Source organism: Rutilus rutilus, assembly GCF_951802725.1.
Source record: "Rutilus rutilus genome assembly, chromosome: 11".
NCBI classification, from domain to species: domain Eukaryota; kingdom Metazoa; phylum Chordata; class Actinopteri; order Cypriniformes; family Leuciscidae; genus Rutilus; species Rutilus rutilus.
Window position 1 is genome coordinate 4,160,608 of NC_140216.1, and position 288,358 is coordinate 4,448,965.

Here is a 288,358-nt window from a genome sequence, read left to right on the forward strand (position 1 = left end):
GTGACATGACAAGACCAAGCTCGGTTTTACTTAATCACATATAATTTCTTAAATTATAATCCGTTTAGTCCTGATGTAAGTGCAGGTGACCCACAGCAAGCTCACAGGATTAACTTCAAACGTTTCACAGGAGAGAATCGATCATTCAGGGGAACAAACAGAGTCCCCTTCTAACCCCAGCAATTAACACGAAAACAGACTGATGACACATAAGCATCTCAAACCACCAGCCCTGGATTCTGATGACACACAGCAGCTGGGCAGGGTCACTGGACTCACAGGAGAAACACACACGCTTCTTTGAGGGCCAAATGCCACTGCTGGGGCGAATCTTCTGAAAGACATAAACACCTTCTCGCCTTGCTTTGGCGCATGGGTGCAAATAGACAACAAATGTGGTGATATGGGAAAACTCAGAGCTCTTTACACATAAATACACACACTCACAGGACACATTCACTCACGACCCAAAAAGCTCTGTGTTATCCAAGACTTAACGCCCACTGAGGGACATTAGGAGAATTTAAAAATACACACATCAGCAGGACTGGTAAGACCTCAGGCCCTCACTTCCGCTCCGCTCTGGAGAACACGATGCTCAGCAATGTTTCCCACACCAAAAATATAGTTTGGCTTATTAAATTGCTTCTTTCTTTTATATTTGTTCACCAATACTTCATTTTTGTTTTGTTTTTACAGTGGAGCTCAGTCAACATGTTAATGTTAATTCTAAGGTGAGTTGGGAATATATTGAATCCTAGAGCCTTGTTCAGAATATCAGTCCATATCTGAATTTTGTGCACGTCCGAATGGGATCCAATTATATTAAGCAAGTGTGAATAGCATAAAAAAAAAAAAAAAAAAATAATCTGTTTCAAGCTAGTGTACCCCAATGCCAATCCAAAATCCCCAAATAATCACATGAGTTTCAAGACAACACCTTGAATCCATTGATAGTTCATAAAAAAAAAGAGAAGAACCAAGACCAGTCAAAAACAAGTTCAACTCACAACCAAAATAACTAAGCTACTTTAAAACAGCAAGACAAAAGAGAAGAGTAATCCATGAGAAGAATTTATGCAAAACGTGTGGTAAACAAGCTCAAAAGACAGATCTACCACAACCACCGACTAAACAAGAACAATGAACAACAACCAACGACACAACAGGACCAATAAACCAGATGAAAAGAGGAGACGTCAACAATTCGGAATAGCACACTCAAATTAAAGGAAGTATGCTATACTTAATTCAGCTAACGACATGAAAAAGGATACAATATAATGTAACAAAGACCTAAAACCTTTAAGTATGTGTAACTTGAGATCATTTGGACTGTGACTAGTTTGTATATGAATTATACTCTATGGGTCAGACAAGCACATACGCAGTAGACTTAAATCTGCCTCTCCTGAACTAACTTTCAAATCCATTACTTCCTTTTCCAAAATGATGTCATGACTGTATAGCGCAGGCCAGAGGCTGGAACAGTAGCAGGGTTGTATCTTCTGCTGGTGTGTTTCCAGGACCTTGAATGAAAGAGACCTTTTAAAAGACCTGTGAGGGCTGAGACACCTTTACCTCAGTCATATACAAGGCCTTTTGTAACTCCTTAACCTACCAAAGTCTAAAACAGCCTTGTGCCATCCTTGTGTTTAAAACATTGATCGCATGTGCAACGCAGAAAGTTAGAAGAGGTCCAGTTCATGCCCTCCTGTGTAGCTTTGTGCCACTCGATCTCAACCTCACAAGATTCTGCAGGTACAGACTCTGACACCAGCTTTTTGCTCTGGCCGGTTATGCCTTTTCAGACGTGTGTACAACCTGTAAAGAGCCAGATTGCTAAAGCTTTGTCTCAAAACAAATAGGTCAGTCATTCACAGATTCCAGAACTGAATGGAGGGAAAACACAGGATTATCCTCCAGATAAATCAGCACTACTGAGATTCCGGTTCAGAGTCCAACTGCTTAATCCAACAGCTTTCTACTTTAAAGAGGACCTATGATGCTTGTTTACATGGTCAACTTTCTTTAGTGTGTGATGTTGCTGTTTGAGCGTAAAAAAGCTCTGCGAAGTTACAAAGTCCCTCCAGTGGGAGTTATTCTCTATATCAGTGTCAGTGTTTCTGAACTCCCTGAAACGCCTCCATTGTAGTCTTGAGTTTTCTTCCAGGAACGAACACAATATTCCTCATTTAAATAAATCCCGCCCAAGGCATATGCTAAATAAAGGGGCGGGGCCTGGTTGAGTTAGTTAGTAGTGTGTTGAAACTGGCGGTTATGGTAAGGGGCGGGGCATTTCCCAAACATGATCGAAGCGGTCGACCAATCACAACACACTGATCCAGCCGACCAATCAGAGCACATTGTTCTTTTCAGAAGGAGGGGCTTCACAGAGACAGGAACTGAATAGTGTTACTGACAGACTGGGAAGAGAGGAGCTGAAACCATAGAGATGTAAAAAGGTGTTTTTTTTAACATTTAAGCATGAAATCCTAGTAGAGCCCGAAAACAAGATCCAGACTTTGTAAAAGGGCATAAGAGGGCGTCTTTACTTACTCTTTAGGCTCCTCATAAACTAACACCTCTCCCATCATAATGTAATGAAAATAGATAAAGTCTAGGAAAACCACTATTTACCATTTTTATATATCAGTATTATACTGGTTATCAGCTTCAAGATTTTATCAGTATGGTTGATAATAGATATTTAATTATGCATGCTCATGTTCTTATTTTTACATTTGCATTCATGACGCTCACTTCGAGTTAATTTTTAAAAACGCCAATAATTAAAAAAATTGGTAAATGTAATCTTTAGACGATCTAAAATTGTCCCCTGTAATTTATGTTTTAATGCCTAAATGTATTTGTAGCACTTCAAACAAATTCTTTTAGTTTTCTATTTTTTAATTATTTGTTTTGTAACGTTGCAAAAGTCTTCAATTTAATAAACAAAACTGTATAGAATTTTAAAATCAATAATTTATTGGTTATATTATATATAGTCTCTAGATTATATGAAATACCATGTGGATGGCTCATATAACTTTTGCGCATGTATGCATTTAAATATGCCTATGAAAATTTTTTTTTTCTTGTTGTAAAGCTGTTTTGTGAAAATTGTCATGCAAATAAATGAACAAAAAAAAAAAAAAAAAAAAATTTGAATAAAGTTTATGTTTTACTAGCAGTAATAAATCAGTATGAGAGATCAGTAAGCAAGGGTCATGTGATGGAATTTAGAACCACATCCAAAGTTGAAGCCTGATCCGCCGGGTTTCCCCTTTGATATGATGAGGTGTCTAAACGTCAACACTATGGCTGTGCCAAGCAAACAGCTAGAAGTGCTTTCCTGATGACAACAATAGGCTGGCATAAGGTCACAGGCTACAATAAAAAAAAGACATGTTATACTCATTGCAATGTCTTACATCAGATGAGTTATTGTACATGATTTTGGTGGTGGTGTAAGATTAACAAATCTCTCGTGGTCTCTCATGACCTGTCTCTGCTAATCTTTTGGATGATTCCTTGACCTGAAGAAACTCAACAGCCAAGACAAACAGAGTTAATAAATCCAAGTCATACCAGGATTAGGTACAGATATTCACCGGGCCCCATATCTCAAATATTAAGAACCAATCCTCACTCATTAATGCAGTAATTGTTCACCGCGTAAGACGATTAAGGCATGTCCAGAAGTGAAACCCTGGCCTAACAGATCTAACAGGAAGTGTATAGGCTTGTTGTTTGTGTGCTATAAATTTAAAGAATATAAACTTAAAGAATTACAAAACCATCACCAGCCTTTTCCATCTGAATGTTCAGGGTGTTCATAAAAAATATTATGGCCTACCTTAGAACAGTTATATCTCAAGGAAAACAACACATTCCCAAGAGCTGAACGTTTAGGATGAGTTTCTAGGTATTGCTCAAAGTATGAGGACTGAACATTCAAAACATTTCACCTTTTTTTTTTTTTTCTGTTCCGTCCTAATCACGCCTTTCTTTCAAGATTTAGGCCGGATAAGGAATGCAGCCTGACCTCACAAAGATTAGAGCTCATTGACAAACCCGTGACTCAACCGTTACAATTTTCCATAAACGAAAAGTATGGAAAATATAAAGTCTGTTTATTTGATTTTGCACGATATGCTGTGCCACATATGCAAGCACTCACGTTAATGATAGATCCACGTGATATATATAACAATGTAAGATTCGTTTAGTGAATGGTTATCTGAATTATCTGAATGATTCGAAGTAAATTCGAAGTGGTTCTTCTACTGCGAACCGATTCTTTTCCAGAACACGAGCCGATTCCCAATGAACCGAAACCCGAAGAATGAGCTGATAGTCGCATCTGATCATTTAAATAAGAACTTTTCGTATCCGATTCGCAGAACTGTTACAAATAAAACGCACACGAAATATGTATTGTTTGATGCAAATGCAAAGTATAATTAAACTGTAATTAGCTTGTTTTCATGGCAGCAATTAACAAACTGAGGCAAATGACAATAACAACCTTTATTATTAAAACATAAACAAAGAAAATTGCCTATATAAGGCTTTGTTGGAGCGTTTTAGTGCATGTAATATGCCACGCCGGGGTGCCCAGGTCGGCTTCACCTGTGTTTAGAAGTTGTTCTTTGAAACGAACCGTTTGAAAGATTCGAATCACTCACGGAAATGAGTCAGAGTTCTAATCCCAAACGCGCTGCCTTTAGTGATTGAGCTCGTCAGGTTGGAATGGCGCCACCGTGTGGTGAAAATAAACACTACCACTCTCCATCACAGAGCTCAAGAACAGAACGTTCAGCTGTGACTGTAATGTTCTCGGTTAAAAATAAATGTACTCAAAAGTCAACAACGTCATAATATTTTTGTTTTAATAGTTAAGGCCTTTATTTGGTCCCCAAAACTCGGACATAACAGGCAAGGGTCAAACCTCCATCTCATACAACCACACCATGTGTAGGAAGCAAGTGCGCTTAGACTATATTCATAATGTAATAAAACTATGATATATTGCGGAGGAAAAAAAAAAACACACACACAATTTCAATCTTTTTATGGGAGTTTTTATTTTCTCACAAACCAAGGTCTGTACAAAACAAACAAAAACAAAACAAACAAAAATAAATTTTGTACCTACTGTAGGTATTGCATATCATGCTGGGAGTCCTAACTACATGCAAAACAACATGACCAACAATAATAATATGAAAAAAAAAAACACAAGAGGGCAATAAAAACAAAAAGAGAAGAGTTGGTATTAAAACGGTTTATATAAAAGGTTTATTTCCTTAAGCTGTTGTTTTATCAAGTAGATAACAGTGGAGCAGTTCAATTGCAAGGGGCAGAAGAAGTCTCTTTAAATCGGTTTCGGAAAGAAACGCAAGGAAAGCACATCAATTACCTGCACACATTCACACACACTCTCACGAAGAGGACCATTCGCATGTAGAAAACCCAACAATAAGAAGCCCTTTAACAAATACAATGTTATCAAATTTCAAAACTATACAAGTTACTACAACTGAACTAATACAGTTACTATAGTTAAACTACAGAGATACAGAATGTGTAGATTATGGCTTTTTATCGTCAAGTTTCAAACTCTACACATCATGAGATGGCATGATCTGTCAAAATGAATGAGGGCTTAAAAACACAAACAAAAAAAGGTTGATATTTTCCACTGTACATGCCCACCCCCCCACAGCTGAGAAGAGCCCTCCTGCTCCCGTTTCACGAGCTTCACGCTAATGTCACTATCACTGAACACATCTGAAAGCATAATCTCTACCCACATCCACATCAAACAAGGACATATTCTACCTATACCGAAAGGAAGACAGTGGGTTCATTCTTTCGCCATATTGCAGAAGACATAGTTGAAATTCATATGGCAGAAAGCAAATCTCCTTCCATTACTCAGTACTGTATTAAAGAGACCCACACTTCGACAAGACAGCAAAACATGTCATTTGGACGGTAAAGTTATGAAGCTTAAATCTAAAGTTTATTAAACGGAGAAGTTGATCAGAATATGGCATGAGATGAAGGGAAGTGGAAGGATGCTCCGGTCGGGGGTGTCGGGAAGAGCGGCCTCAGTCTGCGCTGACCTGTGTGTTGACCTGCCCGTCGGTCGTCTGGCTGGTGGACTGAATGAACATGGGCTGGGTCAACTCCTGTCCCGCCGGCATCGTCACCTGCTGGATCTGATACAGCTGCTGTAGAGCCACACACACACACACACACACACACACACACACACACACACACACACAGAGGGGTTGATGTTACTGAACTCCGACAACTGCGGTAACTCAAAATAAAGGATATATTATATATATTAGGGCTGAGACGATACACCGATCTCCCGATTCAATACTATCACGATACTTTGGTGCCGATACGATATGTATTGCGATTCGATATTGCAATTTTTTTAACACTAGACCATCGGGAAAAGTTAAATCATACACTTATACAGACTGTACATGATGTATAAGATGAGTCATATTTACTAAAACAAGTCATCACATCTTTCTGACTTCTATTTCAGAAGCGTTGTACAATAATACACTCTCTTGAATAAACGATTCAATAACGAATCATTTGTTTAACAGTCACTTGGCGCCACCTAGTGGCGAAACAATGTAATTGATAAATGTGTTATTTTCAGCATTAAAGGGATACTCCACTTTTTTCGGAAATATGCTCATTTTACATCTCCCCCAGAGTTAAACAGTTGAGTTTTACCGTTTTAGAATCCATTCAGCCGAACTCCGGGTCTGACGGTACCACTTTTAGCATAGCTTAGCATAGATCATTGATTCTGATGAGTCCAGTAGCATTTCTTTCAAAATGACCAAAGAGTTTCAATATTTTTCCTATTTAAAACTTGACTCTTCTGTAGTTAAACCGTGTACTAAGATCGACGTGAAATGAAAAGTTGCGATTTTCTAAGCCTATATGGCTAGGAACTATACTCTCATTCCGGCGTAATAATCAAGGAACTGTGCGGCCGTACCATGAGTGCAGCAGGCGTAATGATATGACGCAGCGCCTGAAAATAGGTCTAATAGGTTAGACAAACTTAGTCCCGGTCACGTTGGAAGAAGTTACCGAGCTGGGGACTATTTTCAGGCGCTGCGTCATATCATTACGCCTGCTGGACTCATGGTACAGCCGCACAGTTCCTTGATTATTACGCCGGAATGAGAGTAGTTCCTAGCCATATAGGCTTAGAAAATCGCAACTTTTCATTTCACGTCGATCTTAGTACACGGTTTAACTACAGAAGAGTCAAGTTTTAAATAGGAAAAATATTGAAACTCTTTGGTCATTTTGAAAGAAATGCTACTGGACTCGTCTGAATCAATGATCTATGCTAAGCTATGCTAAAAGTGGTACCGTCAGACCCGGAGTTCGGCTGAATGGATTCTAAAACGGTAAAACTCATCTGTTTAACTCTGGGGGAGATGTAAAATGAGCATATTTCCGAAAAAAGTGGAGTATCCCTTTAAGTTTCAATCAAAAGCTGATTTTGATCGCTATCGTAGACATCAGTGTTCATATTTGAACTTTAAACTTTTATCCGAGTACTTCCATGATAATTTTAACTATTGCATCACAGAAATAATGAAACCATGAGGTTGAAAAGACTGTTTGTGAAGCCGTTTCATGACGACTCTCTCCGGGTCAGCGGCAGCGCCAACACAGCTTTGAATGTTGCGATATGATTTTGTCAAAGTTTAATAGACAGACGAATTGAAAGTGTTAGAATCGAGATCAGTCTTTTAAAGATGAATCGTTCAGCTCTACTGTCTTCTCTCTCTCTCTCAGTATCTGAGCAGCACGAGGGCTTTTCAGTGCGTTCAGTCTCACGTCTCTTCCACGCGTGTCCACTTGGGATATTACGTCACTCAACACTCATAGATAACGACACATTTCATCCTCTATATACAGGGCTTGACATTAATACCCACCAAATGCGTGTGTGTTTGCATTAGTGGTGTATAACGCAGTCACTCCTACTAGCCATTTTGGCAGGTTGAAATGATATATTATATAAAATATATACATTTTTCATTTGTGGTCTTTTAAAAAGGCTTCTGAAATATAAACTCACACCTAAAGTGCTCGCACATAAAGCCACCTTAGGTTCATTTTTGCTGCTTATTGCGCATAAACAGTCAAATACACACAACAAAATAATGTCAAAATGGCTAGTCTTAGCTAGTATTCACGTAAACACAGTCAGTTATGTTTTAAGTGAACGTAAACGGTTGAGAAAGAAAACGCACGTGTAACAGTACAATGGATCCGTGCGTCGACGTCAAAATTGTGGCCAGTGAAAACGCTGAGTGGCTAGTGACTATGAATTAATGTCAAGCTCTGAAAAAAATAATCAATCATCCTGTATTACAATAATATTCTAAATGCATTTCTTATAATATATATGTATTTTAATATTTTAATGCTAAGATTATGTATTTTTTCCTTTGAAAGAAATGAATTCTTCTATTCTGCAAGAATGCATTCAATTGATCAAAAGTGAGAGAAAAGACATTTATAATGTTATGTTACAAAAGATTCCTATTTCAAATAAATTCAGTTCTTTTGAACTTTCTATTCATCAAAGAATCCTGAAAAAAAGTATATTTTTACGTATTTTTAAGTATATGTTTCACATTATTACTGTTTTTACTGTATTTCGATCACATAAATGCATTATATAAAGCCTTAACACGTCAAAAAAGTCATTACCTGCCCATCAGTAAACTGGTTGAACTGTTGCTGACCCTGTTGTACTTCCGTCTGTGTAATCTAAAGAACAAGATCACAGTCATCATTTTCACTGCATTCATCAAATGAAGGAAATATGTTTTATGTGAAACACACAACTGGTGAAGTGTGTAACTTCTGTGCCACTAGTGTCACAAAACCTTTTCTGAACACTATTGTGAACCATTTTTAAGGTATGCACGTGATTATTTAAAGGTTTCATGCTTTACCTGCTGAGCGTTTGTTGCAAGTGTCTGTATTTGTCCTTGAACAACCTGTGTTCCCGAGACGGGCTGAGCCAAGCGGATATACTGCAGCTGGCCGGTGTTGAGCTGCACCTGCACGACACCACAAGGGGGCACCGATGAGCACACGTCATTACCTCCCAACTAATGGTTATGCTGCATTCCCCATTACCAATCTATAATCCTCATTAAAAGAAACTAAAAAGGTTGGTGTCATTTCTCACTGGAATCTGCTGGATCTCTCCCGTGTTGGTGATGATCTGCTGCATGACCTGCATGGTCTGCCCAGCCGACTGCGCCGCCTGCGCCTGCGCCTGTCCCTGCGAGGTCGCCTGCACGATCTGCACCTGCTGGCCCTCGCCCACCTGCATGGTCACAGGAGCACTCTGAAAGATGAAGGAGGAAAGCCATGAGGGTGGGACTGCGGCTTTAAACTCACATACAAGCTGCGTTTCATCCTGCCGTGTGCCTTACAAGTCTCTTTCAGCATGTAAGCTAGCATTAGCATTACAGCTCACACCTAACACTGCCCTGTGGGCTTGGAAGGCCTCCAAAAGAAAGTGAAATTGAAGAGGTGTTGAGGATAGGGGAGAGATGCAAGACTGTGACCGTCGAGCGGAGAAACCTGTGCGCTGACTGCTGAGGTGTGACAGATGATCTCTCCTCTTCAGGAACTGACACCCGATAGGCCAGAGCAATTCACTAAGCAGCACAACTTCATCTGGCCTGAGACGCGCAGTGAACTCATGTAGCATCAAATAGAGGGCATATGAATTGCAGATTTGGCCGTGTGAATAACATCTGCTTCTTTATAAGAATATGGCGACTTTAGCCTTTAATTATCCACTTAGCTGATCTATTATATCAGAAACACTGCCGTTCAACAGTTCGGGTTTACATTTTTGTTTTGAAATAAACCAAAGCTGCACTTTGATCAAAAACAGAATTAACATTAATACTGTGAAGTATTAATACAATTTAAATACGGTTTTCCATTTTTATATATCATCAAATGTAATTTATTCTTGTGATGCAAAGGTGAATTTTCAGCATCATTACTCCAGACACATGATCCTTCAGAAATCATTCTAATATGATTCATTTCTGATTATTATCAAGATATTAGTATTTTTGCTGCTTAATATTTTTGTGGAAACAAAAATGCTTTTTTTCCCCCCAGCATTTATTTGAAACAGAAATCTTTTGTAACATTCAAAATGTCTTTTCTGACAATTTTGATCAATTTAATGCGTCCTTGCTGAATAAAAGTATTAATTTCTTTAAAAATTTTGTTTTACTGGCTTCAAAGCCAGAGTGTAAAAAAACATTTGATGACATTGTTGCACTGCATTTGTATTTGACAGATTGAACACTTAATGTCTGTAATGTTTTTATATATAATAAGAGTTTTTCTTCATTGCAAAATGGTACAAGGCTCCTTTTGAAATTTCACTTTCAGCAACACAAGAGTGAAGCTCAAATCAAGAAACACTACAACATAAATTACACCCATATCGAAAATGTTAAATGAAAGTTATTTTCTAGAGGTTTCTAATAAGTGACTAGATAAGAACGGTTTGGGGTGTGAGTGTGTGCAGTTTACGTTATAGAAAAAAAAAACATTCAAGTAATATCAATTTATGTTTATCAAAGACCTTATTTTACTCATAAATTGAAACCCCCCCATTATAAAACCCCATTGGAAAATCGTGAGGAAACCAGTGGAGAATTAGTCTTCCGGGTTTTGACGTCACCACTCTATTACATGATAATAAACTATAAACTATCCGTCAGGCAGTAGCACTGTATTACCATGCATCTGCTTCCATTTACTGCATTGTTTAATGTATAGTACGTGATATAGTACTCAACTGGGACATTTTTACCATTGAATTGTGCTTTGAAATGCAGTTCTTATTCAATCATCATGACAAAAAGGCCCAAAAAAGCTCCTTTGTGCTTTGTTGAATACTTTTGGGCGAAGAATAGGAGCCATTTTTAAGGGTTGGAGGTGTTTACCGTGATAGGGGTCGCCTGTGATTGAGCAACTTGCACTTGCTGTAGCTGCTGCATGGTGGTTCCCTGCAATACCTGAGGAAGAGGAGGAAATAATGCCAGAAAGAGAGAGTGAACAACAAGCAAGCACATGCAAAGCGCATACTCAAACATCACATAAAAAAAAGCAACAAAAAAAGGCAATGCACGGAGAAGCCACAAGTAGTGTAGAGAAATGAAAGCGTGACGTAGTATGAACAGACTTTAAAAAGGCACGTTCACAGCATATCCACATTTTTGGGATGACATAAAAACTTTTTAAGGGATGCTTTTTAAAATAAAATAAAATTACCGGTAACACACTAACCCTGAAATGTACGGAAGAGGATTAGGGCCAAGCAATAATAAAAAAAATAAAACAATCTCGAGATTAAAGTCATTACAATGCGAGATTAAACTCGTTAAATTTCGAGAAAAAAAAGTCGAAATACAATCTTGAGAATAAACTCATTAAATATCGAGAATAAAGTCGTTGTGTTTCGAGAAAAAACTCGTTAAATTGCGAAAAAAAAAAAAACTCGAAATACAATCTTGAGAATAAACTCATTAAATTTCGAGAATAAAGTCGCTGTGTTTCGAGAAAAAACTCGTTAAATTTCGAGAAAAAAAGTCTAAGTAATCGTGAGAATAAACTCATTAAATTTCGAGAATAAAGTCGTTGTGTTTGGAGAAAAAAAGTCAAAATGAAATGTACAGAATAAGGCATTCGATCAGTGTTCATTGCATAGCCTACTGATAGAGGACATGGCAGAGTTGGATCACTTAGTCAAGCTATATTTTAGACTTTCTTTCAGTAACAATGAATAGAACATTCTTAGGTTTAGGTCGGCTAACTTTAGGTCTTTTTAGAAGAAAAAAAATCAGTCCAATTTGCTTCGAAATTCCACACCTTGAGGATCAACAAGTTTAATAATGCGTCTTATGGTATCCTGGGAAACCACGAAACCTCCATGAATTTCATGTTGGACAAAAGCGAGTACATCATGTACTCGCTTTTGTCCAACATGAAATTCATGGAGGTTTCGTGGTTTCCCAGGATACCATAAGACGCATTATTAAACTTGTTGATCCTCAAGGTGTGGAATTTCGACGAAAGAGACTGGCCCAAATGCACTCTGGCATATGGACAGCTATGATATATTAAAACCGTACGGCATTGCCATTATATGGCTGTATAGATGGTTACAGTCGTTACATTCTGTGGATGGAGGCCTACACAACCAACAACGATTAATAATGCGTCTTATGGTATCCTGGAAACCACGAAACCTCGATGAGGTTGATATCAGTAGGCTATGCAATGAACACTGATCGAATGCGTTATTCTCTACATTTCATTTCGACTTTATTCTCGAAATTTAATGAGTTTATTCTCACTATTATTTCGATTTTTTTTTCTCGAAATTTTACGAGTTTTTTTCTCGAAACACAACGACTTTATTCTCGAAATTTAATGAGTTTATTCTCAAGATTGTATTTCGAGTTTTTTTCTCCCGAAATTTAACGAGTTTTTTCTCGAAACACAACAACCTTATTCTCGATATTTAATGAGTTTATTCTCAAGATTGTATTTCGACTTTTTTTCTCGAAATTTAACGAGTTTAATCTCGCATTATAATGACTTTAATCTCGAGATGGTTTTATTTTTTTATTATTGCTTGGCCCTAATCCTCTTCCGTAGAAATGTCACACGGCAACTTAAAAAAATAATAATAAAAAAAATATAGTATATATTATTTAGTAATAACTATTTATTTTTTGCATTGGTTTTAGTGTGAATAATTTAAGTGTGAAAAATTGTGTGAACAGGCATTGACTAAAGCAGAGTGAAGATGAAGCCGTCTGTTACAGCAGATGAGTGACAGCTCTGCAGGTAAAATTCAATGACAGTTTATGGAAGTTTTGCATTTGGGGAAATGGAAGGATTTAGCGGCACAAAGCAGTGAGCAGACAGTGAGATGAAGCTGAACTGACTCTGTCCTCAGGTATGAAGATAAAACCCCAGTGACAATCAATTTTACTTTAAGGTTCACAGTCTGACAAATGTTTTGTCAATTTTTCAATAAACATCTGGTTGCCTTTTTTCATGTGCATAATTTCTCTTCACCACTGTTTCCCCACCATCTTTCTTTCTTTCCTATGATAGATATACCTGTATTTTGTAGATATACAATGTTTTTCAAAGAAATGTCTTCTGCTCACCAAGCATTTATTTGGTCAAAAATACAGTTAGAACACTAATATTGTGAAATAGTATTACATTTAATATTTATATACATTTAATATCTGCTTTCTATTTGAATATAGTTTAAAATGTAATTTATTCCTGTGATGTAAAGCTGAATTTTCAGAATCATCATCCTTCAAAAATCATGTTTCCTGAAAAATGTATCATGGTTTCCACAAAAATATAATGCATATAATGCAATACATTTTTCAGGATTATTTGATGACTATCAAGTTTAATGTATTCTGTACAAAGCAGTTCACATGAACAATGTCACAAATTTTCTTATTTGATTATTGACCTAGAAATTGTCCACAAAAGTATTTTTTTCTTGATTTTGACATTTTTCTGTTTTAATTAATAATAAATAAAAATAATCTGTTTCCAGGTTATATTTTGAATCTCATTTTCAGTGTGGTCTGACATTTTGAACCCCACTGTATATATATATTTGTCCGGAGCGCTCTTTAAGGTGACTGCAGCACAACTTTGGCCAAATCTGACAGGTCAGCAAACTGCAGCTTGCTGAAGCAGCACTGATCCGTACACCAGGCAAAAAAAAAAAAAAAAAGGAGCAAGAAACTGAGAAAGTGCACCTTCACACCGTTGAAATTAAACTAGTAAAAGTTAACAAAATGATAGACTGACTGGACCCTCTAGCGTTAACCTGATAGCAACGTGTGAATGACACCTCTGGCCTTTCAACCTTCACCAATCATGTTTCAAATGATCCCGTAATGGGCCGATCAGAGTAATCGAGGCTCAAGTGTAGTGCGAGAGAGTAGGTACGATAAAGTTTCAGGCTTTTGTCCACCAGACCATAGTATAATCTACACTAGGGTAATTACAAGGGCAAACAAAGTTCTCCAAGCCTCTAGATACCAGGTCTCTTTCCTCCGTTGAAATATTTCCTTCTGAAACAGGAAGTTTGGGTGGGACATAGCGAAAGAGTAGAACATTTCTTTTAAATGGTCAAAAGGCTTTAGTTGTATAATAGCCATAAATCATGGTTCGCTATTTGCTGTGTCATGCAAGATGAGTCATCAATTTATTCGCTCTGTTTTTCCTGTTAAATGCGTATATCTGCTAAATATTACTGAAAGGCTGTGTCCTTTTTGAGTAAATAATTACTTTGCGACTGCTAAAAAGGTATGTTCTATATAGTATGAATGTAATGCGAACATACTATATTCACCATGTTGTCACTGTCATGTGATCTACCAGCATGTACCATGGCCTCGTGGGATAGTAAAATGTCCATCGAATGCACACTTCAGAATCTCACCGGAAATAGTAAGTCAGCCGGGTTTTTTTCGCCTGTTGTTTAATGAATACTGTGAATTCTGAGTTACTATTCTTCTCACATACTGTTTTTTGCTATGTAGTAGAGAAGCCTTAAACTTATAGTTCACCCGAAAAATGGAAATTGTCATTATTTATTCACCCTCAAATTGTTCTAAAACCTGTGTGAAGTTTCTTCTGTTGAACTTACAGGAAGATATTTTGCAGAAAGTTGGTGAACAAACAGTTGCTGGTCCCCATTGACTTCTATAGTATAGAATAAGAATACTATGGAAGTCAGTGGGGACCAAAAACTGTTTGGTCACCGACATTCTTCAAAATCTATTTTGTGTTCAGCAGAACACAGAAATTAATGCAGGTTTAGAACAACTTGAGGGTGAGTAAATTATGACAAAATTTTCACTTTTGGGTGAACTATCTCTTAAGGCCCGTTCACACCAAAGAAAATAACTATAACGTTTTTATAATTGTTCTAATTCTATGAGAATAGGGAAGTCCACACAACCATAACAATAATGACACAGAAAAACAATGTTGTTTATCGAGTTTAAAGAGCTCACATGTTTAAAGGTGCAATATGTAATATTGGCAGCTAGTGGTCAAAATGGGTACTGCAATCAAAATTCAAAATATTTCCCCAAGAGTTGTTTCCTCCACATCCTCCTCCTCAGACTCGACGCTCACACGGTTTGCCAGATTGAGGACACACAACAGGAACGAGCACAATTGACAGTGGAAAGCGATGAGCCTTACATTTACATTTAGTCATTTAGCAGACGCCTTTAAAGCGACTTACACTTTAAGTTGATCAGCTAATGAACCCATTTGCAATGTTTTTATTGCTTAGGCTTTTTTTTTTTTTAGGTCAGGTAGAATCTGTGATCTCTGACCCAGTTCATTTGTTGGCTTCCATGGCTGAAATAAGCTGTGTTTTCTGCCAAACTACCAACCCGGGGTGTCGAAATACTATTGGGTAAATTGGCAGTGGGCAGGATCACATCGACCAAAACATAAACAAAACTTTCCAATCCGGAATACACATTTCAAGTGGAATAACTGGCTCTGTTTTTTGGAGAAACAAGTATTTGAACTTGGCATGTTTCCTAAATCTCTACAAAAATAGTATGGTATTAGTACAGACAAACTAAAATTACAAACAGCACCTTTAAAGCAGCACACTACATAAATGTACACATACTTAAACTACATACTTATAATAAACAGAACGTTTTCGTCTATTGCTGTGGACACTATTAAAGTTATTGTTATATTTATCTTTCTTGGTGTGAACGGGTCTCAAAGCTCATTGTTTGACGCTAGAATCCATACACGCACTACGTCCTTGGGTTTGTGGAAAGCGAGCGGGGATTACCTGGCCCTGCTGGGGTTGAGCGATGATAATCTGGCCTGGCTGTAGTGTGGTGGCGGTGGGAGCGGACACCTGCTGGCCTTGCTGCTGACCTTGGACCTGCACTGCGCTGGGCTGCTGCGCCAGAGTGAAGTAATACTGGACCGGCTCAGTCGGGGCGACAGACTGACGAACTTCCTCCTACACACACAGGCACGTTTATAGAGAAATACACACCTCATATTGCAGAACACTTCAGCAAGAGCGTCATAAATGCAAGAGAACATTCACAATCCCATAAACACACACATGAAATCAAGAGTTCATAAGGTCTATCTGCCGGTTACATCTCCATAAATTATTTTAACTCTGTAACACTAGAGGCAGGAGAAGGATAAATAACTTATAGGCAAAGCAAGAGCGAGTAATGCAATCTTCTAGCTGGACAGAAACGAGACCTTTAGCTGCAGTCTGAGGCATGAACTCCCACACTCAACCGCAGCGTAGTGGCAGGCTATCAGCTGTGCTATTCTGACACACAAACAGTAGAAATACTCAAACGTTTGCACTAAGTATCTTTATATTTTCTCCCCATGCGTTCTTGAAGATCTATTTGTGACAAAGAGAGTAAACATCCCTCTCCCAGCTTGGTGATGTCACAGCTGAGAGTGTAGGATGTTTACACACCTGGTCACACACACACACAAACACAGCAGGACCTTTATGGCCCTCAGGTCGAACAAAGACTGGTTTAGCTGAGCTAGGAGGGCTTGGATCATTGGATATATTGGTTAAATTCCTTCCTTCAATATGTGCTGAATGTCAGTTGTTTCTTCTCACTGTGGTATTTAGAGTTACTTGTACGTGATTCTGTTTTGTTACTAGAACGACATTTCAATTTAAAATGTTTTGTTGACTTTATAAACAAAGCTTTTGTTTGATGATTAGACACTCGAATTATTTGAGAATCCAGGAATCCAACACATTTTGACCCGTGTACTTCCATGATGTTCAGGAGTTACACACATTATAAATAAATACAAATATACACATGCATACAGACAATGTATTAGTTTATATTTATAAACTAGCTTTAACTAGAAGAAATACATTTATTTATATTTTTATATCTAAACCTTGAAAGTCAGTTCAGATGTTCAGTGGCATTATGTCGCTAATGCGGAAGTGCTTAGGGTGTGACTGGCAAATAATCTACATTGTCAATAAAAACATGTATTGTACAAAGAGAATACTAATGTATTTTTCCTAAATTTCATGTAGTGAGTTATTTCAACTAACAAGAATAGTTGGTAAAGCTTCTGAGTGACTAGTGGGCAAAAAGATGAATTTCTCACCCTGCCGATCGTTGTTTTACTGCCAGTGCTGTGGCACATAATCACACATGGTGGTTTTTTGAGTCAGGCACATGGTGCTGTGGCCACATTCATAAAATAAACAGAAGAAATGAATAACTTTGACATCTGGTTGTGCAGAGATAGGGGAAGCAGAGCGCTGCAAACATCCGACTGAAAGCCTTCACAAACCCTACACCCAGCTTCCAGTCAAGGATGTTTACAGCGCCCCCAGGCTGCCAAACACAACACAGCACACTCTTCTCTTCATAGACGCTGAAGAATATATAAAAAGAAAAATTGTAGACGCCGGTCAATTTTGACAGCTTGAAGCTCCTTCTCTTTTCCGCACCTGTCGTTTTGGAGGCTTGAGGTCATCCCGGGGCACGATATCAATGAGGAAGTCAAACTGGTCAAACTTAGTGATGGCCATGGCGATGTCATTCCTCTGGAAAACAGAAAATACGACCAGAGAGTCAAAACGAAAACAAATGCTCACAGGAATGAAGGCATTCTCAAAAACGATGACGCGATGGCCTTATATCCTAATATTACATATAACATAACGTATAACAGACTGGCTTCATGTGAACAGTGACACCATCTCACCCCACAGACTGCCTACTAGCGGTATTTTCCACAGGATATTGGCTGCAAAGACCACCCATTGTCACCCCCCAGATCAGCAGCTATTTTTAGCCCCATGATTAATATCTGGTGGTGAAGGGTCACATCCATGCAGTTGTTCCATTGACGAATGTTGTCGTGGCGACACAGATTGGCGTGATGCCTTCACAATGGAACTGTGGGCCAGCTGCAAGCTCACAGGCGGAGCGCTAATACAATCTGCATATTAAAGAGACGCTCTAACACTCATTACAGCTTTGTTCGGTGACAAAAGTGTTGCCGAACACCATGTCGGAAAAAGGCCATGTTGACACGGGTTGCTATATTGCAGACTATTGACTTTATTCAATGGAAATTATTCCATTCACATTCATGTTTACTTCCTGTGTAACATATTCTGTTTAATAGCTAAATTGAATCTGTTGATTTCACATTTGAACTTATTTGGGTTTATAGATGTTATTATTATTATTATTACTAGTACTATTATTATCAACCCAACCAAGGGTTCAACAGGACACTGTTTAAAAGCCAAGGAAGGCAAAATGAGTTAATAAAAAGTAAGTGGGTCATGGGAGATGTACTTTTAGACTCTACGCTACAGTGGAACAGAGATAAGCCCTGGGGTGCTTGTGTGGGGGGCTCTTCCCATAAACGGGCAAGCTGTGTCACGACTCCAGCACATGCAGCATTAGGAGGAACGTGTTTTTTTTTTTTTTTGCCGTAATGGTTTGGACTTGTTTACATGAAGAAAATACCGGGAGCTGGCTATAGGTGCGATCGCAAAAAATAATAGTGTCAATAGTGCAGCGATGTATAAAGCACAGCTCAAACAGAACTCACTTCCACACCAAGCAGCTTTCAAAGAATTAGCGAGACCAATTCAATGACCAACAGTAAATGTGAGCACACCCTAACATTACACTTCATTATATTTATTTATGCATTCTAATGACTGCAAGTACTGACATTTAACTCCATTTGAAAGAAAACATCAGAAAAGTGATTGACAAATGTCACTGACTCTTTAACATCAGATTCACAAAAAAAAAAAAAAAAAAAAATTGGACGGAGATGGTGAAGGAGACAGGAAACAATAGGGGGAAATGGCGGGTGGGATCAGGAAATCACCAGAGCTAGTCTTAAAGAGGACCTATTATCCCTTTTACAAAGTCTTAATTTTGTTTTTGGCCTCTACTAGAATATGTTTTCATGCTTGAATGTTCAAAAAACACCTTATTTTTACATGTTTGACATTGTTGCAGCTCATCTCTTCCCAGTCTGTCAGTAACGCTCTGTTTAGTCTCTATGAAGCCCTTTCCTTCTGAAAAGCCAACATGCTCTGGTTGGCTGAATCAATGCGTGTTGTGATTGGTTGGTCAACCTCTTTGGGCGCGTTTCGTAAATGTCACGCCCCTTACCATAACCCACTTAGTGTCAAACCAGCATCTCTTGGATATGACGACAACACACCACTAATGCAACTCAATCATGCCTTGTTTGTGAGTTTCAGGGAGTTCAGAAACGGTGCGCACTGCTATAAAGTATAACTCCCTTTGGAGTGAATTTGTGCTTTGTAACTTTGCAGAAAACAGGAAACTTGCACACTAAAGGAAGTTAAAAATGTAAAAAAGCATTATAGGTCCTCTTTAAATTGAAATTTAACTACTATAGATTACGGTCATTGGAAACATGGGTTAGCGAGTTGTTCTGTGAAATACAGAGTGGCACTTTTGCAGAGGTGACCCGTTCAAAGCAAGCTCAAGGTCACTTTATGATCTCTATCGTTTTCCCAAAAAACAAAACAAAACAGGAACAAACAGACAAACCAAAAAGATAATTTTTTAAGTCTTAGAGGAGACTGCTTTATCTCATCTGACATGACTGACCTGTAGTGTACGCCGTTTGTTGTCCTCGGTGTGGATCCAGGCTCTGAGAGTTAGCTCTGTGATGAAGATCTGTGCCGCTTTGGCAAACAGCACCGGTGCCTCAGCACTGATCATCTACGGAAGGTTACCAAAGCAAATCAATAGAGGGGAGATTACAAGAACGACACATACAATCCCACCCAGACACTCACTACGGCCGTGCCCTCCATGTTACGGCCTGGCCTAAGACAGGTGGACACACAGTGTCCAAAGAGGCTACGTCAAGACTTGACCCAGGGTCTTGTCCATGTCACCGCTCCTGAGCTCTTAATTGCCTTGGCTTTTCTTTCTTCCCACTCTAAGCTGCAGGTTATTTTAAGCATCTGGACATCACCCTGACCTGATGCCTGCTTCCCACGCGGCTAAGGCTATGTGGGAAGATCATGTCCTGTGGCCTCACCAACATCACTCACAATATCTTTGTACTGAACAACTGAGAAAGAACCAGGGATGTCTGTTTTCTTTAGGGTTAAACCAGCTAATTACAAACATTGAGGGTTAATCTATTTAGCAAGTACACCAACCTTTACGTCTAATCGTTCTTATGTCTCTCGTTCTATGAAACTGAACTAAAAGGGCATCAGTGTGTCTTATAGCCACTTAATACTTGGCTCACATCACCACATGACCTGGCTCTTTCAATGGTACTGATGCAATGCAATTATTATTTGTACTTGAAAATGTGTTTATTTGCATGTTGCTTTGTTAAAGCATCTGGCAAGAAAAGTAAATATTGCTGATACATGGAACTGAGATTTTTATGAGAGAAGTTCTTTCTTTTTAATTCTTGGAAAACTCCTATTCAGTTTTTACATGATACCCAATATCAGGCTGTCTAACAGTGAATGGCCAGATGACTCAGTTGGATCAAATAATTTCTCCTCTCACAATGAAGTGCTCTGAAAATAAGAGATTATTGTTTTTGTAGTAGTTCAAATTGGGCCTCACTGCAGCCGAAGCCACTGAAAATATTAACTTTGCTTTTGGAGAAGACCACAAAAACATTCATTTATGATTTGAAGCCTCAAAAATCAAATAATAAACCCAAACTTGTAACCCATCTTTGCTAGGGTGATGTGGGAGGTTGCCAGAGCATTGTTAAGAAGTCGCTAGAATATTGATATATGGTTGCTGATGGTTTCTAGGTGACTGTTGGGTCATTCAAGGTGGAAAAGTCGAAAAGTAGTGATGCACCAAAAAGATAACCATTTTTGTCAATGAATACGACCCTCCAAAACTATTTCATATTTATTTCTATAACTACCCCAAAGGGTTCCTAGAAATGGAGCTCTCCATCAAAGTCTCTGGGAAATGTCTTATTTTGGCAGGCAAGTCAGATCGCTTAAGACTAGGGCTTGAACGACTTCAGATTCTTTCAAGTCGACATTTATGTGATGAAAGTCGAGTTGACGTCGACTAGTTGCTGATGACGTCATTTATGAACAAATAAGCCCGAATCGTCCTTGAGCTGAGACGCGACCGCAGGTTTTCTTGTTCACATATATGGCATATGGCTGCACACAAGGCTATTGATCCTACATAACCGCTTATTTTAATCAGTTCTTTTGTCTTTGGGTCGTTATATTTCTCACAGATTTCTGCTCGTTCTAAACCAGATAGAGATAAAGTAGCACCGTAAGGATTACATTTATAGGAATGCATTAGTGAGAGAGCGATTGCATGTGAATTAATTCTTCCTGGCAGCGTCTCTCTACTAACAGTGAAGCTGAGGGTTTTAGTTACTAAGAAATATATGTTAGAACCTTTCAGTTTCTGAGCTATTTTACTGATATTTTACTGCACGCGATGTGCAATTACAATGCAGCACGCATTAGTTTAGAACGGCGATTAACTTATGTGTACAATAAGCCGTTTAAAATGTGCATTCACCCAATTTTGAGCATTCAGATGGTACAATTAAACATTTCATGTGGAGCACTCTCGTAGTATGCATTTATTTGTCACTTTAACCGTTTGGAAACGGAGCGTAAAAGATTTCTTATTCTGTTGCGCCCTCTATAGGCCATGACCAGCGACTAGTCAACGTCAAGCTTAAAGCATCAGAGTCGACTAGTGCAACCCCTACTTAAGACACAATAAACCTCTCCTCAAGCTACATGATTTAGTGTTAATTCATGTCTGTAAAACAAAGAGTGCCAAACATGCAGAACATCAATACTTACGGCCAAGAATTTGAGCAAACCTCAAACTCTAATACGGAGTAATAGTAATAGTAAAGCTTGCCATAGCAAACTCCACTAATTACTGACCCGACTGGCCACTTGATGTACAGCCGACAAACGCTGGGCTGCTGCTTTCTCAAGAATGAAAGACAGGAAGTGTGCTGACATCAGCTTGGACTTAGCTTAGTGTTGATTCAGCTCGCCTGCTCTTACCTTCACATCCTCATCCAGTTTCATAATTTTCTTGATGCGAGCAAGAGGAAGCTCTTGCACACGGAAATCCTTCTGAAACAGTGCGAGAGTGCGTTAGAGGAGAACTCGCAATAACATTAATAATTCCCATTAATAAACAGAGGTAGACTCTTGTTGAGGTACTACATAGTTGGCTAACTTGCCTGTAATTTTCCAATAAAGACTTTTTTGTCGTTGTTGGAAGAGGCAGTGTTTATACTGTATCTGAGTGAGAATAAAGCAGATAAAAAAAAAGCTAGGAGAAACCCATACCACGGTAAGATTCCTGATCTCTTCCATCACTCTGGGCCAAAAGGTCTGTAAGCTCTGCTGGGCATCGCTGCCGCCTGCTCCAAATGAGTCTGCCGACATCTCCAGATCTTCTAGGAGATAAAGAGGGAGAGAAAACAAGACAAGTCAGGGTTAATGTTCACATACAAGCCTCATAACTGATGTAATCATTGTAAAAAACTGATGTAAAAACTGATCTAATCGTTTTGAGCTTTGAGATAATAAACCACATTATACACTGTTTAGTTGGAGTTGAAAAAGTCAGAATAATTTTGTCTGATGGCCCGTGCGTCACTACAGTAAAATGCCTGGTGCAATTGACGATGGGGCAATTGGTCAACTCAGGCGTGTGTAAACTAAGCCAGGAATCCATATGTGAAAAACCTGGAGAACAAAGTCCTCCTCCGTGCCAGTGCCCTGAAGCCTGGAGTGCACATCTGGATACCCAAATAGCTTTGGAGCCGGACCAAATGTGTCGATCTAACGGTACTGCTCGGCACTGACGCAACGGAGACAATCCAAACACAAACTAACACAAACCAAAAATGCAAGAGGAGCAAAGCTGGCAGGTTACTATGGCATGTGAGGAATTCTGCAGGCAGCCTGCCTGAGCTTGCGCTGCCACGGACGCTACAAAGGATCTCTCTCTTTCTCTGGAAGAAAACACAGGGACTGAAATAGCTGGGTGGGGTGCCACAGGAGCAGGAGCGAGGCAGTAAAAAAGTACTCGGACTCGTGCAGTTCAGCCATAATCCAATAACAAGACAAACTGCCAAGGGCTTAATGGAGGGGGGAGCAGTCGGACTGCTGAGCAGCCTCACTATGTAGGTCAAACGGAGGAGCAACACAGTGAAACGTGCGTGATCACTGGCGATAAGCGGCGACCTGCTTTTATCTCTTATTCCTCTTATGTATATTGAAGCATTAAGATCGCCAAAAATCACGTTTAGTGTCACAGTCTTTATTTGCCTTCAAAACAATCATGATCAGTGGCATTAGACAAGCGCAATACAAATCAATGAGTCACGTGACTCCACTGTCAATAAGCTCCAGACTCATTTCAGGCTTGACTGAAGCCATCAACTGTCAATCAAATTTATTAAGCATACATTTAACAAGAGAAACCACCAGCGGCCGCTCTGCTGCTGGGAAGCAACTGCATCAGGTGTCGATCTTTTGATGGTCTTCGGCTGTACATCTGTGAGTGTTGATGTTCCAGCGGCGGACTGATAACAAATGATAATTTAACTTCTCAAGTAAGACCATTAAGAAAACTAGCTGGCTAATTAGCAGGCGATAACAGCAGCAATTACTGTCACGGACCAGGGAAATTGTGAGGCAAATTAAATGAGATAACACTCCATTAAAGGAGACATAAATAGGTTAAATCAAAGCTCGCCTCGACCAGCTGCTTGAGTGGGAGCTATTTTTGACTCTTTTAACCAGATTGAGACACACAACCTGAGATGGGAAGAGCGAAACCTCTGACATAGCATGGGTAGAAAGCTTGTTCTTTTGAGGTTAGAATGTTTTGTATTGTGCTAAAGCAAAATAATAGTAAAAAAGGGGCTACTACCATTGACTTGGGTGAATGACAAATAACTGTCCATAAAAAAGAAAAAAATATATTTTTTAAGTGTTAGGACCTTTCAGGTTTAAATATTAACAAGCTGGATACAGTGAAGCAATTATTAAACTCAGTAAGCCCTTAGTAAGGTTTTAATTTCTAGAGTTTTTTCAATTACTGGTGTATCACTTTGACATTTTTGACAATTTTCATTCAGAAAAAAAAAGAAAAAAAAGCTAATCATAGATGTCTATTCAAATAATTGTATTTATGAATTGTTTTTAATGCATTTTTACAAATAAAATAAATAAGTAAAAAATACATAAGTGTCATGTCATTGACGCAACCGTAATGGAACTACATCACAATATAATTCATTCTAACTTCAGACTTGTAGGCGGAAACAAAAAGCCAGGTTAAGCTCAGTGCACGTGCAACTCTTAGTCACGATCGTCCTTCAAGTCAGAACGCAACGCTGGTGTTGGATTTCTCCTGATCTGTTCGGTTGCCTCGACGGCAATGACCGCTGGTGCTTTGTGTCTCAGAAAGTCAATGCCGCTAACAGAGGCTGAATCAGCAAGAGCATCACGGCCAGCCTGGCTTTCGTCGTGCAGAAGGACTGCAGCAAAGGAACGCTCAAACATTTCAACGTGATCAAGGATGAGCGGTTGACGATTTCACAAATAACCCCCCTTGATGAGAGGATGAGTTAAGCTGGTTGTGTGGCAGATATTTAAAGGTTGGAGAAAGTGTGGCCTGAGACCTCCAAGAAGGAGAGTCATAAGTGTAGTGACAAACACAACAGAATAACTTCACATACAGTTACCACTGGCAGGACAATTACCTTTTATACTATAGTTTGGGCTGTATCTTACGCAGATAAAAATGTAGAACAATCTCTTCCTCGTGCTGGAGAGATTCAGATCAGCTATGCGGAGAAGACAATACCAGGGTTGTTGTGTTGACTTCAGATCTAAGCTACCTTCAGACACTGAAGCTCACCTCTAGAGTGAGCCTAATTTGAACAGCCAGGACTTAAAAAGCTACAAAACAATAGACTTTATTTCAGAGTCTGCTTTTTTTTGTTTGACAAGCCCAAATCAAACTTAACCCGTGAACCGAGAAGAATTTTTCATCTCATTTTTTTTGCTCACATTCCTCATCTCAAGCATGCCTCCCCTAGACGGGTTAAGAAAACCAAACCTAAATGCATACCAAACAATGCATGCACACAGCAGAAATACAATCTTATCTGATTTCGAAGGATTCCAGAGGGCAAAAAAATAAATAACATGAACATGTGAAGAAAATAACGTAAAGAGAAAGATGTGTGTTAGAATGACATTTCAGAGCTTTTAAATGCATTTAAATGAACTTTAAACTCTAATTTTAGTCTGATTTCCGATGCAACAATGTCTGGGTTTTGCCCGGCATGTATTTGTTTGCTTGTTTTTATTGCCATACCAGCATCTATGGCTATTTTCATGGCAAGATCAATATATTTTAAAAGAATATAAATAGTAGTAACACAGTAGTACTGAAAAACAACAACTGACAACCAACTCACATTATAACAAACATTATATAAGGTTTTTCATTTCAATATTTGATAAAAAAAATTCAGATAATTCCTGGTGAAACCATTAGAGAACTTTCTAAGTAAAAACATTGCCTATAGTGGCATTTCCCAGCATGTATTATTCGGACTACTGTGATGTGGATTTAATCCTTATTAAAAATTATCAATCACATATTGTGTCATGTATAAGCCCAGCTCAGCTACGTAAAAAAAACCTGCTTATAACTGCACATGTATAACTTATTGACAGCATCTTTTTAAATGCATTACGCCTTGTGTCATGTTTACTTGGATAGGCTTTGCTCAACTATGCAACAAAAAAACCCTGCATATAACATGTAAACGTACTTACTGACAACTCTTTTTACTATGTATTACTTGTTAAGTCCCTGAACCTAAACCAGCCTCATTAACTAAAATTACAGCACACAGACAAGATGTTCTCTATGATCATTCTGTTATACAGAAAGGTCACATTTATAAAGGATTTATTAACTACACAAACATTCTCTCAGAAAGGCCAGCTGGTATATATATATATATATATATATATATATAAAAAACACTAAGCCTGCTGCGGTTACTGGTTAATCATCGACTCGGACACAACAAAATGCACCCAGGCACCCGGCAATGAATTACAAATTAACCGACAAATAGCTGTTCTTGTTCGGAGCAAAAAAAACATAGGGGCTGGACAATAACGCCACTCTGATCTCACGGATCAATCATTCCAAAGTTGCCCTTGGTTCGGCCTCGCGTCGACTCCAGGAAGCCGTCCCTGAACTCTCAAGGTCATTTGGCAGTAAGCAAAAAGGGGGAGGGAGAGAGAAAAAGTGAGGGATATTCTATAGCACAGAGAGAAAGAGAACGGAGACTGGTTTTTCAACTTTCACTGCAGCAACTTGGCGACCCTAGTGTGTGCAATGATGGCGTCCCTAGAGAAGCGTGATGGTGAATGGCCCCCTCTTGTCTGTGCGCCCCTGAGGGATGCACTGTCCTCTTGGTCTCACACTCTCTCTCTGCTGACAGATCGAATGCAGGAGCCGCTCTCACATTCCTGTGACCTTCATCCACCGATGGGCCCGCAACGGCAAGGTGCGTCGACGTGCCGACGCCAGCGCCAGAAACCCAACTGTAAACTTTAAAGGTTCTGTGCTGACATTTCAAAACAACCTAAAGTGCAAAGCTCCGGGAACGAGAGGGAATGTGCAAAAACGTTAGTCAGGTGTGACATTTTACCCTTGAACATTTGTGCAATCTGGTGCGGTAAGGAGCTAAAATGATCAAATCTTAACCGAACACATCATGCTGAGACACAGCAGTCAAGGCTCTACCTAGAGTTATTTTTAGTAACTCCTTTCCCCAAAAGGAGCATAATACCATCACTAATGGAAACTTTCTAGTGCACAAGCGGGAAAGAGACTTTAATCCGACTGAATTCTGTGACAAGGAATCATGTGAGGACAACCATCTGTACATTATGAACTAAGGGGGCGAAGAGTCCCCACATAAACCCCAATCCATGCTGGTCACGTAGAGACCACATCCAATACTGCCTTCTGCTCTTTCTCACTGTCATGGGAGTGTAAACAAGCCACGAAACTGGGCCTTGAAAGGTGAACCTGGGACTAGCGGTCCTATGCGGCCATGACCATCATCTCTATCTGTAAGCATCACAGATGTAGCGGAGATACTCGACAGCACAGGACCTTCTAGAAGTCCGAAGTAAACCTGAACAAGATGAACTTAAAGGTCAACTGCGATTAAAAAAGTATGGCGTGCAGTTCAACGCTGGAAAGTTCAGATGACATATGCAAAACCAGTGAAATTACCAGCTAGTTATTGTTTACATCACGTCAGACATTAGTAGTCAGGTTAAGGAGTTAAAAATGAACAGGAGAGAAAACACAAAGAAGTACACTCAGATTTCAAGCAAGGGGAAAAGTAGAGGACGAAAGGAGGAGGAGAAAAGCGCAGCGGAGGACAGAGGAAGCATCCCATTACTGCAGCGAGAGAGAGAGAGAGAGGGAGAGAGAGAGAGAGAGAGAGAGCTTTACTGTCTGATTGCAGTCGCAAGTCATACTTACCCCATGCCCTTCATATGCTGTGCCGGAGGAGGACATCTCGAAAGTCTCCATAAGTGTCTTTATTCCACAGGCTCTGTCCCAAGAGGAGACAAAAGGCTGTGTGGGATAGGCGATCCGCCGCTGTGTTCAAAGCCCCGAGCCGAGGGGAGCGCGATCACCTACCGCCCCCCCCTCCGAACCCTCCCCCTTCAACTAGCCCATCTTCTTCAGCCACCCCCCTCCCCCCTTTCCTAAACACACAACCCCCTCCCATTCCTCCCCTGTCCGAGTCCCGTGAAGCCGCCTGGAGCCTGGAGTTGGCCTCTGCCTGGCAACCCTACTGTTTGTCTTTCAGCTGACCCCTGGCTCTGCGAGTGACCGGAAAAACAGGCGAGAAAGTGAGGGAGAGGTGGAGAAAAAGGGAAGGATGAAAAGAAACAAAAGTGTGAGAGCAATGCAGAGCTGTAGAACAAGTCGGAACAAAAATCTCCTGACTGCTTTCCCTTTAACACTCGAGTGTAATCAATCTAGCTTGCTAAACGATACTCTAAGCCTGCCTATCTCTACGATCCCACCCCCTCGGTGGATTCTTCAAATGAGCCCGAGTCGGTCTCTGCCGCTATTGGCCGACACATCCGTCACTCCCCTCCTCCCTGCTGACCCTCTCAACTCCGCCCCCTTTCACAGACACTCAACTTCCTGTTTTAAGTTACCTTGAGCAGCAGGATAGGGGTCAGGGAACGAAAAGAACGAGAGAGAAAAAAAAAACACCAGACAAAAGCAGCAGAAAGTTGAATAAAGGACGCGGGGAGAGCGGATGATCGCCTCGGTTTGTGAGCCTTGGAAAATCTGTCCCCTGCAGATCGTCTTCTCTACTGTGGCTGGACGGAGCCGGACTGAACAACTGACTTCTCAAACAACTGTCCCTTGCTTATTTACAATGTCAAACTAAATGTCTCTAACGCCCGCCCCTCGGAGGAGCGCAGTGGCTGGGAGTGCGATGATGCAAATGAGCCCACGGACAGTGATTGGCTCAATGCGATCTCAAAGAGGATGCCGCATGCTATAGCCGCATGATTTAAAGTGGAAAGTCACTCAGGTCAGACTTGCAGTCTCATTTGAGTGCAGGGACATGCATGCAGTGCAGCACATTCAACCTAAACTCGACGTTAGTCGCGTCATAAAGAAATATAAAGTTGACCTGAAGGGTCATGTTAAATGGTTGTGTGTATGTGTGACCATACAGCACAATCTCATCATGTGACCAAAAATAATGCAAGCTATGCAACTATCATGCTATTACAATAACTTATTTGTTCATTTTTCTTTTGGTTATTCCTTCAATGGTAAAGAATAATAACTAATGGTAAAGAACAACAAGACAATGCTCACATTTATGGTGTTTTTTTTGTCATTTCAATATGAATCCACATAATATTAAATGTCACATGATCTCCTCGGTGCTTCAAATATGAATTCACCACTTTGACCGACAGAAAGCTGCTTGGTTTTAAAGTTTTGTAGGCTGTGCTTCACACATCGCTACACTTTTAATAATTTTACTAATGTGACCGCACCTTAACTTGCTGTTCTTTTGCATTGTACAGCATCACTTGATTCTGACTGGTCTCTTTATTTCCAGAAACTTCATGTCCCCACATGCAAACCGGCCTACACAACCTCCAATTCACCATAGTCTTGCCTCTTTTAATTATGTGAGACATAAAAATCAGAATGTGGGCAAGACTTCACACTGTATAGATGAAAGCCAATGCAGCAACTCAAACTGCAGCAGCACAATCCTTCCTCTGCATTGTTGTTGTTGAAATACATCTAGAAGGCAGGTAAATTATTTACAGCAACAGTGCTGGAAGATTATGGCAACAGTTGCCATGAATGCCATTATGATTCTTGTAAAATCAAGGTCAGTGAGGAATAAATTTGATTGTAAAGCTGCCTTGAAAGGCTCACTGATGAATCACTTGATATGTAAATACGTTAGTGAGTTCAAGTGACAGCCAGAAATTGACCTCCATTTAACCTGGTACATTAAAAACATGTCAGTTACGTCTTAAATTACAGGCATTGCTAAATATCAAAATTAATGCGTTCGTATTTTACTTTATTTTTCTATTCTCATTCAGTAGAAAAACAATTAGAAGCGTATTCATATCTGCACTATACGATGACACCAGAGGCATATTCTACAAAATGAAAATACACAGAATAAATTCCATCACGAATAAATCATATAAGTTACACAGAAAATTACATTTCCTTAACATCTGATAAATAGAAATATGCAGTACATGGCCGCAATAACAGTTGTAAATTCCGCTAACGAAGTCGACAAAGCATTTGCAGGCTACCGGGAGACATGCTAAACGAAACCATAGCCTACATATGTGTGTATAACATTGTTCTGGATGAAACCTATAGTGACCGATTTAAATTTTATTGTGAGGATAATTTACATCTCCAAATATCTACGTTACAGTCGACAAGATTGTATGGACAGATAATGATTATTAAAAGAGCGGCATAAATGTAGGAGACATTGCTCGCTACGTTAGCAGGCCGCATCGACTGTGACTCTCGTCAAATTAGGAGAAGTGAAATAATGATTGTTTTCGAAGGCTTTGAGCGAGTTTTCCTAAAATATTTGGAAAGCGGTGTAAAGACAGTCTAACCAATAAAGACTACGTTTGGATCTGTCCTTCAGACCAATCAAACCTCGGACTAGATTCCACCAATCAAGGTTTCTAGGGGTTCTGGTAGTTAAGAAACTGCCACCATTTAGGCTCTAAATGAACCTGTGAGCCAATAGAAGTCACTTACACTAGAGAGCCAAAATGGCGACTAATGTCCAACAGTTTCCTGACCGCCTCCATTCCCTTCCACTAGCCACCAATAAGCGCTTCAGAGAGCGAGGAGGGAAATGGCGCCTATGTTCATCCTCCAAAACAATCGTCCATTGGATGAAAACTTTTATTGGACCACGAGCTCAAAACGACACCCGCTTAATCGAAAGTGAGCGGTAGATAGCAAGCGAACAGTAACGCAGCAAAGTGTTTAATTTTTATACTCACTTTAGGCGATGAAATCGTAGTGTAGTCCGGTTCGTCGTAATATTTAATTTATTTCAGGCTCTTACAGCAACCAAGATGGCCGACGATTTGACAACTTTTTTTTAAAACCGGAAGAAGTGCTACGTTTGCTGTGACGTACTCGCCGTTGGCGCCATTGAATGTGAATGTTCCTCAGTTCAGCGTCAGCGAGAGGTTGATCTGGCCTGCACATCCCATGTATGCGTTTGCTTCGGATATAACTTTTATAGCTGCTGTCCATTTAATTATAAGCATTTCTCCCCTGATTGTCTCCGTGGAATAATAATAAAAAAAGAGCTTCTTCTCTATTTCATTATTTTGAAACAGAAAATAATGTGTACATATGTGTGTCATTTGTGTAGTACATATAAGATCACACCCTAACCCTATTAATGGGTAAAAATACCCTTGTACTAAGAACAAAGTTAACAGTTAAAAAACGATCTTCATTATAAATCAATATTATAACTGAATCCAGTTTTGTATTTAGCTGTTCACACACACACACACAAAAAGACTTATGTGATGTCTAAAGAAATAATTCACAAAAATTACCTTGATTTACAAAGTTTTGGAACTTCAGCACTGTTTGAAATCAGGGCACTAAAACCATTGTTATATCTTAGCCTATACAACCAGTGTTTATTTAATAAAAAATAAAATTCAAAAAGAGTGGGTTGAACGGTTTATTTTTTTAAATCAACATATTTCTTATCAAACCATTTGAACTAAACTCATTACAATTTCACAATAGACAAACCAAATTGAAAAGACAATAGAAACTAGGCTACAAATCTTTACATGACAAACTGAAAAGTAGTTGAAAAACAGCAGAAAACAGTATTCAATTTACTGGAACATCAATCACTGTAGGCTATTGTTAAGCTAAAACCATATCACATCATGAAGTATAAGACTCATCAATTTATCTACGAGCCACAAGCTCCAGAAGAGTTGAGGCGATCTTGTCAAGACTGGTGGAGGTGCTCGCTTCTGGAGGTGGTGAGGCTGATGGCTGGAACGGGTCGTACGGTTCGTCGCCAGCTTGACTGTCATTCTGATGGGACCTGTGCTGTCCTCTCCCAAAATGCATCCTTGCTTCTTCTTGAAGAGAAGTTGGTGGGAAGTTACCAGGAGGTTTGCCAAAGCTCTCTGAAAACAATAATCAGGAAGAATCAATCAGGAGATCATGACGAATGAAGGCGCTATACAGAAAAAAAAAGAAAAAAGTACTAGTTCAAAAAGTGGGGGAATTTTTTTTTTTTTAACAAATTCTTAGAAACACTGTAAATACTATCATCTGCTCCTCAGGAAGACTAGTTTGCCCTATGATAACTGGGTGTTTGTTTACCTTGAAAACCTCTCTCAACACCTGCAGGGCCTCTGCCCTCAAAATGCTCAAATGAACGGCTTCTTTCAGAATCCAAATTTCCAAAGCCTCTGTATTCGTCATCATAATATCTTGTCTCTTGGGTTCTTCTTGGAGCTTCTTCTCTGGAAGTTCTTGAATATTCTTCGTAATGTTGTTCCTTCTCCCTATGATCATCATCATATGGTCTCCTCTCTGGAAGACCTTTGGGATTCTCTTGTAACCTTGACTTTTGAAATCCTCTGGGATCATCAGCGTACGGCCTTGCTTCTTGAAGACCACCGGGATAATCGTCAAATCGGTTTGGCTCCTTGTACTCATCTTCATAATATCTGGTCTCTCTATGACATCTGGGGTCATCCTCACTTTGTCGGACCTCTCGAAAATCTCTAGGGTCATCTCCATATTGTCTGGATTCTTGGAAACTTCTGGGGTCGTTTTCATACGGTCTGATCTCTTGGAAACCCCTGTTTTCTGAATACATGCCATCTGGATCATCCCTTGGGTCTTTATATGCATCTCTGCGTTGCTCCGTCTGCTTTACCCCTCTGTGATCACTGACTGATTGTGAAGATGGGCCCTTTAGATGAAAGACAACAAAAAGATAATTATTTAGACCTAATTAAATGAGAATGATTCTTAAAAGATAACACTGTGCTTACCCCAGCTGTTCCGGATTTTTTTGCTTGGAACTCTTTCAAAACTGTGCACAACTTTTCTTTAAGAAATCTGGCGTCATCCATATTTTCAATCTGGATGTCACTCTGTAATTTAAAAAAAGAATATGTTCAAATGAAAACTCCAGTCTATCAAGTAAATAATTGTTTTCATGTTGGTCAAATATTCCGCACTCACAAGTATGTCCAGAACGTTTTCATGTTTTGGATCAAGATGGGATACACTTCCAGGGTCCACAAATTGGTTATTGAATGACTGTATAGAGAGGAACACAAAAAACAACAACATGAGAATGCCAACGAGCACCAAGTACAATTACATACACAGTTACAGCAAGTTTTTTTGTGTAGTCAAGCTACAGTCTGTCAAAGGATATACAGTGTGACAAAATGTTTGGTTAAATATTAAATACGTTTGCATGTACAAAGACAGAAGCCGCCAATTGTAGTCTGATTAATATGTATACAGTACATGCTGGACAAGGACAAGCTACAAATCACTATCTATTTCTGTCAAGGTGCAAAAAAGCGCAATTTCATTCAGATCCATTGGCTATCAATAGTGTAGTGGTGTATGAAGCACAGTTCACACAGAAGTCCCTTTCAAACCGAGCATCTTTCTGTTGGTCAACTTGACAAATTAAGTGAACTCATTGCGAAATCTGTGTGGGGAATTATTATTATTATTTTTTTTTTTTTCACACTTAGGCAAAATTCCCATTCAAATGGATTCCTATTGAAACGACTGAAATTCGACCGTGAAATTTGACTGAATAACAGTAAATATTACCACACCATTAGTCGGACTTCACAAAAACAGACCTTTGTATACATATTTTAACAAGACAAAGTTCTTGCTTTAGTCTAACTGACACCAAACTTAAACTGCATGTAAATGCACTTTGAAACTTTGCTTGAAGTATCACCAGAGGCTCTACACACGAACTCGAGCATTGAGAACATTGTGTACACAGAGTTTACTAAAAAGAAAGATTTTGAACAACTCACTGTGTTTCAGTCCGCCGGCATTTTGTCAGTCAAAAATAGTCGATCTCCGTAATAGGAAGGAGAGTAAAGACGGAAAGCTCCTAAAGCTTATTTCCATATAAATTCACAGATAATTTGTTGTTTTGTCGTTAGTGAAAATCAATATTGACCTAGTATTTGAAACAGGATGCTCATATAAGAAGCAATACTAAAATTCAGAGTCAGTTCATTCGCATTCGGAGATCGACTATTTTTGACTGACAAAATGCCGGCGGACGGAAACACAGTGAGTTGTTCAAAATCTTTCTTTTTAGTAAACTCTGTGTACATAAACAATGTTCTCAATGCTCGAGTTCATGTGTAAAGCCCCTGGTGAAACTTCGAGCAAAGTTTCATGTTATGTCGAGCCTTCTTAGTGTTTTAAAAATAGCGATTTTTAAAGGGATAGTTCACTTTAAAATTAAAATTCTGTCATCATATACTCACCCTTATGTTGTTTCAAACCTGTATAAATTTCTTTCTTCTGCTGAACAGAAAGGAAGATATTTAGAAGAATGCCAGTAACCAGACCGTTTCTGGTCCCATTGACTTCCATAGTAGGAAAAAAAAATATACTATGGAAGTCAATGGGACCAGAAACTGTCTGGTTACTGATATTCTTCTAAATATCTTCCTTTCTGTTCAGCAGAAGAAAGAAATTCATAAAGGATTGAAACAACATGAGGGTGAGTATATGATGACAGAATTTTCATTTTAAAGTGAACTATCCCTTTAATGCCATCATAGAAGTGCCCCAAGCACTCCCATTCAAAAGGCAATTTGACCGAAAATGGAAATACGGTCAAACTTAAAAGTGGCGTTTCCATTCTAATTATGCTTTTAAACGAAAGTTTGCCTCGGGTAGATTAACAAAAAGACCCTAGGTTGCATTTTGGCGAGAGTTCCCCTTTAAAACGAGTTATCTTAAATTCTCAATATACTTGTTTTTGTGTGTAAACCCAAGGGTTTAGTGGCTTTGCAGTTTTACCGGAGGTGGTTGTTTTGCTCTGAACTGGGCTCCTCTTGACTTCTCTTTTTGGATGTTTTTTTTGGAATGTCTAAAATAAGAATTGTAAAAAAACAAAACAAAATACAATTAAAGACAACAGACTAATGCAAATGGGTGTAAAAATACTAATAATTGCATCAAATTTCATAACATTGTGCAACAAAGTGTATGATTTTCTGAATGTGACTTTATGAAACGATCCAACAAGCTACCTCATATGCGCGAGTGCTATTTCCTCTGTGGTTGCATCAGAGAATCTGCTCTTCTTTTTCTTTTTAGCTGGAACAGCTTCCTGTGAATATGCTCTTGGATCTCTGGGCTCAAGCATGTGGGGGTAACCTTGCATCTCATTAGCTTTGTCCCAAGTCCCTCTGTGCAACTCTCTGACAGTCCCTCTTCTCTCCTCGTCATGAAAACCTTTTCCATGCATGGGCATGGGATTCGTGGCAAGTTTTTCCTCTTCATAAGTTGCGTATCGCCTATATTCCATTGGCTCAGCCTGATATTCAGATTCTCCAGGGCGCTGGATTCGGAGGTCTTTGTCATTAAATCGGTTTCTTGGCATGCCTTCATTATAAACTTTCTCTTGGACATCTATAGACACAAGTCTATCACCTCTTGAGAACTGTCCTTGGCCAAGAACTTCTTCATAGTCTTCTCGAAGTCTCCTTGGACCCTGGTCTGCATAGGGCCTAGTATGCATTTCTCTTTCAGCTCTTTCAGGATAATTATCCCCTCTTTCAGGATAACTATCCCCTCGTAAGCCTCTTCCTCGAATGTCGGCTTCTTCATATGGTTGTTGATGTCGGTTTCCTTCTGGATAGGATTGCTGGCGGACTGCATCATCTGGATTAGGTCTATCATAATGGTCATACTTTTCGCCAGTATAATATGGTCCTCCCTGTTCTTCTAAGTACGTCTGTTTATGAATATTATCTTCTGCCAAAGGTGACTCCCTAATAGAGTCTCGTCCATAGTAGGGTTGTTCATGAACACTGGACGGTAAATCTCTTCCTGTAAGGTACAAAATTTAGTTTACAATTTTACACAAACTGGAATTCTGTATATATAAAAATTGTAAAAAAGCAGCTGTGGTTTAAGAAGTCAAAATTTCACCTTGGAAATTTGAAAATTGGTCTCTTCTGAGTGCCTGAAATGAAATTACAGCTGAATAGTAATTCATATTTCTAGATGTTTAATGTAAACTATTAAAAATAATTCATTTTATAAGCAACAAAGATGTTAATACCACAGGCGTTCCCCATCCCTCCTGCTTTTCGACTACTGCAGCTTTCGCTCTGGCAACGAGACCTGGTTGTTTCTGTGCGCTGTCATGCCATGTCACCAAATCTGGCCTTTTCAGTTCCTGATAAGACAGATCTAATGTAACCACTTTATTTTACTCTGAACAGAATAAGGGTAAAAGTAAAATGAGGAAAAATGCCACCATACCAAGTATTTTTGCCGGTGCTTGCGTCCAACGACATGGGCCACCATACTAAAAAGGTCCATATCAACGTTACACAATCGGCACTTGTATTTTAACACACCTTTGCCATCATCAGTGACATGATCTGGGATCTGTCTCAGGGAGCCGAGACCTGAACAAAGAAAAAAGGAAGAGTAAGCAGTTTAATTAAATTGTAAAAATACTGAATAGTTCACCTAATAATAAACATTTCTCTCACCTCATGCCATTTCATATGATTGTTTTTTTTTTCTGCGGAACATAAAAGATATTTAGAAAAATGTCTCAGTATTTGTTTTTGGCCATATAATGAAAGTCAATGGGGACCAAATTCCAGTGTTATTTTGGACCCCATTCACTTCCACTGTATGGACGAAAACAGTTCCAAAACATTTTCCAAAATATCTTCTTTCGTGTTTTACAAAAGAAAGAAAACCATAAAGATTTGTAAAGACATGAGGTGAGTAAATGATGACTAAACTTTCATTATAGGGTGAACTATCCCTTTAAGACTGTTTCACTCATCATGATTTCAATGGTATCCTAACCATTAAAGTCATCTTACCAATAATGGGCTCATCAAGTTTCAGGTATTTCAAATATTCTATGATATCTGTCCATTCCGGCAGTGGAGGTTGTCTCGGAATCTTTCCTATAAGGACAGAATAAGCTCATAAAACATGTTCATTTCAAAAGGTTACAAATATACAAAAAACATAGTCCTACGTCTGAAAGTTCATACAATTCTTCTACTGCAGCTAAGTAACACAAAATGTCTGAAATATGCCCACCCCGTTCAAAAAAGGTGCATTTTCAAGCATTATGCTTTTTTATAAGCAGTTTGTACCAGAGGAACACAAATTTGAATGAAATTTGAGGAAGATTGATGAAGATCCCTCCGAAATGTTGATGTTTGCTTCAAAATTGTTTTCATTTGACCTACTATCAAACAGTAAAAGATAAAGTTCATTTTCATGAACACCATTTCTGGTTGTTCAGAAGCTGATTTAGACTCGAGGCCTCTTTTCAGGTAAAAATAAAAATAAATCCTTGTCATCCTTCTTACCAATATTTAAAGGACATTCCCATATATTTCTGCTGAAACGTCACATTTCATGAAAATCCAGGGGAGGCCGTCTAATGTTCAGCAATCAAAAAAGACATCACTTGGTGAAAGACAAACTGGTCTCAAATTGTTAAGTAATGCTGAAGCATTACTAAATTGTGCCATCCACTCAAGGATCCATATGGCATCTCAGATCTCTAGAATCTAAGAAGCTTTGGGCAACATCAAAGTCCAGTAACGTCACAGAGAAGTCATGCTGAAAAGCATCTTTACGCAGTGCAAGAAACAGGTTTTGCACAGGTGATGAGCTGGTACAACCGTTGTCCTAGCTTTCTCACATCGCTATGGCAAAACAGTATCCCAGGATTGAGATCAGTCTGAAAGATGCTGTAGAAATCCAAACTTATGCACCTGGGAATCTGTCCATACACATAATATGTATGACATACTTGCTTCTCTAGTCCTCACTGCCTCCTTTGGTAAATCACAGATATAAAGGGGACACAATGAAAGTGAAATAAAAAGTAAGATAATCTGCTGAGCACACTGGAAGCATTGTGCTATTTACAGCATGTATACTGTATTTTGGGGTGTGGGGAAATGTACAAATTCATCCCACAATGCACATTTAAATAAATATGGTGAAAAAAAAAAAAAAGACTGGATGGCATGAACAATGAGGCAAACCGATGAATTCATTGTTCAGATGTAGTTCTTATGTCACCATTGCAATGTTGCAGTGTTTATTAAATTATTTATGTGCACATAATTGTTTTTTTAAATGTGCATTTGTAATCTTTAAATAGAAAACCGGCCCGCTCACAGTGACATTGCACTGATGTACTTGACGTCAGAGAAGAGAAGGCTGGCCAACAGCCAGACGAGTTTCAATCCTTCCCCTCCAGCAACGTCACTCGCATGAAACGTTTGCAATTAGCAAACGACAACGGTCCAATCAATGCCTGATAGACAAACTCAAGTCCCACCCTACATTTTTTTTCCTCATTCGAGAAGCCGTTTCACTAGGATATACATCGCAAATTCCGTTTCATGCCTTACACCTAAAGCCAAATAAAGTCCCCCGCGTCCCCCTAAATTCCTGAAATAGAGTCACATCTTATTCTATTCCTGTTTCTTGAAAATCCCATGGTTTCACTACATCCATAAAAATCCACGTATGCATTTCTCATCTCAGTTCTGTGTGATTCCAACAGGATTCTGTTTCTTCTTAATCTTCAAATCCACAGCTGACTGCCAACAAAACTATATCAGCTAGGTCTTCATATTACTTCAGAAAAAAAAGAAAAAAAGAAAAGAAAAAAACAGTTCTTGTGATGATTCCTATCATCAGTGGTGAATCCTGCGAGTTTGACGACCATATATTTTTGATGGCAGAAGGACATCTTCCTCAATGGAAACCCTACCTGACCTATGGAATGATACCTGACAATTTGAATACTTACAAACTCCTTGAGATTTCTGTTGAATTTCCTGATAGGATACAGAATTGTGCTTCTAAGCACATACAAATGTCAAAATAACTAATAATTAAATAATTAAATTCTGCGACACTTTGGGTGTGTTCACACTTGTAGTTCAGTTTCTGCTATTATATTTAGTCCTGGTTCGCTTTGCGTTCACACTGTCATTTTTAACACTGGACCTAAAGCTATAAAACAAAAGGCATAAGGATAAGGTCTGATTGGATTGGACAGCTTTTATGACAAGGAGAGGCGGATCCAATGCCTGTACTGAACTGTAATGGACAACATCGGGACTATGATGATCCTTGAGCATTCTGTCCTTTTTAGGGTCGCATCTTGTGAAATTACATTCAGTTTTTGGATCTTTTAGATGTGTTTGGTCCATGTTGTGTTCATATTTCAGTTGAACTGCACCTGAAAATGTGATTCACGGTCCGCCTGTTTGGTGGCACCAAGTTTCAGATGGCAGCGTTCACATTTATTTAAATGAACCGCACTAACAGAGTTAGTTGTAATCAAACCAAGCCTGCCAAGTGTGAAAACACCCTTAGTATAATCTTATTACACTGATTCCAACTCTTTTTTTACTGAACACAACAGGGAAACTATAAGAAAAAAAAGATTGTATCACAAAGTTGTGATTTTTACTACTTACCCTGTGAAGCATAGGACTCCTCTTTCTTTGAAGAGATAAACAGTGGAGGAAAAACAGGGACAGATGATTATACGTTTTACTTATGATCACTTCATAGGAGTTACTTGCAATACTGAAATAAAGTAAACAAAAGTTAATAATGACAAAGCAGCAAAGAGTGTTGAGATAGTTGATGGTCCAAACCCCAAAAGGGGGAGACCTTCTTTCATCATTGGGCTCTTGATTAAGGCACTTAACCCCAGGAGATCTATGGGACCAGTATTGTGCATCACTCTGAAGAAAAGGTAAAGGTTGAAGAACCAAAAGTATGGACATCATAATGTATGTGGAATAAGGAATCCAAATTTTCCAGAAGCAATCCACAAGGTTGGGTTTCACCTGTTCATGAGATGAAATGAGGAATTTCACAAAGTTGAAGAGTAAGGTGCCACAAAAGTGTAAAAGCATAAGAGTTCTGAACAGTCCAGTGAGAATGTACTTAATACAAGTCATTCAAAGACTAGAAAAAAAACATGAAAATGTGTCCTTGGATTTACGCAGGATTCAGTGCCATATTTATTCAGGTAGAACCTGTGTTATTTAATAAAAAAGTGACATTTCTAAGTGAAATAGAGTACATTTTTGGATTACCTACAATCCAGTAGGTAAAATCCTTTCTGTTCAGAACCCAATGAACAGACAGTGACAGCATGTGGAAGTTATAACATACAGAAAAGAAATTATGCAGGAAGAATTTATGGTCAGAATTTCCATTTGACCAAAAGTAGTAAGTACTAACTCTCTCGAAGATTGCTTGTTGCTACAAATTGCCTCAAACAAAACCTTTGAGTAACTTTCAAAGATTAAAATTTGTCACGAATGTCACAAACTTTGGAAAAATAAAGCAACAAGTTCTTCCTTGTGAACATTCTTTGCTGCAACCTGTGCAGTCTGACTCTCGCATCGCGGCCAGTCAAACAGATTTTCACAACTCTTGCCATTTTAGTATGCAACATGCATCCAATGGTCATTAAGCAGTCTTGAAAAGAAGCACATCATCACCTGCTGTCGTCTGACAAACTACAGCACAATTTTGTGCCGATGACAACTATTTGAAGTAGTTTGAGGATGCCCTCAGACTACAAGAATAAACAAATGTTATGGTGCTCCTGAATCTTCTCAAACATACAAGAATATATTGTTTCAAGCAGCATCATCCATTCAGGAGACTGAAGATCCACGTGATCGAAACCCTTGTTAAAGCAGAAAGATAAACATATAAAATGGTAGAGTGTTATTGGTCTTCAAAATGTTATGTAACTGGCATCTCAGTGTCTCACACTTGAATCCTTTTTAAAAGAACCAGAAGTGGACCAAGAAAAGTGTCCTTGAAAGAGGACGCTGGCTGGGGTCTCTGATGTCTTTGTGGTCATACTGTTGCTTATAGTAAAAGATAAAGAAATGTCATCGAACAGACTCCAAAATAGTCCAGTGTCCACACAACTCTATCTAATCCGCTTTAAAGAAGAATGAGTAGTTTTTGGGACTGGTAAAGCAATGCAGAATAACCCATATACAAGGTCATAACCTGTAAACAGTTAGCCTAGAAATCTAGATGCAAATTTTATTTTGCAGCCAGTGTCGTCTAGCAACTCTCCGTTGGCTTGCGAGCTGGAAAAACCAAACTCTAGTCAGGCCAATCACATCGTGTATAGAGTCGGTAGGCGGGCTTAACATAATGACGGCAGAGTTGTGACGGTTCCCCTGCTACTTGAAAACAAAGAAGATGGCTGCCGCTGCTGGCGAACAGCGGTCTTTCGAATCGGCTTCGGCCGCAACTCTGGAAGACTTGGAGTTAAGCTTTTCTTTGTGAAAAGAAAGACCAAAGAACGGCACTGAAGTCATTCGGAGTTTTGCCGACCGGATACGGCAAAAGTTTAATCTATCAACTAGCTCCGCTGATGTGAAAACGCTCTGGTTGGTTGTAGCGCTATCCTATTGCGTGAAGGGAATTTGAAAGACAACCGTTTATCCCGCCCCTCGAATTGAGCCCTGCCAATGGTGTGTTCCCAGACCCAACATCTTGATGTGGGTCTGGCTTGTCAGGCTAGTAAACAGTGTCCGAGACAAAGGAAATGAACAGGCAAAATGTTGTTCGCTGGTTGATCTCTAATCCTTAGAAGCCCTAAAGTTGAATGAAACAGAAAAGTGAATAAAACAAAAAAAACAAACAATCAAAGTATTATTGTCTAAAACTACTAAAAAACATTATTAATAATACTTACATAAAAACAGAAATACTAGTGCTATGTAGCCTAAACACAAAATTTTACATTAAAAAATACAGAGAAAAAAACAGCAGCCATTACTCCAGTCTTCAGTGTCACGTGATCCTTAGGAAATAATTTTACATTTCCTAAATTTGGTGGTCAATTATTGATATTCCTTCAGACACTATACTCGATTTTCATTCCTTACCTTCAAATGTTGCAGTGTAGTCACGTGGATTTTGTAATGTGTTTCGCCCCTTATTCTTTTATCGCAGATCTGAGGAACGGAAGTTATCAATATTACTTGTCTATAATCAAGTCACATCAATGCATTTACATAGAGTTATAATAAACAGGATGAACATTACTATCTGTTTTTGTGCACTAGGGTCAAAATAAGACGGATTTTACCATGCAATCGATGAAGGTGTTGGCCTGGTCATCGTCGTACACTGTCAGCAAATCAGACATCTCTGCAAACTAAAACAAGACACAATGTTGTTTTATAGGGAGCTATGTACATAATATGTTCTTAGACAGTCGTGCGAGATTAATACAGTGCAGAAAACATTAATCAATTTAGATGCATCACACATTTCATACACGTTTACGTAATCAAAATTGCGACGCACCTACTGTAACGCCTCGCCCGCAAGAGTTAGCGATAGATTAGCGAATTAGCGATCTGCGCTTTTAATTCCCACAAAACAAAACAATTTCCTTGAACAGTGATATTAAAGTGATGTTACAAACAAAATTTAGTGAAATTCAATTTTTACGTTAGGCCACTTCTTTCATCCTTTGCTTCTTCTGTGGTGAAATGATATTTTCTGCGAAAACGTTTGTACCACCTAGTGGATGGGTGCGAATAGTTCGTAAAATAAATAAATACAAATAATAATCAAATAAACTAAGATAATTTTGTTGTTCCCAACCTGTATGACCTTTTTTCCTCTATTTCCTCCAAAATTAGATGTTATGTCTGACTAACACTGTTATGTGTAAGTTAGGAACTGACAGCCTCAGTCACCATTCACAATAAAAAGAAAACAATGAAAGTGAATGGTGACTGAGACTCTTCTGTCTTATATATTCTTTTGTGTTCCACAGAACAAAAGTCATACAGGTTTGGGACAAAACCGAGCTTGGAACAGTATTATGATGAACCCAAAAAACAGGTTAGCTGAAGAATGCTACCCAATGCACGTAGAGTTTTACCCAGCAGAGGTCGGTGTGACTCAATAAGTGTGGGCTTTATGACATTCGCCAGAGGCTATAGTGAATATACAGTACAGTAAATCCACTGACAAAAAGAAATATACCCCTCTCTGCCTCTCTTTTATGAAAATTATGAGAATTATGAAAAACAGAGGAACTTGAAAAATAGGCTACTTATGTATATGCATTTCGGGAAACCTTGTAACCTTCCTATGATCTAGGAAACTGTGCCCACCCACCTGTGATCTTTGAGTTAGATTTGACCTGCAATAAAAACACATACAAAATGATTACTGGTCTAAAACCTCTAAGAGACCTCTTCTAGGACTAAATCCAGGTCCCAATGTGTATCATGATAAAAAAATATTAATTGAATATTGATGGGATAATTACAGTAAAAAATTGTTAGCAGATTTCGATCACTTTTGGCATTTCACTGTCACATTTCATTACAAGTTACTGTTTCAGTCCACAAAAAAAAAAGAAAAAAAAAAAAGAAATTGTGTATTTCAACATAAATTTACATTGTGACGTTTCACATCTGTTTCAATTATTCAATTTGGTGTTTATAGGTGTTTTGGAAAGTACTTTAGTGTTTTTTGTTGCCATGTGGTCTTATAGGAGAAAATTACATAGGCCTAAAATGTGCCTTTATTGAAAATGAGCCAGAAATGACCTGAAGACAATATGAGGGAAAATCATCATCATCATCAGTCTTTATTACAGACACAGGGTCCAAATGTAAAAACAGACAATAATAAATAAAATAAACAAAATACAACAGCAGCACACACACACACACACACACACACACACACACACATACATACACACACACACACATAGAACTCTGTCTCTCTCTCTGTCTCTCTCTCTCTCTCTCTCTCTCTCTCTCTCTCTCTCTCTCTCTCTCTCTCTCACACACACACACACAAATAAGATACAATATAGTGTAAAATATAATAGTGTAAAATTTGGCTGTTTATTCATTTTAAAATGTGGGTGTTCATTCATTTTTGGGTGTTCATTCAATGTTACAGTAACAACTTTCATTTCAGGTTTGAGAGAATCAATTCCAAGAAGACATTTTTGCACATCAAAACACATTTCTAATGAATATATGATCTATCATGAAGAGTCTTTGAAGTGCCAAGGAAAATTGGATGTTTCGAATTCCACCATATTCTACCAAAAAAATCATTATGGGGCCCCTGAGGACCCAGTTAAGGTCACTGGAAAGGGAAAAGGCTGCTTTTTCTGAAGCAAACTCCCGCCCCCGGCAGTCTTCCCTGACTCCAGTCTCTCTCAGCTACACTCGGGAGAGCCGCCGGCCGGCGCTATCAGTAATTTGTGTTATCCAAGATGGAGGAGGTTTTGTGATGTTCCCCAGCAGTCAGAAGTGATCCTTTCCCGTCCGTGTCAGATCATTCCTCAGACACCGGGGCGGACATCTTTTCTAAATCCCTCTGCCTGTGGGGAAAATAAAGAGCAACTTTAGATTTGGATATTAGTTTTTTGTGTTTTTCGCCACAGCCATGAGCTCGGGGGAAGGGGCCGAGGAGGCGGCTAAGGACGCGGCCGATATAGCGACGTTCTTCAAATCTGGTAAGCCCGAAACTCGCGAGGCTGCGGGACATTGTTCGGATGGGGAGGTTGGGTCGCACTGGGCGTTTGCAGTCGTTTTTCTACCACATATAATGCATTAAGTGCAAACATCTCTATAATATTGGTTTTGACAACCAGCGTTAGGTTGGAAATGTGGTTTATGACAACCTAGCTGGAGAAATATCAGTTGGTGTGTCGTTAGCTCGAGTCATTTGTGCCCGTTGGTTAAAGATTTTAGCAGCATAATTACAGAAATCACCATCACATCCTATGGATTTTAACTGCTTTGTCAGTAAAAGATCATTATGTTCAATTTATGTGGGTCAGTCGTGCAACATATGGGCTTGTGGGTGGAAATATAAGGTTAGCTGGAGTGCTGTGCAGGCCACATGAATAAATAATTTCAGTTATACTCCCAAATACACAGATTTTACCCACAAAACCCCTTTTAGTCTATTATCATCTCCATACTTTTTTATCTTGATTTGGAGGCAGCCATAGGAAATGAAGTATATTCAAAGTGTCAGTCCCTTTATGCTACTTTTTAATGACCCATTTCTGAACGGATAAATAAAATACCGTTATTTATCAACACAAGACTATCAGTTAGTCAGACAATCAGTAGTTTATGAGCGATCCGACGAATCTGAGAATCGAAGGTAGTCAGCAATGTAAACAATGACCTGGCGTGGCACTCCAACTCCCTGCTAACTCGCTAGCATGGTGTGATAGATTGAGGCGGTGAAAGAGGTTAAAAATAATTAATACCTCAGCACTTCAAGATATGATATCGTTATTCACGTAAAAGATAATGACAGACGCGATAGCGGTTATTATAAGCCAGATTTAGCTTGAAAACGGGATTAATCTGTAACCTGATTGACTCGTGTAGCATTTGGTTGCTAAATTAGCAAAGCTATTCTAGAAAGACTGATGACACAATTACCTTCTGTCTTGGACCAGCTTATGAAATATCATATTTTTTTAAATCAAATATTAGATTGCTTTTATGTTAATGATGATGTAATGTGTTTTATACAGGGATTTAATTGATAGCTAGGCTATATATCTGCATATAATCTGATGATGATGTAAGTTATACAGGCTGGTATATCAGATATATGACACATCTTGTTGTTCATTCTGATAGCAGGACTTTCATCTGCAAGCCCAGTTAATCATTCACAAGACTCATTTAATGGCTCTGCATAATGCATTCAGGAAATATTCAGTCCAAGACTAGGTCACGAAGTCCTGTCCTACTGAAAACAACCATCTCAAACCAGCCTAAGCTGGTTTCAAGCTGTTTTTGGACACATTTTAGCTGTTCGTTCTGTTTGACCAGTTCATTTGCTGGTTAAACCAAATGAACACCAGCTTGGCCAGGCTGAGAGACCAGCTTATACTGGTTATAACAGTTTTTCATGTTGGATAACCTTAAGTCTTCAAGACACTAGACAAGTGTCTAAAATGATTTATTAAGTTGTTTTTAAAGCATTATGATAAGTTACACCAGTTTCAACACAAATGACATTACCCACTTGAGATACGAGCGTAGTGGTTTTGTTTGGGTTTGGTCGTGAAACCACAATGGGAAGTACTGTATCTTGCAGATTTCACAACGGAAATCTTTGGTTGTTTCAGTAACCTCTCAAGAGGCTTTTGGTTTTAAACATTTTGCTTGTTTTTAGCATGGCCACTAAGTTACTGTTAAATATTAATACCCACTTTGCAGCCTCTTGATATTTGTGCTGTGTTTGCCTATTTAAGTTTGTCCTGTATTATTCAGTTTTTGCACATATCTGTTTACCATCATGTTTGAACATGCATCAGCTCATAGACTCTGTCTCTAACTCCACCTCCTCACCCCTGTACTCACTGAACACCTTGACCCGTGTTCATCATCCGTCTACATGCCATAAAAATGAATCTTCTTGTCTGCTGTCTGATACAGCAGTAATGATGTTTTCATCATTGACAGTAATAAGAAATGTCATAAGCACCAAATCAGCATGTTAGAATGATTTCTGAAGGATCATGTGACACTGAAGACTGGAGTAATGGCTGCTGGAAATGATTTTCTTTCTGTGAGTCTGAGCAGATCTTCACAATTTTCACTCGTTCACATCTGAGGTTATTATATATATATATATATATATATACATCGATTCGGAAAAGTTCTGCCACACTTTCTATTGGCTTCATCAGTGGCTTTTTGTTCTTAAGGTTTGTCGTCTAATATGCGAGCGAGTGTTCTAGACTCATTTATTTGAAAGTCATGAAGAAATATACAGTAGACCAATGCACGTTTTTGACAGCTGACTCTAAAGGTGAAGTGTGTAATTTTTGCGTGGTCCTCTAGCAAGCAAGCAAACAATCAAAACTAAGTGTGCCATCTTCAAAACCAGTTCAAACCTAATAAACACCTTTAATATCTGTACATATAAACCTCTGCGTCTTTAAGATGTAATATATCTGTATAAAATTTCGTCTTAACAAGGGCACACAGATTTTTTGCGGATGTTTGGTTTTCAGTTGTTTCTAAATCTTCTTAAACGTAGAATAAATATTAGTATGAAAATTATTGGATGAATCACAATTCGTTCATGAAAATGTTCTCATGCAGATTTCTTGACCACCTAGTGTCTGATAGTGGCCACGGCATATTAATAGGAAATATATATTTATTATTACCCCCCCCCCCCCCCCCCAATTCTTTTGATTTATTCATCCAAAATTTGCCGAATTCTGTGACATTCCACATTATACTGTAAATTCCATTTTTTATAACTGTATTCTGTGATTCCGTCTTTGTTTTCTGCGTTGAGGAAATCATAGTTGCCCTATATTAAAGGTATAGCGGAGGATTTTTTTACTTCCGGGTGGATCACCTATACTATTGGTCCTCCTAATTGTCAATCATTCTGGTGAATCAATCAAACTTATTCAAAAAGTGGAGAGGGCGGGTCTTATCTAAAATTCGGAAAGATCCTCCGCTATACCTTTAAACTGGGTTTGAAGAAGACATTTTAATGTAAAAAAAACACAAAAACAAGACACGTCAGATGTCACATTTAATGTCCTTCACTCTTAAAAAATAAAGGTTCTTTATTGGCATCTGGTTCCACGAAGAACCTTTAACATTCATGGAATCTTTCCATTGCACAAAAGGTTCTTTATAGTGGATGAAATGTTCTTTAGATTATTTTAAACCAATAATAGTGCTACTGTGAAAACCCTTTTAAAATCCCTGTCTTTTGTTCGTAGAATATTCCCTCTTATTGTTAAAGTCATAGTTTTATGTTCTTTCTCTTTCCTGATTAACTTTTTTTTGAACTTCGCATTGTGTGCTAAATTGCTCTTCTGTTGATTTTGATGGTGTCTTTGTCCTTGGCTAATAGGCCCCCTGGTAGTTTTTGGAGGCCTGGCGGTGGCTCTTTTTTTCTCTCTCTAGCGTTAGATGAATTTTTCTGACACCCAGACGTCATGTGGTTTAGCATTGAGGAGTTACATTTTCTGTCGTTGACTGTTACCACCCCAGCTGGATCGTCCCTGCGTTCAGCCCGTTCACCCTAGGCTCTCTCTCTCTCTCTTTCTTTCTCTTTCTCCTTTTCTCCTTCTATGTCTCTGTTGTGTCACGGCCATCTATTCCCTCTCCCTGTCATCTTTTTTTTCAGTTTCTTGTTCGGCTCTTCTCTCCGTCTCCATGTGTGGTAGGGAAAGGTCGTATTGACCTACATTCGCTGGGTTAGGAATGGCGCACTCGCTGCCCCCTCTGTCTCCTGGTACAGCGCAAGAAGATCCTACTTATTCAGCTGTAGAGAGAGAGAGACGCCAAGACAGCTTCCGGCAGTAAATCACCCAGGCCGATGCTGGATCATCCTGACAGAAAATGAGGGACATAGTTAGTGGAAGAGAGGGCAGACGAGAAGCAGAAAAGACAGAATAAGGGCCAAAATGAGGGTGAGGGGTAAAATATGTCTAATAGAGAAACTGGGTGTGTTGACCATTGACATTAGTTCTGTTGGTAACACTTTATAATGAGGTTAGCTTAGTTACCATTGGTTAATGCAGTAGTTCTGGTTTGGCCATGGGACCCACATTTTCCCTTGGTCATTAAGCTGTGACCCACATTTTTAGGAATTTGAAACAAGCAAATTTATTTCTCAAATGGTTAACTTGCACACAAGTATCGTCCCACTTAACTTAACATACACATAAATTGTATACGAATTGTAACACGATGAATAAACAGTATTATAAGGCAAGGCTTTTAAATAAGTGGTAAATTAAAGTGGTATTTCGGGCTAAGGTTACAGAAACTACAGTTACCATGGTATTTACACAATACTAACTTGAACTGTTAATAAAACATGGACACCGTTCTTTATGAATAGAATGATTTTTATATTTAATGTTATAAAAGATTTGAATAGTTTATATTCATCAGAGAGTCTCAAAAATGTATCATGGTTGGTTTCCACAAAAATATTCAGCACAACTAACTGATAATAATAGTTTCTTGAGTAGCAAATCAGCATATTAGATTGATTTCTGAAGGATCATGTGACACTGAAGACTGGAGTAATGGAGTAATCAGCCATTCTGATTGGTCAGCATTCTGTCATCAGTTTTTCTAATGACTGCTAAACTGTATAATATTTAGTTGTCCCAGGAAATGAATTTCCCACATATTTTAATGTCTAGAGCGGTGTCAATACAATCAATATATTGTTATTAATTTTCTAATGGTTGTGCATCGATAGCTCCAAGTCCTTGTATCACCCTGAAGGGTGATGTACATTATCCCGGCCGGATGTATCTTATCCCGCTTATTACACAGCTACTTGCCACGTAAGTAAATAATTAGACATTAAATATTGACTTGATTTTCACACATAAATAATTATGGGGATAAAAGAAATTGATTTGATATGGTTTCAAACCTGTTTGTTATCTTAAAATTCATTACAGTGTACAAAACAATCATTGAAAAATGGCAGCAGTTTCATACAAATGGGGTTTGTCTCGCGATACCGGGTGACATAATTAAATAATTGTACACAAAATTTTGATTTGAGTTTTAATATTTTATTAGCTCACCAAACGCAAAACCTCAACGAAGAAAAAACTTTCCAAGCGTATAGCGCTGACTTACCTGGATGAGCCTGTGTTATCAGTTTTTTTTACCGGTTGTTATCGGGGAATAACACACCGATCGACCAATCAGAATCAAGTATTCCACAGAGCAGTGTAATTAGTAGTTATATCATGCCATGGCTTTCATTACAGCTGTTTGGCCATTGACTGTTTCCAGGGGCGTAACACCAAATGTTGGGCCCCGGTCACAGAACCAAGGGGCGGGCCCCTCACAACAGCACAATATATATATATCAATATATCTTTGTGGGCCCCCCCTTCGCCGAGGGCCCCTGTTAATCTGTTCCACTATTACCCCCCTGTCCGACGCCCCTGACTGTTTCATTCCCTGTAAGCGTCAGGAATCATGTACTAAAAGGAAAGCATTGTTGTTTGAATACAATAGTGTAGAAGTCCAACTTCCCTTTTTGAAAACAACTGTGGCGAAGACATGTTTGTGTATTAACCGGTCCCTGAAAAAGCACACCTGAATCCTATTTCTGTTCAAAAAGCCCCCTGACACACGGCCCAGTTCTTTCATTACAATACGTATGGGCATTGCCTGAACCATCTTAGACATTAAACGCTTGGAGGCCTGAGTCGATGCCATCCATCCTCAGAATGATCCATATCCTTTCCTTGTTTTGAAATTTGTCTTTACTCTTCCTCTCTTTATCCATGGCGACTTGAATATTAATTGACCTTAAGACGGTGATTGCTTTACCACACCCTCCACTTTTCAGTGGTGGGCACTCAATGTTCTTCGGCAAGAATCAACCCGCTGATGTACCTGATGATTTTTGTGTAAATTATTTCAAATGCAGTTTATCATTGCAAAAAAAAAATATCATAAAGCACAAGCTTTTTTTTTTAATCTGGTTATGTCGAAACACTAAATATAACAGTAGATGACGAGAGAAAATTATACATGTAGTGAAATGCTATGGGAAATGTACCCAAGTGTCAAGAAGTCAGACAGTTGACATGTCTTGAACGTTGACATAAACACAGAGAAAAAAATGTGTAATTGACCCTTTGCAGATGCAGATTAGGGGCCAATTCTCACTATTAACCATCTATTAACTATGACTTTTGCCTCAATAAACTCCTAATTACTGCTTTTTAATAGTTAGTAAGGTAGTTAAGTTTAGGTATTGGGAAGGATTGAGGAATGTAGAATATGGTCATGCAGAAAAAGGCATTAATTTGTGCTTTATAAGTACTAATAAACATCCAAAATCCTAGTAATATGTATGCTAATAAGCAACTATTTAAAAGTGAGAGCTGTATCCTAAACTAAAGTGTTACCAACATTAATTATTACTTATTAGAGCTGTTGAAACTGGAAATTCACACCAGAGTTTCAGATAAAGTGAACAGATGCAGAAGTATCTTGGATTTGCATTTAGTATGTTTAACTATAGACATAATCCAAATATCCTGCTCAATTTTTCTGACTTTAGATGCAATTTAGGTGATTACGTGGAGTTTTATGTGGCACTGCTTCCGTGTTAAAAACCGTCCAAACTTAATTTGTAAAGTCTTTTTATTTGATGGAGAAACATCATAGAGTCAGGGTCAATGGTTGTAGGTTTGTTGTGAATTTGGTGGTTCATCAGTGCTCGGAGAACTTGGGATTGCATCACATCTGCATCACTTTGGGTCCTCTGTAAGGGCTTTTTTTTTTGCTTTCGTCACGTTGTCCTAGTTCCTCAGTCAGTCAGCGTCAAGACCCTGAGGATTCATCCCAGTGTCTGGGCTCAGGTTTACTGGGCTCTTTACTCCATACAGCCTACACATTCCCTCGTTGCAGCTAGGTTGGCGTGTCGTATCACGGAACGATCTGCACCTCTCTCCTTCTCGTTTTGTTGAGATGCTCTTCCCTCTGACATGATAATTAATTTGAGAAGATTGTGTACTCCATTTATCTCCTCACAGCTCCTTAGAGATGGGGGTCAGGGAACATTGTGCTCCATCCATCGCTCTTGCTCTCAGTATGCCATTTAAGGTGTGTTCTCTCCAAGGAGGTTTGAAATAGGGCTGCACGATTTGGGGAAAATGTCATATTGCGATAATTGAGGTCAATATTGCGATTACGATTGCGAAATGCGATATAATAAACAAATGGTTTCATGAGTCAACTTGCTTGATTCTAAAGGAAAATAAATGCACACACAGATTAGTGATAATCAGCCTAAAGAAAAAAGTTCTTTAGTCAAGAGCAGTGAGTGTTTTTCTCTGTTCCCTTTGTTCTTTGATTAACTTTAGCAACAGATTTTTTTTATTGCATTTTAACAAGAACAAAACATAATTTACATACAGAGTACATATAACCATACATGTCAGGGGTAAAAAATAAAATAAAAAAAAATAATAAATAACTTCGGCGACAGATATAATTAGTGGCTACTGTGCACTGTCCCTTTAAGACCAGCCGCTGTCAGAGACGCGGATCTCACACGCGCCTCATTCTTTCACGAGTCATCACAACTCTTCGTGTTCATCATAAGACTACTCTTATGTTATGAAGACACTCGACAAAAAGACATTTTGGCATAATTGTGTGTGTTATTGTTCGTTCAAGCTCGAAAGAGAACTGTATTCTGTCATGCTGTTTTGTGCGCAAGCACGATATTAGCGCGAGTCTTTCTGTCTGTCACAGTCAGCGCGTTCATTTTGGCGTGTGTTGTTCGTTCTACCCGAAAGAGAACTTGATACTGGCGCGCGTCTATCTGTGTGTGTGTGTGTGTGTGTCAGGAGGACATTCACAGGCAGCTCGTTCTTTTATGTCTTATCGCGCATGAATGGTTTAAAAGCATTTGCATTTGTAAGTGCGCTAATTTGTTTTAATATAAAATCGCAGCATTTTGCGTCATATAATCGCGTAGGCTTGACATCGCGATTGCGATTGCGATACGATTAATCGTGCAGCACTAGTTTGAAATACCTGAAGAAAGCTATTCTTTTAGCATTCCTATGAATTCCCAATACCGGTTGCTAAGTTTGCATGCATGACCCACACCCCATTGAGTATGTGGTTGAAAAATCAGTTTTTCCAACTGGAGCTATATCTGGCCCATTAATCGATTAATCGACCAGGCATATATACATACACATGATTCGCCACATAATACTAGCGATAGACCGATTCAGTCACTAAGTGGTGAATCATGCAAACTTGTTGATGCATTGCTCTAAGGCCCTGTTTACACCTGGTATTAAGATGCGTTTTGGTCGATCGGATCACAAGTAGACGAGGGAGACACTTTCCTGTTTACACCTGGAGTCTCTTTTGTCCACTTTCAAACACTTCTGTCCTGATTTCTTCGAGGGGAGGGTCTATGGTTGTGGGGAAATGTGTTTTTTTTCCAGATCTTTCGATACAATTGTCAAAATAAGTTCACACAATTTACATATGAACACGCCTGAAGACGACAGAGAAACACACAGAGAGCATCAGCTTTCGTTTCCGCTCTGAAAGCCGCAAGACCAGCCGAACACTGAGTGTTAGAAATCAGGAATGGTGAGAATATTGTGCTTGGTACGTTATTCGTACTTCAAACCAAACTTGGTTCTCCAGTCAAAAAGCTTTAAATCCCGTCTGGCTAGAGCTCTTCCCATAATGTTTACGCATTAGGTCAGTAGACGGAGACCTCGTCCACACGGAGACGCGTTTCGCTGTATACGTATACATTTTTTATCGTATTGGCGTTTCGTCCACACGGATCCGGCGTTTTAGGAGACTGAAACCGCTATTTTTTGAAACCGGGTCCCAAAGTGGATAAATCTGAAAACGACACCCTTGCGGTTTCGTGTGTACAGCCAATCCGTATATTTTGTGAAACGATGATGTCATCACATCACGTGTCGTCTGTGTCACGAGTAACAGCAACAACAATAATGGCGGACTTATATGATTGTATTCGTGCTGCAGAAGCTACTAGCTTTATTACAGCAAAATCTATTGCTTCTCTGCAACTGTGGTGAGCAAAAAGCGATAATCTTTCTTCTTCTTCTTGGTTCGTATACAGCGTGCAAGGTTATGCGCATGCTCAAAGTCTTCTTCTCCGTGTATAGTGTATCTCTGTGGCAGAATTACAGCGCCCCATACTGGTCTGGCATATATACTACACAGTCAGATCTACTTTCAGTCGGTTTCAGTGGTTTCGTGTGTACGCAGATATTTCTTGAGACGACGCCGTGTTTACGGAATTTTTTTTTAGAACGAGAAAAAAAAAATATCGGATCGGGAACGCACCGGCTTCGTGTGGACGAGAAGACGGTCTTTTGTGGCTGTTTGAACACATTTGACCAGAGCGTTTACACTACGAAAGCAATCCAGTCGAATGTGTGTTTCGACTACATCTTGAAGAGGTCCGAAGTGGACAAGCTCAAAACGTTTTAGACCCGTTTACACCTGTATTTAGCATCGTCCACTTGCGATCCGATCGATCAAAACGCGTCTTAATACCAGGTGTAAACAGGGCCTAAGAAGTGTAAGTTGCTACAAGGTGAGGACATTTCTGAGCAAATGATCATGATGGGCAACATTAGAAGCTGTGGGTTATTTATAGATGAACTGAAAACTAATGAAGTTAAACCTTTCTCCGTTCAGCTGAACATGGTATTAATTTGTAATCTAAAAAAAGGAACAATTGTTTAGACTAGAGGACTGACTATTTGTGGACCTGCATTATAATAATACCGGTGAGTCTTTCCTCTTCTTCCAGTGCTGTTCTCCTGGGGCTTGTTTTAAAACAATGCTATTATGAGCTCTAATGTCACAGCAGACACTTGATCTCAAAGCTCAGCCCTCATTTGGGGGATGTTTGTGAGTGCCTGATTGGAGGCATGAATGAATCATGTGGAAGGCCTTCATAAAATCCATAGACTTGAGTATGTGCTCATCATTTAAACATGAGGTGGGTTCCTGTCTTTGAGAGCATGACGTCTAATGCCATTAAATGCGGTGTGATTTCCTATGTTCAGATATACTCGTGTTTAAAGTAGGGATGTGCAAAGCTACGAACCCATTGTGAAACAGCAGGAATTCGCCAAACAACAATGGCCGCACCGTAAGAACTAGTCAGGATGATCGACCAGTCGCCCACCAATATTCCCAGTAGCAGAGATCGTAAATCCTGATTATTTCTGATCTGGGTTTTTGATCAGCGATGAGGAAGATGATGATGCTTCATGACATCCGAAAAACAATCCTTTTAGAATTTAAAGCTCATCTATGTAGGGGTTTGGTTTTCAGATGTCATGAAGCATCACCTTCCTCATCGCTGTTAAGGTCAAGGAGCAGGTATAAGACAGAAGATGAAGAATAGTGAGAGAGAAAGGCTGTAATGGAGACTGTCAAAATAGATCAGGGAATGAGAGCAGGGGGATGGGGAGATCTTTCTTTCTTGCTCTCTCTCTCTGTCTGTGTCCTGGTTTTGTTTGATTGATTCCTACGTGTTTTAGTCTTTAAACAGCTTGGCCTTTCTCAGTTATTTGTTGTCTTTTTTTCTTTTTTTTTTTTCCTGTAACACAATCAAGCTTCACTATATCAACTCACACTTGTGTAATATGGATATGTATTATTAGAATAATGCCTCTCTGTGTTCTTTTACTGATTTGCAGATGCTGGTTTACTTGTAGATGCTGTTAGTTGTTGTCCAGCTATTGAGATGATGTTTCTGGTCACAGGTGTAACTGATACATTGTATCTTTCTACAAACTTATTTTAATCTACTTTTCTCTCATTCACACCTCTGGATTTAATCTTTCTCTACTTATTATTCTATTTTTATACAGAAACATTCACATATGGTAATAAAATATGGACTGTCGTTTTAAAACACCATAGATAATTATTTTAAGAAAGTAAGAAAACTTTTTTACTTAGTCACCATGAAATCAATTGGAATATTGGAATGTTGCAATATTTATTATAAATAATTTATCTGTGCACATATACATATTTTTATTCATGTGCCCTCATAATCTTTTATTAAAATAACTTCCCCCTCCCTCTTGCATCATCTCTTCTCTTCTCTGATGATGTGTTTACTGGCGTGAGGGCGGGGCAACCTGTCACACACATGAGATCGACCAATAGCAAACCACAATCAAATCACAATAAATTCCCCACCCTTGTTTTCAGTTTTACGTGACAATAGGGAAGACAAGACAAACGCAACTTCTGTTTCATGCTTGAGAATTAATTATTAATTTATTGTTGCTTAACTGTGTTATCTATTCTTTCTCAAGGTTACATTTCTCAGTTTTGCAGAGACACCTAGGCTATACGTGTAAGTCATTTGATTTCCTGAGAAGTGTAAACACTTTAATTACATGAAAGCTCTGTTTGTTTGAACAGATCCGCACAGCAACATTGCCTCTACCAATGGGTGTGAGTGTGGGGTGGGAATATCTGTTTGGCTGAACTGTGAGAAATGGGTGGGGAAACCTGTTTCCAAATTATGTTATCAATATTTTTGCAGTTTTGTTTGTTGCCAAAAGTGGTGCAGAAATGACACACTGCAGCTTTACGCAGTTTGCACAACACAATGAGCACGTTTACTGCACACCAATACGCAGATAGCTCACAAAAATCAGCTTATTGAAATAACCCATTGCCCCGGTTTACATGCAAAACCAATAACCAGTTTAAATCCACTGTAAGGACGCGTTCCTGTCACATATCACACATGCGCACTTCAATAAGCCGACCGAATGCAGGTTAATGCGTTTACATGCGGGGAGAAATTGGGGTAAGGGGCAACAATCAAGCTGTGTCGATCAAGTTAATGCTTAAAGGCCTCATTATACTTCTGCGTCGGACCTACGCCGGAGCCTATACGCCGTAGGCAACGTGTTGGTTTTAATTTATACTTCTGTGTCGTTGTCCACGTTGACGCGTACCTAGGGAGCGTGTGAAACACCGAGGGAGGGGTTCTGGCAGACCAATCACAGCGCTTGTGTCCGCGTAGAATTGACGCGTTGTTACATTTTTGGAGAGGTGCACGTCAGGGTACGCCGTAGGGTACGCGCGCTACACACAGCCTACGACGTAGCTACGGCGGCAGTTCGACGCAGAAGCATAAAACAGGCTTAAGGGTTAGTTCACCCAAAAATAAAGATTCTGTCAGTAATTACTCATCCTCATGTTGTTCCAACCCCGTAAGACTTTTGTTCACCTTCGGAACACAAATTAAGATATTTTTGATTAAATCTGAGAGCTGTCCCACTCCTTCATAGGCTTCTCTGTAATTGAAACTTGCCGGCTCAGAAAGTTAGTAAAGACAATGTTTAAAATAGTCAACCTTAAGTTTATCAAGCGACGAGAATACTTTTTGTGCGCAAAAAAACAACAAAAATAACGACTTTATTCCACTATTCATTTTCTTCTGTGTTTCTCTGAGTGAGTTCACGTAGTGTAACAACAGCGCATCGCTTCTGGGTTGTACGTCAGAACGTAGGCTCACTATTGGCCGACGCTGGTCATGTGTGTGATGCTGGCCAATAGTGAGCCTAGAGAAATGAATAAAGAAAAGAAAATGAATAGTTGAATAAGGTCGTTATTTTTGTTTGTTTTTTCGCACAAAAAGTATTCTCGTCACTTGATAAACTTAAGGATGAGCCACTGGAGTCACTTGGACTATTTTAACAATGTCTTTACTAACTTTTCTGGGATGGCAGATATCGATTACATAGAAGCCTATGGAGGAGTGAGACAGCTCTCAGATTTCATCAAAAATATGTTAATTTGTGTTCCGAAGATGAACGAAAGTCTAAAGCCTGCCCTGGAACACACCAAGTCGACGGTCGGCCGTCGGCCAGTTTTTGTGCGTCGGCCGACTAAGTTTTCTCAGTGTGTTCCGCGCCGTCGGCCCACTCGACATGTTGAATCGGCGTCTGGCCGTTCGGGAAAGATGGAACTCTGATTGGCTGTTCAGCTTAGTGAACGAGTCAGTGCTCGAGAATAATAGCAAAACGTTAAATCTGTTCGAAAACGGTTAAACTCAATTGTTTAACTCTAGGGGAGTTGGAAAATGAGCCTTTTTCCAAAAAAAGTGAAAGATTCATGAAAGAAGGAACTCTGATTGGCTGTTCAGCTTAGTGAACGAGCGAGCAAAGTAGTCAAAACGGTACAGATAGAGGGCTGTTCTAATGTTACGTCATCCTTGGCGAATATTTCAATATTAACACGAGCGGAGTGGTATAAAGAAAGTGTTTAGCAGGATTGATATTCAAAACGGTAAGCACTCAATCCTTTGTTTACGGTTTGTGTATCTGCAGCCAGCAGCGCCGGTTTCCCTTTTTGAATGACGAATATATCTGCAGAAATAGACAGTTGTCTCATTTACACGCAGGCGCAGAACGCGCATGCTAGCTGACAGTCGGCTGCAGTTCTCTCGTGTGTTCAAGTGCAGCTTTTAACCCCGGCGCGAGGCGTCAACACAGTCGGCTTTCATCAGCGCTAGTTCGTCGGCGTCGGCTTGGTGTGTTCCAGGCTTTACGGGGTTGGAACAACATGAGGGTGAGTAATTACTGACAGATTTTTCATTTTTGGGTGAACTATCCCTTTAAGACGTTTATGACTTGACTCCAATAAAGGAAAACGGGTTAACGCATTAGCACGACCATATGCATTGTTGACTTATTAAGCACAATCAGGGTAAGAACGTGCATGTAAACGTGCTCGTGATGATGAGCGTCAGCATGCGTCATGCCGTCTGTCTCCCAGCAGGGAATATTTACTGCATCTCTCCAGACTTCAGGGTGTCTCAGAGACCTCCAGAATTAGGCCTGTGACGAACAGCTTATTCAAGGGGAGCCGACCGGTTTTATTTGTACAGATTGTTGATTGTTTGTCTTATTTGAGTGTTTTTTTTTTTTGTCAACTTTTTTTAGTTTGGTAGCTTGAAGTTTTCCTTTAGATGGTCCGTTACATTTCACATGTTTTTCATGTAATGTCTCATCAGCAGATGCATTCATAAAATGTCACTTTCATCAGCTGTTGCATGTATGATTTTGTTTGCTATACTAACCTGAGTGAACCGAAGCAGTTTATTCAATGAACCATACTTAAAACCAAATTAAGCATGTTCTGTGTAACTCTGAGTTAAACTCTAGAGAAAGTTCAAGTTCCTTCTTGTTTGCTTATTAACTTGTTTCGTTGAATGATGAATCCATTTTTGTAAATTATTGCCGAGTAGAAGTTATGATTTGAACTATTGTTGTCACATTGAACAGTTGTTGTTTTATTGAAAGCCCATTTTGCCAGCGGTGAAGTCCCTGTTAAAGGAACACTCCACTTATTTTGGAAATAGGCTCATTTTCAACTCCGCTAGAGTTAAACAGTTGAGTTTTACCGTTTTTCGAATCCATTCAGCCGATCTCCGAGTCTGGCGTTAGCACTTTTAGCATAGCTTAGCATAGATCATTGAATCTGATTAGACCGTTAGCATCTCTTTAAAAAAAATGACCAAAGACTTTCGATATTTTTCCTATTTAAAACTTGACTCTTCTGTCGTTACATCGTGTACTAAGACCGACGGAAAATGTAAAGTTGTGATTTTCTAGGCCGATATGGCTAGGAACTATACTCTCATTCCTGCGTAATAATCAAGGAACTTTGCTGCCGTACCATGGGTGCAGCAGGCGTAATGATATTACGCAGATATTAGTACACAATGTAACTACAGAAGAGTCAAGTTTTTAATAGGAAAAATATTTAAACTCTTTGGTCATTTTTTTTTTGAGAGAGATGCTAACGGTCTAATCAGATTCAATGATCTATGCTAAGCTATGCTAAAAGTGCTACCGCCAGACCCGGAGATCGGCTGAATGGATTCGAAAACGGTAAAACTCAACTAGGGGATTTGGAAAATGCCTATTTCCCAAAAAAGTGGAGTGTTCCTTTAAAGTGACACGTTTGTATGTAATGTAATGTAACAATAACGTGAATAAAGCAACCGCTGACAGTGTTTCCCACAGAATTAGATTCTATTTGCGGTGGTGTGGTGTTTGGGGACCGGGGGGGGGGGGGGGGGGGGTGATTAAGTTAAATATATCATATATATATATATATATATATATATATATATATATATATATATATATATAATGTTTATATATATATATATATCATATATTTTTATTGACAAGTACACATTCCCATTGCCAACACTTAGTGTCAGATAACTTAAAGACTTTGCCATTGCTACATTTCTATGCTATGACTGCTCCACAGACTTTTTGTTGCAAATTTTGCTCACACACAAACCTGGAACTGGACACACACACACACACACACACACACACACACAAACTTACTGACACACTCAAACACAGGCTCACACACTCAAACACAGGCTCACACACACTCACACATTCAAAAAGACTCACACACACAGATTCAAACACAGACACACACTCACACTCACTCAGACCCAAACACAGACTCAGACACACACAGGCTCACACACACACACCAAACTGGACCTGGAGGTGGACACACACAGACTCAGACACACACACACGCACACCTGGAGATTGAGGTGGACAAAAACCAACACACACCAACCTGAACCTGGAGATAATAATAATATAATGTCTAGTCTGGTGGCTGTGATATGAGCCTACCAACGTCCGTTGCAATGATTTTTGGAATGACTGATCGCGAGAGGAACAAATGACGTTTTAGTCGCATAACATCGGTTAATGGAAACGCCGTCATTTCGCAATAGTTGTAACGTTAATTGATATTTATAAAAAAAAAAAATCGCAAAAGTTTTGCGCGAATCTGTAATGAAACGCGACCGCGCTTAACATCTAGACAACTTCTCAGAGTTATGTTGAGCAACAGTGTTCATTATACTAACCATTCAACTCCGGATTGATTCTGGAATCTTCGCTGGGGGAATAAGCATTAAGCACCGGCAACAATCCGCCCTCTACATGCTCATGGTTTGATTCAGATCGTGCGGTAAGAGAAGGAGGGGCTAGTCGTGCCTCCATTGTCAGTTTGTGAGAGAGAGGGGGAGCAAGCAGCGCGAATAAAATACAATTTGACCCATATTAAATAGTTAAAAAATCTGAATCAATCCGTGGCGGTCAGGGTTGATATGTGGCGGGCCGCCACAAATTAATGAATGTATGGGAAACCCTGGCTGAAGACGAACACCAGCAAAGAGTTCAGGCCTAGCAGAATATCAGACATCAACACATGAAAGCACCTCAGATTTGGCGGTTGAGCTTAATCTAATTGCACCATGGGGAAATCCATCTTTTGGTGTGTGATAGGGATCAGAACGCTCTCTCTCTTGTGTTGGCATTGGCTCTGAACTGCTTCCCGGACCGCTCAGGGTAGTTTGTTGTTTTGTTAATTTCAGGGATGAGGCAGTTTGCAAGCATGCACTGATGAAGGGACCCTTTTCCTCAAGCACATGATTCACGGATGAGTCTGATCGATGACTCTCCGCCCGCTGCGCTACAAGAGGAGGGTCCGATCACAATGAGTGGGCTTGTGTGGTAAAGTGGCAGGGCCGTCGACACGTGGGCTTGAATCACAGCGGCCCGCTGCTTTTGTTCGTGTTTGGCTGTGAGTCGAGGGGCTTTTGGGTCTGACTAAAGTGGTAGACATGCTCAAACACACATCTGACCTTGTGTATATATGTGTGTGTTTTTTGCATTGTGTGAGTCTCTTTACGTCACTAGCTCATTTCCTGCCTGGTCCACACCAAAAGGAAAGAAGTGACCTCACAACAACCCGGTTGTGTGTGTTGTTTTGTTCCTGGCGTATGTTTTGCGGTTGTGTGAAACTCTTTTGTTTTCTGTGAGCTACTGAATAGTTTGTGGTTGCTTCCGGCAAGTAAACGGTTCTTTGCTGGGGATTTGGAACGAAAGCGTAAAAAAATGATTTTTCTCCCCGGGAGTGGATTTGAACCAGGCCTTTTCCACTGTCCGCTTAGCTTATGTTTCCTTATTTGGACTGGAATAGTACACTTGATCTTGTAATCGGTTGCCTTCAACGGTTTAGTTTTGGGCGCAGGGCTATGGATGTTAGTGTGTTTTTTGGCAAGTTTCTGTGTTTTCGAATGCGAGTGAATTAATGAAACTGACGATTCACTTTTGCCACCTCGTGATAAATCACCCATTCAGCGAATCCGCTTCACGTTTGACGTGCTGTGCGTAAACAGACTCGTCTGTCCCGCCGAAGAGCGTTTTTGATTTACTGAAGGCTATGTTGTGTGGTCTGGGTACTTGTGTTAGCACGGGACACATTAAGTGTTGCAGTTGTGAGTAACCGTGTCAGGCATTGCAACTATGTCCCATGTGTTTATATTTGGACTCCGGTCTCTATTCAACCTCACTTTGATGTTCCACCCTACAGAGGGAAAATGCAGCAGATGGAATATGTTGAAAATTTTAAGAGTTCTACCGTCTTTTGCTAACAAAAGTACTGGAAAGTTGATCAGTGTTTTCTACAGAAGTCTGTTTTTGCACCTACACTACCGTTCAGAAGTTTGTTGGTGGTGGTTTTAATTAATTAATTAATTTTTTTTTTTTTGTGTGTGTGTGTGTGAAATATTCATAATTTTATTCAAGGATGCATTAAATTGATCAAAAGTGACAGTAAAGACATTTATAATGTTACAAAATATTTCTATTTCAAATAAATGTCATTTTCAACATGGATAGTAGTAATAAGAAATAATGATTGAGTGCCAAATCAGCATATTAGAATGATTTCTGAAGTATCATGTGACACTGAAGAGTAATGATGCTGAAAATTCACTGAAATAAATTAAATTAAGAAATATTAAGATAGTAGAAATTATTTTAAAATGTAATATTTCACAATATTCCTGTTTTTATTGTGTTTTAGTCAAACAACAATACACTATTTTTGTTACATGTTCGATTTTTATTTTATTTTATTATTCTTTTTTTATTAAAATGTGTTTGTAAATGTCTGTCTTTAACTAAAGGCCCTCATATATAAACATCCAGCGAGTGAGTCAGATGCTCATATTCAGTGAGTAATTCATTAGACTGATTCAAACCAGTAATAGACAGTCCTCTTTCTATGAAGTCTTTGACTAATTCTGTAAAAGAACTGATTCATAAGAATAATTTGTTCATGAATCAGACACTGGCTGGGCTGTATGTTTTTGAGTGTTTGATTTATGAACTATTTATGGTTTGAATATTATTTTAATTATATGTTGTGTTTATATTCATTTTTTAATATTACGAACTATTATCTTTATCTCTATTATATGTAATCTCACATCATTTCTTTTTCTATGCCGCTGAATATAGTGATGCAGCAAAAATTGGTTTATCAATACCATGGTGTTTCATTGAGATGCCAGTATGTTGTTCAATAATTTCATGGTATATTATATTAGTACCACTATATATCAAAATACCATTGCTATGATATGGTACCATGACTAAGCACACATATATAATATGTTTGCGGCCTTCATATATCATCACATTTTTGTCCAGTTTAACTCATTGTCACGCAGCGCCGCTGTCTGTGGCATCAGAGAGATGCAGATGAGATGTTCTGGTGTGTGTGTGTCTGAGAGGGGCGTATTGCGCCTCAGATCGAGTGTGTGATTAAAGAGAGACCCTTTTCTGTCAGCAAGTCTCCTGTTTCCCTCCCCCACCTGCCAGCCCAACACACACACCTACACCGAAGACCTTCACACAAACACAGACTCTTCCAGGAAGAGCATTGTTAGCATACCTGTTGAGAAATGTACTGGGAAAGTCATGTGTCCTCTGTCTAACGTTGCATGTAATTGCCAGCCAGTGTTATTTTATGGTACGTTGTTCTTGTCACGTGACGTGGCCTGACTGCAGTGTGATTAAGCTTTTCTCGGTGAGGCGTTGAAGAAGAAAATGCATTTTTCAGGTATCTAACAGCTGTATCAAGTATTTCATTTTATCCAGGAATAAAACATTTTTTATGTAAAAATCTGTGTAAAATAAAATGGCGGTCTAATGCACACACCTGTCAACTAAAATAAAACTAAAAAAGTTAGTAAATAATATTGATGAAAAACTTAAAATGAAAATGAGAAATATTGCCTTAGCAACTAATTGAAAAGTTTTTAGTTGAAGTACAAAAATGACAAAAACTGAAATAAAAATTAATTTATATCTGTATAGAAGTGTAAAAAAAAGATTAAAAAAATAAAAGCACATAACAAAATGACCTATGTGACCTAAACATGTAAAATGAAAGCTAATTCAAAATATTAATGCTATAATATTATATAAATAATACTAAAATCTAGTGTTTGGCACATCCAGTCTTTAAATGTACCTGTTTACATTCATTAATTACATGATAAATGTGACCGTTCAAAAGCAGCCATTTGTAATGACTGTTCCAAAACGCATAACGTTAAAATTATATATCATCTTCTAGATAATCAAAATAGCATTTAGTTATCATTTCTTAGCAGTGGTAGTTAAGCTAGTAGGCAAATCAACTTGTGGTATGCAAATCCTTTCGGCGAACCGGTTAGCTTGTGACGTGAACTAACTAAAAAAGCATTTAATAGGACCAGTTATAGCTTCTGATTATAGAATTTGAAATGCGGCGTATTTCAAACGCATTGGACGCATTTCATTGAAGAGCGCCCGCCACTTGGACGTGGCTGTGTACAAGAGGTAAAAACTATATAAAAACTGTTCGTTTTCTCACACAAACCGCTCGTTTCGTGTCTTACGCCATCAATGTGTACTTACGATGGGGATTTGTTAGCTTTTGTAAGTTAAAACATACCAAAATTTAATTTCAAAGTGAACTATCCCTTTAATTATCAATTTACATAGTTGACATATATCATAAATGTGTGTATCAAGGGTTTTTGCTCTTTTAAAGTTCTTTTAGTCAAATAAAATCCTTTGGGATCTGAGATCTTGCAAGACACCAGTACTTTTGACATCCCTAATTTTAATATTTTACATTAAGGTTGAAATGAATCTGTTTTTATAAAAGCATCTTAATGATCTTATTGTAAACGATTTATCCATGCAGGTTTCTTTCTTTATAAATTATTTACAATAAATAGGGATGCACGATGTATCAGCCGATATATGCTAATTTTTAATGTTATCGTTATCGGCCCAATAAGAAAAATTGCCCGATATATTAAAGCCGATAAATAATGTATTATTTCCTTCAGCTGAGACTCTTCAGATGCGCATGATGATTTTGAATTGATTGAAATATGATTGGAATCACTTCAAAAAAAGGAAAATCGAGTAAAGTGCAAGTCTCTCATATCAGCTACATAAAATTATAATGAGAACATCATTATAATTGTGTAATTGGGACATGGATTTGAGACTTTTTTTTGTAATTAAGCTCTCAAAAATTATATAAACTTGGATTTAGATTTATCGGCCAATATATCGGTTATCGGCTTTCAAATATAAAGAATTATCGGTATCGGCCAAAATGTTCATATCGGTGCATCCCTAGTAATAAATGCTGCTACAATAAATTTGACCTCAAGCTCGGATCTGCCTACAACCGATGGATAAAACCGAGTCTCCACCCACACTATGATTCCCCCCCAATAATCCCGTACTCAGATGTATATCACAATAGGGACGAAATGATCTGTCACTACTTGCGTCACATCACGACTTAAAATAACTCGCAGAAGAAAACGAAACACCAGCAGAACATTTCAGATTGCAAGCTGCATGACGTCACTTTCAAGCTGGTCCTGCTATGAAAACTAAGCCTGGCATGAAGGGAAGTACACACTTCGCTCGTGAGACTTTCTGCACACACTCCTGCCCTCACATGCTCCGCATTTGGCCCGTAAGCATGTGACTACATGCTATATGTGCTGCTTTTTTAATCAGAAGCTCCCGTGATTCCCTTTCTGTCGTGCGATTTCTGCATGATGATATAGAGGTCATCTGTGTCTCTGCTGCCCAGACTCAAAGCTTAACCTCCATGCCAACATCAGCATGCTTTAGGGTCACTGGAGCAGGTCAGCATGAATGCTAAGAGACTTTTTCATGTTTCCAGAGCTGTGTGGTTTTAATCTGCGTCAAATCTTCAAGTAAAGCAGAAGTGAAGTCAGTCAAATGTTCTTCTTCTCTAATGTGTGGTTGTGGCGGCTGGGAATGTTTATTTTTATTTTTATCCCCTTAAAAGTAGTGAACATCTTTCAGTAAGACAATGTCAGCATATAAATCATATTTAAATTAAAACAAAGTACAAATAAGCTGTTCTAAGGTATCATTTATCTATCGTGGAAGTGGAACATCAAGTGAGAGTTTGTTTTTAGCATGTTGCTAAGCTAACGATCACATAATGAGCATGCACGACAGCACTCTCAAATATTGGGTAAAGCAATCATTTTGTAAGTACTTTTCATTAGGGCCAGAGCACTGATGGTGCAAGGACTTCTAAACCTTGTTTGAAATTGTATATATTTTATGTTTTTCAATGATACACACATACAAATAAATCCTAACTATGAGCTATAATTATGAGATCTGTGAAGCTGCTATTTTACTAACTCATCTATTTCTGTTTTTTTCCTTCCATAGATTGTGCGCTTTCGAAATGTGAGCCCAAAGGCGACGTCTCCAATCAGAAAACAGGTACATAACGTCAAAAGTGGTTGATGTACATGGTATTTTCTCTTATCTGATTGGCCTCAAGTTTCACAACCTAAAGAAACATCTCATCGTGCCATTTACTTTCACCTGTGTTTTTCCGTTCGACACGTTTTGGCATATTATGTTTTTTTTTTGTCTGTACAACATTGTCATGTTTGAGGTTACTGGTTTCTGTTTGATGTTTTGACTGGATGCCTCTTTCTGCAAAGGAAGCACTGCAAACATCATGTCTGCTGGATAAACATCAAACAGACAGGAAGAAATAAAGTGTGTGTGACGTCGCGTATACACAGACTACCGATGAGTGGAATGGTGTGAGGACGGAGAACAGTTGTTATATCCTCGACTTGAACCCTGACTCTGATCAGCATTTTGTCCATTTGTATAAACTTTTGTCCTGAGAACGGCTCTCCGGCCGTGATCGGGAGCATGTGTTGTGTATGATACACATTCCTTACATCTCTGACGTGACTTGGGAGTCAGGAAATCTCTGCTCCCAGAGCCACAGAAATGTTGACAGTTCACACTTGCGGGGTTAAAATGAACCACATGTGCGCAATAGGGAGGAATCTGCCAGTGTTTTCAGAGCGAGACATCCAGCAGTTCTGTCATGAACACTTTTATGGCCTGTGCTTGCTGTACGAGAGGTTTTACTACCCTAAACTATGCTTCTCCAAATAGCCAGTCCATACTACTATAAAAGTAATAGTATCCAGCGTTGGGGAAGTGAAACACTAGCTTGGCGAGCTGCTCGTAATTTGAAGTAGCTCTTCTGGTCAAGTTACTCTTGATGAAGTAGTTGGTTGAATGTATAGAATGTTATTTATCTTTTTAAATGCGTGACTATCAGATGAAATAATGTATTATTACAATCAAAGCAGTGTTTCTGATCTATAATTACCATAAACAATGATTCATCCCAGTAACTTGAATCTTTTAAAATGTTATTTTAACACTCAATTCAGCTAATAAAACCAGAAACATCATAGGCGGAGGGTGAACTGACTCCGGGGTAAGGCAAGATGTGCACATCCCAGCATAAACGCTCGTGATGAATTGTGTTACTAAAGCATCTACGTTCTCAAACCACTATAATTTGTACAGAAAAGCAAGCATACTGTACGCGTGGTTTAATAATGACTAACCATTGCCTCACCGAATGCAGTGAAACACAAGTTTTATTTAAATTCTGAATTGATTATATATCGCCTAAAAAGCGCAAAAGTATAATCACTTTTTAGTGATTATAATCCCTTTATAATCGCTAAAAAGTTCAGCTATAATCAATGAAGCTGACTGTACAGTGAATCTCTTATTTAGCCTACATAATGTCATAAAGTTAACTTATAACGAGAGGATTTGTGAGCGTGCAGAACTCGGCACTGGTCAAAAATGCCAGAAAAGTGGATCCTGGTATTAAGATTAGTGTTGGTCGTTTACACCAGGTGTAATCAGGGCCTTAAACGCATCTGATTGGCCATTGAGTTCAAGAAATCAACAGATATGTTTTTGATTGGCTACATTGCTAAACGCTACAAAACACGTTGTAAATATAAACCTTTGACACTCTCAAGAGCCCAAACACCAAATCTGCTTTTATTACAGAGAAAACTGATCCTAGACCAGCAGTTATGGGGAGTTTTTCCCTCTTAAGGCGAGACACTACAGGTGAGTAGGGTAACATTTTTAACTGTGGCAGATATCACCATGAAACTTTCCCAGTTGATTATCTACATTAAGATGAGAAAAAAAATGTATTACAAGTTTTCTGTAATTTAATGTTTAAATATGCAAATTAGGCAATATCTAATTAAATATGCACTAATTTGCATATATTTAAAAAAACGAAATCTGAGTATTGGATAAAGCCAGGTTAAAAATGACTTTTTCATTGTGTTCACATTAGATGGGAAAAAATATTACAGAGGGATTTATGGATATCTACTTTTGTTATCCTGTAAATCAGAAAATACTGTCAATAGCCTTAAAAAAATGATTTTCGCCATGTTTTTTGGAATAAAACGTTATATAAATCAGGCTAGGAATGATATATTTACAAATCCCTCTGTAAATGTCTTCATAATATAACTAGGTACAAGACTGGAAAGTTTGGTGTATATCGGTGCTACTGAAGTGGAGATTTCGGACTTGGAGTATGAGAGAAAAGTCATTTTGAGAAAACGGGCTTTAAAGATTTATCATCAGCCAATGAGATTGTGCATTCGGCCCTTTTACTTTCACGATTGGTTGCTGATAAAAAGGAAATTACCATATTTGGATCCGACAGCATTGTACAGGAGAGAGAGAGCTTCCTAACGGTGCATGTGATGACAGGGTGCCGGCAGAGATCGCGGAGCAGCGATGTTGATTAAGAACGCAAACTTTTGTTGAATTTATGAGAAATCTACAGACGCAAACAGACAAAGTGTAATAAAATAAAGACCTAAATGTGTATTTCGCACTTTTTTTCACAACAAGTCTGAAAGAAGACATGTTATTGAAGACAAATATCCCAAAATCTCAAAATTGACCAGTAAAAATAAAATCAGAAAGCAATCAGAAGCAGCAGCAGTCAGTGGTTTGAGTGAGAAATGTCCACGCTAGTCTCAAGTCCACGTCTAGCCTTACACACACTCTGCCTATGAGAAACACCCTATTTTTTTGGTGATGAACCGCAGCGTTTATCTAAATATTTCTCTATGACAAGGGCTCAGATAAAGTGGCGAATTGTTTTTGAACCGGTTCTTTTTAAATTGACTTGTTGAAATAGATAAAGGAGAGTTTAGGAGAGCATGTTTTATCTCTGCCTCAGTTCACTCATCTCTAACTCTGCGTGAACAATGCAATATGACAAATCCGCAATTTAGGGTTTTTGTCACGCTACAACACAGAAGTAGCTTGTTACTGGAAGAGTTGCATTTATTTTGAAGAGCATTTATGAAACATGTAAGGAAAATACTGAAGAACCTGTTGCTTTAAAGAAACCAGTGATTGATATCATAAAAACAGGGTATTTTTTTAGACCTCATGAGATGATGTCTTTTGGTAGGACTGTGACATCACAGCTGAGAGTTTGATGTGAACGTTAAAGGTGCACTATGTAAGATTTTTGCAGTAAAATATCCAAAAACCACTAGGCCAGTGTTATATACAGTATTTTGTTTAGTTGATTACTTACAATATCCCAAATGTTTCCAACTATTTGTAAATCGTTAGAAAATTGCGATTTTTAACCAAGGAACCGGGACGTGTGAGCAGGTGTGAGGGAGTCGCCCATAGGCGTCGATTTCAGTCGGGACGGTGGAGACGCGTACTCAACAGTTTTTGTCTTGAGTCATTTTGTACCCACCACTTTTAACTTAACGTCCATAATAATTGGACTTTGGGTTAGATTTTTTTGACAGTTTTCAGTGGTTATGAGGAGCAATATGAGAGAGAAATTTGGTAATCATTGTTTAGGTACATTAAACCACGTCATGTCAGATTGTCAACATGGTACTTATGAAGCAGAATAGTGGGTCATATGTCTAATGCTTTTTGAAAACTTAAGGCTTTCTTCTTCATAAAACGAGTTGGACATCATCACATTTTTATTTATTTACATTAGTAAGCTACAGGACATCGTCTTTCAAAACATGACCTGCGCGAAAGAGAGAAAAGAAATTAATGCTTCGTTGTACCCAGCACTTCTGAAAACGCCAGTCAATGGCGTCATATCCGCGTTACCCTCGGTTTCCGCTCGTACTGCCATAGTAACCATGGCGACAGACGTGGACAACTGCGTTACGTCTAGCGGCACGCTCACGCTGTTGTTGTTTCGTTCAAACATTATGGACCGTGGCAAGCAGACTTAGGGACAAAAGGAGAACTAAAACGAGGATCAATATCAGCGTGGCGTTTTCGAGATGCCGAGAGCTAGCGTCCACGACAAACTTCGACTTGACAAGAGTGTTGGCGTCTCTGTCAAGATTGTTGCATGTACTTTATTAGACAGGTGAGCAAATGTACATAAAACTAATCAGTGTTATAAAGCTCAACATGATGAAATGTTAGAATATGATCAGTATGTTATTCTAATGTTGATCTAGCTCACTGCTAGTCTCATACAGCCAACAAACGAACACACAGAATAACATTATAACCTTCAACACACTCAAATGCAGTTTAGTGTGATAGTGTAGACCAAGTGAAACAGCGCTGCGTTACCTCACAAGTTTCATTCGTCTAATAAACTGCCTTGTGTGAGTATTATTCAGCACTTGTGGGTAAGTTAGTTCGGTAGAATTAACTTTATTCCTTTATATCCGCGGGACTCGCGTGTGGCACTGATATCTGTCTCTCATTAGCAATCGCGTCCTGCTTTCATACCACAGTCATGTTAAAAACATCAATGTATTCACTCATCCGTAAACATTATTAGATCCATCAGCTTGACGACAAGATCCATAATTCCGCTTAATGCTTATGCGTCATCAATATTCGCCTTTGTTATTGTAAGAGGTTAGCGACCCCTAGCGGCGAAAACAATTACATATTGCAGCTTTAATATATAATGTGAAGTGATGCATAATTCACCCACCATCTGTTGCATTATTTCCTGCTGACATTTTTGAGCAGCTTATTTCTATTTTTTGTTGCATTCATAATAAAGCGCTCTTTTGGGGGATAATGTGTGAATAGTTTCTCAGCTCAAACATGCAAATAGCACCTAAAAAAACACCTGTGTTTGTGCCTTTGGCAATGTTCGGAATTGAACACCAAGTTATGTGAAGCAGTATGCAGTATGTCAGTGCAAATATGTCAGCTTCATTGCTGCAAATATGTCAGGACAAATATGTCAGCTTCATTGTCACATGACCTTGCTTTCATTCTGGAAGTGGTTTACAGTCGTTGTCTCTGTAATAAATATGGTAATTTTCTCTTTAATTGAGTGCAAAAATGTTTAATCAAATACTGAATTAAGAAAAAGATGTTTAATCATTGTACTGAAAATATGACCGGTATTTCATTTATACAGAAACTTGGCATACTTGCACACAGTATACTTACTACAGATGGTAATATGAACACAAACATTGTGTTTTAGTGATTTGTGGGCAAATATATCTGCTGTTTTGATGGAATGGAGAATCGCCTAATTGTTTACACACTGAACACCCTTGTTTTGAATAATGAAGGTTCCATGTTTGATGATTGGCTGCTGCTGAGCTGTGCTTGCTGCTGATTGGCTGATGGAGCACCTGTCTGTCTGATTATTGGCTGAAGCGGCACGACTCAGCTGCTGTAATCTTTCACATTCTCACCTCTCCGTGTCAACCAGTTTCCGAACATGAGCCCCCAGCAGGAAGCATTCATGACTCTGCGCCAAAGAATAACTGCTGTCTCTGAATATTCAATCCAAAATGGCTTCCATTAAGAGACTGAGCCACTTGCATCTCTTGTTTTACTGCAGTACAGAGTACATTTTCAGACAAGACCGTATCAGTTCAGGCGTTTCACTGTTATAAATGGAGTATTTATGGTACAATACAGGCTACACATTCTCTCACAAACATCCTGACACTGAAAAGTTGCTTGGGTCGTGCAGCTGTGCTTTCTATCAATAGACATCATGACCCACCCCATCAAAGACTCTTTTGCCCCTCTCTGTACCCACAAAGCACATGACCAACAGATACACAAACATGTGCTCAGAGGCTGTTCTGACGTCACGGTCACAGGAGATCACTGTCCAAACAAGATAGGCCTGGATCTGAGTGTTAAAGTGCTCTGATGAGTCTGAACACAGACCTGAATCTCCACAACTTTCACCAAAATAATTTTTATTTATTTATTTTTTTACATTTTTACACCGTCCTGTGACATGTGACATGAGCAGCAGCAGACAGGGCAAAATAGAGGTAAATTTCACACTTTTAAGAGTCCTTTCCGAAACTAATTGGGCACTGGTAAAATATCTACAGTAATATAGTAAAATATTTGCAATTTATTTGTATTTTGCATTTTTAATTGCCAAAAAAAAAACTGTCAGTGTCTGTCTCATTTAAATGGTTGTATAAAACTACGTTTTTATTTGAGTGTTGACTTATTAAATCATTTTGATTAATCAATTGATTAAAAAATAATTGACATTATTTTTGGTCTCGGATTTTGGCCAGATGTAAACTTTTTAGTTTCTAATTTATTCATTTTATTTGTATTATTTAATTTAATTTTTAAATTAAATTAAATTAATTTTAATTTTAATTTTAATTTTAATTTTAATTTTAATTTTAATTTTAATTTTTAAATTTTTAAATTTTTAAATTTTTAATTTTATATTTTATTTTAAAGTAATAGTTAAAGTAATAGTTCACCTGTCTTAAGCTGCGTGCCTTGTAACGTTGATGTCCATGTCCTAAACATAATTTAAGTTTTATACCATTTGCACAAACCCAGCTTGTCCAAATAAATAAGTAAATAAAATTGGACAATAAAGCACACTTGAGGTGAAATGTGCAGTGGAACTGCTTTGAGATGGTTTAATTGAGTATTTTGTTACGATTGCAAGATTTATAGTTGTTGTGTGTCATCTGTCTTCTTTTAAACTAAAGGAAAGGGAGTGGGATAGTGCGACATAAGGTACTTAAGTGTTTTGACTCACTGGATTACAGTATGTGCCGCTGTGGATTAAGGCTTAGTGTAGGCACTCGTGTTGCACTTTTTAAACTGTGTTTAGTCTCTTCCTTTTTTTTTTTTTTGAGTCGTAACGGTCATAACGGAGGCTCAGGAATTTCAGTAACGGAAAACTCAGTCAATCAGAGTCTAATGCTAAGTCACTCTGCTTGTTCTCATGATTGGTTTGGAAAAGGTTTGGCGAGCTGTAATCATTTGAGCTCATTAGCTACATTTATCGTTATTATTTCAAACTAAAGATGTTTAAAAGGTTTGTATTTCCTTCCCATCGCCTTATATGGACATCAAATCATCACTGAGACAAGATGAGCTGTAAGACTTAAGGATTTCCAGTTGTTTCGGTGTCGGACAGCACATGGATGTGATTATAGGAGGACATGGACAGAATTTGGGTGGGAGGAGGAGCGGGCGATGTAGAGTATGGGGATGAGAAGAAGAGAATTTGAGGAATACATGACTCAGAAGACGGTGGTAGAGCAGCGAGAGAGAGAAGACCCCGATCAGCTTGTGTTGTTGGTCAGAAACTCAAACTGCTCAGCCGGGGAAACGGTGATTGAGACTGATGAGCTTCTGAAATAAAAAGTGCTGCTCTTAGGGCCATTAAAAAGACGAATCTTGGTGCTAGTGAAGTGGTGGGTGAAGAATATGAAAAGGATGACGTTTTCCTCTTTCATTACTTTGAATTATATTAAGCTTTTCTGTTTCTGTTCCAGTGGTTAGAGATGTGCAAAACCAATCAGCTAGTCTAGTTAAATCAACCTGTGGATTGCCTGAATGACTAGTCGACTTTTAAGGAAGCCTTTTATAATGAATCTGGTGTTTAAAGGGTTAGTTCACCCAAAAATGAAAATTCTGTCAGTAATTACTCACTTCTAAGGGAATGAAACTTGCTGGCGCAAAAAAGTTATTAAAGAGATCGTTAATATAGTCCAAGTGACTCCAGTGGCTCAATCTTAAGTATATCAAGCGACGAGAATACTTTTTGTGCGCAAAAACAAACAAAAATAACGACTTTATTCCACTTTTCATTTCCTTCTCTCTGGGCTTCGAGTGAGTTCACGTAGTGTTTAAGCGTAGCGCGTCTGTGTTGCACGTCACTCGTAGGCTCACTATTGGCCGACGCTTGTCATGTGTGTGATGCGTGTGACATGCGTTTTTTTTGCGCACAAAAAATATTCTCATATTGAGCCACTGGAGTCACTTGGACTATATTAACGATCTCTTTAATAACTTTTTTGTGCCAGCAAGTTTCATTCCCTTAGAAGCCTGTGGAGGAGTGATCCAGCCCTCAGATTTAATCAAAAATATCTTAATTTGTGTTCCGCAGATGAACGAAGGTCTTACGGGGTTGGAACAACAATTACTGACAGAATTTTCATTTTTTGGTGAACTAACCCTTTAACTGTTATCATGCTAATTAAATCCTAGCTAATTAAAAAAAAAAATCTATCCATCTATCCATCTATCCATCTATCCATCTATCTATCTATCTATCTATCTATCTATCTATCTATCTATCTATCTATCTATCTATCTATCTATCTATCTACTATCTATCATCTATCTATCTATCTAGACTTCAGATGCAAAAGCCTCTAATCGCCATCTGAAATTTTCTTCTAAAATGAGTATTTTTTTTTATATTTTAAGTTCAGTAATTTCACTTTAATGACAATTAATAGGTCATTTTCATTGCCATTAAAGTGAAACACAAGCATACAACACAAACACATTAAGTGAACACAAACATACAAGCTTGATATGTTCATTCTAGAAGGAAATTTCAGATGACGCTTAGAGGCTTCTGCATCTGAACTCTTCATATATATATACGGGTCAGTGACGTGACGGGTCATTTTTTTTTGTCCAAAGGCCTTAATAATAATAATAATAATAATAATAAAAAAACAAATATATAACATCCTAGTAACAAAGATTTCTAGTAACAAAGCGGTAGAAGATGGATGGATGGATATATAACATCCAAAGTATGTAAGGTAGTTCAACTTGATCTCTTTTACTGAATCCAAAAGGTTTTAATTATATTTGACTACATATAAAGGTATTTTAAAGATTCTGAAGTGTCAAAAGGTCATTCGGTAAAACCGATATAGTAAATATTTAAATGGAATAATATTGTTTTTAATAACTAAAGGAACTACAATAATACAAATATAAAGCAGATAAGCCTCTCTTTTTTACATTTCCCCTTTTCTCCTTTCCCTGTGCAATGTTTTACTTGAATATGTTGGAGTGTTTAGAGTAGTCCAATAAATGATTACATTTATGAGATCAGTGATAATTTTATTTAATATTTCTTCTGTGGTACACACTATATACTATCTCAACATCAATGTCAAATCAGTTTTTAACTTTCAAATCAGTGGTTAAACCGAATGACTTTTTTGGTGACCATCTTGTAAAAAATGACAAAAAACTGTGTTAATTGATTGTACAAACCACAAAATCTTATTGTTAACACCTAGGTAAACTAAAAAATGGTTTCAAATATAGTTATATGTCCATTCTATTTTTTTTACACTTTTAAAAACCTTATTCGTCAATGACCCATATATATATATATATATATATATACATACACACACACACACACACACACACACACACACACACACACACATATATATATATATATATATATCAATAATATATATTATGATTATTCGTTTTAAAGTGTGTTTATTAGCATATTGTTTTTTGTTATGGTGTCAAAAATGATATTGTGAAATTTGACACATCCAACATAGTCTAGTAGTCGTCCATTACATAACTTCCAGATACCTGTCAGAAAACATCTAGTCAGTTGGGGGGGACGTCTGTCGACGCTCACGAAATGTCGAGGAAGGGATGTCTAGTATTATTTCCCCCCACTCGCATGCAGAGTGTCATTATTAGAGACGTTTGTTTTGAATTATGACTATATTTCTAGTCTGTTTTATTCGCTCTCTCTCAGTCTCTCTCTCAGAAGGTTCTCTGTGTGTTGCGTGAGCTTCTGGTTTTCTCTACCCTGTTATTAGGGGGCCTGACCTCAGAAAAGCTGGCAGGGAGCAGCCAGATGAGAGAGCAACATCAAATGCTCGCTGGCAGTGTGAAAGCACATGGAAAAACAGATGGATATGAAATGTAAAGATGTTTGCCCTCTGAAATCCACAGATATTAATATGCACATCTTTGCAGTTATGTGTCTCAAGCAGAGGTTGCGCTACAAATACCCATCATCCTTCGCTTTGTGTTCCGTCATGCTCTAATTTGATCCGTCAGTGAAATTTATTTTCATCTTTTATTCTGTTCTCGCAATGGGGAAAAGGCAACAGGCTCGTTTAATGATCTGATGACTCAATTTAATGAACATTATTCCACAGGACTGATTGAAGTAACGGATCTTTCGCTACTCTCCCCAAGTTCTCAGTCATGTCTCTCACACCAACTCTTTTAAAATGTCATCTCATCTTTTCTCGACTTTTAATCCCAATTAACATCCCACAACCCACAATAGCACTAACCAATCAAATAAATAAATATAGTAAACAATAGGATAAAAAACATTCAATAACAAAATTATTTCCATGTTTTTTGTCACAAAATTAGGTTATGTTATCTACGGAAAGCGCATAGTCTCTTTCTCCTGCTCTCGCACACTCACACACTCGCACAGAAACATGCTGTCAACGCTGATCTGATGATTTTATCAGTAAAATAGTTTAAAAAATGAAAAGCTACATGACATTTCACATTAGCAATGTAATAACGGCTCTGTTCTTGAAGCAGATAAACTTACAGTTTCGCTATTAGTGAAAACGTGCTCTCTCTCTCTTTCACTCTCTTTCTCTTTCTCTCTCTCTCTCTCTCTCACACACACACACACATAGAACTGTTTTTCTTTCTCTCTCTCTCTCTCTCTCTCTCTCTCTCTCTCTCTCTCTCTCTCTCAGAGAGGCTCAAGCTTTAGCTCTAAAATGACATTTTGGAATTCGCAACAGAAGCGTGAGATGAGATGCGTACGAAATTTTGTCCTATACACAAGTTTTAAGGACAAAACCCTGAGAAATGTCTTGAAATACAACATCTGAACAATGTTCTGAGGTGATAACCATAGTAATAGTGGAATAAATCACTCTTATTAAGAGCATTAGCAACTATTTTGACTATCCAGCATTATTTTCTAATAATTCATCGGCCCGTCGTCAATTATTCCTTACTTAAATGTAGAAATGTTTCTGAAGTAGATAAAGAAATAGACCAGATACATTGTTTTTTTTTACCATCACAATGTAAAAAAAAAACATTTTGAATGATCTGTTAATGTTTCTGCTCAAATTTGGTAAATTATGAATGGATGATTGATGGATAAATGTTGGTTTTAAGTTAGTTTGCATGTGAGAGTGGAACAGCAAACATATCAAATGAGGGAATTTGAGAAAAGCAAGATATACAAGATGTGTGGGGTGGTACTCCTCAGTAAGGAGAAGCAGGTATGACAAGTAAACCTGAGAACTGAACACTGAAGCGTGGGAAGAAACAGACACACTGAGTGAGAGTGAAGGATTGCAGGTAGTCTACTGAGGCCCTGAAGGTCTGTCAGTGTCACGAATGTGACGGGCAGCAGTGACAACTGCATTCATCACCGTCAGCTCACTGTCACCGGATCTACTCTCTTTCTTGCTCTTCCTGTCCATTACTGTGTCTTGATTTCTACAACGCCTGGTTTCCTTCATTTTCATTTTCACTTTTACCTTTAATTTTCTTCTGAAACGAGGTCTTCTCATAGTTTTGCAAGAATCGCAAGCCATTTTTCCTTCCGTTATCTGATGTATTTTTGAGTGAAACAGGATATTCATAGACAAAAGATGTAGGATTGGACATGATTTTGTCTATAAAAGATTGACTGGCTCATGAAAAGTGGTCGTTATATACAAGAATGACTGCAGGTGATTGAAGGGGAGCACTTGAAAGATAATGGATTGGTGACCCAAGGTGGAGAAGGTTATTACACTACCATTCAAAAGATTAGAGTCAGTAAGAACTCAAACTTCAATGGATGATCTTTCTGAAGGATCATGTGACACTGAAGACCAGAGTGATGGTGCTGAAAATTCAGCTTTGCATCACAGGAATACATTACATTTTAAATATTTTGTTCAGTAGTAAATTATAATATTTCACACTGGCTTTACTGTATTTTTGATGTAATAAATGCAGCTTTGGTGAGCATTTAAAAAAATCTTACCAACTTGTGTTGAGAGAGTAAATCGGGCAAATAACCAGTGTTTTTGTCAGCAATATAAGGAATCAAAATGGTAGAAATATTCTTATTGCACTGATTATAGGAGATCCCATATTATTTAATGGTGGTGTTGCTGTATTTCATAACGCTTAACTGAAGCTTGGGGCTGTTTTGTAGGGCAAGTGAATGGATGAACGCCTGTGTTCACCTCTAGCTTCCTAGAGCAAGTGATTCATCATAGAAAATCTGAAGAATTCTCACACTTCCTTTTCCTGAAATATCTCAGGAATGTACAGTACAGGCCTGTCTCCATGGCAACAGAGGTGATTGGAGTCTGAATGTGTGTGTGTGTGGTCAGGATGGACGGTAATACCGCATATGAGCGTTTGGGGGAGTCTGTGATTTTATTCTCTAGTGTTAAACACAGGGACAGAATACAGCTGAAGTCGTTTTACGAGGTGATGATACATGTTTACAGATGCGGTTTACAAGAAGAAGTGACATGTCCCAACAAATACGACCCCTTTCTTTGTTTATTATCCGCTCTTTGCGTGTGGTTTTTGCGGTGTTTCACTGAATGTAAACAAAGGAGATGGAAGAGGGGAAAGGAGTTATTTGTTTTATCAAAATTACAACATTCATCTCACCTGAGGGAACGTCTTTACGGATGAGGAAGACATATTTTGAGATTTAATCCTCGTTGAAATGAACTTTGAACAGGCTTAATCAAGTGTCCTCTGAGAAATGTAATCCCATTTGAATAGGAATGTTGTAATTGCGGTATATTTGAATATAAAAAATATATACTCTTTTTTTCACTGTATTTCTCATTTATTTTGACCTTTCTTGAATACCGTAACTATATGTAAAGGCCACAATATACTTCAAGCGAATTCGAATGTGACATCCAACAAAATCAGGCCAAAACGAAGTTTGTTTGGAGTTAGTTTTGGGTGTTCTAAACAGGTTAATTGATGTTACATCATCAACGTACGATGATGTAATGGGTAGGCGTGGCTCTGAGGCTCCGCCTTCTTTGACGTGTAAATCTTCTCTGGTTCATTTCTTCTGTTCAGTCTCTCGAGGTCTGACGTCCACAAGTCAAAACATGAACTCCCTGTAGAGTAGGGATGGGACGGTATGAAAATTTCATATCACGATTATAATGACCAAAATTATCGTGATTTATCGATATTATCACGGTTTTGTTAAAACGACATGAAAGTGTTCAAAAAGAACTGATGCTCACACTGAAAACAGTTCAATATTTGAAAATCAACAAACAACAAATAAAACGAGCAGCTCTGTGCACTTTTTTAAGCAAGATTATATTCTGTGGCATTTCCTTCCTTATAATGACTGTCGTCAATAGCAACGCATTATAACACCGCGCACATCCATGTATCGCAACGGACGCGCTCTCTCGTTTCATTCAAATACAACTTGCCGTCTTGCGTCTCCGTTTTTGGACGATTGTTTTGTACGCTGTACAAAATGGATTTATAAACGGGTAAGATTTAAAACGTTAATCTCTCGGTCGACGCGCGTTCACGGAGATGGATGCTGGCGTATGACGTAGCGTAGGAAGCGTCGTGACGTAGAACGAACGTAGAGTTTTGTTTTGCTCTGCTCTCTGGCTGCGCTATCACGCTCGTTCTACGTCACGACGCTTCCTACGCTACGTCATACGCCAGCATCCATCTCCGTGAACGCGCGTCGACTGCTACCGGAAGCCAGTTATTTTCATTTATAAAGTTTTAAATATGTATATTTTTATGAGAAAACTGCACGGATTACCCTCAGAAGGCCTTCGTTTATCCCCCTGGAGCCGGATGGATTACTTTTGTGAAGGATGCATGCACATTTTGGGACTTGAACGAGGTGGACCCCATTGCTTCACACTATAACCACTGAAAGATCTAAGACATTTTCTAAAATAACTGAAAATGTGTTCGTCTGAAAAAAGATTGACATATGCATCTCGAACGGCTTGAGGGTGAGTAAATCATGGGTTAAATATCATTTTTGGCCGAACTATCCCTTTAAATGTCACTCTTAATAGTCTTGTTTGAACTTGATCGTTTGTCTTTGGCTCAAAGCCACTTTCTGCTAACTTTTCTTTGCGGAAGCTTCACGTTTATTTCAAGTGAGTGAGATAAAATATTTCACCTCAAAACAACATTTTGTGCCCAATCATTTCCCAGACGTAGTTTTGGTATTGAGGTCAAAGTTAACTTGCCTTGCGTTCGCTATAAACAGTGGGCGATGGTCACACAAGACGACTCGGCAGATTTGAAGTGTTTCCCCCCTATTGTAGTGACCATCCTCGATTAAGTTTCACTCAGGACTTTTGTAAAAGCCAAAGTATGACCACATCTCAGATTTGGTCCTCTTAAAAGGCTGAAAAATCGCCCGAGCACGGTCACTGCCACATTTTAGCGTGGTTTATAGTGAAACCGGTAATCGTCCCATCCCTACTGGAGAGCTGCTTTACAGTAGAAAATGAAGCTGTAAACATCAAAAACATCAAAGCTGCTTGCTTTAAAGCATTGCATTGCATAAAGTGGTATGTAAATAAACGTGATGTGACTTGACTCGAGTGCTGAAGCTTGCAGAGCTTGTGCAAACATATCCATGTTGCTACATACTACAACTAGCATGTTGATCATACTAACTGCTTTCTTAGCTGTTGTTTTCTCACCACTGCAGCATATTCACATTCATCTAAATGTGTCTCAGCAGTGTGGGCGGAGAGGAGATGTTCACTAACAATATACACGCATTTCCAACTTATTTTTACCCCTAAGCAAAGAACGCAAATTAACTTTGCCTTTAGTGTATCAGGGCTTTAACAATTCATTTAATATTAATAACTTCAATGTTATTTTTGACAACTAATCCTGTCCGATTAGTGCTTTGACATACATTCTTTTCCAAATGCATTCCCTCATCTTAATTTTTTCCTCTCAGGCAGGACAGAGATATAGGTCACTGTGCAAACATGATGCATTTGGCAGATATAAGCGGCTCATGTTTGTTTGACTCTGAAACTTTCAGCCAGTGTTGGGTCTGGATGAGTGATTTCACTGAGATAAAACGCAGCCACACACCAGGTGACGTTTGACCTCTTAATGCACGTGTGCGAGCTCTGAACCGCTCCAGACCATCTGTTGGAGCAGAAGAGGACTGTGGTTAAAAGTCATCAGTTTGCTCTCAAATTCAAAGTTAATGTCTGGATAAAGCATGACTGGAGACCAGGGTGCCATGAGTCATGCTACTCCCTGACACACGTACACACACACCCACACACCCACACACACGCACACACACCCCTCTGGAGGTCTAACTCAACACCGACTCTTTTTAGTGGAAAAAGGTCTCGGAGATTTGATTGTGTTGCAAGAGCTTGTTGGCTGTGTTAATTAAGTACAAGTAGACATGGTTTTCCATGTGTTTTTCAACACGAAGAAACATGCAAGTTATTACATGCATGTAATAAAAGCCATTTTGTTCCTCTGTTTTGTTTCTTCAAATTGGATTATTCCAGTAACCTGTTCAGGTTTCCCTTTACAATCCGCGACAGATGAACACAATGAGCTTCCTTATACAAGCCGTACAACACGCCATGCAAACAGACCTCCTTCATTTCTATAAATTAAATATAAATGGCTTTAAACAATTGGAACTCTCTTTTTTTGTAATAGACACCTTGAGTCTTTTGTTTAGCAGGGTTGTTCAAGTATGTGTGCGTGTTTTTGCATTTACATTGAAAGAGGAAGATTCTGTTCTTGATTTGCAGACTTGCTTTCTCCATTTCCTCTTTTTAATTTCAGGGCTAGACAACACCCATCACACTGTGGAATCAACACCAATGATTCATTCATCACGCATGCATTACTGTATATTATAGTGTTGTGATGTCTAACACTTAAAACAATTGATTGAAATAGGCCACTCAAGACTAACCCATAAGTTTTTGTTAATGGGTGAAGATCCTCCTTTATGCCCGTCTTGCCCTTTATCGCTGAAGCGTTTTTTGATGGACTGTGATGTCTTGAGGACTGTTTTTATGATTAATTAAGGGTACTACGATCAGGGTTTTTGGGGCCGATTACTGATCTCTGAAAGCAGAATTGGCCGATTCGATCACTGATACCGATCACCGAAATAAATAATAGGCAAACTATTCCTAACAACAATGTGCTTGCTTTTAACCGTTTGCTTGTCCGTGTTCTCAGAGGGAACAGGATCACTTTCTCGGCCTAATGCATTTTTAATAACTTTTTATTATCAAGCACGTCCTGCAGTTTAGCGACCGTAGACTGTATTTTATGATAAATCACTGATTTAGCTGATTTGGATGTTAAGTTTGGGCTGTGAAGGAAAGAAATGCACTAAAATGCACAGCTCTAGTTTGCTGTAGGGTTGCCGTGTTTGCCGGGCTTCTGGCCTTTATAGAGACCACTGATCAAACTTTATAGAGTTATTATCGGCCAATGACCTCAATCGTCACCCTTATTTTTAATGAAGTGAGATCAGATTTAGTTATAGAATTTGTATCAAAGATAAACTTTAAAAACCTCTTATAAAAGTACTTGACTTTTTATTTTACGTTTTTCTATTATTATTATTATTATTATTATTATTATTATTATTATCATTTTATTTTTTAGACAAAAATAGAACTTTAATATTGCCCGTTTAATAACAAACAAAAAAAGTTATCAGGTGTATTGGCCAGATTAATGGAGCGTTACTATTTGAATCCTGTACCTTTTTGTTTGTGCAACAAATGGCTTGTTATACTTTTAGCTCAGTTTTATTAGCTGAATGTCACACATGAAGACTGTTTTCACTGTCCAGTAGTGTAGGTCTCTTCATTTCTAAAGGCCTTCTGTTGTCTGTTGTGGGCAGGCTTGGGAGAGGACGCCTGAGCTAATCACTTTCTAAGCAGCTTCTGTGTAATCCACTAGTTTGAGCAGTCGTTTCCTGATAAATGTAGGATTTATCTTGAACATACTTAAGTTTCCCCTTTTTGTTTTCTCTCTAAACCATTTGGTAGTTTGTAAATCAGAAAGAGAGCATGTGTCTTTAAAGGCACACTATGCAAGATTTGTACCTTAATATAACAGCTTCGAAATCATTTCGATGATAAATGAACTCGTAGTAGGGCGAATCATCCCGATAGTAAAGCAGGGGGCGGACGCCGCTGGCAAAACCAGCAATGCAAGTTTGAGAGGTTGCGCCCTGCCAAATCTCGCGAGAATCACGACTTGCTTTACGGCACGGCGTCACATACATCAACTACAAATGAAGAAGACTCTAGCACGCATTTCAGACGTGAATCATGGCAGAGTCGACGAAGAAAACGCGGTCGGAAGAGTGAAGAGACGGCTCTGCGTGAGTAGTGTTTACGACAGTAACGTTAAATACAAGTACTCCTCAGCGACTCTAGGGGTCACTGTTTGAGAAAAACGGAAACTGCATAGTATGCCTTTAAGATGTGCTTTGGTCGATCGGATCACAAGTAGACTTGGGAGACACTTTCACGTTTACACCTGGTGTTTTAATCCGTCTCTTTTGTCCACTTTCAACCGCTTCTGTCCTGATTACTTTCGAGGGGAGGGTCTGTTTGAGAAAAACAGAAACTGCATAGTGTGCCTTTAAAGCGATTCTTCAAACCATTGGAGTGACTTAAACGCTTATTGATGTGTTTTTAGGAAACCCTGCTGTGGTTGGGAAATGGTAAATGAACTTGTCGGGATGTGTTGGCCCACCCCTCTCAGGTCAAACTCACTCTGTGGAGTATTAAGATTAGCAACAGTCCCGGACAAAGCCCTGCTCTCCTCTAAATCCAGCAGAGACGACTGTTAGCAGGGGCTTACATATGCCAGGGTTTAGCATAGCAGGAGCACAGTCTTCACGCAGAGCCAAACTATCGCTTCCCACAGCTTGAGGAGCGCTGAGGCGAAAGTTTCAAGGTGCTTGTCATGGTTCACATGAGCCGTTCAGGAATCCCAGCGAGTCTTTGGCGTTCCCTCTCAGTGGAGTGGCAGAAGCTGTAGTCATGTACCTGCACTGTGGTGTTGTTGAGGAGACCGATTCACTGTCCAGCTGGTGGAACGGGAATGTGGCGTCACTTTTGGACAACCACAGGTGGCAGTACGCACAGACGGGCAACACACTGATTCAGCTGCCAGGTAAAGCTTTGACGCTGGGCATGGGCACATTTGATACCAACCACCATCTGTGGATAACACTCTTCATCGGTGAAACGATAAGGGGTGCGTCTTAGTTCAAACCGTTCATGCTACTAGCCAAGCAGAATGACTAGCAGATTTAGTTGGGTTGTGGATTGGTTGTAACTTGGTTTGCAAGATATACGTTATGAAAAATGTAAAATTAATCGTCTAATCATCGATATTTGATCTTATTGCAATTACTGCAATCATTTTGCAGTTTAAATTTCAATCACATTTTGTTGTTAAGTACATAAAGATAGTCAAAAGTCTTCTTTTATACAAAATGAAGGCTTGTGGGTTTAATCAGACTATTATAATATAATATGCCGGCATGATGTATACCAATCTTGTTCAGGCAGAAGGAACTTGAATCATAACCACATCACGTTGGTTCGTTGGGCCAAAGAAGGACTGGTCCCCCAACTGAGCCTGGTTTCTCCCAAGGTTGTTCTCTTTCTCTGTTTCTGTCACCTGATGGAGTTTGGGTTCCTTGCCACTGTTGCCTCTGGCTTGCTTAGTTAAGTTAACAATATTATTGACTTGAATGCACTGACACTATTGGATGAGACCTGAAGTGGGCTGGACGATGACATCACTGCAGAGCTGGTCAGTAACAATATTTTTTTAGGGACTTCTGCTTTGCACCATAAATAGGTATGAGAAGATGCTGCTTCTGTCGTAATTATATATGAAGTGTATAGGGACCATTTAGGGACAGATGACTGATTGATGAAGAATAATTGCATCTTCACTCCTCCACATTGAGGTTGCTCTCCTGATGTGTCTGTGCAGGTTAATTGTCTGTATTCCCACTGTGATTTTAGCTGCTTCTCTCTTTATTTTTATCCTCATCTTTCTCTCTCTTGTCTAAATATCCCCTTTCACTGTTCTAGTCTCAGTATGGTGGGAGAGAAGTTGTCATCTCCTTTTTCAACTAGTCATCAAACATCCAACCAGTCCATTGGTGCCCAGCCTTTTTCCGGGCCACATTTTGGATGTCTCCCTAATCAAACAATCTTTACTGGATCAGTGAAGTTTTGTCTGATGTTTTCTTCTTAAATATGGACATATTGTGTCAGTGTTTGTGGTTGTGCTTCTGACAGGAGGAAGTGGGTTTGGATGTTCTTATACACGCATTTCCGATGACCTCTGAATGTGGTTCCAGTGATCGGATCGCAAAACTAAAAGTTGCTTTAAGGTATTTTTTATGTCTGTAGCTCAACAGGACTGTGCAGGACAAAGCTGTTGCTTGCCTCAGCCATTGATTATTACTGTATAGATAGAGAATAGAAAGTTCAGACATCACAAGTGAAAGAGGCCGAGATAAAAAAGGTGTAAGATGTGCAGACAACAAGTCTGTAGGAAAGGAGGGGATGACAGAAAAAAGGACAGACTGATGGAGAGGGAGGACAGAAATAGTCTGTGTCTTGTGAGTGCGACTCCCCTCTGTTTCTGTTTGTGTTGAAATGCTCCAATGCTCCTTTTCTGCAGAATCGATACCAGCTTGCATGTTCTTGCCCTTTCTTTTCTTTCGAATTGACAGTTTGACACACACCCGCCTCCTCTCACTCACTCTTCTCATTTGCTATAAATATCCAGGGCCTAAAACTTACTTTTTGCCACACCTGCCAATGGCCGGCGGTGACCGGCCATAAATATTTTTTACCGGCCATGAAAACAGGGTCATATCCGTGTCAACTCAACCAGAGGTCCCCAGCTAAATTTTTTTATTTTAATAATTTTTTTCTGGTGAAAGAAATAACATAAATGAATAAGAAAGCCAGAATATTAAGGGGCTGTTTACAGCTGGCCACTTAATGCGTTTTCTCAGATCGGATAGCTATCTGATTCATCAAAACGATTCCATTTACACCTGGTCACATAAATGTGTTTTTGCGAAACGGATTAAAATCCGATCTTCAATTCCCGCGCTATATGCAGATTTAATGGAGTGCACGTCACAGAAAGCAACAGATATGAGCTGCATTTTATTGATCATCAGCTAAAATTTCAAAATCAAAGACCACAATAAGAGAGAGCGGCAACAGCCCTGTAAGATAATTTCGTTTCTTTACTTTTAATGATGATGATTGTGTGTTAAGCGTCTGTGACTTACTTTTACTTTGATTTGCGATAGTTTGCACGTTGGCTTAATGAATAGATGCTCAGCTTCTCATCTGTGGCGATGCGTGTTGCAGTAGCGTCGTCATATCTGGCTATAACATTACATATAGCCTATAACACGCTCTCACACGTTTATTTATTTTTTTTTTGTATTTTTGGGAGGAGTACAATTTACATATGTGGTTTCAACAACCAGATGCATTTATACTTGTCCAGTTTCGTCTGCAATGCGGCCCAGACCACCTCCTGAAGTGGTTTGAGCGATCGGATTCAAATCCGTCTCGAATGCGTTTCGGAGGGCATTTACACCTGGTCTTTTCACGATCAGATAGCTATCCGATCCGAGAAAACGCATGAAGTGGCCAGGTGTAAACAGCCCCTAAATGTCACGGATGTATATTTACTGAGTAATGCACTATTTTTAATACTACTATACTACTATACTATGAGTGAGTAATACTACTAGATTTTGAGCCAAATTACAGGGGAGTAAATTACTGACTTTAGAAAGATGGCAGCATCATTATTTTAATTTCACACAGAGATTTGTAACTCTATTAGTCAAATCTGTTGACTTTAGCAATCTTTGTTGCGTTGTATGCCAACAGTGAAAGTTCAAAAATGGGAAAATGCACTTCTTGTGTTTTTTCCCCTTAAGTTTGCATGCATGTAACTCAAGAAGTATTTAATATATCTTAATATCCTTTTAGATTCTGGTTCTTAACAAACTTTTCTTTTGGTATATTCATTTTAAAGGCCATTATATGGTTCAATCCCACAGATGTGGGGATCTCAATGTGGCTCCATGAGAACACTGGTAAATTGTACACATTTTCAGTGGTCGAAAACCAAATGTGGGTCACTTTGCATGCAACTTTTTTTCTTTTAAAGAGGAATATCTGAACAACAAATTAAGTTAAACCTAGAAATGAATGAAATAAAAAAATTCTATAAACACAATTGCATAGAAGTTCACTTTGAACTTGCAAACTATGCTTCCAGCGGCGTCTCTAGGAACATTAAGTGCCTTTGCTATCTTTTTGTATCCTGTTCCTTGTATGTGAAGGGCTATGATATCTTCTCTTAACTTTTTGGACCATTCTTTTGACTTAGCCATACTTCTAACATGCAGTCAAACGTGACACTCAACAAACCTAGGTAGTTCAGAAATGTCATGTGTTCTAGCTCAAGCACACCTGGTGCAGCTAATGAACCACTTGTTTTGCAGATCTGTGCTGTTCAATTGAGAACCACTTGAAACATTTGTTATGATGAGCTAATTCAATTACTTTTGTTTGATTTGTTTATTGCAAACAGCTGAAAGTCTGTAAATTTTGCCAATAAATCTGATTTGCAACGGGGGTTGAATAATTTCGATTACAACTGTACTCTCCAGCGCCAATTTTCCTTTCATTTGGCGCTTGGTGGGTGTTAATTTTAGGCCCCGCTTATATTTATGGTAATCTAGAGTCAACGATCTTCCTCTTTGTGACAGTGATTGGCATGGAACAGTCAAAACAAACTTGTTTAGAGGATTGCGTGTAGATACTGAGAGTTTTGTCATTCTCGAGGGCCGTTTTATGTTATAATTTGCTGTTCAATCTGAGTGTGTTTCAGCCAGTATTGTGAACTTTGAGCTAGTCCTGCGCTCCAAATACTGCAACGTGGCATTTTTCCCTCTTACCAGTCTGATGTGCTTCACTGTCCTGGAGAACAGAGGCTGAAAGTGCTCCTCACCCTTGATCACATTACAGTAGGAAAAACAGGCTTTGTGTTCACGCTAAAAGACTCTCCCTTCACGCTTCACGCATATCATAGACTGTAATGCAGCCAGCTGAGCTGACCTTTTCATTCAGTTTGTCAACTGTAAGTACACTTCAGTCCTGCAGAGTTCATGTTACCCTGTTTGGTAACGTGCTTTATGACGTTAACTGTGTCAACATGAGAAGACCTTGGGCTCTGTGAGGTCTGCTGTGGATGAAAGTTGTTAAATGCGTGTACATATACACATATAATGAAATCAAAATCTGAGTTTTGTTTCTTTTAGTTCTTTTATTTTTGCTTTGAAGACATCCACACATGCTATGTGCTCCTGGAAGTTGACAGAATTGTTTAGCAGGATTATGTTTAAAATATACAGGCCTTCTAGTAAAATGCACCAAAAATATTGGTCTAATAAAAGTGTCTCCTTCCATGATCTTGCCTAGCCTGGGAAAACCCAGACAACTTCCGGCAAATTTAGATTTGCTCTGCAAGTAGTCTGGCAAAGAGCTCATTCAAGCCCATTTCTAATCTGTCGAAATCACGATACCAATCAGAAACGTTGGGGCGGGCTTTACATGGTGACGATCGCTCTGATTGGTTTTAGGTCTATCCAATTGCGCCCAGAGGCATTTGAGCGACGTCCGTTAAGCGCACCAACTTTGATATGCATTATTATATTCAAATTGCAAACACATGAGGACAGTCTCCATGAAAGACCCACTGGCAGATGAACGTGCTACTACATTTCTCTCCGAAACGGTAGGAAATTAAATTAGGTTTAATAGAGGATTTTAACTGTGACAAGATGATTGACAGGGCAGTTTACATGACAGGATGCACGCAACAGATCCGTCCGATAAAGATGACGAAGTAGTATGTCCCAAAGCTTGCCTACTTTTTTTCTACACATTCAAAAGTAAATACTTTTTCTTCACAAAAAGAGTACATACTTTTATGGCGTAGTGTAACTTAGGCGAATTGGGACGCAGCATATGGCTTTACACAATGACGATCGCTCTGATTGGTTTTAGGTCTATCCAATTGCATTTGAGCGACGTCCGTTGGTGATGCCCCTTTGGAAATGAGTTCTTAATGAAGCTTTGCCAGACCATAACTCAGTTACCACTGAGAATGGTCTGGTTTTAACCAGGCTAGATACTGCCTACTTCTGACTTACAATACCAACACGTAGAAAATGACGGTTCCTGACTGAGACATAAACTAAACCTTAAAAATATGTCTCCCGATTAAGCAGAAGACTATTTTTATTTTTTATTTTATTTAATTAATTTATTTATTTTTTTGTATTTATTTTTTTCTGGAGATGAGCTTTTTCAATTTGTCCCATTTATTTTATTTAACGCTTTTTTTTCCCATTTGTTTAGTTTTTTCTTCTTTTTGTCTGTTTGACACTTTGTGTTTCAACTAGTTAGGACTTGGTGTAAAGCTCCACGGTGGTCACCCCTAGTGTCTCCTGGTCATCTGTGTCTTGAATCCCTAACATTCCCATTGCTCCACCGGTGGCCTGTAGGTTATATTCACCATCTCAAGTGTTAACCCAGTTCTTCAGCTGTTCGCAGGGTGACGGGTCAGGTCATATGGGTTGTCTTCTTGATATCTCAATCCTCTGGAGCTCCTCAGGTTAATAGGCTAATTGCTGAGATTCAGACGCAAGCTACACGCCGGTAAGAAGCCAGGTCAGCGGCGCTGAAGTGATTTAATCTGACCTGACTGATGTGAGGTTACACAGGGTGGAAATGTAAAACCTACACAGATGCCAATATATCCATGTTTAAATGGCTTTAAACTGGACTACAGTCACGCAGTTCTTCTAGTTGCAGTTTTATGAAAGCATTGCTGTTTAATAGCAATCTTCATTTCAGTCCAGTATTGAAACGCCTCTAGTCTGGAGTTTTCTTCTGGGAGGGGGAATGTCACAATATTTCTCATTTAAATAATTCCCGCCCAATGAATATGCAAAATAAGCGGGCGAGGCCTGGTTGAGTTAGTTAGTAGCGTGTTGAAACTCAGTTATGGTAAGGGGGCGGGACATTCCTCAAACACACTTGAAGTGCTCGACCAATCACAACTCACTCGTCCAGCTGACCAATCAGAGCACATTGTGCTTTTCAGAAGGAGGGGCTTCATAGAGACAGGAACTAAACAGAGTGTTACTGACAGACTGGGAAGAGAGGAGCTGCAACAATGTCAAATGTTAATTTTTTTTTTTTTTTTTACATTCAATCATGAAAACATTTTAATATACTTTGTAAAAAGGAATTATAGGTCCCCTTTTGGACTTGTTCTGTGATGAACTATAGCAGACCCAAATGTATTATGATAATTCCTGAGTGAATCGAATCAAAATTGGAATTGAATCTGTAGCCGACCGTTTCACATCAGCTCAGTCCATTACGATTCATTCATCAGGAATCCGGACCGGTTGGAAATGAACGAATGAGTGGAGTCATTAGTCGTGTGAGGCTGGTGTGTGACGGCGGGTTCATTAGTGTGCTCAGTAACGTGGCCGGCAGAATGGGTCATGTCATTAGCGGCTTCCACACACACACACTCGTTGAACCTGTGACCCTCGTGTGTTTCACTCTGACCCACAGTAAGGAAGTGTGAAGGGAAGAGAAAACTGAGACCAGTCTGTGTCTACAGTCTTGTGTGATTGTATTTATGAGGTGAGGACACATGAAACACCACAACGTTAAACCGTTCATTGGGAAACTCCATCTTTGTGCACTGACTTTCTGAATAGGGTCGAGTCATTTAAAGAAGTCGTGGCGAATGCGGTTGTTGTATTGGTCGTTATATAAAGTTCCCCTATTATTTCTTATTTTGTTTTGGAGTCTCCTGCAATAGGCTAACATGCGCCTGAAGTCAAAAAACACAATTTTCACAGAAAAATGCATTTTATTGACAACACGAACCAAACTCCTCCAGTCTCAAATACAACTACGGTGTTTGAGGGCGTGTCAAAGTAGACGTCATTCGCGAGCAGCCAATGAAGACCATAGGCTGGCATTATGCAAATTTGTTACGTTGTTTACGCAGGTTTGTAACAGGAAGTGAGGCTGGAATTGCTTACGACTGGTTTCGGCTGTTCGTAATCGGTTCTTTATTTAGGAGACACGAACTTTATTTGTCGTTCACTTTGATCTTTAAAACTTTGCAGCTACCATTGAAAAGTTTGAGGTTGGTAAGATTGTGATCTTTTTGAAAGAAGTCTTATATGCTCACAAAGACTGCATTTATTTAATCAAAATACAGTAAAACAATTTTTTTATTACAATTGAAAGCAATTGTTGTCTATTTTAATATATTTTAAAATGTATTTTATTCCTGTGATCAAAGCATCATTCCTCCAGTCTTCAGAGTCACATGATCCTTCAGAAATCAGTCTAATATGATGATTTGCTGCTCAGGAAACATTTCTGATTATTATCAATGTTGAAAACATTTGTTCTAATATGAAAACTGATGCATTTTTCAAGGTTCTTTGATGAATAGAAAGTTCAAAAGAGCAGCATTTATTTGAAATAGATTTTTTTTTTATGTCTTCGTCACAGTTGATCAGTTTAATGCATCCTTGCTAAATGAAAGTACTAATAATAAAAAAATATATATCTTGCTGACCCCAAGCTTTATATATAAAAAAAGAAAAAGCCGTGCAATACATAATACGTTGTCATATATGATCCTCTTTCTTGCTTTTTTCATACTTTCTTCTTGCTTTCGTTTCATAACTCTGTCTCGGTCTGCTCTACATCCATTACATCCTCTCTGTTGTTCCCTTCTTCTCTCTCCATCCTAGTGTTGATCCGTGTGTCCGCTCTGCTGCCATCTACCAGAAATCTGGAGCTCTACGGTTTGGATGTTGGTATATGTGAAGCAATGCCAGTGTCTGAAGTCTGTAGTTGTTGTTGTTGTTATCTCGAGCCATTACTTCTTCAGTATCGGGAAGATCAGCAACCTATTCCCTGGAAACAGATAGGCTACTCTCTGTTCTCTTTCTGATACCTGATAAGCCATGAACAATAATCGTTAAGGCTGGGCTCGGAGGAACCGACTGATACAGATTGATTTCACGGCACATTCTTCCTCCTTTTTTAATTGTTTGGTTTAAAGCTCACCCACGTTTCACCTTCATGTCACGGAAAGAACAGTCCCTCGGTGCAACGGTGCACTTTCGAAGTTTCCCTTTTTTTTTCCTCACTTTTTTTCCCCCCTAGTTTCCTCAGTTCTTTTTCCACGGACTGTGAATTCCCAACCACATTCAGAGCTCTTCCAGCTCTGGGAAAAGAATAGCCGTCTGATTTTCTCCAAGCGTAATGTCTCTATTTGTTGAAGTGGTTTGTTGTATTTCTGTGGTCTGGATGCTGAAATGATGTATATTTTGGATGTCAGTGAAATATCCCGTTACCCAGCATGCAAAAGCTTGAAGGACAGCGGCACGGCTGTGAAACGGGTGAGAGAATAGGTTGGGAATCTCCTTACGAGCCCCTTCGGATGTGAGATGGAGGTCATTTCTTTGTCTTCTGTCATTGGTGAGGAAACGAGTAGATGAATGTAAAATCTATAAGTGATAAAGGAAATTATTAGCCTTGCAGAAACTCCCATTTAAAGCCAGAATGATTAGATTGCGGGTTGTAACCTTGAGTGTGTCGGCTAGAAGCTGCATCCAGGAGAGGCCTCAGTTGAGAAAACAGATGATAAAGTAATGAATAATTTTTATTTTAGTTTGTATTACTATTAATATTATTATTGAATAAAATAATATTTGTATTAAAAACAAAACAAAATGTATAGGGTTTTAGAATTTGGGTTATGATTAATTTTTTATGTTATGATTATTATTGTTATTAATATTAGAGCTAGATTAAATATTTTTATTGTAATAATACAAATGGTATAGAGTTTTGAATTTGTTATAGTCAAACATGTATAGTCAAAAATTCAAAAATAAAAAAGGTATGTTTTTCATAATGTAGGTTATGGTTAAAATATGTATTATTATTATTGCTAATGTTATTCATATTTTTACTGTTAAATTAATATATTTTTTTATTTTAAAATACTAAATCTATAGGGTTTTAGAATTTGGGTTATGATAAATGTTTGATGTTATGATTATTATTGTTATTAATATTAGAGCTAGATTAAATATTTTTATTGTAATAATACAAATGGTGTAGGGTTTTGAATTTGTTATAGTCAAACATGTTATTAACTATTTTTATTCAAAAATAAAAAGGTATGTTTTTATAATGTAGGTTATGGTTAAAATATGTATTATTGCCAATGTTATTAATATTTTTACTGTCAAATTATTTTTTTATTTTAAAATACAAAATCGATAGGGTTTTAGAATTTGCTTAATAACTTTTATCATATTATTATTTTATATACATATCATCTGTAAAGTGATATAAAATGGTGTCATAACTTTTCGTACATGTGCGAAAAACAGGAGCGCAATAATTCTGACTAAAATATACATATTGCTAAAATATTTTTTTGTTGAACAATAAATGTGCCATATGTAGAATTATAAACCTACACGTAAGTGTATATTTATGATAACAGTAACTGTAAAGTGACTATTGTAATGGGACTTTTGTTTTTGTTTTACATTTTTTCCTTCATTTATTAAAATTTTTAGTTTAGTGAATTGATTTAAAAATAAAATCATTATTTCTGTTTTTAGATTATAATGTTACAATGTTAGAATGTAATGTGATTTTGAACCCATTTTTGCACATAATATACCATTTGTAATGAGTTAGGCTAGTAGTTTTTGGTGTCATAACCTTATTTATTAAGGTTACATGGAGCAAAAACAATTAAAACAATAACTAAGCCTTTTTTAATTTGTTTAATTTCTTTATAACTTTTTTATATAGGGGTGGTGTGGCGCAATGGATAAGACACATGCCTTTGGTGTGAGAGACCCGGGTTCGAATCCACTGTGAGACACCAATGTGTCCCTGAGCAAGACACTTAACCCCTAGTTGCTCCAGAGGCGTGCGACCTCTGACATATATAGCAATTGTAAGTCGCTTTGGATAAAAGCATCAGCTAAATGTAAATGTAAATGTGTTGGGGCCAGTGAACATTTTGGCAGTAAAAAATCCTTAGCGTTGAGCCCTGGGTATAGGGTTTTAGAATGTGGGTTATAGTTAATAAAAATGTGGTGGTGTTGTTGTTATTATCATTAAATGAAATCATATCTTTATTCTAAAAATACAAAAGATATAGGCCAGGGTTTTTGACTTGGGTTATAGTATGAGCATATGATACAAGTTAGATGCGTTTTCATTTATCAAACTAAAGTACATGTGCGTGTATGTCTTTATATTACGGAAGCGCATCTGTGTTTTCAGGATGACTCTCACTTCAGAGAGTCATTGGATTCATATTGTGAGCCGTTATTAAATGTGCTTCACCCTCTCCTGTTTGACTGCAGACACACACACACACACACACACACACACACACACACACACACACACACACACACACACCATCCAGCTGCAGAAGTGAGAACCTCATATGCCCCAGCACACCGCGGCCCGTCTCTCTGAGAGCCTGAGGGAAGAGTGTGGGATCTCTTCCTCACACACTCATGCATATAAACACACACACAGGGATACGGAGAACCGAAACCCTCGTCTCTTTCTCTAAAGTCGAGTTGTTGCTGAATCTGAGCCCGTCTGACCAGCAACACTGTCTGGAAACTCTCCCAGCCTCCACATTTAACCATTACACACACATGCTGTTCAGAACTGGAAAACACACATCAGAATCGCCTTGTGTTTCCCTCAAATATATCGCAATTTTTCCAATTCCAGTCTTGGAGCATTTACAAATTATAAGTAAAAGTCAATTTATTTTTTATAGAACATATTTTAAAATTATTATTATTATTATTATTATTATTATTATTTTATTTTATTTTATTTTAATTATTACATATTAATATTATAATTTCGTTTTTTAAGTAATTATTTTGTGTTGTAGTTTTGACTCAAGATACCATTTGTTAAATTATATATCTAATCATAACAAATTAATAATATAATTAATATAATATTAAAAACATTTAATATATAAATAATTTGTATTATCATGAATAATAATAAATACAACATTGTTTAATATTCTTTATTATTTTTAAATAAAAATATATTAAAATAAATAAATTATTCTTATTATTACAAATACATATTTATATTATAATGATTTAGTTTTTTTAATGATTGTGTTGTATTTATTACTCAATTACCATTTAATTATATATCTAATTACAACAAATTACATAACATTTTTATATATATACATATATAATTTGTAATATCATGAATAATATAAATATTAATAAATTACATATTTTCTATAAATAATTTGTATTATCATGAATAATATGAATAAAACATAAAAAGTCTAATAATCTTTAATCTTTTTTAATAAAAATATATTAATATATTTGTATTATTATATAAATACACTAATTATTATGTATTTTATGTTGTATTTATTACTTAAGATATCATCTGTTAAACTCTATATCTAATTATAATAAATTACATAACATTTCATATATATAATTTGTAATATCATGAATAATATAAATAGTAGCTGTAATATTGATATATATAATATGGCTTTGGAACAGAAAAGATTCATACTTTCTTCCATACAGTGAGATGGATGTGGACCAGTCAGGATTCACAGGACAAAACACACAGGATTGCAACTCATGCTTCGTATTGTGATACTTCTGATTCATGTACACAAATATGATAGTTTTGTGTTTGGACCAGGCTTTAAAAAGATGGTTGTACATTCACAACCGTGAGCAGCTCGGAAATTCTGCTATAAATAACTCCTACCGTATGAATAATTGATAACAGACCGCGCTTTAAAGAAATACTTCACAACTGTACAGTAAGTACGTTCCATGTTTTCTTTAGATCACATGGTCTCAGTAGCAGTGGTGGAAAAGCAAACCTTCCAGTGGGATGTATAGAAGAGAGAGAGAGAGAGAGAGGGAGGCCGAATGAGGCAGAGTGACAGAGAGAAAGGTGTTCTTTTGTGCAGAGAGCGGCGCTGAGACACCACAGGGAAACATCACAGGAGAATGGATAAATGACATCATCCCTCTATCTCAGCTCTGTGTGTGTGTGTGTGTGTGTGTGTGTGTAGGAGGGATCGGCTCCTTCAACCACATTTCATGCTCAATTAGCAGCCCTGGGATGGAGGGATAGTAGGAGTGGAATTAAAGACAGCGTGTCTCAACTCAACCATCCGTATCCATGCTTTACTCGCGAGTATCGTGCCGTACTCGAGTCTCGCACCCGTCCTGCTCTGAAATGCATCCTAGAAGATCATGAACTAATACCATATTTTGTGTTGACATCATATACAGTTTTTGTTTTAATTTTTGCTTAAGTGATTAAGTGATTTTATTTTTTGGTCATGTTTTTTCTATTTCTCTTTAATTGATCTTATTTCAGTTTGCAACCTAGCCAGTATTTCTTAAGTTATTTACCATGTTTTTTTTTTATATATATATTTATATTTACTGTGAATTTTTTTATTTCAGTTTTAGTCATTTTAGTACTTATTTTATACTGTTATAGTATACTGTTTTAGCATTTGTAAAAAAAAAAATATTTGTTTATTTTTTATATTTTCATTTTTCATTTAAATTTTAGTTTCTCATTTAATGTGCTTTTTATGTATATTCTTTTTAAAAAATATATTTTTATTTAGCTTTTTATTTATTTTAGTTTGTCATTTTAGTACTTCAGTTTTAGTACTTAGACATTATTTAGCCATTTATTTAGCCTAATTTTATATTTATTTCAGATTTAGTTCGTATTTTTGAATACGGTAAAAAAAAAAAAATATATATATATATATATATATATATATATATATATATATAATTTACCTCTTTTTTTTTTTTGGGTTTAGTAATTTTACTACCTATTTTATTTCAACAATATTTATTTTCAATAATTGAAAATATATTACAATAAGATATTTAAAATGTATTACAACATAAAACAGTTAATTGAAATTGCAAAATTTCACAGTATTACTGGTTTTACTGTATTATTGATCAAATAAATGCAGCCTTGGTGACATTAAGAGACTACTTTAAAAAAAAACCCTTAATGTTTCCAAACTTTTGACTGATAGTGTATATCCGATTTTACGTTTTCGTTTATTACGTTTTCGTGATTGTGAGGCTAGGCACTCTGAAAGACTCAAGTCAGTCTGCTGGCTATGCATGACTAACTCCACTCTGGCAAAGCTTCAGCAAACCTAGTCAACTCAAACCTGTGAATCATAAAAACAAGTGAACAGAAGTGATGCTTCATCCAGGTTGCTGCTGATCTCATGCAAAGCGCTTGAATGATGTCCAGCGCTCGAGGCGGTTCCTGCTCATGCCTAGAATAGGAGAGCAATGATTATCTGTATGGACTGTCTTTACATTCAGAATGTAAAATATATATCCAAGACACTTTAATGGACCAGACTCGAACTCTTAATTCCCTTTTGAGCGCCATAACTCAACGTATCAGAGCAGGACAGCATTAAAACTGTCAGGCCACAGGTCTGATGATGTTGATATTCTTGAAGGGACTCTAAACCGAGATCTGTTGTTTTGTTTTTCAGGATTTCGCAGGAATGAAGAGATGAAGGCGATGGAAGTGTTGCCCATCCTAAAAGAAAAAGTGGCCTTCTTGTCAGGTGTGTGTTGAGTGCTGTTATATTGCTTTAACTATGTGTTTTCATTCAGAAATGTCTTTTATATATCGTTCAGTGGTCATAGCACACTTTCTGAGAAAGATGTTCTGCACATACGATCAACAAAAGCGTGCATCTTCAATACTTCTAGTGGAGGATAGCAAGAAAAATCATACATCCTAGTTAAATCTAAAAAATACTTATTACATATATTCTAACAGGAGAATCTGGAAGCCTGTTTTCATCTCAGAGTAAAAAATAAAACAGATAAAATTGCAATTTGAGATATAAAGGTGTAACTATCATCTTATTTATTCACTCATTTTTTATTTATTTTCTGAGCCGAAAACAGGCTTCCGTAGAAATGACCTGAACCGGATCTGACATATACTTTTATCTATTTTTATATATATGGCCTACATGTTGCCAAGTTGAACTATTTTAATAGTTTTAGTTTTAACAATAACAACCCCACAGAACCAACATGTCATGTCTTCTACTGAATACTACTGTAACTTCCCACAATATTTTTAGTTGATGTGTCATTGTCACAGGCCATTATTTGATTTAGACTGAAGTCTCCTTCTCACTCACTGTCTGAACTTCTGTTTGCCTCTTGTAGTCGTACGACTAACAGACCGGCACTGAAATGACTCAGAAACATAGGGATGAGTATCTGTCATACACACGTCCCATGATACAACAACAACAACAAGCACAAAATAACAAACAGGGCGGAAGAAGTGAACCCGCAGAGCTCTAAATGGGAACGCCCAGTGATTTCTGCATAAGCATGCAGTCATGTGCATTTTATTTATTTATATTCCCTTAACGTCAGAGGATAAGATGGATTATCCTATTGCAGACGCACTCTATTAGTGAGATTCAGCACATTTGCAGGAGAAAATCCTCATGGATATCCCAGCCCTTCTGTGAGTTTGTTTGCTGGAGTCAAAGTGTTTTGGCTTAGTAACACAACCTGTATGAACAGAAGAGGAGGATCAGTGGGAGGAATGCATTGATTAGTCAGTTCTCAATGCTAATGAACTTGGTGGTTCAAGGAAATGTTATTGGTGTAAGTATTGGTTAAAGTTAGTACTCAGATGTATTTGTGAAGGCCTGCATTAGCTTTACTGTTGGTCGCACAGTTGTTTTTTAAAGTAGTAGGAGCTGCGACCCAGCAATTAGCATGATCACTTGAGCCATGTTGCTAATGCAGGACGCATGGTGCACAACGTCATAGTCCTCACATTGCCCATTTGAAATCTGACAGAAATGGTCTTGAAATTTGATGGTTTTGTTACAAGATGGTGTTTGACAGCTGTATGCTTTAAAGGGGTTAATTAACCCCAAAATTAAAACTTCTTAGTTCAAAACCTGTATGAATTTCTTTTGTGGAACATAAAAGAAGATCATTTGAAGAATGTTTTTGTCCATGCAATGAAAGTCATTGGGGTCCAAATTCCAATGATGCTGTTTTAGGGTGTGTTCACACTTGGCAGGTTTGGTTCGATTAAAACGAACCCTGGTGCGATTGCTCTGTTTGAATAAGTGTGAACGCTGCCATCCGAACCCTGGTGACACCAAACAGGTGGAACGAGACCCCTGAAAAGATGAGTCTCTGTCCACTTCCAAACGAACTCTGGTGCGGTTCGACTAAAATATGAACGCAACGTGGACCAAAGACATCTAAACGAACCAAAAACAGGACATGAAATCGCAAGATGCAACCCTTAAAAGGACAGAATGCTCAAGAATACCTGGTTCTTTTCGTCACAGGAGTTTCCCATTACAGTTCGGTAAAGGCATCAGAACCGTGTCCTCTTGCATGGTGGATGCACAAAGTTTAATATTATGCTTTTTCAAGAAATGACGGAAAGATGAGCGAGATGGAGAAAAAGAGCGATGTACATCTGATCCTACTTCACCTTTCCACGAGGAGAGAGCGAGTGAAGCACCACCTGAGGCTTCCCATTTCCAGGACACGCATATTTCATCACTGGACTGCAGTAGTGAGGGTGCCGTTTTCTGCCGTCCTGGTTTGCTTTCTGTGAAGTTTGTGTAACGCGTCACAAAAAAAAATGAATCGAAACTCAGCGTATAGGCTACTAGCAAGCTCTTGCGTGCCATCTGAACTCTTGTTTTGGGTTGGTGCATAGATCGTCTCTTCTTCTGCTCTTTGTCCTGTTTTGGGAGTTAGCAAACAGCGTTGCATTACTGCGTGCGCCCCCTTCTGGATTGGAGTGTGTATCGCCTGTGACTGACTGTATTCGTCGTCTGACTGTATGCACTGAACCCGTGACGGTTCGGGATGAATACATGTACCGTTACCCCTAATGTACACACTTACGACTAGCGCGTTTAGCACAGTGTCTATTCTGTCGCAAAATATGTCATAAAAGCCGTCTTTTTCTTTTGTATCTTTAGGTTCGGTGTTAAAAATGACAGTGTGAATGCTAAGCAAACCAGGAGTATGAACTACAAGTGTGAATGCACCCTTAGGCCCCACTGACTTTGATTGTATGGTCGAAAACAGTTGAAGCATTTCTTCAAAATCTTCTCGTTTTCCACATGAGAAAAAAATTGAGGGTTATTAAATGATGACAGAATTGATTTATTAGGTCAGCTGTCCCTTTAAAAAGAGTACATTTTTAGATGTATGCAAATTCAACTAAAACAACAATTAGAAAAACAACTCTAGGTAAACTAGTCAGCCTTACTAATCAACTAGTTGGTTGTTGAATGACTTGACCATCCTGACCCATTCTTCTGAGCTCGACTCATTTGGATAAAATGAGTACGATGAGTTGGTAAAATGAGTACTTTATTTATTGTACATAAATAAATATTACTGAACTTAAACTTAGATTTATACACTCCATTTTTCCTCAGCACACTTACAAACTACACATTTTTCCCAGGCTCAAAAAAGTTATTTCAGAGACACTCGTTACAAGTGTCTAAAAAGTGAACGGGAGCCGAGTCGTTCAGAAAGATTTACTGAGCTGGTAAGTTAACAAAAGGATAACAAATCATTTAACAGAGTCTCGTCTTGAGTTATCTCACAGTGACTCCTAAAAACGGTCTACGCTGTCGTTTAGTGTTCTCTGAAGACACTGCGCTGAAGAACATTGACTTGATGTAACGGTAATGAGATCATTGCAGGAGCGAGACTGTCAACAAGCAGGTTTTGAGTCAGACTCTCCTGCTGCACTTCACAGCTTCACTGTTTTTCATTCATGCTTTTTTATCTTTTACAGACAATAGACTTTAGTCAGAATAGACGGCATAACTAATTTGGCACGAAAAAAGAGTCTGTTTGCAGCATATTGAATGGACTGCACTTCCTGACCTTTTAGACTAGTTTTTATTTGTGCCATATGTTGATTCCTAAGGCAAGGTGTCTTCTTTGACTATAGTCTAATGAAGATATATAATAACAAAGGCTGATTCAAATAATGTATTAGTATTACCCATATATTAAAGGGATATTTCACCGCTGGAAAGATGAATGTGTATTTAAATTGGGTCATTTATGTAGTAGAAATGTGAAATTATTTTAGAAGTTGGTGCCTTCTAGACTGAGAAAAGCCAGAAAATTTATTTTTGTCTCATGTGGATGAAAGACAACAACTCCCAGAATGCACTTGCTTCGCTCCCCTAGAGGCCACTCCCAAGTCACGCCTACCGGTTACAGAGGGCAGTATCAGAAGAAATGATACAACTAGGCTACTAGTCGACTCGAAACTGAAAAGACGGCGTTTTATCGTGAGATCCCCCTATGGGCGGGTTGAAGACATGCGGGACGAGCTCCTCCTACTGGCTGTAGTCTCTCGCCTCTGGACAAAAAAGCCTCCCATGACACAAAATGACGATTTTTGCGTCATCTGAGGTTTTTTCCACACACACAATACAAAAATCTCTCGTCTCAGGGGGACATGAGGGAGGGAAGCACGGTCACTCGAAAACATTACCAGGTTTCTACTGATACAAAGCTTAATGCTAATCGGTGAGGTATCCCTGTAATGATGATAGGTGTTTGATTTGGATGCTCAGGTTTTGATTGGGAATATGGTAGAGCTGTCCCCCGACCAAAGATTTATCTAATCGACTGGTAGTAATTCATTTAAGCCATAAGCCGACAAGTCGCATGTATATGATAGGGGTGGTATAAAAAAAACGGTGTGCATAAAACTGCAGCACACGGGCAAAAGCATTGATTTTGAATGTGCTGGAATAAAACAGAAAGGAGACTCTCTGAACATTTTAACTTATTTATAAACCAGTATTTTCTGAGTGTTAGCTGCAAAGAAACTTGACGACACTGACTCTCATCTCTGCGGTATAGTGGAGAAATGCACGTTAAGTTAAACTAAAGCGTGGTACTGATTTCGCTTTCACACTCCGCATGAACATCTATCTAGGTTAATAGTACAGTGAGCTCCTGTGTAAAGTGGCTAACATTAGGCTAGTACTTGCATGTTTCAAATGATAAGCCATATATGGACCAGCTGTGTTAACGACCTGCGACCAACCGGCTAATAAACATTTGGTCGACTTAGGCTCAATCCCAATTCACCCCTTGGCCTTACCCCTCCGTTTTACACGTTCCCGTGAAGGGGTAGGGTTGTGTCGATTCTCTTTTGGTTGGAGGGGTAGGGGTAGGGGGAAGGGCCAGATAGCCCTTGAAACGAAGATTTTTCGGGACCACACTTTGGTTTTCGACCAAACGAAGGGGTATGAGAAATGTACCTGCATACACCGGCTACAGAGGCAACATGACTGCCAATAATCATTTTATTTATGTCATATTCAATCTTGTGTTCATATTTACGGTCATGTTCTTCAAAGAAACGTTTGCAAAAAAATCGCCGAAGTTTGTCAACGATAGTCCCGCAACATATTTTCATGTCTGATAACTAGTGAATGTAATTGCGGCAGGGAATTGGCTTATCTTTTACCGTACGTCTGCTACGAACGCATTGTTTTCTTGTGGTTATATGTGATCACGATATAAACAAACGATATAAACAAACAGTTTCGTGCTTTTTGCAACATGATCAACCAGTCTTGTATGTTCTTTATCAAACAGGGACACCTGAGGAAACCCGGAGGCTCATTCGTTTTCGCGCTGACAACGAGCAACGTTTCCTCAAGTCCAAAAATACGGTGTCGAAGATATCGTCATCTCCGTTGTTTTCTGCGAACTTCAGAAGAAAGATGCAAAAAAAATACGCAATTGAGATGACTACAGCTGACAACGGCATCTTTGTCAAACATTGGCGCATCTCCTGTGACGTAGGCGCTAGCGACGACGTATAAATGACGTGTTACGGTGTAGTTGTGGTGTCCCATTTCTTAGGGGAATATTTGCCACACTGTTTCAAGGGGCAAGGGTAAGGGGTAGGCGAAGGGGTATAAAATAGAATTGGGATTGGGCCTAAGCCTCTAGTCGTCGACTAACGTTTGCTAGATTATTCGGGGACAGCTCTAGAATATAGGATAGGAGAAGCATTTTCAAAGTAAAAGCCTATTTACTCTACTATCAGCTGATTTAATGTGTTTTCTCCTCTCTTCTGTTCTTTCTCCAGGTGGCAGAGACAAGCGCGGAGGTCCCGTTTTAACATTCCCATCACGAACTAACCACGACCGAATACGACACGAAGATCTCCGCAGACTCATCGCCTACCTCGCCGGCATCCCTAGGTATTGACACACTCGCTTGACACATTCCCAGGATGCACCTGCTGGGCATTTGTTGACTGCTGTTCCGTCACTATCCGTTCAACTAGATTGGATGCGGTGAATTGTGCAGTGAATGTGCCAACGGTCCCGCTGCTCGCCGCTGTGATGTGTTCTTTCCCTCATCGTCAGGCGCATTGATCTGTAATTGACCTGTGAACTAGGGATGCTGTGTGATCTTTTGTTGTGCTTATAAAAATTGAATGAGGCAGGCCAAGTCCGCCCTCCAGTTCAATTCCTCTAAACGGCTCTGCCGAGCAGCCGAGCTCTATAAACATGTTTGTTTACGGTGCCTTTAGCATCCATTAGTCTGAGCATGAGGCGGTTACTCTGGTACTTTGGTACAGAGAGCGCACTGTGACATTCAGGAGTGTTTCTTCTGCTGCGGGCAGTTTTCTTTCTAAGGGGTTGATTTGTATTAGAACAGATTTTATATATCCGAATTTTTTTTGTTTTTTTTTAACATGCCTTCATAATTTATTTTTGATACTTTTTACATGCCAATTTTTGTTTTATTATTTTTGGGGCAATACATTTATTTTGAATTATTTATCATAATTATTTATTTTTCTAATTATTTATACTAGGTTCAACTCAAACCATTCAAATAATTATTGTGTGAAAAATTTTTTATTATAAATTTGTGCGATCATTTCCACTACTAACAACAATTTTGCACCTGATAAAATTGTATCATGTTAAAGTTTAATGTTTTGTTACAAGCAGATATTAGTGTCAGTGGATCATTTAAATTTTAGTTTGTTTTAGTAATTTTGTTATGTGCCTTTGTCATTTTTATCATGTTACTTTACTTTTTTTATTTTTCAGTTAAATGCTGAAAAATACATTTCTAATTTTCCTACGTTTTCCTATGTTTCCCCCCCCCCTATTATTTCAACTTTATTTCAATTATTTAAAAGTTTTAATAGTTAAGCATAACCACACTGCAGTGGATAGCATGCATGAGATCACTTAATTGTTTTTTCTTTGCATTTTTGCATAATGTGCATTTTTAAGCTGAAAATCAAATTATGCTAAGTTGTGAAAATATGATTTAATTGTGCGTCTAAAATGCATAAAATCCTAGCTATCAAATTAGCCGTAGAATTGTGTTCCAAACATGTTCGAAATGTCATTTCCACCACAAAATGAATGGTGAAATTATTTAAAGGGATAGTTCACCCAAAAATTACAATTCTGTCATCACTATACAGGTTTGGAACAACTTGAGGGTGAGTAAATGATGACAGAATTTTAATTTCTGGGTGAACTATCCCTTTAAGATGCGGTGAAAATGACTTCTTTTCATAACTATTTAGCAAAAAACAAACAAAAAAGGCACAACCCGCCCTGTGTTATTAATAACAGACCGATTCAATAAAGTTGTTACACCCATATAGCGCTTTTGCTTCTGTTTTACCCCTTCAGAATGTGTTTTAGAGATGTGGTTTATCATCACATCTTTAATATAACATGTTCCTCGGCGAGTAATACTGCAATGAATTGAGTCGCTCGGTACTTTTAACAGGAGGGAGGGGAATAGAAAACAGAGAGATTTAGATATGAGAGAAACGCAAGAGGGGGCGCGATGGAAAGAGTGGTTGGTGGGAAAGGCAGCGTGGGCTCGATCAAGAACCTTCCGCAGTTCAGCCACTGCCAACGGCTCTTCCTCCTCCTCATCATCCTCACACACAAACTCTGTCCCCTGCACCCACACACTCACACCAGAGAGAGAGAGAGAGAGGTCTCCACAGTTACAAAGCAAATCCCCTAGAGATAAAAAAAGAGAAGCGCACAAAGATGGGTAGAGATGTAATCATGATAAAGAGAGAGAGAGGGGCGCGCATCTTTAGAGATGGAGAGCATGCGAGTGTGCGGGGAAAAAATGGGAGGGCGAGCGAGCCAGTGAGCAAGAGAGGGAGGGAGAAAGAGAGAGAGAGAGTGTAAAACCGTGTCGCAGTCGCACAAGGCGGTGTGTTCGTCCACAGCTCCTCGATTAGACACTTTCACAGGTGCAATCTGACAGGCAGATGTTTGACTGAGGCGTTTCAGAGGAACGGATTGTCTCACACAGCTCTTAAGATTGGATACCAAAGGCCTTCCATCAGCATGTCTCCTGCTCATTTGATAGATATTTTGCTGCTGTGTTTCATGGGTAAGCTCTGCGATTCGTCCCTCCCTCCCCTCCCAGTCTGTCCGTTCTGTTGAATGTGCATTGATTTGTCAAGGGAAATCACTTTTATTTTTAGTTCCTGCAGTTTTATTCGTGCAGCGGTTGTGTTCGTTTCTTAGCGAGGAGGATGTACCATAGATTATGTAATGCAGAGAGGATTAAAGCTCATATTTTGTTCTCTCTCTCTCTTTCTCCAGCGAGGACGTGTGCAAACATGGCTTCACGGTCATCGTGGACATGCGTGGCTCCAAGTGGGATTCCATCAAGCCTCTCCTGAAGATCCTGCAGGAATCGTTTCCCTGCTGCATCCACATCGCCCTCATCATCAAACCAGACAACTTCTGGCAGAAACAGAGGACCAACTTCGGCAGCTCCAAGTTTGAGTTTGAGGTACGGGACCGTCTGACGTGATCAGAGGCGTAGCTGGACGCCGTCAGAGCTCACTGTCAATCTCTGCACATTCACACTTTCTTTGCATGTTTTTATTATTGCATGCTTTAATATACTAAAATTAGTGTTGTTCTGTTAATCCGACTGGTGTTTATTAGTGTTTTTGAACGGATTAAAGGCATTTCAGTGTTTGCAGAATACAAATATAGCAGATTATCTGCTGAAATATCAGGTGAAACGGCCTCGCCGCTGCATTTCATTTCATCTTATCAATTAATAATCTGCGGGTTTGTCTGTGACATCCGATCTGTGTTGGTGTGAGCGTGTGAAGGTGGATGTGGGAGTGTGTGGGTGTTGATGTTCTCTCTCTGTGTGTGTGTGTGTGTTGACTGGGTGAATGTAAATGTGGCTGCAGCAGAAATGCTTTTTTGGCATGTTTTTCTGCATTTGTTATGTATTGAGTCTAGATTGCAAGATGTTGGTGCAACTTTTTGGTTCACAGAGCCGTCAGAGTGGGTTTTTTCAGGCGGGTTTTTATTTGAGCGCATTGGTGTTTGTTTTTGTTGGAGGAGAAGCGTTTGTTTTTGTGCGTGTGTGTGTGTGTGTGTGTGCATTGTTTAACAGCACATGTGGAAAGAAATGATGGCTCATGTCACAGCTGCAGTGCAAGAGAATAATGTTTTAGATCAAATGATAATAAGTATCTCGAACCTCCATGAATAAAACATTTTTACGCTATTATTTGATAAAGACCAATCGTAATCAAGACTAGTATGTTGCCGTGACATCATCACTGGCAGTTACATGTCATGCCGAATTATCGTAAAAAAAAAAAAAAAAAAAAAAAACCATTCTAACTTGAGCGTCACGTCCTTGGACTCGGAGAAAATGTTTGTTGCTATGGCAACGTTCATAACACCATTAAGATCAATTTGCGGCTGTGATGTGAATGACAGTTCATTCTTCACTACGTCAGTTCTGCTCTGTTTTCTCATGTGAAATATTGAAGAAAGATTAAGGGTCACCTGGTAACAGTGGATGTAATGGTCTATCAAACAGAGATATATCTGTCGTCAGATAATCACCTTTACCAATTGAAGCCACTAACATTTAGGCTGTTTTTAACATTTAGGCTGTTTTTACATGATGCCGCAATGGTCTAATGGGAGAAGTCAGGGCTTTCCAGTGCAAGTAATTAGAATCATTTTGACATGATATGAATTCATAAAGGCCTTTTCACACTGACACCGTGTCTACATTGGACAAAGCGACCGCTGCAAATCCATTTGTCCGTCCTATGAGAAGTATCGCTAGTGCTTGAAGAAGTACATCATAGATAGAAAGAGGCATTGGTTTACTGTCGGGTATCCAGTGTAGACAACATCGCATCGCACCGCTCGTGTCCAGTATAGAGACAGTGGGACACTCGCTTTACTATTTGTTGACAAAAGCCATTCCTATTGCTGGATGACCTATTGATATTAATATGCTGCTCAAAGGTCGTAGCTTTGCTTTTGAAAATATGATCACAAGTGGGATCTTTTGCTGGCAAAAATAAATCGGACAATTCAGGTTTCTGCTAAATACTGAACATTCTGCTGGGAAAGGCATTTGTATGTAACCTGAACAAGCTCCGCTATCTTCACTTCTCTTGGTAGTCGTCGCTTCACTTTGCTGCTCATTTGCGTTGGGTTAAACTTTTCAGCTTTGACGAGTTGTTGGCTAGTTAGATAAATTTGCTAACTCTCTTTGAAAATGAATCGTAACGTACTCTCTGCACTCGGTTACAAAGCTTTTAAAGTCGTTGTTGGTTTAAAATGATGGATGAACTCACTCCTTGATTGGACTATTTGTTTAATTATGCGCTGGCAATTGCTTCAGTCATACAAATATGTACTGTAATCTGCCGAATGAACAAAATATTTCAAGACTTAAACCTGCAAGCAAATGCTGTCAAATCACATTTGTATTACTGATAGATGCCTTTTAATTCTCGATGCCTTTATTTCTTTTTATGTTGGGATTTTTTTGTTTGTAAAGCGTAAACGTATCGAACGAAAACGTTCAAAGATTAATGGCAGAAGTTACTATTATTTATTTATTGTTAGGTTGACTAAAGGATTAATTGACTGATCTGAAAATAATAAATGGATAAATCATAAAAATAATTGATTAACTGACTAACAGTAAAAGTAATCGATAGATTAACCGACTAATCATAAAATAAGATGAAGTACTAATAAGTTGAATTTCTAAATGTATTGATACTGAAATAAAAAAATTAAATTTAAAAAGAATTAATTGACTGATCTGAAAATAATAAATAGATAAATCCTAAAAAATAATTGATAGATTAGATTATCTGACTAACAGTAAAAGTAATCGATACATTAACCAACTAATCATAAAAGTAATCGTTAGATAAACTGACTAATCGTAAAAGTAATCGTTAGATTAACTGACTAATCGTAAAAAATAAATGAGATTAACTGACTAATCGTAAAAATAATAATTTGATTAACAGACTAATCATAAAATAAGATGAATTACTAATGAGTTGAATTACTAAAATTACTGAAACGGATATAAAAAAATTCAAATAAAAATAAAAAGTTAAATAGAAATATAAATAAAATTAAAAAAGAACTAAAACTAATAAAAATGACAATTACTGAAACTTTAATATGAAATCTGAAAATGGGAAATCTGAAAAAGCTCTTTTAAAATATTAATAAATATAAATAATACTAAAATAACATTGATTTACACATGCTAAATGGAGGTGAGATATTCCAATGCTTCTGCCAATCACAGGCCAACATGCTGGTGTCACTCGCAGATAAAATGCCCTATTTCGACCACTTTTCTTAACACTGAGAATTTGTGCATGAATTTGATTGGGAGGATCAGAAGCACTCCCTGCCATCTGGTGGTCCATGTAAGTCCAGACAAGTGTTGAGCACAACACATGATGAAATGTTTCTGGTGGGCAGGGTCAAGGAATTTGTCATAGGAACGGCTGCAAGCTCTCATCTCGCCCACTGCTCATGACATACCACATTTCTCACAATTACCCAACAACAAAATATGAGCAGAAGGCAAAAAAAAAAGCAAATGCACTCCATAACTTGCATTATTCTCATTGTGGTTAATGGACTAATGGGCAGCGTGCTCGTGTTGATGTGTGTGTGTGTGTGTGTGTGAAAGGCTGCCGATGCCTGTGTGACGGCAGGACTTGAATTGATGAATAGGTTTAGACTCCATTTACCTTGAATTCACAAAAGAGACACACACCTCCGCTCTCTCCTCTTTCACGGCTTTGATGAAGCCTACTCGAGCACATTTGATTTCATTTTTCTGTTCTCCCATCTATTCATCTGTAGAAAGAATAACACACTATGTTTTTGTCCTCTTAGCAGACTAATATGATCAGAAATGAATGAATGGAAGAGTGGACGTTTTTTTGAGTTGAGTCTGTCTTAATTGTGTTACTTGGTGAACGGATGCACAATTGCACTCACGTCCGTGTTCACTAAATCAACTTCTTTTTTTTTCATTAATTGGCAAAAAGCTGAAATAAAATAAGTTGTAAAATGACTAAAACTGAAATAAAGCTAAATAGAAATATATATATATATATATATATACCTAAAATGAGAATTATCTAATTAATATTAAATGCCACAATGACATAATACTTAACACATCAAGTCTCTTTCTCAAGCCTATTTCTGCACAAATTATACCTTTTCTGTGTCAATCACAGTTTGTTCGGTTTGGTTAATTTGTGTCTAATGATAAAATCCACGTCTTTTTAATAAAGTCTTCATTGAAAATGTCTTTTTTAATACACGGTATATTTTGTTCTTTATTGTCAGTTCTCAACTGTGAATCAAAAACAATTCACTAATATTCACACAAATTGATGTACCAAAGAAACCATTATTTACATGCGCTCAACAGTGAGACTCGTGATGAACCGCCGCTATTCTTAAAGAGACAGCACCATTTTTTTTTTTTTTTTTTTTTACTCTGTAAATATTTGGAAACAGAACAAATTTATCATGTAAACAATTAAGGTACTAAAATGTATAATTAATTGTGTAAATATGTTTAAAAAAGTAAACGGGGCAGTCATATTTTATCAAATATTATGCAAATGTTGAGGAATTTAACAAACAGGCTGCTTCAAGGACATTTTATAGATTGTTACAGAGGAACCGTATCAATAGATTCACTTTGAGAATGATTTTTACTAATATAATTGGTGTTATAGTTCTTGGTGTGAATGGGTGTTTATGCTGGGTAGCCCCACCCACTGCGAAATCTCATTGGTCAAAAAAATTAATTATAATATTAAACATCATTAATGTTGTGATGGGATGTGTTTGAGTTTTGCCACGGTTTCAAGTTCCATGTAGATTTGCCGCTAGACACCTGACGCGTGCTCTGAGCATAGTGTAAGCCAAACGTTTATTATTTTAAAGATTTTGCAAATATACATGGCATGCATATACATTTGTACACAGATCTGCATATTACCCGAGGCTCTTCAGTTGGTCAGAGCTGCTGGTTTGTATTACTTCAGTGCTGGTGGTGTTGTTGATATCGCTTTTTCTGACGCCCTCAGGCTTCATGCTGGGAGTCTGTCTGTCTCTAGGTAGTTTGGACCTCAGGCGGTCCCGGAGTGACTGTATGAAATTAGATTTATGCCCCCGGTTAAATATAGCTGTTCCACCTTGCTGGTCATTAACAGAGCCTGGAACGGCTGCATCATTCACATAAGATTTAGGACATTAGGAAGTCAGATTGTGCGTCGTGGTGTTGTGCTTATTGATTCACTTTCATTTTCTGTTCTTTTCATTCCTCCCATCACGCCCACCTTCAGACCACAATGGTTTCCCTGGAGGGCTTATCTAAGGTGGTGGACCCGTCCCAGTTGACGCCCGACTTCGAGGGCAGCCTGGACTACAACCATGAAGAGTGGATCGAGATCCGCGTGGCCTTCGAAGACTTCACAGGCAACGCTCGGCACCTGCTCGCCCGCCTGGAGGAGATGCAAGAGACGGTCACGCGCAAAGACTTCCCGCAGGACCTGGAGGGAGCCCGGCGCATGATCGAGGAGCACGCGGCCCTGAAGAAGAGGGTGATGAAGGCTCCCATGGAGGAGGTGGACAGCGAGGGCCAGAGGCTCCTGCAGAGGATTCAAAGCAGCGAGAGCTACGCTAACCGAACTGTGCCTGTGCCACCCGGGCAGAGGGAAGGGCAAGGGCAGCCCAACGCTGACACCCAGGGCCTGCTGCCACGCATCTCAGCCCTGCTCGAGAAACTGCACAGCACCCGGCAGAACCTGCACCAGGCCTGGCACGTGCGCAAGCTGCAGCTGGACCAGTGCTTCCAGCTCAGGCTGTTCGAGCAGGATGCCGAGAAGGTGAGATCCGCACATGCACGCCCAAGAAACATGAACATTACAGCCTTGTGTGCTACTAGGGCTGGGTAAAAAAATATCGATTTCTCGATTTTAATCGATTCTCATTTTTATGAAACGATATCGATTTTTAAATCCCAAGAATCGATTAGTCATCCTGTTTTCAGTTGATGAATGAAATGGAACGTTGTTGCGCGCAATGCATCCCATCCAATAAATCGCAATGATCGCAATGAACGTCACATTTACCTCAGAAAAAACATATCCAGTGACCATAAACTCGTTAGTCAGCTAGAAAAATTAACTCTAGAGAGGAGCATTTTGTGAAATATATGCACCATATTACATATTCATTATAAGTTGTAATGTTCTTCAATATTTGATGCATGTTTGAATAAATCTGGAAAGTTTTTTTATGACAGCCACCATTTAAATTTTTATATAATTTCAAATAACTTTATTTTTATAAAAATAAATAAGTGTATTTAGTGTTTGTATACAAATCAGTTCATTTTTACCTTCAATATTATAGTAGGCTAATGAAGCCAATAGGCTACAACTGTCTCCCATAGTTTACAATAATAGTTAAGAGATCTGTTTTCCTGGAGAAAATTTGCAATGTACTGTACCTGATTTCCAAAATAATCAATATTGAATCGTAATCGAATCGAATTGCACGCTTGTGAATCGAAATCGAATCGAATTGTGAAATTTGTGTCAATACCCAGCCCTATTGGCTACATTGTATTACTTGCATATTTTACAGTATTTATGCCATTATGATTACCGTGAGAGATGTTTTTCACTCATCCCTCAGAAAACAGCTTTTTTCTAAAAAATTATACATTATATTAGCGTGATAGCATCACTTTGTTTCTAGCTTGTGTAACTTTCACATGATACATGCATAAATACAAGAGAAAAGCCTTTAATACAGAGGCAAATCCAAACACAGGAATTACATCTTTGACAAATAACATTTTGTTTTTTATTATAATAATAATTTATTTTATACAATATTTTACATTTATTATAGATTTAAAATTGTACATGTAATATTTTGTTTATTATTATTAATTTATATATTTAAAAAGAAAATCTAATATTTATTTATTTATTGGTCATTTTATTTGATTTCATTTTAGGGTTGGGTCAAGTGAAAAATATTTTCTTAATTGGTATTATAACACAAATGTTGTCATTCAGCTAACCGGTGATGGAATATCCTCTAAATCAGTGGTTCTCAACCTTTTTGACTCTCGGCCTCCCGTTGAATAACACAATATTCAAAGGCCCACGCCATATAGGCTAGGCTAAGCGGAAACCCTTATGCACACACTTCCGTTTCTGGATTTCTGCTGTAATTCTGCTTTTTCTTGTTGTTTTTTTACATAATTTTATTTTATGGTTTTTTTTTAAAAGCATTTTAATAATTTCAACTGAGATTATAGCTAGATTATTTTTATATATTAATAGCAATGTATTCATTTAAATACTTTTAAATCTTCCTGCTTTCCATTGAATGTTTGCCAAGGCCCCCTAGGTGGGGCAAACCCTGTGTTTTAATTCTATCTGGATCTGTGCACATATTTACAGAAGTTCTCACTAATTCGTATCAATGTTTCTCGTAGTGGGTGGACAATTTGCATGTTGCTAGGAAACCAGCAGCTATTCTTTGCTCCTGAGAAATGGGTCATTTTTATGATTTTCTATTTTTATCCATTTCAGCTGTATGAACACAACGATACACGTGTTCATATGTGCGCCCCGATGGGATTTCTTACATTACAAACACACTCATACACTAAACCTGCTTCTAGTCAAATGTGTGCCTGACGTGTGTGATTGCTGTATCTCTGCAGATGTTTGACTGGATCATGCACAACAAAGGGCTGTTTCTGGCTGGATACACTGAGATCGGCAACAACCACCCCCACGCCATGGAGCTGCAGACCCAGCACAACCACTTTGCCATGAACTGCATGGTGAGAAGATTGATCTTTTGACATGCACACACTCCACGACACTTCCCCTGTTGTTGCAGGTTTTAAAAAGCAGGCTTAATATTTATCTATTTTGGGTCCTGATTAGGAGATGACGAGCACGTGAAGCTTTGTGCCGTGCAGCTTCTATTTATCAAGCCGTAAAAAAAACGCCCTTTCCCGGCACCCAAAACAAGGCGTCTGTGGATGAGAGTCCAAAGCAAGGACTTCTGGGAAAACATGAGTGGAATGAGAATTTTAGATTGACACGTCAGTCATTTATTACACTATAATCAACCACAACTCGTTCCTTGCATCATACGCCAATTTTATACATCACTGCACATGCACAGAATTTCCAGTTTCGGTTTTCAATCCAATCAAGTGTTTACATGTCCAATTGAACGGAAATGTCCATCGGATTTGGCCAATTCCTTCCAGTTGGTTACATTTTTTTTTATTTTCTTCTGCTAGTCCGATTACAAACAGATTATTAGGGTCCATGTAAACGCAGCTACTGTGTCACTACCTTCATCCTGTATCCCGTAATGTTCCCGCAGCGGAAACCCTTACGCACACACTGCCATTTCTTTCGCTCACCGACTAAACTAGTATTTTTCTTACATTTAAGCTGCGTAATGGCTTGCGTTTGACAATGTAAGAGCCGATTCTTTATTGAGTGATGGTGACTCATCATATAATCAGAGATGAAGCTTAGACCGTGATCCACCTAAGTGCTTCCTGTTTGGGTGTTCGCCCACCAGCTGCGGGCCCTGTTAGGGGCGTCCTTTAAAAATCCCCATTACTGTAGGGAGAAGTATTGATCACTTCCTGTTTAAAGAGGCAGAAAGAGGATGTAGGCATATTGAGCTGTGGTAAGTCTTCAAATGTTGATGTAAAAGTTTAATGATTGTGTTATAAGCCATCAATAACAGTGTGAATAATGTTATTTTGTTATCCCTAATTACAAATGTTTTTGAAAGAAGTCTCTTATGCTCTCAGAGGCTGCATTTATTTGATCAGAAAAACAGTAATATTGTGAAATATTATTACAATTTACTATTTTAATATATTTATAATGTCATTTTTTCCTGTGACGGCAAAGCTGAATTTTCAGCATCTTTACTCCAGTCTTTAGTGTCACATGATCCTTCAGAAATCATTTTAATATGATGATAGTAAAAAATGTTTGTGTCCCGCAGAATGTTTACGTTAACATAAACCGCATCATGTCGGTGGGGAACCGTCTGCTGGAGGCGGGCCACTACGCGTCCCAGCAGATCAAACAGATCTCAGGTCAGCTGGAGCAGGAGTGGAAGGCCTTCGCTGCTGCGCTGGACGAGAGGAGCGCTCTGCTGGAGATGTCTGCTACTTTCCACCAGAAATGTGACCAGGTCAGAGTGAATACTGATACATCGTGTAATGATCACTGAAACCAGTGAGAGCTCGGCGGAGAGATCAGTGTGTGTGTACGAGTTGTGTGTTGGTTTGACTGTAGAAGATGTGATTTTTCATAATTAGAAAAGAGGAATGGACTTCACGTGCTGTTAAAAATGAATGATAATCAGACTTTGGCTTTGATTCATTTAGAATAACAAAACAAACATTTTTACATTTCTTTAGTGTGTAATGTTGCTGTTTGAGCATGAAAAAGGTCTGCAAAGTTTTCTTCCGGGAACGAACACGTCACAATATTCCTCATTTAGATAATGCCCTCTCAAGGCGTACACAGAATAAAGTGACGGGGCCTGGTTGAGTTAGTTAGTAGTGTGTTGAAACTTGCAGTTATGGTAAGCGGGCGGGACATTTCCCAAACATGCTCGAAGCGGTTGACCAATCACAACACTCTGATCCAGCCGACCAATCACAGCACTCTGATCCAGCCGACCAATCACAACACTCTGATCCAGCCGACCAATCAGAGCACATTGTGCTTTTCAGAAGGAGGGGCTTCATAGAGACAGGAACTAAACAGAGTGTTACTGACAGACAAATATGTTAAATTTGTGAAAAATAAGGTGTTTTTTTCTAACCTATTCTAGTACAGCCTAAAAACAAAACCAAGATTTTAAAAGGGCATTATAGAGTTTGAAGTTAGGATGTTGCTCAGCTAACAGCACAACTCTCTAATAAGCATACAAATATGTAGAATACACACATTGAGTAAAATATAATTATACTGAGCATTAACTTTTTATTTGGAATGAAATATAATGAAAGTTTGTTTTTAATCAGCATTTATTATCCCTTTATTTGCGTTGTAAACATTCACTTTTATCTTTCGGAATGCGAGAAAAAACAAACATGCTTGTAAAAATGTGGGAAAAGCATGATATTTGAGAGGTTTTATAGAGATGCTGTATAAACAACAATCTTTTTCCCAGACGTTTTTATTCCTTTGAGCATCAGCACAACTGCCGATCTGGAGGCAGCCTGGTTTGGGCCGTCCTCATGCATGTGATTCTGTTTGAGTTGAGGAACCAGACTCTCAGTCTCTCTTCATCTCTGAGAAAGAGTGGGATGAGATGAAAGACGATTTGATTTGGATTGATATTCAGAGTGCAGCATATAAAGCATGTCTCTCATCATGTCCTGCATTTGCCCTTATTATTATTTAATTCACTCTCGTTCTTTTGATGTCAGAGGTCTATATTGACATAACATAAAAGAATATATGTTCAATTTAGAAGTTGCTTTTATGTTAAAGTGTGCTTCATATTGTATGTAATTATAAAAAATTTCTGTCGTAAATGTGTGTCTTTCTGCAGTACATGAGTAACGTGGACTCATGGTGTAAAGCGTGTGGGGAAGTGGACCTGCCCTCTGAGCTACAGGACCTGGAGGACGCCATCCACCATCACCAAGGCCTGTACGAACACATCACCGCTGCCTACTCCGAGGTACAGAGCCGTGCGTCTCCAAATCACTAAATTGCAAGGCACTTGAAAAGCCGTTTAAGGGAACTGATCCCAAAGTAATGTACTAGCACATTATAGCAATTACAGGCATGTCTGAAGTGGCAATTTTAGCTAATTATATTTATTATAAAAAGCTCAGTGCTATTAAGAGTTACTTTGCATGTAACAATACAACTTCATTTTAGTATAATAGGTTTGTACAATTGTTTTCTCATCATTGTCCCGCCCTCTGCTAGGTGAGTCAAGATGGAAAAGCCTTATTGGACAAACTTCAGCGCCCTTTGACCCCCGGCAGTGCTGATTCGCTGACGGCGTCCGCCAATTACTCCAAGGCGGTTCACCATGTTTTGGACATCATCCATGAGGTTCTGCATCACCAGAGACAGCTGGAGAACATCTGGCAACACCGTAAGGTCCGGCTGCACCAACGTCTGCAGCTGTGTGTATTCCAGCAGGACGTTCAGCAGGTAAAACACACACACACACACACACACACACACACACACACACACACACACACACACACACACACACACACACACACACACACACACACACACACACACACACACTCATTCACCTTAAAATAACCCACAAGATCCACATGAGTTCAAGTGTGCTACAGAGAACTGCACGTGGCATTTCATAATACCCTTGAGGGAACGAATCAAAAAGCATAGAGATGATACAGTGCGATGGAAGGATATGAGGGAGATACAAAAAAAGGACGTATGAATAACTGAAAGGACTCCATAAGCTGTCATGTCACTAACACAAAAAAATTTGATATCATTACAAAAACCAATATCATATTGAACAATATCACACACATTTTTTTTAATGTTATTTAAACATTAGTAATGAACATAAAATGTTTATATAATAATGTATAATAATATTTTTGTCAATGTCTTTATTTATTACAATTTTGGTAATACCTACACAGTGAACAATCCTATCTCCACAGAACCATTTTTGGCTAATTTTCACACACACACACAAAGAGGGATAAATGTAATATAATTATTAACAAAATAAATGTAATAAAATGTTTTTAAATAATATTAAAGATTTTCTATGTAATATTCCATCATTTTGAACAATTCAAATCTCAAATAATAAAAGAAAAAAATGTGATTTAATAAAAAAATAGTGTTTTAATATTTTGTATATCATGTTAATATTTCTGTTTCTGATCAATATTAATCACATTATACACCACACAGTTTGACACTTTTTGTCCCCTCTGTTTACATTAAAGCCATTTTGACCATGAGGTTCTTGAAAGTAGTTGCATCCTCCAAATTGAGTCTGTACTTGGTTCTACTGATAGGAAAGAAAGACTGATATAGTTTTTTTTTTGTATTCCAGTATGTACTTGCGACCAGTGCTTTTGGCATCCCTCAGTGTGCGGCAGTGTGTCGGCAAAACATCTTACCAGCAGACTTTTTTATTTTTTTGTATTTTTTGAGATTCCCAAATTCCCAAAATTCCTACTTCTGGGCAGGCTTTAGTTTAGCATGCAATTACTGTTACCACTGCCTCTTTAATACAGGAGAGAAAACACCACTGCAGCATCTTGGGCTGAAGTTCTCTGGGATTATAATTGTTTTACACGCAAACAGAAATAGACACATGCAATTTAAAGTCAAGGATAAGCCACTGCCGACTCGTAGCACTTTGCGTTTCTTTCTATTGTACATTGTTTTCATAGGTTCAGGGCCGGTTTATTGGTGCAGAGATTGTGGTTTTCTGCAGAGAGGTGTTCGACCGAGAGAATGCAGAACGGCTAATTCTGTGGCTGAGGGAAAGTGTTGCCATGGAAACCACTATTCAGGTGCCGGGGATGCGATGAGAGGCAGAGAGGGAGAGCTAGGCTGTGAACGACACCTTTATGCATAATGTCTTGGACCCTGTAGTCTCACCTGTCATGCTATCTTGATTTGACTGCCATTAACATAAAACCTTTCTGACAGGACACATTCTCACCTAAAGAAGGACTGCCGAAAGCTTTGCCGCTGTCTCACAAATTAATTTGAATTTTTGTCTCTGTGTGAGTAGGTTCTTGACTGGATTGAGAACCACGGTGAGGCGTTTCTCAGCAAACACACGGGGGTGGGGAAGTCTCTGCATCGCGCCCGAGCCCTGCAGAAACGCCATGAAGACTTTGAGGAAGTTGCTCAGGTTTGCCATTCAATCCCATTATGAAATCTCCTCTTCCCCTCAGGTTTTATTTGAGCTGGCTTCCCTGGATTCTTCCATGCATAAATTAACACAGCTGATAAGAAGTCGCTGAATACAATATAACACGCGTTAGGGCTTGTACGACTAGTCATTTTTACTGGTCTGCTGGTCCATGGGTATATTTAATCTTATGTAAATTATTTGATTTGATTTCATGTCACCATTGTGACAGACCCTACTAATCATATTGAGTCGACTCAATCGAATGAATTGTTTGAATTGAATCTGAATTGAATCTGAATTGGATCAAATCGAATTAATTGACTTGAATTGACTATCGTGTTTTCAGGACTATGTCACGGTTTTGGTTAAACTGGTCCACTTTAGACATTCTACTAACTATAAGTAACTTTGCAACTACATGTCCACTAGCAGTCATTAGAGTATTAGTAGACTGTCTGCTTAATATCTGCGGACACTTTATTTTGATGCTCCCCAACAGACATTATACTGACTAGAAGAAACTTTGCAACTATTTCAGCAACTATATATTGTTTGCATTAGTCAGTGCCGAAATGCATTTGAAGTGAAATATTCTTAACGGTTGACATGAGCATCATCATAGTCCATTTGCGTCTTCTCTTTACCAGAATACATACACTAATGCTGATAAGCTGCTTGAAGCTGCGGAGCAGTTGGCCCAGACGGGCGAGTGCGACCCGGAGGAGATCTATCAGGCCGCCCATCAGCTGGAGGACCGGATCCAGGACTTTGTAAGGCGTGTGGAGCAGCGAAAGGTCTTGCTGGACATGTCAGTGGCTTTCCACACCCATGTGAAGGAGGTAAGAACTAGGGATGGACAGGATGGTTGAGTAGTTTAGTCTGAAAGAAAAAATAGGATGTTTTTGGCCCTGTTTCACAGACAGGGCTTAGATTAAGCCAGGATTAGGCCTTAGTTCAATTAGGGCATTTAAGTAGCTTTTATAAACATGGCTTAGAAAAAAAACTTTACTGGTGTGCTTCCTAAAATAAATGGCACTGACATACTTTGATTTCAGTTTAAACATCTCAAACATGCATTTTAGTCTGGGACTAGGCTTAAGCCTTCGTCTGTGAAACCGGGTTTTTATTTATTTTTTTGCAGTGGTGCTTTATAGAGGTTGAATTAAAGACAACCTCTTGGGGACAGCTTCAGCATATGCTAAACTGTCAGCGTGCTAAAACCCTCTCACAGAAAAAATCACCTCAGCCATCAAACAAGCTTTGATAACAAATGAATCGCCGTCAACAATAAACTTCAGAACTGCTCAGGTCTCCTCAGGCCTCAGATCGCCTGTTTCAAACAATGTTCCCATTTTTATGCATAATGTGCAGGTTTTTTGCGACTCCTAGGATTTTTTTTTGTGTGTGTAGTAAAAGGATGTAGATATTTATATATTTAGCGTGCTTATTTGTTATTTTTTGTGTTTGTGCCATGACTGTTGCATATTTAATATGCTATGCTAATTTCAATAGAGTCTGAAAGCATGTAGTAGTTTTACATATTTGCACAAGAACCTGATACATTAAATAGGACCTTTTATGCTTTTTATAAATACATTTTCAGCTTTCTTTAGTGTGTAATGTTGCTGTTTGAGCATTAAAAATGTCTGCAAAGTTAGAAAGCACAAAGTCACTCCAAATGAAACTCTGTCAGTTTCTGAACTCCCTGAAACCCCTCCACGAACGCATCACAATATCCCTCATTTAAATAATTCCCACCCAAGGCATTCACAAAATAAGGGACGAGGCCTGGTTGATTTAGTAAGTAGTGTGTTAAAACTGGCGGTTATGGTAAGGGGCGGGACATTTCCCATACACATTCGAAGAGGTCACAATCGCAACACACTGATCCAGCCGACCAATCAGAGCACACTGTGCTTTTCAGAAGGAGGGGCTTCATAGAGACAGGAACTAAACAGAGTGTTACTGACAGACTGGGAAGAGAGGAGCTGCAACAATGGAGAATATGTGAAAAACAATGTTTTTTTGAAACATTCAAGCATGAAAACCTATTTTAGTAGACCCCAAAAACAAAATCAAGACTTTGTAATAAACTGTCAAAAATAGTCGATATCCGAATGCAGTGTAACAGGGAGGAGAGTAACACACCAAGCCGACGCCGACGAACTAGCGCTGATGAAAGCCGACTGTGTTGTCGCCTCGCGTCGGGGTTAAAAGCTGCACTTGAACACACACCGAGAGAACTGCAGCCGACTGTTAGCTAGAAAGTGCGTTCTGCGCCTGCATGTAAATGAGACAACTGTCTATTTCTGCAGATATATTCGTCTATATTCGTCATTCAAAAAGGGAAACCGACGCTGCCAGCTGCAGATACACACACAGTGTGTAACACTGCGTGCTTACCGTTTTGAATATCAATCCTGCTAAACACTTTCTTTATTCCACTCCTCTCGTGTTAGTATTGAAATATGCGCCAAGGAACACTCAGGTAAGATGACATATCATTAGAACAGCCTTCTATCTGTACCGTTTTGACTTTGCTCGCTGTTTTGCTATTATTCTCGTGCACTGACTCGTTCACCAGCCAATCAGAGTTCCCTCTTTCACCGACGGCCCGACGCCGATTCAACATGTTGAATCGGCCGTTACAAAGCCGACGAGGACCAATTTCAGCCGACGGTGCGGAACACACTGAGAAGATTTAGTCGGCCGACGCATGGAAACTGCCCGACGGCCGACCGTCGGCTTGGTGTGTTCCAGGCTTAAAGATGGAAAGCTCCTAAAGCTTAGTTCCATATAAATTCACGGATAATTTGTTGTTTTGTCGTTAGTGAAAATCAATTGACCTTGTGTTTGAAACAGGATGCTCATATAAGAAGCAATACTAAAATTCAGAGTCAGTTCATTCGCATTCGGAGATCGACTATTTTTGACTGTCAAAATGCCGGCGGACGGAAACACAGTGAGTTGTTCAAAATCGTTCTTTTTAGTAAACTCTGTGTACATAAACAATGTTCTCAATGCTGGAGTTCATGTGTAGAGCCCCTGGTGAAACTTCAAGCAAAGTTTCATGTTGTGTCGAGCCTTCTTAGTGTTTTAAAAATAGCGATTTTTGATGCTATCATAGAAGTGCCCCATTCACTCCCATTCAAAAGGTAATTTGACCGAAAATGAAAATACGATCAAACTTAAAAGTGGCATTTCCATCCTAATTACGCTTTTAAACGAAAGTTCGCCCCGGGTAGATTAACAAAAAGACCCTAGGTTGCATTTTGGCAAGAGTTACCCTTTAACATTCCAACGCATTCTCATCCTAAGGCGTCATATACTGACGCTTTTGACATTTCGTCTACATCGAACGCACATGGCACCCTTTAGCGTCAATATGAGACGCAGATAGCTTTGTTCGGTTATGGGTAGGTTTAGGTCTGGTGTAGGGTTAGGGTTAGACCGCTAGGAGGCGCCTTCTGGCCCATTTCTATCTGCGTCTCATTTTGACGCTAAAGGGTGCCATGTGCGTTCGATGTAGACGAAATGTCAAAAGCGTCAGTATATGACGCCTTGGGATGAGAACGGGCTGAGCATTCAATATCAGATCAGAAAGGAAAAAACGTAATTACACAAGGTGAATGTGTACATTTAGCAAAATATGCAATCTTTATATGCAACATAAATAATAATATATCTATTATTATTGTAGGAGTTACCTTAGCTTTCTAAGCTAAGTAAAAAAGTGATTACCGCATGTGTGTTTTGCTCATAGCTGTGGACATGGCTGGAGGAGCTGCAAAAGGAGTTGTTGGACGACGTGTACGCCGAGTCGGTGGAGGCTGTTCAGGACCTGATCAAGCGTTTCGGGCAGCAGCAGCAGACCACACTGCAGTTCACTGTAAATGTCATCAAAGAGGGAGAGGATCTTATTCAACAACTCAGGTGCACAATCTTCTCATCTGTCCTTTCCTTTCATGTCTTCCTCTGCAACAGCTCTTTATAGTGCTTTCATGTTTTGGTGTGGACACTAGTTCGATTCCATTGAGGTGGGAAAGTCATTATTGTGAGTCATCTTTTGAAATCTTACACACACCAATGAGTTGTGCCTCTGAAGTCTGAAACATAGAGGATTATACACAGACGATAAATAGAAAGCACATCTTTCTGTCACTGTTCCTTACTACAAACAACAAACCAGAGTAACTTATGAACAAATAACTGCTATAGTTCTTTCAGCGAATCAGTCAGAAATACTCAAATATCAGTGTTGAGCTCATAATAGTTTGCAGTTAATAGTTTTAATCAGTTTAATAACTCTTTCATTGACTCGTTCAAAGCGATTATTGACTCATTTTATTATACCCAACTCAATATTAATCTTAGGTGTTCTTGATGCTCAAAGCACTTACGTGGGTGTCAATATTAAAGATACACATTCAAGACATATTTTTGGCATAATAATGGTGTTTGAATTTATAATAAATTACGAAATATTACCAAAAAGTTGTATTTTTGTGGTTTTGCGTATATATTTAGGACCAATTAAGCACTAGGAGAATCGTTAATGGGCTAGTTGCATAAACTATTCATAACTTTAAGTCGGTCACATAAAAACGTAGATTGGTCTAATTTGATACAGAAAAGTAAGACTGATTACCCATAACTAACTACTAGTTGGTCATTCTAGTTCTTAAGACACAGTCTTATCATAATTGCTATGCTTATGCAACTGGCCTAATGGAATCGCTAATTTGAGTCAGAATTGTAACCAGTAATGTGTTCGTACTCAAGCAAACATTAGTCATGCTCACTTGAACAAACCTTTGGATGGTTCAAGCACTCATTTGGCCTCTTCCACCAGCATCCACTTTGCATTTGGAGCACTATCCTCTCTTTGCATTACTGTAACTGTGAGTAACTATTAGTGCAGCTGTGAAGTGGCATTGTTTGGCTTGATGTCCGGTGTTACTGCTAACGGTCAGTCACATGTATACTCTGCGTGTGGGAAGGACTGCAGCAGCAGAGGAACGTGAAGGCTGAGATTCAGTAAAGCTCGATGCTTCAGCAGAAAGTTGAGCAGGAGAAGGAGAGAGAAGCATGCAGTCTCTCACCGCTCTCACGTGTTCGGCTCTGCCACATTTCATCAGTGCAACTCTGAATACCCGACTGCCAGCACTACTGCAGTGGTCTGCACAACACTGCAAAAATATTCAGGCCTCGAGGAATGGTTTGATGCAACCCAGTATGATTACGTAGTATGATCTTAAAGGGGTCATCGGATGCAAAATTCACTTTAATGTGGTGTTTGCATATAAATGTATCTTTGCAGTCTGTGGACACACCCACCATACAATGAAACATTTTTTTTTTTTTTTTATCTTCGAAGTCAATAATCAAGCCGTTTGGATTTTCTGAGCAACATGATGTCATATTGCTCATGCTCCGCCCACGACCGCTGACTGGCTGTCCCCTATTAGCATTTTTCCACCCTCAGCACTTTGTGTCTTGTGTCGACACGCCCCACGGAAGAGAGGGGTGGGGTGAGCAGTTGCTCATTATCATTTAAAGAGACATGCACCGAAACGGGTCGCTGTGAACTGAGCTGTGTTTGAGGAGGTAAAAGGGTGTTGTTTTACACAACCATTGAGGAATTTTAACCAAAGTATGTTACAAACTTTACATGAAGACCCTAAAGAATCATACCAACTTGTGGAAAATGGGCCCCTTTAAGTCACATACATACAAAAAAGGAAGATGATATTAGGGTTGTCAGTAGGTAAAAAAAATGTATTCCATACATTTTACATTTTATTAATATATTATAAATAATATATATTGTATTTATCACAAATTCTGTTTCATGTTATGTTATATATATGACAAATATTATTAATTACTACATTTTAATTTCAAATAATAACTGGTTCATATCAATCATTAAGAAATTAAATCTAATTCAGTCCTATGCTGAAACTTAAGTTTTAAAAACTTTTATATGTGAAACATTGCAGTCAATTAAACTTATTAGCATATAGTTTAATTAGATTACATTTTTTTGAGTCACATCCACTTGCTATTACCCAAATATAAATGTAATATTTGTATATATATACACTTAATTTTTAATATAGACCCTTACATTTTATGTATTATGTATTTGTTTTGTTTATATATGAAATTATATTATAACATATGTTGTATTGTAAATGTTACATTTATTTCCGTATAATAACTGGTGCAGTACTGGTAACTCCGAAATCACAGCATGTCAGTTTAGCATTCACACTGCATTTCCACGACTAAAGTTATTATTATTATTATTATTTATAAAGGAGAGCAGATGAAGACATGTGGCTTGATCCTCCTCCTCCTCCGCTTGCAAATTAGTCTCTCTACACATGTGAATTTTGAGGATGGCTATCCCTCCATGTGCGCTCTCTCTCTCTCTCTCTCTCTCTCTCTCTCTCTCTCTCTCTCTCTCTCTCTCTCTCTCTCTCTCTCTCTCTCTCTCTCTCTCTCTCTCTCTCTCTCTCTCTCTCTCTCTCTCTCTCTCTCTCTCTCTCTCTCTCTCTCTCTCTCTCTCTCTCTCTCTCTCTCTCTCTCTCCCCCATTCTGTTATTCTCTCTTCCTCTAGTGTCTTACATAATCCTGCTTTCATAACCGCCTAGTTAATTATGCCGAGGTGATACTTAAACCCCGAGAGCCCAGAGGTACAAACAGAAAGGTCCCCAGCTCACACCAACACACAGAGTGCCCACACCGCAGAGACATTACACACTTACTGTACGCAAGCTCTCTTACGCATTCACATGAGATATCAGGATCTCAGCATCGCACTCAGTTACTCACTTCCAGACGCAGGAGCCTGGTCTAATCTCGAAACCCTGGTTGTGTTGAGGTTGTGGATCGGTCGTGAAAGCGTTAATTATTCTGTTACTCCGTAACAAGTCCACTCAGTCACGCAAGCCTTGTATGATAAAAGCACATCACTATGGGAACAGACTTTCCGCAGAGATCCAGCACTGAAGCGTCAATTAAAAACGAGGGCCTTTATTACCCCGATAACTGTGATTTTACTTTATTACACCATTTGTTTTTAATAAAGTTTAATCAGAGTCAACCCGCTTGTATCCTTTGAGACGGGATGAAAGGACTCTTCTGTCTTTCTTCCATCCCTTACAGACTCGTTTGAATCTGTTGCTTCCTCTTTCTCTTTTCCCTCTTCACCCTCTTGTACAATTATTACTAAAGCTGTCCCCGATAATTAACCTTTTTAATGAAAAGAGGATAATATTACATATTTTACATATTATCTTTCCAATGGGCTTGTAATCCTCTCACCCGTTCGCAGATAATGCATTTAGACCATATAATTTCAATTTTTAATGAATTTAGAATCTCATTAGTGCTGGCTTTTTGTTTTATTACATTTAAATTTCAAGCCTGAAGTCACATCCTCTTTCGGGCCCTAATATTTGTCGTTTTTTGTTAGTTTTAGGTTCATTATTCTGCTGATCATTTACTTCTATCCCTCAGAGGTTAGAGCAACAAAATGAAGCAAAAAGTTGCTTTTCAAACCCATTTGCTCCTTTTTCACAGGCAGGGTGATGGAGACAGTGTTATTTATATATATATATATATATATGAAGACTTCAGATGCAAAAGCCTCTAAGTGCCATCTGAAATTTTCTTCTAGAATGATCATTTTTATCAAGCTCGTATATTTAAGTTAAATAATTTCACTTAAATGGCAATGCAAATTACCTATTAATTGTCATTTAAGTGAAATTACTGAACTTAAATATACAAGCTTTATAAAAATGATCATTCTAGAAGAAAATTTCAGATGGCACTTAGAGGCTTTTGGATCTGAAGTCTATATCTATATCTATATCTATATAGATATAGATATAGATATTATCCGAATTGATAGCTATTCATTTTATTTATTTCCATCCAAAGCAGCTTTTGGGATAAAGATCAATTTAACATTTTCAGAAAGAATCAAATTAGTATTAGATAATAAAACCCCTCAAAATGATTGAAAATGCAACAGAAAATAGACATTTGCCTCAGTAATTTACAATCTTAATTGCCATTTGGAAACTCCTGATTCATGAATCAGTGTTGAACTCAAGGTATCAGTTTGAATTGTTCTAACAACTCTCTTCCTTAATAAACTGAGTCATTTTGATCAGAGCCATGTGAAACAAAAGTTTGTCTAAAATTAAATGATTTTTTTTTAGATGAATTGAGAGCTACAGCATGCATTTTGTATATGTTATCAAAAGCAGCCTGTAATGGGATAAAACCAAATTAGTTTAGATGATAAAATAGCATCTCAAATGGTGAAAAACAGTATTTTAAAATCTTAAAGGGATAGTTCAAGTTGTTCCAAACCCGTTTGAGTTTCTCTCTTCTGTTGACCTCAAAAGAAGATATTTTGAAGAATGTTGGTTATCAAACAGCTGACGGTATTGACTTCCATAGTATGATTAAAAAAAATACTAGCGTCAACTGTTTGATTACCAACATTCTTCAAAATATCTCCTGTGTTCAACAGAACAAAAATACTCATTCAGGTTTGGAACAACTTGAGGGTGAGTAAAGGACAACAGAAGTCTTAATTTTTTGGGTGAACTATCCCTTTAATGAGTGTGAAAAGATCTTTTCAACGAATCAGTCAAACAGATTCATGAATCAGAATTAAACTCATGGTGTATCTGCTCCAACAGCTGACCTACTCAGTAGGTCATTTTTGATCCTTACTGATTCCCAAGGTTCCCTGTTTTGACCCCACTCAATCAATCAATGAAGCAGATAATAGTCAGGAAGACCAAATAAAAGCATTGTGTTTGTGTAAACAAGGTACAAATAGAGAAAACAGAGCTAAAATTCCTCAAATTCCATCAGACTTGGGCTTGAGAATTCCAAACATTCCTTTGATTTTCCCAAAAGACATCATTTGTAAAAAGTAAATGTTTCTTCCTGTATCACTTGCACACACACACTAGAGAAAATATACCAGTGCTGTAACGGCTCTTGCCCTGTCTTCCCGCAGAGACTCGGCCATCTCCAGCAACAAGACTCCTCACAACAGCTCCATCAACCACATCGAGAGCGTCCTGCAGCAGCTGGATGAGGCTCAGGCTCAGATGGAAGAGCTCTTCCAGGAGAGGAAGATCAAACTGGAGCTTTTCCTCCAGCTCAGGATCTTTGAGAGGGACGCCATTGATGTGAGTTCACTGTATATTTGATCAAATGTCTGACTCTGGGGGACAGTATGCGTTTTAATTAAAGGGATAATTCACAGAGAAATTAAATTTCTGTCATTGTTCCAAACTTTGAATCCTGATTTGGGAAGCAGCAGCCAGAACTTTTTGTTTTCCACGGAAAAAAAAGTCAAGTTTGGAGCGACATGAGGGAGAGTACCTAATGACAGAATCCTCATTTTGAGTGAACTATTCCTTAAACTAGGGCAATATTCCCATCAGCACATAGTTAGTGACTCCCTGATGTCTAATATGATTTGCTAACAATTAATAAGCAGCAATCTTCAAGGATGATTTGCACCCAAAAGTGATTTCTCTCTCTTTCCTGTTTGCACAGAGAGTTTATAAAGGAAGACATTGGCCTTTACATATAAGAGCAAGGCAGGACAGGTCACTCTGTTTCTTGTCCTGGGTGATCTCGCTGTGTCTGCCCGTTAGTAATGGCGTCTGAGACTCTCAGACTTTGCTCATATGTTGTATGTTTTTTTTCCCAGATTATCTCCGATCTGGACTCGTGGAATGAGGAGCTGTCGCAGCAGATGAATGACTTTGACACAGAAGACCTGACGCTGGCCGAACAGAGACTGCAGCACCACGCGGATAAAGCCCTGACCATGAACAACCTGGCCTTCCATGTCATCCACCAGGGCCAGGAACTGCTGCAGTACGTCAACGAGGTGCAGGCGTCCGGTGAGGCCAACATGATATTAGAAAATAGCATATTATATATTATAGCTATATGCACATCTGGTGAACTTTTGAAAGAAATGTATACGTTGTTTCAGCAAGGATGCATTACATTAATCAAAAGTGACAGTAAAGACATAGTATTTCGTATGAATGCTGTTCTTTTGAACTTTCTATTTTGCAAAGAACTGTCCCAAAAGAAGAGTTTTCAGTCTAGCGGCTTCATGATGTTTGTTGTGGAATAAAACGAGAGCTAAGAATTTGGCGTTTCTTCTTGTTTTCCAGGTGTGGAGTTGCTGTGTGACCGTGATGTGGACATGGCCACCCGTGTTCAGGATCTACTGGAGTTTCTGCATGAGAAACAACAAGAGCTGGACGTGGCGGCGGAGCAGCACCGCAGACACCTGGAGCAGTGTGTGCAACTGCGCCACCTACAGGCCGAGGTCAAACAGGTAATGCACAGGCTATCTTCAGAGTGGCATACTTGTGTACTCCACTCAGTATGTACTTAATACTGCCTACTGTTTTTGAAAGTGTCACATTACACTGCACTGATGTGTCGATTTGTCTGTGTTAATGTTGCAGGTTCTGGGTTGGATCCGTAATGGTGAATCAATGCTGAATGCAGGTCTGATTACGGCCAGTTCTCTTCAAGAAGCCGAGCAGCTGCAGAGAGAGCATGAGCAGTTCCAGCATGCAATCGAGGTCAGTGCTCCTTATATTTTGCTTCAAACCTTTTCCGTTTTCTTTTTTTTTTCTTCTTTTTCTTATTTTGCTCATGTTTCACCATTTCCCTGCCTTATTCTTATTACAGACCTTTACCATAGATATAATAGAACAAACTATAAATATTGTCAGCTTTCATTAGTGCTAACTTCAAATATGGGCTTATTTTTTGACCACAAACATAAACTCACACACTTTTCACACTGCTACTTTTGATTTTGTATTCTACTAATGATCCACTGTGAATCCACCACAAGTCAATTTATGTATTATGTTTAACAGCATTCTGTGGTCCAAATAATATTTGATACATTTCTGGTATTAAACAGCTGACTGTCTTGCTAACGCTAACTTCATACCTAGCATTTATGTGTCCTGAAAACAGTTAAATTATATTTTCACACTTTTTGAATAATTTTATAAATCACAGCATGTTTGGAAATTGATGCATGATAAAGAGATTCTGTGATATTTTAAGTAACATTTGAGCAAAATATTATAATATCATACTGTATGTGACTGTACACCACACATGAGGAGCAGATGTTCATTCTTTGTTTGAATGTATTCAAAACATTTTTATACCTTTTAAAATACTTTTTTATCGTTTAAAATTGAAAGTTTGGCTCTGGAACAATGGTAAAACAAAATCTATACACTACTGTTCAAAAGTTTGGGGTCAGTAAGAGTTATTATTATTTTATTTTTTTAAAGAAATGAATGCTGTTATGCAACAAAGACACATTAAAATGATCAAAAGGGACAGTAAACACATTTATAATGTTCCAAAATGCTATTCTTTTGAACTTTATATTCATCAAAGAATGATTTCCACAAAAATATTAAGCAACACAACATTGATAACAGTAATAAATGTTTCTCACACAGCTAATCGGCATATTAGGATCATGTGACACTGAAGGCAGGAGTAATGATGCTGAAAATTCAGCTTTGCCATCATAGAAATAAATGACATTCTAAAATATATTTACATTGAAAAAAAGTTATTTTAAATTGTAATATTTTTACCGTTTTTTTGCACACAAAAAATGCTAGTGTATATAAAAGGTATTTGAAAAATGAATGCATGGTAAAATCAACTTCTTGAACTTGAAAGTGTAGAAGAAACAAATGCACACAGAACTACAAATAGCTAAACATATTTATTGATGCTTCATTTGGCCGTTTATCTGCACCTCGAGCTCATACATGTGCTCCCCTGCTCTCTACTTCCCCTCCTTTAATGAAGAATCAGGATAACATCAGATCCGCTGTCACTGTATTGCTATTGGGAACCTGAAGCCACAAAGACTGCTTATCTCATTTCCTCCAACCATCAGACTCCACTTCTGAACTGAATACTCGCACTTTGTGGACGAATAACAAACTATCAGTTGTATCTTAGCATCCGTTGTCTTAAGTCGTCTGACTCCTGCCCATCTATTCTGTTGTGTTAGTCCTTGTTTTTGTGTCTCATCTGACACGTTTTCTCCTCCTCTCCACAGAAAACCCATCAGAGCGCCCTACAGGTCCAGCAGAAAGCCGAGGCCCTTCTACAGGCTAATCACTACGACATGGACATGATCCGCGACTGCGCAGAGAACGTGGCGTCCCACTGGCAGCAGCTCATGCTGAAGATGGAAGACCGGCTCAAGCTGGTCAACGCCTCCGTGGCCTTTTACAAGACCTCCGAACAGGTCAGTAGAGGGATCTGGCTGACTGACGTCTAGTACTAGTTTCAAAAATACTAGTGTGCATTTTGTTTGGCTATTTATTGACAGATCGACATTTAAGACTTTTTATAATTCATATGTGACCATGGACCACAAAACCAGTCACATGGGTCATTTTGAGATTTATAAATTGAGATTTATACATCACCTGGAAGCTGAATAAATAAGCTTTCCATTGATGTATGGTTAGGATAGGACGATATTTGACTGAGATACAACTATTTGAAAATCTGGATTTTGAGGGTCCAAAAAAATCGAAATATTGAGAAAATCTCCTTTAAAGTTGTCCATTTATGTTCACGATTGTCCTGCATTCACTCACAAAAATAAATGTTTTATATATTTACAGTAGGAAATTTACAAAATACCTTCATGGAACACGATCTTTACTTAATATCCTAATGATTTTTGGCATAAAAGAAAAATCAATCATTTTGACCCGTACAATGTATTGTTGGCTATTGCCACAAATATACCCGTGCGACTCGTGACTGGTTTTGTGATCCAGGGTCACATATTGTAGTGAGTTTAACAGGCCAACCGGCAGCTGAAGGCTCATCTTCCTGTCTGTGCTGTAGGTATGTAGTGTTTTGGAGAGTCTGGAGCAGGAGTACAAGCGTGAGGAGGACTGGTGCGGAGGAGCCGACAAACTCGGGCCCAACTGTGAAACCGACCACGTCAGCCCCATGATCAGCAAGCACCTGGAGCAGAAAGAGGCCTTCCTCAAGGTAACATCCAAACCCTGAGGACACATGTCTGCCTGCCAGTTTTTGCAGGGTCCCCGCAGGTCCTTAAAATGTCTGTTGCTCTTTCTACGGGCTTGCGCTTTCCTAGCAGTGTGCAATCACCGAATAGCCCACATTTATGCTATGTGATTGTTTTGATCTACTGTTGAATTATGACAATGTTTACTTTATGATGTTTATATCATACCTGCAAACTGACGCCTTTCAGCGAGGAAAGTTTCGATGCCATTTTCTTTTCATATTACCTCCATATAATGCCTAACAAAGTAGTGTTTACAAGCACAGTTCTGCTTTGTTTACAGAAAAAAGTAGAATAATAAGTAATATCTTTTACATTTTTATATATATATATATATATATATATATATATATATATATATATATATATATATATATCCCTTTTCTTAGAAAATGGTTTAAAAGCTGAAATGTGAGGTTTATAATTTTATAGAACTTTAATTATTTATCATTTGAACAGTAAAGTTGTTTAAATCATTGTTTTTACAGTCATTTTAAGGTTTAGGATGTTACCTTGAACATTGACCTACATTACCCCAGCTCGATACAATTTTTTTTTTTGTGCTGGCCTTAAAAATTCTTACATTTGATTTTGAAAGCCCTGCAGATCGGCTGTGTTTGGGTAATCTCTGTGTCGCTCTCTGTGTTTCAGGCGTGCACCTTGGCCAGGCGGAATGCCGATGTGTTCCTGAAGTACATGCACAGAAACAGTGTCAGCATGCCGGGGATGCTGAGTCACGTCAAAGCTCCAGAGCAGCAGGTCAAAAGTGAGTCATTGCCCACAGCTTTACGTCAAAACGGTCCGGATAATGACTCAGAAATGTCACATTAAGGATAAAAGTAGCATTTTATAAGTGTCTCATTTGTAAACATTAGTTCATGTTAGTTCCCAGTGCATTAACTAATGCTAACAGATACAACTTTTGATCTTAAGAATGTATTCTTAAATGCCATGAATAACATTAGCTAAGATTAATGTTGTGCTGTGGAAGTATTGTTCATTGTAAGTTCATGTTAACTAATGTAGTCTGCATGAAACAGAAGCTGCGATAGTCTTTTCCTACCTATTGTGATGCATATCCGAGTGAAACGGCTTCTCAAACAAGAATAAATGTAGGGCGGGATTTGGTTTTGTCCATAGGGATGGTTGTGGTTTGCTCATGTGAGTGATAGGTTGCCCCATCCAACACGTCATCAGAGAAGAGTCTGGCAAGTCAAGTTATTTCGATAAGATTATGAGGAACATGAATTAAAAAAATTATGTGCACGGATACATAATTTATAACAAATACTGCAGAATTCCATTAAAAAAATTAAGAATTGTCAATTTTGGTTTCTTGGTGGCTTTAATATTAACAAAACAAAGTGTTACCAGGATAATATACAGTCAGACTGTACATTATCCTGCTTATAACACAGCTATGTATTCATAAATGTATTCATAAATGGACAGGAAATATTGATTTTGGTGTAAATTAGCTTATTTTGTGAGAAAGAGAAGGCTACACAGTTAAGTGGACACAGTTATACAGCTAAGTGGACATTATGCAAACATTTTAGACTGTAGAAAACCACAACTGACCAATCAGAATCAAGTATTCCAGAGAGATGTGTAATAAACACATGGTCTCTGTAGCATTTCAAACCACAGGGCTACAGATGCTGCTCTCCGCATGTTCTCCTCTTATTTACCAGTCTTCGCTCTGCTGACAAAACACAGTCTGTCTTCCCCATAGGGGTTTAGCTACAGTGCTTGTTGATTGTACAGTGTGTATACATTCTGAAATAGCTCTGTTACGCCATCTAGTGGCCGACCTGTGCGCTGCACCCTCACTCAGTTTCAGCATCTGGCCCACTTTGGCCCAGTTTAGCCCAGTTTCGAGTGTGTGCATTGTCAATGCGGCCCTCTTCTGTTCTGAGTGTGCTCACAATGACTCAGATAAGAAAAGCGTAAATGGGTCAGGCCTCCGCCGCACAGAGATGGTGACTTACTGCAGAACGGTGACAGCGTTACTCCACTGGGGATCGTCCCTTTACCTTCATGCCACACAAACACACACACACACACACACACACTGTAAAGTGCATCCACTGGTATAGAGATTTTATCTTTAGTGCTGTCAATTTAACATTTATTTAGTCAAATTATTGATGTGAAAATCAATTAATTTATAGATGCATTAAATACATTTTATAATTATGTCAATATTTTATTTAATAAGATATTTAGTCAAAAATAATAATAATATTAATAATGGATTTTCCTGCCATCAGAGTAATTTAAGCTTGCATTACCCACTTAATGTATAATTTTATAAATAAAATAATTAAAAATGATAAAATTGTTACATTTATGTAAAAAAATTATGTTTTGACTAAATATGCATGGTTTTTATCCATATTATAATACTATTATTATTGTTACTATATTATACTACACTGTTATTCTTCTCCAACCATGAGTGCAATTCAAGCAGAATAATTACCCATTTAATTTATAATTCTATGATTAAATAAGTTTTATTTTATTAATGTTAAAATAATGATATTAATATCCATGCTTATATATATGGTAAAAAAATATGTCATTGAATCATTCATTCAAGAGATTTGTTCAAAAACACTGTAATGAAACGCATAAAGTATGAGACAAGTATCGCATTCAAACTGATTTTCGTGATTTTTTTTATTTATTTTTATTTTAAACAAAAAAATTGTGATTCTCAATTTACCAGAATCATGCAGCTCTAAGGTTTAGCATGCCTTCAGTGACGTACCCTAGTGTTTCGAGATCTGGGCTGGTGTGCATCATGGTTAAGAGTGTTCATGTGTGGTTTTGTAGATATCCTGAATGAGTTGCTGCAAAGGGAGAATCGGGTCCTTCACTTCTGGACCATGAGGAAGAGGAGGCTGGACCAGTGTCAGCAGTATGTGGTGTTTGAACGCAGTGCCAAACAGGTTTGATGTCTCTCTTTCTCCATCTGTTCCTTTTGATGTCTGATCAGTCTGATTATTCATTTTTTCTTGGCCCAAGCCTGAGACTGACAGACTGACTCAGTACCATGCCTCTATTTAAGATGCACTGAGACATTAATTATTTACTTTTTTCATCTTCTGTGTGTGTGTGTGTGTGTGTGTGTGTGTGTGTGTGTGTGTGTGTGTGTGTGTGTGTGTGTGTGTGTGTGTGTTTGAATGTGCATGTCTTCATGTGCCATAGCATGAACATATTCAGTTTATTCCTGTGGCTGGTTGCATAAACTGCTTAGACTATTCTTACAAGTTAGTTATCTAATTTTTTTTTTTTTTTTTTTTTTAAGACTGGTCATTACTTTAAGTAATTTACATAAAAACGTAGATTGTTCTAATTTGAATCTAAAAAAATAAGATTTAAGTTATTATACCCTGGTTAACTGCTAGTTGCTCAGTCTTACATAAAGAAAAAAAGATGCAACTGGCCACTGCTGGTTTAGTCATGCGAATGCTGTGGTTTTAAACAGTGGTTCTCAACTAGTTTTGCTTTAGGACCTGATTATACATCAAGTACCAGGGCATAAAGGAAATGAAAATCAAACATTGAAATTCATTGCATTGAAACTGACCAGGGAAACTTGACAACCTTAAAAACACAAAAGCAGCACAAGTGTTTCAGTTATTTCTTTTTTTTTTGCCCTTTTTTGATTTTGTTACTTTTGTTTGAAAAACTAAACTATTTTGAATTTGTTTCTTTAAGTTTGCGTGTTTGGTTTGTAAATTTGTACAATAGAGCCAAAGAGTTTGCTTGGATAATCACATGAGCAATAAATATATGGGAATGGCCTGTTTATTAAAACAGTTCATAATCATGCACATATTTTTTACACTACTGTTCAAAAGTTTGGGGTCAGAAAGATATTTTTGTAAAAAAAAAAGAAATTAATGCTTTTATTCAGCTAGGATAGATTATATGAATCTATATCAAAAATTAACAACAAGACTTGTATAATGATATAAGAAAAGTTATATTTCAAATAAAAACAGTTCTTTCTATTCATCAAAGAATCCTTAAAAAAACATTAAGTTACAATAATACATTTTACATCATACAATTTTCAACATTGATAATAATCAGAAATGTTTCTTGAGCATCGAATCATCATATTAGAATGATTTCTGAAGGATCATGTGACACTGAAGACTGGAGTAATGATGCTGAAAATCCAGCTTTGATCACAGGAGTAAATTACATTTACAAATTTATTCTAGTAGTTCAAGTAAAAATCTATTCAAGTTATTGTAAATTGTAATATTTCACAATATCAAAGGGTTAGTTCACCCCAAAATGAATTCTGTCATTTAATTACTCACCCTCATGTCGTTCCAACCCCCGTAAGACCTTCGTTCATCTTCGCAACACAAATTATGATATTTTTGATGAAATCTGAGAGCTCAGGACGGGCTCCATTGACAGCTATTTAATTAACACTTTGAAGCCCCAAAAAGGTATGAAAAAACCCCCCAGAACGCCAGCTCCTGTGTCATCACCACCCACACATGCATCGTGGTGCACTCATGAACGCGCGGCGGAGAGACTGATACAGAAGAGAAGAAATGACTGAATAAAGTCGATACTTCGTAAAATTAAGGTTGAACCACTGTAGTCACATGGACTATTTTAACAATGGTTTTCCTACCTTTTTGGGGCTTCAAAGTGTTAATTAAATAGCTGTCAATAGAGCCCGCCCTAAAGCCATTAATTTGTGTTCCGAAGATGAACGAAGGTCTTACGGGTTTGGAAAGACATGAAGGTGAGTAATTACTGACAGAATTTTCATTTTTGGGTGAACTAACCCTTTAAAGGTGCAGTGAGCGATTTCTGAGAAACACTGTTTCAAAATCATCAAAACAAACACGCCCTAACCCAAAAGGACCCTATCTTGATGGACCTAAGGACCTAAAAGGATTCACAAACACGCTATGCGACACAGGCACCTCCCCCCTCATGAGTGGACACACCCCTTACTGGTGATTGGCTGCAAGTGTGTTTTGGTGCTCGGTCCGATCCGCTTTCAACAGTGTCGAAATCGTATACTGCGCCTTTAATGTTTTACTGTATTTTTCATCAGATAAATGCAGCCTTGGTGAGCAGAAGAGATTCCTTTCAAAAACATTGAAAAACATCTTACAGACCCCAAACTTTTCAATGGTAGTTTGTCAAATTGCAATACAATCTTTTGCATTTAGCATTGTTTTACCTTGCTGTCAGACACACGTTAAAACCCTAAACAAATAAACCCTAAATAAATTTTTTTGATGCGCATCTACGCAATCGGTTTCTGAGCTTTTCTCCGCATTATTCATAGGAATGAACTCTTTTAATCCAATTACTGCGCTGTATAATGCTTCATGAGACTGCATTACATTAGAGAATTCAAATATCGCATAGGACCGCTTCATCGCTGTTCGTTCAGCTTTGCGCTGTTGTCCTTCAGACAAATGTGTCATAAGTGTATATTTCCTCAGTTTCCTTTTCAATTTCCAACAGTTTTCATTTCCAACACATATGACAATAAAACGTAATACGTAACAACACGCAGAGCACGTGTGTGAGAGGGTTTCTGTGCAGAACGGCGCGATGAGTTTAACCACACGCGCAACACTGATTACAGTTCATATCCTGACCGGATCAAGTGTGTTTCAAGTTTTTCTGGACATATTTCACATACTCTCCTGCTCCCAACATGAACCAGCAGCGTGTACGCGTACATATTTCATCATGTCTTCCCTAAATGATATATATATATATATATGTTCAAATAAGGACACTGGTACAGCGTGATCATGAACGCGATGACACGTTGAATTATTCTGATACACAGAAGACAATGATGTAGACCGAAAATTCAAAGAAGAATGGACAAAAAAGTAACTATGCCTTTATTCTTTGTGTGCTAAACTAATGTGTGTCATTTGTTCACAGATTGTAGTGCTCGTAAACGTAATGAAAATATTATTAGACCTTTTCTTCCTCATTTTTTTCATATAGACTAATAGCTCTGAAAAGTTATGTTTTTTTTTGTGATATTTCTAATAATTTATCAGAACACATTTGATTTGTTCATGATAGTTGTTAGTAGTCTCTAATAATACGATTTATGTGAGTTTGTTGTCATAGGGTTACATTTTTAAAGTACATCGAGGTGACCCCAACTCTGCTGTTTGTTAGTTTTTTCCCCGCTCACATTTAAATATTCATTTATCTGTATAATGAGTGTGTTGTAGGTCTGTGTTTTAGTGGCTGTTATCTCCCCTCTTCCCACCTTCAGTGATCCACAGCTTTGCACAGCCATTTCATGAGTCTTTTTCAAATCTGAGGCCCTGTTTACACCTGGGATTAAGATGCGTTTGGGTCGATCGGATCACAAGTAGACGAGGGAGACACATACCCGTGTACCCCTGGAGTTTAAATCTGTCTCTTTTGTCCACTTTCAACCACTTCTGTCCTGATTTCTTCGAGGGGAGGGTCAAATGTATGTTGTTTTTTTCCAGATCTTTCGATCTAATGGATGAAATAAGCTCAAGCATTTTACAAATAAACACGCCCAAAGACGACATTCGACCACATGAGCGTTTACACTACAAAAGCAATCCGGTCTAATGCGTTTTCCACTTCGTCTGAAAGTGGTCAAAAGTGGACAAGCTTTTTAGACCCTGTTTACACCTGTATTTAGCTTTTTCCACTTTGCATGAATCGACTACCCTGGAAATCCAGAGTTCTCGCGAATTGAATTTGCTCAGCGAGTTTACTCTGGTGTCGAGTAATGATGCTCATTAAATATGCCCCTCGATCCGAGCTGCACCAATCACATCGGGTTATCTGATATAGGCGGGCCAGAGGCGAGCTAAACAGATGACGACAGCGCTGTGACGTCGAAGTCATTAGTAAACATTGCAAAATGGCGATGGATGAACACCAGATGTTTGAAACGGCTTTGGCCGCTACAATGAACGAGTTAGACTTGGCTTTTTATCTAAAAGAGGAGCTGAAGACGCCGCTCAAATCGTTCCTTTGCAAGAAGGACGTTTTTGCTGATTTGCCGACCGGATACGGCAAGAGTCTAATCTACCAGTTAGCTCCGCTGGTAGCTAAGCGCATGAGGCTTATTGTTGAGATTTGTCGTAGTGTTATCCTATTGCGTACAGTGAGATATTCAAATGCATGCTTGGTGCCGCCCCTCGAGCTGGGCGATTTCATTATTCGATGCCAGACCCTTAATCTTTCAGATTTGGGTTTGGATTTCCAGGCTATCAGTCGACCAAAACACATCTTAATAGCAGGTGTAAACAGGGCCTGAGGTGTGAATGTTCAGTGCTATAACAGGGTGGTTTTATGACACTTTAACAATCAGTATTTTAAAGAGTTTCTTTCTCATTGTCCAGGCTCTGGAGTGGATCCACGACACCGGTGAGTTCTATCTGTCCACACACACCTCCACGGGCTCCAGCATCCACCACACACAGGAGCTTCTGAAGGAGCACGAGGACTTCCACATCACAGCCAAGGTACACACAGCAGCACAGCGATGACGAGCTTTAACTCTGCAGTTCCCTGAAGCTCATTCTGTCCCTGTGTCCTCAGCAAACCAAAGAGCGGGTGAAGCTGCTGATACAGTTAGCGGATGGGTTCTGCGATAAGGGCCACTCCCACGCCGCTGAGATTAAGAAATGGGTCACGGCCGTGGACAAACGCTATCGAGACTTCTCCCTTCGCATGGACAAGTATCGCACGTCTCTCGAGAAAGCCCTCGGCATCTCTTCAGACTCGAACAAAGCAGTATGTTGTTTTCTTCTCGTTATAGTGTGATATTTGATCATACCACATTGTCATGAGTGCACAAATGGTTTAGAGCCATAATCTGGACAAATAGTTTGTTTTCACCAATCATCAAATGGCGTATATTTCTCTATTGAGAAGTAGGCTGTTAGCGGATTAAGTGAGATACAATCACTATTTGCAAAATGCATTAAGCATCAATATTGCTCATAAACCTCTTCATAAGGTACATATTATGGTTCAGACTTTTCAAATAATAGTTTTACAGGATTCACAGCTTTTGGAACATTCCTGTATGTAATCAGCATATTCATAATACATTTAAAACATTTTATTCCTGATAATCTCTTCTGGAGGTGCCATTTATCACGCTATTTCATTTTTATTACAGTAATTAATTGTTCACAATAGTGTAATCAGTTCTAAACAATTCTCATTCATGTCCATAACAATGAAACAAAAACAAAATGTGTCACAAACTGTTATAGTATTTATTAATATATTAAATTAGCATTTATTTTTGTATTTAAATATTTATAATATTTTTATATGTTCAGTTTTTTTGCTATTTTTATTTAGCTTTAATTTAGCTTTATTTCGGTTTTAGCAATTTTAGTAGTTTTAGTTTATAACGACACTGTTAATAACACAACCTTTTACAACTGCCTGTATCTAATATCACCAAGAAATAACTTTGTTTGGACAGATCTACAGGAATATCCTGTTACAGTGGACATTCAGAATAAGGTGTTTATGAGCCAAAATTCTGATTACCACTGTCATGTGACATCTGTTGTAATCGGATTTCTGGAAACCAGATATTTTACTTGATCATGTTATGGGAGGGGGTTAGCATGTTTACATGACACTCACACAATCAGAATATGGCCTTATTCCAGTTAATATCAGAATATGTTTGTGCATGTAAATATAATCAGTCAGAATAGTCCTGCAATAAATATGGAGTCAGAAGTATGAGGGTCTAAACCAAGTTGTTCATCGTTTCCAGAGTAAAGACCTGCAGTTGGACATCATCCCAGCTAGTGCTCCAGGGTCAGAGGTCAAACTCAGAGATGCTGCCCACGAGCTTAATGAAGAGAAGCGCAAGTCCGCCCGCAGGAAGGAGTATGTCATATTTTCTGTGAATGGTCACTGAAATATTTAAAGAATTCTTGGATTTTAGATGAAGAGAGATCTACATTTTCTAGTTTGTTTTCCATTTTTTTTACAGCTTCATCATGGCTGAGCTGATCCAGACAGAAAAAACATACGTGCGAGACTTGCGAGAGTGTATGGACGTGAGTATTTTAGGATATATTAGTGCGTTTTTGTTCAGTCATTAAAAAAAGCGTTATTCAAGGGTGCTACTTGGATCTATTGTCCTGAAATATGTAAATTCTAAGCAAAACATGAGAAAAATGATTAATCGCTTACTTCAAACTATGATTTAAATAAATCTATCACTTTGAATCTTTATTCATCCAGACATATCTTTGGGAGATGACCAGTGGCGTGGAGGAGATCCCACCAGGGATTGTCAACAAAGAGCACATCATTTTTGGTAACATGCAGGACCTCTACGAGTTCCATCACAAGTGAGTTCACTAACGCAAACGCTTTAAGCCAGAATCGATCCTCCAGTTAGTTCCCCGTCCTCCATAAGTGACTCATGTGTATCGCTCCTCTATCTGTCTCCAGTATATTCCTCAAAGAGCTGGAGAAGTACGAGCAGCTTCCTGAAGACGTGGGCCACTGTTTTGTGACCTGGGTGAGTAGAGTTAATTGTGTTTGAATACTAATATTGTATCTGCTTCTTTCAGATCATTAAAATGCATGTCTTTTCTTTCTGCAGGCTGATAAGTTCCAGATGTACGTGAACTACTGCAAGAACAAACCCGACTCCACTCAGCTTATTCTTGAGCATGCTGGAGGATATTTTGATGTGAGAAATGAGTTATGATTTATGTATTGCATTAATTTTGAACATTCATCGTGTCTTCCTGCCAGTGGCCAATTTGAATGCCAATTGTGAAAGCGTATTGATGTTCCTGTTACAGGAAATTCAACAGAGGCATCGTCTGGCCAACTCTATCTCATCATACCTCATCAAACCTGTTCAGAGAATAACCAAGTACCAGCTGCTCCTCAAGGTAAAAACATCTGGGATTCATCCCGAAAACTCACAGACTGGTTTGATTAAAAGCTCAGTGGTAATTCAAGTGTTTGTAGGAGCTCCTGACGTGTTGCGAGGAAGGCAAAGGTGAAATCAAGGATGGTCTGGAGGTCATGCTAAGTGTTCCCAAGAGAGCCAACGATGCCATGCACTTGAGCATGCTGGAAGGTCAGCGGACACACATAGACATGCAAACACACGAGTGAGGCGGATGCGACAGTTTCTTATTACACCGAATGTCTTTTAGGGTTTGACGAGAACATCGAGTCCCAGGGAGAACTGATCCTGCAGGAGGCGTTCCAGGTGTGGGATCCCAAGACCCTGATCCGTAAGGGACGGGAACGTCACCTGTTCCTCTTCGAGATGTCACTGATCTTCAGCAAGGAGGTTAAAGACTCCAATGGCAGGAGCAAGTACATCTACAAGAGCAAGCTTTTTGTAAGTTTCACAGCGAGGTTAAAGCACCACAGTTTCTTTTTACGCAGCAGATCTGGTTGTTTTAAATGCTTTGTCCTGACTGCAGACCTCTGAACTGGGTGTTACTGAGCACGTAGAAGGTGATCCGTGTAAATTTGCCCTCTGGATTGGACGCACCCCAACTTCAGACAACAAGATTGTTCTCAAGGTGACTCTCTCTCTCTCTCTCTCTTGCTCTGTTGAAAAGCATGGCAGTGTTTTGCTCTAACTTTCTATGCCGCATTTCTGTGTAGCTTGTCCCCTTTGCACTTTAATAAGTAAAAGGGTGAATATTTGTGAAATCCACATGTTCAGTGTGAAGACTCTTTCCACGAAAATAATTTACTATTCCAGTTTTAAAGCAAGCTCAAATAAAACGGCTGACAAAAATGCATTTACAATTAAAGTTTGCTTTTTTTTTTGTTGCTTGCTTTTACAAACTGAGGGAAGAATGTCAATTATTTTCTGTAATAATGGACAGCATGCCACAGATAATGTTGATATTTAACATTACTTTATTAAAATAGAAGATCTCAGGCTGAGAGAGTGCTAGCAAGAACAAAAGTGAATCTGTTTCAAACCTTGACACTGATGATAGGGGAAGATCTGAGCACTCGCTGGTTCTCACTGCATGTTAAAGAAGTGCAAGGAAACAAAAAACAAGAATAGTCTCTTCTGCTGGTGACGTATGTGCATTGCTAATGTCTTCTGTCTCACAGTAGCTGTTCATTTCCTGCATGCTGCTTTCAAACTGTAAAGCCACAGTTTAAAACTTTCTTCAGTGAAATGTGACAAAATTGCAGTTATTTACTGTCAGCTTACATGTGGTTTACTGTATGTTATATGAGCCAAAGAAAAATCTCAGCTTATATATATACATACTGGATATATACACACACACACACACACACACACACATAGTAGTTTATATACTTTTTTGGTTTAAATTATAATTATTAATCACTTAATGATATACTAACTAGATTTCGCCTGTATTGGTAAAGTTCAAATGCCATTGACTAATGCATAAACCATTCATCAAAACATGTTGGCAAAAATTGGCTCTAAATTATCACAAAACATGTTTATTAATGTTGTCCCTGTCTTTCTGGCCTCTGTCTCATGTAGTATGATATATGATACTTTATAAAGCAGTAAAACCTTGTATATTTCTATATTTCAAATGAAGCTAAGTCAGGGATGCAAACATGGATCCATGGTGAGTACGGCCACACAGTTAACCCACCCTTAGTTCACCATAGAACAGAAAAGAAGTGCGTACTCTTACTCAACACTGTCTATTTCTCTGTTTTCTTTCTCTACACGTATAAACACAGGCGTCCGGTATTGAGAACAAACAGGACTGGATAAAGCACATCCGTGAAGTGATTCAGGAGCGCACTGTGCACCTGAAGGGGGCGCTGAAGGAGCCCATCCACATCCCCAAAGCCTCCACATCCAAACACAAGGGCCGCAGATACACCCCCAGGCCAGTGAAACTTCTCTATTCTTACTTGTAAATTCGTTTAAAATAAAGTTTTTTTTTTTTTACCCCTCGGCTTCATTTTACTGTTGCTGGATTTGTTCGTTCTTAAATTTAAGGACTTGTAGTCCTAGACTAGGAGTTAATTTCCTGTGTGTGTTCATGTGTGCAGGGATGGAGAGGATCTGGACAGTCAGGGTGACGGCAGCAGTCAGCCAGACACCATCTCACTGGCCTCCAGGACCTCACAGAACACACTGGACAGCGACAAGGTCAGGATACACATCCTGCCTATGAAAACAAGTTGATCAAGTTATAATCTATTATAGTATTTATTCATATTTTCTATCAGAGCTGCATGATTAATCGTTAAAATATCACGATCTCATTCCTAAATGACAATGATTCGTCATTGTGTAACACAGTGTCATTATTTCTGTGTTACAAATATTCATATTATCACTGAAGTACTAGGATAAAAGTTTATTGTTCGGATATAAACACTGATATCTACAGAAGCGATCAAAATAGAGCAACACTTTTTGAAAGTAACTTGGGGCTTTAAATAACGATTATATCAGTTACGTCTATAAAAAAAAAAAGTATTTGTCATGAGCCCCTTTCACACAGAGATTCCGGAAAATACACGGATAAAGTGACCCGGGATTTGACCCGGGTTCATTTGATTTTGGTTCATTCACACTGCCAGTGATTTGCCGGAATCAGAGAGTGCGTTCACACACAACCCGTAAAAATCCTGTAAAGACATGTGACATCGACGTGACATGTAATCTCAGCAGTTTGCTCATGATCTGCGATTTCTCTCTCTCGCTTGTGCATTTTTTTCTCTGATTCGATCATAAACTTGCGCATTACGTACCGTTTCACAGCTGGCGAACGATCCCGGCTTCAGCGTCATCACTACGACACGGCATTATTACGGCTTTTGTTCACACAGCGCGCGTTCCGGAACTTAACACGGCAATGTTACTAGGTCCCCAACCCGGCATCGATCCCGGCATCGATCCCGGCATCAATCCCGGGTCATGTTTGCGTTCACACAGAAGGCGTTCTGGCAATTTGCCGGCAATTTCCCGGGTTCAAAGCGCTGTGTGAAAGGGGCTATGGAGTCTTACATTCAAGAGACTCGTTCAAAAACGCTGATTCGTCCAGCAATGAAACAAGTGAAGTCTTTATGAGTGAGTCACTGAATCATTCATTCAACCTGTTTTTTTATTTTTATTTTTTATAATTCATTCAGATTAATTAAACGCTTCTAAATAGAGTGCAGCAATTAACATTTTGTCAGAACCTCTGGTGAATTACATGTTTTTTTGTATAGTTTTCTGTTCAGAATCATAGGAGATTCGTGAGCTCTATTTGAAACCAAAAAAATAATATTTTTTTAAGTGATTCTCAATTCATCCAGAATCGTGCAGCTCTATTTTGAATTTGCTTTTATTTTTATATTTCCACTTTTCATTTCAATTTTAGTTTGTTTTTTTGTTTCTTTATTTTAAATCTTTATTTTAGTTGACAATAACAAAACTGAATCTTTTTTGACAAAAGTTTTTTTTTTTTTTTAAGAAAATGTAAGAAATGTAATACATCTTCACAGACAACACACAAAGCAAATGCACCCATGAACTTTAAATTGCGTAAGAATGTGTAACTCGTTGCAAATATGCTTTTGCTCTAACAATGCACTGTAAGTAATTAAGTCATTAATTCAAAACACAGTAATTAATTCTTTATTATATTTATGTGATATTATTTCAGGGCAGTTTTCTCATGATATATTTAATTCATGCTGATGGTTCCTTTCCTACATTAATGTCTTATGTTTTTTCTGAATGGTTGGAAAAAATATGTTTGATCTGTAGCAGACTCATTTTTATATATATATATATATATATATATATATTTTTAATGTGCTTTTTTAATACCGTTCCAGGCATAGTAAAATGGAGTAAAATGAATGAATGAATATGATGTGGCAACATATTGACAACATCTGAAGGGCATTTTCATCTAAAGTCAAACACAATGACTAAACACATGTCTCTTTTTGTCTTTAGTTATCAGGTGGTTGTGAGCTGACAGTGGTCATCCATGACTTCATGGCCGGTAACAGTAATGAACTGACGGTGCGGAGAGGACAGACAGTGGAGGTACTAGAGAGGCTCCACGATAAGCCGGACTGGTGTTTGGTGAGGACCACGGACCGTTCCCCTGCCCTGGAGGGCCTGGTGCCCTGTGCCACGCTCTGTATCGCCCACTCCCGCAGCAGCATGGAGATGGAGGGCATCTTTAACCACAAAGGTGGGCACATTTCTGAAACACTTGCCAAAAATCATCCCAAACCTTCTTCAGATAAAAATCATGAGCATCTTTTTGTGTGTTTTTCCAGACGCGCTCTCTGTGTGCAGTAACGATGCCATCTTGCCAGGCTCCTCTGCCACCCTGCAACCAGGTCATGTGATGGGCTCCCAGAGTTCCCCTGGGCCCAAACGCCCTGGCAACACATTAAGGAAATGGCTCACCAGCCCTGTGAGGAGACTCAGCAGTGGTAAAGCCGACGGCCACGTGAAGAAGCTGGCACACAAACACAAGAAGAGCCGTGACGTCAGAAAGAACGCCGACCCGGGCTCGCAGAAAGACTCGGACGACAGCGCTGCCACGCCACAGGATGAGACTCTGGAGGAGGTTGGTGCACTTCCTGTTTTTGTTTTCCTATGTATAGACTGACTACATTTACATGTGCACCAGGGTTATTATCGGTAACTTTTCTTCCTTATTGTGATGTATATATGAGTAAAATGGCTTCTCGACAGGAAAGAATGTAGGTCAGTGGGGAATTGATTGGATGGTTTTGGGTTGCTATTGGTCGATCTCATGTGGGTGACAGGTTGCCACGCCTTCACGCCAGTAAACGTCATCAGAGAAGAGAAGTCGCTGCGCTGTCATCAAAATAATGATGTGCACTTGCAAATACCTGTAAATACTTTATAATCAATACTGCAATATTCCATTAAAAAATAGGAAGTGTCCATTTTGAATTCATGGTAACTTTTAAAAACATTTGTGTTACTTGAAATAAAGCTGAAAAAATATATAGATATCATTTGAAAAAAAAGAGAAATATTAAACTGAAGCACTAAATTTTAAAAAACTAAAACTGAAATAAAAATAAATTAAACCTAAATAGCAATATAAAACAAAATAGTTATTAATAGCCCAAATCTAGTTATAATCGCATTATGAGGGTGCACGTAAACGCAGTCATTTTCAGTAGGTACTTTACCACATATGTTTTTGCTCGTTTCAGTTTAGCTCGATATTATCCATACTTTTCAAAGCTGACTTTCTGTTTATGTAACCTAATTCCTGATTATGTCCCTGATCCTCCACAGAGGGTGCGTAACGAGGGTCTGAGCAGCGGCACGCTCTCGAAATCATCATCATCAGGTATGCAGAGCTGTGGAGAGGAAGAGGGAGAGGAAGGAGCTGACGCTGTGCCTCTTCCTCCACCCATGGCCATCCAACAGCACAGCCTCCTCCAGCCCGACGCACAGGACGACAAGGTGAGCCGCTCGTGATACAGCAGAGCGGGGGACTGAGGAGGAGGGTTGGTGCGCTAGTTTGGACAATTTTTATTTTATTTAAATTTTTCCTAAAACCTCAATTAAACCTCATTAGAGATCCTCAAACCCATTCAAACTTCTGTGTGCCAGCGCTTGTATCTCCTCCTGGGATATGCAGTCCTGACTTTCACTTTTCCAACTCTAGCTTGTGTAACTGTGACTACAATGCAAGCACTGTAAAACTGTTTTTCTGATCATATTAACCTTGATCATAAAGAATCTTGTCATCTTGGCCCCACGACACCTGGCATTAACATGCAAGCCGTTTGGATAATAATCTTGGGTGGATTCTTATCATATTTAATAAGGGTGGAATGTGTTTCTTCACAATAAATCAACCATATCTGATTACTTATCAAATTATTTAATTGGATTACTCTTGTTTTTCTAATTTCTTTGCCCGAGAGAGCACTTTTCCCCCTTTTTCCCTCTTTACCCCTAGTAACATTACTGAGGTAATGTTTTTAATCAAAGGAAATGCAAGAAATCCGTTTGCAATTTTGCTGCCAGATCTCTGTCAAATCACATGATGCATTGGAATGGTGTAAATGCAATATGGCTTAATAATATCTAGACCAGTGGTTCTTCGCAAACTTCCATACCTGTTTTCATACCTGGCTCTTTTGTTTTGGAACCTGGTGCATTTTCTTCCTTAGTTTGGTTTGTTTAGGCATATATGATCACAGCAATTGATGAGAAAGACCAATGGTGAGAAAGACCAATCCGATTCAATGGACCAACGAACTAAGCTGTATCACTATCTATGATGGGAAATTGCGTCTGTTGCACATTTGTTTTGCTCATAATGGATTGTGAGTTAACCTGCAAAGACAGTGAAATGCCCAATTGAAATTTGGTCAGATTAACACATTTCAGAACTGTCCAAGACTGTCTAAAGTACTGATGAAGCCTTGATTCCTGCTCAAACTGATGAGGATATATAACAACAGCTACAAATAAAGCCTGGTCGGTCTATCCATCCATCCTGACGGATGATCGCTATGAATCTTATCCCGGAACATAAACAGTGCGCTCTGAGCAATGAGAGTTTACTCGTGCGTAACTTGTATTAACAAATTTTGGTTCATTTAGAAATGTTGCCTTGTTAAATTCAACCGAGCTAAGAAGAAACTGCAACATTGTAACAATTTTAATCCCTGTTTCAGAACAAAACAAACATTCTAAATGTCTGAGAATACCCTTAAAAAGATTTAAATTAGTAATTTATTATTAACTTTTTATTTCCCTCAATAACCTTTTTTTTTTGTGTGTTTTTTTTTTTTGTAGTGAAGAACTTGTAGTTCTTGAGACTTCTTGAATCACAAAATGAATTGTGGTTAATTAGTTTAATATGTCAACACTCCTCAAATATTGTGTTGAGAACCACTGGTCTATATACACTGAACCGAATCCGAAATGCATGTTAATGCCAGCCTCAAAGGGGGTCCGAGAGAGATAGAGAGAGGCAGATTTTTCCATGAGTAGAATGTAGTCTCTTGTAAAACGGCCACAATAGGATGAAATGCTGGAGTTTTAGCTGGTCTCATCGCTGCTCAAGAACAGCTTGTGACACTAATTTCTTTTTCTCTTTTGTTTTGTTTGGGCTGTATTGTTTACCATAGCATTACGTTGATTTGTGTCCTGTCTTTGTTTTATCTCAGTTCCCATATCTCTCCATCTGACTCCTCCCCTTTCTGGCCTCCCTCCTTTCACTTCATTTCTCATTGCTTTCTTTTCCCATAACCCCCTGCTTATCAAAAGACCCGAGACCCCCTTTCTTTCTACTTTTATTTGCTGCCTTTTTTCGCTCTTGGTTTTTTTTTTGGTAGAGATTTAGAAGCCGACCACCTCCTGAGAACTTTCACTTTTGAAGTAGTGTTCTTTTAGAAGCAGATTCCTCATTTTGGTTTGATTCCGTTATTCCACTTTCATCTAGACAAGACTTCCTCTTTCTGTTGTTTAAATCTGTCTGATTTAAACTTAGAACCACAAAATGCCCTTACTCATCCTTTTTCATTTTTTTTCTCTTCTAGTTTTCTACTTATTTTACATTGTTGTTTTATATGCGATTTATGATTTAGCCCCATCTTTAATTGATTGTCCTCCTAACGCGCTGGTTTTTTGATTGGACTGGGTTCCTCGAACGCGTTCAAATGCATCGCAGGTCAGAAAGACGTGTACAGGTATATCCGAACGTCGACGTCAGGGAGCTGTGATTAGGTAGAAAGAGGGTCATGTGCCTTATACAATGACTCTGAATCTCAGAGCCCACTCTCACTCTTTACCTCTCTAACCAACCCTCCAAACTCGCCCATTCACACCCCTCCCCCCTCCCCTATGTGCTTATCCCCTCATTATCCACTCTGCTGTCTGATTGGCCTGTAAAAGCTAAGCAGACCTGAGGCCACACCCAGACACAAATTGGAAAGTCTGGAAGGCACAGCAAGGGTGAGACTTTCTGCTGGATTTCCCTCTATTTCTATTTGATGAATGTTTTTGATTGCCAGTTTTCGAACCTAAAGTAAAGAAACCCTCCGCCAGTCTCAGGTGTCGAGCATCAAGCTATTGTCAACCTGAAGTCTTTTTTTTTTTTTTTTAAGACCCCATGAAATGCAGCAGGTTTCTTTCCTCTGTTGACACATTTCCTATTTTGGTCTGTTTGGCTGCAAGACTAGGACTGTACATTTTAAATGCGTATATCTTCTAAAAGTGTATTTTTGTCAATGCATATAGAGCTATCACACATCACATGGAATAAAAGCCATTTTGATTATATGGGGCCTTTTTTATGAATAAAATCGAAATCAATCATTATTTTCGACTTTTCAAAACTGATAAACTGCACCAGAGACTGTTTGAGAGTGCAGATTTTGTATGTTTACAATGGTGTGATGCCAGACACATAATAATAATGTTATTACCATTAGTTACTGATGCATTCAACATAATGCAGTGAAGCTATTTTAACTGCTTTAATAAAATCAAAGTTGCATTAAATGTCTTTGAGGGCAAAGACAATAAACTAGTGCCTAAATCCATGCCTGAACGAATCCTGATTACAGTTTAGCTCCATATGGCTCGTATTTCCTTTGTGTCATTTAGTTTGTCTTTTTTCCCTCTTTCACTGTCTTTATCTCTGCAGACTTCTTCCCGTCTCTCCGTCCGACCCTCCAGTTCTGAGACTCCCAGCGCTGCAGAGCTAGTCAGTGCCATTGAGGAGCTGGTCAAAAGCAAGATGGTAAGAAGTGCACATGGGGCCCTATCTTACACCCGGCGCAATGCAGCGACATGCAAGTGTTTTTTGCTAAGTTTCAGCCCGACGCAGTTATCATTTTCACGTCCTGCGCCACGTTGTTTAAATAGCAAATGCATTTGCGCCCATGGGCGTGCTGGTCTGAAACCGAGGCGTGTTCAGGTGCATTGTTGGCACGTTGCTATTTTGAGGCAACAGAAATAAACTGAGCCATTGACCAACTGAAACCTGGTCTAAAGTCAAAGAGCGCGTTAGTAATGTGCGCCTATAGGCGGGTCCACAACGTGCGCACACTCTGCTTATTAAACACACAGGGATGCACAGCAGCACACAAACATGCCAAATATTAAAAGGATTACAATGGAAAAGATAATTTTTTATTTATTATCGTGTACATAAAGATATGGTGGAATCCGGCTTATCCCGTAGATGGTCTGCTTGCGCACTTTTACCTCGCGCACGAGCAGATCCATTTGCGCTCTGGAGACGTGTTCAGTCTTTCCACTATCAAATTCCGTCATGTAAATAGCGAATCTGCCATGGCGCGAGCGCAACTGGCATTTAAAGGGAATGGGAGATGAGACTCTGATTGGTTTAACGCTCGTAAATCCCAAAACACACCCATTACTTAAGAGAATAGAGACAACCCTTTTAGACCATGCGCCTGGCGCGACGACCATTTTTCCCGTCGTTAAACTAGCAAAAGTGGATTCAGACACGCCCTAAGTGAACTTGTGCCGTGCGCTTTAGACCATACACTTAGATCGTTAAAATAGGGCCCATGATATTATATGATATGATATAATATAATAAAATAATGCCACAGTGTTGTTGTTATTGTTAAATATAAAACACAAATGAATATAATATAATATAATACCACAGTGTTATTACAATTATTGTTAAATATTAAACTTATTATTAACCAGGTATTATACAAGGATTTTACTAAAAATGTATAATATAATATTAAATAATACCACCGTGTTTTTACTATAGTTATTTAGTAAAATAACTATAGCACGTTTTATATAATACGTGACCATAGCTAGCTCTGATCATAGCTATAAACGTATAGCTATGTTTTAGTTATAATATTAAACTTATTAATAACCAAGCATTATACAAGAACTTTACTAAAAAACATAATATTTCAAGTAGCTTACCCATCGTATTATTTGTCCGGTCTCATGTCCACACAGGCTCTGGAGGACCGGCCCAGCTCTTTGTCTGTGGAACAAGGGGACAGCAGCAGCCCCTCTTTCAATCCATCTGATAACTCCCTGCTCTCCTCCTCCTCTCCGATCGATGAGATAGAGGAACGCAAGACCGGCTTCCTCAAGAGACGCCAGTACGTCATCATGCTCTCTTTCCTCTCTCTGTTACTGTCCTCATCATTTTCCGCGCCTGTAACACACGTCCCTTTTCTCCTTTTAGTTACATCCTGCTGGAACTGATCGAGACGGAGCGGGACTATGTGAGGGATCTCAGTTTGGTCGTGGAGGTAAGTGCATACTATTCACTGGATGCTGAGATATAGATATGTGATCATGTGACTGGATGTGACGCTGTGTTGTGTGTCCGGCAGGGCTATATGACCAGGATGAGGGAAGATGGAGTACCAGATGATATGAAAGGAAAAGACAAGATTGTTTTTGGAAATATTCAGCAGATATATGACTGGCACAAAGAGTATGTATCTAGTCTGTGATGTATTGTATTATGATTTCAAATTGTATTAAAGAGGACCTATTATGCTTTTTTTTACGTTTCCATCTTCGTTTAGTGTGTAGTGTTGCTGTTTAAGAATGAAATAGGTCTGCAAAGTTACAAAACACGAATTCACTCCAAAAGAAGTTATTCTTCCTGGAACGAAAAAGTCACAATATTCCTCATTTAAATAATTCCTGACCAAGGCCTTGTTAAGTTAGTTAGTAGTGTGTTGAAACTCACGGTTATGATAAGGGGCGGGACATTTCCCAAACACGCTCGAACCGGTTGACCAATCACAACACACTAATCCAGTCGACCAATCAGAGGAGGGGCTTCATAGAGACAGAAACTAAATAGAACGTTACTTACAGCTGCAACAATGTAGGGCATAATAGGTCCTTTTTAATGATAGACACTGATTGGTTTACAGCATTGTCTGATAATTTAAGCAATTTTGTGGCTTCTAATTTCAAAACTATTTTGAAGAGAGATGAAACTAACTGCAATCTTTAATATTTCAGTTTCTTCCTGGGAGAGCTTGAGAAGTGCCTTGAGGACCCTGACCGGCTGGGCCCTCTGTTCCTCAAACATGTACGCCGCTTTTTAAGCAATCAATCAAACTTGTTCTTTTACTGTAATTTAACATTGTTCATACTCGTGAACTTTTCATGCCTTTCAGGAGCGACGGCTGCACATGTACATTGTTTACTGCCAGAACAAACCTAAATCTGAGCACATTGTCTCAGAGTATATCGACACCTATTTTGAGGTGCGTATCTTAAATCTGGATTAATAAAGATTGTATGTCCTTATTACATGCATTCTGCATTAATATCAGTATACCACCAAATGTAAATCACATAGAACCTCATGAAACACTTCCAGTGTCAAACTGAATCGCCTCTCTTGCAGGATCTGAAACAGTGTCTGGGTCACAGGCTTCAGATCCCTGATCTGCTCATTAAACCTGTTCAGAGAATCATGAAGTACCAGCTGCTGCTAAAGGTTTGTCCATCTACCGCATCTCACTGCTTTACACCTATTGGCAGATGTTAGTCTAATCATGATTCTGATGCGTTCTGTTTGTTTGTTTACAGGATTTCCTCAAATTTTCCAAAAAACTTGGAATTGATTCAGTGGAATTGGAGGTATTTTATTTCATATTTAAACATTATTCTTTTCCATTCTGTTCTATACTGATGATGTTCTTGTGTTGTAGAAAGCGGTTGAGGTCATGTGCATTGTACCAAAAAGATGCAACGACATGATGAATGTCGGTCGACTCCAGGGATTTGATGTAAGAACTTGTTTATGTCTGTAGATTATTATCAAGAAGGTGTTTTACGTTTGAATGGATGGATTAAACTCATCTGATTGGTCTCTGACAGGGAAAGATCATTGCTCAGGGGCGTCTCCTCCTGCAGGACACCTTCATGGTGGCTGAACCGGACGGAGGCCTGCTGAACAGGATGAAGGAGAGAAGAGTCTTCCTCTTTGAACAGATTGTAATCTTCAGTGAACCTTTAGATAAAAAGAGGGGCTTCTCAATGCCTGGCTACCTGTATAAATACAGCATCAAGGTACAGGCGTCCTCATCTGTCTGTTTCTTGGGATCTAATTTTGTGTTGAGAAGTAAAAGACTAACTAAAAACATGATGTGTGTGTGTGTGTGTGTGTGTGTGTGTGTGTGTGTGTGTGTGTGTAGGTGAGCTGTCTGGGGCTGGAGGACAGTGTGGACGGAGACCCCTGTAAATTCGCACTGACCTCCAGAACGTCTAACAGCAGCAAAGAGGCCTTTATTCTGCACTCAAGCCATCCTGGAGTACGACAAGTCTGGATGCTGCAGATCAGCCAAATCCTGGAGAGCCAGCGTCATTTCCTCAATGGTACAGCAACCAGCAACACTTACGAGTATAAAAGTAGGTCTTTAGGTCGGGTCATAAATGATGTTTAACATGCATTTAATACAAACAAAACATATAAAAAAGATCCATCCATTAAGAGATTTTAGGGGCTGAACAATTTGAAGAATCAAATGTAATTTTTTTTATTTAAAATAATTGTTTTGCTATTTCAAAATGTGATTATTGAATATTGTTATATATCAATTAGCCTATTATAATGATAATTATTATTATTATTATTATTATTATTATTCAATAAAAAGTGTAAATAAGAAATGTATTACTATTGTATTAATACTTTCACTGTAAAATTAAAACAATTTTTTTTTAAATAATCCTTTAACAATACAATTTTAAAATGTATAAACATACTATTGTTCATTGTTAATTCTTTTTCATTCATAATACATTAACTTATGTTCATTTAAAGAACTTAAGATGTTACAAATATATTAGTTTATGTAGACATTGATTATTATTGTAGGTTAATGTTAGTGTTAAACATTTTGTTCATTTTAAGGCGATGCCTAAAGCTGTAACTAATGCTAACAATTTAGATTTTCATGATAAAAAGAATGAGCACAATCTCATCCAGCCCCTTCTTGCCTGTTACACCCTGTCAGCTGTTGTGCTCGTGTGCGAACGGTTCAGTGAAGTCTCTCTCCTCACTAGATGTCTTTCCTCCTGCAGCGCTCACGTCTCCCATAGACTACCAGAGGAATCATGTGGAGGGCCCTGGCGTCTCAGGCAGCAGTGTACAGGCTGGAGGGAACGGGGGTCAGGTGATGGCCCCTGGAGGAGGCGGAGGGGCCCCGGCTGGGTCGGGTTCCCGCTCTCGTCCCTCCCGTATTCCCCAGCCCTCGCGTTTGCCTCAGCCGCTCCGTCATCACTCTCCCGCCCTGGGGCCCGGAGCCCACGAGCCCGACGGCCTCGACAAAATATCAGGTATGTCCCCGAGACCTCACTCCAGGGGTCCCTCACCCTCTTGCACCACAGAGCCAGATCCAAAGGTGAAGGTTCCTGCGAGCCCTCACCCCAAACAGACGGACCCTACGGAGAGCGCTTCCAAAGAAAGCAGGGATGGAGCCTCTCCGGCCCAGATCCCTCGAGCCACGGTGGCCCCGCTAGCTCTGGTCAAACCCAGACCCGGAACGGTCTCGCCCATGGCCTCCCCGCTAGCCACCCCGGCTTTCAAAGACTCCATCCCACCCTGCAGTCCCGGGCCGAAGACGGGCGGCAGCTCCGGCTCGTTCTGGAGCTCCGTTCCCGCCTCTCCCGCCAGCAGGCCCGGCTCCTTCACCTTCCCCGGGGAAGCGTGCGACACCCTGGGACGACAAAATCAGAACCAAAGTCACCGGCATTCCACCCACAGTAAAGACGCAGACCGCATGAGTACCTGCTCTTCTGCCAGTGAGCAATCTGTCCAGTCCACTCAGAGCAACGGGGTAAGAGACACACTCCTGCCCCGGGCCACCGCAGCGCTTCAGCTCAACTCTGCTCCTGTCTTCCCCTCATGAATGACTCTCTAACACACCTGGATTCTGTCTGATTTCTGCCTCTCCTAACCTGGTTTCTACTCTGTGGACCTCCAACAGAGCCTTTTCTCTGCATCTCAGAAATCTAACCGTTCTGCTTCTGGCCAGATACTAACTGTTTATGGAGTTGTAAAACAAGAACTAGATTTCTTCTTTTTTAAAATAAAAAAAATCTAAATATTAACCTCAAGCTACTTTCTTTGTGAGGTTTTTACAAGATGTTTTTCCGTCTGAGAATCCGCTTTTCTTAAGGACTAAAGGTGCAGTCACGTTTACTGTTGCTATGCAAATTTTTTCATTTTGATAGGAATCACCACAGTTTTGCATCAGGATTTAAGTTGATCACACTGACCAACAAAAAAGTGCTTGGTTTGAAAGTGACTTCTGTGTGAGCTGTGCTTCATACATCACTACACCACTGAATGGTACTTTTTTCCCCCACATAGTTTCGCCAAAATTTAGCGCATGTGACCGCACCTTATGTTAATCTTACGAAATGAACGCTGGAAACATCTGTGTTAGTTTTGATTCTGCCTATCATGTGAGTTAGTTCAGCGTTTTAGATCTTTTTAACAGGCTACTGTAACTAACATGAGTTCTTATCTCAGTTTCTTTTCTGTTTCTTACCTTTTCTTTGACTGTTATGCATGTTTTCGATGCAGTGCACTTGCAAGGTTACGTGTCAATCAAACACTGTAAATATTACTGTTGAGCATGGGAGTTATTATGGAATGGTTTATCATTATCAAATTTATTCTGGATTTACTAGCCCTCATGTTCTGTATGGGGTCAAAGAGACCTCAAGACTTTTGCTAGATCAAAAAACTATTAACATTGATGCATCAGGCTGAAATGAAGACGTAATCATATGAAAATTTCAACTTGATAATGCTTTTAATGTCCTCCCTGACATCTAGAGACCCAAAAACATTTAAACATTTATAAGACATAAAAACAAGAATTTTCGCCTTATTTTCAGTTAGTGTACTTAAAATAAATGGTATTGTATTTTTGTGCGGTGTTGTTGCTATGTCAAAATTGACCATAAACAAACAACATTGTTACCAGAAATAATCACTTTTCTTTTTTTGTTAAGTACATGGCTGCTCTATGATAAAACATAGGGATACAGCTTTAATAATACCCTCTTGCTTTTGATTGGTCAGTGGAACATAATGACATATTACAAGGAAAAATATAAGGCGTTTTTCTAAATGACACATTTAAGTGGAACATGAGGGTTAATGTGGAAATATTGTCGTTTCACACGGGTAAACGCATGGTGTTGTACAGTACAGGGGTTTGTATTAAAGGTATAAAGTGTCTCTGGTACTAAAACCCGTGTGTGTGTGTGTGTCCACAGAGTGAAAGCAGCAGCAGCAGTAATATCTCCACCATGTTGGTGACTCAGGACTATGTGGCTCTGAAAGAGGATGAGATTAATGTAGGTCAAGGGGAGGTGGTGCAGATCCTGGCCTCCAATCAGCAGAACATGTTCTTGGTGTTCCGCGCCGCTACAGACCAATGCCCCGCCGCCGAGGGCTGGATCCCCGGATACGTGCTGGGACACACCTCCGCCATCATCCCCGACGCATCAGAGGGGACCATTAAGTAAGAGCTCGCCTCTAACCGTTTACATAACACATGCTGAATCTTTCATAATGCAACAAAATCAAACACACTAGTTAACTGTTCTTTGTGTTCTAGGGCAGCGGTCCCCAACCTTTTTTGCGCCACGGACCGGTTTAATATCAGACAATATTTTCACGGACCGGCCTTTAAGGTGCGGCGGATAAATACAACAAAATATAAAAAACAATTAAATATAATAATAAACGTGAATCCAATGTGTAGGCTTACTTGCAATTTTATTAGCAGGGTACTCGTAATATCGCGCCTAAAGACAACTGAGAAAGCCTGAACACAAACAAAAAGCCCCCCAAAAGAAAAAAATCTCCATGTTTACGGTGCTGATGCGATGTAAGGGTGGCGCTGCCAATAAAGCACCTAAAAGCTGTCACAAAGAACCGATTTTAAGAACCAAAATTAATGATTATGAATATGTAAAATATAGCAGGAGACATTTTAATTGTTTAATAATAAACAAGTGTTTTCTGTGCAAAGATGAAGTTGACAATGCTGACTCGATCTTCGCAGTATGCCTAGTGAACGCGCCAGAGAGAAATGCACATTTCATACGAATTAAGCAGAGAACAGTCAGTTTTCTTTTGTTTTGAATTGTTCTGTTTAAAATTAGACATTTCAAGCTTTCTATGTCTCAGGTCTGTGAGGCAAGTAGGCTACCTTATACGCTGAATTTCGGTTAATTTATGAGATCAGCTCCAGTTCACGCGCCCGCGCCTCCGTGTCCTGATTAAATATTTTCTATTATATTTACTTCTTATTAAATCCTGGCAATTGGGTGATGAAACATTGATTAAAATTAAGATACAATTAATACAAAACGAAATACAATTTAAAGACAGGCTTGCTTTCTGTCTGAGGTCTCTGTGAAAGTTTTAAAGCAGTCTTTTTGTGCCGCTTTCAGAGCGCTGCACGTCCGTAAGGGTGAACAGTCCCATCCGAACAATTATTATTATTATTATTATTATTTTTTTTTTTTTTTGTGAAATAGGCTACATTTCTAAATTAATTCGACTTATAGTCCAGTGCGACTTAGGCTATATTATGTTTTTTCTTCTTCATGACGCATTTTTTTTTACTGATGCGACATATACTCCGGAGCGATTTATAGTCCGGAAAATACGTTAAGTTATATATTCTTTCTGTGAGGCCCGGTACCAAATGTCCCACGGACCGGTACCGGTCCGCGGCCCGGGGGTTGGGGACCTCTGTTCTAGGGGACCTATTATTATTTTTTACATTGTCACCTTTCTTTAGTGTGTGATGTTGCTGTTTGAGCATGAAAAGGTCTGCAAATTAACAAAGTGTCACAATATTCCTCGTTTAAATAATCCCTTCCTAAGGCATACATAAAATAAAGGGGGCGGGGCCTGGTTGAGTTAGTTAGTAGTCTGATGAAACTCACGGTTACGGTAAGAGGCACGACATTTCCAAAACGTTTGAAGCAGTTGACCAATCACAACAGACTGGTTCAGCCGACCAATCAGAGCACATTGTGCTTTTCGGAAGGAGGGGCTTCATAGAAACTGGAAATCAGGGCGTTACTGACAGGAGCAGCAACTATGTAAAATATGTGAAAAATAAGGTGTTTTTTGAACATTCAAGCATGAAAGTCAAAAATCAAGACTTTGTAAAAGGGTATAATAGGTCTCATTTCATAAGTTAGACATTCGATATGTTATGCAACTATTATTTTTAACATAATGTGTTGCTTTCCAGTAGGAAATCATGGCATACATCCCTCCGCATTCGTAAGAAGTCAGAGAAAAGAGAGAAGGAAAATAAAAAGGAGGTCAAGCTGGAAAACGGATACAGGAAATCCAGAGAGGGACTAACCAATAAGGTCTCTGTAAAGGTAACGCTAATAAAAACAAGCACAAATCTTTGTCTTGTCATTTTCTGGAAATCCTTCAGAAAGATGTATACTCAAAACTTTGTTCTCTATTTTGCAGCTTCTAAATCCCAATTATATCTATGATGGTAAGTGTAAAATGTCTCTTAAGTGACATGTTCTGTTTGCTTAGAATTATAAACAGCTCATGGATTTTATTTCTCTCCTCCCAGTTCCCCCGGAGATCCTCGTCCCGCTGAGTGACGTGACCTGTGATAAAGGGGAGTGTGTCACTCTGAGGTGTAAAGTGTGTGGCCGCCCCAAAGCCACAGTCACATGGAAGGGACCCGATCAGACAACACTCACGAACAACGGCCACTTCAGTATAGTGTACAGGTGCGGACAAACAGGACAAAATAGTGTCCGCAAAAAAAATTAAATAATTGTCTTGCAACATTGGAGACATGCATATATTATTTTATTATTTTGGTCATATAACTATATATATATATATATATATATATATATATATATATTGCTTTGTTTATATATCTCACTTTAATATATCTATCACTTGTTAGATTTATGTTTTAAAAAGGGAAACATACCTGGAAGGGAAATGAGGAAAAAATATATTTCAATGATTTGCGTTCGCTCACAAAAGTTTTGTGTTCCCCCAAGACACTTTGTGTGAGCTAACGCTAGTGTGAGCATTGACATCATTTTTCCTCCATCTCCATGTCCATTTAGGGCCCTAATATAAAGATATTAGATATTTATCCTGAAGGACAAAATACTGATTTTATTCAATTTGATTTCATTGCAGTGATTAAACTAATCTAATGTTTTATTTTGTTCTCTCTGCACCACAGTGAGACTGGCGAGGCCACGCTGCGTATCGTAGGTGTGACCTCAGAGGATGATGGCACGTACACCTGCATCGCTACCAATGACGTAGGCAGTGTGACATCATCAGCCAGTCTCAGAGTGTTGGGTAAGAATATGTTCCTTTTCAAACTGGCCTTGCAGAGTGTGTGTACCTGGAGTTTCAGAGGTTTAGATGAGCAAGGCTCTGAACGTAACTTGACTGTCTTTCACAGGAACTACCAGCGATGGAATCCGGGTCATGTGGAAAGACAACTTTGAGTCCTTCTACACTGAGGTAGCAGAGCTGGGCAGGTGAGACACGTGGCAATTTAAACACACAATTTTGATATCAAATGGATTCATTTATAAAAAAAACATTGTAAGTGACAAATTTGCTGCATTTTAACTGGACGTTTGTTAGAAATGAAGGGTAGAGTACAGTTTAGTTTTTGTCTGAAACATGCTAATATAGAGAATGGACCGTGGCAACATCGTGATTGTGATCATGTTGTTTCTCTCTCTTAGGGGAAGGTTCTCTGTAGTAAAACGCTGTGACCAGAGAGGGTCAAAGCGGACTGTGGCGGTCAAGTTTGTGAATAAGAAACTCATGAAGCGAGACCAGGTGACCCACGAGTTTATTGTCCTACAGAGACTCCAGCACCCTCACCTAGTCAGGCTACTGGACACCTTTGAGACCTCCAGCAGCTACGCACTGGTCCTTGAGATGTGAGCGCACACACACTTTAATATCTTTAATATTTCACACTCAGAGATGTTCCTGAGCTTCAGGTTCGTGTTCTTGCACAGGTCTGATCAGGGCCGTCTCCTGGACTATATCGTGAGCTGGGGGAACCTCACTGAGGAGAAAGTGGCCTTTTACCTCCGGGACATTTTAGAAGCTTTGCAGTACTTGCACAACTGCAGAATAGTTCATCTGGATTTAAAGGTGAGTGTTAAAAATTGTTTATGCATGTTATTTTATATATATATATATTTTGTATATGTGTGTTTGTGTGTGTAGTATCATCAGTCAAAAGTTTGGAGACATTACTATTTTTTATGTTTATTACAATTTACAATTTAAAATAATGGTTTTCTATTTGAATATACTTTAACATATAATTTATTTCTGTGATCAAAGCTGAATTTACTCCAGTCTTCAGTGTCACATGATCCTTCAGAAATCATTCTAATATGATGATTTATTATCAATGTTGGACACAGTTGTGCTGCTTAATATCTTTTTCAGGATTCATTGATGAACAAAAAAAAAACTTTATAAAGAACAGCAATTCAAAATAGAAATCCAGCAATATAAATCTTCACTATCACTTTTTTTTTTATTTAACACATCCTTGCTGAATAACAATATTAGTTTATTTCAAAAAAGGAAAGAAAATAACTTACTAACCCCCAAACTTTAGAATAGTAGTGTATATTGTTACCAAAGATTCCTGTTTTAAATTATGCTTTTTTTTCTAACTATTTATTAAATAGAAATCAAATAAAAAACCATTATTTTAAATAAATAATAAATAAACCATTTTTTTTTTCTGTATTTTTGATCAAATAAATGCAGGCTTGATGAGCATAAGAGACGTCTTTCAAAAAAACTTCAATAAAAGTCATTTTTCCAAACTTTTGTCCGGTACTGCACATATGTGTGAAAATGTAGTATTTCTTAATAGCCTTTTTATGATTACTATTTTTGTATAATTTTTATGTAAAGCACTATGAATTACTGCTATTAAATATGCTATATAAATAAACATGTCTTAAATAAATTATTTTATTTGTCATTTAGCATGCTAATTAGATATTAATATTATAATAATAATAAAAATGGAATTTCAAAGCGATGCTAATTTCCCCCATTTTCTGGTCAGCCTGAAAACCTGGTGGTGGAGCAGAGCGTGTCCCAGCCGATGGTGAAGCTGACAGACTTCGGCGACGCAGTGCAGCTCAACTCGACTCCTCACGTTCACCCTCTGCTGGGAAGCCCGGAGTTCGCGGCCCCCGAGCTGGTTCTCGGGGACCCCGTCTCTCTCTCCTCTGACCTGTGGGGTCTGGGGGTGGTGACGTACGTGATGCTGAGCGGGGCGTCTCCGTTCCTGGACGAGAGCGTGGAGGAGACGTGCCTCAACATCTGCCGCCTGGACTTCAGCTTCCCCGACGACTACTTCCAGGGCGTGAGCCAGGCGGCGCGGGATTTCGTGTGTCTGCTTCTCAGGACCGAACCCTCCAAGCGTCCCCCGGCTGCCGTCTGCCTGCAGGACCCCTGGCTGAGACCCGGGGGGGGCCGTCGCTCAGCCGAGTGCATCGACACCTCCAGACTCATTTCCTTCATCGATCGGCGCAAACACCAGAACGACCTGCGGCCTCTCGGAGGCATACGAGCCTTCCTGCAAAGCAGACTTCAGCCCAGGATCTGACCCAGAATCGTGATCTCATCCTCTTTCCCATGCCAATTAAGAAGACTTCAGTCCTGAGCCTATCAAAATGTGTGCTGACAACCATATCTGCCAATCAGAGCCTTCGTCAGCAGACGAGATTTAAGATTGATAGTTCTCTCCCAGTTTGCTGCTGCCTTGTTTCCAATTCAATTAAGACTTGTAAGCAGAGATTAAAACAATGGAACATAAATATAAATATATATATATATATAAATATATATATAGAATATTTCTTTGATTTGCTGAATGATCAACAAATCTACACAGGTGGACTGCTATTTTGAGTAGAACAAACGTACCTGCACAAGCGTGGTTTTTGAAGAAAGCGATGCCAATGCGATTTAGCGAGGAGAACAAGTTATTCTCTTTGTGTTTTGCCTGAGCCAGAGAGCGAGCGGCTGTTTCTGTGCTTTTACAGTGTTCGACTCGGAACATTTCTTAACGAACCTTTAGAGAAAACCGAACACGCGACACGTTTTCAGGTACATCTTTCAATAAAAACCGTTACATCGACTCAAGTCTGAATGAACGCAACACACAAATCGTAGAGAAGCGTTTTAAGTGGAAACTTGTTTTGGTCTCTCTGTGTAATTAGTTGCTTATTTCAACGACGATGATGATGATGATGATTGCGTCACGTTTAGCTGCGGAATTTTTACAGGCTGCAAGTTCAACCTCTTTTTTTATTTACTACGACTAGAACAAATTGTGTTGTGCAATCTGCAGATGTATGCGCCTTATTCTATACTATGTGTCTGCCCTGTTTCTTTCTTTCTTTTTTTAAATGCAATGTCACATGGGTGGAGATACACACAGCCACAGGGCGGCAGGCGTCTGAGCGGATCGGCTTCAGACACGACGACTGAATACTGTAAATGCACTCACGGTGTTTGTTTCCGGTTCTTACCACGTGCAATGTTGCAGCTTCGATGGTTTATGCAACTGTTTATGAAGACATCTGTTAAACCTTTAATTAAAAAAAAGCGTAGAATAGCACGTATTTGGTGCTGTTGTTTATTTAATCCGGTCTTTTTCAGTAAGTATTAAAGCCCTGTCATCCTCACAGGGTCGTCGTCTACATGGCACTTACGCTAGTCACTTTTCTGTTGATATACATATTGGTATGCCAAAGCTCTCCATGCTTTATGAGAATTAGTTTTTTTCTTCTTCTTCTTCTTTTCGATCCCCTACACATATTTGACTCCTTTAAGTTATACGCTGTATAGCTGTGACTGGTTGTTTACAACAGTTTTTCTTCATCTATTTTCCATGTTTCACAGATTTTACGTTTCGCTTTTCCGTGCATTTTTGGAGCGTTTCTGAAATGCACCTCCCATTTAGACTAGGCAGTCCTTGACATTGATATGATTTCGCATAGCAAGATATCATGGACAAAAATGTGAAGCCTTTAAATTATGATATTTATCTCGTCATATAGATAGTTTTAATGCAGACGTAGGTCCTTTTTAGTTTTAAGGCCTCAGTTTTTGGTGACAGATTAGTCGTAAGAAGCTCTCAACAATTGAAATCGTCACTGGAATGCCGTTGGTATGCGGTCTGTAACCATTGGCCGGTCGTCCTCATTTCCAGTGATCCTCGCATCATTCATCAGTCAACTGTTATCTTTGAGATTTTGAAGCGTATTGAAATGTTTGATTGGTGGGCAGTGACTCTTTCCCGGTAGGAAAGGAGCATTGTTGATTCATCTGTATAGACCCATATAATGTCCCCTAATTTATTTGTCATTGTAAAGTTGTACAGATGCCTTTACAGCGTGGGAACTTGGACTGGATACATTTTTTTTTTAAAGTGTTTCATTGAATGTCTAATTTTAGTTCTGATCTCATTGTATTTTAATGTATGTATTATCATTTTAGACTTGTTTTATTTGGATTATTTTATACTTTTTGCATGTGTATATTTCTTTGTACAGAAACCATGAGTGTTTACGCGATATGTGCTGTAAATATTTTCAGTTTTGTCATCATTATTTTGGAATTAAACATATGGAACATTCTCATGGCTGCTGTGCTTGGTTTGTTCTGTTTCGGAGTTTGTCGCACTGATTGACAATAATGCAGATTTGTAAACACTGTTTAAAGTTTTGAATGTTCAGGTTGGGAAGGGAGAATCGCTTCCATTTATATATAAATTAATTTTCTAACCGCATTTTCTAAACGCGATTGGCTCTTCTATTTATAAGGCGGGACTTATTCCGCCATTTTGAATATGTTTTCTCCATAGACAGTAAAAGAAATGGACACAGCGACCCCATTGGATTCAACGGAGAAAAGTGAAGTCACTTAGAAGCACTCACTTCCTGATGGCTGAGCGTACTGCGCAGACTCAAACTGAGCTTGACGACGTAGATGTGACGTGAGCAACCCGTCTGTCTTCTAGTAGCTGTGCCAAGAGAAATCTGAATCATTCCCTTCCGAAACTTGCAGAGACGGAGAGCGTGAGTAGGAGGTGTCCATGAGCTACGAGCTGGAGCAACTTTTGCTAAGTATTCTGATTAATTATTTTGTCATTTTGGCTCCACGTCCCCCCGATTGCCCGCGAGCTTCTCCTCCTGTCCATACGGTAATCTCTCTACTGTGCGACAGAGAGTCACGTGGTTATGACGCAATCGTTAGCCTATTTTTTACAAAAACTGCTTCTACGGGGCCATAACGTAAGATACAAGGTAATGGAGCCTTTTATACATTTTCGTGTTTCTTTAGAAATAAACAATGGACAAATAGAGTCTTTAAACGCCTCAGATGTAAAGTTATTCGCTGTCAAAGTGACGCCAAAATGAATGGGAGTCAATGGAATGCTAACAGCAGGTGAAGGCTTGATAGCCAATGGCGGCCGCCGGGGTGGTACGGAAATCGAGACCTCGATTACCCCCCTGGGTTATACCCCTGGAAGGTACTACCAAGCCAGGCAGTTTTCAGGTTAGAGGCCAGTCTAAAAGCAGCATTGCCATCACCCATTGGCAGTAGGATGATTGGATGAATATTGGGCCGATGTATTTGTCATACATATGAATGATGTTTCTGCCTATATGCAAATTAGGACATATTCAATTGGTGTGGCCCTCATGTGCATATTCTAATTCATTTCAAAAGAAACTTGTAATACAAAAAAAGTTACTTTTCATGTATACTTTTACTATGTAAAGTTGTATTGTGTTAGGAGTAAAGAAAAAAATTAAGCCTATTTGGGTGTATTTTGGGCATTCGATTAGTCTATAGCTCATTTGCATATTAAAATTCATTTTCAAAGAAACTTGTAATACAAAAAATGTTACTTTTCATGGGTACTTTCATTGTGTAAAGTTTCATTTTGATAGGAGTAAAGGAAAAAAATAGCCCCATTGGGTTGTATTGTTGCCTGGCCTTATTGGCACACATCTCGGATTGATGAGAATTTAACATATTTCCTCAACTAGGATTTCTTAGGACTTTTAGTATGTTGTTCTGGACACCTCATAGAAAAGATCTATGCTGAAAAAAAAATATTTTACAATTAGTCTGTCGTAAAACGCTACTTTGCCTGGACTATGGGGAAGCTTCAGTTTTTTCTGAAAGATTAATTTACCCCCTTGGTTTTCTCCCATTCATTCGCGACGCGTGATTATATGAGTGCCGTCTTTGTATATCTAAAGTCTTTTGCTACGTCCCAATTCGTCTACTTACACTACGCCCTAAAAGTATATACTCTTTTTGTGAGGAAAAGTAGATACTTTTGAGTGTGAAGCAAAAGAGTACACAAGCTTTGGGACAAACTATCACGTCTTAAACGGTTGCTCTCTGTCGCATCCTGTCACAGTAAACTGGCCTGTCAATCATCTTGTCACAGTTAAAATCATCCACATTTCACGTCCTACCATATCAGAGAAAAATGCAGTAGCACGTTGATCTGCAGTCGTGGGTCTTTCATGAGGAGAGCTCTCCTCATATTAATGCATAATGATGCATTTAAAAGTTAATGGCCGAATCTTAATAAAACGGATCTTTATAAAAGTCCGTGAATCAACGAACAAACTGTTTTCAACTAAAAACGGATTTATGATTATGACTCCCTCACACTTTTCGATGTCTACTTACCTACAGACTCGCTTGTTTAAATTTGTTTTTATTATTATATTACGGAGAAGAGACCATGAGGATGTAAGTGGGCTGAATAGGACTTTTATTGCATCACACAGATGAACACTACAGTTTGCATTGTGTACAGACAATACGAGGGACATGGTAACATTGCACAGTAGTAACCAGCGATGCATTATTTACAGACAGACTTTGATCTTAAATAACACAGTATTCATTCATAATTACAGAACTGGAAGAACGAACGGAAGAATGTGTCTAAATGAGAACGATCCAGCTTGGGCTCAAATTACCTATATGAACTGTAATGTAAAATCTGGCAATATTAAGACATTGAATATTCATATAAATATGATGGACTCATCTGGCTGTATATAAATGCTTTATCTAAATGGGACCTTTTTGCATGACTATTAGAGAACACATTTAACCGAATGCTAATGGGCAGAATTTAGCATCTGTTGCTGAATTAATACTGAGACTTCCTGAAAGTCTTCCTGTCTGTGACTGTGAGAGCGTATTGCTGAATCAGATGCCTGTCATGAGGCTTTTGAATTAGTCATGTCACCATAATAATGACGTTATCATTATCAAAGTCAGCAGATGGGTTTGCTCTGGCGCATGCATGATAAAATAGTCTGCTGTGCTTTATGCCCAAGCAGCAATATCTGTCTCACGCTTATTAACACACATTTATGTGTAGGTGGATAATTGAGAAGCAAACATGCACTATGATGTCTTGTAATATTGTAGTTTTGCCTGATTTACATACAGTAGCGAGACAGTAATTCAGCATTGTACTCAAACCCATGTTCACTTTTGCCCTCTTTTACATTTCGAAAATCTCATATTTAAGATTTTTTCTTTAAATACTAATGGTCATAGTAGTCAATTAAATAATTCAACAAAACAGACACAAGAACAAAAAATAAGATTTATGTCAATGTTTGTGTACAATCTTAGTTGACAAGAGTACAATAGCTTAAGACTTGAGAGAGCAGGTTCAATTCTTACACTGAATCTGTGGTATTTTTATATAATTTTTCCAGCGCAATATAGCCAACACATTGTAATAGTTTCAACCAAAGGTCTTGGTGATAAACCATTGGTTGTTTTTGCCTTTGCATATTTGACCTTAAGGTCATAAGCTCCAGATTTCATGACCAAACCCACTTCCAGACAACTTAATTCTTGAGGATTAAAGGGTCATTCAAAATTGCAGTAACTGGTGGTCATTTTTTGGTCTAATAGCATGAAAAAAACACACATTTCTTTTGGTTTGTTTTCTACGAAGCCCTGCACATGATATGCGGGAAAAAATACGTATATCGTGGCCAAATTAATTCGTTTCCACAATTTACTAAAAAGAGGGAACAAATTCTTAATCCACGGCCACAATATATGTTTCCACCACGTGAATAAATAAGGAAATTGTGACTTTTTTTCTCACAATTCAGACTTGTTTTTTTTTCTTTTCATAATTGCAAGTTTATAACTCGCAATTCTGACTATATTTCTCACAATTGTGAGAAATAAATAAGTTATAACCCACACTTCTGTCTTCATTTCTCAAAGTTGCAATTGTGAATTAAACTGAATTGTGAGATACGGACTCGCAATTCTGAGAAAAAAAAAGTAAAAATTGTGTGAGAAAAAAAAGTCGCAATTACCTTTTTTATTTCTTTATTCCGTGGCTTCTAGTTATATTCTAAACTGAGAGTGACTAACAGTTGTTTTGAAGTGTGAAGAAAGTGTTGAAGTTTAAGTTCAGCCAACTTAAAAGAATCAGATTTTGAACACATAGACTAGAGTGGTACTTTCCATCTTAAAATACTTAAAAGTAATATTTAAAAAACCTTAATCTCAATGGAATGCACAGAACTGTCTTAAATCTAATCTAGGGAATTTTTTTAGAATAAATTATTGGTCCTAAAAACCTCCTTCTTCCTCCATTCTGGTGTTCCTCCATCCCTCTATCCCTTTAGCAGGATGTATGAGTGCTGCCTTAGTGTGTGATGATTCCCAAAGGTAAGGAAAAACACAAAACATAAGACTCATCCTAATATCACTACGTTAGACATTTGAGATAGTTATATTATGATGCTGAGCGCGCGTGTGCTTGTGAAGTGTGTCTTTGGATACTGAGTCCTGAGAGCGTCTGAGACCTGTGTTTGTTATTTGAGGTCCAGCCAAGGAGTGTAACGAGCCGGTTTCCACCAATAAGACGATATTCGCCATATACACAAATTAGAGTTTTACATTCCTCCGACTTGTCATCAAAAGGAACCAAAACTTTAGTGGAGATGGACAGCACTGTTTATGCATGTGGTGTGAAGAGATATTCAGAAGGCACTGGGGTTTGGTGGAAACCAGACTCTAACAAACCTGCACAAGACCTGACTGACTGGTTTACATCATACAGTGAGGCGCCAGAGAGCCCTCTGCAGATCTCCAGAACTCTACTTGCGCCGTCCGTGATGATGATGATGGTTGTGCATGTCTTCCATGGTGACTCTGCCCCACACGCCGATCACGAACGCCTCAATCTCGCACTCGTTTACACCACGAGCGATGCGGAAGTAACCGTCCTCGCCCCAGTTCTTCCCCCATGAGTTTGCTCCAATCTGTGGTTAAAAATGTGCAAAAAAAAGGTGTAAAAGCTGCTGGTGAACTGAAAATAAAACTTCACAGATGGATATCAGTTCTCACCCAGTATTTGTTCGTTCTGCCACTGTAGTCTCTCTCCTCTCCCCATCTGAAAAAGAGCAATAAAAATCAATGTGCTATTGTGCATTCACTGAACATTAGTATTCCAATCAACTCTCTAAGAATAGGAATCCGATTTTTTGGAGAAAGGGAAAAGAAAATTTACACATCCAACCAAAGCTACAAATGCAGGTTTTTTTTATTTTTATTAATCAATTTCTTAATCAGTATTTTAGTCAGTATAATATTATTACATATTTGACTGATTTTATATATGATATAATCTTTATATTTATTTATATAGTTCATTTTTACCGCATACATTTTTTTTGTCTTGTTCAGATTATGAAGAAAAATGGGATAAGAAAAATATGCTTCATTCAAGATAAACTGTCCAACTATAATATATATATATTATTTTAAATATGTTTTTACCGCAAAACAATATTTCAACGCTATAAAAAAAATATAATATAATATAATAATATATTTATATTTCTTTTTATAATTACATTTTTCTGACAACATACAAATTGTTTTATTTCATGTAGTATAAATCTAACAATATATATATAAATATAGTGAATTTATGTTAATTTAAGGATGCTTTTACCGGAAAACAAGATGAGAATATTTTAGCAGCGAGGAATAATCACACCTGAGAGCTTTCAACTTGGAACAAAAAAACAATATCATTAAAAATTACAAAATTCTTCGAAAACCAAAATACATCCTGCAAATGGTGCAGTGGACATGTTCTCCTGAGGAGATGAATTGTGTCCACTTCTCAGAGGAAGGGCGTGAGCATCAGGAAGCAGCACACACACACACACACACACACACACACACACCCTTACATCTCCTCAAGTCAATAACAACTGATGGGTTGAACCTTCACCATGCCAAGAACTTCCTCTTGCTTCTCCGTTGACCCTTCAGGATCCTTTCATCTGAGCTGAGAACATTCAGCTCTTCAATCACTACATGCATCAAGGGGCCTTTATTTCTATATGTGGTAAGTCTGGAATAAATATAGTTTAGTCCGCATCTATTCTAAGGGACCCGGGAACATTTCATTCTGTTCCAAAATAATTCTTATATGCCTTCCATCCTCACAGAGGGGCATCGGTGTTCAGTACACTCGGACAACAAACAAAACCACCTAAAAAAGCGATGTGCCCTCATATAACATGGGAGAGTTGAAGGGTCAGAACCAATGACTGTGTGTTTGGTGCAGCTCAGACCTCTATACGCTCTTATCTCACCATGTGTTCTGTCCTTGGCTTTTGGACAATAACACACATACCACTGCTTCTGACCTGTGCTGGGTTTAGGCCTCTCTGTCTGCATTGAACAATGCCATTTCCATTACACTGGACATCAATGAGCTTTCCACAAACTTTCCCAGGCCCCGGGCTTAGCCGAATGCACCGCGGTGGGATTTCCCCGTAAAAACACTGCGGCTGTCCCCCGTACGTTAACTCCACAGGCCTATACAGCGTCCTCTGAACGTCTAGAGCAGCGCGAGAACCGCAGCGTCAGCGAGTGACAGGAGGCCGGGAGAAAAGCCGGGGTTCAGACAGACTCACCGTCACCAGTGAAGCATGTCACACTCGCAGACACCAGCGGCAGGTCAGACCGGGTTACCAGAGACATACCTGGAGAACATGACCTGACCCTCGGGAACTCAACTATCACTGTCCGGGAGAGACTCAGAGCACATTCATGCACATCAAGACGCACGTTTGTTTTCTGTAGAGACTGGATTTAAATCCAATCAATACAAAATAAAATATCGCCCCCATGACAAAAATGTTATGTTAAAAAGTAAAATGAATGTTACTGTTGAATGAACATGTTCTTCATAAATCAGTAAATGATTGGTAATTGATGAGAAAACTATTCTAGTGGACTCTATTGAGGAGTGGCTAGTTGAGAATCACTGCGCAGTGCTATTAGTGTGTGTTACGTGTGACTGTGCAAAACCAGACAAAGCTTTTGAGGTGCGCGTGTCTGGGAAGGAAGGCCAGTCATCCAGGTGTTTTGTCTGCTAGCGACAAAGAAAAACATGTCTGAAAGGCCTTGATGTCTCTCTAAAAGAGTTTGTCTCAAATATTTTCAAAGTCCCTTCAAGGCAAGTCAGTTCAGGGCCATGATGGGGAAGAATGTGGAAAGTAGATTGTAAGTTAAACAATATGGGGTTAGAAAAAACTATATATAAATGCTATTTGCATTGGCATATTGTTTTATCTCTTTTAGCATACATCAGCAAAATTTGGTGAGGTAAATGAAGAAAAATAAGTTGAATTCAAGATACATTTTCAAAGAAATAAGTCTTAATATTTTACTTTTTTAGCTTCTTCTGTAAATGTATCTTAATTTTGCATGTTATACTGGAATATTTACTCCTGAGAACTTTCAACTCGCACCCAAAAACAAATCATGGTAAAAATCTGCTCAGTGGAGCATCAGAAATCAGACAAAAACTTGAATATATATAATGTGTATACATGTATTTTTAATGCTAAAAATAGTATTAAATTTTTTTTTTTATGCATTTGGCAGATGCTTTTATCCAAAGCAACTTGCATTGCATTTCAAGGTACACATTTTACATTCTTATCAGTTCTCAGTTCTTGCTTTCCCTGGGAATCGAACCCATGACCTTAGCGTTGCAAGCGTCAACTCTCTACTGTTTGAGCTACAGGAAAGCATAATTGTTAAACTATTTCTAAATTTCCCTTTTTTTGTTTTTTTTTATACGCTGCCAAAAACTCATTCCTCTTGCTTCCATTAGAGATGAAAAGTTCCACAATGCTGGGACTTACCCTGTTATCCTGACAGAGTGTGTTGCATGTTTGCGGTACTGTGGCGGTCTGTGATAATTGACATCTGTATGTCTGTAAATTCCACTCTTGTACACAAAGAAATCCTCGTGGACCTCCATGATGGCTAGAAAGGGGAAAACAAACATAACACAAACCCATTATGCAGAGTTTTTAATTCATACAATGCAAATGACAGTAGTACAGACCTTCATACGTCATTGAATCAATATTTAAAAGCTGATCCTTCATTCTTAACACTAGGAAACGCCATGGTTGCTTTCAAAAGCCCAATTATGTAATATTCCTCAAGCTCACCCAAACATCTTGTTCCCTTGCAGATAAAAGTGAGATCAAAGTTGCTGCTGCTAATTGTATTGGAGTTCAAAAGAGCTCAACTTCATATGGACATAAAGGACAATTGCTTAAACTCAAGAGGGCCTGGGACAAAACATTTATGGGTGGGTACATGCCGAGGAAAAACCAGTAAAGCTCAATGTCCTGGAAGACACTGCATTACGAGAACTACCTGCACCTCCTTTACACTTTGGGTTTTTCCAGACATTAGTAGGAGATCCTCAGCAGTAAACAAGAGCCTAATGATCATTATGAGAACTACCTGCACCTCCTTTACACTTTGGGTTTTTCCAGACATTAGTAGGAGATCATCAGCAGTCAACAGAGCCTAATGATCACACACACTCTCCAGCACATTAAGATCTTTTCATCTCCTGTTTCTCAATATAAGCCAGAGGTGAGGCAGAATTTTTGCCAAGATTAGGTTCCCTCCTGTCTGGAACAATACAACACAACACTGGCACGGGATCACGGAACAGCTCAGAACACCACAAGAACACACACACACACCCTCATCATATTACCCTAGGGGACTTTTCTCAAGAATTCACTGCATATATGATGAGTTTAGGCCCTTTTTTCTGAGCTAAGCGCTCTGTGGGCGTCTACAACATCCATGGTGACTAATACGACATAGATTGATCGTTGCTGACTGCATTAACAGTTATCAGACGTGCTTTTTACTATTCTTATCCTCTGGCTCACAGTATTGGACAAGCACACACACAGACACACACTTCTGGAGAAATCCATACCTTGCACGGGGCCATTATCCATAATCTCTTTCCTAATCTCATTCTCCTGTGAGTGGAAAAGCAGAATCAACATGTCAAGTGAGTTTAGTTAGTGAGAATAATGCTGCATACTGTATAAACTGACAGTGGATAATGTTATGAAATTAATGTTTTAAATATGATGCTTGGGTAAAAACATCTTAAAGCACATAATAAACAGTCATCCTTCCACATATTATTACGATGAATTGTTTAATTGTTCACGGCATTCCTTTGTCACATCTGTGAATCGAAAACACGCCTGGAGACGTGTATATATAATGAAAACTATGCATAAAGAGAGACAAATGTGTGGTAAGATCCAGCTCAAGGAGAGAATACATTCAACCACGACATGACTACTAATGTAATGCCTCTCCAGACAGTTGTGAATTATTCTTCCCTTTGGCTTTGAGTTTAAGTGTTTTCATTGATGAAGAAATTGAGAGCAGAAATGCACTGATGCTTTAAGCATTGGTATTATGCAGGCAGAGGTTTGTGTGTTTTATTGAGAGTGTAATGTCAGAACATGTTAGATGTCGTAAAACTTGTTTTCCTTTTTTTTTAAAGAGGACCTATTATGCTTTTTTTACATAGTCAACTTTCTTTAGTGTGTGATTTTGCAGTTTGAGCATAAAAAAAAGCTCTGCAAAGCACAAAGTCACTCAAAGAGAGTTATTCTCTATATCAGTGTCAGTGTTTCTGAACTCCCTGAAACGCCTCCATTGTAGTCTTGAGCTTTCTTCCACGTCACAATATTCCTCATTTAAATAATTTACGTCCGTATGCTAAATAAAGGGGCGGGGCCTGGTTGAGTTAGTTAGTAGTGTGTTGAAACTCGCGGTTATGGTAAGGGGGCGGGACATTTCCCAAACACGCTCGAAGCGGTTGACCAATCACAGCACACTAATCCATCCGACCAATCAGAGCACATTGTGCTTTTCAGAAGGAGGGGCTTCATATAAACAGGAACTAAACAGAGCGTTACTGACAGACTGGGAAGAGAGGAGCTGCAACAATGGAGAATATGGGAAAAATAATGTGTTTTGAACATTCAAACATGGAAGCCTATTCTCATAGACCCCAAAAACAAAATCAACTTTGTAAAAGGGCATATTAGGTCCTCTTTAAAACAAAAAAACACATAAAATAAAAGTATTATGTAAGATAATAAGATGATTGTCATTTTGTGCAGTGTAATGTCTTGATTCCAGGGGTCAGGTGACTTACATTGGAGGACAGTCTGTACGGTGGGGTCGACTGATAGACATCATTGTGGTAGCTGTGGCTGTTGGGACAGTGCGCTGTGGCCTGCCTCTTCCCCCGGCCCACCGCTCGAGTTTGCATCATACAGCGAGCCACTTCAGCGGGGGTTTGCTGGGAGAAGGGGTAACACTCCTCAGTCACTACCCTGACAGAAAAACACAGAGACAGATACTTAAACCATAAAGATTGTCTGGCTTCAAATAATATTAATACTTTTTTTTTTTTTTTTTTTTTGCAATTCAAGTTAGTAATAAGTTTGTGAAATGGAAATATAACATTCAATATATTGACCTTCAAGGCCACTTTTTGTAATAATGAAATTATTCTTCTTCTAAATGAAATTATAAATCTTCATTTAGGGGCTTTTGTCAGCCAATATTGATATATGCAATTTTCTGACTTATTCATCAGCATTAAGTTGATTACAATATACTATAGTCTTATGTTCACCAAGGCTATATTTATTTGATAACAAATACAGTAAAAACATTCAGCATCATTACTCCAGTCTTCAGTGTCACATGATCCTTCAGAAACATTCCAATATGATGATTTGCTGCTCAGGAAACATTTCTTATTATTATCGCTGCTCCACTGCTGCTTCAATGTATAGGTAATGAGAGATTATAATCAAGGTATTAGTCAATATTTTTCCTTCTAAATATCAAATGAGTTGATTGACTTCTCTGGAGATTTTACTTTGTTATAGAAGTTACCAGTGTGATTACTGAAATGTTCTTTTCATGTATTCTTTAATATCAGTATTTGATATCTGAATGCATTAACGGTGCGTGCTCATTTAGCCCGGCTTCCAGAAATGAAATAGGGACTTTTTTTGTGTGTTTGAGAAAGGTCTTCAACGTGTTAAAACACATAGGGGTCATTGAAGCCAATAGTTTAAGGGACCATTTCTTTGTAAAAAAGTGTTTCTCTCCTTGAGATAAAGAAGGCATTATCTTGATGTTTTGACAGGTCTCTCCTGTTTATAGTTAGAGCCTGGCCAAATCAAACCTTGGAAAAGCTGTGTGTCGGTGTGTGTGTGTTAGTCTTCTTGATTATAGGTTAAGGAACCACTGGCTTTATTGGAGATTGACTGACAGTTGTTGACTGAACAGTTGTTGTTCGGGACAGGCTGGCACCCAGCAACCCAAATCTGTGACCTGGAAGGTCACGACGTGCCTAACTTCAGGATCTGAGTGTCAGCTGCACAATCAAGATATGCTTCAGTGTGGAAAATTACTATGTTTATCTATTTCTTTGCCAATCAGAAACTGCAACCTGAAGCAAGGACGTAGCTTAGACCTTGGTGAAGGGTATAACTGCTGTGAACTGTAAGCGGGGCGGCCTACGAACTCCTGTGCGAGTCTTGAAGCTGACTTCTACTGATGAAACTGCAAACTATCTTCAGTAAAACTTTTCCTTCAATTTGTTATAATTCTGACTCCGGGTCTTCTTTCAAACATCTGGTCCTCGGGTCCTAATCTGTTACCCCCTAACAACACCATTTGATTTGTAAGATGAACTGCTTAGATTAGATGAATTACCCTCTTCTCCTCAGGTACCACCAGGCCCCGTCGATACGCCCCCCGGTGCACCCGTCCTGATGACGCTTGTCACAGGAGATCAGATTCTGAGGCGAGAGCTGAGGGGTCATGTGACCCATTGACTGAATCGAGATCCGGTCTGATGCAACAGCTAGGAGTGAATCACATATGAGCGACAGGACAGATGCACTGCATTAGCGGTATTATATACAGTAACATACACACAACACTGTACTCTGCAGTGTTCTTCTGCTGTGGTCTGTGTCATGTTTTCTCTGACTCACCTGCAGTGGAGAAAGCCCAGGATGCATTGCAGTTCCCCTGGTCCAATGGCTCATGGATTTTCCCTGGCCATTTATTCACTGCATTGAAGTTACTTGGCAGATGATCGTTTCCATTCATATTCATCTGCAGAACATAAAGCGAGATTGAATGTTTTTTTTCCCCCTCACATAAAGTGTCTTTTTGTGACGTAATGGTACTATTTGGCATAGAAGACATGAATAACACAGAATTAAAGATTTCCATAAATTCATCCATGGTGTGATTATGAGTGATTTTGGTGGCATACTATAATAATTTCCATATGTGTTCTCTTTCACAGGGTGAGTGGATGGACGAGAGGCTGTCTGAGTCTCCAAAGTCCAAGGTTTACAGGAGCAAAATACTACACAGCCTTAGCGTGGTTATATAACGATGATTTGTTCATTTTGAGTGTTTTTGGAATTATCCCGATGGAAGTTCTAGGAAATTACTTTCTTTTCTGTTCCATCAATAATAAAAAAAAAGTCAAAGTAAACATCCCAGTAACATCCTTTATCATTACAGAGGCTCACTTTATACCTGGTTTTAATATCGGTCTCAGGTGATTCGATAACAAGTGGTCAGCTGACACACATTAACCATTTACATATGGTATTTACAATACAGTAATATTTTGAAATATTATTAACAGTTTCCCATTTTAAAATATAAAAAAATTTGCTTTAATCCTGATCTCAAAGATGAATTTTCAGCATCATTACTCCAGTCTTAAGTGTCACATGACCCTTTAGAAATCATGCTGATATGTTGATTTGCTGCTCAAGAAGCATTTCTGATTGTTATCAATGTCATATTTTTGTGGAAAATTTTTGACATTATAAATGTCTTTACTGTCTCTTTTGGTAAATGTAATGCATGCTTGCTGAATATTAAGCGTAGCTTCAGTTCTGGCAGGTCACGTTAGTCAAGCTCGCATCAGCTGACTCTGAGCTGATCCACGTCTACCTATAGGAATACGACGCCTATCACTGTATACATATATAAGCTCCTTCAGTATTATCAGGAGCTATCGCGTTTCTCAGGGGCGAATTACCCTCCTCCCTCCCCAGCTCCTCCTCTCGCCAGTCAGGATTTGGCATTCTGATTCCGCTTGAATCTGACTAAAATTCTCTAATTATGTTGTAAAAAAAATTTATTAATGATATCTGCAATGCATTCATGTTGGTTCTGTTCTGTTTACCCTAAGGGGGGTTATTGCTGCTCTCCCTGATCTTATCCATGCTAGACTGCGTGGATGCGAAGGGAGTTCTTGCCCAGAACAAGAACCATCCCGCCAATCCAAACTGTATGCTAATTGTCAATCGTATTCGACGATAAAGGTCCTGACAGAAAAAAGTATTTATAAAATCGTACTGACCCCAAACTTTTGAACGGTAAAAACATCTCCAGTGACCACTTATGATCATACTTCATCGAAGGGAGGGTCTCTGAATTTATGACTTTATGCATTCATTACATCTAGTGTATTGATGTAGATCAAGTACAACAAAAAAAAGCTGAGAAAAGTCACTGTTCCTCCCAAATGTATTGGACCCTGTTTACACCTGTGATTAGCCATCCACTTATGATCGAACGGACCAAAACTAATGTTAATATCAGGAGGGAACATATAACCCTAAACTTAAAGGGATATTTCACCGCTGGAAAGATGAATGTGTATTTAAATTGGGTCATTTATGTAGAAGAAATGTGAAATTATTTTAGAAGTTGGTGCCTTCTAGACTCAGAAAAGCCAGAAAATGTATTTTTGGCTCATGTGGATGAAAGACAACAACTCCCAGAATGCACTTGCTTCGCTGCCCTACGAGGACACTCCCAAGCCACGCCTACCGGTTACAGAGGGCAGTATCGGAAGAAATGATACAACTAGGCTACTAGTCGACTCGAAACTGAAAAGACGGCGTTTTATCGTGAGATCCCCCTATGGGCGGGTTGAAGACATGCGGGACGAGCTCCTCCTACAGGCTGTAGTCTCTCGCCTCTGGACAAAAAAGCCTCCGATGACGCAAAATAACGATTTTTGCGTCATCAGAGTTTTTTTTTCCACACACACACAATACAGAAATCTCTCGTCTCAGGGGGACACGAGGGAGGGAAGCACGGTCACTCGAAAATACTACCGGGTTTCTACTGATACAAAGCTCAATGCTAATCGGTGAAGTATCCCTTTAACTTTAACTCTGTAATGCAGAGACATGCTTGTCTTACATCTCCCAAATCTAGAAGACCCCAGAATTCTTGTGTCATATTTTGCATCCCAAGGATTCATAAGTCCTGGATGAGGAATGCGTTAGCACTATGTGTGCCTCTCCCTCTTTGGTAATGCACAGCAGCTTGATGCCGTCCTCCTACATTCCAGCCTGTGATATCGTCATGATTCTCCCTGACAACTAGCAGATATGATCCCTGGAATGCAGGTGCTTGTCAAGTGACCGCCGCTGCAGTGGTAAATCGTGGTGGTTAAAGGGCCCCTGAAGGGCCACGTCTCGCAGCAACACTTGACCCGATGGGGAACGTGAGCAATCGCACTGAGCAAAGACAATACACCAATGAGAAAGTAAAGTGTGTGCGGCACTCAGTCCACTCATTACTGTGCATGTCGAGTGGGTTTTAGGCAGATAGGGGCTTTATAAACGGCCCAGGCTCGACAGGTGGAGACGTGTTGGAGAATGTGGGATGGAGAGTAAAGAGAAAAGGGGAGGTGGAGGAGGGCTACGGCACCACAGCAGTTTCTTCTTAAGTCGAGACGCTTAAGTTGATATCATACGGAATATCCGCTATATATATGTTACTAGTATCTGATTTCGTATATATTTGTCTCTTCTGAATATAAAAATGTCTATAAAATGTAGAGTACTTGCTCTGGCCCTTGTTTTGGATGATTGTTTTAAATACTCAATTTTTTTTTAAATTGGACATGAATGCTCTCTCAAGTCGTATTTACCACTGAGAGGCTCTGGGATAATCTCGATACTATAAAAATATATAAAATATAATACAAAACAATAACCTTTTTTTCAGGCTTCTGATTGGCCAACATGGCTTTACGGTTCGGGTTATATCGCCACCTGTTGGTTTGGCATGCTCTTGACAGCGATTCTTAGCGTGCTTTTGCGTTTTCATGTGGACGGACATTTTTTTAAACCGTGCTTGTGTGGACGAGATTTTTTTTTAAACGAAGGAGGAAAAAACTCTGTTTATAAGAATACCCGTGCACGTGTGGACTAAGCGTTAGTCAGAGTTGTCCCGCCACAGTAAAAAGGTCACAGTTATTATTGTACTATTATTGTTAAATATTAAACAGTGTTTATTAAACTATTAAATAAATTAAATATAAAATATTAAACTTAGTGTTTTGTTTATTGGTACTTTGTTAACTTTGTTAAAGGGGAGGTTTATTTATTTTTTGGGTCTATTTAATTTTTGTTAGTTTCAGTAAACTTCCATCTTAAGTCTTTGATTTTTGTATGGACTTTGTTTGGAAATGATCTTCGTTACATCTGCCCCTGTGTATTATTATTTTTTTGTTCTTTTGTTGGAACAAAATAAACCTTCTTTTCATCTGTCCACTACCTGTCCAAACTGTTCTTGGTCACGACCGCCACGAGCGAGCTTTAAACTTTAAACATGGCGGAGGGGAGAACGACTGCTACTGTGTGTGACTGGTATTCTTTACATCGTCTTGTCACAAGACACAAAATTTGTTAAAGTAGTGCATATTTGATTATTTGAAGCATTATACACAACAAAAATAGCCTGTATTTGACAGAAATTCCAAAATTCTAGATATTGAATCTAGATATTACAGTGAATGTTTATATGGTTGTCAATGGATGAGACACTGAATATCATTTTGGCTTTAATACGAATTTCCCCGAAAAATAGGCAAGAATAGAAATGGTGTCCTCCAGGATTCCTGTTCTCTCAGACAGCAAAGCAACGAGCTCGTAATCACGACTTCAGAAGTGGGAAGTACACTTCCGATAGCACGTAAAGGCAGAGTAAATACGCAGAGTGAAACTGAAAGCCTCAGTGAGCCACATCAAATAGCAGACATCCAGACAGACTCATCCAGGATTCATTCACTGTACCATAATGCACTGCAACCAGCTGATGCACAGTAAAGATCAAACAACAGTCTGATTTCCGAATTATTCTCTTATTCTTGCTTTGATGATTCCTAACAGCACACTGCATTACACAGAAGACCGTTGCACAGAGCGTGAGAACGGACAATCAGAGAGCCGTCGATGGGCATAAACAGATGAATAAAGAGATTATTCTACATACTGGATTATGACTGGTCAGTCGTGGCATTCTGGGCTAGCTTCGTTTCTCATTCAACTCAAATTAATGTTCTATGTTCATTTATTTATTTAGTAAGTAGCCATGACATAAATAGATATTAAACATTTTTTTTTTTTTTTTAAGCACATACTACTGTTCAAAAGTTTCGGGTCAGTAAAAAAAAAATATTTGAAAGAAAGTATACTTTTATGCAGCAAGAACACATTAAATTGATCAAAAGCAACAGTAAGACATTTATAATGTTACGAAAGATTTTTATTTCCAATAAATGCTTTCTATTCATCAAAGAATCCTGGAAAAAAAAAATGTATCATGTGGTTTCCACAAAACTATTAAGCTGCTCAACTGTTTTCAACATTGATAATAATAAGCAATGTTTCTTGAACAGATTTCTGAAGGATCATGTGATACTTAAGACTGGAGTAATGATGCTGAAAATTCAGCTTTGATCACATGAAAAATGTTAAAATGTAGTAAAATAGAATACAGTAATAATATTTCCCAATATTACTGTTTTTACTGTATTTTTGATCAAATAAATGCATGCATGGTGAGAAAAGAGGCTTCTTTAAAAAAATAAATTAAAAAAAAAAGTGAAAAAATCTTACTGACCCAAACTTTTGATTGTGTAAATCTCACAAAATGTCTGTATATTTGTGTGTAAAACCACAATAACAAAAACCTAATTCAAGAAATAGTCTCAGAAATCAAGCAAATGTATCTGGTTTTAAGAATGTGTAGTTATTTTTAGTGGAAAATAAGAGCAAGTGAACTCTTTCAGGATAACACATGACGTTTCTGCCTGACTACACGTGAACCCTTTACCTAACGGTTACTTATTTACACTAATAGAAGATGTCTTGATACTGACCGGCTGCAGAAGACTCTCACCTGCATCTCATTCATGTTCATGACGGCCCGTGAGGGGCGTTGTGTGCCCAGCCGATACCGCAGACCCTCGTCCAGGGTCATACCCCAGAACTGACTGTAGTTTGCTGCCCTCCAACTGGACAGATAACAGATAGAGAGTGAGTAGGAGAGAGGAAAACGTGTGCACTAGTTATATAATTACACAAGTAATAACACACTAGATGGGATCCTGATGCTCACCCGTAGCTTCTCCTGTTGATCTCTTGGATCATGTCATTCTCTATCAGACAGGCGTGATCCTCACATTCCCAGCGCCCATTCGGACCACATGTACTGTGGGAGACAAAACAACTGTTAGTGAACAGATCTGTAAACTTTCCATAAGGCCTGGAAAAAAAATCAACAATTTCTTTTTGACCAAACAGTCAGTGACTGGAAATGATCTTCATAAAATGTTTCTTGTCAATTTCAGGATGAAATAGTAAATATGATATAATTTTCTATTCATTTGATACAAGGTTTACCATTTTAAGGGTCAGATTTATTAAACAGGGCTAATTAGCGTGAGACAGCAATCATATAAAAGCATTGCCGGAAGTTCTGCGGCTGACACAATTCACCAAGAGCAGCGCAACTATTGAAGAACTTCAAGAGCAAAATGGGTAAGACGTGCTTTTTACGGCATTTAATAACGGCGCAGGTACCAGTAAATTAACTTCCACAATGTTGCGTGATTGATTTAAATACTCTCCTATTGTACATTTTCTGAAAGGGAAACTCCTATAAATGCTGTAAAAGGTCAGCTGCAAAAATAACTCTCCACGCCTTTTCAGAGTGTCTTTAGTAAATCCTGACAGTAGTTTTTTAACACCAAAGGGGGGGTTTTGTCCTAGAGCAAGTAAATCTGGCCCTTAACTGTTTTAAATATTACTTTAAAATGGTTTAAAATCCTTTATTTAACAAATAAACTCTTACAACGTCATAATTTTGACATTATCTATCGAAGTCAAGAAGGTTAAGAAGTCACAATTTTAAGTGTGGGATACAAACATGTTATGTGTTCCCTCATCCTTCCCTCGTTTATGTGGTTGTAATAAAAAAAAGTAACAAATCCGTCCCTCGTGGGTCAATTTGACCCCCTTAGGAATGAATGGAATGCGAGGAATGCTTCAGTATACATAGAAAAAACTCCCCCAAAATTGCATTAAAAAATAGAAAAAATATTATCAACATAAAATGATATAAGCTTTTGCAAAAAAAAACAAACAAAAAAACAAAGTAGGGCTTCGGGTCATTTTGACCCACGAGGAAGGATGTGTTACAGGATGCAAAGCAAACTGTTTAACATATTTCATGCTGATTAATTTTATGACAAGTCATGGGACCATTTAGTGGAAAGTGACAGTCCCTGACTTTAAAACCCCTCACTGTTCCTTCCACTGACAGTGGCGTTTCTGAGCACTGAAGTAACTTTAAGATTAACTTTTAGAATAATAAACAGCATGGTGTGTTTATATAAGTTTTAAAACAGAGAAGGGAAATGTAGACAGACGTCAGACCAAGTTGTTCAGACCTATTCTACATTTGAGACACAAAACAAGAGGAATGAAATGAGCAAGAGAGTGTGTGTGTGAGAGAGGCCTGTGAGCCTTTTAAGGCTGCAGCTCTTGAAGAAATATCCATTTTTAGTCAGTCTGAGTGAGGAGAGGAGGTTCAATAGGCTTGACGTATGAGAGGAACATGGATTAAAAGAGGAAGAGCAGAGCTGCTGCTGAGGCTTTACTAGAGAGTCACGAGGAGGAGAGTAGAATTAAAGTGCCCCATTATGCTGTTTTCAGATACTACCTTTCATGTAGTGTGTGATAAAGCTGTTTGTGAATGTAAAAGGTCTGCAAAGTTCAACAAATTTGCATAATGCCAGCCTATGGTCGTCATTGGCTGCTCGCAGACAACGTCTAATTTGCCTCGCCCTCAAACACTGTAGTTGTAGCGTGTTGTCGACATGTCAAGAAGACACTGTTTTCTGAGCTGCAAACCCACTATAATGCACTTCCAAAGGTTGAAGACTTGATACGGTAAAACCGATGCCATCTTTACAGTTCATATCACTGTGTATCAAGTGCTGAGGAAGAGCTGAAATTCAGATATGGTAATAGGCGCTTAGTTTCCAACATGCGCTGTTAGCGGTCGACCAATCACAACAGACTGGGCCATATGACCAATCAGAGTAGAGCACGTACCTGTCAAGATTGGTACCTAAAATAAGGTAAATCCCTTGATTTGAGTCAGTAGGCAATGACCTAGCAACCACCCCGAACACCCTAGCAATGTAGTTATGGGTTTCACAATCACATTCTTCCTCAGTAAAATTCTAGTTGCGCATAGAAGATTCTTTTTCTTCTTTCTGTCAGGTGACACACATTGAAAGTCCTTGCGCTAAAGCTTCACACAGTACTTCAGATTGAGACATAAATTCACACACCAGCGCACACTTACTGGTTGAAAGTTACAAAAGGTCTTCAGAGTGCAAAAGTGTCAAGTGACCTGTTGCCAGCAGGAAGCCGAGTTTCCCATTCTGTCACGCTTCACTGTAATGCTCAAATCGGCATCTGAATCAACAAGCCTGGCATGCCCTCCGTTACTGAGCAATTTATGTGCTTTCTCTGTGTTTACATTTCATAGTAATCTCTAAAAGATGCCAGCAGGTTTAATGTATGGGTTCCAGCAGGTGGCTCATATATTGTAGATACGGCATGGAAAAAAGAGATTTAGATTGATAAAACTGTCTATAAAAAAAACCAAAAACATTTACAAATACATCCAGTAAAAATATGTAAATCCTTAAAGCAAGATAACTTAAAGTGGTTCACCCGGAAATGAAAATTCTGTCATTAGTTACTTCATCTTCAGAACACAAATTAAGATCTTTTTGATAAAATCGGAGAGATTTCTGTCCCTCCATTGACAGCTACGCAACTACCACTGAAGCTTCAAAAAGTTCATAAAGAGATCGTAAAACTAATCCATAAGAATTGAGCGGTTCAGTCCAAATTTTCTGAAGACTCGATCGCTTTATATGATGAACAGATTAAATTCAGGCTTTTATTCACATTTAAACTTAGATCAGCGAACATAAACAGAAGCTCAACCGAACCTGTTTGATGCATGAGAACAAACCTCATTGGTTCTTGCTGAGGCTCAAACGTGATGCGTAACCCGAGAACAAACCTCATTGGTTCTTGCTGAGGCTCAAACGTGCTGCGTAACACGAGAATGAACCTCATTGGTTCTTGCAGAAGCTCAAGCGTGATGCGTAACACGAGAATGAACCTCATTGGTTCTTGCTGAGGCTCAAACGTGCTGCGTAACACGAGAATGAACCTCATTGGTTCTTACAGAAGCTCAAACGTGATGCGTAACACGTGATGCGTAACACGAGAACATGAGAATAAAAACCTAAATTCAATCTTAAGAATCATATCAAGCGATTGTGTCTCTTCAGAAAATTTGGAGTAAACCGCTCAATTCATATGGATTTTAAGCATCAAACAAAGTGTTAGTTGCGTTGCTGTCAATGGAGGGATAGAAATCGCTCAGATTTCATTAAAAAAATCTTCATTTGTGTTCCAAAGATGAATAAAAGTCTTATGAGTTTGGAACGACATGAGGGTGAATAATTAATGACTGAACTTTCATGTTTGGGTGAACTATCCCTCTATCATAGCAAATATAGTTTTAAAACATTTCTAAAATAAATCTACAAAAGAACTGTGAGGTTGTGAGCTGCAGGTTACCTTGGATAAAAGGCTTTAGATTACTGACAAATTATTAATATTTCACGTTCCTCTCAGTAACTACAAAGATTGCAATGCTTATGGCTGTTACATTTACACTGATAGTGCCAACAGAGACTAATGGGACATTACATCCAGGTGTTTGTGAGAGAGAAAGGGCGAGAGAGATGTGGTTACGCTGCTCATCCCATGACTGAAGGACAGATCCTACAGGAGCCGCTGCGTCTGCGGCCGATACACGCTAAACCTACGGCACAGTCCAGTGAGGCTTGAACTCAGGAAATCTCAGGATTACAGAGGTGAATGTGAACCAGAGGGAACAACTCAACTGGGACGGCAGCCAGTATTTCATCTATCTTTACCACCACAGGAAGCAGGGGAACGTGGAAAAGATCCTGATAAAATCAGAGCTGAAAAGAGGCGAGATAACGTGGCAATGCCAGGAGGTCTGTGGTTGGTGTGATCACAGAAAGCACCGTTACGCCAAACTACCAGAAACAAATCAACAACAGTCCGAGTCAGACGTACAAACAAAAACATCTACAAGCAGAACACAAAACATGAGCATTTTTGGAGTACTTTTGTACATGCTGAGGCTGTGAAAAAATCCTCACATTAAAATTCCTTCATGGCAAATTTGGATTTGTTTGTCTTGTTGCCCAGAAAAACTATGGTACAATTATTAACTAAAGTTAAATTTAACAAAGATTATGTTTTATCAACCTGACCCTGTACAGTAGGAAAGCACCAGGGAATCGCAAGGATTGACGGCTCCCATATTTATGTCATAATATATCCTAAAATATACAATGTTAGGGAGTTACTTTTAAAAGTAATGCATTACAATATTGCACTACTTTCTAAAAAAAAGTAACTAACTAATTGAAGGTAATGCGTTATGATACTTTTGCGTTATTTGTTCTCACCTGGGCTGGGCTTGCTTGTTTGTGTTTCAATAACAACAAAACAAAAGCTCATTTATTGTGCAAATGTAAAGGTCCTTTCACAGCAAACGTGAAATGAATAAGCCTCATGCTGAAGGAAATGCGAATTCACGTCTGTACAGTAGAGGTCAATAAATGAGAAAACAAAATAACTTGTGTTATTTATTTGAAAAAGTAACTCAGATATTTTGTTGTGAATTTAAAAGTAATGCATTATTTTGCTCGTTATACTTTTTATCTGAAAAGTAATCTGATTACGTAACTCAAATTACTTGTATTGAGTTCCCCCCTCCCCAGCACTTATACAGAAACAGGTAAACTTCACTCCTGCCACAAACAGATATATGCAATATGTGACGACCACGTGCACACGCCACACCGAAAACAAGCAAAACTGGAGACGACGCCACACACCACATATTCCCAGAGACAATACTCACATCACTGCTGTGTGAAAAAGCTTTGGCATTGGGGTAAGGAATTCCTGCTTTACTGTTTTGTCTAACCATCACTAGTTTCTCACAAAATATAGTGCAACAGCACTTTATGACAATGGAAGGTAAGACGCTTTTAAACCAATAAATATTTTCAGTGAATGCGCAAGACTTCTGATACTTTAGCTGCTATTGGTAAATAACTAGACAATTAAGAAAGTGCAGTAATCTTTGTATACTGTATAATTATGATAATACATTAAAATTATATGGTAAGAAATGCAGTATTATGAAGCATAACAAGTTGTTTTGTCCAGATGAAATAACTGAAGCAGATGACAACATTCATTGCTTAAAAATAAGGTGATTTTTTTTTTCTTGCAAATGTGACTTCATAATTGTGATTTTATAGAAATGTTTTATTCAAAATAAAATCGTTTTAATTTCACTTAGAAATTGATAGTAAATTTCACAAATAATTGCAAAAGAAATGGCAAGTGGCACATTAAATTGAACATTAAATATTGAAGTAGAAAGACTGAAAGAGTATTTTCTTGACAAATTTCCAATAATCTAAATTTTGTCATATTTCCAACTGTGCCTATTTTATTTTATTTTATTTTTTTATTATTTTTTTTGCTTTGCATGTATGGGTAGCTGACAAGCGAGTGTTTTAAAGACGCTTGTTGACTTGTACTGGAGAGATCTCTTTTACAATAATCAAATTTTTCCATATTTCCAACTGTGCCTATTTTATTTATTTATTTATTTATTTATTTATTTATATTTATTTTATTTTATTTTATTTTATTTTATTTTATTTTATTTTATTTTATTTTATTTTTTATCTTATTTAATTTAATTTAATTTTGTTATTGTTATTTTATTTTATTTTATTAATCGCTTGTATAGCTGACAAGCGAGTGTTTTAGATGTAAGCAGCTTGTTGACTTGTACTGGAGAGATGTGTGGAATCGTTCACCAATTATCAGTAATTTTCACAGCAGATCTCAGCCGGAGGTTTTGTAGCACGCATGAAGAGTTCAGTCCGTCAGCTTTAGAGCGAATAACCGCCTCTTCACGCAAAACAAACATGCAATCCATCACCAATAATTTTTTTTTTGTTATTTTATTTTACAGCCAAAGCAGATTGTTTACTAATTTATATTCTGTAGCAAATAAAATGATGTATTCCTACATATTGGTCATTAACCAAGAAGGTTTATGTGTCCACTGACTCCTCAAACAGTGAAAGGGAATGTGCTTCGACTGTGGCTGGTGCGACGGATTAGATTCTATGAGGAGAGATAATCCTATTAGCGAGGGGTCTTATTGTAGGGAGAGAGACACGCGGTAAATATTATGGATGATGTATATGTGCTGTACATGATCCTGCGGTGTGTTTGTACTGTTCACACTGTCGGGATCACAAGGTCGCTGAAGGTGAAGCACATGTATGGATCTGCGGGAGTTTAGGAATGTGTATAATCTTTCCAGGACCCGAGGGGTCCCACTGTCCTGACCAGTCGAGACTGATAAACCCTGCCAACATGTGTGGTGATGCAGCCAACAATGGCCTTGGATTGAGAGATCCACAGTGCCCTTGGAAAGGCTGTGTTGTCTGTGCTATGAAAATACTGGGAGAGAGAGAGAGAGAGAGAGGTGATATGCAGAGTTCAAACTCACCATAAATTACAGTTCTCTTTGTACGTTGCTCCTGAGTGAAACCTTTGGCCATTCCTTTCACAAGAACCTGAAATCAACAAACAACCATGATTATGAATTAATCTGCAGGTGATACGAGGAAGAACAGTGGCTAACTACTACACACATACTATACATTTGGATTAAAACAGTTACATTTTTACATTTCATGCATTTGGCAGATGCTTTTATTCAAAGCGCCTTTCATTGCATTTCAAGGCACACATTTACATTCTCCTCAGTTCTTGCTTTCCCTGGGAATCGAACCCATGGCCTTTAGCGTTGCAAGCGCCAACGCTCTACTGTTTGAGCTACAGGAAAGCTTCAAGAAAGATCTTTCTTTCATTTATGTCTGATGTAGACCTCAGTGCCCGGCAGAGGAATGTTTCCTTGGCTTTCCCAGAGACTCTGCTGTCGTCATGCCTTGACGAGTTTAATCAGAGGTTTCCACATTGCCTGTCTGGAAGTGGGCAGGCCATCTTTCCTCTTCTCCTAATACACCAAGTACAACTACAAACTACAGTAAGTAAGTATACACTTAAGAGGAGCGTGTGCATATGCCGGACGGCAGTGGCGTAGGTTTGATTTTGAAATTGGTGGGGACGGGGACATCAATATAAATATATTTTAAGTTTTAATCGAAATTATTGCTAAGGATATATCAGTGTCACTGGATATTGGTAGGGACACGTCCCTAGCATCCCTACTAAATTCTACGCCCCTGCCGGACGGCTACATCCAACTATCACCTTTTGACACAGACACACGCATACAATCTCAATGCTAGTAAGCAAGGCCTTAACCATGTCTTGAATGTTGGCAGGGGTCTTTTATTTAAAGGAATTAACTGATTAAAGGATGGAAAGAGGTTTAAAGGAATAAAGAAAAGGAAATAAGAATTGTAGTTGTGAATTAGCCCTAATAAATGTCAAAAATAATAATATTTAAACACATTTTTTTATTTTTTTAAAGTATGCTCACATTCACTCTTATTTTGTGTGTCTAATATGTCGCAAACGCAAAACGTGTCTTGTTTCGTCACATTAAGTTATAAATGACATGAATCAAGTAAATGATAGCATATTTTCAATTCAAAATGGCAAGATTTGATTAAAGTTGAGTAGTTTGCATCACTGGATATTACTGTCAGTCATTAACATTTCTATTGTGAAACTGTTTTCAGAGACACTTTTAGTCAAAGCCAAAAGTTAGCAAAAGAAAAAGCGTAACGTCGCACAACTCTGAACGAAAGTCAATGACGTCAATGCTGTAATGTGATTGGTTATCAAGGCACACGTGAGCCATTACACTTTCTCCAATGGTAGAGCCACAGACCCTCGTATATCCCAATAATAAGACCATCTCTGGTTTAGCTACTCACATCTTACCATACACACTTCCCGTGTTAATACGCTTTAATACACTTGTCCCTCTCAATGTCTATAGTGGTTACAACCCTGTCTTGAAGTGAAGTGTGTGATTTCTGCACCATTAGCAGCACAAAATAGAGTTACATAACAACAAACATTGAAAGATGGGAGGAGGGCTTGAAACTTCTGTGGAAACCGTAGACGGGGTTAAGAAGTCATTAGGTAAATCATGGCCACGCTGAACGAATTCGTCCCTTTGATTTAGTTAAATCGTTGTCTGGGAACAAATTAATAAGTCATATGAACGAATTCTTAATTCATGTCCACAATAGCTAGCTTTCCCCATAACAATTGATCTAAAATGAGTAAAACACGGGCAGAGAATTCATAAATCGTGGCCGAGAATTCATAACTCATGAATCACAAATATTACATGCATGTTTTACCAGAGCCAAATTTTTCAGAGGGCCCTCACAAAAGTGTGACACGTGACATTTCCTGTTCGCTTCCTTTAACGGCAAAGTTCAGGAAGACACTAGGGAAGAGTTTGGGACTGTGTGTTCTTGTAGGATGTTTATGTTCTTATTATTCATTTTAAAATTCTGCGGTCCACACACAAATTGCAAACATTACACACACAAAAAAAAAAAAAAAAAATCACTTACGTTTATTTTTTGTTCATCTGTAAAATTACAGGTAGACGTTTTTTAAATGTTTAAAAGATTTAAAAGGTCACGCTTTAGCCCTAAGTTCTTCAAAGAATAGGAAGCATGAACTATCAGATGTTAATTTAACTGTAAATGAAAGTGGCTTTCCAGAGAAAACATTTACTGAGATTCAGCAACACTCGCAGTCTGAGTAATGCTGAGCTGTGATCCGTGAAGTCATACCTGCCCTATAGACATGTCACATGACTGTTGCTCCTTTGGCAAACACACATACCTGTTGTGATCCCTCCCTTCCCTCCTCGTACATTACAGGCATTCTTTCTGCTGACCTCCATTCAACTGCTCCCTGCCTTCCGCTCCCCGTCCTGCTCTTTTCATGGGAATGCCACTGTTCTCTTCCCATCATTAGGTTCATGACTGAATATTTAACACCTCAGTGGCACTACTCTACCACAGTGAGGACCATGAAGCAAGAACGGCAGGAAAACATTAACAAGGAAGAATGTGGACTAGGTTTTCCATGATGTTTCTAGACACTATAACTAACCTTTTCTTAACGGCGTAGACTTCAAACATTGGCTGGGGGCCAACATTTTTCTCTTTGCATACCGATGGATTTGATCTGTGACTAATGCCCAACCACATATCCTTTCTATAGGAGAACATGATTGTATGTCTTTTGTCATGGAGGAAACTAAAACATTATTGGACTTTTAAATAAAATTATGAAAAGTATCACAAGTAGTCTGTGTGACTCACACACCGTATTTCAAATCTTCAGGATACGATATGATAGCTTTGTTTGAGGAACATACTTCTAAATCTTGATATTGGCCCGAGATATGCTCACGAGAGAAGCAGCATGAACATGATGAACAAATCAAAACTCTTCAATGAATCAATACATCTAGTTCACAGAAGTGGTGTGAATGTTTTGCTCATGAATTCGAGTTCTAGTTCTATTAAAATCGCTTTCAAAGATAGTCAGTTCAAAGTCAGAAGGACATAGCCAAGAGTGACCTATGACCTGAAACTCGACTTGTGTACGGCCGTTACCGGAAGCCAGTGATTATAGTTTATAAAGTTATAAATATGGATATTTTACTTACAATACTGCTTTGTTTTGCTTCATAAGGCCTTTATTAATACCCTGGAGCCATATGGATTATTTTTATGATGGATGGATGTGCTTTTTTGGATATTAAATCTCAGGTACCATTCACTCCTATTATAAAGCTTGGAAGAGCCAGGATATTTGTTTTAATTAAAATGCTTGTGTGAACTAACCCTTTACATTTTTTTATTAAATTAGGGGAAGTTTTCTTTTACACTGATACTATATAAGTCGTGATTGACAGTTATTAGAAATATGACAAAGACTTTGCTACTATTGGCATCTTCCCAAAGCCTAAATCCGAATTCGGAAAGGCACAGAAAAGGAATAACGCATTCTACAGAGCACCTAAAGGGACACGGTTACATTACAGTAAACAACATCAGATTTCACTTATCATGTGAAGATAAGGAGGGATGACTGGGCGATAGGGAAGATAAGGAGGGATGACTGGGCGATAGGGAAGATAAGGAGGGATGACTGGGAGATAGGAAAGATAAGGAGTGATGACTCACAGGACGATGTCATTGCTTCCTATACAGAGTATGCGTGATTGCGAAATGGAAAGTGAAAGTAAAAAGTGAGTGTGCATTTCAAAAGCGATTTCAATACCCCGCATATTGATAACGGCTCCCTGACGCACGCAAATTATACACTCTAAAAACTGCTGGGTTGTGTTAACCCAATTTTGGGTCAAATATGGTCTCACCCAACGTTGGGTTAAAAATTCAATTTAAAAATGGACAAACCCAGCCGTTGGTTTACATTTTTAATGTAACCAATGCAATTTGTCCATTTTTAAATTGCATTTTTGTCCATTTTTGATTTTGTCCAAAATGCAATTTGTCCATTTTTAAATTGCATTTTTTAACCCAACGTTGGGTGAGACCATATTTGACCCAAAATTGGGTTAACACAACCCAGCAGTTTTTAGAGTGTATATAATATTACCAAACTATAATTATGAGAGAATGCAAAAGCATTGAAATACATATTTTTCCTTCTATCTCATGTTTTTTTCATTCACCATGTCCCTTTAGGGGCTCCGTAGTAAATTCGGCTTCGGGCACATCCCTAGCTCCTACCATGGGAGTAGTAACTGCTATGGGAGAATACTATACTGGAGGCTATACATAGGCGTAAGCAGTCGATAATATGCATATTTCTTTTTGAAGTTTGAAAGTCTCAGTCCCCATTCTTTGTTGCATGGAAAAGCACAAACAGCACAGTCTTCTTTATGTTCTCATTCAACTTACTGGGAGGGTACGGAGGATGTGTTCCCAGGCAGTGGCTCCAGAAGTCAGGACAACAGTCGGACACGGTGCGGTTGCAGAACAGGTCGCAGTAACAGATGGTGTCCAGGTACGGGACAGTGCACTGGTCGTCTCGGCCGGGGCAGCAGCCTCCTCTCCTCTGGCAGTAGGAGCCGAAGGGGTCCCGGATCCCCGTGCGGTGCAGCGGGCCGGCCAGTTCTCTCCTAGTGCGGGACTGAGTCCTCGCCGTCATTCCCTCTTCTGACAGCAGGAGGAGCGCCGCAACGCCGGCCAGCATCAAGAGCTTCAACATTGCTTATCTGCTATAAAGAAATCAATATAGCAAAACATCAGCCATTAGGGTCAACTTGCAAATCAAAATTGAATTCAAAGCAACATTACGCTCCATCACGCTGCAAAAAAACCCCAACAACAACGATATAGATATGATTAGAGCAGAAATAACATTTGAGTGAAAACAGAAATGACAGATACTGGAAACAGAGCTTTAATGGAGTGCGATTCCTAACGGCGATCATTTGTTTTCCACTTTCCTGAAACTCACTGAACTCGAGGCCATGAGCCAACAATCTGCAATATAAACAACACTGATAAACAGACGTTCCTCTTGTTCTTATTTTAATAACGCACTCATCCTGCAAACACAATCACAGCACAGCGGTAGATGAGCACAGACAGAAGTTAGAAAATCATGAGAGATTATTTTCCACTTCTATTGAAACTTCTACTTGAGTTTCTGTGGGTTGATCTATATGTTGAGGTGTGCAGGAAGGGTGCGGTCATGTGACTCAGGCCTCAAGTTACTGTAGACGTCCATCAGTCTTTATTTACTTGCTAAATTGTCCAGGAAAGACTCACAGCAGTGACTACTGCAATGTAAATATTGTCTAACACTAAACTCATTTCCATGCAGAGCACACAGGTCATTGCTCACTAACCGCATTGTCTATATTTGATCTCACTTGAGATATTTTGTCACGTTTATAATATTTGAGCTATGCGTGAACAGATATTTGCAGCACAGTTATCATGTCAACATCCTTGGCACCACCGTGGATCACATACTGAGCAGTGCAGAACAAAAAAAAATGTCTGTGAAAAACAAAAATTAACCAAAACATTACATGATCCACTTGGAGTGTTTACATTTAAACAGAAATCTAGAAATGTGCTTCATATTTGATTCAACATGTTCCAAAGCTGGATGTAATTGCTTATTTATTGTGCCAGAATAATTAATATTTTGCCTTCAAGATGCTAATCCGTTAAGTTACCTGGTTCTCTTTGAAATAATTTTTTGGAGAAATGAGGATTAAACTATAAAAGGCCAATGGTAGCTACTATAACTTTTCACTCTTGCTTAGTCACTTTTAAGTTGTGCTTTGTATGGAAATGTCAGTTTAAGATGGATGTCACTTTAAAAACGAGTGATTTTAAAAGGAAATTGGACCAGTTTATCTTCATAGAAGGGTAACAGTAAGCTGACATGCTGGAAAAATTTTGCTATCAAACTAATGCAGACAAAACTTATCATTGTTACGGAAACAGCAACTTCCTGTAGTCAAAACCAAGGCAGTCGCACACACAGGGTAAGGCTGTCTTATTAAGGCTGTCCTTTAAAAAGAAATTACATCAAATAGCACATTTTCATGTTTATTTTTACACAAAATGGGCCTCATGAGGAATATGCATATGTATATTATACATATTATGGTAACACTTTATTTTACAGTGTCCTTGTTACATATGTTACATGTACTTACCGTAGTAATAACAGTAAATTATGCATAATTACATGCAACGAACCCTCAACCAAATCCTAATCCTACCCTAACCCTATAGTAACATGTAGTTGCTTAATATTACTCAGTACTTAAATATATAATTACACTGTAACAATGACGCCTTAAAAGATAGATAGATAGATAGATAGATAGATAGATAGATAGATAGATAGATAGATAGATAGATAGATAGATAGATAGATAGATAGATAGATAGATAGATAGATAGATAATTATTGGTGCTTAATTATTAAAAATGTCAATGCTGAAAACAGTTTTTGCTGTTTTTTTTTTGTTTTTTTTCAGGATTCTTTAATGATGAAAATGTAAATGAACAGCATTTATTTGAAACAGAAATAATTAGTAATACTATAAATATTACTTAGAATGATTTCTGAAGGATCATGTGACACTGAAGACTGGAGAAATGATGCTGAAAATTCAGTTTTTTTTGATAACAGGAATAAATTAGACTTTTACACTTAATAATATAGAAAACAGTTATTTTAAATTGTAATAATATTTCACAATACTTCAGTTTTTACTGTATTTTTACTCAAATGAATGCAGCCTTGGCGAGCAAAAGAGACTTCTTTAAGAAACAACAAATGGCTTTAGAGTTAAATAGCCTTTTATTTTTTTATTTTTTTTGGGGGGTGTCCTTCCTCCTCTTCCTCCTCATTAAATTGATCAAAAGACTTCACTTTCACTGATCCTCCTGCCTGAGAACAATATCTTGAGATCACACATAATTGCGCTCAAGCTGCCATGTGGTCTGGGGTTAAAAAGAGGAGAGCCTTGACAAAGAAGAGGAGGCGGCGAGCAAATGGCAGAAAAAGCATCATTAATTACCCAATCATCCCACCGGGCACAATGTCCCCCATACAGACAAAGAACAGCCCCGGAAACAAAGTCCACTGCTGTGCAGTTTTCTGCATGACTGTGCCTTTAGCGGACCAGAGCTCAGCCTCAACACTGAAACATATGGCAGCAGTGTCGCAGTGCCATTACTAAGACACTCATTGAGTGAAAGAAATGTTTGACCCCGTTGTCATGGCGATCAGTCCAGTAAACATCAGTAATGATGCTTCTACAGTGATCTGGATACTTCAGCTTTTGAAAGCTGGCTGATGCTCGCCTGTTTCCTCACGACGGGAGTGTAGCGTGTAGAGACGTGTTGACTTTTACATCACAAACAGCCCGTAGGACGATCTGATGTGCAGGCAAACAGTAAAACACAGCTTTACACTGAGAGTCTGCCGTCTGACACGTCCCTTTCATCGAGACTAACATCAGTGCTTTTGATCACACCATTCAACCAATGAGCTGATAAACACAATACAGTATGTTTAGTCATATCTCCAACCTCACATACATGTACAGGTGGTTCAACGCAACAAACAGAGCAGACGAAAAATACAAATACAGGCATTATTACCTCCTCTCAGTCTCGTCTGATGGAAAAATTAAAGCCTGACTAACAAATTTTAAGCTCCATTTAAATAATCAACAGGTTGATATTTAAAGTACACCATTGTGATTGTAGAATGACACGGCATGGACTTTGAGAGCGGGTCAAGAAGCTTTCGCATGCAGGATTAAATAACATTAGATAGCAGACGGAAGAGACTTTCTAGAGGTTTCCATGCATATCAGAGGTGACTCAGGTTCATGAGCTGTCAAAGAGTTCAGCGCTTGAATCAGACGCAACCTACTTATGATTTACATGCATTGTAATACTGAATACAGACACCAGGTGCGCTTTCTTTCGATGGTCCACTTTAGACATTCTGCTAACTATAAGTAACTTTACAACTACATATCAACTTATTCTACTAAACCTAACAGTCTACTAATACTCTAAGAGTTAGTTGACATGTGACAAAGTGTTAGCATTAAATGCAAAAATATATGGTTTTGTACATCAAAAATTATTATTTTATGGCTTTGCAATGTAAGGATCATAATAAAGTAATAAAGTATATAAACATTCAACATGTTTTTTTCTATAATTATAGGCTAGGCTTTCAATGCAACGCTTAATTGGCTTGAAAAAGGTTCAAGACTGATGTAGAATGTTCTAGATTCAATAGCAGTAGAAGTAAAATGAGTAAAAAAAGCTTTACATTTCATAACTTTAACTGCTTTTACTTTAAGAAACGACATCATTGGAACACGTAAAGAGAATAATGAGTGTTGTACTGTAATCGTACTGTAACTACGCACCTGTCTGACACATTAGAAAAGGGAGGGAGGAGGTTACACAGAAAAGCACAGGATTTAAATAGCTGGAGAAACAAAACAAAAAAATCCCCCACCTTGTTTAGTGAAATAAAATCCTTCTTCTGGTTGTATCCAGTGAACAAAATGTGAGCAGGTCTGTTTCAGCTACAGGTCAAAGTAGTGAACACAGTCGCACACACACTCTCTTCAGCCTCCAGTCTGGCCTCTATTCACTCTCTATATAGAGGCAGGACAAGCCCTCCGACCCAACCCTCCTGCTTTTCCCTCCTTCTTTTACTTTCTGTCCCTTTTTCTCCCTCCCTCCCACACACCCAGACACAACACACACACACACAGACTGAGCTACTTCAGGTTAAACACCTTTCCTGGAGGTTTCTGACTGCTTGTGTCACTTATCTTTCCATGCCACACTTTTCCTGTTGGTTAATACATCGCAGATCATTGTGTTATTCGTCTAACACAACACAACCTCTCTTTCTTTATTTCTGTAGCTATACACAAAGCTCATTCATGCCTGAGGTACTTATTTCAATCACCACCTGCTGGTCAGTCGGACAACTACATTTACGATTCAAGCAACTAATTGATGGATTACCTCAAATAAAGTTTTCAGGAGTAAAAATTAAAAATTAAAAAAGTGGGGAAAAAATGATTAACATTAAAAAATATGAACATTGCTCAGAACTGAGGGAATATCTGTGTTTATAATACTCAATATCATTAGTTTGTGAGGCACATGTACAGTACCAGTCAAAAGTTTGGAAACACTACTATTTTTAATGCTTTTGCAAGAAGTCTCTTATGCTCATCAAGCCTGCAGTTAAAAACAAAAAAAAACAGTAATATGAAATATTACAATTTAAAATAATGGTTCTCTTTTTTAATATACTTTAAAATGTAATTTATTTTTGTGATGCAAAGCTGAATTTTCATCAGCAAGTACTCCAGTCTTTGGTGTCTTATGATCCTTCAGAAATCATTCTAATATGATAATTTGATACATACTCAGTTATTATCAATGATGGAAACAGTTGTGCTGTTTAATATATTTTTTTGGAATACTTTTTTCAGGATTCATTGATGAGTAAAACGTTAACAGCATTTATTCATAAAAACAGCATTTATTCAAAATAAAAACATTTCTAACAATATAAATCGTTACCATCACCTTTTATCAATTTAACGCATTCTTGTTGAATTAAAGTACTAATTTCTTAAAAAAAAAATAGTTATTGTTCCCAAACTTTTGAACGGTAGTGTATATTGTTACAAAAGATTTCTATTCTAAATAAATACAGTTCTTTTTAACTTTTTATTCATCAAATAATCCTGAAAAAAGTATCTCAGGTTATAAAAAAATATTAAGCAGCACAACTGTTTCCAACATTGATCATAAATCAGCATATTAGAATGATTTCTGAAGGATCATAAGACACCAAAGACTGGAGTACTTGCTGATGAAAATTCAGCTTTGCATCACAAAAATAAATTACATTTTAAAGTATATTAAAAAAGAGAACCATTATTTTAAATTGTAATAATATTTCATAATATTACTATTTTTTTGTTTTGTTTTGTTTTGTTTTAACTGCAGGCTTGATGAGCATAAGAGACTTCTTTCAAAAGCATTAAAAATAGTAGTGTTTCCAAACTTTTGACTGGTACTGTACATGCTGATATATCCTGGCAACTGATCTTGATTACACAATTTGACACTCGTTATGCAAACGTTGCAATTCACTTTACAACACGAGCTGACATGCCCTTTACAGCTTTGACAAGAGGATACATTATAGTACATGGCCTCGCTGGTCCAGATATATAAACAGCTGAAAACTTTTTTTTTTCTTCCTGTATAGTGTTCTTGCAATGTGTTTATCAGAAGTGTCTTTCCACAATCAGACATAAAATTAATATACAGTAGAAGCCAAAAGTGATTTCTGGAGGAAATATTTATTTTAATGACCCTACAAGTTTGATGAAACCATCAAAATACTGTATAACGGAAATGTGTTATATTTTTTAAATATTTAAAAAAAACACTAAACTTGGTTAAGGTATTTACCTGACCAAATTATTTGGCAAATAAAAGCAAACATTACAGCTACGGGTTTTATTATACAATGCAAAAAGTGCATAGACAAACAAAAAGCTCACAGGAAAAAGCACTGACTACAGCATAATCAGTTATTAATATTTTGTTGGTTCTCTCTTGTTTTTGCATGTGTTTATAATTTAAACAGCCTGGCCAAAAATTCATTGCTTTACCACAACAACAACAAAAAAAACTATTATAATTAATATGTTAGATAAACTATAACATCAGAATGAACCTAGCTTAGAACATAACTTGTTTTAAACGCATCAAACATCAGTACCTCAAATCCACAACACCCCACCCCACAAAAATGATGTCTTTGTCATGTCCCGCCTCAGAGGTCGTGACCTTTTTGACTGAACTGAACAATTAAAGTCATAATTTCAAATTGAACTCTATTCAATTCAAAAAACTATTGAACTGACGGCCAACTCACTGAACTTTTAAATATAACTCAATTTAATTTTGAAAAAAAAGTTGCACATTTTGCATGCAAGATTGTTACTGCAAAATTTCTCCCCACTTTTAATAAAAAAAAATAAAAAAAAAATTCTAACATTTTTTTAAATGTGGCTTATTAAATTTGTGCTACCCCTAAAACAAAATATTTATTTTTAAAACTAAATATGGTTGTATAAATATAGTTTTTAAATAGGTGGTCATAGGGGTGAATATGTATATGTATATTCAGTATAATGTTTAAGATGAAACTGAAAATCAAACAGCTCAAATAAAGTTTGTTTGACCTTTTGAGGATGACGAACAAAATCAGCACCCTCTTTCACTGACTATTGGCAACAACAAAAAAACATTATTAATAGAAGTTTAAATACCATATTAACAAAAGATTAAAAGAAAAACGTCCACATCACAAATTTGAATGCATGCTCCCTCTTGTGACTACTTGCATTGACCTAAACTGGCGGTATTGTTTGACTTGTTCATGTGAGTCATATACAGTAACCTCCTACATATTTCTGTAACATTACATTAAAGCTGACTGAGTGGATGAGTCAGTTTGGGAGCCCACCACATATTTACGTTTAGCCACAGATGTGAGCAAAGAAGCATGTGTCCGCCCGTGCCGAGATAACCCTGAGGGTCACCACTCCAACCCTTTCATTAGCCTTATGAGCTCCATGGATGTGTGATTCAGAGACTATGCATGATGATTCACATAATACACATGACAAGTGTGTGTGGGTATGCAAGACCTGTGTGTCGGTTTTCCATCAAGACGGAAAAATCAGTTCCCAAAAACTGTGCTGATAGTGCAATGTGTCAAAGAAAGTTGGTGAAGTGTCGAACATGTGGCCCATCGTAAAGTCATTCTGGGACAATATGTCTCCTTCAGAAGAAGAAACCCACATTAGACCCTCAGAACAGATGCGATGTGTCAGCATGACAACAGGCTCTCAGTGCTCCCCTTTAACAACTGCTGGTGTGTGTGTGTTTGTTGGCATGTGTAAGTGTTCGGTAGCCTGAGAGCCGTAAATGAGTCAGAAATGACAGAAGCTCGTGACACGGCTTCAACTAACTCAATCTCGGATGCTTCAAAGTGTCCTGAAACTTTTCTCGTGGAAATATCCAAAGGAATTTGGCTTTATTTCATGTGTCCCTATGAACACTGTACCCATAATTTTAGATCTTCATGTTCTAGATTTAAACAGAAAAGAAAATAACACAATGTGCTGTTTGTTCTCAGTGCCCGATCTTCAAAATAATACTTTCTCCAATCCCAGCTCAATGTAAGCCATCTAATAATAGGGTGAACGTGATACATGTTCCAGGATCAACATCAACAACATTCCAATCATCCGATCAGATTGAAGTTTATGGCAAGTTTAGGCTTACAAGCAGGGTTAGGTGCTTCTACAACTGTGTTATTCACATTTCCCTCTGAATTTAGGGATAAGTTATGGTTAGGGGTAGGGATAGGGTTAGGACTAAATTTTCAGACAGGAATGTTGTTCCAGGATCAAACAAAAATGTTGATAGTTGACCCAGAAGTACACAGTTTTTTTGTTGTTTTCCTTTGAAAGACTAATGCTGGGTACACACCAAAAGATAATCGGGCTGATTTTGGGCCGATTTCCCCCCTTCCGACAATCCTAGCTATGTCCCGATTATCTTGATGGTTCAACAGATTATCTTATCAGATTTTCCCTTGGTGTGAGGTGTGTTAAGAGTGTCCGAACCTGCTCGGAAGAACGCCGGAGCCGCCCCGATCGCGAATCGTAAATATTCAACATGTTATTATTTACGATCAGAAATCCTGATGTGTGGGGGGAACCCCGAGGACAAACGCGCGCACGTTCTGGAGATTATCACGTGAAACAAAACAATATCCAATCAGAAAGCGAGATGATGGAAGACACGGTCATTCTCACACACACACACTTGCAGGAAGCTGAGTGTTAAAGGGTTAGTTCACCCAAACATGAAAATTAGGAAACATGAACTAACTCTTTAAGGGTTCAGTGAGGATCTATAGAGGGATTAAATAACTTTTTCTAAAGAGACAAGAAATCCAATAAAGAATAAATAAAGACAATAAAGAATGAATATATTTCTGTATAAAAGGTTATATATAATGGTGGGTACAATCAACAATGTTTTTTTTTCTGTGCAAATCATTCCAAAAACAATCGCAATTTCTTCCTGCATATCATCCGCCATGCTTATTCTGAAGTCTCGCGAGATTTCCTGTGTTCACAGTCGAGACTCTGGTTGAAAATCTGTTCGTGTGTGGTGTGCTGTCTATGTCACATCATGGCACACTATAGGAGCAAAACGCTTAAATCTAGGATTTTTTTGTCCTCATGTTTGTGATCGATCACATTTTGAAAATCTTATAAGATGTAAAAATCCCATAATGCTATCAATGCTCTGGGTCGCAATAAAATCATTTCTCTCTTTGTCAGTCGATCAATCCAAAATAACAACATTTTGGGACAAGAGTATCCATTTGCCTGACCACTTATGGGAGTTTTTAGGGAAACCTGTTTGAAAACAGTCATTACTACCAATCCCTAATGGCACAGACTTCCCCTTTAACTATGACAAAATCCCCAGAATATGCATTAGCCGAGGTTGTGCTATCACAGCTATGCTAACAACTTAATAAAAAAGCTAAACTGCACAAAGTGCACACCTATCTCAGAGCGTCCTTTGTTCGGAAAGACATACTATTTGTGGCTTACTCATGATGTGTGGCTTTTATTACTTCAGAGTCACGACTAAGATAAGAGATTACGTATGGCTCTCAGTTTCTATTTAGCTTACTGCTATTCTGGGTTTTGACATTTACAGCTGCTTCCTGAACGCCCGGCCTAAAGACTTATTGTTCCAAAATTAAACTAAACGACTGGTTTTAACATTCAAGGATTTTTTAAAACTCCTCGGAAAAAAATACCCCTTGCCAAAAAACAAACAGACAAAATACTTTAGAGATGCTGCTGGGATTATATCACAATTTGGAACCAATCCTAATGGATCATACAAACGAGTCATTTTAGAATTAAATAAGATCAGACTTAAATAAATAAATAAGTGAATGAACAAAATGTTACTGATTATAATCTTTTTTGGTTATTGTTTGATTCTTAAATGGTTCAATGTTCCTTCAATGTGAATTTGGGTTCCACATTTGAGAATTTCATGAGTCCGGCTTGATTGAGAAATCTTTTTATTAAAGAGCTGACAACGTGCAAAACATTTACAGGAATATCTGTTCTATTTCAGCGGGAAAAAAGTGTCACATGACCAACTCTGAGTAATTTCTCCTTAGCCCATCATTCAGCAGGTCAGTCTGCAGACTTTCTTTTTATTTAACTGTCTGACTAGTTAATGTTAAGCTTTTTTTACACTCTTAACTGCACTTCTTCGTTTTTCCCTTTGTTTATAATGGTATGATTCTATTTTTACACACTTTCAACAGGCCAGTACCTGCTTTCATCCCACTTCTTTGTTTTCTCAAGCTGGTTCATCAAGGGCTCTGCACTCTTGTACCCTCACTTTGTCATCTTTGTTGATGGTTACTCAACAGTCAAGCACACCTTCTATTGCACAACAAGAAAACAGCAAGTTGTTTTCATTTTTATGCGTTGCTTCAACAAGGCTGATGATCAAAGTATTATAGTCCTGTAATTAACACATGCTGAGACATGCTGCCCTTTTCCAGCATCAACTGTATGTGTGCAAACTCTTGCTTTATCTCGTTATTTCTGTCAGCTTAACCATCCTCTCTTTCTCATTTAAAGGGATAGTTCAGCCAAAAATTTAGTTTACTCACCCATTTTACTCACCCATATGACATTTATGAAACTCTAAGCTGCTTTGCTGGTCTTATGACCAGTTTCACAGACAAGGCTTAAGTCTAGTCCCAGACTAAAATGCATGTTTGAGATGTTTTAACTGAAAGCAAATTGCACTGACATATCTTAAAATATGTCAGTGCCATTGTTTTGTCTCAAGATGCAAACCAGTAATGTTTTTAAGGCACGTGTCCTTTCACACCTGCCTCATTTAGTTCGGTTGAATCGCACTAGAGTTCGTTTTCCCCATTGGTGCGGTTCGTTTGGGCAGGTGTGAATGCGGCAATCGCACTCATGTGCGCACCAAAAGAGGGCCAAACAAGCGTACCGAGACGGCTCGGTATGCTTTGAAACGAACTCTAGAGCGGTTCGTTTGTGGCGAGACAATGATCCGACCTCGAACAGAACCAACTGCCAAAGAACTGCGCTTTTTTGTACTAAACCAGTTGCCATAGTCAGCTGTGCTGTGCATTATGGGATGAGGAGAAATGTTTGTTGATTGTTTGCACTTTAAATGAGAACTCCGGTCAATTTTAACATTGAGCTCATTTTTTTGTACATTTGGAGTGCTGTCAGTACAGAGAACAACGACAAATCGGTGTTGCCTACACCGTGTTATCCTCATTTTAAAATTTGCACCCTGTTGACTTCAATGGGGCAAGTTTTAAACCTGCTTTTAGCCTCTTAACATCCTTGATGTGTCATTACAAGTGCACAGGTCATGTGAGTGATTCCTTCGGCGTGAACGCGGGTGAATCTGACTGCAGTAGATGTGAAAGATATGAATAAAAATGATGTTTATTCAGCCAGCGCACATACCTGTATTTACATCCTGTTTTCGGTCGAAGTCCACAGTAGTCGATTGTCGAGTTCACGCGCGTGATCATAGGTACTAAACCTATGCGTGTGAACTTGACAATCGATTACTGTGGACTTCGACCGAAAACAGGATGTAAATACAGGTATGTGCGCTGGCTGAATAAACATCATTTTTTATATATTTCTTTCACATCTACTGCAGTCAGATTCACCCGCGTTCACTCCGAAGGAATCACTCACATGACCTGTGCACTTGTAATTGTGTAAATAACAAACCAAACCGTTTGAAAATCGGTAGAAAAATGAGCAAGTTATGGTTATTTAAAAGTACATGCACCATTGAAGTAGTGAGCGAGTACACTGTGGCAAGATGGCCGCCACGTGCGGACGTCGACCTCCATTGGCCAGCAGTGCGCACGAGACATCTAGCCTTTATATATGATATCTATGCAGTTGTCTGCCGGATTTTCCACCTCTTTGTTTACTTCCGGGAGTTCAGTTGGAATTTTCCCGCACGTTAAGTCTGACCAAACGAAGTGCAGTTATGGAAATGTGTTCAAGACACATCTGGCCAACGAGTGATGTGGATGTTGTCACGTGACTGCATTTTGGTTCGTTTTATCAACTCATAAACTGATTCAGACCAGAGCGATCTGAAACGCCTGAAAAATGCCAGCTTTGGCATACTTTGCCAAAACCAGCAAACTTCCTCATAACAGGAAATCTAATTGTGAACGTTCTCCCTGCGGCTGATCCCAAAAAAAAAAAAAAAAAAAAAAAAAAAAAAATTCGAATGCACTATAGGTGGACACAATTCCTTTTAAGTCAACTGAAATGAGGGATGCAATCCGGAAAGCAGATCTCCCTCTGAGGGCCAAATGTCTCCTGAGGAGACCAAAGCAGAATCTCACTGACCACAATAACAAACCCTAACAAATAACTTTTCAGCCAAAGCAAGCAAAGTGCAGGCCCCCGAACGACTTCTCATCTCCCTCAATGCTGCGGCTTTTACAGTCCAATCATATTAGTCATATATTTGGAGAGTTGGGGTCTCAGGCGGTCAGAGAGGTCCACAGGGACTGTCCCAACTCCTGTTGTCCATCAGCGTGTGATCAATGTCTGTCACCCCAGTCCAAACCCCCCCCCCCCCCCCCCACCCTGCCCGATACACACTGTTCAGATGCTCTGACTGTGCCTGATGACTAATTCATGTGCTCAGAAGTGCAAACACTAGATAAATGAGACACAAGATCAGAGAAAGTACTGTATGCTGGCCTAGAGGTAATCATTAAAGGAATATACTGGGTTTAATTCAAGTTAAGCTTAACTGCTGACTGCCACACACGCAACTGCAAAAAACTGCAACTAAGTCTGTTTTCTTATAATGAGGCACTTTTTGAAGGATTTACAATGCATTTTATATTTATATTTATTCATTTAGCAGACGTTTTTATCCAGTTGAGGAACACAAGCGATTCATCTTAAGAAGTTAATGAACACGAGAAGTGCGAGTAATACAAAGTTTCAGTCATTGTTCAAGTGTCAGATTTAAAAGCAGAAATGCAAAGCTTACAATTTTATAAAAGCACATACATTAAGACTTGCATTTAAAAACCGAGCTTGTAATTTTTATGGTCTTTTATGCGTTCCGTTGCCATGGATCGGATATAACTTTACACAGAAAAGGTTGGTCCGTCTTGTGTACATCTTGTGGTTGAAACAGTGAGAATTTTAACATTTACTTCCATTGTAAGCATAGCTAATATTCTTTTAAGCTGAATTAATTGTTTACGTTTTATCAAAACTTCCAGTTAAGCCATGCTTTTTAATCAAATCGTTTCTCCATATTTTTTAAAACTGCTTTTGGACACTTAGTGACCTGTTTAAGTAGTGAGAATCATCAAGAGGAATCAAAAGAACAAAAACAGAGAACTTTTATAAGGCCAAGATGACCCTGTGGGGGCGGATGGGACAGTTCTCAAATGTCAACCAATCTCACTGTAAGGGTTAATACCTATAAGGAATCATTCTATTTACATCAGGACTGCTGAAATAATAGCCGATTATAAAGAAAGAGGCAATAAATGTAACATCCCAAGCACGCGTCTGTAAAGCTCGGATGTCTCTGGCCTCATATCAGCACGATTATCCATGTGTTCTTTTGGTTTTTCTGTTGTGTTTGTGTTTCTACACAGAGGGGAATCTTTTGATACTGGTGGATGACAGGAAGTGATGCGAAAATCTCTGTGTTCTGGACTAGTGGGTGGCTCATTGAGTTTTGTCTCAGAGCCAGAGCCGTTACAGAGAGGGAATTGTCAGTTAGGCCTATAGTTATATCTGGGACTACATTCTCCTGTGGAATAAACAGCATCAATGCTCCCTGTTTTATTGTCACCATGGAGAAGGAGATGGAATGAAAAGTTCCAGAGAGAAAATTCCTACTTCGTTGGAACAAGTTACAGAGTCATTTCAACTAAGTTAACCCCAGCCAAGTCAAAGTTCCTTTAAGGAAAGTTAGTTATTGGTGGCCATCTTGGTAACACCCACAGGCAGCTCTTTTCTGTGTAGTACATCATTTATCTTCTTGCACTGGGAAAGACCAAAATCTCCCAAAACTGTTTGTATTACATTTTATTGTCTTTTTTGTTTAAATCGGCAAAAAATATAACAATGGTATCATAGATTTTTTTTTTTTTTTTTTTATAGCTCAGCTAATATACAGTACCATTCAAAGTTTGGGCTCAGAAATACCTACATTGAGCAAAGATTTAAATTGACCAAAAGTGAGAGTCAAGACATTTCTAATGTCACAAACAACTTATATTTAAAGAATCCTAGAAAAAATGTATCACAGTGTCTACAAAAATATTAAGCAGCACAGCGATGATAAGACATGTTTCTTGAGCAGCAAATCAGCATATTATAATGATTTCTGAAGGATCATGTGACACTGAAAACTGGAGTAATGATGCTGAAAATTCAGCTTTGACATCACATTAGTTTAAAGTTCTTTTAAATTGTAATAATATTTCAAAATATCATGTTTTTTTACTGTATTTTTGGTTAAATAAATTCAGTCTTGGTGAGCATAATACACTTCAATAAATATTTGTATTGGTTTAATAAATAACCATTAAAAAATATCTGTTTTTAATAATGCGTAATTTATAAACAGTAGAAGTCTTTAGTCATGATGAAATCACTGACACTACTTACTGTAAAAAGAAGGCCTATAGTTGTACAGAAACTATGACATACATGAGAGATGACAAACTGGATAAAATACCAATGAGAACTCTATACAATTTGCACAAACACTGGTGTGGTTATGTAATTACTCTAGTCTCTTGACGTTAACTCGTTCAGAGTAAAGTACGGCAGTGTGCTTTATACCACTGTCAATGCAAACACGATTAAAAATATGCTTGAAATAACTAATGAATAGACACAAAGTCAATACTGTTATAAAGCACAGGACACATCTGAAATAAGTAGGAACACAGAAAAGAGTCTCAAATAGCAGACCATCCCAGGAAAAACGGGGCGTCTGGTCAGTCTAATCCTGACCTGCAGCTTGACAGCTGCACTGAAAGAAAGTCCAGATTTCCGCTGACAAGAAGCTCTTCATCATCAGATGATGAAGTCAAACCCATCTCAATGACCATTTCTTCCCTTGTGTTTTGAAAGTGGTGGTAAAGTCACATAAGCAGTACATTCAGAAACAGTTTAATCTTTGCTGATGACAGTCCACTCTCACGCTTAGAAGAAAAGGTTCTCTCATGGCATCATTTTATGAATTTATTTTTAATTAATTTAAATTTTATGAATTAAACAGCTCATAAACATACTTTATCACTAGAAAAAATGGAAACAACTTGTTAAACATGAAAGTATTATGCAATAATTTAGGACATTTCTCCTTAAGGGTTCTTGGTAACACATTCGTTTAGAGTCCAATTCTCACTATTACTAGGATATTGGCTGTTTAATAGTACTTATAAAGCACATATTAATGTGTTCTTCTGCATGACCACACTCTACATCCCTTAAACGTACCCAATACCTAAACTTAACTACTATGAATAAGCAGTAATAAGGAGTTTATTGAGGCAAAAATTGTAGTTAATAGTTAGTTAATAGTGAGAATTGGACACTTATCTAAAGTGTGACCGTGTTCTTTAAAATTCTATTTAAGAACCCTAAAGTTCTATATAGAATCCCATTGAACCTTTTTTTATAAGAGTGTATAGACCTTGTGTGGCCCCGCCCCTTTTCAGCGCTGCGCTCGTTGTCTTTTGTCTTCCGGTTTGTATTTCCACAGCGATCTTACGTATTTATGAATGAACTGCCCGTTTTAAAATCTTCCCGGTCTATTTACATTTGTTAAGACATCTGCTTTAAACATTACAATGCTCGTGATAACTTTCGTTAACTCCACAATAAGTAAATCCACTTCACCAGCTAATTAGTCTTCGACAGCGATGCCATAGAAATATACAGAGCGACCGCAAAACCGGAAGTTCAAAGAAATGTTCTAAAGATGCTGCGCGCTTGTTTCTCTGGTCTATACAACTCCCATAAATCTTCACTAGTGACCTTTGACCGTTTCCATGTACTTCAGTACCACTGCATGCACTTTCACTGCAACCAAGACATGGTCTTGCTGCTTTATTGCAACATCTAATTTATATACATTTACACATATACATTTGGGAAATGCAGCCTCAATATATTTTAGGGTGCGTTCACACTTGTAGTTCGGTTCTCTTGGTTCTTTTGGTCCAGACCAAAAAAGAAAATGATTCTTTAGCCCTTGTTCTCTAAGCGTTCACAGTGTCATTTTCAACTCCGAACCTAAAGATACAAAACAAACAGCTTTTATGACGTATATTGGGCGCCGGAACTTACTGAACATCCAAAACAATGATGTGTGTTGGACTAAATAATCTCGTTGTATATGCGTACATATGATGGTATTTTAACCAGCTGAGAACTCACAAAGAGCTTATAAAATGTGCAAAGGAGTCAAAACATCACCAGGAATTCCTCCGACGCCAGTGTCGAACAGTAATGGACAACATCGTGACTGTGACGAGAAGACGGGTATCATTCTGTCCTTTTTAGGGTGACATCATGTCCTGTTTTTGGTTTGTTTAGATGTCATTGGTCCGTGTTGTCTTCGGACCGAGACCCCTTGTTTGGTGGCACCAGGGTTCAGATGGCAACGCTCACACTTATTCCAATGAATAGCACTAACAGAGCAATCACACCATCAGACTTCATTTTAATCTAACCAAACCTGCCAAGTGTGAACACACCCTAATTCTGAATATAATACAGTGAAATTAAATTAATGTCTACGTCAGCATGACCAATGGTGAGAACATCGACTACAAGCGCTCACCATCCACAGCCACAGACCCACCAGGACAAGTTTTCACATGACCTTCCAAGCTCAAACCTTCAGAATTCCTCAGATGTGTTATCATCACGCTCAATGAAAAATAAAGCAACAGGGGAAAACAATAGAAAGCAGGGAGCCAAGACAAAGACACAACAATGTCAGAGTTGTGAGGTGGTAGGCAACAATTTAGTTTGATACAATCCTGGATCCCTGGTGAGAGCTTCACCACACAAGAGAGCTTATTCAGGAAAAAAATTAAAGCAGATGTTAAAAAAGCCATCATAAATATAAGACTTTGGTAGCAACATTATAACAAATTTAAATGAACTATTTTTTAGATAGTGTTAATAATAAATCAGCTTTGAGGATGACTTGGGGTGGTATAATGCCCCTTTTTGCAAGATGTAAAATAAGTCTCTGACGTCCCCAGAGTGTGTATGTGAAGTTTTAGCTCAAAGTACCCCACAGATATTTGTATATAGCATGTTAAAATTGTCCCTTTTTGAGGGTGAGCAAAAACGCGTCGTTTTGTGTGTGTCCCTTTAAATGCAAATGAGCTGCTGCTCCTGGCAAAGGGGGCGGAGCTTCAACAGCTTGTGTGTTAGCAAATCCTATCACCTCTTCTCACCATGTACTCACCCCCTTTGTTGCGTGATCCAGGGGCGGGGTTTATGTAAATTCTAGGGTTGGTGATGTCACTAACCCGATAGGAAGCTCATGTAGTCCCTTACAGCCGTTTGTTGTAGTCCTTAAAAAACGATTTCTTTAAAAGAAAAAAATCTCCATTTGATTTGAACTTTGAGTGTCGTAACTTTGCAGATGTTGTTTATGCTCAAACAGCAACATTACACACTAACTAAAGTTAGAAAAGTTAAATCCTAATCAACCACCCCTTTAAAGGTCCCGTTTTTCGTGTGTTTTTGAAGCTTAGATTGTGTTTACAGTGTGCAATATAACATGTGTTCATGTTTCGCGTGTAAAAAAACACAGTATTTTTCACACAATTTACTTATCTGTATACCGCTGTTTTCACTGTCCTAAGAACGGGCTGATGACTTCCTTGTTCTATGAAGTCCCTCCTTCAGAAATACGTAATGAGTTTTTGAGCTTTATAATTTTACAGATATTATTTATACTCTAACAACAACATTACACACTAACTAAAGTTTGAAACATGGGATCACGAAGAACGGGACCTTTAAGTAGACAAAAGGTTGATGGTCTATGATAGGGAATGGACAGAGAGAGAGTTCAGAGATGTCCTGTGGGCACATACCTTCAGAAGGGGTGCCAGGGTCATGTTATTTCTCCGAGGGACCATCATCACAGCATACCTGGACCTGAGACAGCTTGACTTAGCAGGACATGTCCTAATCGTTCACTGCAAAAAAAAAAATTCTTACTCAGTATGTTTTTATATTTCACATTCTTAAATCAAGACACATTTACTTGAGAAGCAAGATGACATGTTAAGTCTTGTTTCTGATAAAAAGAAAGAAAATAATCATCAAAATTAAGTGAGTTTGTGCTTAAAACAAGAAAAGAAAAAGTCAGTTGGCTGAAATAATCTTGTTTTTCCTTTGAGTTAAGTTTATTTTTCTGACCCCACTGACAGATACATTCCATTTTAATTTGGTGTAATTTTTTAATTACTTTACAAGTAATGAACAATCCATTTTTTAATACACCACATCTAAAGATCCTTACAAGTTTTTCTTAGTAAAAAGTAATACAGTAAATAGTTGTACTGTTTTAAGTTTAACATTTAATGATGTTTACATGGAAGCCCATTTCCAAATTAGAAAAAAAAAAAACATGTTTTGTAAATCATAATTATGACATTCTAAGTCATTTATGAAATCAAAAGTTAAAAATTATGACATACTAAGTCTCATTTATGAGATGAAAAGTTAAATTACTCAGTATGCAGTTGGGAAACATTGATGAAATTCATGCAAACTGCAAGCAATGTTAACTATTGCAATACTGTGCATATACGAGTCACCTGATGATGAATTAACAAGGTATATAAATAAAAAGAAGAAAAGAAACTGACATTTTGGCATGACCGTTTTGCTTATGAGGTGGAAAAAAAAGTTTTCACTAAATGTTTGCAATGACTGTGTAAAACAATCAGCATAGAGCTTCATACCCGTGTGGAGATAACTCAAGGCTAAGAGTTCACATTCTCCAATCTCCACTAAATAAATCTTCATTGGAAATATAGTTGAGTTTCAGAGCATCTGACTGACAGATCAGTTCTAGTGGAAAGAGTACATTACAGTAGATATTTGCATATTTTTTACTTCAGAAGTTTGAAACTCCTTTGATTTAAATAGCGGTAGATTCTAAACAAAGAACTAAATTTCATTTTAGGGAAATATACACCATGAAGAAAAGCTCCTGATTTGATCAACTGTCTGCCTTATGAAAATGTAATGCCAAAACTGTGTGATGAATGTACATTTTGATTTGGTCATCTTCGAAGAGGATCTTACTAAGGGAACACAAATGGACTGCACGTGGACATTGTGTACAAGCTCTATTGCACTATACAAAGTGTCCTGTTAATTGGAGTGAAAGGAAATCAATAGAGAGGCTCTTTAAAGTCTCCTGAGCAGATGCTCAGGCCCTCAAACCCTCAGACAACAATCAAAACTGTCATTACACACCGAGCTCCACCTGAACCCCACAGATACAAAGCACTCAGCCTTAAATGTGATTCTTTAGTGATTTCATCTGAATCAAGACAGAAAAAGGTTCTGTTTACACCTGGAATTAAGATGCGTTTTGGTCGATCGGATCGCAAGTGGACGACGCGAAATACAGGTGTAAATGGGGTCTAAAACGTTTTGAGCTTGTCCACTTTTCACACCCTTCCAGAGGTAGTCGAAAACACATTTGGCCAGATTGCTTTCGTAGTGTAAACGCTCATGAATGCGTTCAAACAGACACAAAAGACCGTCTTCTCTCCGTCTACTGACCTAACGCGTAAACATTATAGGAAGCGCGCCAGCCAGACGGGATTTAAACTTTGTCGGCTGGAGACCCAAGTTTGGTTTGAAGACGAATAACGTAACAAGCACAATATTCTCACCATTCCTGATTTCTAACACTCAGTGTTCGGCTGGTCTTGCGGCTGTCAGAGCAGAAACGAAAGCTGATGCTCTCTGTGTGTTTTTCCGTCGTAAATTGCGTGAGATTATTTCGTCCATTAGATCGAAAGATCTGAAAAAACACATACGTTTACCCACCCATATTCCCTCCCCTCGAAGAAATCAGGACAGAAGTGTTTGAAAGTGGACAAAAGAGATGGATTAAAACACCTGGGGCCGGTTGCATAAACTGCTAAGACTAGTCTTACAAGTTAAGTCATACATTTTTTTTTCTTTAAGACATAAAAACGTAGATTGGTCTAATTTGATACAGAAAAGTAAGGCTGATTACCCCTATCTAAATGCTAGTTCTAACCCACTAGTTCTTAAGTACTCTTACCATAATGGCTATGTTTATGCAATTGGCCCCAGGTGTAAACGGGTATGTGTCTCCCTCGTCTCTTAGTGATCCGATCGACCAAAACGCATCTTAATACCAGGTGTAAACAGGGCCTAAGATCTGCAAAACATAGATGTGGATAAAATATCATAATCATGATTATGAGTGGTCTATATCAATAAAATAGTGGGCTATTTTGACTTGGGCCGGTGAGCAACCCTCTAGCAACCACCCACAACCCCTGGCAACTGCATAGCAACCCCTTGGCAACACCCCAAACAGCCTAGAAACTGCACAGGAATGTGCTAAAACCACTTATACCTCTTTAGCAACCACCCACAACAACCTAGCATCATTGTAGTGACCGAGACAAATCTTCAGAAAATGTAAATCTAGTGTTAAATACAGATATTTTCTCTTTCATTAACAGCAATGTTTCTAAGCTAATTACAACAGCATGTGATGGTTCACCTTGGCAAAACCTTCACGTGTTTCCCTTGACATTCACAGCAAGCTGTAATGAAGCTGTAACTGAGGATGATGGGCTGTTTGTTTAATAACACATCATTCCCTTCATTCCCAGCCTCTCGCGTTGAGGAATGTGAGGGTTGTAAGAGAAAAAGACTCACACCGGATGTATGTTGACACCAGGAGGAGAGCTGGAAGTGAGAATGATGACAGTGAAGAGACCGGTCTGTGCTACAGCTGGCACCTGTGAGCTCACTAATGTCTCATAACCCTCTCAAGGCCAGAGGATAAGAGCCGAATGAAGACCCTATCCACCCCCTGGACTGATGTCGCAGACTCTTTTCACTATTATCTCAGCTGAAGCTGTTCTGTCTACTGAGAAATAGTGAATTATTTTCATAGGTCCTTTAATGTGTCATGCATGTCACATTACTGATTTAAATTGCTACATTTTATTAAATTACTGTAAATGATACAAATTTAGTGAGTGGATGAGTCTGGTGAGAATCTTGTACAGAGTCGGTTATGTTTTGGAGGATGGGTCATTAGTTAGACAACATGATCACTTTGCATTAGTGTTGATGTCACAGTGTAATTGCAAAATAATAACATGTAATTATTATGTGTAAAACATCTTATTAGATTATTTAAACCCCTGACCATAAAATTTGTGCTGCAGACATGAATAATACTTCAAAATTGGTTTGCTTTTAGTCTTTTTTTCATATAATTTTCACTTTGATGATAATAAAACATAGGCTACTAAAACAATATTAGAGTTACATTGAAGGAGGAACCTGAGAGACTTGTGAGTGGACTCTTTTGGCTTGGACAAGTTTGTAAAAACCTAGCAAATCATCCTAGAAACCACATAGTAGGCTAATGCGTTAATAACCACTGTTAACACCTAAACTGCATAGTAACACCCTAGCAACCACCCGCAATATGTGGACCCGCAAACATTTAACGTTACTTCACATATTTCAGTTTCTTCACAGTTGATATTAGCTACCATTTTCAAAGGATTCACCCCTATAATTGACTCACCCTAGTGTTCTTTTATGGACAACAAAAGGAGAAGTTTTGTGTGTTCTGGGGGTATACGAAAGGGTTTGGTGGAAAACAAACTGAAATTTAATGTAATATTTAACAAAATTCTTGACCTTTGCCGTTGTTCTTTCTTGGCCGATGTGCGCGTTCATGACAATTAGCGCCGCCGCCGCCGCGCAGTTCTCTCCGTCTTTCCCAGAACAAAGCACACAAGTTGTTGGAAATCAAGATTAACAAAAACAAGACATGAAATACAACACATACAATTTCCAAAAAAGTAGGCTATCCGTGTACTTTCTTCACTGAGTCAAATATCACCACCGGACCAGAAGTCTGATGATGACAGTCAGTCAGAGAGAGTTGACAGATGTGAATGTAAACGCGATAACTTCTTGTACAACGAATATATTCACCTCAGAGAATAAGGTAACTTACTTGGGTTTTATTTCATGTCGCGTTTTTGGTCATCTTTATTTCTCACAACTTGTGTGCTATTTCTGGGCGAGATGGAGTAAACTGGGTGGTGCTAAGAAGTCTCACGAACGCGCAATATGGCCAAAGTCAAGAATTTAGTTAATAATACATTACGGTTTGTTTTCACATTACCATAATGTCTGTGATCCACACACTATAAGTGGCTCTAAAAAGAATTTGGACACATATATTAAACCAAATGATAGCAAAGAAATATAGCACAAATAGGTTTCCAAGAAAACCTTTTCGAAAAAAGATGTTCGTTAGGTATTAAATGATAAAACAATAGATATACTGTGCAAAATAGAGACAAAAAGTACTTGGACACTGTCTATAATGTGATGAACCTTTTAGACACCTGCGTGAACTTGAGGAGAACTAGGCTACAAATGACACCAGAAAAAAATAAAATAAAATGGCGTCCAAACACTATAAATAGAAACATAGTAGAAATTAAATCAAGGCATTTGCAGATGGATGGGTCAGTAAAGAATAACTCACTTGAAGAGAATAACCACAGATGCATTTCACACAGCACTGTTCAACACTGCCCTCTATTGCTGTTAAGAGACTGAAAAGTATAGAATCAGGCTAAATGATCCAGTCAGAGTAGAATGCCAGTGAAGAAATGATCAAAAAAGGGGAAATAGGATGACCAGAAAGTGGTGAGCAGACTGACTTACAGAGGAACAGGCCTTACCTTGTCCAAGCCCTGCAGCTGCTCTGGTGACACAGGGATCATTCCCAACTTAACTTCATTCCAAAGTTGACATCAACTATAACCTGCAGCCTCTCCAGACACGCTTCCTGATGACTAATGAGACGTAATCGGGACAAGCTGTCACTAAACAATGTGTATGCGGGTGGAAATGACATGGAAATTACACTAGTAATGACTAATAGTTTTGAGTTTGCAGTCACTGAATGTTTTTGCAGTGGCCTGAGGGAAACATTCTTGGAAAGACAGAAAACGAATCACTCCAGATTTCCAGTGGGATGCATTTCTGGTACATTTTAGGTGGATTTTGAATCTTTCCAACAAGAGCTCTTACTCAACCTTTGATTACATAAGCCGTGAATAGAACTACACACACTAACATGCTAGTGTGACAAAGGCGTGACACACACGTTGCGACCCTGGCCGGCACAGATGTGCAGTTGTGACCCGTTACACACTCAAGGTCAGAGAACAGAATGGTCAGCGATGATCATATCGTCACCTCTGGACCCCAGCACTCCCTCTCATTCATGCATCTGCTCTACGGCCCAGGAACAGAGGTTGAGAAATACAGACATCAGAGCAGGTGGGCGCATGTCGAGCACTGAAACACACCTCAGATATTTAGCCAAAAAGCAAGAGCACAGGAAATATTTTTGTGGGTTGATTCCAAGAACAAAACTGTGTGGGCTGCACACAATTTTATATGTGGAGATTGCTTAATACAAGCATGTCATGTCTATGAACACAAAGCAACAGATTATAAGTGTACGGTAAATGATGATGAATGAATACAAAAAAAAAAAAAAAAGCTTTTTAAGCATTAAAGGCGTTAATAGATAATGGAATTCGTTCAATATGATGTTCACAATTCATACATATTGATATTCAGAGCCCAGGACAAAACTTATTACTATAGCCTACTTGATATTAAAGGGATAGTTCATCCAAAAATGTAAATTCTGTCATTTACTCACCCTCATGTTGTTCCAAGTATGAGTTTCTTTCTTCTATTGAACGATAAAGACGACATTTTAAAAGAATGTTGGTAACCAGACAGTCGCCATTGGCTTTCATAGTAGGAAAAAATACTATGGAAGTCAACGGCTACAGTCCGGTTACAGTTGCTTGATTCCCATATAGCATCTGAAGCATTTGTATACAGGGAGGGTTGGATTGCTGAAAGAAAGGCCCAGTCAATATCTATTCACCAGATAGATTCATTGAGAGAATATGATGGAATATTCAATTCACATAACAGGAGGGAGTGCTGGTTTCTGTCCGTATCACTCAGATACCAGTGTTTTACAACTGCTTGTTTAAACACATATGCTTTCTAAACACAATAATCCGTATTACTGACTATCTTTGGATCCATTTGTGAAAATAAATGACTAGAAGAATTGTGACTTCATCAGGACTGCAAATTACATTTAAAAAGAAAATTACCACTAAAATAAAAAAAATGCTTGCCTGTTGCTGTAATAATGTCAAGAATGAATTGAAATAACTCACTGTCCACTTTCAGATGATCACACATGCACCTGTGTCAACGAACACTGGTTTAGTATGACCATAATAACAGCTATCATCCCTTAAAAGAGAACAACCTTGAATCTGCTGGCAGGAGACAGAAGAACAGTGATGCTGTGGAAAATAGCTATAATTGTTGTGACCGGATAAAGTCAAAGCTTTTAATGAAGCCAATTAGTCTGTAAATGAATGACCAAGGTACTGTACTCTACAGGAGACCGTGTGTGTGTGTGTGTGCGCTGGAAGAGTGTGAGAACTCTGATCGTGGCCGCATTACCGTACATTGTGTTACGCTTTAACTTTAGAGTGACCTGACAACATTGTTAATCTGATCGTTTTAAAGGGATAGTTCACTCAAAAATGAAAATTCTGTCTTACTCACCCTCATGTCGTTCCGAACCCATAAGACTTTCTTTCATCTTCGAAACACAAATTAAGATATTTGAATGAAATCTGAGAAACGTGTCTTTCCGTTGACAGTTATGCAGCCAAGATTTTAACGATTCAAAAAGTTCATAGAGATCGTAAAACTAATCCATATTTTCCGAAGAGACTCGATCGCTTTATATGATGAACAGATTGCATTTAGTCAGATTGAAATTAACATATAAATATTGCTCAGCGAACATAAACGGAAGCTTAACCTTGACGCGGGAGAACAAACCTCATTGGTTCTTGCGGAAGCTCAAATGCGCTGCGCAACACGAGAATGAACCTCATTGGTTTTCACAAGCTGATGAATGTTTATGTTTGAATAAAAGCCTAAATAAAATCTGTTCATCATATAAAGCGATTCTTCAGAAAATTCGGACTAAACGCCCAATTCACATAGATTAGTTTTACGATCTCTTTATGAACTTTTTGAAGCGTCAAAGTGGTAGTTGCGTAGCTGTCAATAGAGGGACAGAAATGTGTTTCGAAGATGATCGAAAGTCTTACGGGTTTAAAACGAAATGAGAGGGTGAGTAGGCCTAATTAATGACAGAATTTTCATTTTTGGCCGAACTATCCCTTTAAACATTTAAAAGAGAAGTCTTAAGTATAATAGGCTACAACAATACAAAATAATAACAAAAAGTTTAAAACGTCCAAAATACTAAAGGACTTTTAAAAAAAAATGGCAAAATAGGCCAACTAAAAATGTAACAAATAACACTATAAATGAGCTGCGGACAAATGTTAACACACTCCGAGATAAACTGTTCCATCCTTTATTAAACATAGCTTGCAAGTGATAAATATTACAAAGTTATTTCCTCCAAAATTAGCTTATTTTTTTTTTTTTTTCAGTCAATGCATAATTGTTGTTAATCAACCGGCAGTAATCAAACAGCATTTTTTCATCTCCATTTTAGACAGTTAAATATCAAGGATGTGCAAAAGGTCTGGATTAATGTTCTAAATTAAAATAAAAACTTGACAAAAAGCACTTATTTTCCTTGACTAAAATCAATAATCCTTTAAGCCAATCTCCAGTACTTTTTTTTTTTAGTTTTTTTTTTTTTTTTTTTACTGTACACAATTTAATTAATCATAGTTTTCTTTTACAAACGAATTTCAACATATTGCCATTTGCTTTAAAATTCAAACTGGGTAAATTGCAGCTAAGTCTATTTAAAAATATATGAAAGTTCAGATGAAATTCAGAAAAGAAATGATGACCGAAAAACCCTCTCTCCCACTTCAACAAAAAAATAAAAAAAAAGAGACTTGCAACAAATAAAAATCAGGGAGAGGGGGAAAAAAAAATTGCAGAGAAAAGAAAAGAAAAGAAATGGAGGAGAGAAGTAAACCCCAGCGCTAGAACTCCAGAAAAGCTGATTGTCCAGTCGGAGAATTATGGACAGTGATTCCATGACATGAAACTTCAAAAAGTATATCTAAGTCACAAACCTTAGGATCAAAACTTGCATGTGTGCGAATTGTCCATTTTTTTTTTTTTTTTGTCTTATGATTTAAAGGCTGAAGGCAAGAAGCATTGGAACAGTCAAAAACAAACAAGTTTTTTTTCTTCATCGTATACAATGTATACAATCTTCCATGAAAATAAAAATAAGAGCATTGTGATTTTTCCCTAGAAAAAAAAAAAAAAAAATTATATATTGAAGAAAGTTTGTACTGTAAGCAATAGAAAACAAATTTACACAATCTCCCCTGTAGGGTTTTCTGCACCCAGTAATTTAGCTAAAGCATTAGCGTGCTTTGATTTTACATTTATGATGATCGCTTTGGATTTGGTCAGGTGAGGGCTAATACTGTCAAATGTTTTATCCAGTCCATGTTCTGTAAGACCAACACTTTGTGTGGGACATTAGAGAAAGGAACTTATTCACCGAACATCTACGTAACTTCAATGCTTGAAATCAATCGTGGAAACAAATAAAAGAGGTAACCAAAAAAAAAAAAAAAAAAGTAACATACGAGACTGTCCCATCATGTCTCAGTCCAAAGACTACAGAAATGGATGGATCCACCAGAACAATGAACTTTTTTTTCCTCTGCAAATACTACATACTACAAAAAACGTACAGCCGGGGAGAAAATGCATCTAAAGAGCTCATTCAAAAACAAGAGAAGTATAATCCCATACATTTTGCACATTTGTTACACAATAATACACAGTGATCACAAAACGAAATGACAAGCTTCACAATATTCATGGCTTTTTGTTTGCTTTTCTACACAATATACAACCATTTTAATTTCATTTCATTATTTTTAATTCAAGGGAGAAAAAAAGCATATGTACAATAAGTCATTATTACTTCTGACCTAGCAAATATCGTGTCATCATCTGTTCATACATTTTTTTTTTTGTTTGATTAAATTTGATTTTTTTTCTCCTTTTTTCTTTCTTTAATTTTTTTTAAGAAACAGCTGAAATTAAACAACGAAAAAAAAAAAAACGAAAAAAAAAAGGAACTTAATCGAGGAGTCAAAAAGGAAGTTAAACTTCAAAATCCAACTTTCTCGTAAATACATGAACACAGGTATATGGATGCATCTAATATAGTCTACAAGAGAGAGCAGGAGAGAGAAATGAGTTATTGCATTCTCGTTCAATGCACTGCGTTCATTTCAAAAAAAAAAAAAAAAAAAAAAAACACAGATCATAAAATTGGAGCAAAAATAATATCAAAGACTGAACAGAATGACTAAAAGGGACTGATTTATTTTCATTACCAGGAAAAAAAAAGAAAGAAAATTAATAAAAATGTAAACATCCTATCATCTAATATTGCACCTGAAAATTTAAATCCAAGGTAGCTTCAAAATTGTTTTGTTCAAAAGTTGCATCGTTCCACCACAAATCAGTGGCGTTATACAGGACACAGTTTAAAAAAAAAACTGCAAGGATCAGTGACTACTCACATGACAGAAAGACGCATGTGCACAGATTCATTTCCATTAATTCGCCACTTCAATAGCTTCGAGTTTCCTCACGGCTATTAAACATGACAGACCTCAAAAAGTCTGATTTCCGAAAGAACCAAACGTGTCATGGTAAATGCTTAGGATCAAAAAAAAAAAGAAAAAAAAAAAAAGAAAAGTTAAGTGCTCAACTTCTTGTCAACAAGCAGATGTTAAACCCTTTGAAAGCCATTCGTGAAACACGGAGCACTGCCTCAATAACAGGCGCTGATGGGAGTCCCAAATCATCCTGCGCGAAATCCCTAATACTGCATATCGACTAAACACTGCTTATATTGTCACCGTCGCCTCCACAAACACACGTACCATATCTTGAAATGCATTCATTCAACGTGGGGGTCGAAAAAAAAAAAGCAGGTCTCTCTCAAAAAGATGAAACGCTCCACAAAAATCTTTCTCCCAACTCTCTCTCCGAGACATCCGATGGCATCCATACCTCAAGCTGAAACATTCTTATCCTCTTTCGTTTAACCATTTTTTTCCCCCCTACTTATTAAGAAGAAAAGTGCTCCTCCATAACGAGGCATCTCATGTGCATTGCTTTAACATGATGATTGATCCTTGTCAATGCCTTCTGTTAAAACTCACGTTAACAATCTACGCATAAACCGTGTTTTTTTTTTTTTTTGTGTGTGTTTTTTTTTTTTACCAATAATTCCACCTATTTGACATATCAATGATTATCGTCTCCCGTGGCAAGTACCTTTAAGATACACGGCCATTTCAGACGGAGACGCCGCCCGACAAAAAAAAAAAAGTACAAAAAAACACCCAAGCAGAAAGAAAAATCAAAAAGAGACCAAGTTCATGGAGATGGAACTCTCTGGCTTCATTCTCTGCTGTGCAGTGAAACACGACGTCACCACACATGGAGATATACGACATCACTGCATCCTGTGAAAGTGAAGGCATCGAGAGACACGGGAGAGATCCTGCTCGGTAACAGGACTCGGATTCTACAGTTTCTCCGTACATTCGACAGCAGGAGACTCATCCGTCCTTTTTCAGTTCGTGTGGCCTTCTCAGATCAGCACTCTGCATAAGGATCAATCTGATCAATGTACATGAGTCTGTCTCAATCTCTCTGAACCGGAAGGTTCTCGGAGGACTTTGTAGTTTCCAAACGTGTAACGCTACAAAGATTCTGCTCTCTCTCTCTCTCTCTCTCTCTGCGGGTGAGAACGCTTTAACCATTCCGACTCTGAACATACACGACGTGAGAGAGAATGAGTCTAATTTTACAAGGGCGACTGAGGGAGGAAGATTTCAAATGAACCAAAAAAAGCTTGGAGATTTTTTTAAGAGACCCTGCAATCTGGCGTCCTCCCTCTAAAAAAAGAAAAACATTAGGGTAAGAACATAAAAAGATGCAAAAACCACTAAACCTACTAATAAGTGTAATAAGAGTAACTGTAACAGAAGCAACAATAATACTAATAATAATAACTGTGATAATAATAGAAGTAGCAATAACAACAGCAATAATAAGTTTGAGATAACAATAAAGAGCTTTGCTATAGTAGGAAACCGAAGTTTGAGATGCACAGTCTGGTGTTTATAGTCTGACTGATTGAGCTGTTCTTATGGGTTAGTTGGGTAGGCACACGGACAGGCACTGCATGCGATGGGGTGATGGTGTGCGTGTGTATGTGTTGGGGGGGGGCGTCGGGATGTTCTGATGTAGAACAGAGGGGTGGTGGGGCGTCCGAAAGGGGGGGAGGAGGAGGAGGGGGGGGGATCTGCAGTCCCGTCGGGGCTCATTTCTGCCCGGTGATGGACTGGGATATGGAGCGCGGGGGAATCATGTCGAGCAGATACTCCCGCTGACGGTCCGCTAGGCTGGATGCCTTGTGGCCCCCGATGGCTCCCGGATTTAGATAGGCAATATTCAGACCTGCGATGGAGAAGACAGACAAAAAAGAGGGGCCGGGATAAGTTAAGGAAAAAAGTTGACATACACTGTAACTAACTTTTTTACATGTGATCCTATCAAAACCCAACAATCATGCCAAAAAAATAAAATAATAATAATAAAATAAGGGGTAAACGTGAATTTAAATAAAATTAAAATGCGCTGAAATAAAAAAGTAAATTACATTAAATTGAATAATATATATTTTTTAGTGCTATTAATCGTTTAAAAACAAATTTATTGCACCTTTTTTCTGTAATTAAATCGCACCAAACATTAAAAAAAAAATTCTATAATTTCAAAGTTAATCTCACAGTTTCAACACACTACAAACTCAACGAAATTAGATCTATTTTGCATATGCCCTGGGCAGGAATTATTTACAGTGCTATGCATAAGTTTAGACACTCATGCTAAAGTTGACTAAAAAGAGGAATAAAAAAAACATCTTTTGGAAATTGAACTTAATGCCTTAATTTAAAAAATTAGGAAAAATCCAACCTTTAAGGACACCAATTTTCTTTGTGAATGAATAATGTATCGTAAATAAATAAATGTTCTTCCTTAAAATACAGGGTGCATAAGTTTGGACACCCCTATGTTAAATTCCCATAGAGGCAGGCAGATTTTTATTTTTAAGTATTTTTTTTTATTTTATTTTTAGGATACTATGCATCCTGATAAAGTTCCCTTGGCCTTTGGAATTAAATAGCCCCACATCATCACATAGCATTCACCATACCTAGAGATTGGCATGGAGTACTTTCCATAATATCATCTCTCAATGCAAATCAAACTAGGCTAACTGAAATAAAACCATGCCAATCTCTAGGTATGGTGAAGGCTATGTGATGATGTGGGGCTATTTTAATTCCAAAGGCCAAGGGAACTTTATCAGGATGCATAGTATCCTGGATCCATGAAGTAACTGGCCTTTAAAAATAAAAATCTGCCTGCCTCTATGGGAATTTAACATAGGGGTGTCCTGACTTATCCACCCTGTATTTTAAGGAAGAACATTTATTTATTTACGATACATTATTCATTCACAAAGAAAATTGGTGTCCTTAAAGGTTGGATTTTTCCACATTTTTTAAATTAAGGCATTAAGTTCAATTTCCAAAATATGATTTTTTATTCCTCTTTTTAGTCAACTTTAGTATGGGTGTCTAAACTTATGCATAGCACTGTAAATGAGGAATATTGTGACTGGAAGAAAACTCAAGACTACAATGGAGGCGTTTCAGGGAGTTCAGAAACACTGACACTGATATAGAGAAGAACTGGCTTTGAAGTGACTTTGTTCTTTGCAGAGCTTTTTCAAGCTCAAACAGCACAATTACACACTAAAGAAAGGTGAAAATGTAAGAAAGCATAATAGGTCCTCTTTACGGTGCACTGAGAAGTATCATCTTACCAGGGATATTGTAGATCTGCCTGCGGCTGTCATGCTGGGCCCGACTGCCGCCACTGGAACTGCTGCTGCCGCCACAGCGCTTGCTTGTCATACCCAGCAGCCCACTGGCCACCGAGAGCTGGGAGGCCTGGGCGAAGTTAGAGAGGACTCCTCGTGCTGAGCTGGACAGGCTCCGCTGTAGAGCGGCCTGTGGCTGGGGAGTCTGAGAGCAAATCACACAGAATCAGTGTTAAATTTCACGACACCTTTTGGTACCATTAAATCTGCCATTTGGACACTGGCATTCAGAATCATCAGTCATTAAAATCTGTGATTAGCTGAGAGGCCAGGATAAAACATCCATTTCAAAATCCATAAAAATGCTCTCATGAGATCCCATTATTAGTCCACACTGAGAGGGCTTACCTGTCGGAGGGCATGGTGTCGGATCATGGTTTCCGCTTTGCTCACGCTGGGCACAGTCTGGGCGGAGCTGGGAGACAGAGCGGCCTGTTGCTGCAACCTCTGCTCGATTTCCTGAAGTCAGCGTACAGTTACACAAACCACAGTTACCACACAAACCACCAGCTAGGAACGTCGGTATTAAATCAATAATAATAATGAATGAGTCTATATGAATAAATATAATATTAATCAATATAAATGATCAAGACAAATAAACAAGTAAAATGTTTGTCATTGTTTTTAATGAATTTGTTACCATTTCGCTTCAGCAATTCTTCAGCACATAAGTATTATTTTATATACTATTTTTAGAACTAGAATTTATATGTTTAGTTTTTTTATTTTATTTTTGGTAAAAAAAAAAATGTATGTATAGCTTTCATTTATTTTTATTTCAATTTGAATACATAAACTTGCAATTAAGTTAGTTGCCAAAACAACATTTCTATTTTTTTTTTAATCGAACATTTCTCAGGGTTCCCACACCTTGGTTAACTTCAAATTCAATGACCTTTTCAAGGACTTTCCAGGTCCAATACCCTCAAATTCAAGGACTTAATGTGTGTCAGACAACAAACGTTGAGGTACCATCATAGAGTAGTTTCGTGAACGACATGGCAACGTACAACACAAAGTACCTCACGCGGGAAACACTTAACGTAACACGTAAATGCGCGTAACTAACGAAAATCAAGCAAGCTAGTATGCACAGGCCACGAAGTGTTGGCGAAATAACACATTAGCGGACCGAAGCGAATAATATGGATTTTTTTTCCAGAAAACTTCTTGCACAAAATAAATTCAAGCACTTACAAGGACGTGTATCTGTGTGTGTGTGTGTGTTTATCTTCAAGAACTTTCCAGGGCCTTGAATTTTTTTTTTTTTTTTTTTTCTCAAATTCACAAACTTTCAAGGACTTGAGGGAACCATTTTTAACTTTTTTCTAGTTTGTAGTGCGGTATTGAAACTTTTATTGAGAATCATCAAATTTCACAGAAATGTTGATATCATGACAACTCTACTTCCAGCTGTGAAATGAAACCTCAGATATCGACTGACCTGTTCTTGCTGCAGAGCTTTAACGAAAGCGTTCTTCAGCCTATTGGTGTGCTCGGCCTTCAAGGCCTTCTTCTGATTGGACGTCATGCACTGCTCACAGAGGATGCGGCCACTCTTCTCCTGCTTCCAGTGTGGGGTGAAGTCGGTCCTGCACTGGGCACAGAAGAACGGCTCCACGTGTGGCAGTGACCCCCGCATTTTACCTGATCAGTTACAAACACACAAAAGAGGAGTTTTAGTGATGAACAGAATTAGACCTGCATGCAAATTGAATGTTAATGTGGTTTAATAAATCACAGGTATTGTTTTATTTTTGGGTCAAGTGTGATCGGCAAATGATTGTATTTACACAATTTTTGTAACCCTTTTGAACATTAGATCTGTGGATTAAACCATTTTGTTATTTTAGGGTGTGTTCACACTTTTAGTCCAATTCTTATGATACATTTAGTCCTGGTTCGCTTAGTGTTCACAGCGCCGTTTTAAAGGCCGAGCCTAAAAAATGGTTGCGACGGAACTTTCTGAACATCCAAAAATAATGCTGCGTTCTGGACTTAATGTGCTAGTTGTATGTGCGTACATATGATGGTATTTTTACCAACATATAAAATGTGTAAAGGAATCAAAACAGCGCCAGGAATTCCTCTGTTACACACACACACACACAACGAAGATCTGCTGCAAGGAGACGCGTTTCCAGCGCCTGAACTGTAATGGGCAACATTGTGACTATGGCGAGAACAACCAGGTATGCCTGAGCAATCTGTCCTTCTTAGGATCACATCTTGTGACATCACGTCCTGTTTTTGGTTTGTTTAGATGTGTTTGGTCCGTGTTGCGTTCGTATTTTAGTCAAACCGTACCAGTTGGATTGGAAGCCCTGAAAAGTTTAGTCTCGGTCTGTTTGTTTGACGCACACCAGGGTTCAGATGGCAGCGTTCACGTTTATTCAAATGAACCGCACTAACAGAGCCATCAAATTCACTTTAATCGAACCAAACATGCAAAATGTGAACACACCCTGCAATATGACTGCATCAAACTGCAATTCAAACTATATTGCATTTCCATATTGTGCAAGGCTCAGAATCCTCTCTATCCAACAGTTTTTGCGGTGTGGTTTCTTCCTCTCGCTCTCACCCTGACTATCAATGACGCTCTGCACCACCTCTTCCAACCCCACCATGTAGATGAACTCAGAGTTGGCAGCAGAGGGCAGAAAGTGCAGCAGGGGTGCTGGGGGTTTAGGTGGAGGGATCTCCAGCAGGGTCTTCTCCAGCTGTTTGCGCAGGGCCAGTTTAGCGGCTGCTTGGCTGCTGGCCTGGTCGTTCAGAGAAGCGACGCTGGAGGCGCTGGAAAGGGTGGACGGGCTGACGGCACCGACCCCGCTGACACCCACCCCGACGCCAGCTCCCGCTGCCTGCATGTGGGCCAGGTTCATGTAGATCGCAGAGGAGCCCGAGCGCTGCGAGACCCCCACCTGCTGGCTGGCAGCCTGCATCACACAGAGCAAAAGGGCAAATCATCAGAGACTGACACGATCCATTTTTTATCAATGATTCATGCTGCGATTTTGTCTGCGATCTGGGCGATTTGTTAAATATACGACATGTTCAATATGATTTTGTTGGCGATATAAAACTAAACAACACTATGAATACTGCTGTGATTTAATGCACAATTTTTATTTGGCTATTAAGTCAAGGGCCGTTCCAGTAGGCTTGTTTTATGCACCATCCAGAGGAGGACAGATTTTAAAAGCAAAATTTAAATCTAAGCGGCAAAAGAAAAAAAATTGAGTACTTGCATTGTAGCAAATATAGCACGTAGTAAAAATATTAATTAGTGTACAGGCACACACAGTTTGTTCTGTGTTCATAATAAAAACATGATTATTTTGTATTTAATTTTGTTAACTATTAACCAAAAAACTCCCACCATTTTAAGGCAATTCATAAATATATAAATACTGAGATATAGTACCATTCATATTTTTTTAAGATGCTCATCAAGGCTGCATTTATTAAATAATAATATGGTAATATTGTGAAATTGCATTATAGCTTACACCAACTGTTTTCTTTGTTATATATATATATATATATATATATAAGAAGTAATTTTCATTGCCATTTAAGTGAAATTATTGAACTTAAATATACAAGCTTGATAAAAATTATCATTCTAGAAGAAAATTTCAGATGCCACTTAGAGGCTTTTGCATCTGAACTCTTCTCATATATATATATATATATATATATATATATATATATATATATATATATATATATATATATATATATATATATATATATATATATATATATATATATATATTAAAATCTAATTTATTCCTTTTTATGCAAAGCTGAATTTCATTTTTTCAATTATATCAATTTTGAGAACAGTCCTGCTGCTTTATAATTTTTGTGGAAACGGTGATACATTATTCAGGAATCTTTGAATAGGAAGTTTAAAAGAATTTCTTTACTGTCACTTTTGATCAATTTAATGCATTCTTGCTAAATAAACATATCACGTAAAAAATTACACCCACAACTTTTGAACGTTAGTGTATATTTTGTCAAAAGCCTGAAAATACTTTTTTTCTATATCGAACAGCCTTAGTTTATAAATTCAATCTTTTGAAATGAGCCTGTAATAAATGAATTTAACAAAGTACGAATGTGACGCAGCAACTCCCAGAACAGATTATGACCAGGTAAAAACCTGAGCTGTTCACATTGTATAATTGTTTAAAAGTTCAATGTCAATAAATTGCAGGGAGAAAAACCACCAAACGAATTAGGACTAATGTGTTTGAGCTTAACGGTGTGACCGTACCTGCTGATAGCTCACTGCATTACCCAAACCGCCCGTGGAGGAGCGGCCCATGCCAGGCTTGGAGGGCATTCTCTGACCCTGAAGCTGGGCAGGATTGGGTGCAATAACCCGCTGTGACATCATCATTGGGGGCAAAGATGCATTGGCAGCAGACCTGATTACTGTGTGGCCCTAAGGGGGGAAAAACACATACAGAGCTATTAATAAATATGCAATGCACTGTATGTCCACTAGATGTCAACAGACACTGTCAGTCACACTGTTGACATCAAATGCTTTGTTTGTACTCAACAGATGGACTGTTATTAAAAATGGTTACTGGTACCAATCTATACAGTTATGCTGATCTTAAGGTGCTGCTCCCATGGCAACCAACAGCAGGCTTTAACATGTTCAGACTAATATGTATAACGTAATGAGGAGTATTTAGTGCTTGCTTTAGAAACAATCGTTAATGCATGTAGAAAAAAGCTCATATTTAGAAAAAGAATATTCTGGTGCGCATATCTGCTTTGCACGTACATATACCTGTGCAGTGCGCAGGTTCTGAGGCTCGGACGAGTGCATGCCGGGCCGCACGGGTAGTTTCCCGAGCCCCTGAGAGCCGTGCATGGGTGACGGCTGCACTGACGACGGGGCATTCTGGACCACCGGCACCTGAAAGGAAAACATTAAGAGGTCAAAATCCATCTAGTAACAAAGAGCGCCAATATAACTTACAACAACAAAAAATTCTCAACAGGGGGCCGGGAGCCACTAGGGGCCTCGACAAACTTCCAAGGGTTGTTATATACATCTTTCTAGTTCTGCCAAGCTCTAAAATATTTGATTAGGTAGATATTGTGAGTGGGGGGGGAGGCGTTCAGATATTGTTGTGGACAATGTGGGAACCTTGAAGTCAAAAAGGTTAAGAAAATCCACTGTATTAGAGGAACTCAAGCAACATTTTTCAGTTAACGCTGCTGTGCGATTTCCACCAATTGGAAGTGGAAAAATAGGTATTGTTCGGGATTTTACTGAACGTTTAGGATTGTTAGGATTTGTTTAAGAAACAAACACTTCCCTGTATTCCATTGTTCAACAATTGTGCTGTTCCCAACTCACTGGTATTTTTTTTACAGTCTAGGGATATCACACAGATAAATGTGACTTCACACACCTATTTTAGGGATGTCTGAGAGGTAACAGGGACATGTTACACACTGAAAGAATGATTAGCATATTCATCTATCATGGTATTTCATCTACGGAATTTCAAAGAATATAATACATAACCCATATTAATGCATATGTATGTATGTATGCATGTATGTATGTATGCATGTATGCATGTATGCATGTACGTACATATACACGCATATATATACACATACACACACACACACACACACACACACACACACACACACACACACACACACACACACACAAAGGGGTGTAACGGTTCACAAAATTCACGGTTCGGTTCAATACGATACAGTGCTGACACGGTTCGGTACGTTTTCGATACAGCAAAAAGAAAGAAATGCCAGAGAAATTCCCTTAATTTTATTTATTTATTTATTTTTATTTATTTATTTTTATTAAAACTAACATCATAAAGTATGACCTTTTTTTTACTTTGAACAATGATGGAGCTATACTTGACCCATCTTCTGGGGTGTCTTCTTACCAGCATATAAAACAAAATCTGCTCCTTATAAAAAAATGAAATGTATTATTGTAGTAGCCTAGTTATAAACAAAGCTTTATTTTATTTTAGTTTTATAACTAAGTTTATTTTAAGTTCAGTTTGCAAGGCTCCAGGGCTAACATTTGAGGGCAGCAATTTTATTCATAATGTCGAAATAATTCAAAAGCAAAACGATTAAAATAAATATTTGACAGTGGAAATTAATGTCTTTTTTTATTTTTAAATAAGTGTTTTTTTTTTTCCTACATCTAGAAACTTTTAGTTGCATAAATGGGGGGAATCTTTGAAGGATGAACAAAATAATGTTTTGATCATCACATTAAAAATAACATTTAAATATATGATCATATTTGAGTTTTGAAGTGCTAGAAAATATACGTGATGTACTTGAAAGCATTTTACTATTATACCATTAAGCTACTACTACATTAAATCCATCGTGAATGTTTCTGATTTGTGGACTTACTTAATCATGGCACAATGTTTCTCCTGGTTTCCACGGCAGCGCTGTTTGATCTAATAGAGATCTACGGGTAATAACGGAGAAATGTGAACGCTTCTCACTAGATCTCGCAGCGATGCTATTATTTCTGTGGCGAATTCAAATGCTTTCTTTACTGTATCTCTGTGTAGTAACAGTGTCGCTTTATCAAGATCGGCTCGCGCTGCACTGACATTGGTCCAAACTGATAAAAGGTCATTGAAGCAGAAGCACAAATGATTAGCGCATGATTGAGTTAGCCATTTGATGTTGGGTAGCGTTGTTGTGTTCGCGCCAGCGCGACTGCTATCTACATTTTGGTCGAACCGAAAGCCTCGTACCGAACGGTTCAATACGAATACGTGTATTGTTACACCCATACACATACATATATATAAATATATAAAATAATTAAACCTTGCATCTCATCATCACAAATCAAAATCAATTTAGCAAATCAAAATTGCATCCTCCAGTTCAAGAGCAAGCAAAGAGTGCATGAAGAGTGTGTTGTGGCACTTGAACGTCAGGCGCAAGTGAGTGTTTATGGCCATTCCTGTATCTAGACAGACACTGAGTTGAGTAGTACAGACAAAACATCTCAATGACACGTACATGGACAAACATCACACAGAGCTGTGATATGGTATCTGTGAGGTTATGGCTACCTGTCTCACTCCGTTACCTTATTTCACCCTCGCCGGTGACTAACGTCCTTTCAACTATAGAACGATTTACCTCGGCAGTTTTTCCCGGCATTAATATAACACTCAGCTGGACACGAGGGGAGGTTATTTTGCTTGGTGTTTTAGCAGTGAAGGTGAACATACTGTACAGGAGGATCTGCAGTGTACATGTGGAGTACAAGTACAGGCACATTACATACTGCGACATTCATTTCAGACAATGCTGATTGTTGTTGTTGATGCTAATGTACTTTCTCCAATTACAGTTTAATATGAAGAGACAACTATAAGAAAGACATTTGCAGGCCGATTTCACAGAAATCACACACATCAGCTGTAAAGTGGAAGTGTACAGAAAAAAACGGGATGTGATAAGTAACAATACTTCACTCTTTATCAACATAAAAAAGAAAAAGAAAAAAAAGAAATGAGTTCTAATACTCGGTATATACACGGGAATACTAGTACATGGGTGGCAAAATGATTATTCGTAATTAAGGCCCTTGCACACTGATATGCGTTTTTTCGTATTCGTGATTCGGTGGCTCTGAATTGTCACACCATTCAAAATGCTTGTTACGGATGCAAAAAACACCAAAAATCAAACCCGATCCGAATTTTTTTATGACGGGCGAAAGTTTCGGAGGCAGTGTGCACGCGTGATTGACATAACGTGAGGTCGTATTTATTTTTTAACGTGCTTCAGCTGATGGACATCCCCTTTCTATTTTTTACATGCTACAGCTACTCCAGCCACTTTATTTAGCAGGACCATCTGAAATAATATGATCTTATTTACAAGCATCATGTGTGTGACTTCATTACCATGTATTTTAGTACTTTAACTTCATCAAAGGTCTTAAAGGGCCACTGAAGTGCCTTGAAACACGCAGCATTATTCAATGTGTTGACAATTTCTACTGAAACAGGAAGATAGGGATAAATCAAACAGCTCCTCCCCCTTTTTTTAAATAGCCAAGTGTTTAGTTTATCACCGCTCATGCGAGAGCCGTTGAGTTCGGTAAAGCCGCAGTTTCCTCCTAAACTCTAACCGTTTTTCTCCTCCTAATCTTCTCCATATCACTTTAAAAAAAAGCATTCGGTGCAGAACTCGTGCATACGATCCTCTCTGTGCTGTCGTGTCTCTGGACCGGAGACTGTGAGATCCAGACTTCATTCGCCCCAATGGAAAGCATATTTACACTGTCTGAATCGTTCCCTATGTAGTGCAGCACGTGCCATTCACCATGTAGAAAATAGGAAATGTGTGAAAAGTGACAGATTTTAGCCACAGCTTCAGTGTCCATTTATAATGTAGGGGCCAGGGACGCTTCAGATTCTAGAGAGCATTTAATTGGACAGAAAATCTGAGTGCAGAGTCATCAAAATCATTGATCCATATTGGTGGAAGTGAGAGACTGTTTTGAATGCTTATTTCTTCTAAATGCAAATTTCAACATTGTTTTGGAGCACACTAGCTTATAGATCACCTTAAGGCTAACATATTCATACTAAAAGCCAAAACATTTTGATTTCAGGGACTTTAAAGGTCAGATCTGCATGGAGAAATCTGCATACTACACGAAACAGACACAGCAGTGTGTTAGCTATGAGGCTGAAATGTTTTCTTAACTCTGAAACGGTCTCTAATCAGCCCGCCCATCTAATTAACAGTTCAAATTCACAATTGATGATGAGGACATGGAGTACGTTTCTGACCTTTTGCACCACGTTCTCCTTCTGCATCTGACTCTGTCTCAGCTTCTTCAGGAGCACCAGCTTGGCCTCCTCCAGCCTGAGCTCCTCTCGGAGAGCTTTGATCATCTGCTGCCGCTCCTCGCCAGTCTTCCCCTGCAGAACAAACACGCACGTAAGTGCTCAGCAAACATCTTCACGAGACTCACGCAAAGCTTTAATGGTGGTTAACACCCTGAAGGCCTGATTCCTGCATGGATATTGTACCTTAAACAGCTCCAGGTTGGCCTGATGCTGTTTCTCCTCAGGGTGAGGCGTGCTCCGTGGGCTGGACGCCTCGTTGTCTGATAAAATGATTACGTCTGGTGACGGAGTGCGTCGCTCTCGAACCATTTCACTGCAAAGAGCAAAATCAGAGGCGGATGTCAAAAGAGATCACAGAAACAAAATCAACCAATTTTTACCAACTTTTAGCACTCTAGCAGTTAATAAACCAAACTGCATGAGTCTTGCAGAAGAACATTGTAGCCGGAGCTACTTCTCTCCGTTTATGTCTAAGAGGAGGAGTCACGCAGGTACTGGGATACTCCACAGAGGTCGTCTTTTAATCAAAATAACTTTATTACTATTACAATAGTAAAAATAACTCCGTGTTTACTGGCGTGAGGGTGGGACAACCTGTAACTCACATGAGATTGACCAATAGCATATACAGTAGTGGATATCTGTTTTTAAATGACTCGACAAGTTCGATTAAAAGTTATTCTCTATATCGGTGCGCACTGTTTCTGAACGCACAATATTCCCGGACGCTGGCATGGTTAAGTTAGTTAGTAGTAGGGCTGCACGTTTTCAAGTTTTTCATTAACCGTTAACCGAGGCCCTTAGCGGTTAATACTCGGTTAACCATAGTGTGCGCGCCGCAACCCCGAGATAGGCGTAATTTGCGGGTGAGACATGTCCCCACCACTATTTTCTAAGGTCGATATTGTCCCCACCACTTTTGAAACATCTCGCGGCAGGAATACCAATACAAATAAACAAAACATCTCCAGTTAACTAGCAGAGCATTCATTTCGTTCGTTTTTTTTTTTTTAGGCGATCTAGTGCTGAAATGTTTTGTTTTTTAAATCAAGTGATCAAAGTGCTCGTTGCCGCTGCGATCGAGAAGGGTCTTGTAAAACGTGCTGAGGTATTATTAATTCGTGGCCACGAAACAATTCACCTGAATATTCACCAATTCACACACCAAAAAAAGGAATAAAAAGCTGTACGAGAATAGTCGGCCTTCACTGAAGAGCTATCTTCACACCACAGGTAAGAAAAACAGTTTAATAATTATTATTAATTCGTGGCCACGAAATAATTCACCTGAATATTCACCAATTCACCAGTCTTTAGCATTCACTAATTAATAGTATCAAACTGTTTTTGGCCACGTTGTAATTCGTTAAATCAAAATGAGGGAGGGAATTTGTTCAACGTGTCCACGATTTATTAAAACGAGGGAACAAATAAGTCGTCATAACAACTAATTATTTAGATCAGTGGACAGGGCGCATAAGAACAAACAGTGAGAGAGCCCCGGCCGCGCGCGCGCGCACTCTCACCGCCTTCAAACAACACGAGCGCTGTATTGCTCTCTCTCCCTCGCGCATATCAACACAATAGTAAAAGGTCGGAAGACCGATTGTGTTTTATAGATTAGTAGTTTGTTCAGATAAAGTGTTTGATTAGCAAGTACATGTTTAGGAAATGCATAATACAAATTGTATGGGTTAATGTAACGGTAAACGGACTCTGCGGGTAAAACTGTTGTGATGAAATTGCGCATGCGCGGGGTAAAACTGCTGGGGTAAGCTGTGGCTCTGCGGCTCTGCAGACAGATATTATTGTGCTGCCATCAGTGGCGCGGATACTATGTTTGTTTCTGGCTCGCGCACAGCCTTCACTCTCGGACGCGCGCTTTCTTTGCCCGCTTCATATTAGAAAACTGGTCTAGCAGTCTCTGGTGGTGCAAAAATGTATTACAACTAAATTCAATGCACGCCATTGACGCCACTTAACCGAGCAAAATGTTTCACTCGGTTACGCAATTTTTAACGGTTAATCGGTTAACCATGGACACCCCTAGTTAGTAGTGTGTTGGAACTCATGGTCATGGTAAGGGTGTGACATTTCCTAAACACACTGATCCAGCTGACCAATCAGAGCTCATTGTGCTTTTTGAAAGGAGGGGCTTAGTAGAGACAGGAACTAAACAAAGCGTTAATGACAGACTGGGTAGAGAGGAGCTGCAACAATGTCAAATAAATGAAAAATAAGGTGTTTTTTGAACATTCAAGCATAAAAACCTATTCTAATAGACCCCAAAAACAAAATCTGACTGAAATATTGGATATTAGGTCTTCTTTAAAAGGATTTGCTGTGGTAAAAGGGTAACTAAAATACATGTTAATAGAGTTTATATTGCTTGTAAATGTTTTGTTTTATTTACTGGTATTTTTACATTATTTAAAATATGACTCCTGTGCCGATGCAAATTTTTCCTCTGAACGATGCAACTCGTTGAGAGTTATGTGCAAATTGATGTGGAACAGTCTTCCCAGAACCTCACCTCCTTCTTGCACTCATGTCCACTGGTTCATCTACTATGTTTTCCTTCCCATTCTTGCTGGGACCTCCGTGGCCCCCGACTCTCAAACTTCCGTTCATCTTTTCCTCGTAGGGCACAGCTCCCATCAGCCCCTGGCTGCCCCCGGGACCTTTGCCCTCTGCCATGGCTGCTGCAACCGCCGCCCCCTCTAAAGCGGCCAGATCCTTGCGTTTGAGGAGGGCAAGCATCTTCAGCCTCTCCATGGCCTCGTGACCCTCCATCTTCAGGCGCTTGGCCTCCCGCTCATCCGGCGCCTCCAGACCCCGCTTAAGCAGGTTCAGCCTCAACGCCTCCTCAGACATCCGCTCCATCCTGTCAGAGACACAGAGAGAGAGTAGCTGTGAACACACTTGTTAAGCTTTTAATCATCCACGTCCAGGTGCAAAGTTCATATTACGACCGCCCCCTAATAGTCGTCGAGAAGAGGCTTACTAAGGAGTCGGGCAGGAAATCCAAAAGTTCGCTTATCATCTAATCGACCTCAAATATGGCTTATAATTTGAAACATGTAAGTAACTTGGCTGCTCGCTCTAACGTTTACCTGGATTAATGAGCCGCATATTTAAGTGTTTGTGCGGAGAGTGGAAGCTAACGTATTAGCACGCTTACTGCATGACATCGAGGGGTCGGCGCAATCACTTGCATTTTTTCCCTGATAACAGCGGAAATGACTTTAACTACTACATCATCAAAAGGTCTCACAATAACAAATCGTTGTGCTTTTGTAAAATAATGAAAACAAACAGAACATAACTAAAGTGCGTCACAAAAATTAACTGAAAGGTATAGTGGAGGATTTTCTTTTTCCGGGTGGATCATCAAGACTATTGGTCCTCCTAGTTGTCAATCATTCTGGTGATATGTTTACGTAAGGCCGTCGTACGTGCTCGTCCCTAGGTAGTTTTCGCTTTCTGCGCATGCGCACTTTCAGGTGTATGTGTGTGGTGAGCTACGGTTTCAGCCATTCATTGAAGCTCGCCCGTTCTCACCGGGTTTTTTCAAAATGTCTGAGGGTCGCAAGAGAAAAAGTGTCTATGAATTGTATGACAAGAAGAGAAAGGCCTCTGAAGAAAGAAACAAGACCAGAGTGTTTTTGGGAGAATATTTCACACGCTGGCGTGCACTAAAAGCACAGGTTGGGCTTCCCACTGATGCCTCAGTCGCGAAGTTTCTACTCGACAGGTAAAGTTTGGCATGCTATTTGGAGAAATCCATTTAAAAATCACTGCTAGTAAAAAAGTTAATGTAAGCTATGATTAGCGATGCTAGCCCTGGCACAAGTCACACACTTAGGCTCGTGCATGCTCTCTCGCGCACACGTTTAATAGGCGTTCCCTCTCGGGAGCAGGTAGAGTGTTGCGCATGTGCATTTTGTCAAAAAGTGGAGAGGGCGGTTCTTTTCTAAAATTCAGGAAAATCCTCCACTATACCTTGAAACTCAGCGTATAGGCTCACAGTTACCTCACAGACATGAGAAATATATCTATAGAAAGCTTGAAATGTTTGAAAAACATGCTTGAAACAATCTAAAAGAAATACTCTCTGCTTATGTAATCAATCCATATGAAAGATACATTTCTCTCTAAATGCGGGTCTACAATACTGTAGAGAAGGTGAGTCACGAGTCAGCATCGTCAACTTCATTCTTGATTCTTCATAATAAATAATAAATATGTGTCCTTGTTATTTTTTCCAACACATTCATAATCATTACTTTTTTGACAATGGTTTGCTGCAAGCTTTATGCTGCTGGAGTGAGTGCTGGAATAGGTTATATAAAAAGTTCATTATGGTTTAGTATTATCCCCAGTATTTAAATAATATAAACGTGCAATTAGTCAACTAATGGCTAAAACTACTACTACTACTAAACTAAAACTACTAGTCGACTAGAAAATTCCTTAGTTGGGGCATCCCTAATTGATAAAATAATTGAATTTTAAATAACTTGAGGCACTATTTACCAAGAAATATAAATATTAACACGTTACCTTTTAAATAAAAAGGAATGTATTTGGTTCAAGCGTATATTCATCCGCGCAGCCGTATCAAGATCTGTTACTGGTTATGCTAACGGTTACTGAAATTTTGGTTTCGTGACAGCCCTGATCTAATCTGTATGTACAAATTCCCCTGCTAGAGACCAATGCAAATCACTTAATTATTCTTTAACAGTGAAAGAGCTGAGAGCAAGAGAGAAAGTGAGAGAGATCGACTATGACTCCTCAACACGCCCACAGACTTTACAGAGCCATTAGTCTCGTGCTGAGGCTGTGGACTACAGAGCTTGAGAACCAAGGCCTCTCCAGGCTTAATTGATAAATTACATGATCATTACATACAAATCAGTGTAACTTTCATGGTTTGACTGAGGAAATTTGCTTGGGCTGCTAGTAGAGAGGGTCTCCCTACCTCACTTTAGGAGTCATATCTGAGTTCAGACTCGCAGCTGAGCGGAGCTTTCCAAAACTCCTGCTGACAACGTCACAAAGCGGTCACTGAGAGGGGACCGACCTTCCCCACTTGTGGGATCGTATTTCTGGCACCAAATTACTGTGACGGAAGATTCAAGCCTTACCCAAGAACTATAATTAGACACTTTTTCTCTGATGAAGGAGAGTTCTGTTTCCATTTTATATATTTTTAAAATAATTTTAAGTGTCGCCATTATGCTATTTTAAAGGTTCCTAATTTTGTTTTGGAGGTCTCCTACAATATGGTTTACATGCATTCAAGGTCAAAAACACTTTAATTTTCTCACAATATACATTACACATCACCTCATTTCCCAAAGAGTCTGAAAAAGGTTAGTTTGAGGATTCAGTCTCTCTAAACGATTGCTAACTCATTGTTACGCAGGTTTGTAACGGGAAGTGAGACTGGAATTGCTGAGGACTCATTTCGGCAGTTCGAAATCGATTCTTTCTTTACGGAGACAATAACTTTATTTGTCATGCACTTTGATCTTTAAGACCTTTTACTATACCTAAGCCTAAATTTAAAGGAACACGCCGACTTTTTGGGACTTATTCACCGTATCCAGAGTTAGATAAGTCCATACCCTTCTCATCTCCGTGCGTGCCGTAACTCTGTCTGACGCACCCACTGCTAGCCTAGCTTAGCACAAAGACTGGAGGTAAACGGCTCCAGCTAGCCTACTGCTCCCAATAAGTAACAAAATAACACATTTTCCTATTTACATGTTGTGATTTGTATAGTCACAGCGTGTACAAATAACAAGGTCACATGAGACACAGACATCTTCTAACCGTATACATACTGGGTGGGAACTATATTCTCAGAAGGCGAAGCACGGCTACGTCGGTGGAGTGATTTACCCCAACTCTGAGCGAACTCTCTGCTCCTCACCACGGGGCTTCTCAGGTGCTGCGAGCAAATCACTCCGCCCAAGTAGCAGTGCTTCGCAGTATGCTAGCTGGAGCCGTTTACCTCCAGTCTTTGTGCTAAGCTAGGCTAACAGTGGGTGCGTCAGACAGTGTTACAGCACGCACGGAGATGAGAAGGGTTTGTATGGACTTATCTAACTTTGGGGGATATGGTGAATAAGCTGAAGTCCCAAAATGTCGGCATGTTCCTTTAATCTGTACATCATATAAAGCGACTGAGTCTCTTCAGAAAATTTGGACTAAACTGCTCAATTCATATGGATTCGTTTTACGATCTCTTTATGAACTTTTTGAAGCGTCAAAGTGGTAGTTGCGTAGTCAACAATGTCTCAATGTCTTACGGGTTTGGAATGACATGATGAATGACAGAATTTTCATTTTTGGGTGAACTAACCCTTTAACTTGCAGCAGTTTCAGAAACTATTTTTAACTCACAGAACGTGGATAAGCTACAACAGGTAAACACGTCAGCCGTGTGGATGCACTTCACAGTAACCAAAAATGATGCTAGAGTAGCAATAGGTGAAATTTGTTCGGCAGGAACAACAAGAGGTGGCTTGTTACCGAAGAGCTTTACTACAACTGGTTTCATTTAGGACCTGAGAACATTAACAGAATACAGATTTAAAATTTCCCAATTACCTAAACTGAACTACGCTAACAGCTCTGTTGTCGGATAACACAGCGAGTCTGTTTTGTGAGACCGAGAGAGAAAACTGTGCAGTAGATTGATAAAAAGCACAGTCTTGCTAAAGAGACAGTAAAGCCTGGGAGACATCCTCGTCGTCTCCAAAAGCGTAATTTCTGGTATGATGAGACAGATCAGGACCACAAATTCTTAAGTATACAGGTAAAACTCCAAAATGATGTCCTATATAAAATAGTATAAGACGTGTTACGCATGATTAACCCAATAAACCGTGTAAACCAGCAGTGACACTCGTTTACTGAAGCACAAGATGAGCCAATCTCTACTGCTGCATTCTTACAGTCAGCCATTAACTTCCTGTTCTCCCCTCCGGACAAAAGCACAACACACCACACGGGAGCCCAACAGCCAGTCTATAACGTGACTGAATCACTCTGCGTGTGTGTGTGTGAGAGTGTGTACGCTCCCATGCGATGCGCACGCATGCACCGCGGGGTCATGCATGCTCAAGTGCAGATTTGATTGTGTGTACACATAAGGCTCTGCCGCGCTCTGGACATGTGTCACGTACTGCAGATCTAAATGATCATGTGTGTGTTTGCTCGTCTTTATTAGTTAGGCACGCTTGGGCGGACCCTTCATGGCCAGAGGGCAGAGAGAGGCTCTCCCCCCTCCCACACGCACACACACGGGGAGTGTCTGGACAGTGAATGTGCAGGACTCTATGCAGGCTATTGTTTGTGCTGGAACCTCTTTATCTGTCTGATACATTTGTATTCTGCTCGTAGCTCCAGTCTAAAGGTAGAACATTATCAGGTGCCGCCGCTCGTCGAGTATTAATTCTTTGGACCCTGTATATTCATAAGAGAGTAAAACTTTACATAAAGAAAGACATACTGTGCGATTAATCAAAATTGAGCTTCGATTTTGGCTTCCAACGATTCTGAAAATACGATAATCGAGATAAAACGATTATTGTGCCACATTCCCTCCCTTTCCAGCATAAAAGCCCAAACTTAACGTGCAAAGCAGCAAAATCATGTAACGAGACTTTCACAAAATGGGACGTACTTGATATTAAAAAAGAGTTATTAAAAATGTGAAAGAGAACTGGTTCTGTTCGAGCAGTCCTAATACACATGTACAATTTGCAGTTGAATGGGGCTGGGTAAAAAAGCACAATTTTAATTTTTACGACCCTGAAGTTAAAAAAACCTGATAATCTATACCTATTTTCAGTTGCAAATTTATTTCGAGAATCGCTGTAAAAATACATTACTGAGTCGCTTCTTTATAGTAAATGAAAAACTGACTCTTATGAACCAGTTCTCTTCATTAAAAGTTCAAAAATATATATATATTATTATCACTATTAAACTATTAAACACTGCCCCGTAAAATTGAAAGCAATTTCTTATAAACACAAGACCGACATAATGACTGACTCTACCCAAATGACCTGGAATTAAATGAAAACTAATTTAATCAAGAGCTTGTGAATGAATCAAACTGAATTCTTAATCTAATTTGGAAATCAGAATCAAATCATAGCTTAGGAATCTGAATCGAGACAAAATTGGAATCTAATGAAATCGAGAGCTTGTAAATAAGAATCGAATTGAACTTGAAAAAAAAAAAAAAGAAGAAATTAATAACGACAGCTTGTAAATAAATTAAAATCGAATTGAGAGCTTGAGAATCAGAATCAAATCCAAATTTGAATCTAATCAAGTCGAAAGCCTTTAAGTCAGAATCAAATGAAATCAAATTTAAAATCTAATTGAGAGCTTGTGAATCAGTATTGAATCTAGATATCTGTATATGTCATACTTGTATACCTAAAGTATGTAGGGGCAGCAACATATAGACCTTTAATTTTACGTTTATGAATGAAAGGATACAGCGTGCACTGCACATAGGCCAAGTCAACATTGTTTTATAGTGTGAAGCAGACAAAATAAAAACAGAATCTCTTCACTTCTGGAAGAAAGCACATTGTGAATGCTCATAGTTCATCTCTGACCACCCCTCTCTGTTTGAGGTCATACAGAATTCAAACATTTTCCCCAGGACTCCTTAACTTTGATTTTAGAGCATCTGCAAGCAAGGGAGTGTGTTTAATATGATGTGCCGGAGCGAGGCTGGGATCAAAGGTGCATGGAGACACACACACACACACACACATCGGTCAGGAGAAAAGCAGCATGGTGCCACCCTGCCGCACTTATAGACCACATACACAGACAGAGAAGGAGAGGTTCTTATCTGTGGCTTGACAAATGATGCTCTTTGTGACGTGAGTGTCACACAGGCCCTGATACAAACACAAATCAGCATTTGCATCACCTAAATGCTTTTGTTTGGCTCTAATTATTATTAGTCAACATCCAGCTCCTGGAAAGATCGGTCTTACTACCCATCCATTCCTGTAAGACCGGGCTCATCACGGGCAGTCATGGTGACCTTGCTGAGCCATAATATTAGGAAAGAAGGCTTTAGTGTGTGTGCGTGTATGTGTGTGTGTGTGTGTGTGTGTGTGTGTACGAGATTAATCTGTATTCACTTAATAGACAAGTGACACCTCCACATTTCTGGTTGCTCAGACCTCTGTGACCAATTGACAATGGAAATAATTTGTCGTTATTATCCTATTGTTTACTATATTTTTATGTGCTTTATTGGTCAGTGTTCGTTGAGGGTTTTGGTGATGTAAGGACCTTTGAAATAACTGAAATCATTTGGCGAAGTGATATGGACATGTAATGCGGTCAAGACTTGCCTGGATCTACTTTAGCCGTGCGTTTCCATGAAAATAACAGAAACCTTAGAACGTTCATCAACCAATCAGATTTAAGCATTCAACAGCCCTGTATGTAGTATAAGCTAAATACAACATTTGCATGTTGGTTTAATATATTCACAATATTCATAATATTTTTTAACTACAGCAAGACAGATAAACTAACTGGTTTTTTTTCAAAACCTCACAACTGTCCCAAGCTAAACCAGTTAATTTATCCACTCTGAAATGTCACTTACAGCAATAGATCACACCATTGAGAGGTACAAGGGTAAAAACTGAATTTTACCATGTTTTCCAAGTGTCCAAATCTATGATTATTTTTTAAATGTAAGGGATAACATGCAGATGGTCATTATCAAAAATAAAATGACCATAATTTTTTTTTTTTTTATAGCCTGCTCTTATGCTCACCAAGGCTATATTTATTACAATCTAAAATAACTTTTCTCCAGTCATGAGTGTCACATGGTCCTTCAGAAATCATTCTAATATGCTGAAAACCGTGATAATTTTTTTCAGGATTTCATCCATTTTTCTTTGATGAATAGAGCCCACTCGGGCAGAATAAAAATATTTTGCAGCTATATAAATGTCTTTACGCTCACTTTTGTTTAATTTAATGCATCCTTGTTGATTGAAAGTATTGATTTCTTAAAAAAAAAAAAAAAAAAAAAAAAAACATTTTCTATCGCCTAACACTAACCCTACCCATCACTGCATTTTGCCATTTTCAAAAAATAATAATAATAATAATAATAATCATTTAGTATGATTTAGAAGTCATTGGGGACCAATGTCAAAAATTACTGATATTTGGACATCAAAAGAACAAAGGGTTAACCAGGTACAACACACACACACACACACACACACACACACACACACACACACACACACACACACACACACACACACACACACACACACACACACACACACACACACACACACACACACACACACCTCTCAATCTGAAATAAGTTTGACATCCCTGACTGACAAATTACAGGTGTTGTCTCACAAACCTCAGCACCAAGCGCTAAAGCTACGCACAAGTGACCGAACAGTCACGTTCAGCTGTAGATTATATGAAACACACAGTACTGTAGTTATTCCTAAACCCAATTAAGCTCCCGAGACCCACAAGCGACTGGTCTTAAAATGCCTTATTGTAGGGACATCCCCAATTACAAATTAAATTGAGCTGTAATTGGTCCCTTGATGACTTCATCATCTCTCCATCATCCCATTATTTTACGTGTCATCATTCGCTCTCATTATTCTTCTTGCATAGTTTAATCAAACATCCACCGTTGCGTTGCATCGCAAATCCTAATTCTTGACGTTGGCTTTATGAACACACAAATGCAAACGGTCATCGCTCTTAAAAAAAAAAGGTGCTAGGCTACAGTTTTGAGTGGAGGCCTTAACGACGACTGAGACACTGAGAAGCGAGCACATAAAACCCTGATATATAATGTCGTACCTTCACAACAAGCCACCCACTTTGCACGAATGAGTGCGTGAGAGGGAAAAAAAAGGGGGGAAAGAGGGTAAAGAGCGAGAAGAAAAAAAAAAAAAGCGAGTGACTGAGACAGTAGAACGGAAGAGCGAGGGAGTGCGTGAGCAATAAACGCACAAGCATATACATAACCAACAATAGCACCAGCCAGCCAATCAGAAGGTCCGTGCAGTGCACGTCAGCCTGACCCCCCCACCCCCCCCCCTCCCTTTACATAATATAATGACTGTTTCAGTCAGCTGCTACAAAAACCAGACTCTCTTTACTCTGCCCACTCCTCCTTTATCCACCCCCCTTTTTGCATATCGACGCACACACACCCCAGCCACCCTCCTCCTCCTCCTCCTCCTCCTCCTCCTCCTCCTCCTCCCCAGAAACCTGCACACGCGCACTCCACGACAGACTCACTGCTTTGGGCACTACGCCAGCCAACGCAGCAGCAGCAGCTCGGAGATGAAAAGAAAGAGAGCGAGAAAAAGAAAAAGACAGAGAGCGAAATGGTGTGCGAGTACACAGAGACACGGAGAAGCTCCACTCCGAGTTAGATTATCCGGCGATCTCGCCCAACGACCCTCGCGACACCCTAAACCACAACTTTCAAATCTCCATTTTATTTAAATCAACCTTTTGTCCCGCTGTACAATCCCACTGATCCTTTACAAATGGTCCCTGGATAGTTACTTGCTCGGGAGCTCCTGGCTAGGTTAGGGAGCGGGCCTGAAAACGAGGAACAATTTGTGTGTGTGTGTGTGTGTGTGTGTGTGTGTGGTTTCACGGGCCATTCCGACACAAGACGCACTTTGTGCCCTTCAGACCCACCATTCTAATACAGCTGTGCCACACACCACAAAGCACAGCAGAAACTGACCCCTCCCTTCTTGCTCTTCACCCCCCCCCCCCCTCTTCCCTCCCCCCTCTTTCCAAAAAAAGTATTTCTTTTTTTTCCTCCCTGCGTTGTAAAAATAAACACACACGCTCACTTTTCTGGGGGCCCCTTAAAGGTACGGACGACCACAAACTACTTTTCGGTTCTCTCTCTCTTTTTGTTGTAAATAGATTGTAACGTACACAGTGCACAAGATCTTCGTCGGTTCAGATGGGGGGCAGAGTCGGGGGGGGGGGGGGGGGGGGGGGGGGGTTAGGGAGGACGGAGGATGAAGAGGACGCGATTGAGACGAAAAAATGAAATGGAAGAAAAAAACAAGACAGCAGCAGCACTCTCCTGACACGCTACCCTGTCATAATGCCAACCCTTAATTCCCCTCTGCCCATCCCCCACCGGCACACCATTTTCTTTATGCACACGCCACTGCTGCCTGTCGATCAGATCACTGCAAGCACAAAAATGTCCTCCTCCTTCTGCCCCCACTGCAAACACCATCACACCCTGAAAGCCCCCTGAACCAGTACACACGCAAACACACACACACGCAAAGAGACCCTTGCCCCCCTACATAAGAGAACCGATTCAGAAAGTGCGTTAAAAATCGCCAGCTAAAAGAAGTGATGGTAATAATATGGCCGGTTGCAAGTGCACGATGGAATCCGCAGCTCATTTCACGCATGATCTGCATCATGACAATTCATTTGGCTGACGTAACCCGCTGCCCCACCTCCCAGACCAAAGCGCTGGTGGCATCGCATCCCTCACCCAGAGAGGTACAAGGTGCCTTGTCTTAAACAGCACACTAGCACTCCCCCGGGACCGGGTTGATATCTGAATGCTCAGATTCCTTCACGCAAGAGTAGCGATGCATTCTCTTAATTTCCCAAGTTTCGTCCTAAGGCGCAGTACTTATCGTGGAAGACCAGGGGTTTGCACCCATCTTCGCTCCCCACTCCCCCATCCCCCACCCTCCACCCTCCGAGACTGGCTCATCTCCCAAAATCTGCCTGTTCGCATGCAGCCCCTCTGATCACCCACCCGCTCAATTGGCTAGATTAAGCCTTTACTGTTTGCAGCATCTGATGCCGAGCACGGAGACCTCAAAATGGCTGCTTTCACTAAAGGTGTGCATGCCCACCCAGATGAATAAAAAAACACAAAAAAAAAACACAAGATGTATCGGGCAGGAGCAGCTCTGGACGCTCGTTTCGCTCTCGGAAATATCCGTTTGGATGGAATCGCAGTTCTTTGGGGTTTAAATGTAAGGAGAGTGATTTATAGTGAAGGGCAGGCATTGACGCAGTAACCTAGTTAAAGCTGGAGCGAACGGGCTTGGCATAGGGTCATACAGGGTGAGCGCCATGAACACTTGGGAAATGGCGGCAATGGCTCATGTCTGGATGCAAACTTCACGATAACGTTGTCCGCCTTTGTCGGGGTGGCTTTTTGGCAGGAGTTAATTGATTTTAATGTGTCTGCAAGAGGTGAAACATGAATGTACGTTATGGATACAGTGGGAAGGGATAGTTAACCCAAAAATGAAGGCGAGTAAATAAAAGACGCACCAAACCTGTATGACTGACTGACTGACTTTCTCAGTCAAAAGAAGATATGAAGAGTTCAGATGCAAATTTTCTTCTAGAATGATCATTTTTATATAGCTTGTATATTTAAGTTAAGTAATTTCACTTAAATGACAATTAATACGCAATTTGCATTGCCATTTAAGTGAAATTATTGAACTTAAATATACGAGCTTGATAAAAAAATGATCATTCTAGAGGAAAATTTCAGATGACACTTGAACTCAGATGAACTCTTCATATTTTGAAGAAGGTTTTGTTCATAAAATGAAAGTCACTGGATTGCAAAACCCCACTGGGCCCCAATAACATTTACTGTAAAAATGTGAATATTTTTTCAAGTTTTGTGTTTCACAGAAGTTATACAGGTTTGGAACAACGTGATGGTGAGTAAAGGATGAGCTAACTTAATTCGTTTTTTTAGGTGTACTGCCTCTTTAAGCAGACTTCTGTTGACTTCGGTGTAGAGGGGGATGAAAATATATTTTTTGTTGTTTATATTATTTGTGAAGAAGGGTTCGGATTTGACATTTATCATGTCAGAACTCTCGGCCCTGGATAAACACTTCATAAAGCGAATAAACATTCTCCTTACTTTCCACAGCAACAGATAGAGAGTGTAGACGTCAAACGAAAAATACAACCATAACAAAAGCGGACTTAAATATTTAAGCTAATGTGCTCGGAAAATATAACGCTGTAAATTAAAGGCAAGGGATATGAGAATAACAAAAATCTGGCACCTTTAATCCACTATAACTCACACATTGATCACCATGATGGGAAATGATGGACGACTTGGCCGCAGTTGATTTTAAGGTGACCATATGGTGACCTTGCCAAGCCTGCAAAGTTTCAAATAATTACAAACAACTTTATACGACTAAAGGCTGGAATGCACACTACATGACTTAAAATCTGAACAGATTTTAAAACTATAGGCGTCATACACTTAGCGACTTTATTAATCGTTTGCTGAGAAAAACTGGGGCCAGTTGCATAAACATAGCCATTATGTGTCTTAAGTACTAGTATGACCAACCAGTGAGTGGTCAAGGGATAATACTTTTTGGAATCAAATTAGACCAGTTAAACACAAGTTTTTATGTAAACGACTTAAAATCGTTATGGTCTTAAAGAAGGTCTTAAAAAAATGTGATGTCTAACTTGTTAGACTAGTCTTAAGAGTCCGATATACTTCAAACGAAATCAGAGAACGAACCGATGTGACATAATTTTGAACAAAATCAGGCCGAAAAGAAGTTCGAAACACCTCTGTACTACCATTGGTCCGTGGCGATTGCGTCATAGGTAGGGGTGCGCTGAGGCTCCACCTTCTATCACGTCAAAATCTTTTCCGGTTAATTTGGCCCGTTCACTCGGTCAAGGTCAGGCGTCCGTGAGAACACACCGGAGAGATGCTTTATAGTAGAAAATGAAGTCGCACTTCTGATGAAACTAGAGTGACAATGTTTAAAACGGTAAAAATGCTTGATTTTAAGCCATCTATTGTATAAAGTGATATGTAAATAAACGTGACGTGTCTACTGGAGTGCCGTAGAGTTCGTGCAAACATCCACATCGCTATGATCAGATGCTTTTCTTATGCTTTATTTAAAAATATATATATTCATTTTTTTATTGAGAGGAAAGCGCGCCGCACATATTTACATATTCGTCTAAACGCTGCTCTCAGAAGTGTGGGCGGCGTCAGATGTTTGATAACGGTATATCATTGGTCACTTTTTTCGTACTTCGTTTTGCCCTTAAACGAAGAACGAAAAAGAACTTTGCCGTGAGTATATTGGGGACTTTAGCAGTAGTGTTGTCAAAAGTACCGACTACGCTTTGAGCGCTGTTGAGTGGAATCATAAACGTCTCTGATTGGCCATTGTGTTCATGAGCTCATCGGATATGTCTGTGATTGGCTACAATGATCAGCGCTTCAAAAACATGTTGTAAATATACATCAATGACGCTCTTCAGCGAATGCTTACACAGATACACACAGGAGCGTTTGAAAGCAGGCGTCTATCAGCGGATCGGTCCTGATATACGCCTGCTTGTGCTTTCAAACACTTCCGTGTGCTCTCAAACACTCCCGTGCGTTGATCATTGTAGCCAATGACAGACATATCCGATGAGCTCATAAACACAGTGGCCAATCAGAGGCGTTTATGATTCCGCTCAACAGCGCTCAAAGCGTCACATTTTTTAAATTTCAGTACCGACGTCGGTACTTTTGACAACACTATTTAGCAGTTTATTCAACCGGCCCCTGGGCATCATATACTAAACCACTGACGATCACACACTACCAGACTTCAACATCGTTCCAAACACAAACGTGTCAACTGCGACTGCCCAAAACCTGCAGACTGGCTCTGGCTTTCGGCGCATTCAGACTGCAAATCGGGGCAAAAACCTGAGCACAATCATGTAGTATATACCAAACTTAAATTTGGACAGTGTGGATTCCCAATTTTATAACTGCCGTTCACCCAGGCCCTTCTGGCATGTTGCAGACCGAAATGTCAACAAGGTGACGACCCTCCATTTGCCATTAGGAGGTTTATCTTCAGCTCCTCAGCAGCTGGCTGCCACTCCGTGAACTTGCTTTCACAAGCGACAAAGCACCAGCGAGAGTGTGACCTCCCCCAGGGCACGTAAAGCAGAAATATGACTTGAGCAGCAGACCCGGGCCTCATGATCTCATGCCGCAGCCATTTCTGCAGCCATGACTCCAGAGGACACGCAAAAGCAGGTGACAGCACCTGTTTGGTCAAGACCTGCCCGATTTCTCTCATTCTGCTGTCACTTTCACTCTCGCTGCTCCTTGCACCGGTATCCACCACCTGAGGATCCGAGAATAAGTTCAACAGAATAAAAACAGCTGAACAAGGTGGTGAGAAATGTGAAAAAGATGAAAATGAACACAAACAGCACACCAGACCACAAAACATGCACTCTGGACCATGGAGATGCTTTAGGGTCTAACTAGCTCACAACAGTTACTTGTCACCTTTCAAATTAGACTTCCGAGTGAGTAGGCCCTCTGATCAATATGGACTGGCAGAACACTTGGGCTTAAATGTGAGAAAGATGTCAACAGAGCAGCTCCCTAAAGCCCTCAAGAACATGAATCAAATGACTTCACAGAACACGGCCTTAGATTAGAGAAGCTTTTTTGACTTTACTGAAAGCTAGGCCGGGTTTAAGAGGGACTAACATGATTTTTTTTTTTAGGTACTTCTGGACAAACTGATAATGCGCTCATGTCCAGCCCAGATGTTCCTCTTTTGTCGCTATCAAAACAAAGCTCTGTTTGTTGGAGCATCCTGACCACCACCAACACAACAACATTGGCTCAACCAAAGGCGGACTTTGGGACAGGACTATCAGATTGTCTGACCAATAGTAGATGGGGAGAATGTTGGGGAAGACCATTTAAAACGTATCTATTTAATCACGCAAATGTTCAAATAAAGTGTATTTGAAGCACATAAGTGAACCAGATCAGCAAAAGGAGGTAGAGCTACCTTAAACTTAGCAGATTTCCAAATGTTGACTGGTGGTGATTGTAACGACAACAGAGAGTGTGATATACACAGGTTACCACGATCCGATAAAAAAAATGCTACAGATGCGAATATTTTGGACTAGTTGACGCATGCTCCGTTTCTTACAGCTGGATAGGTGTAGTTTTCAGTCTCTGCAATTCCACATGTGGCAAATCTGATAGACTGTAATATCAACATTAATTATTAGAACTGAAGCTTAGGGAAATTAAAGTACAGCACAGCAATAAAGTGATAAGAACTTAGAGAGGGCAGTATGCTATGGACTGATACAAGTACCAATGAGCATTTGAGATTAGTATCAGTGCATCACCGATGACGATGTGTCCCAGATAGAGTTGCAAAGGGGCGGAAAATTTCCGGTAAATTTCCATGGGAAGTTAAGCTGGGGAATTTTGGAAATATTCAATACCACTCTGAAAGTAACTGTACACATAAGAGACGGATAGATACATTATTTAAGGTTATTTCTATTCGTTAGAATATTGATATATGAACTTGTTGTCAAGTAAGCCCCGTTGCGAGCATGTGCGTCTCTCTAAACTTTCAGTGTGCTGCACTGCTCTAGTTGACTTCTGCGCCTTCCCCCTGAAAATATCACGTTAATTTTGAAAACGTAATTCATTTTGTGGATCCTCTTGGTCTTTCTTCATGTTTCTTTGACAAATATCAGTGTCTCAGTCTCACGCACGCTGCACGTGAGTTAACCACGCCTACTTATTTACATGTCGCGGTATACACTGAATTAAAAAAATCTGTTACGGTTGACATTTTCTTCCGCGGTAACGATATATACCGTCATACTGCCCAGTGCTACTTATGTGGTAAATAAAGTTATGCTAGCTTATTTAGCATCTAACTTATCAGCTTGCTGTCTACTAGATGAATACATTTGTATGTGATATTTGCAATTTAAACATTTAATAAATATATTTCCCCATAATATCATCAAAACTTACTTCACTTTGTTTAGTCCACAGGCTCAAATGTGCGCCTTCAATAGTCTTGTGCTTTGGGCTTCTGTACATGTGATGGAGGCATGCACAGTGCCAGTAGGGGGTGTGGTCTCAATAGCCATGCAGTAAGCAGTGTGCTATGTGCATGTGATTGAGGAATGGCATGGATATTCAAGTGTATTTGAATGGCATCTGTTTGTTTTAGTCAAGATTATGCTAAAATATACTTTCCTCAACTATATTTAAGTTCCCTATAAGAGCCAACCTTCAACTTTGAAAATTCCCAGTTTATTCCCGTTTATTCCCATAAATTCCTGTTAATTCCCTTAAATTCCCATTAATTCCCATGGAAAGTTTCCATCTTTGAAAATTCCCAGAATTTTGCAACCCTAGTCCCAGAGATATAATGTTAGGCATCAATGCTCAATCTAAACATCTTCACAGTTTGTACAATGATGATTCTGTTGATAAAGACTAGAATGGCGAAGCATTTCACTCAACATTAATCTGACAAAAAGGAATTACTATTAAAGTCGCTAGGAAAATAATCTTAAAATGATACAATACAATCTACATTCATATTAGATTGTTGGTGTTACAGCCTCTCAGTACTAAATTGAGTTCTTTTTCGCTGCTTATTGCGCTTAAAACAGTCAAATACACAAAATATTCAAGGCAAAACTTGGCAAGAATTCACGTAAACAGAGTCAGTTATGTTTTAAGTGAAAGTAAACAGTTGAGAAAGAAAACAGTATATGTGTGACAGTATAATGGATCCATGTGTCAGGTCTTAAACCTGCTGCCAAATTATGAAATAATATTAAAAATATCTATATGGCAGAAAAAAATGTTGAGTGGCTAGTAACTTTGAAAAACCACTTGCCACAGTGTGCAAAAAAGTTATACTGTATATACATATATATATATATATATATATATATATATATATATATATATATATATATATACATACACATATACATATATACATATATATATATATATATATATATATATATATATATATACATACACATATACATATATATATATATATATATATATATATATACATACACATATACATACTATATATATATATATATATATATATATATATAAATAAGAGTTCAGATGCAAAAGCCTCTAAGTGCCATCTGAAATTTTCTTCTAGAATGATCATTTTTATAAAGCTTGCATATTTAAGTTCAATAATTTCACTTAAATGGCAATGCAAATTACCTATTAATTGTCATTTAAATGAAATTACTGAACTTAAATATACGAGCTTGATAAAAATGATCATTCTAGAAGAAAATTTCAGATGGCACTTAGAGGCTTTTGCATCTGAACTCTTCATATACACACACATTTTTTCTAAGGACAGTATCTAAGCTTAGTGTTTAATTGGACCATTTTCCTCACAAAAAATTTTTTAGCTGTAATCTTAATATGAATTTAGAAATTTTCCAGATAATATTTCAAGGATTAGCTTTAGTACAATGAATGAAAGCAAATTAACGATTAATAAAAAATAAAAGTAAAAAAAAAAAAATTCTGATTTACAATATATTTTAGGAAGGGGATCCCTTCCAAAGGGATCATAAAATTCTGGGATCCTTGGCACTGAAAACACCTGGCATAAAGACCTTCTTAAAACGACAATTTCAAAGCTAAATCCTGCAAATCACATTCAAGGAATCTCACTAGAGCTCTACAGCAATTGTATTCATAAGATGCTAATGAAAATCCAAGTAAAAAAAAAAAAAAAAGCAGCTTGTTGACATATTTATCAGTTTAAATAATTTCTCGCATCACACGCAATCCAGCTGCAACGTGATGCAAGCGTAATTGAGATGTTGTAAGTCAGCTGTGCAGTGATGTCACAAAAGTAGGTTGCAGAGGGGGAATTTCAGGACAGGCGTATTAGCATACCGTCACCAAACGGCACGTTCCTACACTGACAGGAATTTCAAAACACTTCTGGGAGGTTGAGTCGAGTACAGTATCTAAGCTTAACGGTTAATTCGCTAATTGGACCGTTGTCCTCGCCAGCGACCTACACAATGGCTAACTATTACTGTATATTACTCAGAGAAGAGATCTGCCGGGAATATGACCAAAATTTGCATGCGGCCAGTTTCTGACACTAATGAGGCCAATTAGGCGCATGGCGCCCATGGCAACAGGGTTGTAATTGGTTGGCTTGATGCATACGGGACGTATGGGTAACAGGATGTGGGTTGAGTCAATAACGTGTTTTAGAGCTGCCAGCGTATGATGCATTTGATGCGTTACCTTAATGCACCTCTGCAGATTCAGCAAGTACCTGAGGGTAAAGCAACCAGGATGAGACTGCGACAAAGCAGATTGGTAGTCGTTACCTGCAAAGCCACACAACACACCCACAGGAGGAAGGCCATCCTGCACGCGCACAAAAACCATTCACGACCATCTGCATCTCGCACGACGCGCACTTTTACCAGAAGGGACGAGACCACAGCGGATATCTCCGTCCCGGCATTTGTGCACACCTAGCCAGAAATGGCGTCTCCCGCTCACTGTACTGTTCAGCCACAACACTTAAAATCTCGGTCTTCATTAAACAAGACAACAGCTCATTGTGGCCGTTGCCATGACAACAGGCCCTTCTATTTTTAAGCCGTGCCACTAATCAATTCCTGTTCTGCTGTCGCCCGAGGGAGGGAGGGGCGGTTCAGGAGGAGGGTGGGGGCAGTAGCAGGGGGCAAAGGGGAGGAAGTGTGTGGGGGAGTGAGGCTGAAGACAAAGAGACCAAATAAAGACAGCAACAAGATCTTTAAGATACCAAAAGAAGGTGGTAGACGCAACAGCGGTTAAAACAGGCCAACAGTGAGGAAATGTGCCTCGAACGCAAACCGGGTTTCCTCCTCGAATAGACCTGTGAGGAACAGTGCTAACCAGAGGCCCGAGATAGTACGCAGGTACAGAAACCACACAGATCTGCAAACACGTGCAGGAAATACAGAACGAAACTGAACTTCAACTCTCGGTCGAACCTTGAGACTCTGATCCAGACCGCGTTGACCGGTAGGGATCGTTCTCTTGGACGAGACAGGCCCGGTTCCCTTTCTGCTGCTGCTGCTGCTCCTCTTCCTCCGAAATCCCCACACACACACACACACACACACACTCAAACTTCAGCTCAAATACGTGGAGAGTGAGGAAAAACCCTCAACAGGAGGTTTTCTAACAGAGGCGGCGACTGTAGAGAAACGTCTGAATAAAGCTACAGGCCTATTTATACAAGATACAGACAGACTTCAAGGTTAAGGAGGAACACAATCTAATACTCATGCCAGAAGAGAGAAAATACACAAAGAGAAGAAACGTGGATGGATATTTCTATCCGAAAAAAAAAAAAAAGCACTAAAGGAGATGAATCGCTCTGATATCACTAAGAGGCTGAACTGAGTATTTGAAAGATGGTCACAATATAATAACGCAAGACCATTATGAGAAAGAAACACATTACCCTTGTTTTTATGCCAGTCAGGAAGATCATTTAATTTATACGGGAGAACAGGGCAAGTTGTCACACTTTTTGAGTATTTCTCGAGGTATGCTCATTTTTAAAAGCAAATCACTATACAGATTCTTGGCTATAAAAAGCTATTGAATATTCCTATCGTTACTGCCTAGGATTAAAAAAAATAATAATAATAATACTTTTCATATAAATACTCTGTGACAACATGCCCCAACAGCTGTCAAAATGGAACATGCCATTAAACAACCTATTAAAGCCGTTCTAACTAAATTCAAAATACATCAAATTGAATACAATCAAATGTAAAAAGCAACCTATTAAAATATCAAACCATTGTTTTGGAAATATTGATATTTAGATAAGAATGATAATTAATCATTTGTTTACATTTATAACATTCAAACTTACTGTACCTGTACTGTACCGTCATTATATAGTTGGCCCTTGTATCTCAGTCTGCTTTTATTATGTTCATCTACACGTTTGAAACAATTTGCATACATAACCACAGCTAAAAGAATAAACACACACATTTGTGTAACATAACCACAACCTCCACCTCCACAACCTTTTGCAACTGGAGAACGAATGAGCAAAAGTGTAGCCTAATTCTGAAGCCTGCATTATTGTGATTAAGGTAGATAATTATGCAAAAAAAATAATCATCTTTCCAATAATCATATTTCAGAACAGAAGTCGTGCAGCTTGGTTTGCCTGGTTGTGCTTTTATGGGTATGAGCAATCCTTGTAGCATGCATAAATGCATAACATGTTTGTTTTAAGCATTGCCGACTGAACTGATGTCATTCTCGGTGAGAATTAGTTTCCTGCTTCTTTAAAAAAAAAAAAAAAAAGAAGAAGAAAAAAAAAAACAGGGAGTTACAATATCTTTTTTTTTTTTTTCACCCAGGGTACCCAGTGGAGTCAAAATGCAAGAGAGCCAGTCTAAGCCGGTTTGTAACCTCAGGGTATGGAATTATCTCTTAATATGTAGCCGTTAGTGGTCAGGACGTCACACGAACACAGAGAGAGAGAGAGAGAGAAAGAAAGAAAGAAAGAGAAAGACAGAACGAAAAAAGACAAAAAAGGAGGGGGCCAAAGGGGGCAGTAAGAGGAAAATGTACTTCTTATGAGACGCTGAATCTAAAACCTGGCACCTTGTCAAGACGGCTCATTGCGGAACTTCAGACCACAGGGTGGGGCATACGTTGTTTAAACAAAAAGAAAAAAGAAAAAGGAAAAATGCTGGAACGTGAGCCATCTGGAGAAAGCGAGGTAGCAAAAAGATTTTAAAATGGGGTTGAATTGGGAAGGAGGCAGAGAGGACAGTCGGACGATTAAAAAAAAAAACCTGCCTTATTCAAAAATCAATCACATGCAAAACACTAACAAAAAAAAAGACCAATATCCCCTAATACACAATCCCTGCACACTACCTTTACACACACCGACATGACCAGTGCTTTATCAAGTCGAGATAAAATCTGCGGAGGCTCCCTTCTGACGCTCAAAGTAATGGGCACACAGACATACACTCGGGGAAAACACGATTTCCACCGAGGAAACGGCCCTCTGGAAAGGCAGATAGGCCTGGAGAGATGGAGTGTGTGTGGAGTGTGTGTGCGCACAGGACCAAAACTTCCAAGAAAACCCAGATTCCCCGAGTTCGCACAAGCTCCATCCTCTATATCCCGGGCTGAAGAGAAAGACCAGGCTCTCGAGAATGACCCAAGAAACAAAGACCTGTGGCTGAATGGAGGGATATGGAGAAGATGCTTAAATGTGCTAAGGTTCAATTTGTTAATCTGCTAAACACAGTAATAAGACAAAGAGGCATTTGTGGAGGGATTATGGGAATTGAATCTTGCGGTTGCGCATGTACAGAGAATCAGCTATAAATCTTAACAAGGTTAAACTACCACAGGTACAGCAGCTTTCACAGATTTCCTCAAAGGTGCTGGCTGTGATGTTATATTTATACATTTTAGTAAACCGTGATAGTCAGCCTATTTGATGCAACAATATCATGCTAAAAGCAAACTTTAACCCAGTAAAGGGGTCTTAGATTGCTACCGCTGTGATCAGGGATATTTAACTTTAACTAGTCTTCCCTTTTTTTGTATATTTAATATATCGTGCTGTTGTTTCCTTGTTTTTTGGACATTTGTTCATTCAAACGTTTCGTTTCAAGTCCTAGATGATATGAGGGTACAAACATCAAGTACCAGGACAGATCAGTTAAGTGTTAATTAGCCTACATACTATTGCAGTATTTCATTTTAGTTCAAGGTAATATTTTGGTTATGTATATAATACATTTTTTATTTGTGTCTATTTAGCTTTAATTTTGCTTCTATTACAGTTTTAGTCATTTTAGTTCTTTAACTTTAACGTATTCATTTCAGTTAGTTATCAAGGAAACGTTTCTAATTTATTTAAAGTATTTCCATCTAATATACTTTATTTTCAGCCTTAATTTTAATTAACGAAAAATAATTTGTAATAGTTTTTGTTTTAGTTGAGAGAATAACAACACTGGCACAGATACCTGAAACCAGTTACCACAAACCCCTTAAGTTTGAAAAACATTTATGATAATGCACTTCAAGGGGTTTTCCTGACTTAAAGGAACACTTTTATTTTCATAGGCTCATTTTCCAAGTTAAACAGCTGAGTTTTACCGTTTTCGAATCCATTCAGCCGATCTCCGGGTCTGGCGGTAGCACTTTTAGCATAGCTTAGCATAGATCATTGAATCGGACAAGACCGTTAGCATCTCTGTCAAAAATAATGACCAAAGAGTTTTGATATTTTTCCTATTTAAAACTTGACTCTTCTGTCGTTACATCGTGTACTAAGACCGACGGAAAATTTAAAGTTGCGATTTTCTAGGCCGATACGGCTAGGAACTATACTCTCATTCCTGCGTAATAATCAAGGAACTTTGCTGCCGTACCATGGGTGCAGCAGGCGCAATGATATTACGCAAACTTAGTGCCGGTCACGTTGGAAGTTACCTAGCTGGGGACTATTTTCAGGCGCTGCGTAAACCGCCAGACCCGGAGATCTGCAGAATGGACTCGAAAACGGTATAACTGTTTAACTCTAGGGGAGTTAGAAAATGAGCCTATTTCCCCAAAAAAAGTGGAGTGTTCCTTTAAAGGACAGTACACACAAAAATGAAATGAAAAAATCAATGACTCTCTTTCAGTGGAACACAGAATGTTTTAACTGCTCGTCCATACAATGAAAGTCAATGGGGTCCAATAATGCTTTCTGGACCCCATTGACTTTCATTGTCTCGATGGACAACAAAAAACATGTGGTTTTTTTTGTGTGTTCTGCAGAAGAAAGTCATACGTGTTTGGATAAACATGATGGTGAGTAGAAATAACGACAGACGTTTGTCCCATTAAGGGCTATGTTGCAACTGGACACAAGGTGTTGGTTGACTTCAAGATAAAAAAAAATAAAAAATAAAATAAAAAAAAAAGTTTACGACTGCATAGTCAAAAATAAAAACAACATTTCTAAGTCTACTTTAGCTTAAATAAATGATGCAACGCCATGCACAATGTCAGGTCCATCAACTTTAATAGATAAACTAGCCCCCAGGCCATGAAAACTAAGATGGTTCCACAGAGAAATGCTTCGGATGGGTTCCGCTTGCTCTTTCATCTTGCACTGAATTAATTGTTCCAGCAGTCCTTCGATCAGCTCAACCCATCACACAGCTCTCTCGCTCCTGAAACGAGTGCAGCCGGAGAACCTCGCGCTACGAGGGCCACCTATCTAGGGACTCTCCATCTATACCTCCCTCTGTAATCACAAAACGGGTCCACGCGCTTCATATTCACTCACAGCTTCCGTCTCGCTACAATGTAACACGTTGCGAAATGATGAAAACAGCTTGGCCTGAATCAATACTTTTAAATTTTTCAACCAGAGCCAATACCTGGACCCACTGCAATTAATGCAGTCCACACCTCATCTTCAGAGAAATCCCACTTGACAGACGTCGAGCAAATTAACAACAATCCGGAGCTCTCGTGACGGCCGAGACTCGTGAAGCTTGAAAAACTCATCTATTTCACGATTGGGATGGTCAGACACCCTCCATGAGGGAAAAGGAGAGAGAAAAAAAAAAAAGGAAGAACAAAAACGACAACATTCTGAATCCTAAACCTAGAAACATCTTCGTCTCCAGTCGGACTCGTGCTCGCTCCTCACATACACAAATTCTTCAAGAATCAACGCAAGAGGCCCGTCATGTCATTTCTTGCTGCTGTTTATCCAGCTAAAGCATCAGGGAGGCCCTCTAATTAAACTTCACAGGAAGCCATTCATCTGGGCTGATTGTTTCTGCGTGGGGTTTAATAAGCCTTGCATGAGGCCCGCAGAACGCAGCCTCCCCATTCAGGTGTTAACAAGACCGGCGCACCAACATACATTACAGTCGACTGAAACATTCCCTCTCTGTACCTTCTCGCTGTGCCCACCTAAGATCTCACAACTAAAATGGTGGAGAATAATTAATCAGCAACTGACAGAGCAGAGCGGAAAAAGCTCAGGAGTCAAAGGTCCCTTGCTGCGCAACCGTCGACCACCAAAGGGTTTCAGATACCTCTAAAACATAGAGAGGATCATTCGGGAAACAAACAGCGATTTCTAAATGAAACGGAGACTGACATCATGCCCAGATTGGTTTACAAATCAGCTATTTTAGCTTAGCCATACAGACCTCTCTTCAACTTTATGAGGAAAAATCATGACAGTCTGATCAACAAACCCGGCTGCAAGTGGATCTAATTTAAAATGGACCTTCTAAAGGGATGGTTCATCATAAAAAAAATAAAAAAAATAACATTTATTTACCCTCCATTGTTATTTTAGCATTGTAGCGTACAAAAAAAAAATCTATATAATTCAAGGCAACATTTCTAATTTCGTGATTATATTTTATTTCAGCTTTATTTCAAATAACAAAAAATGATTTTAATGGTTTTGAATAACAACAACACTATTCATTCCAACCCTGTATGACTTTCTTTCTTATGCAGAACATAAAAGATAGCTTGAACAATGTTTCAGTGTTTTTGTTTTTTTGTTTGAAAGTCAATGGTGTCTAATGTTGTTTTGGACCCCATTGACTTTCATTGTGTGAAAAAAAAAAAAAAAAAAAGAGTTGAAACCATCTTCTTTTGTTTTTGGCAGAAACAATAAAAAGTCAACGAGGTTTGGAACGACATGAGGGTGAGTAAATGATGACAATTTTATTTTCTGGGTGAACTTAGCCCTTAACCTTGGTAAAAGACTGAATACTACCGATCATGTCCCAATCCAGTTTGACATGCTTTTCTTTTTGTTTGTACTTCTTTCACTGATCTAGATTCATCAAATTTATTAACATCCATATCAATTAGTAGCATGTACAAGCAAACCGAACAGACTTCTCACCCTCAAAGGATTTTCACTTGGGAAGATTTTTAAATAAACTTAATGTTTCTGATTAAGGGGTAATTATGCTGATTTCTTTCTTTTCAAAACATTCATGTCTCAATTTTACATAACTATGGATCATGAAATGAGCACTGATTTTGAGTAGGGATCAATCAGACCTGCTCTAGTCAATAAAAAGGAAAGACTGACTTTTTTTAATCAAAGACAAATAACAAGTATGAACACAACTTGTTACAAATTTAAACCATTTAGTTCAAATACTGAATGACCAGCGAATACGGATAAATCGTAAACCACATAATTATTATCGATTATTAGAATCGTATGGTGTGTTATTAAGATCTGTAACCTTGTAACTACACTTCAAAACCGCAAATCAAGTACAATCAAAAACATTCCTGCGAGCATCTGATTCATTTCTCTATGACGTCAATGGGAAGGTCTGAGGTAATGATGTTGTTTATTACGATTTATCAAAGCCAAAAGTCATGTGCTCATATTGTTTCCTAGACCCATAAGCCTTATCTGGGGAAAGGGCACGCAGCAGCCCCTAGCTTACCCAAGAGCAAATGAATCAAACCCTTTTGGACCTGACAGGTTAGTCCTGAGGGTCTTTTTTAAACCCACTATCACACAAAACCCAAAACCTACTGGACGTCGGCATCCTCTTCTCTGCTTTAAAGCGACACTACAGACACTGAAGGTGCATTGAAGGGTAGGGGATCAATGGGAGGACATGTGAGTGTCAATGCCCCATTCTTGTCTCTCAGGACTGTCGCAGTGAGGGTTCGTTTTACAAAACTAGCACAACTTTGGTCCACATCATCATATTGCACAGCCGTAAATCTCATGGCGCATGTTTACAGTGCAAGTCGTTTTGTTGTGTCTACTCGAAGCGTTTGCCAAAGGGGCACTGCTAATTCTAAACACTACCTTTTCTGACCATTCAGCAGTCCTGAAACCCAGCCAAGTCAAGTACTCTTTCTTGATCCAAGAGTCAATATGCAGTTCTAAATGTGATTTCCCAATCAAACGTCTTCAATGGCATGGTCTCTTCTTCTAGATGAACTCGTGATTGCACATCTAACATAGAGTTTCCTGAATATTGAGAGTCGTTAATTTAGGTTGTCAATAGCAATTCGGCACTTAAAAGTTCAAGTTGGATCAAGCTCAGCCAAATATGAAATCTTTATCTATCCTCATGTGACTCTTTCTTCCACAGAACACAAAAGAAGATATTTTGAAGAATGCTCATACAATGAAAATCCCATTCAGCGTTGTTTTGGACCCCATTGACTTTCATTATACAAACAAAAATATCTTTTTTAAGAAGAAAGTCAGAAAGTTTGAACGACATATGGGTGAGCAAAGCTAATTCTTGGGTGAACTAGGCTATCTCTTCAAGTATTTAGCCTTGAATCATGAACCGCTAACAAATATGCATTAGCATAGGCTTATATTTATTGTGAAAAATCCAAGCATTCAGCATGGAAATACAAATGTTGTGCCGAAGCACCGGTACGAACACAAGATCTGGGGTGACGTAGGTCTAAGCGGAACAGGTACTCAAAACAGGTACCTCTAAACCGTGACAGATCTATGATGAAATCTACATTGATAACTTGAGCTTAGAGTCTTTGCTCAGCTCAGTGTATTCCATCTTATCATCTGGCACCGCACTTCACGGGTTTCCTTGGCTTAACAAAACCAGACAGTCACTAGCAATAAGGTGCCCATGCACCATGGAAATTAAAAAGAACAAACAGCATAAAATCCTTTCACAGGCGATGGCCATAAGCTCGGGTGCACCGACTACAGTGATGAATGGCGCAAAAAAGGTAGAAAAATAAATACCAAGCTGCCAAGTATCTTCCGCCTGAGGGGGAGGAGGGGGAACAGTCCACACAAAATGCCTTTGAGCAAAACAGTCAATAAGAACATTGTTTGGACCCCTCTTGAGGATGTAATACTAGTGGGGCGCCCCTCACAGTATGCAGCACAGCAGCCTTTAAAAAAAATAAATTAGCAGAAAACACTCCAAATGGTGCTCATTAGACGTGCTACTTGCTAAGAAAAATATTTCTCCTTCACATTTCTTTTGTTTACACAGATTACTTACAGACATTAGTATGATTTCACTACGGTAATTCTAAGAGAAGTGCGTGTTCAGTGACTTCTGAGCAGAGCTTTCTCTCCGCACAATAAGTATAAATGGCTTTAATAACAGTGTGTGAGAGCTTTTTCTCTGTGACTTGTCAAACTGGGAAACTTTTATGTGCTATAAAAATATCAAGGAGTACATAAGCCTTTGCGTTAGTTGCTTAAGAAATTCCCCGAACTTAAAAGGTGCACTCGGTACGTTTTTTGTTTACATTTTGCTGGCTCTCGTTTAGCGGTTTTAAACTTTACGCGGACGCCTATTTGCGTGGACGTATGACGTTTATACCCGAGCTGTCGATTTTATTTTGTGTCTTTCTCCATCATATACTATTTACGACATACAATCCATAATGGTCATTCTTGAATTCAAACTCATTCGGTTATGTCATGTCTAATATTAGTAGTAGTAGTAGTAGTAACTCTCACTTTTTCCACCAGCCTTGGTTCCGAAAGTATTTTCCCATTCATATTTTTCCATATGGGGTTTTAAAGTCTTTGTTAAAAGGTTATAAGCCATGAACCAAAACCAACCCGCTACGAGGTAAATCACCACATTACAAACTTTGATTTGAAGCAAAAAGGTATTTGAAAATTGGACAAAAAGACAAACGGCTTTAATCACTAATCCCACAAAGCATTGCGAATGACAGACAAAATAAAAGAGAAGGATAACTATAAAACTACTGATTTAAAGATATTGATTTTGTATATATGGAGCAACATATCCTAGGTTTATTGCAAAATATAAAAGTAATATTTAAGTAGTTTGAGAGTGCAGGCAAGGTGACTTGCGTCATTCACAGTGCTTCACGGGAGTGGGCGGGCGCTAAGGAGTTCTTTTGGTGTGATTTGCTTGCAAAATATTAGTTAAAAAGTACGTCGAAATCATGCAGACTGATTGCTGAAAGCAAATACCATTCATTAACAAACATGTAACTCACAGCAAGTCTGTCTTTAAAGATGTATTGTTTAAGTTATCATTACAAATCAATTCCCCTTTGGAGAAAATGAATGGGATTTTTACTTCTGGTGTGGTGACAAATCAGGTCCTCCTCGAAATCGGGTCTATGTTAGGACCCAAAGCAATCCCATTTGCTCAAATTACTTTTAATATGCACTCGGATTACAATTCCTAAAAAAGTCATGTTATGGTAAATTCTGTTTGATACAATGACCATCAATGTCTGTATTATGTACGAGCATAGTATACAGATACCCGGTTAGCCTGATAGCTTAGCTTATTGCCCTAAATGTATTCCCAATTATCTTCAATGTAATTACATGTTAAATTAAGTGTTACACGTCCAATTATTTCAGTTATAAAAATAATAATGATGTTCATTTATTCACCTAACAGGCTGTTATGATTTTATTTATTAACAGTTTATCAAGTGAAAGAAAGACACATTCAATTATGCACTGTAGAGTAACCCATACATGTCCTTAACCATTAACTGATAACGCCCCGATTTGTCAGGACACCAGTATGGACAGTTGCACTTTATTGCATGACACAGCAGGTCATGTGATCTCAACATGGCAGCACCCATGATTGGGCGACCCTCTCCATGTAGAACACATTTCAAACTTTTTTTAGCAAAAGATTACTGAGAGCACGTTTAAAAGACTTTAGGGTGGTAGGAAAAATATAATTTGCCCAAATAGTGGAATTATGTGTCAAGTGCATTTTTACTTAAAATGTAAAAAAAAGTAAAAAGTCTCCACAAACAAACAACTGTCATGTAGATGCATGCACATGAAAAAATATTGAGGGGCCAAACTCTGCCAAATCAGATTGCTAGAGTAAGCCTCTGACTATATAAAGCCTATAAAGTAAACCCTGTCTCACTTTGGACTTGTCTGCAGAGAACGAACAGAGCGCATATATATATATCATTGATCAGAGTTTCTTTCTAAACGCCATCTCCCCCGATTATCAGTGACTCCCTGTTGGCTTCGATCAATACCTGCATTCACGCTGGAATTAGATTTCACTCTTCCGTCTGTCAAGTGTTGGGCAGCCATTTGCGTGCATATGGAGCAAGTTGAGAGAACGTCCTCACTTACGTAAATGGCTGATGCATTTTCGACATCTTTTTTTTCCTAATTGTACAGGCTCACCGTACACTATCCGTGTGCCCTCGGCACAGTAGAGAGAACCCCCGCTCCACACAACAGCCCTAAAACACTCACTAAACAGCCCGTTTGAGATGATATCGTTGGAATACGAGCGTTAGATAGATTTAGATGGTGCTGTGTGTGTGTGTATTGGGCTTTTTCATTGTGTCTGAGCTGCTACTGCACTACTGTAGCCACAGCCGGGAGGACGCGAGGCTTTCTCCGCCAATCTGGGTTAACCCCTAGAGACACCAGATGAAACAATGAACGCCGTTTCACACATTTTAAAATGCCGCTTTGGCCAATAAACTTGTCAAAGTTGCTAGCTAAATATGACGGGCTTTTCGCGGAATCGCTCTTGAAATCGCCGCTCGATGTGCGATACGCCGCGGCGCAATCCCGAGCTCATTTTAATAGTATTAGCCAGCTACTTTGAACTGCTGCGTGTTCCACGCAAAATCCGCTATGCTATTGTCTGGCTTGCTCAGCAGACTCCCTCAAAGGCATTTTTAACCGTTAAGCCCATTCAATAACAGCATATGACGGTGGATTCGTGTGGAGGCTACGATTATAAACCATATCGCTCGCAAATTCCCCAATCCGATCCGATACCGGCTAGGCCGCGCTTGAATCCCCGGACTCACCTGACTCGCCTTTACCCTTCAGGTTCCTCTGGCTCCGGGTTCACTCTCCGATCCTGAAGCGCTGCTGTAGCTCTTCACGACCAGTCCCCGGCACCGGCAGGCAACACAAAAGCGCTGATTGGGCCTCGGCGAGCGCTCATCCCCTTGGTCTCTGCCCAGACAGACGGGTTATTGGTCGGCGGCTGTGTCGGAGACGCGCCCCTATTAAGGTGTATGTTGTTGTCTGTGTCTGGAGGGGAGGGGACAAGAAGCTCTGAAATGATGGGAACTAAATGGGTTGTTATGCGCGTCGTGTCGGCAGCACAAGGCGAGCTTACTACACTGACAGATAAATTGTGGACAGCCATATTAACTCCGTCTTCTTTCCGATCGACTGGAGCATTTTGAGGAACATTGTGGTGGGAAACCGCCGCGATTCCACACAACATTTGGACATTCTTCCAGCCGTTTCCCAAAAACTTACAGACCAACAAAACAGACTGCACTTTTTCGCAATGACAGATATGTGGTTTTAGAGGCCGCATAGGTGGACTGGAGTGAATCCTACGAAATTTCATCCTGCCATTGTGTGAAGCACCAAGGGTTAGGAAATGATTTTTTAACAAATTAGGCTGTTGTTCAGATCTGGATTATGTTGCAGGGACTGATATGACTAGGCTATCTCTAATGCAGCCATAAATGATAATCAATAAAAAAAAAGCGAGTTTATGATTTTTTTTCAGTTTAAGCAATTTCGATGTCCATTACAATACATATTGGTTCTGTTCATTGTAGACTGCGTTGTCTTGATAAGTGCATATTTGTAAACAAATCAAATAGCCTATGTATGGTAGCCTATTTAATGTTGATTTTCATTGAAGATGTACATTTAAGTACAGTGAGTGTAACATGGCAAACAAGTCCATTACAATACATATTGTTTCTGTTCATAATAGAATAAATATAATTATACATGTGATACATATGCAAGAAAAATAAATGCATTTTATGCAAAATAATTATCTTACAAGTGCATTTTTACTTAAAATTATGTGAAATTCATTTAACACGACATCCTGAAAATTAGCATAGTGTGTGTGTGTGGGGGGGGGGGGGGGGATAAGGGTCAAAATGATTGTAGACTGCTTTGTTTTGATGAGCGTATAATTGTAAAGAAATCAAATATGTATATTCTATGGTATTCTGTGTTGATTTTCATTGAATTTTAGAACAGTGAGTGTAACATGGCAAACAAAGAATGATATCTCTGCAGAAACAATTATGCATGTACATTTACTACATGGACAGTCCTTTATAGCATGTCTCATGCTCAAATAGTAATGTCTCCTACAGGGCTTGAACCTGCAACCTTTTGGTGACCAGCTCAGTTTTATATCTCCACAGTGCCGCTTCACTACAACACATCCAAAAAAAAGACAAGTTAAATGTCAATGCAATGCTGTGTTAATTTGATAGGCAAACATTTTTGCATACAAACCATCCATTTGATCAAATTTGTCAGGAGTGGAATGAAGATAATCTGACTCAGTTCTGGTGACGACTGTGGGATTTGCAGTATCACAATGAACATTATTAAAAATCAGTAAAATCTTCAATAGGGTACATGACTTATCTTGCAAATGACACCTCTTAGATTCACTTTAAAACAGTCAAACTTGTATTGCTTTATAATAAACATAACAGGTACAATTAGCTATCTCGTACCACGTTTAAAATAAAATGTTTGTCAGCTAAGCAACAATATGTGGTATGACAGACTGATTTAGCAATATGTGCCACTAAAATGAAAAACATCCGAGAAAAGTGACATCCACTGGAGTCTCAAGGAGAAATCAGTAGCATCTGCCCAATGTTTTCTGCAGCAAGATGCACATATTTAATTTGCTGTGCGTGTGAGAGATCTTTTACCTTTCTTTTGCTTGCTCTCATTTATTCTTATATTCGACACACTGATGGGGCAGTAGCACACACTGACTGAACAATACGATTCTCCTGACCTACTTACACATGCATGCATTGTTGCAGCCCAGAATACTAAGAGTGCAACATAGGTGTGAAACTCTGAAACTAAATGTTTCACGGAGAAAAATTAACAGTGTGTTATCGTTTGCACGTGCATATAGGGTAAAACCCATTCCCTGTGAAATCATTGTTACATGCAGCCTTTTTCTTCATCCGGGTATTGTTTACACTCACTGTTTTGATACTGTATCTCGCTCGTCATTTACTGTACGGACCGCAGCGTCTGACCCGTCAGTCGCGCGAGGAGCAGCTCTCTGCCTAACTGGAGCTGTCTTTGTGTTATAGGCAAGGAGGATTAGTGACAAATCGCAACATTTGTCCACCATAAACCAGCAAATCGTTTTAACCGAAGCTGGGTATGTATTGATGTTCACATAGAACTCTTTTATTGTTTGTCAACACTGAGGCTGAGACCTCTAGCGGCGGTTTGTGCTGTTTACGGCAGATTTACAACGCACGAGCCGAGTGAGTCACTGCAATATGGAGTGCATTAATAACTCACTACTGTCTACACCTACCACACGGCTCTGACTTACTCCATGTAACATCTTAGCACTGACTCTAAATGTTTACTTCATTAAATACACGAAAAACAATGAGTAACTGGCCTACTTCAAAAGAAATGACAAACTTAAAGGGATAGCTCACCAAAAAAGAGCATTCTGTCCTCATTTACTCACCCTAATGACTTTTTTCTTCCTCTGCAGAAACACAAAAGAAGATATATATATATATAAAAAAAAATCATGTTTCTGTCCATATTCAGTTAAAGTCCAGTGTTGTTTGGACACCTCTGACCTTCAGAAAGTCATACACGCTCTGAGAAAAAAATGGTACAAAAGATGTCACTGGGACGGTACCTTTTAAAAAGTTAGTAATATTTTCACTTTTGTGTACACAATGTGTTACTTTGAGCTACTTATATGCACTCTTTAGGTGCAAAGGTGTACCTTTTGAAAGGGTATACCGCCCCAGTGACAGCTTTTGTACCTTTTTTTCCTGAGAGGTTTGAAACAACATGAGGGTGAGAATATGATAATATGATGATTTTTTGGGGGGAGTGAACTATCCCTTTAAATTTAGAACACTTGGACATTCATCATTATGAACAATTAAGATTTTCCGGTTCTCCAAAAAAGGAAAGAAAAAAAACATTAGTTTTCAATAGGAATTCTATGAGTCATAAGTTCAAAATAACCAAGAATCAAAGGAAGCTCCTTATCTGTGTCAACGACTTACCTCTTGTAGACAAAAACACCAATATATGGATGCCCGTGTTTAGATATAAAACGGAACTGAAACAAAGCACAGATCGGGTGACTTTTGTAAAGTCTAAGAGGTGTAAACAGTGTATGCTAAAAACATTTTGTCAAGCGCACCAGCATTATTTTTGGCAGTTATTTGGAGTCAGGCGATGGCTTAACTGTGATGACTTACTGTGTTTCTCAGAACAGGTTTTATGTGTAACTCATTTCAGTGAGGAGGGCCTGTTGGATTTAAGAGTACAGATTAGTGCTAAATATTCCATGCAGTGATTCTCTGAGCTAATCCAGCATTCCCTCCTCGGATTGGCCATTTGCATCATCACCCGCTAGTCCAATGAACACTCACTTTATGAAATATCAACAAACCAGTTTTTTTAAGGTTCGGTGACTAAAGCCATATTCCATTCCAATCTCTCTCTCTCTCTCTCTCTCTCTCTCTCTCTCTCTCTCTCTCTCTCTCTCTCTCTCTCTCTCTCTCTCTCTCTCTTTCTATTTGTATAGGGTATTGCAGTCACATGGTGTCATGTGGCAAGTGTATGAGTGCAAAGTCACATGTTAGGTACTGTAACTTCCGAACCAGATTCACATTTAAACCTGTCATCTTAAATGCTGTTTTGCTTGAGTATTCTATCAGATTTACTCTATGTGTTTATTAGATTGTGTGGTACGCAAAAAAGCCAAAGATCCTGAGATGTGTGAAGCTTTAGGCCAAATTATATTTATAATAAAATGGTGTGAAACGCCTCACTTCTTCACATCAGTGAATTCAGTCTTATGGTTTTTGCACCACTGGTTACTTGTGATGTTTTCTGTAATCCCACATTAGAAGTGTGCAGAAACACATTACGAGATGGTAAGAGCTCTATGTCGGCTTCAGTATGTGGTTCATTAGAGAGTCCCAAGTTCTACCCACAATATAACTGGACAAGTCAGCAGGGGGTCTGCATTAAAGACCAAAACTAAGCAGACTAAGCGGTTTAACTCGTGATTAAAAGACTTAAAAATCATGGAGAAAACAAAAACAACAACTACTTCCATGATGCCACCAGTTCCTTAAGCTTTTAAAGGAATATTGAATAAAAGTTAAGCTCAATCGACAGCACTTGCGGCATAATGTTGATTACCACGTTAACTTCCAGTCCTTTTCTTTAAAAGCAAAAAACAGTGAGGCGCTTACAATGGAAGTGAATAGGGCCAGTCTGTAAATGTTAAAATACTCACTTCTCCAGTTGTATAGAAGACATGTGTGTTGAAATGATTTTAGTCAGAGGCTGCATCCGAAACCGAATACTTCCCTACTGTGTAGAGCGAAAAAGTAAGGATGTCTTAATTCAAAGTACTCATAAAAGAGTAGGCGAAAAGTATACCGGACTAACCAAGTCAAGACCAAGACCAGTGTGTGTTGAGACAACGTCAAGACCAGAGCAACACTCATCTGAAAGAGAGATATGTCTTTTATTTAATCAGTAAATACTTGGCAAATACTAAAGTACCCGGATGACCTACTACTTCCGGTGAGACCTGATGGACACTTTGGCTGCGTCCGAAATCACTTGAGTAGGTACTTATTTTGAATAATTATTACTTCATGACCGCTAAAAGATGTTCCATATAGTATGAGTGTGTGTAGAACGAATGTAATCCAGATGTACATTCACCATGTGGTCATTATCATGTGACCTATACCAGTGTCAGTTGCGTCGCTTCACTGTCTTTCACAAATCCTATGCAGTAAATAGTAAAGGATAGTAAAGTGTCCACACTTCAGAATCTCACCGGAAGGAGGAAGTCATCCGGATGCTTTTTGTCTACTCTACTGTGAATTCGGATATACTTCTTTTGTCACATACTGTTTTTCGCCTACTATACAGTAGGGATGTATACGATTTCGGATGCAGCCATCGCTTTACATGAGGCCACAGGAGAAAATGTGCGTCCCTTCACAGGAGAGTGAACTGACGCTGGTATGTCACATGATAAGGACAATATGGCGAATGTAGTATGGATTACATTAATAGGCCCTGTCCCAAATGGCACCCTAAACACTCGCGGTCTTCCTACAAGTTTGCACTTTTATGAAGTAACGCTGGTTTAACTGTCAAAGAAGTTTGCTGTGGAGTAAAAGTGCATCGAGGGCACATATCGACCGCAAAGGGGCCGCTCGTGAGCACACTTCTGACACTTAAAATGACAAATGGGACACTATATGCTACAGTCTCTTGGACTCAACGGACACGTGCACGCGGCAGCCATTGTAAGTCCACAAGACTGCAAGTGCATATGAAGTGTGCATTTAGGACAGGGCCATTCACACACTAATACTATATAGAACATACTTTTTTAGCGGTCGCAAAGTAATTACTTAATACTTCTTATACTTAATATATATAATATATATATATATATATATATAATACTTAATAATTACTTAGTTAGTACTTAATAATTACTCAGGAGTGTATGCGATTTCGGACCTGGTCAATGTTATTTTAGTTTTATTATTCATATTTTGAATTAGCTTTTATTTTTATATTTTTAGTTTTCATGTTAATTTTGGTTTAACTGTAACTCCTTTTTTTTTTTTTTAGTTATGTGCTTTTGTCATTTTATTCGTTTTTTGCTATTTAGGTTTAGTTTATTTATTTTTTCATTTCAGTTTTAGTTTTTATTTATCTCCAGATAATAATTTTAGTGCTTCAACTTAAACCTTTTTCAGTTCATTGCCAAGGCAACATGTCTAATTTTTAAACTACTTAATTTAATTAACAGAAATGTTTAATAGTTTTAGTTAACAATAATTTAGTTAATGTGATACTTTTCTTTTTTCAACTTACTTGAAAGATGAACCCTAAAACAACTATAACAATTATTTAAACAACTTTACAGGTAAAATAATACACACATTTTAACTGTGAACCTGATTTCACCGAGTGCAATATGTGTTGAACTTCCTTGTTGATCCTGGAACAACATTCCAATGGATCAACCAATCAGATTTGAAGGACAAGTTTACAGTTTATGTCAAGTGTTATTCACCTTAACAGATCAATTGTAAATGCTTTCATAAAATTATTGGCTTCACATTTTCTGCTTTTAAATCCCCCACAAATTGGCCCGATTGTAAGCACTTTGGTACTCAACATTATGCCACAAATGTTGTCGATTGAGCTTAACTCTGAACATAAATCAGTGCACATTTTGTGGGCTGCTGGTTACAGAGTACTGTTGTGTTGGAGGTGTCTATAAGCAGGCCTACTGTATAATATGCTATATATATATGTGTCATTTCATTGTCCTTTTTAGGGAGTTAGTCTCCCACCTGGTGGTCATAATATTAAACTCCACAATTCTAAAAGATAAGACAACAGTCTTTATGTAATTCACGCACATAAAGAGCATTGATATGAAGGGTTTTGTCTATAGGGCATACAATAAATGCTTCATAGAATCAGACGTCTTTCGTTGTGTTATTTTACTGGTACACTCTACATTCTCATTTATAGCATGAATGTTCTCTTCAGATTTGAACGCACATATACAGAGATGTCTGTTTATCGTAACGTCATGCTTTATTTATTATCACTGATGTATGATTGTTCTTCGATCAGATGTTGAGATTATTTCGCATTGCTAATTAACGTTCAGAATTAAGAGGTACAGCAGACAGGGAGTAATTAAGCTTCATGTTAATGAGTTCCAGCTCAGTAAGTTTCGAATAACATTAAGTATTAGACACAACTGGAGGAGGAGGGCTTCCGGTGTGTGAGCTGTCAATTCATTAAAAGGTCTGCTAACATTTGGATAGAGAGAACACTTCAAAATCTATATTCAGAATCAAATCCAGCACACGAGAGGATTAAGATATTATTATCAGTATCATCAATATCAGAAATGCGGCATCAGTATTAGAGACAGCATCAAATCCGTTCTTAAACTCACAGACGGGAGATGTTATGTAAACACTCAAAGTGCATATTAAATAATCTCATGAATGTTATGCAATCTGTCAACTAAGACTGCAGTGTGCGCGTGCACACACAAACACGCGCGCGCAAACACACGCACACACACACACGCATTTTCATGTTTTATGGGGACATTCCATAGACATATTGATTTTTATACTGTACAAATTGTATATTCTATATCCCTACACTAACCCTACCCCTAAACCTATACCCGTCACAGAAAACGTTTTCAAAACACTCCATTTAGTATGATTTAAGCTGTTTTCCTCACGGGGAGCAAAAAAATAATAATAAAAAACTCCCCATAAAGCCAAAATTTACTGGTATTTCTATCCGGGTCCCCATAACGTAGGGAATACCAGGCGCGCGCACACGCACGCACGCACGCACACACACTTGAGTGGTTAGCTAGCTTGTAATGCATACTAAGGTGAACTAAATGTATTTAATCTCTCTCTTCAGAGGTCATTGTGTTCTAATCTAGACAACATAATCGAGATTAATCGTAAAGAAAACAGTCATTTTATTTGAATACCCCATAAAGTCAAAGTGTGATAGTTATATCAAAGAGAAAAAAATGTGACAAATAGCAGTAGATTTGAAATGAACTAATAGTCAAGTCTAGTCACTTTTATTTAGCGCTTTGTACAATACAGATTGTCTCAAAGGAGCTTTACAGTGATAAACAGGAAAATAATGATTCAATGATGCAAACAGAATTCAACTCTGCTCTAAAGCAGCTCTCAAAACACAACAGTCATTATTCAGTTGAAATAAGTTCAGTGTCGATTCATTTCGGTTCAATAACTGTGCAAAGTAGGCCTACATCAATTATGAAATGAGTTCAATTCAGCAATAAAGCACAGATCTTTAAATTGAAAAATTAATATAAAGAAATAAAAAATACATATACAGATTAATTGCTTATAGATATAACTTATTATGATCTGTCTCAAATATAAAATGGTTGCTTACCCACACGACACACAATCAGTGTAAATTATTTATCCTTAAAAAAAAAAAAAAAAAATCCAGAGACAAAAATGAATTATTAAATGAATGAATATTCATTTATTCTGAGACGCTATTGGTTGTCACTGGAATCTTCCCAGCAGAGGGCAGTACAACCTAAAGTAAGATTACACACACTGGCTTTGCAAAAAAATGTCCTATATAAAAATATGTGATTAAATGTTATAAATATTTATTTGAAAGCATACATGTGCAAAATTAATTAAAAACTAATATATATAATATTTGTTATAAGTTATTTTTATTGTCATATTTAAATGTTTTGCTGAAACTCCTTATGTCTGTGCAGCACCATGACATAAACATATGCAGATTATATTTATATGTGACCCCATAATCAGGATTTCTCATTTCAATCTGAGGCATGAATAATAATAGACAAAATATGTGAATATTTTGCAAGTTATACATAAATCAAATCTTTCTGAATTGCATACCTGCGTGCCAGCATATCACTAGAAAAAGGGTTCAATAGGGTTCTTGACTCAGTTTGAAAGAATGTTTTATGTAAAAAAAATTAAAATTAAATTTAAAAATCCATAATGATTTCATTTTAATGGCTTATTTCTATTTTTTTTTCTACTGATAAATATGTTTCATAAAATTGGCATAACATTTTTAATTAATTAATTAAAACGAAGTCCATAAAATGATGGAACCCCTAAAAGGTGCTATGCATGAAGCGCCTGACTAGAACCTTTTCTTCTAAGAGTATCTTCCAGCTAAATGTCTTAAATGAACATGTATTTATAATTGTGAAACCTTGGACAGTCTATTAAATACAGGATTAAAGACTAAAATGAACGTCTTAGGAACTTTTTGTACCATGTCCTCCACCCAAAGGAACATTGGCAAATTAAACACGCTTTACATTCACTCTGTGGCTTTTCATTATTTAATTATAATTATTAATCGACTTAATCAGCAGAGCAAAAAGAATGGAGTGAAAGCCTCAACCTGCACGACATTTAATCTCTGAACTAATTCAAAATTGGCTGTCAAAATTAGCACTGCTCTGAACCAGTTAACCTGGGAGAGATGTGACAGCAGTTCATCAACACGTTCTCTGCAATTAAAATGTCTATGAGGCAGATGCATTAAAAGCCTGTTGCGTTTGAATGCCTCCATTAACACGCGTGATACAAAAGAAGGGTGAATGCGAATGAGGTTTAAGAAAACAAATCCCTTCATAACATTTAACACGGGAAAAATAACTCTGTAACTGTTGCAATTAAACCAGCTTGGATAGCAGTCTGTCAGAGAATCCATTAATGATGGTAGAAATAAACTGTTAATGGCGAGAGACTCCTTGTTGTTAGAAAGTCACGATAAAGGGGGTTTTATTTCTGCCTCTCATAATAATTAGCCAAGCATTTCTTTCATTTGTGTTTTACAGACAGTTTACAGTAATATTATGTTAATATTTTCTTCACTGCAAAAATTATGTGCATGTGTAACATCCTGTTTTGATACATATTTTCTGAGTGCAAGTCTGTGCACTACATTAATGTTGGAAATACTGGCAGCTGAGTATGCTGAACCTTACCGTAAAAATACAGTAAGGCATTTAAGTTATTGTGTTTTACTGTATATGCAATTTATCATGCTGAAGCAAAACAGCTTGAATGTGAACACACCAAACTATCTGAGCCATCCAAACCTGTTTGTTAGTGTAAAATGTACTGATAACAATACAAGTGGTACAATGACCGCCACATAATGACTTAAGCAAAATTGGTCTCTATATATAGCAATTCGAAAGACATATTAGAGAGTCGAATGTGTTTTGACCCATTAGAACTGCAACTTGCCCCCAGTAAACTGGTCAATTATTTTTTGCTTATCTTGAACATTGGTAAATTGTCTCAACAGTGTGATGTTTCTGTACATTTAAAGTCGCAAAAACATATTTTTGTGTGTATTTATTATGTGTAGCCTATATTCATTCTCCTATAAGTGGTCAAAAGTGATGTCAGACCTAGGAAAATTGGTTTATTCAAACTTTTTATTAGATTTTTATTAAATGCATGTTGTGAAATTGTGCCTGGAGTGTGCTGTGGCTGGTCGAGGAAGACTAGTGAGCATTTTGACAGAAGGATGAAAATCACCTGAATGTTGGATCACCTCAAAACAGCTTCTAAACACCTGGATGAGATCTATAACATCCAATTTCATCTCGAACCGTAAGCCAATGGCTATAGTTGAGGCTGGATTGAGAGGCTGTGTACCAGTAAATGAATTTTATCTGCTGCCAAAAACACACACACACACACACACAAAAAACACCTTGCATTTGCCAAAGAAAAGAAGGACTGGAGTGTGGAAGATTAGAGCCGTGTTCTGCAGTCCAACAAGTCAAAATTGAACAGCCTAGCATTGGATGGTGTCAGGTGTGTAGGAGACAGCTGAGTGGTTTAATACTAAATGCGTCGCTCCATTAAGCACGGCAGGGGAAACATAATGGTATTGGGATGCATGTCTGCATTAGGTGTTGGAATGATCTACAAAGTTGCTGGCACTTTGAAAATGGACCAATGGGAATCCATGCTGAACACAAGTATACAGTAGAGGATCTGTTCGGAGATCAGATGTGTATTTTCCAACACGATAGCGATCCCAAACACACAGCGAACACAGTTGTGCGCAATGAAAGTGTTCATGCTCAGCATTTTGAAGACTTCAATTGGCCTCCTTAGTCCCCTGACCTTAATGCCACTGAAAACATTTGGGAAATTATATACATGAACTGTGATAAGTTATGCAAAGCTCAACTTTGGGAAGAACTTAAGGAAGGAAGGGAAAAAGTTAAGCACGACACATGCACAAAGTTTAGTGAGTCAATCTAGGAGAATGGCTGCTAATCAAAAACAAGGGAGAACCAACAAAATATTAATGTTATAGTCAGTGAATGCTTTCCTGTGAGGTTTTTTTGCATAAAACAATAAAACCCATTTATTTTGCTGGAGTTTGCCTTTCTTGCCAAATAATTTTGTACTTTCAATATACCTTAACCAAATTAGTGTATTCTTCCCATTGTAAATTTACAATTTATTTATGAATGAACCGCTCGTTTTAAAATCTTCCCGGTCTAATTGACATTTGTTATGACATCCGCTTCAAACATTACAATGCTCATGATAACTTTCGTTAACTCTACAGTAAGTATCCACTTCACCAGATAATTACTCTTCGACAGCAATGCCTTAAATTTACAGAGCAAACTCAAAAACGGAAGTTCAAAGACAAAATTCTAAAAATGGCTGCGCGCTTGTTTCTCTGGCGCATAAGATCTATAGCGTCCACCGTACTGTATACGGTAAGCTAAATTACAGTTAAACAACTAATAGATTTTTTATACTGTAGGATTTTTAAAATAGTTTTCGCTGTTTTCCGTTAATATGACGAACATGTAACGCTGTGTGGTGACGCTGAGGATTCCTCACTGTGTGTGTTGTGTTGAGGAGGGTGCTGTGCAGTAGAGGAGTGTGTGTGTGTGTGTGTGTGTGTGTGTGTGAAGGTGAAGCAGCGCTGGCTGCTGATGCTGATGCTGTACAGACACTGATGCTCTTGGACACTCTTCAGCACCTGGACAGCTCCGCGACTCCGTTTAAACACTCGGTTTTTGGGCAAAAAGTGCCGATAAGACAACATGTAGCTTCTTATAAAGTGCCCTAATATCCTAAAGCGTCAAGCAACCAAACTTTTGCACCGGGAGATCATCGTTATCACCCTGATGAGTGAATTACCGTTGACTGCGGCAAACTGTTCCCTACAGGAGTCCATGGTGCCGTCAAGCTCACGCGGGGGTCGGAGGACATTTACCCGCGTATCAACACGACATGTTATCGGACTGCTGAATGAAATGCACTTATTTTCTCTACAGCAGCATATGTTTAATGTATGAATAACTGAGGGAAATATTCAAGGATTAATCTACAAATCACACATTGCAGCAAACAGGTAAGTCTAACTCTATCACTGTTTTATTTTACTGCAGGTTATACTGTAACGAGCTTAGACAAAACCTAGAATCATAAACAACAGCATTTCTTGGCATCATATAGTGCATGATAATCAATTTCAGCATGATGTCCAGAAATGCCGTCTAGGTAGACAGCTCACTAGGTCTGGAGACACAGACAAAAGGTCTAAGTTTGGAATTGATCTCAGGATCACTTCTGTTTGTAAAAACTGATGTAAATGCAGCAAAAACTTTTCCTGATGATGAATCTTGGATGTGTATCAGGTGTTTTCATGATAGTTTTTGAGGCGAGACAAGGAAACCTGTCATTAATATAATGAAGATGAATTCTTACCGCACCAATACCTAGCATACATAGGCAATACATCTGAAGTATATATGATCAAATGCTATTATAAACGTGCTTCATGACATATTTTGTCAGAATCTTCTGTACATTGCATGACTAAGCTGACTTTTGATTAAGTAAACTCCCAACAAAAATGTCTAAAATAGCCAAATGTGAGAGAATACATTTCTTTTTATTTTAAATTCACAAGCTAAAGTCTTCTTTTTGGCAACTCTGCAAATATTAGCCCACTCGCACGTTAATTTGCCATCAAATCTTAATATTCTCATCACCGCTATCTTAATTAACTGGCTCCAAGTCATTAGTCATGTGAGCAAGAATATGAATGTAATTATGCAAATTCACATGCAAAGTTGCAGAGCTTATCATGACAATGATCCCTAAAGATTTTTTTTTTATGTGAAACGTTTTTGGTTTTCTAAACAGCATTGAACTATTATATTGTATGATGAATCCCACAAAGAAAACACCATTCAGTGTGTAAAATGAAGTAAGACATTTAAAGTCAGGTAGTTTTCTGATTCTGCATTTCTAACAGCCCTTAAGATTTGCATATTCATGACAGCACTTATGCTATATTCCAAAGAGTTATGATAGCCGACACTCTTCCTTGCATATATTTGCATAATGTTTACCAACATTAAGAGGCAGGAGTGCAAAGCCGCCATGTGGGCAAACAGGATGACAGCGATGCCAAGGATATCATCTATTAACAGCTCTAATTTCTATACATAATCTTATTTAATTAATCACAAAGAAAATAATATCCTTCATGAAATGGATTTTTTTAAATAAATGCATATTGATTTCGCAAGAGGCAAAAATACATTTCTCCAGGTCAAGACACTTGTTAAACATTGGAGAATATATTTCATTTTCAAGCATGGAGAACAATTGCAGTGCCAATAAGATGTATTACTGGAGCCCTGTGCAATTTGGTGTGAGTGTGCGGATACAGGGGAAGATGCTGCAGAGGTCGTGTTCTCTAGGGTTCTCTCTATCTATCACCTCCATGCTGTTTACCTGACTATACAAAAGACAATATCACATTCAGAGCGAAGGGAAATACTGACAACAGCCATTTGTCAGCATGATAGGGCATTTATATCAGAACCCGAGCCAGCGCGGGAACCCCCAAACCATTAAAGCATCCTTTGTCTTCATGATGTTATCAAGAATGTACACCACATGTCGATTTATCTAATCACGTAATCACTCAGTAAGAGATAATTAAACTCATTTGAACTCATTTAATTTAAATCAGATTTGGTCATAAACGTGTAGTGTGCCAAGTGGCCAAATAAGATAGGCAGAAGAACATCTGTACGATACTGTACTTGTGAATTACTCGGGTGTGAATTATCTCATTCTGCCTGGGTCTGCTGTGCATAATCTCACACAGAGCTCTGATAGTTGTGTCAGAGGTTTATATATAGACCTTTAAATAACCCACGAGGTGTAATCTATCTCCCTGACACTTAACCAAGGTCTCCCTATTTGCCAGGAGAGATCCGGAGTGAAAAAAGGCCCCTGGCAAGAGTTTCTTATCTGTAGAGATGAGATGGCAGACGGGTGCCGTAAAAGCGGAGGATGTTTGACTGCGGGGGGGGGGTGATGGACGTGTGGGTGAAAAGTCATAAGGGTGACAAATGCCTCAGTGGTGACAGTAATGTAATGGTAACCAGGGTCTCTAGGTGATGTGATCTGAATATTCATGTCTGGGTGAACATTTTGCTGAATTTTTAGAAAGGATTACTCTGTAAAGTGCACAAAGCAATGCCAATAATCTACAGTTGAGCAAAATTAAGAATTGAAGAATTGGCTGCCTTTCAATTCATGAGTGTGACTATCTATCTATCTATCTATCTATCTATCTATCTATCTATCTATCTATCTATCTATCTATCTATCTATCTATCTACAGTATCTATCTATCTAAATAGCTAGCTAGCTACTACGGTGGCCGAGAGAGCTCAACGCACAGCAACTGAAGCAAACACATGCAAATAGAAAAATAGAAAAAACACATGCAAATAGGAAAAATACCTGCAAATTATGAAAACATCTTCATCAGTTTCACAACACACGTGTGCTCCAAACACTCACAACACAACCAAATACAGAAACATGCTGCAAATAACACAGACCACAACGGAAATGTTTCCAGGGGAACCAAATAAGTGACGAACCCGGAACTTTTTATCAAATATCATAAAAATTATTATTATTATTTTTTTTAAGTTTTGACAAAAATATTAAGCAGCACAATTGTTTTCAACATTGATCAGAAATGTTTCTTGAGCAGCAAATCATCATATTAGAATGATCCCTGAAGGATCATGTGACACTGAAGACTGGAATAATGATGCTGAAAATTCAGCTTTACATCACAAGAATACATTTCACAATAGATATTACAATAGAAAACAGGTCGGTGCTTTTAATTATAAAAATATTTCACAATATTTCTGATTTTAAAAAAGGCTTGGTGAGCATAAGAGACTTTTTATTACAATTGAACAAATTACATTATTTATTTTATTATTTAACAAATTTATGGACAAAGAAGAAAAACACTTCATTACCCTTAATGCCATTACTTGTTGAATTTCTCTGAATTTTAATTCAGTATATTCCTAATGTAATTCAAATTCCAACTTATGAATTGAAAATGAGCCATTTTTTTAAATTCTGAATGTTGCCCAACCCTAATATCCACATGAGACCATGTGATACTGAAATGTTGTAGAATATTACAATAATTATGCATTTGAGTATCACAAAAATCCTTTACCGTGCAACAAAACGTCTTTTTCCCCCCCTTTCCAGGATGTCAGTAAACGTGTCTCTCCTGTCAGCGAGTTTAATTGGCATTTGGGAAAACTCTTCTCTGCCGAATGCCTCCCTTCCTCGCTCTTCTTCTGACTGGGAAACACCCACATTCACTGTGGCCGCTCGCTTCCGTGTGGCGGCCACCCTTGTGCTCTTCGTCTTCGCAGCGATCAGTAACCTCTCAGTGCTGATCAGCGTGACCCGGGGTCGAGGACGCCGCCTGGCCTCACACCTGAGACCTCTCATCGGCAGCCTGGCCTGCGCCGACCTGGTCATGACTTTTGTGGTGATGCCACTCGACGCCATATGGAATATTACAGTGCAGTGGTATGCCGGCGATGCCATGTGCAAGCTCCTCTGCTTTCTCAAGCTCTTCGCCATGCATTCGTCAGCATTCATCCTGGTGGTGGTGAGTCTGGACAGGCATCATGCAATCCTGCACCCACTAGAAGCTCTGGACGCCGGTCGCAGGAACAAGAAGATGCTGCTGGCTGCCTGGATCCTCAGCCTCCTGCTCGCCTCGCCACAGGTACGAGAACAAGATGTTATGTTAATTGGGGTTGTCATGTGTGGGACTTGTCTTGTTATGAAGCAGCACAAAAACTGTCTCGGAGGATTTATAGATGGATGATAATGTTGTTGTTTGAAAACACAAAGGTGACGTCTTCTTTTCAGTAAAATACTTTGTCTCAATTTACAGCTTAATATGAAGAGACAACTATAGTCATGTTCCTTACTCTACACCATAACCAGTTTCAGAATTCACATATGAATCCCACATGAGCCTTGCCTTTGAAATAATAGTTGACGGACTGTGTCTTGGTTAAAACAGACAAAACACAGCTTTTTTTATATAGTTAATACAGGTATTTTAGATACAATTTGTAGTGCCAATACACCCGAATGACATAGCTATGACAATGACTTCAAATAAGTTAATAAATCAACTGTTGTTAAACAATCAGCTGTAAACCAAATTTAAACGATTAGTTCACTTTCAATTTTTTTTTTGCTGATAATTTACTCACCCCGATGTCATCCAAGATATCAATGTCTTTCTTTCTTCAGTCGAAAAGAAATTAAGGTTTTTGAGGAAAAAATTCCAGGATTTTTCTACACAGAATGGACTTCAATGGCAACCAACTATACCAATGTTCAAAGAAGGTCCAAATGTCCGTCTCAGTGCAGCTTCAAAGTCTCTACACGATCCCAGTCGAGAAATAAGGGTCTTATCTCGCGAAACCATCGGCCATTTTCTAAAAAAATATAATAAAATATATAATTTTTAACCACAAATGCTCGTCGTGTACCATCTCTGAGATGTGCCACGCATTGCGTCATCACGTTGGAAAGGTCGCACGTCACGTCATCTATCTAAGTTATTTGCCTGTGTACTCCGGTTCAAAAAGGTAGGGAAGGGCGAAACATTTAATCTCATTTTCTCCTCCAACTTCAAAATCGTCCGACATCTTTGTTTTAATTTATTATTATTATTATTATTTATTTTTTTCGTGACCTTTCCAACGTGATGACGTAATTCGTGGCGCATCTCAGAAATGGTACAAGATGTATATATATATATTTTTTTGTAGAAAATGGCCGATGGTTTCGCGAGATAAGACCCTTATTTCTCGACTGGGATCGTGTAGAGACTTTGAAGCTGCATTGAGACGGACATTGCCCCCGACTGAGCCTGGGTTCTCCCAAGGTTTTTTTCTCTCCATTGGGTCACCTGATGGAGTTTTAGGTCACCATTAGGTCACTTGATGGAGTTTTTCGGTTCCTTGCCACTGTTGCCTTTGGCTTGCTCAGTTGGGGATATTTTGGGGATATTTAATTTTATCAATCAATAAATTCCACTAGAAACAAACCTTGTTGTATTATTTTAATTTAATACTGTGAAGCTGCTTTGATACAATCTGTATTGTGAAAAGCGCTATACAAATATACTTGACTTGACATTTGAACCTTCTTTGAACATTGATATAGTTGGTTGCCATTGAAGTCCATTCTGTGTAGAAAAATCCTGAATTTCTTTTCGACTAAAGAAAGAAAGACATGTAAATTATCAGCAAAACTTTTTTTTTATCACTTTCACTTTTTTTGAAAGTGAACTAATCCTTTAAAACCAGCAGTACAAAGCTTGGGTTAGGTGCTTGAAGACAAAAATGTTACTATTTATTGCTATTTTTAATGCTATTAATGTTCATAATAATTTGTATGGTGCTTATTCATCCTTTTGACCACAAGATACACCTGAAACATGGACATGTTGAACGCTTTGAGTAATGGACCATTTTACCATCCAGTCGAGAGGAAAGCCTCTGTGCTTCAGCTTTAGCAAGGCGTTCGTAACTTGATTTCCCAGAAAAATGCAACGCATCCTGACTAGTCCAACATAACACCGATTCAATACGCAATATGAGAAGGTGGAAGTACTTGACTATCCCACCAATCACAGATGGACAAAGTGTTCTGGAAACCTGTTGGAAAACAGCTGTGTAATTCCAGTTGGAGATGTTAGTGGTGCGAAAATTACACACTTCACCTTTGTGGAAGAAAAGTGGCACACAGCCAAACTGAGCCGAGTTTAGTTTTCTTTCAAATTAAAATGGTGGATGTCATTTGTTTTTAGGGAAATTGCACTTTCAGTTTGCCACACACTTTTCCTGATAGCTTGAGCATTTCATTAAGCAATCCGTTGTAGCTTAAAGTGGTGCAATAGCTGACCCTGGATCAGTGACTCTTCCGTGAGCACTTGCTGCATTGATTATAGATCCTATTTGTCAAGCTAGACTAGTCCCGGGTGCATTTTCTGTAACCTTTAAAACACCTGACTGAATCTTCTCGGTGTGTCTTTGTTTCTCTCCACACACTTAATCCCAGTAATGTCGTTTTTAGCAGCCTGTGGATGAGACCGTGGCGTTTAAAATAATTACAAGTGAGATAAAGAAGCCTGTCTGAGACAAGGTCAGTTAGGCAGCCATGGATAATGCGAAAGAGATACAACTATTAAGACGAAGTGTGTGGTGTATTGTAGATATCAATATATCTTAGCTCCTCGCTCCTGTATTCTGTTCTGAAACTTCCCCCAGAGAGAGAAAAAAAAGGGCTTCTCTCTGTCACACTGTGTGCTACCTGATAAATCGTGCTGGAGAATATAGAGATGTCACATGGAAAAATGACACTGACATGGAGCAAATGAATTTCTTTTATCTGAAAGCACAAGGTGATAACATGACAAGAATATACAATATTTAGTTCAAGTTCAACAGAGATGTGTTTTCCCCCTGTTCAAAATACATTTTACATCCCATATAGTGCCTAAATGTAAGGGAAACCCCTACAATGCAGCAACACTAAGGAGATTTTTAACATCACAATCCAAGCAGCCATGACATGAAAATGCTTTGGCTTGCTGATTCAAAATGTGTAAAACGATAAAAATAGGTATATTTGGATTCTTCGAAAGGTTTACAGTTCATATGGTTTAGATATTCGTAGAAGGCATGCTAATATTTTTATGCAGAACAGTTGAAAAAGCTGTCAATATTATCAGACTTAATCAGCGGATTATACAAAAGTGATTAGTTCACTGAAAAATACAAATCATTCACTCACCCTCATGTTGTTCCAAACCTTTCTTTTTCCTGTGTAAAACATAAGGTGAAATTCTGAAGGCTGTGCTGGTCGATCTTTCCCATGCAATAACAACTAGATGACTAAAGTTTGATGACAAACTTTGATGTTGGCTTGACAAAGATTTGAAAAGCTTTTTAGATTTTACTCAAAGAAGTCAATAAAATGTTAACGTGTTTTAGAAAGTTGTTAGCATATTTTAACAAGTTGCTAACATGATTAAGATTGTTGCAGCCAAGTTTCTAGCATGAATTAGATAATTGCTAACATGTTGCTAGCATGTTTTAACACACTGATTACATGTTTATAGCATGTTATAACATTTTTCTACTACGATTTAACACAGTGCTAGCTAGCATGTTTCTAACATGATTTACCACATTCCTAGCATGATTTAACATGTTGCTAGCATGATTTGGCATGCTGCTAGAATGTTTCTAATAAGATTTATCATGTTGCTAGCATGTTTTATGATCAAGTTAGATTCACAAGGCTTTTGTGAAATGAAGTTTGAGAAATAGGTTCTGTTTTGATATAGTTATTGTCCCTTTGTTTTGGTTTGACCTAGTCTTCTTAGTTTTTCCTGCAGCTTGTTTGTTACTATGGTTCCCGATTAGCCCTCACCTGTTCTGTTGATTGCCATTCATGTGTATTTAAGCCCTCAGTTTCTTCAGTGCTTTTTCTTGCGTTGATATTAATAGTGTTATGCTAGTGTGTTACTGTGTTCATTAAAATGCCTTGTGCTTTAATTTCCTCTCATCGACACTTTTCTTTATAAATTGCTTTTTATCGTTTCAGTTATTTATTTTCAGGGCAATTAAGGCTGAAGGAGTCGACTTTGTGCAGTGTGTAACACATGGAAGCTTCCAGCACCGCTGGCAGGAAACAGCCTACAACATGTTCCACTTTGTCACCCTGTATGTGTTCCCTTTACTGGTAATGAGCTTCTGCTATACTCGAATCCTTGTGGAAATCAACCGCCAGATGCCTCGTGGTAAAGGTAACTGACTTATGCTCTCTTCTGACATGGTATCTGTCATTGATATACAGCGTAACTGCATCCAAATTCCCATGGTTTCATATGTACTGAATTTGATGAAAAACTTGGCTCTCAACCACTGATGATGTACAGTAGTGGTCAAAAGTGATGTCCGGCCTAGGAAATTTGACGACAAATTTGAATAAAGATTATTCAAAGTAAGCATATTGCTAGTTGTGCTCCGAGTTTTCATTTGTCATAACGCAATGAAACATGCTAAATTGTGTGGACGTAATTTTTGGCCAGGCTGTCACAAAGAAATTATGAACACATGCCAAAACAAGAGAGAACCAACAAAATATGAATAACTGACTATGATGTTGTCAATGTATGCTTTTTTTTTCCTGTGAGCTTTTTGTTTTTCTATGTATTTTAAAACCTGTAGCTGTAGTTTGCCCTTCTATTTTGTCAGATAAGTAGATTAACCAAGTTTAGTGTTTTGTTCTTCCCTCATTTAAATTATTACAAATATTTTGATGGTTTTATCAAATTTGTAGGGTCATTAAAAATAAATATCCCCTCTGGACATCACTTTTGGCCACTACTGTATATTCTATCTAGGGCTTCAGCTTTTAAATTACTTCAGTTTTATTACAAAAAAAATAAATAATAAAAAGTCATTTTGAGTCTTTCATGTGGTGTGATGGATCACTGTAGCTGCCTCAATTCAAACGGGAGTACAGAGTTCAAGTTATCCAACACTGCATATTTTTTATTTTCTTGATGTCTTATTTATATACTGACTATATTAATTCTCGTATTAAATTCTGCAAAATATTTGTAATCTTTAGAGGCCATTTTCTCAAAAACAGACATCATTATGATTGCTTTTATCTTGAAAACAGTTTGGAAACATAATTCATATGAAAAAAAATTCTTATTTTCAAGCTTATTTTTCTGACCCCTCTGGGTTTAAGCACAAACTCACTTAATTTAGAATATATATATATATATATTTTTTTTTTCATACAAGACATAATATCATAAAGTCATTTTGCTTCTGTATCTTGATAAGATGTTTTTATTTAAAAATGTAATAGATATTTTTAATGAAAATCAAGACAAAAATATGAACATTTTTACATTTTTAATTTGATGTATAAAACTGTTTCTGCGTCAAAATGATAAAGCAGGTCAGAAAGCACATGCCTCACATGTCCTCTCTCCGCTTGCTTTTGTAGGTGGAGAACCTTGTCTGAGACGCAGTGGAACCGACATTATCCCGAAGGCACGCATGAAGACCCTGAAGATGACCATCATCATTGTGGCATCATTTGTGGTGTGTTGGACGCCGTACTACCTGCTCGGCATCTGGTACTGGTTCCAGCCTCGAATGCTGCAGTTGATGCCGGAATACGTCCATCACGCCCTCTTCGTCTTCGGAAACCTCAACACGTGCTGCGATCCGGTCATCTACGGTTTCTTCACACCCTCGTTCCGAGCGGACATAGCCAGCTGCTTCTGCAGAAGGAATCACAACTCTTCTCCTAAATCATTGGACCGACTCTCCGCAAGGAAAGGGGGCGCAAGCGGAGAAGCCGAGTCGGACCTGGGAAGCGGTGACCAGCCCAGCGGACAACAAGCATAGAGGGTCAAAACACCTCAGTGAGCTAGAGTTAGGTGTGGATTTAACCCTCTGAACATGAAATGTGGAGCTTTCACTCTGTGTCCAGACATCTATATATCGTCGCTGTCAGACGGAAAATCATTTCTATTGGTCGCCCTTTACGCCTGTCTGTGGGTTTTGCAAACATTTAACCAATGAAAATGATCAAAAGGCTTTTGACTAAACCTCTGAACTCAAACTGTCAGTCAAACCTCATAACCCCACACACCACTGTCGTGAATGAAGTGCCAAACACATTTTAGACCGTCTCTGCTTGTTTGCAATGTAAGGGTAAATAAAGAACTGGTTGTTTGAATAGTACAGCATTTTCTTTACTCAAGAAACTATATATAAAGGCTAATGTTTACATATTTGAGGAACGGAGAAGAGTGTCTTAAGCCCTATTCGGACCGTAATTGTTTCTCATGGGGTCGGAAGGAATTTTCAACCTTTACAGGGGTTAGTTGGTGATTTTATTGCCATCCGAATCCAGAATGTCAGTTGTCGTAGATTTTTCCCTAAACCTTACTAAGTCCTATCTCATCTGACCTAAGTCTACCTGGGCCTATAATATTTATACTCCAGCGCTTCTACACATCGACGGCGGCTGAGTCTAATCCTATACTCCAGCGGGTCTACACATTGACGGCGGCTGAGTCTAATCCTATACTCTAGTGCATCTACACATCGACGTCGGCTGAGTCTAATCCTATACTCTAGCGCATCTACACATTGACGGCGGCTGAGTCTAATCCTATACCCTAGCGTGTTTACACATCGACGTCGGCTGAGTCTAATCCTATACCCTAGCGTGTCTACACATCGACGTCGGCTGGGTGCTAATACCTGTTCCCATAACTAGCTTACTTCCTGCCCAGGAATAATCGACAAACAGACCTCAGCAAATGTCCTCTAAATGCTTTAATCACGGCCGGAGGATCTCTCGAGCAGTTCTCAGAGAATCTCCCCCAAGAAGAAGGCTGGAGGATCTCAGACAAATCCCATTGAGAATCCCACCAGCTAAAAGAATACAATAGTTTTTATAGAATAAGGAAGTATGGCAAAAATGTCATGCTGCATTACATAATTTCCCCACAATTTGATTGGTTTTCATAGA

General features: G+C 38.6%; 6 protein-coding genes across 27 annotated transcripts; 2 read left to right on the forward strand and 4 right to left on the reverse strand.

Annotated features, from left to right (window-relative positions):
- Positions 1-5,071: 5,071 nt before the first annotated feature.
- On the reverse strand, positions 5,072-31,111 carry nfyc (nuclear transcription factor Y, gamma). Of its 11 annotated transcripts, XM_084423157.1 has the most exons (12): positions 28,520-28,760; positions 27,828-27,900; positions 22,574-22,683; positions 22,283-22,354; positions 19,848-19,961; positions 17,684-17,779; positions 16,004-16,180; positions 11,067-11,138; positions 9,272-9,433; positions 9,033-9,140; positions 8,785-8,844; positions 5,072-6,242 (listed from the first exon to the last, which is right to left on the reverse strand). In XM_084423157.1, the coding sequence occupies exons 3-12, from the start codon at positions 22,670-22,672 to the stop codon at positions 6,120-6,122; spliced, it is 1,083 nt and encodes a 360-aa protein (XP_084279283.1). In that variant the 5' UTR covers positions 22,673-22,683; positions 27,828-27,900; positions 28,520-28,760; the 3' UTR covers positions 5,072-6,119. The 11 variants fall into 11 exon arrangements, with proteins under 11 accessions (XP_084279283.1, XP_084279286.1, XP_084279280.1 ...); XM_084423160.1 differs by lacking the exons at positions 27,828-27,900; positions 28,520-28,760 and adding an exon at positions 30,896-31,111 and having other exon boundaries at positions 22,283-22,351; XM_084423154.1 differs by lacking the exons at positions 27,828-27,900; positions 28,520-28,760 and adding an exon at positions 30,896-31,076.
- A 474-nt stretch (positions 31,112-31,585) lies between these two features.
- On the reverse strand, positions 31,586-42,750 carry LOC311299545 (uncharacterized protein). Of its 2 annotated transcripts, XM_084423142.1 has the most exons (14): positions 42,549-42,750; positions 42,328-42,396; positions 42,125-42,193; positions 39,668-39,692; positions 37,028-37,114; positions 36,447-36,595; positions 36,244-36,360; positions 36,111-36,144; positions 35,207-36,008; positions 34,974-35,043; positions 33,138-33,215; positions 32,945-33,046; positions 32,265-32,862; positions 31,586-32,065 (listed from the first exon to the last, which is right to left on the reverse strand). In XM_084423142.1, exons 2-14 carry the CDS (start codon positions 42,385-42,387, stop codon positions 31,839-31,841), a joined length of 2,418 nt encoding a protein of 805 aa, XP_084279268.1. In that variant the 5' UTR covers positions 42,388-42,396; positions 42,549-42,750; the 3' UTR covers positions 31,586-31,838. The 2 variants fall into 2 exon arrangements, with proteins under 2 accessions (XP_084279268.1, XP_084279269.1); XM_084423143.1 differs by lacking the exon at positions 39,668-39,692.
- A 1,433-nt stretch (positions 42,751-44,183) lies between these two features.
- On the forward strand, positions 44,184-163,246 carry trioa (trio Rho guanine nucleotide exchange factor a). Of its 9 annotated transcripts, none has more exons than XM_084423135.1 (59): positions 44,184-44,739; positions 66,472-66,525; positions 98,287-98,361; positions 103,950-104,064; positions 106,471-106,663; positions 111,552-112,094; positions 113,954-114,076; positions 115,276-115,467; positions 116,842-116,973; positions 117,228-117,458; positions 119,053-119,175; positions 119,826-120,017; positions 122,942-123,111; positions 128,231-128,405; positions 128,936-129,131; positions 129,414-129,580; positions 129,714-129,833; positions 131,360-131,551; positions 132,166-132,315; positions 133,004-133,118; positions 135,194-135,309; positions 139,768-139,890; positions 139,967-140,161; positions 141,171-141,286; positions 141,393-141,459; positions 141,647-141,756; positions 141,860-141,929; positions 142,014-142,103; positions 142,219-142,311; positions 142,391-142,502; positions 142,582-142,772; positions 142,858-142,959; positions 143,980-144,009; positions 144,128-144,279; positions 144,446-144,545; positions 146,352-146,595; positions 146,684-146,979; positions 147,687-147,857; positions 151,060-151,155; positions 152,373-152,521; positions 152,608-152,674; positions 152,759-152,862; positions 153,405-153,474; positions 153,563-153,652; positions 153,796-153,888; positions 153,981-154,031; positions 154,103-154,180; positions 154,272-154,463; positions 154,589-154,802; positions 155,478-156,232; positions 157,686-157,933; positions 159,686-159,821; positions 159,919-159,946; positions 160,031-160,193; positions 160,670-160,791; positions 160,898-160,976; positions 161,190-161,390; positions 161,472-161,610; positions 162,551-163,246. In XM_084423135.1, exons 1-59 carry the CDS (start codon positions 44,670-44,672, stop codon positions 163,094-163,096), a joined length of 9,327 nt encoding a protein of 3,108 aa, XP_084279261.1. In that variant the 5' UTR covers positions 44,184-44,669; the 3' UTR covers positions 163,097-163,246. The 9 variants fall into 9 exon arrangements, 7 of the variants coding, with proteins under 7 accessions (XP_084279261.1, XP_084279263.1, XP_084279262.1 ...); XM_084423137.1 differs by having other exon boundaries at positions 159,686-159,809; XM_084423136.1 differs by having other exon boundaries at positions 159,689-159,821.
- Positions 163,247-168,134: 4,888 nt separating this feature from the next.
- tinagl1 (tubulointerstitial nephritis antigen-like 1) lies at positions 168,135-197,739 on the reverse strand. 2 transcript variants are annotated; one of them, XM_084423151.1, is made up of 12 exons: positions 197,592-197,739; positions 193,472-193,791; positions 189,046-189,112; positions 182,428-182,520; positions 182,209-182,323; positions 176,970-177,093; positions 176,686-176,836; positions 175,106-175,286; positions 173,858-173,903; positions 172,749-172,872; positions 169,924-169,969; positions 168,135-169,838 (listed from the first exon to the last, which is right to left on the reverse strand). In XM_084423151.1, exons 2-12 carry the CDS (start codon positions 193,779-193,781, stop codon positions 169,674-169,676), a joined length of 1,422 nt encoding a protein of 473 aa, XP_084279277.1. In that variant the 5' UTR covers positions 193,782-193,791; positions 197,592-197,739; the 3' UTR covers positions 168,135-169,673. The 2 variants fall into 2 exon arrangements, with proteins under 2 accessions (XP_084279277.1, XP_084279278.1); XM_084423152.1 differs by having other exon boundaries at positions 193,472-193,788; positions 197,592-197,720.
- A 24,232-nt stretch (positions 197,740-221,971) lies between these two features.
- gatad2b (GATA zinc finger domain containing 2B) lies at positions 221,972-265,786 on the reverse strand. Of its 2 annotated transcripts, none has more exons than XM_084423150.1 (11): positions 265,508-265,786; positions 236,174-236,524; positions 233,824-233,953; positions 233,581-233,712; positions 229,530-229,658; positions 229,002-229,172; positions 227,298-227,652; positions 226,158-226,360; positions 225,059-225,169; positions 224,654-224,855; positions 221,972-223,218 (listed from the first exon to the last, which is right to left on the reverse strand). In XM_084423150.1, the coding sequence occupies exons 2-11, from the start codon at positions 236,521-236,523 to the stop codon at positions 223,082-223,084; spliced, it is 1,920 nt and encodes a 639-aa protein (XP_084279276.1). In that variant the 5' UTR covers position 236,524; positions 265,508-265,786; the 3' UTR covers positions 221,972-223,081. The 2 variants fall into 2 exon arrangements, with proteins under 2 accessions (XP_084279276.1, XP_084279275.1); XM_084423149.1 differs by having other exon boundaries at positions 229,524-229,658; positions 265,508-265,732.
- Positions 265,787-280,955: 15,169 nt separating this feature from the next.
- On the forward strand, positions 280,956-287,344 carry gnrhr1 (gonadotropin releasing hormone receptor 1; the record flags this gene model as incomplete). Its single annotated transcript, XM_084423153.1, has 3 exons — positions 280,956-281,486; positions 285,395-285,596; positions 286,817-287,344. The coding sequence occupies 3 exons, from the start codon at positions 280,956-280,958 to the stop codon at positions 287,221-287,223; spliced, it is 1,140 nt and encodes a 379-aa protein (XP_084279279.1). The 3' UTR covers positions 287,224-287,344.
- Between the last annotated feature and the right edge of the window lie 1,014 nt (positions 287,345-288,358).

Coding starts and splice junctions, on each gene's coding strand:
- nfyc (XM_084423154.1), bottom strand. CDS start 22,672: ATGTCGGCAGACTCATTTGGAGCAGGCGGCAGCGATGCCCAGCAGAGC. Junction 22,355..22,573: donor AGATCAGGAATCTTACCGTG/GTATGGGTTTCT, acceptor GCACTGTTTCAG/AAGGATTTCCGTGTGCAAGA. Junction 9,141..9,271: donor GAGAGATCCAGCAGATTCCA/GTGAGAAATGAC, acceptor GGTGTCGTGCAG/GTGCAGCTCAACACCGGCCA.
- LOC311299545 (XM_084423142.1), bottom strand. CDS start 42,387: ATGTCTGATTTGCTGACAGTGTACGACGATGACCAGGCCAACACCTTC. Junction 37,115..39,667: donor GGAGTCCTATGCTTCACAGG/GTAAGTAGTAAA, acceptor CTGTCCTTATAG/GAAAGATTCCGAGACAACCT. Junction 36,145..36,243: donor AGGGATGGGGAACGCCTGTG/GTATTAACATCT, acceptor ATTTCATTTCAG/GCACTCAGAAGAGACCAATT.
- trioa (XM_084423135.1), top strand. CDS start 44,670: ATGAGCTCGGGGGAAGGGGCCGAGGAGGCGGCTAAGGACGCGGCCGAT. Junction 104,065..106,470: donor TACCTCGCCGGCATCCCTAG/GTATTGACACAC, acceptor CTCTTTCTCCAG/CGAGGACGTGTGCAAACATG. Junction 144,546..146,351: donor ACACACTGGACAGCGACAAG/GTCAGGATACAC, acceptor TTTTGTCTTTAG/TTATCAGGTGGTTGTGAGCT.
- tinagl1 (XM_084423151.1), bottom strand. CDS start 193,781: ATGTTGAAGCTCTTGATGCTGGCCGGCGTTGCGGCGCTCCTCCTGCTG. Junction 182,324..182,427: donor ATCAACAGGAGAAGCTACGG/GTGAGCATCAGG, acceptor TTATCTGTCCAG/TTGGAGGGCAGCAAACTACA. Junction 176,837..176,969: donor CTGGGCTTTCTCCACTGCAG/GTGAGTCAGAGA, acceptor ATTCACTCCTAG/CTGTTGCATCAGACCGGATC.
- gatad2b (XM_084423149.1), bottom strand. CDS start 236,523: ATGGAGCGGATGTCTGAGGAGGCGTTGAGGCTGAACCTGCTTAAGCGG. Junction 229,173..229,523: donor TGCGCACTGCACAGGTATAT/GTACGTGCAAAG, acceptor TTCCCCCCTTAG/GGCCACACAGTAATCAGGTC. Junction 227,653..229,001: donor ATGCAGTGAGCTATCAGCAG/GTACGGTCACAC, acceptor TGTGTGATGCAG/GCTGCCAGCCAGCAGGTGGG.